At 41.5% G+C, this 250,477-nt stretch overlaps 3 protein-coding genes, 2 long non-coding RNA genes and 1 pseudogene across 16 annotated transcripts; 3 read left to right on the plus strand and 3 right to left on the minus strand.

Annotated features, from left to right (window-relative positions):
* The first annotated feature begins 19,316 nt into the window (after positions 1-19,316).
* LOC138751227 (uncharacterized) lies at positions 19,317-114,954 on the plus strand. The gene is made up of 5 exons (XR_011349771.1): positions 19,317-19,477; positions 93,896-94,160; positions 94,263-94,360; positions 112,141-112,226; positions 114,853-114,954. It is a non-coding gene; the product is annotated as an uncharacterized lncRNA (long non-coding RNA).
* On the minus strand, positions 45,353-146,530 carry efhb (EF-hand domain family, member B). Of its 5 annotated transcripts, none has more exons than XM_069913216.1 (14): positions 145,509-146,530; positions 132,204-132,266; positions 118,643-118,786; positions 111,605-111,785; positions 104,711-104,821; positions 102,960-103,089; positions 102,599-102,682; positions 91,054-91,121; positions 79,982-80,136; positions 56,140-56,347; positions 55,747-55,926; positions 51,923-52,104; positions 48,899-49,147; positions 45,353-45,961 (listed from the first exon to the last, which is right to left on the minus strand). In XM_069913216.1, exons 1-14 carry the CDS (start codon positions 145,593-145,595, stop codon positions 45,809-45,811), a joined length of 1,995 nt encoding a protein of 664 aa, XP_069769317.1. In that variant the 5' UTR covers positions 145,596-146,530; the 3' UTR covers positions 45,353-45,808. The 5 variants fall into 5 exon arrangements, with proteins under 5 accessions (XP_069769317.1, XP_069769318.1, XP_069769328.1 ...); XM_069913217.1 differs by lacking the exon at positions 145,509-146,530 and adding an exon at positions 132,464-132,601; XM_069913227.1 differs by lacking the exon at positions 48,899-49,147 and having other exon boundaries at positions 145,509-146,526.
* LOC138751226 (uncharacterized) lies at positions 121,151-121,954 on the plus strand. The gene is made up of 2 exons (XR_011349769.1): positions 121,151-121,454; positions 121,604-121,954. It is a non-coding gene; the product is annotated as an uncharacterized lncRNA (long non-coding RNA).
* LOC138751176 (ras-related protein Rab-5A) lies at positions 146,137-212,220 on the plus strand. 8 transcript variants are annotated; one of them, XM_069913250.1, is made up of 7 exons: positions 146,210-146,227; positions 164,988-165,016; positions 174,172-174,404; positions 198,059-198,210; positions 203,684-203,806; positions 208,543-208,636; positions 210,916-212,220. In XM_069913250.1, the coding sequence occupies exons 3-7, from the start codon at positions 174,239-174,241 to the stop codon at positions 211,029-211,031; spliced, it is 651 nt and encodes a 216-aa protein (XP_069769351.1). In that variant the 5' UTR covers positions 146,210-146,227; positions 164,988-165,016; positions 174,172-174,238; the 3' UTR covers positions 211,032-212,220. The 8 variants fall into 8 exon arrangements, with proteins under 8 accessions (XP_069769359.1, XP_069769351.1, XP_069769337.1 ...); XM_069913242.1 differs by lacking the exons at positions 146,210-146,227; positions 164,988-165,016 and adding exons at positions 146,229-146,313; positions 172,314-172,397; XM_069913238.1 differs by lacking the exon at positions 146,210-146,227 and adding an exon at positions 146,252-146,313.
* Positions 153,005-155,703, minus strand: LOC138758545 (uncharacterized; annotated as a pseudogene).
* Positions 212,221-212,317: 97 nt separating the features above from the next.
* On the minus strand, positions 212,318-225,162 carry LOC138758582 (protein phosphatase 2C-like domain-containing protein 1). Its single transcript, XM_069927779.1, has 5 exons — positions 224,858-225,162; positions 221,674-221,744; positions 218,745-218,822; positions 216,648-217,042; positions 212,318-215,682 (listed from the first exon to the last, which is right to left on the minus strand). The coding sequence occupies exons 4-5, from the start codon at positions 217,031-217,033 to the stop codon at positions 215,457-215,459; spliced, it is 612 nt and encodes a 203-aa protein (XP_069783880.1). The 5' UTR covers positions 217,034-217,042; positions 218,745-218,822; positions 221,674-221,744; positions 224,858-225,162; the 3' UTR covers positions 212,318-215,456.
* Positions 225,163-250,477: the final 25,315 nt, after the last annotated feature.

Genomic DNA, 250,477 nt, shown 5'->3' on the forward strand with positions numbered 1-250,477 from the left:
TGCACAGGCTGAGATGAGTTTTATTCTACTTAAGCAAGCTCTTACAACCGCTATAGATTTGGCGATGCCAAATTATAGACACCCTTTCTTTTTGGATGTTTCTGAAAAAGCACACACGATTGTTGGTGTCCTTTTTCAGAAAAAAGGGGGTGGAAGATGTGTGCTCATGTTGTGAGTATAACATTAGATCCAACTGAAGACAGACACCCACCATGCACGAGACATGCAGCGGGGGTAGCAAAGATTTTACAAAAGGTGGCACACATAGTGATGGGACATGCCCTGACAGTATTAACAACACACACCATTGTAGCATTTGTGAGCTCGACAGCGTTTACAATGTCGTCACTGAGGCAGACGAGACTGGAAAAGATCCTGAATGCTCCAAATATTATGTTTACCCATGAAGGCATTAATATGGCAGACAATATGGGAGAGGGAGAACCACACTGTTGTGAAAAGAGGGTTCTAAGGGATATTAAAATAAGACCTGATTTACAGGCTTCACCCTTGAGAGAACCAGATGAAACCTTATTTACAGATGGTTGTTGTTACAGACATCCCATGGACGGATTAAAAGCCACCTATGCAGTAGTACGGAGAACCACAGAAGGATTTGAAGAAATTATTACAGGGACAGTGAGAGGAAAGGAGCCAGCACAACTAGCCGAACTACAGGGAAAGATAGCAGCATTAGAATGGGCAGAAGGAAAGGAGGTAAATATATATACAGATTCGGCATATGTGGTAGGGACAATACAGGTTGAGCTGAGTCAATGGATTAGAAGTGGGTTTTTAACAGCAGCAAGACCCCAATTAAACACGAGAAGGATGTTAGGACATTGGCTGAGGCCCTCCTGAAACCAAGGACATTAGGAGTTATTAAATGTAAGGGTCATGATAAAACAGATACGATGGTAGCTTGGGGAAATCAGGAAGCGGACACGGCCGCAAAAAGGGCAGCAGGGTACGGCCTCAGTTTATTATGATGCAGGCAGATAGAATGGCACATGACTTATTGCCACCTTGTGAGGTAGGAGTAATAATTCAGGAACAAGCGCAGGCATCACCCCAGGAAATGATGGTATGGAAAGAAAGGGGGGCAACCGAAGAGCAAGGACTGTGGAGATCAATGGATGGTAGGCCAGTATTACCATCTGGACTTATGAAATCCCTCCTGGAGGAAGCGCATGAGTTAACCCACTGTGGGAAGAAACAGATGATAAGGTATTTGATACATTGGTGGCACCCCTTCCTGCCGGCGATGGTGGAGAATGATATCAGAGAGTGTAAGGTATGTATGACATATAATGTCAAGGCAACTGTGAAACCTCACGAAGGACAGTTTCCGTTGCTTAAGTTACCAGGGCAGGAATTTGTAATTGATTACACGGACATGATAGAGAGGGCAAGGGGATATCGATACCTCTTAGTAGCAGTTGATGTGTTCACAGGTTGGCCTGAGGCAATCCCTGCCAAAAGAGAAGATGCAAAGATGGTAATTAAGTCCTTAATCAACCAGTATATTCCTATACACGGGTTTCCTAGGAAGATCAGGTCAGATAATGGAAGTCATTTTAAGAATGAAGATTTACAGGAGATAGAAGCGATGTTGGGGTTAAAACATGCCTTTGGAACGGTGTATCATCCACAATCCCAAGGAAAAGTGGAGAGAATGAACAAAACAATAAAAGGTAAGATCGGGAAAGTGCAGGCACAGACCAAATTAAATTGGGTGGATGCGCTGCCCCTGGCATTGATGTCAATGAGGAGTTCGGTAAGTATGTGACAGGATTTACTCCGTATGAACTGCAAATGGGGCACCAGTTTCCGGGATAGCGCTGAAAGAAGACCTCCACGCATCCTCCACTAAACTCATCTATGGAGCCCCACACATACCACAAAGGAAGAGGTAAGTCCAATGAAATGTAAGCTTTATTATGATAAACTAACGGCTCTGGTATCAGTTTTTTCACAACAGGTTACAAGTACCGAACGGAAAGGTGAAACCCCGATACCATCAGCCGCGGAGTGGGTTCTGCTAAAGGTGATCAAGAGAAAGTGGTCGGAGCCCAGGTGGACAGGACCCTACAGAGTGGTGGAAAGAACATCCCATGCAGTTCGACTACTGGGAAAAGGAGAGATGTGGTATCATTGGAGTCAGTGAACAGCAACGGACCCACCAACACGGACACTGGAACAGATTCGAACGGAGATGACTGAGACCCTGTGAAGAAACTACGGACTAAGAACTTTTGAACGGGTCCCTTTAAAGAGACTATTTGATTACAGCTACTATATATCAGTATTTGAAGTGATATATCTATATTGAAGTTGACAGAATGATGCGGTTGAGTGTAACACCATTGGTTCTGACAATAGTGGTCCGATTGTAATCTTGGGAATTATTCTTATCCTTTTAATTATTATAACATTTATTTTGGGAATTAGAGTTAGAAGGCTGATTGCCACAGTAATAGGTTTGATTGCTGAAGTAGAGGATCATATTAAGTTAGTAGGAATTCGATCCGAATTACTCGCCTTAAAATACAAGGGAGAAGTTTAATTGGTTGGTCTCATTTTCATGAAACCAAAAGGGGGACTGTTGGAATATAGGGGTTAATTAATCATAGAAAATATGTAGAATATATGCTTATGTACTATTCATTTTGTATACATGAATCCAGTACTATGTAACAATTTAATATTTACCTCATGGTGAAGGGAAAGAGTAATGTAAGTAAGGGGCAGCCACAGTATGTAGCAAAGTTGGCTGATTACAGTAGGTTTAGAATCGTCTGCTCCCCAAATACAAAAGAGAGGATATGGATGAAACAATTTAGTAGGAAGGTTAAGGCAAAAGGAGGTGTTATTAGCACAGGAGCCGATGGCCAGACAAGAACAAAGAGAATCCTGACAGAGACTGTCAGAAACAAAGAGAATGGAAACTAACTCAGTAAGAAGGCTAAAACAGAAGGAGGTGTTGAGTAGAACAGAAGAATGGCCAGATGAGAACAAAGAAATAATTAGAAATATCTGGGGTATGAATTGATTTCTGATCAAAACAACAGGATATTCTGACCTTGAGGATTAAGATGGGAGCTCTACACCCCAGATATCTGCAGAGCAGGAAATTACTTGTGATAAATCTTATGCAAGAAATCTAGCAAAGAAAGCCAACTTTTGTTCTGTATGATAAGGTTGAGCTATATAAACTGTAGAGACTGGACAGGAGAGGTCAGTCTTGGGGAATAGCTCACTGTGCAGGTGACCTATGAACTAATGACTGAACCAGAGCTCTGTTAAGCTTTATTCTTATGCTGTGTAATAAACTGATTGTTGAACCGAATACCTTCTCCTATCACTTCATTTAACGAACACGCTGGACTCAGACGACACATAGACTAAATTAAGGGTAGGGTAAAGCCAGAGTCCGACACCAGTCTCTCAGGGTTTCCACTGCCTGTTCACAGTGGTCGTCCGCTTCAGCCGATAGCCAGAAGCAATCTATCTGGCCGACACATCCACCAGGTCCTGTGCCAAAGCACTCTTCTCGTCCTGGATTGCAAGATTTGGACTGCCACAGCACATTATTTCTGACCGAGGCGCACAGTTCACCTCCAGTTTGTGGACCGACATTGCCAATGTGTGGGACGCTCAGCTACACCATACGACGGCATACCACCTGCAAACCAATGGCATGGTGGAGCGTTTCCACAGGCACCTCAAGACCGCCCTCATGACCAGACTTAAGGGCCCCAACTGGGTGGACGAGCTACCATGGGCACTACTGGGCATCCGAACAGCACTGAAAGAAGATCTCCACGCATCCTCCGCTAAACTCATCTACAGAGCCCCATTCACGGTTCCTGGGGATTTTGTTCCACAGGCCAGAGAACAGCAGGAAGAGACAACCAACTTCCTGGACAGGGTGCGTGAAAAGGTCGGTAACCTGTCTCTGATCCCACCCTCCAGACATGGAGAACCCACGTCCAACATCCCCAAAGAACTCAAGAACTGTGAGTACGTGTTTATATGCAGAGGACCCCACCATTCACCACTGCAGAAGCCATACGAAGGTCCCTTTCAAGTCGTCCGGAACAATGGAGCCACCTTCGAGCTGGATATCGGTGGTAAACCAAAGGTCTTCACTGCAGATAGACTCAAGCCTGCCCACACAGATCCAGCATAACCCGTGGAGACACCAACACCTCGACACAGAGGCAGTCCACAAAAGACTTTGGGGACTATATCTACAGACACTATAGACTGTAACACAGTTAGGTCATTAGGTTCTGGGGTGGGGGAGGGGTCATGTGGTGGCTTACAATTGCGGAAATCGGGCTGGCACGTTGCACGGCAGCAGACGCAGACAGAGATTGCGAAAGCGACTCCCAGGTCAATGAACTGGCAGGGGTTGAAGCTGGGGCAGCATCAGACCAACATTCCTAAAATGGTGTTGGTCAAGCTGCCCAGCTAACTCAGCAGAAACAGGCTGGGGAAGAAGGCCATTCACATGCATGGATGTTCCCACCCGCTATTGTTATTCATATGAATGACTCACTCAATCAGCGAAAAAAAAAACCGGCAGGAGCTTGAGCAGTATAAAAGCAGCCTTTACAGCCATAATAAAGGAGTGAGCTTAACCTGCCACACTGTTGTATGTGTTTCTTTGTAGAGGTTGGCTACACCACAACCTGTGGACAAGTGGACAGAAATTTGGGGGCAATAAAAGAAATTAATCGCTCTCTTCGATTACATCCATTATTTCTTCACTCTTTCAGGATTAAGATAAACAGAAATTATCCACTCATTGATGTGATATATAAAGCAGTGTAAAAAAAGATTGGCATTTAATCTCACTTACACATACTCAGATCAGGTCAAGCAAAGGGTAAGTGACTAACATTCCGATATCTGGAAACTCATCAAATGCAGACTTGGGGACTATTTAATAGACTATCTACGCTCTGTCCGAATTGCCATGCCATTTTAACTCTCCTTCCTATTCCCTCATTAACCTGCCTATCTAATACCTTCCCCACTGCCAGATTGAGGCCCAACACAAACAAGAGGAACATATTGTGCCTGGGAAGCTTACAGCCCAATGGTATGAATATTGAATGTTCCACTTTCAGGCAGAGGTCCCCCCTCCTTCCAAACATCTTTTCCTTTCCACCCGTCCTCACTCCTATTTTTGACCCCTTTTCCACCTACACTCACCCAGACATCACCCATTCTCATACCCTCTCTCTGGGGTTCCTTTCTCTTCCACACCCCACGCTAACATCCTCCAGTAGATTCTTCGCCTCTCTCCCATGCCCACCCCCCCCCCCACTTGCCTCCATCTCTTTGGTTCTAGCTGGTCTCTCTTGACCCCACCATGGTCACCTTCTCTTCCTCAGATTCCATCACTAGCAGCCCTTGTCACTACAAACGATCTTCCTCCTCCTGAACCCTTTGCCTCTGCCTCTGTCCATCATCTATCAGAAGAACAAAAGAAATAAGAGCAGGAGTAGGTTATCTGAACTGTCAAGCCTGCTCTGCCATTCAATGACCTAACTGCCTCTTCCCCAATAACATTATTTCCTCTATTTTGAAAACATCTATCTTATTGTGTCTTAAATATACTGTTTAATGAGGCAACCTCCACTGCTTCCTTGAACAGTGAATTTCACAGATTAACTACTCTTCTAGAAGTCTCATCCTCCTTCATCAATCCCCCACCAGCCCCTGTCCTATTGTTCCGACCCAGTCCTCATTATACCAGCCATCTCTCCTCATCATCTCAGCCCCGATGAAGGATACTGATCTGAGATGTCGACATTTATTTTTCTCTGACCGATGCTATTTAATCCATTGAGTTCCTCCAGTATCCCAGCATCTTCAGTCTTTCATGTGTCTCACTTCACTGGTAACTCTTCATTGTCCTCACCTTCCCCAGGAAATATCAGACAGGGAATTTGCTACAGGGAAATTCTTTGGTGATTGGAGTTCTAGGAGCACAACTTCACAGGCTAAAAACTGAAAACATTTAGTTCAATCTGGATGTATAAGGCCAAATTGCCAAATTTGTGTTGATGGTTAACCACCTTCTGCAGTCTTCTGTTCAAGATTATCAGATACGCCTGTTGTGTAGGGAAGTTCTGAATTTAGATCCAGCAAGGATGAAGGACGTGATATATATTTAAAGGACAGAATAGTGTGTACCAATTGTCTTGGTCCTCTCTTGTAGTAGGGTTCATGAGTTTGGGACAGTGTTGCCAGAATAATCTGGGTGAGCTTCTTTTTGCAGGCTGTAGACATTGCAGGGAGTCCGATTGGTCAGCCACATTGCTCTAGTTGTTATCAGGTTTCTTGGCACAACACATATGTGGAGATTAGTAGAGAGGAAGTGCTGAAAGATTAAGATTGATGTCCCTGGGGCCAACCAGATGAGATAAACCCCAGGTTGCTGTGAGAATGGAGGAAAGATATAGCTAGAGCTTTGCATCTTCCTTGGCCACAGGAGAGATGCCGGAGGACTGAAGAATGGCAAATATGGTTCCCTTGTTTAAAAACAAAAGGGAGAATCATGGGAATTATAGACCAGTGATTCTTACATCAGTGGTGGGCAAACTATTGGAGATGATTCTTAAGGATGGGATTTATGAGCATTTGGAGAAGTACCATAATCTCGCAGTCAGCATAGCTTTGTAAGGGGAAGTTTGCTCCTCATGAGCCTAAATTAGTTTTTGAGGCAGTAACAAAAGAAATTGATGAAATAGGACAGTAGGTGTGGTGTATATGGATTTCAGTAAGGCACTTGACAGGCTAGGTACAGGGTTAATTATGGGATATTAAAAGTATGGAAGAACAGAGGGACCTCAGGGTTCAAATATATACATCTCAAAGTCATCACGCAGGTTAATAGGATAGTTAAGATGGCCTATGAGATGCTGGACTTCATTAGTTGGGGAATTGAATTCAAGAATCAAGAGGTCATGTTGTAGCTCTACAACTCTCTGGTGAGACCACACTTAGAATACTGTGTTCATTCTGGTCACCTCATTAAAGGAAGATGTGGAAGCTATGGAGAGGGTGTAGAGGAGATTTACCAGGATGTTGCCTGGATTGAAAAATAAGTCTTTTGAGGAAAGATTAGCAGAGTGGGACATTTTTGGAATGTAGAAAGATGAAAAGTGCCTTAATAGAGGTCTTCAAGTTTTTGAGAGGCAAAGCTAAGTGTGGGAATAGCAAAGACCAGAAGACATCTGTACAAAGTGAAAGGAATAAAGTTTAGAGGAGACATCAGTGGTTAGTTTTTTTTTAAACACAGAGAATTGTGGGTGTCTGGAATGCCTTGTGTTAGGTCTGCTTTGTTCATGAATGAGTGAGACAAACACCAGGCTGAGTCGAAATCAGGGTTCTTTGTTCTTTATTACCGGATTGTAACACTTGCGACTAAACATGTTAGTCGGAGAATGCATTCTGCCGTTATCAGCAAAATGGTGATTTTTTATACCCTTGGATATGTGCTTAGAACATCATCATATCATTACTTGTCCAATGACTAAAACTGTTGCTATCCTTTCCCTGCTAGCTTCCTGCCTCTCAATCCATCAATGTCTCTCTTATCTTGTAAGTACAAGGATGCATTCACATCTTGTTACTGCCCCGTACATTCCCATCTCATGATGTTTTACCTAACAGGAGTACAAGGACACCTCCCCTTCTTGTTACAGCCTTGTACAGGGTAACTCCCTACACATTCCCATCTCATGATGTTTTACCTTACACTTGCCAGGGTGATGGTGGAGGCTAGTACATTAGGGACATTTAAGAGACTCTAAGACAAGCACATGGATTAAAGAAAAATAGGGGGTTATGTGGTGGGGAGGGTTTAATTTATTTTGGTAGGAATTAGTTCCATTGTTTCAGAATATGTTGTGTTTTATATTGTATAAAGATATGATTTTGAGAGATAAATTGGAGCTCTGCTCAAACTAGATAGGTCGACTCCAAGAGCCTTTGCAAAAGCTTTGAAGAGTGCCCAAGAGACTTTACTAATGGATTGTTGTTTTGAAAAGAAACAGATGAAAGAACTCGGAGGAGTAGGTTCGGAACCATAGACTCTCTGAATGCTGTTTGCTGCTCTAAGAGGGTCATGTGGTTTTTTGCAAGCAGAGATGGAGTCAAATAGGCTTTTCTCTGAGAGAGAGGGAGAGAGATCCGTTTTGCAGTTTTACAGTCAGCAGCAACAGCTGGGACTGGAACAGGACAAGCTGGCAAGTTTGTAGAAAACCCCATTTTAAAGATGGGTTGTGAGTGCTTAGTTCAGCCTGGTCAAAGCCCTTGTGGTTCATACAAGAGGAGAGGACTAGCTGCCTAATATTTCACTTGAAATAAGAGGAACAGAAAGGAAATCTGTGATGACTTGAAAGAAAAAGGTTATCATCTGGAAAACCCTGAGGGGGCAAGTTTCTTTGGCAAGTCACTGAAGTAGCTGATTAAAAAGGAATCAGTTGTGGGTGTCCCACGAGCAACACATCTCTCTCTGAAAACCAACAAGAATCTTCCTGAATGGTAACCATTTACCTTTCAAGCACCAAAGGCTGGTGAAATTCATAAATGTTAAATACTGTGCACAATATAAGAATTGCCTGTAACCAGTGAACGTGGAGGAATGAGAAGTGAGATTGGACTGTGAATCAAAGAATTTTTCTAAACTTATACACACATTACATACGCTTGCGCTTAGATTTAGAAGGGGGTTCAGTTAGGCTTAAGTTAATAGCGATAAGTTAAAGTGTGATCCTGTTTTCATGTTTAAAGATAATTAAAAGCAAATTGGTTACTTGACCTGAATATTGTGCCCCAATCAGCAAAGCTACAACCCTGCTCTTTTTATAACTCAGCTCAAAGTAAAATCAAAATGGCAGCTCAGTGTGAACAAAAACTTTGAGAGATTAAAAAGTGTGAATGAAACTTGAAATTTGCTAAATAAAAGACTCATCAGCCGTTAAGTTTCAATCTGGCTTCCAACCTTAAGGATAAAGTCACTCCTACTAACAATGAAAAGCTGGAGGGGCACAACAGATCAGGCAATGGCCATGAAGAGTTATGGTCAATGGTGCCGGTCAGGTCACTTTTACACTGCCTGCCCACTCAGTCTCTACAGCTTCTCACCATGTGCTCACAGATTCCAGCATCTCCAGTTCTTGTGTTTCTTGAAGTAAAGACAATAATATTTTTGGAAAAAAATCACCTAAATTGAAAATAGCTCTGAAGAACTCCAACTTCTCCTGAAAAATGATCAGATATGATTTTGAAATAGCTCAAACAATAGAGCATTACAGCACATAAACAGAACCTACAACTCTTCAAGTCTGTGCCAAACTATAATTCTGCCTAGTCCCATCGACCTGAACCCAGTCCATAACCCTCCATACCTCTTCTATCTATGTATCTGCCCAAATTCATAAAAGTTAAACTTGAGCCCACATTAACCACTTCAACTGGCAGTTCATTTCACACTCCCACTACTCTCTGTGTGAAGAACTTCCTCCTCATTTTCCCCCTAAACTTTTCCCCTTTCAGCCTTAACCTATGTCCTCTGGTTTGTATCTCACCTTCTTTGGCTTGGCTTCGCGGACGAAGATTTATGGAGGGGGTAAATGTCCACGTCAGCTGCAGGCTCGTTTGTGGCTGACAAGTCCGATGCGGGACAGGCAGACACGGTTGCAGCGCCATCAGTGGAAAAACCCTACCTACATTTACTCTGTCCATTCCCCTCATAATTTCAAATACCTCTATCAAATCTCCCCTCATTCTTCTATGCTCAGTTCCTGAAGTCTGAGCAATATCCTAGTAAATCTTCTTTGCACTCTTTCAATGTTATTGATATCTTTCCTGTAGTTAGGTGATCAAAAATTGCGCACAATACTCCAGATTTGGCCTCAGAAATGTCTTTTACAACTTTAACATAATATCACAACTCCTATACTCAATACTTTGATTTATGAAGGCCAAAACGCAACTCATCACACTTGTCTGCATTAAATTCCTTTTCTTTTTAAAATATTTTTATTGAATTTAACATAATAATCCTAGTCTACAAAGTCTACTAATATAACAGAAAGCATGTCATATCATATACACATCACAAATTAATGTAAATGTAATTAAAAATATCCATCTTTATTTGTTGATTTAACATTATTTCTTAAAAACAATTCTGAATGGAAATCAATTGACTTGCATTATACCAACCCTTGGTCAAAACAGAGTAATATCTGTCTAATTTGATTATATGATCTAAGGCAACCATAATTAAACCTGTATATAATCAATTAATCTATAAAAAAGAATAAAAAGAAAAAAGAAACTAAAAAATTAAATCTAATCTATCCCCTCCTTCTAATCAAGGTGACAAATATTCTTGTTACATTTTTTAAATTTACAGTTTGTTCACAGTAGATTAATATCATGTATTTATAATGATTTATTGCATTTAAGATCAGCGTCAATGGCTAGGATTAAGAATGTTTGGGAATGTGATCTCAATATAACATTTTCAGATGAAGGTAGGTACTCTGCCCTTAGTTTGATTAATGATTCTTCATTTTGTGCAAGACATTCTTTATTACAATTTAAGTTAGTAAATAGAATACATATGTCCAAACTTAAATTATCTCATTTTTATGCAAATATTGATCCATTATGTGAGAAGTGCAAAATTTTTGAAGTGTCATTGATCCATATGTTTTGGGAGTGTTCTGATTTAATAAGATTTTGGGAAAACTTTTTTCAATCTTTATCAATGATTTTTAAGATAATTTAATTGCCTTGTTTGGTTTTTCTCGTGAACTGGATATATTTGTGCTTGCATCTCAAGAGAAGTTTTAGCTTTTAGCACATTGATAGAGATGACCAATTTTAATGAAATGAAAATATGAACCTTCACCTACTCATACACAGTGGTTACATGATGTAATGTCATATTTAAGCTGGGAGAAAATTAGGTACATTATAGATATAAAGTTTCAACTTCAAAAGATGTGGGGCCCATTCATAGAATACTTTCATGATGGCAGATTTAAGTAGTTTGGATGCTCTGACAATTCTGTCTGGTTTCTGAAGATCGCTATTTGATCCATATTCAATTTACCACATTATCATCCTCATTGATATAGATGACAAACAACCATTGTCCTAGCACTGATCCTTGAGGCACACCACTAGGCACAGGTCTCCAGTCTGTGAAGCAATAATTCACTACTATACTCTGGTTTCTCCTGTACAGCCAATGTTGAACTCAATTCACTACCTCACCATGAATACCGAGCATCTGAACCTTCCTAACTATCCTCCCATGTCGGACATTGTAAAAGGCCTTACTAGAGTCCATGTAGACAATATCCACAGCCTTTCCATCATCAACTTTCCTGGTAACATCCTCAAACAACTCTATCAGATTGGTTAATCATGACCTATCACGCATAAAGCCATGTTAACTATCCCGATTCAGCCTCTGGCTATCTGAATACTTGTATATTTGATCTCTTAGAACACCTTTCAATATTTTACCTACTACAGACATCAGACTCACAGGCCTACAATTTCCAAGCTTACTTTTGGAGCTTATTTTTAAACAACGGAAAAACATGAGCTACCTTCCAATACTCCGGCACCATACTCAAGGCTAAGGACATTTTAAATATTTCTGCCAGAGCCCCTGCAATTTCTACACTAGCCTTTCAAGGTCCAAGGGAATATCATGTCAAGCTCTGGGGATTTATCCACCTTATTTGCTTTAAGACAGCAAGCACCTCCTCCTCTTTAATCTGTATAGGTTCCATGAGGTCACTGCTCGATTTCCTTTCTTCCCTAGACACTTTGCCAGTTTCCTGGGTAAATACTGATGGAAAAAAAAAACACTTAACATCTCTTTTGGCTCTGATCTTCAAGGGAACCAATTTTGTCCCTTTCCATCCTTTTGCTCTTAATATAACTGTAGAACCCCTTAGGATTTTCATTCACATTGACTGCCAATGTCTTCTTTTAGCCTTCTGGATTTCTTTTTTGATTTTACTCCACATTTTTTGCACTCCTCAAGTACTACATTTGCTCAGTGTTGCCTATACCTGTTATACATCTCTCTCAGATCTCAATGTCCCTCAAAAACCAATGATCACTATGCCTATTAACGTTGCCTTTAATCCTGATAGGAACATACAAACTCAGTTCTCTCAAAATTTCATCTTTGAAGGTCCTCCACTTACCTTGCACAGCCTTGCCAGAAAACAACTTATCCCAATCCATGCATTCTAGACAATAGACAATAGACAATAGGAGCTGGAGTAGGCCATTTGGCCCGTTGGGCCAGCACCACCATTTTAGATCATGGTTGATCATTACCATCAGTACCCCTTTCCAGCCTTATCCCCATAACCCTTAACTCCGTTACCCACAAGAGTCTTATCTAACTCTCTTTTGAACATAGTCAGCGAATCCGCTTCTACCACCCTCTGTGGCAGAGCATTCCACAGATTCACACTTCTCTGGGTAAAAAAATGCTTTCTCATCTCCGTCCTAAAGGGCCTACCCTGTATTCTTAAACTATGCCCTCTAGTCCTCGTCTCCCCCATCATTGGGAACAAGTAATCAGACTTCACCTTGTCTATCCCCCTGATGATTTTGTATACCTCAATCATGTCCCCCCTCATCCTTCTAAACTCCAATGGATTAGCCTTTTGCTAATTTAGAATTTCAAGCCAAGGTCCAGACCTATCCTTCTCCATAAATAACTTGAAACTAATGGCATTATGATCACTGGACCCAAAATATTCCCCTACACATAATTCTGTCACCAATCCTGTCTCGTTCCCCAATAGGAGATCCAGTATTGCTCTATCTCTCTCTCTCTCTCTCTCATTGATACCTTTATATATTGATTTAGAAAACTTTCCTGAACACATTTGACAAACTCCAAGCCATCCAGCCCTTTTACAGTACAAGAGTCCCATCAATATGTGGAAAATTAAAATCTCCTACTATGATAACCTTATGTTTCCTGAAACTGTCTGTTATCTCTCTATAGATTTGTTCCTCCAATTCTCACTGGCTATTGGACAGTCAATAAAACAACCCCATTAATGTTGTCATAACTTTTCTGTTCCTCAGCTCCACCCATATATCCTCAGTAGATGAGCCCTCTGGTCTGTCCCATCTGAGCACAGCTGTAATAATTTCCCTGATGAAGTAATGCCACTCCTCCCCCTTTCTTCTCCCACCAACCCCACCCCCATCTCCAACTCATCTAAAACAACGGCAGCCCGGAACATTGAGCTGCCAGTCCTGCCCCTCCTGCTACCAAGTTTCATTAATAGCCACAATGTCATAATTCCAAGCACCAATCCATGTCTGCCTTACCTACAATACTTTTTGTGATGTAATGGATGCACTTGATGTTACCTGCAATCTTCACCATCTTTTTCATTCTCCACTCACCTGGTTCCCATCCTCCTTCAAATCTAGTTTAAAGCACCCCCCACTTCCCCCCCCCCAACCCCCACCACCACCCCCTCCCCCGCACCGGGAGGAAAACTAGCAAAACTTTGCGTAAGGGTATTATTCCCCTTCCAGTTCAGATGCAAATGGTCCCATTGGAACCTGGAGCCCTCCATCCTACACCATCTTTTTAGCCATGTGTTAAGCTGCATTTCCTCATATTTCTAACCTCGCTAGTACTTGGCATGGGTAGTAGTCCTGAGACCACAACCCTGGAGGTTCTCTCCTTCAACTTAGTGCCTAACTCCCTAAACTCACTTTGCAGGACCTCATCACGCTCCCAATCCTCGTCATTGGTCCTTACATGGACCACAACATCTGGCTGCTCACCCTCCCTCCTGAGAATGCTGTGAAATTGATCTGAGATACCTCTCACCCTAGTACCAGGGAGACAACATACCATCCAGGATTCTTGATCCCTTCTACAGAACCTCTTATCTGCTCCCCTAACTATGGAATCCTCTATCACTGCAGCTAGACTTACAGCACCACAAAATATAGTTTTCATTCCCAATATTTCAATGTAATTGTATGTACGATATGCCTAATTATAAAAGAATTAACCTTAAAATTGCGCTAAACATACAAGAGAAAAAAATAACTACAATTATTACCTGTTTCAGAGTTCAATAAAGTAATAGAGAAGGTAATGCCAAAAAGGCAAATTACTCAGGCCATTATTACAGTTCCTATGGAAGTATTTACAATCATTAAATCAATATTGGAAATCTAATATTGTAAAATATTCCTTAAGTTCTTGTGAAATGACAAACTTAAAAAATTTAAAAACCATTTGATTGTGGTATACAGTATTTATCCCCTATCTCTCTTAGCTGGATGAGGTCCTCACCCTGGAAGAGACAATTCAAGGCAATTGAACAACTGAAAAGTGGCAAAGCAGCAGGTATGGATGGAATCTCCCCAGAGGTCTGGAAGGCTGGCAGCAAAACTCTGCATGCCAAACTGCATGAGTTTTTCAAGCTTTGCTGGAACCAAGGAAAACTGCCTCAGGACCTTCGTGATGCCATCATCATCACCCTGTACAAAAACAAAGGCAAGAAATCAGATTGCTCAAACTACAAGGGAATCACGTTGCTCTCCATTGCAGGCAAAATCTTCGCTAGGATTCTCCTAAATAGAATAATACCTAGTGTCACCGAGAATGTTCTCCCAGAATCACAGTGCGGCTTTCGCGCAAACAGAGGAACTACTGACATGGTCTTTGCCCTCAGGCAGCTCCAAGAAAAGTGCAGAGAACAAAACAAAGAACTCTACATCACCTTTGTTGACCTCACCAAAGCCTTCGACACCATGAGCAGGAAAGGGCTTTGGCAAATACTAGAGCACCTCGGATGCCCCCCAAAGTTCCTCAACATGGTTATCCAACTGCACGAAAACCAACAAGGTCAGGTCAGATACAGCAATGAGCTCTCTGAACCCTTCTCCATTAACAATGGCGTGAAGCAAGGCTGCGTTCTCGCACCAACCCTCTTTTCAATCTTCTTCAGCATGATGCTGAACCAAGCCATGAAAGACCTCAACAATGAAGACGCTGTTTACATCCGGTACCGCACGGATGGCAGTCTCTTCAATCTGAGGCGCCTGCAAGCTCACACCAAGACACAAGAGCAACTTGTCCGTGAACTACTCTTGGCAGACGATGCCACTTTAGTTGCCCATTCAGAGCCAGCTCTTCAGCGCTTGTCGTCCTGTTTTGCGGAAACTGCCAAAATATTTGGCCTGGAAGTCAGCCTGAAGAAAACTGAGGTCCTCCATCAGCCAGCTCCCCACCATGACTACCATCCCCCGTACATCTCCATCGGGCACACAAAACTCAAAACGGTCAACCAGTTTACCTATCTCGGCTGCACCATTTCATCAGATGCAAGGATCGACAACGAGATAGACAACAGACTCGCCAAGGCAAATAGCACCTTTGGAAGACTACACAAAAGAGTCTGGAAAAACAACCAATTGAAAAACCTCACAAAGATAAGCGTATACAGAGCCGTTGTCATACCCACACTCCTGTTCGGCTCCGAATCATGGATCCTCTACCGGCATCACCTATGGCTCCTAGAACGCTTCCACCAACGTTGTCTCCGCTCCATCCTTAACATTCATTGGAGCGACTTCATCCCTAACATCGAAGTACTGGAGATGGCAGAGGCCGACAGCATCGAATCCACGCTGTTGAAGATCCAACTGCGCTGGGTAGGTCACGTCTCCAGAATGGAGGACCATCACCTTCCCAAGATCGTGTTATATGGTGAGCTCTCCACTGGCCATCGTGTCAGAGGTGCACTAAAGAAGAGGTACAAGGACTGCCTAAAGAAATCTCTTGATGCCTGCCACATTGACCACCGCCAGTGGGCTGGTATCGCCTCAAAACGTGCATCTTGGCGCCTCACAGTTCGGCGGGCAGCAACCTCCTTTGAAGAAGACCGCAGAGCCCACCTCACTGACAAAAGACAAAGGAGGAAAAACCCAACACCCAACCCCAACCAACAAATTTTCCCCTGCAACCGTGTCTGCCTGTCCCGCATCGGACTTGTCAGCCACAAACGAGCCTGCAGCTGACGTGGACATTTACCCCTCCATAAATCTTCGTCCGCGAAGCCAAGCCAAAGAAGAAGAGAAGACAGTATTTATCGCTCTACTGAATTTTGTCATTGGTGTGCTGTGAGTTCCCTCTACTGGCTAGAAATAATAATTCAGCAAAGTGCATATTCCTTCATATCCCTTCTCGCTTGATTGTTAATTCATTTCATCCCCAGACATTTGTTTACACTCAGTGTTCATTGAAGTTAGTCGAGACTGCAGAAAAACCTTCAGAAACTGACCTTTGAAGAAAATCACCTGATTCTGTCCATCTTCCTTCACTGGCACCTTCAGAAATTGGTGTTGTCATCTGCTAATTTGTAGATGGATTGGAACAATGTACACTGTAATGGGTGTACAGGGGACTGAGTAACCGCCTTGAGGGGTCCCAGTGTGGAGAATGATTGTGGAGAAAATGCTGTCACCAATCCCCACAGATACAAAAGTTATAGCTATTATCTTCAAAATAAGTTACATCCAACTTGAAAAGCAGGTAGGGGCTCAATTAAAATTCTTCCATAAGACATTATAGCCAGTGATGCAACAATCTTTTATCATAGATTTTTGTGCTGAATTATCCAGAACCACAAATCTTTTGACTCGGTGAAACTGCTAGTGAAGAGATGTTGGCAAGAATACTTCCATCTTCTTACTACCCTTGATTGCTAATTGAATCCAGTCTCGTGCTGTGTGATTATACCTCTCATTCAGGAGGTCACACTGACTGAGTCCATAGACCGTCTGCTCCAGCCTCCTACAGGTCTTCCGGTTGACAATGCTCAACAAGCTTCCTCTCCTGCTTCCATTTGTTTTTTTTTTCCCAAAACGGTACCTGGGTTTGTGCCAAAGAATCTCAGTATCCCTCCAATTGCTGCCATCCTTCACACCACTCATGTTGCTACTTCAGAGAGTGGTGTTACATTTAAATGCTGCATGTTTTCCCACCCTGTTGGAAGTTTCAACCCACTAGGCACAAAGAGTGAGAGCTCCAGGAGGACTGTGTTTAACTCTGGTAATGGACCCACATTAACCTGCCTTCGGAAAGGATGTCCAAAAGCATTATATCAGGTATCCAAGATTCATTCATTTGTTCCAAATAGATGGCTATCTCTCTGCGCCTCCAACTGGAGAATCTGGGATATGCTGCATGTCACTCATGTCTGCGGTTTTCTCCATTTATCTTTTGATTATCCTAAAGGTCAAACACTGGAAATATGTAATTGGAGTTGATGGAGGGGAGGGGAGCTTTTTTTTTAAATTTAGACAGTGTATTAACAGCCCATTTCAGCCCACGAGTCCATGCCACTCAATTTACACCCCCTTAACCTAAACTCCCGGTACATTTTGAATGGTGAGAGGAAATTGTAGACCCCAGAGAAAACCCACACAGACACAGGGAGAGTGTACAAATTCCTTACAGACAGTGTGGGATTTGAATCCCAGTCCCAATAGCTGGCACTCTAAAGGTGCTGTGCTAAGCGCTATGCTAACCATGCCACTGACGTGATTTTCTTAGCTTCATTTGTCACCTTCTGCAGTTTCTTCCAACCTTGGATGGAGCAGCAAAAAGGGCCCTATATCTTGACCACATCGAAAACATAAATTGGATAATTCAGATTTCAATTTATTTATTTTTTTTGTGGAGTAAGGTACAGGTGATGCAAAAAATTATATTGTGCCAGCTCATACCTTACATTAATTGTATTGCTCATGCTGTCCCGACACAGGTCAGACCACCAAATGGATCAATTTCTATATCCAAATCTGATTCCCATCTCTCTTTTGACTTATCTCACCTTTGTTTATGGGCTTCCGTCTGAAGCAAGGATTGCATTTTTGAGATAAATTTCTTTGTGATCCTCTTTCGAACCAGGGTCTTTATTTCAGTACATTGGAGTAAGGTCAGTGTTGGTCCTAATTTATCCCTTAAATAAGATCTTAACTGAAGATAGGAAAAAAGATTGTACTTAAAACTCCAAATTTATTCCTGATTTGTTCAAATATCATAAATTGTCCCTGCTCAAAGCAATCTTCAATATATTTGATCCCACTCTGGGACCAAGTTTCTAGAATTTTATTATAAATTGTTAATGGAATTAAAGAGTGTTTTGGGTGAGAAGCCTTCCCAACACCAATTTGACCATTAAATTTATTCAAAATTGTAATAATATTTTGGTAAGGGGACTTCCTTAGGGCCAGATAGTAATTTAGAATTCTACTTCTATATAAAATTTCCTGCTTTCTTCTCACCAATTTTATGCAGTTCTACTTCACCCAAGGTGACTTGTCTCCTCTGTCAAAGCAGGAGGTGACAAACTTCATTAGGGTTGGCCAATAATAATTTTTAAAGTCTGGGAACTTTAATCCTTCAAGTTCATAATTCTAGTTTAATTTATTGATAGAGACTATGGGAAACTTACCCTCCCACAGAAACTTCCTAAAATATTCATTTCAATTCTGAAAGAATCATGGTACTGAAACAGGTAGGTTTTCAAGAAGATAATGTAATTTAGGCAATATATTCATTTGTGTGCAATTGACCCTTCCAATCAAAGTGTTACAAGATTAAACCAGCAACCACAAAGAAGGCATATCACACATGGGTAAAGATGAACAATTACTTTATTAACAAAAATTCACCTTCATACTTTAATTCAAACCCCCCCCCCCCCCCTTTTATAACGATGCCCACTGGTTACTATGCAAATTTCTATAACAGTGTAAAACTAATAAATTCCACAGCCTAAATATAACATATGGAATTAAAGTCTAAGTTATATTTCCAACCAGCCCACAGAAAAACTTAGACAAAAAACTTACAAAACTTCATTCTCAACCGAAGCAAAGATCATAAACAAAATTCAGTTTTTTTGGTAAACTGAAGCCAAAAGATCTTTGAGAGAGAAAGAGCACAAAATTCAAAGTTGTCTTGTGATGCTTGCAGAGAGAGGAACAATGGCTTGGTCCAGATCCTTCCGGCTGCCTTCAGAATGTTCATCCCTTTTTGAAATCCCAACATTCTAAACTGTCTTCCAGACAATGACTCATGTTTTGGAACTTCTTCCACTCCACAGCACCCCCCAGTGGTGGTTTATCATCCAAGTCCAGAAATATTTAGATCATTTTCTGCACATGCCCAGTCCGTCTCCCACTCTCTCAGCAGTCCACCTTCACCTTGGCTCTTAAAGGCAAACTGTCACTTTTTATAATAAAACCACACATCACAGAACTCTGTAACACAAAGTAATTGGAAGAGTTATCCATTCATTTAAATCATCCTCAGTTTTCCGAAGCAAGGGAAGATAATTCAACTTATATAAATTCTGTAAGTTATTAACTATCTTATTACCTAAATATTTTATCTCATTTAGCAGCCATTTAAATTGAGAGTCTTTTTAACATGATCATAATAAAAGAACAGGATATCACATTGAAATTTATAACATTCATACAGAGCTCTAGAGGTTGGGTACTGAAAGGATGCTTCACCTGAATTTAAATCATGGCTCACAGCTCCAGGGTAAGGCAAGAAGGTGATACTTCTCCAGTGGAAGAGGCTTCAGAAGAATATGAGAGTGAAGAAGAAATGTCAAGTTAAGAAGAGGAAGGATTTAGAGGCAAAAAAAAATTAAGAAAGAAATTAATAAGATTGAGACTAAAATAGATGGACTTACTGAAACTTTGAAGAATAATTTTAAATTGTTGACTGTAGAATTGAAGCAAGTTGAAACAGACTTGACAGTTAAAGTGGATAATGCTTTAAAGGTGATAAATAACATCTCACATAGAGTTAATAAATTGGAAAATAAGAAGAGATACAGGTACAATGTATTAAAGAGAGGTCTAATATGTCTGAAGATACGACGACCAGTTTAATTTCAATGAATGAAAAACTGTTGGAAAAAGTTGATATACTGGAAAATTATAGTGGAAGAAATAATGTTAAAATAGTGGGAATGTCTTGAAGGCAAAGAATGGATACCGAAGATAATTGGAGAAGAACATTTTGAGGATAAGATTTTGATTTGAGATTAAGATTTTAGACTAAAACCAGCTCCAAGCCAGAGACACCGATCTACCCTGGTTAGATTTTTGAACTACCAGGAAAGAGGGAGACTTCTTGGTTTGATGATGAGAAGAGCTAGAGAATATGAACCTTTGAGTTATGAAGAGGCTAGGATTTTATATCCAGATTTGAGTCAAACTCTATTAACGAAAAGAAGATAATTTAATCCAGTTACAAAAGTTTTATATGATGAAGGTTATAGATTTGTTTTGTCTTATCCAGCCACTTTGAAAATATTTGTACCAAATCAACAGAATGTGTTTTTCACAAGCTATGTACAAGCCAAAGAGCATGCTCACACCGATTTGTTGCAATGAATTTGATGTATAAAGAGATAAAGAGAGGGAGTGTTATCCCCCTTTTTTTCTTTTCTTTGATGGGTGAAGAATTTTTATACTAGATGAAACTGTTGGTTAGATTAAAAAGTTTTTTTTCCCCATGGCATTCAGTGAATGTGTTAATTTGATTTCTGGTGGCCGCATAGATTTTTCTGGTTTGTCCATGACCCATAAAATGGACGGTGGTGTTGCTAGCTTCCTGAGCACTTGGGAAGTGATTTTTGTTTTGCTTTTCTTTTTTTCTTTTTAGTAATTAATTATAATGTAGTTACTTCAAATAACCTTGATGTTTTTGGATTGCAGATGATGACGTTCAGGACCAAATTAATTTGTGGGAATTCTTCCTGGTTAGGAATGATGAAATTGAACCTTATAAATTTTATAAATAAGGAAAATCAATAAAGCAGCTAAGATTATGAGTTTAAATATTAATGGGATTAACAAAACAATAAAAAAGAAAGAAAATGTCGTACATTAAGAAATTGGGATTAGATGTTGCTTTTTGGCAAGAGACTCAGTTAACTGAAAAAGAACACTTTAAATTTAAAAAGGTAGACCAGATAGTTTTCTCTTCATTTAATTCTAAAGCTAGAGGAGTGGTAATTTTATTTAAGTAAATTCTGCCTGTTAAGATTCTAAATGTGATTACAGACCCAGCAGGTAAATATATAATGGTAAATTGTCAAATATTTTCAGAGGACTGGACACTGTTAACTATCTATGCACCAAACATAGCTGATGAAAATTTTTTACGATGCTTTTATGAACTTAGCAGATGTTCATGAAAATAATTTAGTTGGAAGAGATTTTGATTTTTGTTTGGATCCTTTATTGGATAAATCATCAAGAACAACAGTTAAATCTAAGGCACCAAAGACTTTGTTGTATTAAATGAAGGATTTAAACTTAATTGATATATGGAGAAGGATACATCCTAGAGGTAGAAATTGTTTTATTCTTATAGATTTGATACATGTTCTAGAATTGACTTTTTTTTCCTTTCAGCTCAAAATCAGTCAAGCGTTTTGAATATTAAGTACAAAACAAGAATTATAATCTGATCATTCTCCATTGTTGATTGAATTGGAAGTTGCTGAAAAGCAACAGTCAGTGTATAGAAGGCGATTAAATTCTTTATTATTAAAAAGGGAGGTTTTTTGATTTTTTTATAAGACAACATATAGAACTGTTTTGTGATACAACTTTACATTCAACTGAAGATCAGTTTATTATTTTTGATGCATTAAAAGCTTATTTACAAGGACAAATTATAAGCTAAACTTCAACAATTAAGGAATATATGAAAGATATAGATAAATTAGAGAAATAAATAGTTTTGGAAAAAGAAAATCAAAAATCACCAACAGAGAATATAGAAGTTTAACTAATAAAAAATTACAATATAATACAATGCTTAAATATAGAAATGAAAAAATATATAACAATCTAAACAGAAATATGAATTAGGGGAACAATCTCATAATATTTTAGCTTGCCAATTAAAAGCAGAACAGACTTCTAGAACAATTAATGCAATACAACAAAATAATAATGAAGTGACATTTAAACTAACAGAAATAAATTAAACTTTTAAGGAATTTTATGACAAATTATATACATCTGAATTGTTACAAGATAAAGTGCTTATAGATGACTATTTGTCACAAATGATATTACCAAGACTAACTGAAACAGGTAAAGATTATTTAGATAGTCATTTCACTGAACAAGAGGTCTATGAAGCACTTAATTCTCTACAAAATAATAAATCTCCTGGAGTAGATGAATTTCCAGTTGAATTTTATAAAGAATTTAAAGATTTATTAATTCCTTTATTTATGAAGGTAATAAAACAAACCTTTAGAATGCATAATCTTCCAGAAACCTTTTCAACAGTGGTTATTCCTAAAAAAGATAGACATCCATTAAAACCAGCTTCATATAGATCTATTTCATTGTTAAATGTTGACTATAAAATTATAGCAAAGGTACTAGCAAATAGAATTAATGATTATCTTCCTGAATTAATAAATATGAATCAAATGGGTTTTGTTAAAAATAGACAACCTTCTGAAAATATAGTAAGGCTATTAAGTATTTTTTAAAAAAAAAACAAATTAGGACTTTCCTTTGGTAAGGGAAAATTACAAAAAACATACTTGAAAAATTAACAAGGAAATATGAATTAGGAGGATTACAGCTTCCTAATTTTAAGAATTATTATAAAGTAGCACAATTAAGATTTCTTTTTTCTTTATTTGGGGAAGTTAAACCATCATGGGTAGAAATTGAATTAAATTAGATTGGAGAAACTATACATGAAGAATTTATTTATAAGTTAGAACCGAAGTTGGATTACAACTGATAGAGATGCTCCATTATTGAACCATTTGATTAATATTTGGAATAAAATTAAATTAGAAATTGTTGGAAATCTTTTGTCATTAAAAATGCCATTAATTAATCCTCTTTTAATGTTTTCAAAAGATTATCCTTTTTTGAATATTTGGAATAATAAAGGAATTTCTGAATTAGGAGATTGTTATGATAATGGTAGGCTGATGTTATTTGAACAATTAAAAATTAAATATGATATTCCTCATAATACACTTTTTTTGTTATTTTCAATTAAGAGCTTATTTAAGAGGGAAATTAGGATCTGATATGATTTTAAAATCTCCTACAGATTTAGAACAGTTAATTGTTGATGGAATGGTTAAAACATTTATTTCAATAGTATATATGATATTACAAGAAAAAACACCTAAATTAGGTTTGTTTAAATTGAAGGAAAGATGGGAACAAGATTTAAATATATCAATAGATCAACAGGTTTGGCAAGATTTATGTAAAGAATTTATATCTAATACAATTAATGTAAGATATAGATTATTTCATTATAACGTTTTACACCAATTGTATATTACACCTCAGAAATTGAATAGATGGAAATCAGATACATCAGATCAATGTTTTAGATGTGGAAAGGATGTTGGAACTTTTATCCATTCCACATGATCTTGTTCAAAGGTTAAACATTTTTGGATTTCTATTAGTAAGTTCTTACAATGAATTACGGGTGTTGTTTTTCCATTAAATCCTGAATTATTGTTGATGGGAAATTTTGAGAATATAACTCCTAAATTAGCTTTATCAGATTTTCAATTGAAATTTTTTTAATTAATTTTGGGAATAGCAAGGAAATGTATTGCTGTTACATGGAAATCCGATGTTTCATTAACATTAGGAAGATGGCAAACAGAGATTCAAAGTTGTATTCCATTAGAAAAAATTACATATAATTTGAAGGGTAAATATTCTGTAATTTTACAGATTTGGAGTCTGTATGCTCAAATAATAGGATTAAAATTATAAATAGTTCCTTTGAGTCCTCCAGACTGTTGAAGTCCCCTTAAAAATCAAAGGGTCTTTTATAGAAAAATGTTTATTTTTGTTGGGATCCTTGAGTGTCTTCTGAAGTAATCCAATTCAATATATAATTATGATATGATATATTTTAGGTATTAGGTTTTAGTAGGATTACAGGGATTAGTTGTTTTTTTAAGATGTTTTTTTTCTTCTTTTTTTCTTTTTATACATATATAAATGTATATATTTGTAAACTCTGTTATATCAATTTATGACTTTATTAATTGTTATAATTATCATATATGTGGGGATTTTTAAAATATTCAGAATAAACCAAGAATAACTGTAAAGATTTCTTCAGGGATTTGATTTATCCAAAGGATTTCTCTGAAGATGAAATCCACATTTGAATTATTGTGACAACAATCAATTTCACATCACACATGTACAGATTATAAATGTTTTGTCAAAGAAATTTGGAGCAATTTAATATTTCTTCATTCATTCACCATCCCCCTCTCCCCAGCCACACCATGAATAAAACTTGAACATGCGAATCTCACTCTCAGTATCATAATAATCCTTGCTATAGTATCTAATGATAAACATTGAATTACAAGAAATTACCTTACTCAAGGAAATCAGTCATTGTTTTTGTCCATTATTAAGCTTCATCTTCCAAGGTAATCCCTTAGGAGCGAAGATGATTTGTTTCTGATCTTGTTTTTTGGGTTCCAAGATGGAGAACGAGGGTCTAGGACACTTTGCGCCTACATTTCAGCACCAGATATTTTGGCCCTCACAATTTGGCGTCGTATATTTTGGCCCTCACAGATATTTTTGAGGCCACAGTTTGGCACTGGACATCTTGGCCTGCTTGTCCCACTCACCGTCTGCTGGCTGACTCTGTCCCGCCACACTGCCTGAATTCCCAGAGTTGAAGATACTCCCTCCCCCCAGGCAACTGCTCCTCCGGCAAACAAGAGCTTCTAGTAGCTTATACTGTAGCAATATATTTAAATTATTAAAAACAGTCAGGGAACAATAAAAAAAAGAGCTTTTGGTAAATTTTAACAATATATTTATTAATATTTATTTTGTTTAATTGCATATAACAGAATATATAATTAATTGAATTTAAAATTATTTTTTAAAAATTTAAAAACTTGTTAAAAACAACCCAGTTGTCATAAAAGTTATTAATTATTAAAATTATTTATTAAAAATTAATCAATTAAGTCGAAATTATGGACAAGGCCTCATAAAATACTTTAAGGATTCTTTTTCTCCATATGAAGACACTATCTTAAAAATTCTTTTGAGTCTACTCAAAATGCGAATAAATCCATCAATTTCACATATCACTCTTTTAACATTTAAATAGTATTGATCATGTGATAAATCACATGAACCTAAATGATTATTTGTATAATAAACATAGAACAACACAGCACAGTACAGGCTCTTTGGCTCTTTGTCCTGACCCATACATCCCTTCCCTAAATAAAAAGTACTAAACCCACCCTACCCTGTAACCCTCTATTTTTCTTTCATCCGGCAAACAAGAGCTTTTAGTAGCTTATACTGTAGTAATATATAGTGTCTGTATAAGAGTCTCTTAAATGCCCCCAATGTTTCAGCTTCCACCACCATACCTGGCAAGAAATTCCAGACTCCCATAACTCTTTGTGTAAAAAAAAACTTACCCCTAAATTTTCCTCCCTTCACTGTACATGTGTCCTCTGGTGTTTGCTGATCCTGCCCTAGGAAACAGCTACTGGCTCTCCACCCTATCTATGCTTCTCATAATCTTGTAGACCTCCATCAAGTCTCCGCTGTTCCTTTTACGCTCCAAAGTGAAAAGTCCCAGCTCTGCTAACCTTGCCTCATAAGACTTGTTTCCCAATCCAGGCAACATCCTGGTAAATCTCCTCTGCACCCTCTCCATAGCTTCAACATCCTTCTTATAATGAAGTGAACAGAACTGAACACAATACACTAAATGTGTTCTTAACAAAGATTTCTAGATTTATAACATGACCTCTCTTCTCCTGAATTCAATCCCCCCATTAATGAAGACCAGCATCCTATCGGCCTTCTTAACTATCCTATCAACTTGTGTGGCGACCTGGAGGGATGTATGGATTTGCACCCCAAGGTCCCTCTGTTCATCTACACTCTTACGTAATCGATCAATAACCCCATACTAAACCTTCTGGTTAGTCCTTCCAAAATGTATCACCTCACATTTATTTGGATTGAAATCTATCGGCCATTTTTCTGCCCAACTCTTCATCCTGTCTATCATCTTGTGACCTTCAACAACCTTCAGCTCCATCCACAATTCCTCCAACCTTTGTGTCATTCACAAACTTTCTGATCCATCATAGAAACATAGAAACATAGAAGATAGGAGCAGGAGTAGGTCATTCGGCCCTTTGAGCCTGCTCCGCCATTCAATGAGATCATGGCTGATCTTAAAGTTCAGTACCCCGTCCCCGCCTTCTCTCCGTAACCTTTAATACCCTTATACTGAGGAAATGCATCTAATTCCCTCTTAAATATATTCAATGAACCTGCCTCTACTGCTCTCTGTGGCAATGAGTTCCATAGATTCACCACCCTCTGGGTAAAGAAATTCCTCCTCATCTCAGTTCTAAATGGTTTGCCTATTATCCTCGAACCATGGCCCCGGGTTCTGGACTTCCCCACCATTGGAAACATCCCTTCCACATCAATTCTGTCCAGTCCTGCCAGAATTTTATATGTCTCTATGAGATCCCCTCTCAATCTTCTAAACTCCAGCGAATACAATCCCAAATTGCGCAATCTTTCCTCATAAGTTATTCCTGCCATTCCAGCCTTTGCACTCCCTCCATTGCAAGAACATCCTTCCTCAAATAAGGTGACCGAAACTGCACACAATACTCCAGGTGTGGTCTCACCAAGGCTCTGTACAGCTGCAGTAAGGTATCCTTATTCCTATACTCAACCGCCTGCTGTACCTGCATGCTCGCCTTCAGTGACTGGTGCACAAGAACCCCTAGATCTCTCTGCACTTCCCCATCTCCCAATCTATTGCCATTCAAATAGTAATCTGCCCTCTGGTTTGTATTACCAAAGTGGATAACCTCACATTTATCCACATTGTAGTGCATTTGCCATGTATCTGCCCAGTCCCCCAATTTATACAAATCACACTGGAGCTTTCTGACCCCCTTTTCAGTGCACACAACCCCTCCTAGCTTACTGTCGTCTGCAAATTTGGAGATATTACATCCAATCCCCTCATCTAGATCATTAATGTAAATTGTGAACAGCTGGGGTCCCAGTACAGATCCCGGTGGCACCCAACTGGTCCCCGCCTGCCACTCAGAAAATGAGCCGTTTATCCCAACTCTCTGTCTTCTATCTGCCAGCCAGTTCTCAATCCACATCAATACCTTTCCCCCAATCCCATGAGCCTTGATTTTGGAAGCCAGTTGTTTATGCGGGACCTTATCGAAGGCCTTTTGGAAATCCAGGTACACCACATCCACTGGCTCTCCCCCATCTATTTTACCTGTCACCATCTCAAAGAATTCCAATAGATTTGTCAAGCATGATTTACCTTTTGTAAATCCATGTTGACTCTGTTCGATCCCTTCTCTGCTAGTCATATGTTCTGCTATTACATCCTTAATAATGGATTCCATCATTTTGCCCACTACTGATGTAAGGCTCACTGGTCTATAATTCCCCGCTTTTTCTCTACCCCCCTTTTTAAATAGTGGGGTAACATTAGCTACCCTCCAATCCATGGGTACTGATCCTGAGTCTATCGAGTTCTGGAAAATAATTCTTAAAGCATCTGCTATCTGAATGTCCATTTCTTTAAGTACCCTAGGATGAAAATTATCAGGCCCTTGGGATTTATCGACCTTCAATCCCATCAATTTCCCCAAGACCATGTCCTTAGAGATACTGATTTCTTTCAGCTCCTCCCTTGCATTAGTCTCTGTTTCCCAACATCCTTGGGAGGTTATTTGTATCCTCTCTTGTGAAAACAGAACTAAAGTAAGAATTTAATTGGTCTGCCATTTCCTTATTCCCCATTATATATTCCCCTGATTCTGACTGCAAGGGACCTACTCTGGATTTCACCAATCTTTTCCTCTTGACGTATCTATAAAAGCTTTTGCAGTTGGGTTTTATGTTTGTCGCAAGCTTACTTTCGTAATTTATTTTTGCCCTCTTGATTAATCCCTTTGTCCTCCTTTGCTGCATCTTGAACTGTTTCCAGTCTTCGGATTTGGTACTTTTTTTGGCCAATTGATATGCTCTCTCTTTGGACCTAATGCTGTCTCTAATTTCCCTTGTTATCCACGGTTGAGTCACCTTTTTTGATTTATTTTTATGCCAAACCAGTATAAAAGATTTCTGCAATTCTTCCATTAGATCTTTGAATGCTTTCCATTGTCTATCCACCGTCAACCCCCCCCATAAACACCACCCAATCAATCTTACTCAACTCCCGTCTCATACCATCATAATTCCCTTTATTTAAATTCAGGACCTTAGTCTCGGTTTTAATTTCTTCACTCTCCATGTGGAGTGAGAATTCGATCATATTGTGATCGCTCCTACCCAAAGGGCCTCATACAACAAGATTGCTGATTAGCCCATTTTCATTACATAATACCCAGTCTAAAATGGCCTGCTCCCGAGTTGGTTCCTCAACATATTGGTCTAGATAACTATCCCGTAAACATTCAAGGAATTCCTCCTCCTCAATATTTTTACTAATTTGGCTAGTCCAATCTATATGTAAATTAAAGTCTCCCATGATGACAGCTGTTCCCTTATTGCATGCTTCTCTAATTTCTCTTTTTATGCCTTCCCTCACCTCTACATTACTATTTGGAGGCCTATATACCACCCCCACTAATGTTTTCCACCCCTTGCTATTCCTCAGTTCTACCCATATAGATTCCGCATCTTCCGAGTTAATATCCTTCCTGTCAATCGTGTCGATCCCTTCTCTCACCATCAAAGCTACCCCACCTCCTTTTCTTTCTTGCCAATCCCTCCTAAATATTGTATACCCCGGGATGTTAAGTTCCCAGGCTTGCCCACCTTGCAACCATGTTTCTGTAATCCCAATCAAATCGTATTTGTTTGTCTCAATTTCCACAGCCAATTCATCTACCTTGTTCCGAATGCTTCTTGCATTAAGATATAAAGCCTTCAGATTTGCTTTTTTTATCCTCTTTGCTCTTTCTGATTTTTTACTTTCGCTGCCTAACCTAACTTTTATCTTTCCTGTCCTTTGTCCTATCATACAGATTCCCATCCCCCTGCCAAATTAGTTTAAACCGCACCCGACGGCTGCACCAAACCTAGCTGCCAATATATTGACCCCTTTTGGGTTTAGGTGTAACCCATCTTTCTTGTAAAGGTCATGCCTTCCCCAAAAGAGATCCCAATGGTCCAAGAAGCCAAAACCTTGTCTTTTACACCAGCCCCTCAGCCATACATTCATTTGTCTTAACTTTCCATTTTTATCCTCAGTTGCACTTGACACAGGTAGCAATCCAGAGATCACCACCCTGGCGGTCCTGTTTCTTAGCTTCTGTCCTAGCTCACTGTAATCCTTTTTTAGTACCTCCTCCCTCTTTTTATCTTTTCACCTCTTCATCCTGGTCATTTATAAAAATAAATCTCAAAATGTTTGCTGGGGTAACAGTTTCCTGGGGGTAGGGAGTTTCTGAAATGCCAGGTTTTCAGGCAGTTCTATAATGCTGAGGGTTCAATGCCAGGGGATCAGGAAGTAGAAGACGGTGACAGGGAGATGGGCCAGTGCCAAATTGTGGATGCCAAAATGTCCAAAGGGCTACAAAAGATTTTTTTCACCAAAATATCCAGCACCAAAATATCCGTCATCAAATGTGAGCACCTTAAAATCTGGCGCCAAAATGTCTATCACCAAAATACGAGCACCAAAATATCTGTCGCCAAACTGCAGGCATCAAAATGTCCGATTCCAGGCTAATAAGACCAATTTGGGAACTGCAGACTCTTCCACAGATGGGGCAGAGTGGTGCATGAGGAAATGAACAGTTAGATAATTCGTGGGAAGGTGTGTTCCTTCTTCCACTTTGGGCATTAAACTCCTGGGTTCTCAAAACCATCCTGAATGTTTCTGCTCCACTTTGAGCAATCATGGGCCAGTTATTCCCTCAAATCAGTGGGGATGTTGCATTTCTTCATGAAGGCTTTGATACCTCGTTGAATCTTTTGCAAAGATCAAACCATAAGCTCTTACCCTGAAATATCAACAATTCTTTTCCCCCCCCCCAGAAGCTGCTTGACTCATCGAGTTCCCCTAGCAGTGTCTTTATTGCTCCATATTCCAGCATCTGCACTCTCTTGAATCATTTCCTTATGTTGTCTGAAATAGAGGGATGTGGTTATAAGGATAGATTGGTAGGCTGAGTTTGTTCTTGCTGGAGTGTTGAAGGCTGAGGAGTGATTATGAGGAGAAAAGATAGGGGACCGATATTCAGTCTCATTCCGAGGATAGGGGAGCCTACATTTTAAGGTGAGAGGGGAGAAATGTAAAGGAGATCTGCAGGGCAAATTTTTCACATAGAGGCTGGTGGAATGGGCTGCCTGAGCAGGTGGTGTAGGCTGATTCAATTACAACAATTTAAAAGGGATTTAGATATGAATCTAGATAGGAGCTGGGAAATGGGATTAACAAAAATCAACATCACAGTCAGTTTGGACCATTTGGGCACTCTATAACAGAGCTAAAAGTAGGGTCTTCTGGGAGTCTGGAGAAGGTGAAGAAATGACTGAGTCTAGTAGAATCTCAGTGATGGGAAGATTGGCCTGGGAAAGAACACTAATATTGATTGGCTTATCTTTTGAGTGAGTTGGGAAGATCTCAAATGACCTTTATCTCTATTGATCAAGAGCTATAATGAGGCATTGAAGATCAACACTGACCAACAACACTATTACAGCACCAGTGATCCAGGTTCAAATCCAGTGCTACCTAAAAGGAGTTTGTATGTTAACTCCACATCTGCTTTGGTTTCCTCTGAGGGATCCGGTTTCCTACCCCATTCCAAAAGCATATGTAAATGTGGAATAGCTTAAACAAGAAAGCCGGCAGATGCTGGGTCAGGTTCATGGGCCATAAAGGCATAATTACTCTGTTGCATCTATAATTTTTTTTTTAAATCTGACTTCCCTGAGAGATGGTTTCCAAGAAATTGGCAATGATCTTCATTTTCCAGTTCTTGCCATGATCCTTGGAACAGGAGTAGGTTGGTAGAAGATTTTGTCTGTAGATGTTAAGGGCATGGCCTGTTTTCTTGTATGTTTCAGTGAATAAGTTAAGGATAGCCTGGAGTCAACCTCTATAAATATATATATATATATATATATATATACATGAACGTAAGTGGTGCCTGCAGATAGCAGCTATTGATGTTTTGGTGACTTGGTGCTGAAGTGTAATTGTCAAAGTTTTAAGTTTCTCATTATAACCATATAACCACTTACAGCACAGAACAGGCCAATTCGGCCCTACTAGTCCATGCCGTAGCAAATCCCCACCCTCCTAATCCCACTGACCAGCACCTGGCCCATACCCCTCTAGTCCCCTCCTATCCATGTAACGATCCAGTCTTTCCTTAAATGTAACCAATGATCCCGCCTCGACCACGTCTGCCGGAAGCTCATTCCACATCCCCACCACCCTCTGCATAAAGAAATTTCCCCTCATGTTCCCCTTATAATTTTCCCCCTTCAATCTTAAACCATGTCCTCTAGTTTTAACCTCCCCCTTTCTTAATTGAAAAAGCCTATCCACATTTACTCTGTCTGTCCCTTTTAAAATCTTAAACACTTAAAATCTTAAACACTGATGATTACCTCCATACCCTGGGAAGTTTGTTGTCGGCGAAGTACAGCATTGCAACAAGATTGATAAATGTGATGCGTTAACTGTGGTGATATGTAATTACACCACTAGGTCACCAGGGGTCATCCCATTGACCTTATATATAAAGCAATCCAGAGCTACAGTCTAGCCTTCTAGGTTCATCTTGCAGAGAGACAAGACCTCTTAGTGTACATATTAGTTTATTAAAGCTGTCTTAAACTCCCACTGCTGGTGTGGCTATTGTCAGTACATTAAATACACAGCCGTTTTGAAACCAATCTTCAACGAGATTGGCTCTGTAATGGGCCGTTGATCGGTATCGCAATTTGTATGCTATCATGGAGTGAATGTACATCGGGTAATATTTCTAGATGCAGCTAAGTTTGAAACAGATTTTCCAAGCCCAACTGAGGTTAAGTAAGATCATGTATAGAAATTGGTGGTTCTCCCTATTCTTTCTGGAGTAGTCATTGCAGTGATGGTAATGTCCATTTTGTTTAAAGATAGACAGAAGGTACATTGAGGTTCGGGGAGCAGCTCTTCAGTTCCTGAAAAGAGAAATTGAAGGACGCTAGCAATAACTTTCCTTTTGGTAGATGGCAGGACCCAAGTACAGGATTGATTGGGGGTGTGGGGGGGGGGGGGGGGGGGAGGAATGGGAGTGGAATTTGGAAGGAGAGCACAAATATATCTACACAATCTTTATGATGGCAGGCAAGTACCAATGTCTGCTGGCTAGACTGCTATTTAATCTGCTTCTATATCTCAGTTAACCTGACCCCAAAATATCAATTTGTTTACAAATAATTAGTGTCCATGAAGAGTGTTAACATCTCTACCAGATAGGTTCAAGAACAACTTATTGAGATCAAGGAAGTAATTAATCACAAATATAAAACTAAATGTATACAAAATTATGAGGGGTATTGATAGAATAAATGTAAGCACGCTTTTTCCACTAAGGTTAGGTGAAACAAGAAACTAGAGGACATAGATTAAGGATAAAAGATGAAATGATTGAAAGGAACTTATTCGCACAGAGACTGGTTAGAGTGTTAAATGAGCTGCCAGCTTAAGTGGTGAATGCGGGTTTGATTTTGACATTTAAAAATCATTTGGATGGAAGGGGTATGGAGGGCTATGGGTGCAGGTCAATAGGACTAGGCAGAGTGAATAGTTTGCTGTGGACTAGATGGGCCAAAAGGCCAGTTTTTCTGCTGTTGTATTCTATAGTCCAATAAAGCATAGGAAGATTGGATGTCCCATTATCCAAAAAAAAACAGCTATGGAGACATCTAAAGGCAGTGGTCCATCTAAAAAACTAATGGTAGGTGAAGAGATTACTGCCAATGAATGGCTTATCTATCAACTGGAGGACATCGATATAAGGTGAAAATGGAAAAATTTAAAAGGGACCTGAGGGGCACCTTTTTCAAGGATGGTGGGTATGTGGAATGAGCTGTCAGAGAAATTGGTCAAGATCGGTACAATTGCACAGTGTAAAAGATATTTGGGCAGATTCATGGAAAGGTTTAGAGGGATATGAGCCAAACTCAGGGAAATAAGAGCAGTTAGGTCAGTATAGATAAATTGGACTGAGGGCCTATTTCTGTGCAATACAACTCTAAAATTCTTTGATTCTAATTCTGTTAATTGCAGTTAGAAGTTTTTTTAAAAAGTCAGTAGTTGTTAGTTTTATAAATTTAAGGTGCATGGCTGTAAATGTATGGTTAAAATATTCATAACATTATGTAATTGAAAAAATGTATGTTTTTATTTCAGAAAGCCCAATGGTAAATTGTATTAATACATCAATTTCCAAACACATCTTTTCTGCAAAGCCACTTCTTACTTTTCTATTACAAGCATAGTAAATACATTTTGATTAGTTAGTGAATGCTACAAGTTGCAGTCGTTAAAGGTTAAACCGTTTTCTAAAGGAATCAGGGAAATGCATCTCAAAACTATTTATATTACTGTAATTTTCAAGGTGAAGCAATAAACTGCTTAACAATTTATTTATAATGGATTTCAAAGTAATATATTACACTGTTGCTCAAAACTAATTTAGAATTTAATGTAATAAAATTAATGCAAAGCATTCTGTGTTTAATCACATTGTCATGCATATAAAGATGGATGTAATTTAATTTACTGCATATTTCAAATTAGATACCATTGATATTATTTTAAGTCTGGAGATCCACTGGATAATTATTTGGGTAAGCATTTTGAATGTGAATTGTGTTAATATTTGCAGTTTGAAAATCCCGAGCAGTTATCTAATGGAATATTTTTTAAATATTCAAATAAAATAATGACAAATTTAGTGTCATTTACTAAACAAAGAGAGCCGATATTATATCCTTAATGCACTAATTACTTAACTATTTTAACATGTACAGTTTGCCAAAAAAAAACAAATAGGTAAAATTAAATTCAGCAAATTTCTTTTGCACCTGCAATGTATCACCTTTCTGTTATCTTCATTGAATTTACTGAACTTGCCAGTCCTTTCTGATTGTTTGAGATGATCTGGCAGTTAATATAGTTCTTGGTTTATTATTGAGCCTACTGACATATAATTATTCCTTCACATACTTTTCTCTGATTCTTTAAAGGACTTGGTGCCACAGTTCCCAATTAAAATGTCCATTATTCAATTTTAGCCTCCCCTAAAATTTTAATTCAAATTAAAACTATAATTTTGTATTTTAAGCAATTATCTAGCATTGCCAACATTTATTGTCATTATTTTTTCTTGAGGTGATGGTAGATATTCTGCTGAAGATACTCTTTGCTCGTCTTTGTTCTGGTGAAATCTTCTCAGAATGCTGTTTTGATGTGATACCCTCATTCTTCTAAATTCCCATGACTATAACCATAATCTGCTTTCAGGTGGCTAGAATACCCGAATGTAAAGCTGTCTAAAATACCCCAATGTGGCTGTTGGGAGGCCTCCTGAAAGCGGAAAACCAATCCCTGAGGAGCACTTACTCAACTCACTGCTTCCGAGCGCTCGCCCTAGGCAACTGAAAGCAGAAAGCCAACGCGGCTAGCAGCTTTCAGGTGCCTAGTAGGGGGCAGGCTGATGACAGTCAGCCAGCAACCCAACTCTCCGCTGCTGACAGCCACCTTCCCTGCTGCCTGACAGCCCCCTGGCGCTGGCCGCCCCAGCCCTGACTTCCCATGCTGACCGCTCCAGCACCGTAGTCCTGCGTCAGCCGCCCCAGCCCTGACGTCCAACACCGGGGGGCTGTCAGGCAGCGGGGGAGGGATGCTGTCAGCAGCAGAGAGGGGGGGCTAATGGAATAATGGAAAACCCTTTAAGCAAAGGGGGACCACTAACCCTTGTAGAGAGAGGTTGAAGATTTTTGCAAGAACTCCAGCCAGTAGGTTTGTCCATTTTTTAATGACACAGACAGTAGCCTATACCATATTCTCTAGTATTGCATATCAATATTTTGGGAGTGAAAATACACCACATCAACTTGTTTACCATTACCAACTGTATTGATAACCAAGTTGAGTAACTACAGCATATTTTTAATATGGTGCATACTGCAACCACTGAATATTGATGATGATCCAGACATTCAAGCTAGTAAAGAGTATTGTTCCATATTCCTGACTTACACCTTTAGTTGCTGAATATGCTTAGGGATTTCAGAAAGTTAGTCACTCACCACAAGATAGAAATCCAGCCTTTTCCCTGCTCTTAGAGCCACGGTTATTGTGAAGAAAACACGTCAGTGCATCTACTTCCTCAGGAATTTGTGGAGGTTTGGTATGACATCAAAAACGTTGAAAACTCCTAAGATGTGCAGTGGAAAGTGTGATGACTGGTTGCATCATAGCCTGGTATGGGGCACCAATACCTTAGAGCAGAAAGCTGTGAAAAAAGGTTCTATGTAGCAGATTATTTTAGATTTGGGTCAATGGTGATCACCACGGTGTTGATGGTGAAAAGACTGTTCCTGTCCTTTACCATCTATGCTCCATGTTCTATGCCCATTGATTTCAAATTTAACAAGTGTCCCTGCTGTACATTGTTAAAATGTAAATAAAACAAATTTCGACATACAGCGCAGTAACAGGCCCTTCAAACCCACAAGCCTACATCACCCAAGTACCCCGATTATCCGACTAAACCAACTACTCCCATACATTTTCAAAGATGGGAGGAAACCAGTGTGCATGGAAGAAACCCACGCAGACATTGGGAGTATGTACAAACTCCTTACAGACAATGTTGGATTCAAATCTGGGTCACTAGTGCTGTTGGGAGTATGTACAAACTCCTTACAGACAATGTTGGATTCAAATCCGGGTCACTAGAGTGTAATCTTCTTTCTTCTTTGGCTTGACTTCGCGGACGAAGATTTATGGAGGGGTAAATGTCCACGTCAGCTGCAGGCTCGTTTGTGGCTGACAAGTCCGATGCGGGACAGGCAGACACGGTTGCAGCGGTTGCAGGGGAAAATGTGTTGGTTGGGGTTGGGTGTTGGGTTTTTCCTCCTTTGTCTTTTGTCAGTGAGGTGGGCTCTGCGGTCTTCTTCAAAGGAGGTTGCTGCCCGCCGAACTGTGAGGCGCCAAGATGCACGGTTTGAGGCGATATCAGCCCACTGGCGGTGGTCAATGTGGCAGGCACCAAGAGATTTCTTTAGGCAGTCCTTGTACCTCTTCTTTGGTGCACCTCTGACATGATGGCCAGTGGAGAGCTCGCCATATAACACGATCTTGGGAAGGTGATGGTCCTCCATTCTGGAGACATGACCTACCCAGCGCAGTTGGATCTTCAACAGCGTGGATTCGATGCTGTCGGCCTCTGCCATCTCGAGTACTTCGATGTTAGGGATGAAGTCACTCCAATGAATGTTGAGGATGGAGCGGAGACAACGCTGGTGGAAGCGTTCTAGGAGCCGTAGGTGATGCCGGTAGAGGACCCATGATTCAGAGCCGAACAGAAGTGTGGGTATGACAACAGCTCTGTATAAGCTTATATTTGTGAGGTTTTTCAGATGGTTGTTTTTCCAGACTCTTTTGTGTAGTCTTCCAAAGACGCTATTTGCCTTGGCAAGTCTGTTGTCTATCTCGTTGTCGATCCTTGCATCTGATGAAATGGTGCAGCCGAGATAGGTAAACTGGTTGACCGTTTTGAGTTTTGTGTGCCCGATGGAGATGTGGGGGGGCTGGTAGTCATGGTGGGGAGCTGGCTGATGGAGGACCTCAGTTTTCTTCAGGCTGACTTCCAGGCCAAACTTTTTGGCAGTTTCCGCAAAACAGGACGTCAAGCGCTGAAGAGCTGGCTCTGAATGGGCAACTAAAGTGGCATCGTCTGCAAAGAGTAGTTCACGGACAAGTTGCTCTTGTGTCTTGGTGTGAGCTTACAGGCGCCTCAGATTGAAGAGACTGCCATCCATGCGGTACCGGATGTAAACAGCGTCTTCATTGTTGAGGTCTTTCATGGCTTGGTTCAGCATCATGCTGAAGAAGATTGAAAAGAGGGTTGGTGCGAGAACGCAGCCTTGCTTCACGCCATTGTTAATGGAGAAGGGTTCAGAGAGCTCATTGCTGTATCTGACCTGACCTTGTTGGTTTTCGTGCAGTTGGATAACTATGTTGAGGAACTTTGGGGGCGCTAACCACCAAGAGCTTTGGAAATGTCTGGACTTGATTGTCCATTCCTCCCATGAATGCTGCCTGACCTGAGACACTGCTTTCACTTTTGTACAGCATTTTGGGTGACTGAATTTTTCTTTTTTAATAAAGGCACACTACCTTATGAATATTGGTTAGAAATTTGATTGAATGTGGTAGATTCCACACATTTGGAAAACAAAGTCATCCATATTGTAAATAATTTTGCATTTGTCACTGACCAACAGAATTGATAGTCAGCAACTACAACTAATGTAATTAAATCAAGAAATAAATTGAAATTTCGAAGGAGTCACGTGATGGAGTAGTGGCCGGACGGTGAGCTCCAGCCCTCTCCAGAAAAGTCGGGAAAAACAAAGGAAAACACAAAGGCACAGAAATAAAAGTTACAGAAAAGTGAGTATAAAGGTGGAAAGAAGATGGCGACAAAAAAAGAAAAATCGAAAGCAACGGTAAGAAGAGAGGAAGAGAAGACAAAGGAGGAAAAAGGTGAAGGCCTTACCTGTCCGAAGAGGCCCGCTGCGGAGAGAGAAACCCGCTCCCTCAGGTCGGTAAATAATGGACTACAAAAATGGCTCGCAGAGCCGAGTAAAAGTGCGCAACCGCGCATGCGCGATGCGAATGAAAAAAAACACACCGACGGGAGGGGGGACCAGCTGGGGAGTCGATCTCCACAGCCGGCAACGACAGCTGCAGAACACCTACAGCAAGAAGAGACCACAGAAGACAATAGAAACAAGAAAGAAGAGGAAAGGGCACCAAAGAAACAACAAATGGCCAACCCAGAGGAAGAAGAGGAGGAAGAGGAAGAGTACAGTGAAATAGAAGAAAAGAAAGGCAAGGTAAAGGATATACTTGCTCTTATTAAAGGATACATGGAGTCATTTAAAGAATGGCAAACACAGGAATTTAAGGATTTAAGAAAAAGAATAAACAACACAGAAGAGAAAATAAATAAAATGGAGATGACCTTAACAGAAATGGGAAAGAAAATGGACAAGATGGAAGAGCGGGCAGTAGCAGCAGAAATGGAGGTAGAAGACTTAAAAAAGAAATTGGAGAAATCTAATAAAAAAACTAAAGAGACACAAGAACTACTAGCTCAAAAAATAGATACAATGGAAAACCATAACAGAAGAAATAACATAAAGATAGTGGACCTTAAGGAAGATGAAGAAGGCAAGAATATGAGGGAGTTTATAAAAGAGTGGATCCCTAAGACCCTAGGATGTCCAGAACTACAGCAAGAAATGGAAATAGAAAGGGCACATAGAGTATTGGCCTCTAAACCACAACCACAACAAAAACCAAGATCTATTGTAGTAAAATTCCTAAGATATACTACAAGAGAAAAGGTACTGGAGAAGACAATGGAAAAAGTAAGAGAGGGCAACAAACCATTGGAGTATAAAGGGCAAAAAATCTTCATTTATCCAGATATAAGTTTTGAACTCCTAAAGAAGAGAAAAGAGTTCAATACAGCAAAGGCGATTTTATGGAAGAAAGGGTATAAATTTATACTAAAGCATCCAGCGGTATTGAAAATATTTATTCCAGGACAACAAAACAGACTATTCTCGGATCCAGAAGAAGCACGAAAATTTGCAGAACAATTACAAAAATAGACTGAGGGAGGAAGACGGGTAATGAGAGTTAAAATGATCACGATTGATATGTATGTGGGTAAAGACAAAAATAGACTGAGGGATGAAGACGGGTAATGAGAGTAAAAATGATCACGATTGATATGTATGTGGGTAAAGAGGTATAAGAGTGAATAGAGACAATGAGCATACATGAATGTATCTGTACTTAGAGGAAAATATAGATAGTATAGACAAGAATTAATAAGGGAAGGTAATGGAATAGAGAGAATAAGGAGGGAATTAAAAGAGTGACCTTTGTGACATATGAAAAGTGAAATCTTTTCTGGGGGAGGCGGGGTGGGGGGAAATAGCGGTCACTGCAAAATCAGTTGACGCTTGCGAGTGGATTCGCAAATCCAAATGGAGAGGAGAGTTGTGGTTGTCCGACAAGGGATAAAGGACAACTCAGGAGGTGAAGGGGAGATTGGGGATAAATAAGATAGAAATAGGAGACTAAGGAAAATGTTGGATGTTGTAGGAATGTTGTCTTATAAAGAGTTGAAAATAAGAAAACAGAAATGGAAAAGGAGGAAAGGTAATGATGGAAAAACGGAAAGAGAAGATAAACAAAATATAAAAGGGCTACCCTGAACTATATGTCTTTAAATACTAATGGAATACATAACCAAATTAAAAGGAAGAAACTACTAAATTTAAATGAATAAATGTATTCCATTAGAAAAAATAACATATAGGTTAAGAAATAATATTGAAATATTCGAACAAGTATAGGAGCCTTACATTAAATACAATAGCGAAAACCTACCGGGGACAAACATTACCTAAGTTGATGGAAGGAGAAGGAAAGAAAAGAATGGACTCAGTAGAATTTCTGGTGTAATTTTGTTGAATGACAACATTGTCTGACTGGCTTAATGCAACCTAGATTGTATACCTAAAATGGATGAGAGGGGGGGTGGGGGGTGGTTTGGGAGGAAAGGGGGGGGGGAGAAAAAGTCACTGTATATGTGTGAAAAAGAAATAGTGTATATCATGGCTAATGTGATTTATGGTGTGAAAAATAAAAAATTTAATAAAAAAAAGAAAAAAATTGAAATTTTAAAAAATCCTGTGATTTACATATTAAGTTGGTAATTTGCCTTTCCCTGTAGTTACAATGTACAGACCAGAATTAAATGTTGAAACTAAAGAGTTAGGCCACATTTGGAATACCGTGTTCATTTCTGGTTGCCATATGATAGAAAGATGTGGAGGCTTTGGGCAGGATGAATAAAAGGTTCAATGAGGATGTTGCCTGGATTTGAAGTCATTAGCTATGAAGAGCAGTTGGGCAAACTTGGATTGTTTTGGTGACAGAGGTTTAACTTGATAGATATATATAAAATTATGAGAAGCATAGAAAGGGGAGATAGTTTGAATCTTCAGGATCAGAATCAGGTTTATTGCCATGAACATGTGTGAAGAAATTTGCAGCAGTATTGTGAATTACAGATGCAAAATTGCTTTGAATTGCATTTCCATGAATTCACTGTTTAAAACTAGATAATTAGTTCATGAGAAGAGAAAAATGTGAGGTAGTGCCTGGGATTCATTGTCCATTCAGAAATCTGATGGCAGAGGGGAAGCAGCTGTTTTTATACCATTGGGTGTTCATCTTCAGGCTCCTAGATCTTCTTCCTAATGGTAGCAATGAGAAGAAGGCATGGCTTGGGCAGTCAGGGTCCTTGAGGATAGAGGCTGCTTTCTTGAGACACCACATTAAATATATCCTTAATGGAGAGAAAGCCAATGCCCATGATGGTGCTGGCTGAGCTTACAACCCTCTGTAGCCTTTTTCTGTCCTGGCACCTCCAAACCAGACATCGATGCAACAGGTCAAAATGCTCTCCATGGTACACCTGTAGAAATTCGCAAGAGTCTTTGGTGACATACCAAATCTCCTCAGACATAATGAAATATAGCCCCTGACGAGTTTTCTTCATGATTGCATCAACGTGATGGCCACAGGATAAATATTCAGAGATGTTAAAATTGATTAGTTAAGGTGGTATGTGAGTGGAAAATAAAAGGTTGAGAACCACTTTTTCTCTCAGCTTCTGTACCCCACTCTGTACAAACTCTTCACTGATCATCAGTGCAGAAGCACCCCAAGGATGCGAGCTTAGTCCACTGCTCTACTCATTATACACCCATGACTACATGGCCAGGCATAATTCCAATGCCATCTACAAATTTGCCAATGACATCACAGTTATCGGCAGAATCACAAACGGCAATGAGGAAGCGTACAGGAGGGAGGTAGATCAGCTCGTTGAATGGTGTAATGACAACAACCTTGCACTCAATGTCAGCAAAACCAAGGAGATGATTGTGCACCTCAGGAGGAAGTCAAGGGAACATGACCCAGTGCTCATAGAGGGCTCAGTAGTGGAGAGGGTCAAGAACATCAAATTCCTGGGTGTCAACATCTCTGAGGATCTGTCCTGGAGTAATCACGAAGAAAGCTCGCCAGCAGCTGCACTTTGTGAGGTGTTTGAGGAGATTTGGTATGTCACTGAAGACTCTCTCAAACTTCTACATGTGTACTGTGGAGAGCATTCTGGTTGGTTGCTTCACTGTCTGGTTTGGGGTTGCCAATGCTCAGGACAAGAGAAAACTCCAGAGGGATGTTAACTCTGCCTGCAATATAGAGGACATTTACACGATGTGGCATCTTAAAAAAGCAGGCGGTATCCTCAAAGACCCTGATCAGCCAGGGCATGCCCTCTTCACTCTGCTACCATTGGAGAAAAGATACAGGAGCCTAAAGATGAGCACTCAGCTGCACAAGGACAGCTTCTTCCCCACTGCCATCAGATTCCTAAATAATCAATAAACCAAAGACCCTGTCTTACCCTTTTGTGCCCTATTGTTGATATTATTATATTATTTTTTTATAGTAACATGAGATGGTTATATGTATGCTTGCACTGTGATGCTGCCAGAAAAAAATACAAATTTCATGACTTGTTCATGACAATAAATCCTGAATCTGATTCACTAGTCTAGGTCATCCAGGGCAGAGTGGAGAGCCAATGACATTGCATCTGCTGTGGAAAGAGTGTAGAGGTAGGCTAATTGCTGTGGTTTCAGGTGTCTACTTAGGTACAAATGAATTCTGGCCATTACCAACCTCTCAAAGCATTTCATCATGGTCGATGTGATTGCTATTGGGTGATAGCAATTGAGGCTGCTACTCCTACTCACCTTGGTCCCCAGTATGATTGATGCCCTTTTGAACCAGATGGATCCCAAGCAGCAGCAACAATGGAGATTAGGATCATGTTTATGTACTCATTTTGTTACACAATATACCTTGCCTGTGGGTGATGGGTGCTGAAGACAAATGCACCGACAGAGCCAACAACTTGAATGCTTCTGTAGTACTTCTGCAAACACTGATCCCTGCTGACAATGAAAACAGAGACTCTGCGGGGAAACTGTTCAGCTCCTTGGGTTTTCCTATATCGCCAGCCAACTTTGCCTCACACCAATGAGAGCCCCACATCTGGCGACCCTTGGTGGTGAGAGGGCTCAAGGGCGGGTCTCTCCCTGTGCACAGTCTGGCTAATTCAAAGTCCCAACTCTGAGGACTCACTCTGAAACTGTGAGCAGGTCTTGGGAATGTTTTTGAAGATGGTACAACCAGCATTGCTCCAAGCAATTGGTGGGAGTGCAAGCAGGAACAGTGTCCAGTTACAAGAAGGTCCACAGCTGACAGCCCAGCAAAGGTAGGTGCTCCCTAGGGACTAAATGGTATGCCTTGGATGCACAGCTGCCAGGTTGACCCCTGGTTACCAATGGGAAGGTACAGCACCTGCTATCTGGGATATGTGCCACCATGTGCCTCTTAGATCAGAAGGAGTACCCAGATGATTTAACACTGTGATGGAGACGCTGGCCAGTGGCTGTTGCACTTCAGCGTAAAGAGGAGTCAGGATGCCCTTGAACGACCTGCTCGCAGATGGAGGTGACACCAAAACTGTTGTCGGTAAGAAGTGCTACACTTGCATTCTGGGCCAGTTGGGGAATACCACTCAGAGTTGAATTTTTAAAGAAAGCATAAAAAGTGTTCAGCACCTTTGGAAGTGAAGCATCACAGCCATTTATGATGTTAGGTTTTGCCTTGTAAGATGCAGTGGCCTGCAATCCCTGCCATAGTTGATGCTCTGATTTTGTTTCCACCTTTACTCAGAATTACCTCTTTGCTATTAGGATAGCCTTCTGTAGGCTGTACCTGGACTTCCTGCAGAGATCCAGATCACTGGTGTTTAAATGCAATTGACCTATCCCTCAGCAGTTTGTGAATCCTTTGATTTATCCATGGTTTTTGGTTCGGGTACTCACAATGTGTGTGTGTGTGTGTGTGTGTGTGTGTGTGCGCACACACTCATCTGCACAGGTCCTGATAAAGTTGGTCACAGATCAGCATATTCATTCAAGTTTGAAGATGAATCTTTTAATATGGTCCAGTCCAAAAATTCAAAGCAGTCCTGCAGACAGGCTCCGCCTCCCTTGACCATACTTTTACTCTCTTCACCACTGGTGCTATCGTCCTTGATCTCTGCTGTACAGCCAGGTGATCAGACTTGCTGAAGTTCTGGCATGAGATGGTTTACAGCCAGGTGATCAGACTTGCTGAAGTACTGGCATGAGATGGTTTACAGCCAGGTGATCAGACTTGCTGAAGTACTGGCATGAGATGGTTCTGTAGGCATTCTTAATGGTGGTGTAGCAGTGGTCAAGTATGTTGACTCCTCTGGCTGCCCAAGCAATATGTTAGTGATAGTTTGTCTGGCTAGCACATCTACAATGATCAGGAAGGCATCAGGATGTGCTGTCTCATGGCTGTTGATTACAGTGCTCAGCCCCTTCAGTGCCAGCTTGATATTAATCTGGGCTGTGCACAGCAACCAGGATGATGGTGGAGATCTCCCTCAGTCGATAGAACAGATGACTCTTTATGTTTCTGGTTGTGGAAGCAGGACTGGGACATAACCATTAGGTTTGTGCACCATAATGAATTGATGATGAAGCAAACACTGCTGCCTCTGCCTTTACCCGACACTGGTGTCCAATCCATACAGTGGAAGATGACGCCACTGGGCATTAGCCCTGTGTCCAGAATACTCTCATACAGCCATGGCTCTTTGTTCCAACATGGGAATGTTAGCTACTCAAGGGCAAAGGTTTAAGGTGAGAGGAGAAAAGTTAAAGAAGATTTGTGAGGCCAGTTTTTATTTCCTCAGGTGTATGGAACACAGTGCCAGGCGAGGTGGCAAGAATGACCATAGAAAGTTTACAAGACATTTAAATAGATACATGAACAAGCAGGAAATAGAGTGATATAGATTATCTGTAAGCAAATAGAAGAGTTTCTAGATTTGCTCACTTATTCCACAAACTCAACGGCATTCCATCAATTCAATATTTACATTGCTCCACTTTCAGAAATACTCCCAATGGGCTAACATCTGGATGTATCAAACTTGTAAAAAGGTTTTAGCAGCAGATGTTGTAGCAATAGCATCAAGCAAAAAAGATAAATAGCAGTGTTTCCTGTAATAGATAGGATTAAACAGGGCAAATATTACAACCACTTAATTGGAATCCAGGGCAATGGCAAGGGTTCAAGATGGGGGTGGAAGGCAGAAGATGGAATTACAAGCAACTGGCCTTGAAGGTGGAGTTGTGTCCAGGATGCAGGAAGTTTTGGCTCAGAAGAAATTAAGGAGTCTCTGGCGGGCGGTATAGAAGCATAGGTAGAGTTGCTGGAACATCATTGGAAGGGAAATATTTTAAGGGAGCATGGAATTCTGACAGCCTTTTTCTCAAATTGTGCTCCCCTCAAACAGCTCCAACTGGAAACATTGTTAAAAATAGATTCTTTCACTACTTAACTTTAAAGGATACTTTGAAAATGATTATCGATTTTGCCAAGAATCTCGTTGTTACAAAAACATGTAACAGACACCATCATATTCAAAACAATGGGCTTGTATTTTCAAAGTTGGTTTTCTAAACATCAACAATTTACAAAGGTGAAGCACAAAACCTGCAGATACTGGAATCTAGTGCACTCATTCATATTCCAACAGAGTAACAGCAGTTCAATCTCAAATTATTTTTGCTGTTCGTAGCATGGAGAAAAAAAATATTTTCACACATATATTTGACAAAAGAGTAATTGTGAATTGGAACAGTACAGTAAGGATTTATTTTGGATTTTACAACTCATATCGTAAACTTGCCAAAGAAAATCTTAAAGACAAACCAGAGTTACATACTTATTTTAATGTTTTCATGTAAAAGCCCATTATTTCTTTTCATACAAAAATTATTACCCTCACAATCACCAATGAAATTTGCTGTCGATCTGACAGATTCAAACCAATTTTTTTTTCCCCACAACTACAATTAAAAATTATACTGAGAATAATGTTGTGACGAGTTAGCTGATATATTTATAAAACACATCAATGTTGTGCTCACAATGAGCTAACAAAAATATTGGACTTTAAATTTATGCCTCAAATTTAAATTTTGAAATTAATGAAAAACTTCAAAATCAATTACAAAATGTCATCCATTGAATATTTTTTAAAAATTAATTTCCTGGAGAAATTATAAATCCTTAACAAATTCAAGTATTTGATGTCTGCATTTCATCCAGGACCTCACGGAATGATTCTACGCAAACTTCTCCCTTTGAACGTTTTGTGGCAGCGTGCTTCCACACCTTTTCAAAGATCTCCCTGGACATATCCACTCCAGCCTTACAAAATATTTGCTTTATCTAATTCAATAAAAATGAAAAAAAGTGTCAATACAAATTCAAGATCAGAATATTGAATTCCTTAAGTGATTAAAATTGGAATCAAAATGAAAATGAAAATGAAAATGGGAGATTATTGAATTAAATTTGATTGCAAAGTATGACAAGATTCCTAAAACAAGTATGAGCACATACATTCACTGAATAAAATAAACAGAACATTTCACAGGAATTCATCTACTACTTTAAGAACCCAATCCAATTTAAAAAATCAGCATCATGCAGCAACTTTGAACCAACCAAAGTTACATCCTGAATGCATAACTAATTTGTAACGATGCCCACTTTAAAATTACTGTTATATTGGTAGTCCTATAGTTCGAAAAAGACACAGCTGAGATGAATCGCACAACAGAATCCTCTGCGTGATTGCCCAGGGGCGATCCTACTCTCATATTAACCATCCAAGTCTCTTCTATTCATTAAGCAGAATTTATTTATTTATTTGTATATATGCTTGTCCTGCATATGTATTGCTTGTCTGTATGAATGTTAATGTCTGGTTGTGTGTCTGTGCGTTTGCACTGAGGACCGGAGAACGTTGCTTCATCGTGTTGGACTTATGCAATCAGATGACAATAAACTTGACTAGACTCCAACCCAATGTCATTAATATCAACTTCTTCTGTTTTCATTAGGCCCCTCCCTGGGACTCTCTCTCTCTTTCCCTATATCCCTGTCTCCTTTCCTCCAGCTCCCTCTTCCCTCTTCATTCAAAGATGTCCCTCCCCCTTTCACCTGCTTTTTTTCCCTTTTGCCCTCCTGCCCATATTCACCTATGACCTCTTGCCTCTGCTCCTCCTCTCCCAACTTTTTTATTTTAATGCCTGCCTGCTTTTGGCTCATCCCTTGATAAAGGGATCAGGCCTGAAATGGTGGTCAGATATCTTGTTTCCTTTAGATGCTGTGTGATGGGCTGAGTTTCCCCAACACTTCTGTGCATTAAATTACAATCACAGTGTCTGCTCTTTCTTTTATAACTTTTTAATCCTCTTAACTTCATTCTCATACTTTCTCCCCATAATCTCAATCCCATTCCTAATCCAGAACCTCTGTTTTAAATATGTCCAATAACTTGGCTTCCACAGCCCTCTGCAACTATAAATTCTATAGAATCACTGCTCACAGAGTACAGAAATTCCTCCACATCTTTGTTCTAAAGGGACAATTTTGTATTATTAAGATGTGCCCTCTGGTCCTAGACTCACCTGCCATTACAAACACCCTCACCATATTCACTCCATCCAGACCTTTCAGTGTTCAGTTTCAATGAGATCCTTCCTCATTCTTCTAAACTCCACCAACTTCAGTCCAAGAGCTATCAAACACTTCTCATATTACAATCCTTTTGTCCCAGGGATCATTCTCATATACATCCTCTAGTCCTATAATGCCAACACATCCTTCCTTAGATAAAGAGCCCAAAATTGCTCACAGAACTCCAACTGTGGTCTGACTAATGCCTTGTAAAGCATTTGCCTCGATGACCACTCCAGCTCATAAAAAGGCCCCTTGTAGCTACGATGAGTGTGGAAGGAAGACACACACATGAGGAGTCAAGAATTGAAGACTACTTTATTGCACTGGTAGCTCTGCTTATATGGGACCCTGGTGTTGACATTAGGGGCCCGCGTCATCGGAGTGCCAACCTCGGGTTGTCCGGCATTTCTGCCAGAGTTCCCCATCTTCCCACCATGTAGCGGTCACCTGGGACAATGGCTGGTGTCACCCCAAGGTCCACGCTGTTGCCTCATTCATCAGCCATTTTGTGGGCCGGTTCGCGTCTCTGTGTATGGGCCGCTACACAACCCCCCACCCCCAGAACAGGCGATAGGGCTTTGGTGGCCTGCCCCTGTCACATGGGGGCAGAATGCAGACCAGCTCATTACAGTCTAGATATGCCAGTTTCAGGCAGTAGACAGTAAAGGTTTCCTCCTTATCACTGATGTTGAGGACGAAGATGAAACCATTGTCTCTAATAACCTTTTAGGGCCCCTCATAGGGTCATCGTAATGGTGGTATGTGTGTGTCCCCTTCTGAAGAAAACATTCCAGCAAGTCCTTAGGACATTCAGGACGCCATGTTTGGGCTGGCCAGGTGGTGGGGTTACTCTGGGACCAAGGACCCCAGCTTTTGACACAAGCTCTCGAAGTTCACTGCAGGACCTTCCAGGCATTTTTTGGGGGCCATGAATTCCCAGGGATGATTAAAGGTGCACCATAGACCATCTCCACTGCTAAAGCATTGAAGTCCTCCTTCAGCATGGCACAGACTCCCAGCAAGACCCAAGGCAGTTCATCCACCTAGTTGGGACCCTTAAGCTGGGCCATCAGGCTAACTTGCGGTACCTGGGGAAACACTCTAGCAACCTGTTGGCCTGCAGATAATACACCATGGTATAGTGGAGCTGCATCCCCAGAAAGCTAGTCTGTATTGCCCAGAGCCTGGAGGTGAATTGTGCCCGCCTATCCAAGGTGAGGTACTCCAGGACACCCATGTGTCAAAGTGTGCCCTGGGGCAGGTTTCTGTGGTGGTATCAGCTAGCGGGACCATCTCCAGCCACTTCATGGAGTGGTCCACCATGGTCAAGAGGTATCGCGCCCCACTATGTCATGTGTACATGACAAAACCTGCACTGTGCCGGCTCAAGGGTCTGTGAGTGCTGTGGTATGAAGCTGCACTTTGGAGGACTGACAGTTCATGCAGATCTTGGCCCACTGGTCGGCCTGTTTATTGTGGCCATGCCATTTAAATCTGTTGGCCTTCATTTTGACCGTGGATTGGATGGCAGAGTGCGCCATGTTATGGATAGCCTAAAAAACCCCTGGCATCTCCACGCAGCCAGGACAATGAGGCGGGGGCTGCCAGAAGAAACATCACTCAACAGTGTCTGGTTACCTGGGCCGACAGAGATGTCCTCCACCGTGAGACCAGAGATGCTGTCCTGTAAGTGGGGATCTTAGGGTCTTGTTGCTGTGCTTTTGTGAGGGCCACGTAATTGACCCATTGGGACAAGGCGTGTATTGACTCGATCGCGGGATGTGACTGCATCGGCCACCATGTTGTTTTTCCCCATGATATGCTGGATGTCCATGGTAACTTCGGACACATAGGACAAGTGCCTCTGCTGTCAGGTCGACCAAGGGTCTGATATATTATGGAAAGCGAAAGTCAGTGACTTGTGATTAGTGAACACCCTGAATAGAAACCTTCCAAAAAGTAACAGAAATGTCTTACCACCAGGTACAGTGCTAATAGCTCCCGGTTGAAAGTGCTGTATTTGAGTTCTGTGGAGTTGGAAGTGTCTGCTGAAAAAGGCCAGCGATGCTACTAGCCCTCAATGAGTTGTTCTCGCACGCCCCCTACCACTGTGCTGGAGGTATCAATAGTTAGAGTGGCAGGTGCCTCTGGACTGGGTGGACCAGGAAAGTGGCATTGGCTAGCGCATCTCTGGCATTCTGGAACACCCTGGAGGATTTCTTGTCCCAAGCAATGTCTTTTGCTTTGCTGGTCATCAGCGCAAAGAGGGGAAAGAAGTTTATCATTCCGGCGTATCCCTGCAGTTGTTTCACCATGCGTGACTTAGCAAAGTGTCAGACTGCCTCAACCTTATCGGGAGGGGTGGATTCCGCCATGCTTGTTAATTCTGTGCCCCAGAAAGTTGATGGTGTCCAGGCCAAACTGGCACTTACAGGGTTGATGGTCAGCCCAAACTCACTCAACTGGGTTCACAGTTATCTCAGGAAGGCGGTGTGGTCTTTGCAGCTGTGGCCGGCAATGAGGCTATCATCCAAATAGATGAATGCAAATGGGTGGTCCTGACCCACTGCGTCCATCAGCTGCTGGACCGAAGGGCATGCAGAGGAATTCAAACAAACCAAAGGGGGTTATGATTGCAGTCTTGTGGATGTCCTGGAGGTGAACTGAGATTTGGGGGTACCCTTGGATGAGGTCCACCTTGGAGAACACCCATGTCCCGTGCAGGTTGGCAGCAACATCTTGGATGTGGGGCACAGGATATGTGTTGGGCGTGATGGCCTCAATGAGGCAGCAGTAGTCTCCGCAGGGTCACCAACCCCTGCTGATTTGGGCACCACAATCCCAAGCTCCTCCAGCTTTTTGAACTCCTCCTTTGCCAGGCTGCATTTTTTAGGCGGGAGACAGCGTGCCCTGGAGCGGGAGGCCCTCGGTCAGTATGGGATGCCTTACCCCATGCTTTGGCACAGCCATGGAGAACTGTGGCACCACTATCAAGGGGAACTCCACCAGGATGTGGGCGAATTAAAAGTCCGAGAGTGTTATAGAATTCAGGTGGGGGATGGGTAACTTGGCTTGCCCCAGAGGCAGAGTCTAAAAAGATTTGGCGTGAACCAAGCACTGTCCCTTGAGGATGACCAACAAGCAGTAGGCACGAAGGAAGTTGGTCCCCAGTAGTGGTCATGCCACTGCCGCAAGGGTTAAGGTCCATGCAAAGCGGTTGTTACTGAAACAAAGGGGGATGGTGCAGATCCCAGTGTTGGGCCCTGTTTGCCGCAGTGGGTGTCAAGGGCTGCAGGGGATAGGACGCTTATCTCGGCATCTGTGTCAATCAGGAAATGCCTGCCCAACAGTGAGTCCCAGACATGGAGGAGGCTATCACATGGGCCAACTTCCGCAGCCATCAACAACAGTTGGCCAGGGCTTTTCCCGAAAACCCGCAGGGTGGGCGGCATCGTCGGGCCTCCACACCCTATCACTGATGATATAGCATATCATAGCATATGTCCAAGGGTGTTCATTTGCCTCTCTGCTGGCCTTGCTATGGTGCTTGCTGATGTGGTCTATGCTGGCGCTGGTGACCTTTTTCACTCTCCAGAACATGTCCGTCCAGGCTGCGACCCTCCAAGGGTCTCTGAAATCCTCGTCCTTGAGCAAGAGTCAGATATCCTCGGGCAGCTGCTCCAGAAAGATCTGCTCGAAGAGCAGGCAAAGCTTGTGGCCCTCAGTTAGAGCGAGTATCTTGCTCATTAGGGTGGATGGAGCCCTGTCCCCCAATCTGTCCATATGCAGCAAACGGGTGACACACTCATGCGGGAGAGCCTGAAAGTGCGAGTTAACAGCTCTTTGAGGCTGTGTATTTGCCTTGCTTCAGAGGCTGCCAAAGGAAATCTATATCCCTTGCCTCTGTGTCCTGATTGAGGGTGTTCACGATGTAGAAATAGCGAGTGTTGTTTATGGTGAATCACACGTGCGGCTGCGACACCCAGAATGTTGGAAGCCTGAGAGAGACCGAGTGGATGGTTGTTGGCTCTACTTGATCCGAAATCTTCGAATCCAACTGCTGGTTGGGCCTGTTGGGGTCAACAATGTAACGTGCGTGCTGCAACACATGTGGAAGGAAGACACACACACAAGGAGTCGAAATCAAAGACAGCTTTATTACACTGGCAGCTCTACTTATATGGGCCCCTGGCACGGAGGTCAGACCCCGCTTCATCAGAGCACTGACCTCGGGTTGACCAGTGTTCCCACCAGAGTTCCCAGTCTTCCTGCTGTGCGGTTGTCACCTGAGACGAAGGCCAGTGTAACCCCCAGGTCTGAGCGGTCGCCACATTCATCAGCCATTTTACGGGCAAGTTCGCATCTCTGTGTGTGGCCACTACACTCCAATCTTCATCAGAAAATATTAGTGCCCATTCTTGCTCTTCTATATTCTTTTCACCCAGCTCCAGTGACTCCTAGAATGGATTCCTCCATTGTATCCCATCCCATTTAGTGGTGTCTCCAATCACTAATTGTCAAATTCAGCAATTAAGAGCAGCACTAATATCATAAGACCAAATATTTTTTGGCATGTAACTATCATCCATCATCCTGACTAATGCAAACTTCCTTCATTATGTTGGACTAGGATGAGTAAAATAATTTTTGCCAATGACTTACCTCTTCTTTAGTCCTGTCTAAAAACAGGTCTTTCTCATAAACTTGTCTTTGAGCAAAGATGGAAGGATTTAGCAAGGCAGAAGCAGTTGCTTCATCTCCATAGTTAATTGTATCACTAATGCGACGAAAACGAGGAGCTGCTAAGTCCGAACGGATGGTAGGTACACCATGGGTTTGAAAATCTATTTGAAAATATCCAGTAATCATACCAAGAGATTAGACATTAACAGCAGATATATTCCTTCCATCAGTGAAACTTAAATGCAGATAATAATCACGAAAGCTTTTGTTGTTGAACTATAATTCAGTTCTATAAGGGAGAGCATCCAATGAGATCAATAGCATGATGTCAAAACACCAACATTTGTCAAGGTCAAAATATCAACATTTTAAATTCTAATTTGACATAAATGTTTTTGGGGGGAGAAAGAGGGCAACAGGAGGGTGAGGGGGGAGCAGCGATGGCAAGAGCCAGCAGAAATTAAGGGGGGGAGGGGGAGAAGGAAACAAGGGAGACAATCACAAACTTTTCTTAAGTAAGTAAAAAAATTGTTAATCGCTAGCCGAATGGTGGAACTGAACACAGTGGTTTTTAAAGAATACATTGATGAGTGTTCCCTTTGGATGAAATAACATACACTTGATAGTTCTGGAGAGAGAGACAATCAGAAAACTGATTAGGCATTGAAAATTTCCACGATGTCATCCCACCTTCTGTCATTGGATCAGTAGGGGGCATAGATTATGAGAAAAATGACTGTGTTAACTGTTCATACCATTGTCTCTACTGCTCTTTCATTAACCTTCCATCAAAGGCAGGCTGTAGATTGGCATAACACTATACATATGTTTTTCCTGTAGAATATAGACATTTGCAAAACATTATTAGTCCTTTAGCTCAGTGTTTGTGTGAATCTAATAACCTACTCTAACTGATGAAAATTTCCCTGCTGCATATTCCTCCATTTTTCTCAGTTACATTTACATAACTTCTTAAAAGATCCTATTGTATCTGCCTCCATGTCTGTTGCCAGCAGTGGATTCCATGCACCCATCACTGTGTGTAAAACTTAACTCTTACATCCTCCCTGTACTTACTCCGAAGCACCTTAAAACTGTGTCCCCTGTGTTCGCCATTTCATCCCTGGAAAAAGGCTTCTGGCCATCCAAATGATCAATGTTTCTCATCATCTTGTATTCATCTATCATTTCACCCCTCATCTTCATTGCTCCAAGGAGAAAAGACTAAGTTTACTCAACCTATTGTTATGGGCTATATTATATCTATATATATATATATATATAATTTTTTTTTAAAAGAGATAGATTGTGGGGGATTTAGTGTAGGTCACCACTCAGTAACACTTCACATCTCAATTAAAATGCAAGAGGTTGGCTGAAGCCAGTCATGCAGGCACCAGTGGCTTTTCAAAAGACAATGGGACGGTCTCGAATGGAATTTTCAAAAGCAGCTGCAAATGGAGGAGCCGTGCTCAAGTGCTGATAACATCTTTCAAAGATTGGATTTGGAGCCCTGCAAGGGGGGAGGGGGAAAGAGAGAGAGAGAGAGAGAGAGAGAGAGAGAGAGAGAGAGAGAGAAAGAGAGAGAGAGAAAGAGAGAGAGAGAACTGATTTCTGCAGTTGCTGTTGGAAAACCCCATTTTGAAGACAGGTTGTGAGTTCTGAGTTCATTTGGAAAACCCGTGATGGGGAAAGTTTCTGCAGCAAGATACTGAAGTATTGATCGTGGGAAATCAGTTTGTGTGTGTCCAACAAGCTACAAATATCTAACAAGCACCTTCCTGAGCAGTAACCATTTACCTTTAAGCACTGGTGAAAATCCATAAATGTTAAATTCTGTGTACAGTACAAGAATGGCCTGATACCAGTTAACTTGGAGAAGTGAGATTGGACTGTAATCAAAGAACATTCCTGAACATATACACATTACCTACATGTATGCTTAGAATTAGAAGGGGGTTGTTGAGGCAGACTACTGCTGCCTCAATGAGGCCATCACGCCCAACAGATATCCTGTGCCCCACATCCAAGATGTTGCTGCCAACCTGCACGGGACATGGGTGTTCTCCAAGGTGGACCTCATCCAAGGGTACTCTGGACAAAAACACTATCCTTACAAGCCATGCTCTCCAATCCAGGCAACATCCTTGTAAATCTCCTCTGAACCCTCTCTATACCATCCACATCTTTCCTGTAATAAAGTGACCATAATAATATAATGTTATCCTCGGAGAATTGGGGAACACGAACATCAAAACTCTTCAGCCAGAAGATCAAAATATTTCTAATATATACCCCAGGAATCAATTTGTTTGCTTTGAAGTGCAACAACAATTTCATTCATGAATGATCACTGTGCACTTCAGTGGTGACAGAAACTTTCTTGGAAAATACAAACCAACCAACCTTCAACTCTAACCAGATTCCTCAAAAGGAATGTTACCAATGAAATGATGACACAGTAAATCTGGCATGGAAATAACATCAGCCATACACAAGGCTGCTGAGCAAAATTAGAGCTCATGGTGTTATTGGAAAATACTAGCATGCATAGAAGATTGGCTGACCACCAGGAGGCAGAGAGAGGGGATAATAATGCTTTTCTAGTTGGCTGCTTGTGACCAATGGTGCTCCACAGGGCTCAGTGGTGAAGCTGCTTCTTTGCATATTACTTGACAATGAATGGATGATGGTTTAAATAGCTCTGTGGCCAAGTTTGCAGACGATACAAAGATTAGAGAAGGGGCAGGTCATGCTGAGGAAGAACTGAGTCTGCAGAAGGACTTAGATACGTTAGGTGATTGGGCAAGGAAATGGCAGTTGTAATACAGAGTAGTGTCTGGTCATGTACTTTGGTGGAAGGAATAAAGGTGTAGATAATTTTCTAAATGGGCAACAAGTTCAGAAATCAGAGGGCCTTGGGAATTCTCATGCGAGTCTCTAAAGGTCAACTTGCAGGTAAAGTTAGTGGGAAGGAAGGCAAATGGAATGCTACCATTCATTTTGAGACCGATAGAATCCAAAAGAAGAGCAGTAATGTTGAGACTTTATGGGCATTGGTCAAACCACATTTTGAATATTGTGAACAGTTTTGGGCTCATAACTCAGGAAGGTTGCATTAGCATTAGAGAGGGTCCAGAGGAGGTTTGCAAGGATGATCCCCAGAGTGAAAGAGTTTTCATATGAGGAGCATTTGAAGGCTCTGGGATTATACTTGCTCGAGTTAGAAAAATGGGTGGGGGAGGGGATATCATTGAAACCTATCAAGTGTTGAATGATCTGGACAGAGTGAATGTTTCCTATGGTGGCAGAGTCTGGGACCAGAGTGCCTTTAAAATACAGATGAGCAATTTCTTTAGCAAGAGGATGGTGAATTTGTAAAATTCATTGCCACAGAAAGCTGTGCAGGACAAGTCATTGGGGTTATTTAAGGCAGAGGTAAAAATGCGTTCTTAATCGGGAAGGGAATCAAGGGATACACAGAGAAAGGTGAAAGTTGCTGTCAAATTTTTGCAGTGCTGCAAAGAATCGTCAAATTTCAATCATGGGGCACTGAAATAAGAAGCACCTTCTCTTTCTCTATCAGATCTTTTTCTTTGGATCACTGGAACATCAGAACAGGAAAAACAGAAATAGCTGTAGGCTGCCATCCAAAAGGTATTCATTGCAGGATTTGAATATCATAGGATGAAACAGCGCTATTTAAGAATTGATCTTAATTTTTTGTTTCTCTGTATAAAAGCACAAAACTGTTTAAAATAACTATCTGTTAAGAAAGTGAAATTATCTGTTAGTACACTTACTTTTTGGTGAATAACTGCTAACAACTGCATTGATCAATGAAGAGCTTGTGCGATAGTGCCCATTAGACTTGTCCTCTTTTCTGGTTATAGTTCTGAGTGTCTTGATTGAACTACCAATTTCTAATGGTACAATATCTTCAGATGCCACTAGCCCACATCCATCATCATTTGTCGCATTTCCTGTTTGAAGAATAAGGCTTTCTTTAATGTGGGGCACAAGTGATTTTTTTCTAATTAAAACAAGTTAATATTAATTTCTGAATGCAACCATCAAGAACATTTGTGGTGAACAGCATTAATATGAGCTCTATTCTCTTCACAGACATTGCTTGTCTGCTTAGTATTTCCAATATATTCTTTTTTTCAAAAATATTTAGCACAAATATCTTGTACCTTTTGTAATAATCTTTTGTTCTATTTCTCCCAGAAGCATTTTATCTTTCCAATTCAGAAAATTTGCAAACTCTAAGAAGTTGATGGAGCCAACCCCTTCCAGGTCACAGTAGTCAAATAATTCATCCATCAGTCTGGGGTTTAAATTCAGGTTAAACTGTAGACAGACATCCTGCAGCTCTTCTCTGTCAATCTTACCATCACCATTCTGGACAGAATTAAACAGAGGAATAGAAATCAATCATTTTGTTACTGCTGATTAGAACCACATATCAGAAATTTAAGTTAAAACTCTTCCCATTATTTTCCACCCATTCATCTTAAGGAGCAAAAACAAACTCCTGGATAACTGAAAGGGGATTTGAACATCAGGGAAGCACAGTATGGCTAAAGTTCCCATAAGATATGCATTACGGGTGAGAGTTTGATCTTCTGACACAGACTGCGAAACTCCTCATGCAGCAGTCACTACTGAGTTGGGAGCAGTATTCAGAAAACAACTATTAATTAAAATTATGATAAAATGCAAAGGCTCAAATGCTTCATTTACCAACATTGCTGTGGAATTTCAATTTGTACAATGAGAAAGGGAGTATTATGAACCAGGAGCTGCAAGCAATATCACAAAGATTCCCTCCAATCCTCCTCCCCCTCACCACCATCATACCTATTAAAGTATCTGTGACACCAGAAATAGGAAGAAGTAGTTGAACTGAAAAATCCCCTGTCGATCATCAGTATCTTTCATGTGGTAGACTGAAGTTCAAGTACCTTGCATATGGTTAATGAAAATGTGATGCCAGAGTACAAACTTATTCTACAAAGAATCAATTAGGAAGAATGGAGCACACAAAATTCCTGGAAAAACTCAGAAGGTCATACAGCGTCCATAGGCAGTCATCATTTTGGGCCTGAGCCCTTCTTCAGAAGGGTTGAAAATCAGGTGGATGCCTTAATAAAAACAGGGGGGAGGGTGGGGGAATGAAAGGTGTCAAGGGGGAAGAGCACAGGCTATCAGGTAAGAGTTGGATGCAGGTGGCAGGATAAGAGGAGAGGCTGAGGTAATAGGAGGAAAGGGCAAAGAGCTAAGAAAGATAGGTCACTGATAGGAGAAGGGAGGGAAGACAGTGGGGAGCTGGAGGAAAGGATACAGGAGAGAAAGAGCCTGGGATGGGAAGTGTAATAATTGGAAGTCAATGTTGATACCATTTGGTTGGAGAGTGCAAATCTATTAGATCTATTTGTGTGTATATGTGTATATTTTTTTAAATAAACTTAATAAAAAATTTTAAAAAGAAAATTACTGGGTGGGTTGGTACAGAGAAAGACACACATTACATCATTTTAAAGCAGATGCCGAGGCTCCGTCAAGTGGGAGATGAAGAAACCTATAATTGTCCAGTTGAAAGCCGTGAACAGAGACATGAACCTAGAGATGATTGTTCAAGTGGGAGCCTGTTTGCTCAAAGAGGCAGCTTTACTGCTACTTCAGAGCATTAAAGCAGTTTGATTCTGAAGAAACGAAACTTCAAATTGAGCCAACTTTTATATCATGTGATAGACACTTCAAAAACCATCTTTAATATTATGAACCAGATCATCTGAAGTCAGAAATACAATAACATTCTGTGAGAAAAGAACTGGTATGTATTCTCCTTGCCAAGGGAGGAACAGAATCAAGTGGCGTTGGAAGAAAATGGCCACTTCAACCATCTCGGTGTCAAGAGAGGGAGGGTCTGCTGTGTCCATTTTAAATGATCACTTTTGACTGAAAGAAAACAAGATCATTCTTACATGTGAATCTTAATCATTTTTTGTAATACTTTATTTATCATTTTAAATATATTTAACAATCAACAATCATACCAAATACAAAACATCAAGAGAACCCCTCCCTCCACTCTCTCCCCTCTATAATGTCCTTGTCCTTCATGAAAAATCACAAGTTCCGTAACCTCCACGCAAGAGAGGCAAATTGTGGAAAAATCATTCGTATGAAGAAACATTTCTCTGAAAGCAACTGCACAAGAATTCGTAAGTTTTGAGAAGTTTGATGACTTGGCACCTCACCCATTCCATAATTATTTTTGAACCACAGTATAAAGACTAAGATTCAACACAAAAGATTTCTAAGATTGAACTTTAAATTTTAATCATCCCTTCAGAATTGTGCCTAAACTGTAATGTTTTGGGATCTGCCACAAACACACACACTTATGCATAGTGGAGTTAAGTAAATATTATATTATTAATAGTCATTAATAAAAATTATTGTTTTGAAGATACCATTATCTTGGTGAATTTCTGTTGGTCTATGTCGTAACATGCTTCCCTGGAGTCTGCAACCCCTCATGGCTGATGCCATTCATAGGCACTGCCACCATGAATGCAGATCCCCGCAGTTATGGGATTTTAAATAAAGCTACAATTGGTTCCTTTAACAGGCCTTTCAAAGCTTGTAGAGAGGTAATGGCAGGTGGACTGGGTGATTGGACCCTGCAGGAGCGTTGGGTCTCTGTTCCCCACGGGTCCAGACCAGCAGCAGCCCTGGTGTTACAGCACCTCTGGCAGTGCCACCATTTTTTTTAGGGAACTGAATGCAGATTCTGGGGAAAGGGTGACTTGTACAAGTTGGATGGGTTGCACCTGAACCAAAGGGGAACCAATATCCCGACAAGGAGGTTTGCTAATTCTGTTGGTGGGGGGAGTTTAAACTAGATTTGCAGGGGGGTGGGAACCAAAGTGAAGAGCTGGAGGAAAGGTGGTTGCTGCACAAGCAGGGACAGGTGGTAAGGAGTTTGTGTGGAAGGACAGGCTGATAGGGCCAAATTATCACCATTGGTGTGAGCTGCAATGCAACAAGGAAATGAAGTTTTTAAAAAAAAAGTAACAAATACAGGGCTAAAGGTTTTGTATTTCAATGCACACAGCACAAGAAATAAAGTGGATGTCCTTTCAGTCCAGCTACAGATTGGCAGGTATGATGCTGTGGCCATCGAGGAGTTGTGGCCAAAAGATGGATGTCATTGGGAACTGAATGTCCAAGGATTCACAGTTTAGTTAAGCAGAGAGGGTGGCATGGCTCTGATGGGAAGGAGTAACATTAAATCATTGGAAAGAGGGGACATAGGATCAGAAGATGTAGAATCATTGTGGGATGAGTGAAAAAATGGCAAGGGTAAAAGGACACCATTGGCAGTTATGTACTGACCTCCATACAGTAGCTGGGAGGTGGACAACAAATTGCAACAGCAAATAGAAAAGGAATGTCAGAAGGGCAATGTTATGGTCATCATGGGGGATTTTAACATGCAAAGAGATTAGGGAAAAAGAGATTGGGACTGGATCACAAGAGTTTTTAAAAACTTGCAGAAGGTAACTAAAATAAGAAGGAATAAGATGAAGTATGAAAGTAGGCTAGCAAATAATAACTTTCTTTTTAAATATTTTTATTGATTTTAATAGAAAAAACCCTTTATACATGATTTCTAACATATTACATATTTCAATTCAATTCTAGTGTGTACATAACACATAAATTGTAATACAGAATATAAACTAATTATCAGGCAACATATCTTGCTCAAAACCTCAGGTTCTGATGTTAAACAGAAAATAACAAGATAGAATTAAGAATGCGATACAAGGACAATTCATCCTATTCTATAATGTGATCATTAGTAATTGTCTACTATAGCCTGGTTTTCTCCAGAAAATTTAAAAAAAGACACCCCCCCCTTACTAATCCTACCCCTCCCTCTAAACAAGGTTAACCTGCATATACTAAGTAGATATGAATCAAATTGCAACACTCGGACATCAGACAGAATCCTCAGAGCATTCACGCAACTAAATCTTCAAGTTGTGGTAGTAATCCATGAATGGGCCCCACATCTTGTCGAATTCAACCTTGACATCTTTAAAGCTATATCTAATTAGCAAATAATATCAAAGAGAATACAAAAAGCTTCAAGTATAGAACCATAGAAGTAGGCCCTTCAGCCTTTCTAGTCTGTGCCAGATTATTATTCTCTCTTGTCCCACTGACCTGCACCTCAACCATAGCCCTCCATACCTCTTTCATCTATGTACCTGTCCAAATTCTTCTTAAATGTTAAAATTGAGTCTGCATTCACCACCTCAGCTGGCAGCTCATGTGAAGAAGTTGCCTCACGTTCCCCCTAAAATTTTCCCCTTTCACTCTTAACTCATGTCCTTTGGTTTGTATCACACCTACCCTCAGTAGAAAAACTCTATCAACATTTACTCTGTCTATCCCCCTCGTAATTTTAAATACTTCGATCAATCTCTCCTCATTCTTCTACACTTTAGGGAATAACCTTTCCTTTCCCTGTACCTCAGTTCCTGAGGTCCAGGCAACATCTTAGTAAATCATCTTTGTATTCTTTCTATCTTATTGGTATCTTTCCTATAATTAAGTGACCAAAATTGCACAGAATACTCAAACTTTTGCCCCAATGTCTTGTACAACTTTAATATAATATCCCAGCTCCTATATTCAACCTCTGTGGACAACTAGCATTGTATTTATGAAGGCTAATACACTAAAAAGCTCTCTTAACAACCCTATCCACCTGTGACATCACTTTCAAGGAATTATGTGTCTGTGTTCCCAGGTCCCTCTGTTCTACCATACATCTCAGAGCCATATCTTTCATTAGGCACTTTTAAGGTGCCTTGTAAAATGGGGTTAACTGTGCAGTTTGCCCAGTTAGCACCCCACTCATAAGGCAGTTTGAAAGGATCCTGTGGTGATATGTAATTACACCACTAGGTCACCAGGGGTTATCCCGGTGACCTTGTATATAAATGACTACAGTCTTGCCTTCCAGGTTCGTCTTGCAGAGAGACAAGACCTCTTAGTGTACATATTAGTTTATTAAAGCTGTCTTATACTCGCACTGCTGGTGTTGTTATTGTCAATACAATTTAAACTAATATGATAGCTACTAGGATGGAAGCTGCTTCTGCTCCAATGCGCATTCACGACCACCTGGAGACTCTTCCTGAGGAATGGAATCCGGGGACAACTACCATGCACGTGCATCCGAGGACAGAGACGGCGAGGGACTGCTGTACTGAAATTGAGATGGAATGCGGGGAAGACCACAGAAGTATGATAGGGCAGGTAACAAATGGCCAAGAGCCCTGCCTGCCCGTGAGTTTGCCGGTACAGGCACTGCCGACCCTAAACCCCAGTCTGATCAGAAAGGGGCCACTACAAGCGCGGGTGGAAGGATCTCCACAAGTCATGCTCCTGATCACCACATATGTGCAGAATTCCCGACCACTCCAGAGCCAGGGAAAGCAGACACCGCTACCGTCACTCCCCCAGCAGCAGTTTCCCCAGTACCACGGAGACCTGACGCTACCACTGGGATCCCCCCCTAAGCCCGCTGCAAATGTCCCAAAGCCATAGACTCAGCCAACAGCCCCAAGCACCCAGGTTACTCCTCCAGCAGACACAAGCCCCACAGAGGCTCTACCAGCAGCTCCCAGTACCTCAGGGTCCGCCCTTGCTACACCTAAGGGACCAGAGGTTACAGCTTAGCCATGTGCTGCAACCAGACAGGCTGGAGCTCAACCCCAGAAATCCTAGAGCCGGCACGCACTTGGGCCACTGGCAGAGATGTTTTCTGAATTACTTTGAAGGTGCTGGGGCATCGGATAAAGAGCTATTAATGCTGCTGTTAGCACAGCTGGGAGACCACCCTTACTCCCTTATACAGGATGCCAGGTCCTACCAAGAGGCAATGAGCACTTTACAGAGGCATTACAGTAAGGGGCATAGTGAACTCCACTCCTGGTACAGGCTCATGACCAGGTCACAACAAGTAGGGGAGTCTGCCAGAAACTTTATACTCTCTCTGAAAGACCTGGCGAGAGGTTGCAAGTTTAAAGCAGTATCAGCTCAGGAGTATGCGGAGGACCTTATTAGGGACACAATTGTTGCAAGCATATGGTCCACTGAGACAAGACATCATTTGCTGGAGAAAGGAATGGTGGGGCTAGATTAGGCAGAGACTATTGCAAAAGCTTTAGAAAGCACCAAGAAAGAATTGGAGGAGCACTCACAGGACCTGAGGCTGGGACAAACATCACACTGCTGGACTCTCTAGCCCCACGAAAAGAAAAGTATGTTGCCTCACAGGAATTAACAGCAGCAGCAGCACCTTGAGGGTCCCAAGTGCTTTTACTGTGGACAAAGAAGCACCCCAGAGCCCTCTGCCCTGCCAGAGAAAATGTCTGTTCCAACTGTGGAAAACGTGGGCATTATGCAAAAGTCTGCAGAAGTCCCCCCAAGGCCACAGCCTCGGCCCATTCTCTTGCTAATGAGAGGTGGGAAAGCTCTTCTTTCTCCACAAACAGAAGAAGAATGCCATGTGCAGTCGGCCATCTTGGACAAATGCTACACAGCAGAGGACAGTCTTCAGGAGATGAATATGACGCCGAGTACTATCGGATGGAAGGACACACCAGACTTGCTTCCCTACGCATGAATCAGGCGAGTCCACACAATTTATCTGATGCCACTGTGTGCATCAAAATTAATGATGTGAGGGTAAATTGCTTAATAGATAGTGGAAGTGTCACATTTGTGGCCCGAAATGTGAAATTGATAACACCATCACCGCATGCTTTACCAGTTGAACATCTCAGTGTCTTTATTTTCCTGCTTCCCTTATTTCATCATCCTGCACCTTCCACCTCCAGTGCATACCATCTGACTTCCGGTCAGGTTAATACATATCATGCATATTCATTATCATGACATCCCTCCTTTCACCAGAAATAAACTTTATATCTTTATGTTTAAATGTAAACACTTTAACACTATCAATAGCATTTTTCTGCCTTCTGAACCAACAAAATAACTTCAAATTCAAAACAAAAACAACTTCAAATTCCCTCTTCACAAAATGTAACATAAACATGTTATAACCAAATGTAATATAACAGCGCAACTATTCTTCTGTAATTATACTAATACAATGCTCACCTCATATGCAAAATGTAAACATTTAAATTTATACACCTCACATGTTTAAATTCCAATACTTTTGGTTTTTTTTTTCATTTTAATACCAAATAGTTGACTAAACAAAAATGCAATTCATACAGCATTCATACATATACTTTATGATATATTGATGAAATCACTGTCCAAATGTTCCCATTATCATTTCTCTTCCTTGGTGAGTAACATTACTGCGCTTCATTGAAACTCATTCCAACTATCACAAACTTTCACTTTCATGATAATACGGGCACAATTAGAAATATGGCACAAAATTTTCATATTGCTTAGGTGGTTTCCTGTCCCATCTCGGCCTTCCTGCAATGCTACTGTCGCAACTTGGTTGTTCACCCTCAGCACCGGAAACACTGCTCGCTGCGGCCTCTGGTGTTTCTGGTACTCTGGCCACTTCATCGGGAATGCTGGTAACTACCTCTGGAATGTCATCTGGTCCCTCAGGTTGAGCATCTCGGATTGGACTTCCAACCACTTCACTCGGTGTCGCTCTGGATTGGTACTTTTTTTTTTACACTAGACACGTTTCTTTTGTACAGGACTCCAGCTGGAGACTTGACTGTCACCATACTGCCGCTTCTGGATACACAGTGTAGGATTGATGGTAATAAGGTGTGTCTAGCTTACCACCACTCTCTTGCCTCACAAGAACATCATCTCCGGGCATGATGTCTGAGTATCTGGCCCCACGCTTCGAGTCTGCATACAGCTTTGCTGCTCCCTTCTTTTCAGCATCGTGGTCCCTCATTTCCTGGTCGTCCCTGATTTCCTTTATTTTGGGCATTTTTGTGTGGATTTTCCTCCCAAAAAGTACTTCTGCTGGACTTTTTCCTGTGGTTGCATGAGGCGTTACCCGATAGACAGCTACATAGGATTGCAATGCTTCTCTCCAGTTCTGTCCTTCTACATGAGCAATCCGTAATCGTTTTTCGATGGACTGATTTTGTCTCTCAACTTCCCCATTGGCTTGCAGCCATTTAGGAGTTACTTTATGATGGTGGATACCTGTGGTCCTCATGTATTCAGCAAATGTCTCTGAAATGAACTGTGGACCATTGTCAGAGTATAGCGTAACAGGCAATCCATATCTCGCGAAGATCTCTGCCAATGCTTGTATTTTCAGTGGTCGTTGACCTCATCACCGAGTACTCATAGTATCTGCTGTAGTAATCTACCACTACCATGATTGACTCACCAGTTGGTAAAGGTCCAAGAAAATCAACAGCTACATCGATCCATGGTCCTGTCGGGAGTTGCGTACTCCGGATCGGCTCTGGAGGATTACTCCTACTTGTGAGTTGACACCCATGGCAGGTTTTGACGAATTTCTCTGCGTCTTTATCACAACCTGGCCACCATACTTTACTCCTGAGGTTTTGCTTGGTACCAACAATACCTTGGTGTCCTTCATGTGCTAATGATACGATCTTCGGTCTCAAGCTCTGTGGTATCAACAATCTACACCCCCTCAATACACACTGCCCGATGCAACAAAGTTCGTCTCTAATGGGAATATATGCCTTGTGAATGCACTTGTCCCATTGTCCACTTTGGATACATTCTCTAACTTCCATGAGTTCTGGGTCATGTTTGGACTCTCTCTCGACTTCCCTCGTTGTCACAGCTTCCGGTGTCGACTGAATAGCTACGAAGCGTACAAAGCTCTCTGCTTCTGTCCCCAATTCTGACTTGGATTGTGGGCATCCATCTTTCAACAATCTGAACAGCGGATCAGCAATGTTTGCTTTCCCGGCAATGTGAACTACTCTGTACTTGTACAGTTGGAGTCTGAGCACCCATCGTTCTATCCTGGCACACGGTTTGGACCTGGCGGCATAGATCACCTCCAATGGTTTATGGTTCGTGATGAGTTCAAATTCAATGCCATACAAATATGCATGGAATCTCTCGCAGGCCCATAAAAGTCTGAGTGCTTCTTTCTCTGTCTGAGAATATCTCCTTTCCACATCTGTCAAAGATCTGCTGGCAAAGGCAATGATTCTTGGTCCCACATCACACATCTGGACCAACACAGCTCCTAAACCAACAGGGCTAGCATCCGCTATGACTGGTTGGTGCAGCCGGATCATAATACCCAAGAGTATCGGCATTCGTCAGACTTTGTTTCAGAGCTGCGAATGCTTCCTTCTGCTCAGAGCCAAAATGGAATGGTACACCTTTCCTGGTTAGTTTCCTCAGTTGTTCTGCCAGTGTAGCAAAATTAGGGATGAACTTTGCGCAATAATTAACCAATCCCAAGAAGCTCCTCATCTCCGTTGCATTCTGGGGTTCACGTGCATCTGCAACAGCTTTCACCTTGGCATCAGCTGGGTTCAGTCCTTCCCGTGTAAGCCTGTGTCCAATGAAGTCCATCTCTGAAACGGTAAGGCCTGCCCCCTGTAGTCTGGATAGCACAATCCTCAACCGTCTGTCATGCTCTTCCTTTGTAGCCGCATGGAATATGATGTCATCAGAAATGTTGGCAACTCCAGGAATGCCTTGAATAACTCAATGGATTTCATACTGGTAGATCTCAGGAGCTGCATTGATGCCGAACGATAGTCTCTTGTACCGCGGTACAATCCACAGTGAGTCACAAATGTTGTCACATCCCTGGATTCTGGGTCCAGCTCTAATTGATGATAGCCCCATTTTAAATCAATTTTTGAGAACACCTGGCTGGTAGTTAACTCCTGAAGTACTTCTTCTACTGTTGGTATCGGGTGTCATTCTCGAATTATAGCTTCATTGGCCATCCTCATATCAACACACAATCTTATGTCACCATTTGGTTTGGGCACGATCTCTACTGGGCTGACCCATTGTGTTGAATGTTCTACAGGTTCAATAATGTCTTGCTCGATCAACTCTTTGATTTTGGCCTCGACTTTCCCACGAAGTCCAAATGGAGTTCTGCGCACTGGTTGTGCCTTGGGTTTGACCGTTTTGTCCACTGCTAGCTTTAATTGTCGACATTTCAGCTTTCCTACTTCCTGGAAAACTGCGGGAAATTCTTGCTTCATATCCTCGTATGACTGAACTGAATTGACACGAGCTCCAATATGAAGTATTGCCTTGTCTTGCACCGTGCATCTACTCAGCAATAGTTCTCCCCTCTAGTCTATGACAACAAACTGCTTCGGGGTACTTGTCACCAGCTTCAACAGTCGCAGTGAAACATCCAATGGTCTGCAATGGCTTGGTTGCTGTGTATGGATACAGTTTCTTTGAACACTTCTTTGATGTACAAATGATCTTGTTTCTTTTCACACCACCAATTATCACTGGGACCTTCTCATGATGTACATCATTCAATGTAAACTGACAGTATTTCTGCCCATCCTGGTTGTCATCATCATCGTCACTTTCTGGGTCACCTTCTATATGGGGAATAGTGCCTTTCTTTCCAGGATACTTTCCTTTCCCCCAAGCTTTGCCCTTAGAAACTGTACTCTTCCCATTCTGGTTTGCATTTGACTTGCTTTTGCACTTCTTTGCAAAGTGGTCCTTACCTCCACACTTTCTACAAACTTTGCCTTTTGCTGGGCAGCATGGGTCTTTTCCAAAATGACCTCTGTTTCCACATCTGTAACACTCCAAGTCATGTGTCTGCATATTTCTTGGCTGGCTATGGCTATGCGAGAGCCTATTTACTTGTTGACCAACTTTGTCTTTACTGGGCTGGCTTGAGTTGTCTTTCAGTTTCATGGTATGAAATTGCCTCTCAACAGCCTCTAATGCAGCAGCAATTGCTAAAGCATTGGTAAGTTTCAACTCACCCCCTTTTTCCAGCAGTCGCCTTCTGAGTTTGTCTGATCTGCAGTGCTGCACAACTTGATCCAATAACTGGTTGTCCAAATCAGCTACCATGTAATTGCATCCCACAGCCAGTGGTCGCAATCTCATCACGTACTGGGCAATCGTTTCTCCATCTTCTTGTTTTGTTTTGCGAAACAAATGGCGTTGAAATGTAGCATTCGGTGTCACCACATAGTGTGCATTCAATGCATCTACAGCTTTCTGGTATTCCTCCTTCCTTCCAGTATTCAAAAGCGTCTTAAAAGTTTCCCGAACAGCGAGTCCTGCGGTGAAGAGAAGTAACGCCCTCCGCTTTCTGTTCCGCCATACTGCTATCGAGAAATAGGCCACGACTGTCGGCGTAGGCTTCAAATTCTTCCAGCCATGCCTTCCACTTCACACTCACAGTGCTTGCATCACCCGTTGGGTCAAAATGAGGAACACCTCGAAGTGCTAGAAATTCAGCTCCTGTGACTGCCATGAAGAAAACCTTCCAGCTCAAACCCACCGATTCAAAATCCAAAATGTTTATCACATTTAAAATTCAAAATGTTTATCCTCATCGCCAATGTCACATTTGTGGCCCAAAATGTGAAATTGATAACACCATTACCACATGCTTTACCAGTTGAACATCTCAGTGTCTTTATTTTCCTGCTTCCCTTATTTCATCATCCTGCACCTTTCACCTCCAGTGCATACCATCTGATTTCCGGTCAGGTTAATACATATCATGCATATTCATTATCATGACAGGAAGCACTGAAAGTTTTATTGACCAAGGGTTAGTCAACCGCCTTGCCCTCCCCACAGCCTGAGTGAGCACCAGATCCTGTTAGCAGCCAGCAGCCTTGCGGCTGAGGTAAAACAGTTTTGCAGGGTTACTCTAGAAATCCAGGGCACAAAATATGAAGGGTTCAAATTACTAGTACTCCCTCACCTCTGTGTCCCAGTACTATTGGGGTTAGATTTTCAGTGCCAGTTTGAAAGCATTACAATAGTGCACAACGGGCCTCACCCCCAACTATGCCTTACGAAGAAACAACACTGCAACCTGTCTGTCCTGAACATAGACCCCCCTCCGCTGTTCACACACCTGACCCCAGAATGCACACCAATAGCCACAAAGAGCAGGAGGTACAGCTAGATGGATAGAGCCTTCATTAGGACAGAGGTCCGCAGGCTACTACAGGAGGGCATCATAGAGCAGAGCACCAGCCCCTGGAGAACCAAGGTGGTTGTAGTAAAGTCACGAGGAAAACTGCGCATGGTAGTGGATTACAGCCAATCAACAAATTTACACAACTAGATGCCTAACCCTGCCACGCATAGCAGACATGGTCAACGACATTGTGCAGTATAAGGTGTTCTCCACCATAGACCTGAAGCCAGCATACCACCAACTGCCCATTAGAAACAGTGATCGCATTTACATGGCATTTGAGGAAGACGGCAGGCTGTATCAATTTCTGCAACTCCCCTTTGGTGTCACCAATGGAGTGTCCCTGATTCAGAGAGAAATGGACTGAATAGATGAATTCCAACTGAAAGCGGTGTTCCCCTACTTAGACAATGTGACAATCTGTGGCCACACTCAGGAGGATCATGACACGAATTTAAAACACTTCTTCCAGGTAGCCGAGTAAATGAACCTAACATACAACAGGGACAAATGCGTCTTTCGCACCAGAAAGTTGCCAATCCTGGGCTATATAGTGCAGAACGGGGAAATCAGCCCAGACCCAGGCCGTATGCATCCTCTCCTAGACCTCCCAGTGCCACAAACACTGAAAGCATTAAAAAGGTGTTTGGGATTGTTCGCTTACTACGCCCAATGGTTCCCCAATTATGCCGACAGGGTCCGCCCACTTATAAAAGCCTCAGTTTTCCCACTGTGCCCAGCAGCCACCAGAGCATTCAGGGACATTAGGGCCATATTGCTAAAGCTACCATGCAATCCACAGATGAGTCAATCCCATTTCAAGTAGAAACGGATGCATCTGATGTGGCTCTGGCAGCCACCCTAAACCAAGACGGTCGACTGGTGGCCTTTTTCTCGTGAACCCTACAGGGGTCAGAGGTAAGACACTCAGCAATAGAGAAGGAGGCCCTAGCCATTGTGGAAGCAGTAAGGCACTGGCAACATTATCTGGCATGCAAACAGTTCACCCTTATCACAGACCAACGGTCTGTGGCTTTTATGTTCGATAACCAGAACGGGGGAGAATTAAGAACGACAAAATCCTGTGCTGGCAGATAGAATTGTCTACATTTTTAAGCACACGTCCCAGTTGCAGAGCTTGCACAATGAGCTGGGCCACCCAGGGGTCGCTAGACTGTTTCACTTCATTAAAACCCAAAACTTCCCATTTTCGGTAGAGGAAGTGAGGTCAGTGAACAGGACCTGCCCCATCTGTCCAGAATGCAAACCGCAATTTTACCGGCCAGGCAAAGCCAACCTGATAAAAGCTACCAAACCTTTTGAGTGCCTCAGCCTCGATTTTAAAGGCCCGCTCCCATCCAATAATAGAAATGTCTATTTCCTAAACGTAATAAATGAATATTCCCGTTTCCCCTTCGCAATCCCGTGCTCTGATATATCACCAGCCACTGTTATAAAATGCCTCCAACCCATCTTCAGCATATTTTGGTACCCGAACTACATACACACAGACAGGAGAGCTGCATTCATGAGCGCAGAAGTACAGCAATAACTGCACGAGAGAGGGATTGCTACCAGCTGCACTACAAGTTACAATCCCAGGGAGAAATGGACAAGTCTAAAGGGAAAATGCCCACTATTTGGAAAACGGTCCTCTTTACTCTAAAAGCAAAAGACCTGTCTGTAACTAGATGGCAAGAAGAGTTGCCAGAAGCCCTACACTCCATATGTTCTTTGTTGTGTACTGCCACTAACATGACCCCACATGACCGTATCTTTTTCACAAGGAAAGCCACGACGGGCACAGTGCTGCCTCGATGGGCCGAAGGGCCTACTCCAGCTCCTATTGTCTATTGTCTATAAATGGATGATGACACTGGGATCTGTTCTCCTCCAGAAGCACTGCAGACCTCACAAAGCGGACCCACCGGTGGATCAAGTGGAGTTGAGGCACGCGAACTCTCAGTACGCCTTCGTCACGTTCCCAGATGGAAGAGAAGACGCGATGGCCACCAGGAATCTCACGCCGGCCGGATGCGTGAACAACACGGAGGAAACACAGATGTCTACGGATCAACAAGGAGCGCAGCAGCAGTCACTCGAACAGTCGTCCATCGAGTCACCCCAGCGGACTCTACCACCCACCCTGGAAATCAGGATCCTGGGTACCCCCGCCCCACAAAATATCACCACCCTAGACTTGATGGCAGGACCTAATCCCATACAAGAGGATCCCCAGCCCATATGGCTATCTAGTACTTCCCACTCCCACACCCCCACCAAGAAAGGCCGAAAGGTAGACCGCACTCCCCACCCCTATATCACTACCGAGGACGTCCAGAAGGCAACGGAAGCCACGAAAAATTTTGGACTTATGAACTTACAAACAAGGGAAGAGGGGGGCGGGGGGGGGGAATAACAATTTTTTTAAAGGGGGGATGAATATGTAATTACACCACTAGGTTACCAGGGGTCATCCCGGTGACCTTGTATATAAAGCAGTCCAGAGCTACAGTCTAACCTCCCAGGTTCGTCTGGCAAAGAGACAAGACCTTTTAGTGTACATACTAATTTATTAAAGCTGTCTTATATTCGCACTGCTGGTGTGGTTATTGTCAATACAGATCCAGCCTGGTTATCGGGCTCCAAAATCAACCGGGTCCCTGCCCTGCCTCAGAGGTAGCCAGAAACCAAGTTAAACTTACCTCGGTCTCGTCCTCTGGCGACTTGAAAACAAAAATGGCCGACCCAGTTACTCCTGTGATATCAACACTTGTGTGATGGCGTCACAGGAAAAGCCTGGTTGATGTGTCTGCCATGATCGGAGTTGCTGCCATGGTGAGGGGGGGGGGTGGAGGCACAATTGAGAGGAATGGTCGCTGCTGTGGGAGTGGGGGGGTGAACCACGATCAGCAGGGACAGAGGGGTCGGCTGCTGCAGGGGGGAGAGGAGCAGTGTCGTTCCCCTGGGGGAGATGGGAGCGGGGTTGCTGCTGCGGGGGGATGGGAAGGGGGAGAGAGAGAGGAGCGGGGTTGCTGCTGCAGAGTGGGGGGGAGGAAAGAGGAGCAGGGCTGCTACCATGGGGGGGGGTGGAAGAGAGAGAGAGAGAGAGAGAGAGAGAGAGAGAGAGAGAGAGAGAGAGAGAGAGAGAGAGAGAGAGAGGGGGGAGCAGGGTTGGGGGGGGGGTGACTGATGGCCGGTGGGGGTGTGGGGGAAACTTAGTGATAGTTCACAAGTGCACATCGCATCACTTATTGCGTCATCGTGGGGGCAGGATCTCCCTTAAATCGCCAGGTTGGCAATTTAATGGGTCCATCCCCCCACAGCTTAAAAGGTGCTGGAAGCATATTTGCCCCACTAATTGCCCCTGTGTCCCAGGAGGGCTCCCTCAGTGCTGCAGCTTAAAAGCACCTGCTGTGTATGTACTTTCTTGGTTTGTCCTTCCAAAATGCAACACCTCACACTTGTCTGCATTAAATTCCATCTGCCATTTTTCACCCCATTTTTCCAAATCCCTCTGCAAGCTTTGAAAACCTTCTTCGCTTTCCACAGTGCCTCCAATCTTAGTGTCATCTAAAAACTTGCTGATCCAATTTACCACATTATCATCCAGAACATTGATCTAGATGACAAACAACAATGGTCCAAGCACTGATCCTTGAGGCACATCACTAGTCACAGGCCTCCAGTCTGAGAAGCATTAATCTACCACTACTTTCTGGCTTCTCCCATCCAGCCACTGTCAAATTAAGTTCACTACTTCATCATTAATACCTAGCATCAGAACCTTCCTCAATATCCTTCCATGTGGGACCTTGTCAAAAGCCTTACTAAAGTCCATGTAGATAACATTCATAGCATTTCCTTCGTTAGCTTTCCTTGTAATCTCCTCAAAAAACTCTATTAGATTGGTTAAACATGACCTACCACTCACAAAGCCACATTGACTATCCTTAACCAGTTTCTAGGTATCCAAATAATTCTGTATCTGATCTATTAGAACACGTTCCAATAATTTACATACTATTGACGTCACGTTCGCCGGTCTTTAATTTGCAGAATTTCTTGTGGAGTCTTTTTAAACAACGGAAAAATGTGAGCTACCCTCCAATCCTCTGGCACCACACCCATGGCTAAAGACATTTTAAATATCTCTGCCAGAGCCCCTGCAATTTTTATACTAGCTTCCCTCAAGACCCAGGGGATTTATCCACCCTTATATGCTTTAAGACAGCAAGCAATTCCTCCTCTTTAATCTGTATAGGTTCTATGACCTCTCTGCTTGTTTTTCTTACTTCCCACCATTCTGTGCCTGTTTCCTAAGTGAATAATGATAAAATAAAATGATTTAAGATCTCCCCCATTTCTTTTGGCTCCATACAAAGCTGACCACTGGTCTTCGAGACAACTAATTTTGTCCCTTACCATCCTTTAGCTCTTAATATACCTGTAAAACCCCTTAGGATTTTCCTTCATATTGTCTGCCAAAGCAATCTCATGTCTTCTTTTCGACTTCCTGATTTTTTTTTTTGAGGTTTTTCTTGCATTTTTTTTAATAGTCCTCAAGTACCTCATTTGCTCCATGTTGCCTGTACCGGTTATACACCTTTCTCCTCTTCCGAACCAGACCCCCTATGTCCCTCAAAAACCAAAGGTTCCCAATGCCTGTTAACCCTGTCTTTAATCCTGACAGGAACATACAAACTCTGTATTCTCAAAATTTCACCTTTTGAAGGTCCACTTACCTCACACGCCCTTGCCTGAAAACAACATCCCAATCCACGCATTCTAGATCCTTTCTCATTTCTTCAAAATTAACCTTTCTTTAATTTAGAATCTTAACCAGAGGTCCAGACCTATCCTTCTCCATAATTAACTTGAAACTAATGGCATTATGATCACTGGACCCAAAACGTTCTCCTACAACACATTTCTGTCACCTGTCCTGTCTCGTTCCCTCAAAGGAAATCCAGTATTGTACTCTCTCTAGCTGGTACCTCTATATATTTAGAAAACTTTCCTGAACACATTTGGCAAACTCAAAGCAGTATGGGAGTTCCATCAATATGTGGAAAATCAAAATCCTCCTACTATCATAACTTTATGTTTCCTTCAGCTGTCTGCTATCTCTACAGATTTGCTCCTCTAATTCATGCTGACTATTGGACAGTATATAATACAACCCCATGTGAGTGGTCATACTTTTCCCGTTCCTCAGCTCCCCATACAGCCTCAGTAGATGAGCCCTCTTGTCTATTGTGCCTGAGCACAGCTGTGATATTTTCACTGATGAGCAATGCCATACCTCCCTCTTTCAGCCCCTCTGTTCTATCACATCTAAACCAACAGAAGCCCGGAAAAGAGTAAAAGAGAGGTCAGAATACATATAGGACCACTAGAAAATGAGGCTAGAGAAATAATAATTGGAGGCAACAAGATGACATAGGAATTAAATCATTATTATGCATTAGTCTTCACTGTGGAAGACATTAGCAGTATGCCAGGTGTCGATGGATGCCAGGGAAGGGAAATGAGTGCAGTTCCTATTTCAAGAGAGAAGGTACTCAAAAAGCTGAATAGTCTGAGGGTGGATGTCCCCCGGACTAGATTGGTATGGTCCTGGAGGACTGGAAAAATTGCAAATGTCACTCCACTGTTCAAGGAGGAAGGGAGAGATCAGAATGGAAATTATACACTGGTTAGCATGATATCTGTGGTTGGGAAGATGTTGAAGTCAATTGTCAAGGATGAGGTTATGGAGTTCTTGGAGGTACGTGACAAGATAGGACAAAGCTAGCATGGTTTCCTTAAGAGAAATTCTTGTTTGACAAACCTATTGGAATTCTTTGAAGTGACAAACAGGCTAGACAAAGGAGATACAGTGGATGTGGTGTATTTGTATTTTAAGAAGGCCTTCAACAAGGTGTCACACATGAGGCTACTTTACAAGATAAGAGCCAAGGTATAACAGGAAACATACAAGCATGGGTAGAGCATTGGCTGACTGGCAAGAAGCAAAGAGTGAGAATACAGGGATCATATTCTGGTTGGCTGTCAATTGCCAATCTTGTTCCAAAGGGGTTGATGTTGGGGCAGTTTCTTTTAATGCTGTATTTTAATGATTTAGATTATGACAACTTTGTGGCCGAGTGTGTCAAAGGTAGTGTTGAGTAAACATGGAGGTTTGGGTAGATAAGAGAATGGGCAGAGAAGTGGCAAATGAAACATAATGTCAGAAAGTTTACGGTCTGTGCTTCAGAAGAAAAATAAATAAATGGAAGATTATTTTCTAAATGGGAAGAAAACTGAAAATACCCAGATGCAAAAGGACTTGGGGGTCCTCCTGCAGGTATTCTAAAGGTAAACTTGCATGTTGAGTCAGTGGTGAAGGTGGCAAATGCAAACCTGGCATTTATTTCAAGAGGAATAGAATAAAAGAGCAGGGGTATAATTTTGAGGCTTTATAAGGCACTGGTGAAGCATCACTTGGAGTATTATGAGCAGTTTTGGACATCATTTAAGCAAGGACATGCTGATATTGGAGATGGTTTAGAAATGGTTCACAAGGATGACACTGAGAATGAGGAACATTTGACAGCTCCTGGCCTGTACTCAATGGAATTTAGGAAAATGGTAGGGGTGGGGGGAAAGAGCGGAAATCTCATTGAAACATTTAGAATGTTGAAAGGCATGGACAGAATAGATGCAGAAAGGCTGTTTCCTATGGTGGGAGAGTCAAGGACAAAAGGGCACAACTATTTTGAAGGGTGTCTGCATAGAACAGAAATGTAGCAGAATTTGGTTAGCCAGAGGGTGATAGATCTGTGAAATTTGTTGCCATATGCATGGGCAGATCATTGGGTGTATTTAAGGCAGAGGTCTCTAGGTTCTTGATTAACTAGGGCATCAAAGGTTATGGGGAAAAGGCTGGGCAGTGGAGCTGGGTGGGAAAATGGATCAGCTCATGATTAAATGGCTGGTCAGATTCAGTGGGTTGAATAGCCTATTTCTGCTCCTGTGTCTTATGGTCTTAAGGTTCATCTAGTTTGTGGTGGTCTTGGTTTGCTGGTAAGTAGTGCCATAGATAGACATGACAATGTGATGATGGTATATGGAATTGAAGTGGTTGGCCATTGGATGATCCTTGTTGTTATAGTAGACAAGGTGAAGGTGCTCAATTATGCAATCTCCTGGTCTGCAACCAGTCTCCCTGATGTAAATGAGGCCACATTGGGAACATCAGATGAATTGCAATAGTGGTTAGAATCAAGATGAAGTAAACAAAAGCTGTCACTTTTCATTCACATAACTAAAAGGGAATCAAAAGATCAAGGCCATTCAGCCCATCAAGTCTGCTCTACCATGAGTTAAACCAGTCTCACATCTAGTTCCAATTTCTGGCCATTTCCCCATATTCCTCAATACCCTGACTAATTAGTTACCTATCAATCTTCTCCTTAACCCACCCCCCCTCCCCCAGCAATTGGGCCTCCACAGCTGTATGTGGCAATGATTTCCACAAATCCATGACCCTCTCACTAAAGAAATTTCTCCTCATCTGTTTTAAATGGGTATCCTCTTATCCTAAGACTGTGCCCACTTTGCTTGTCCTGGACTCACCCACCAAGGGAAACATCTTATTCACATTTGCTCTGTCCAATCCCTTTAGCATTCAAAACGTTTCTATGAGATACCCTCTCAATCTTCTATTCTCCAATGAATACAGTTTAAGAGCCGATAAATGTTCCTCATATGTTAGCTCTTGCATTCCAGGAATCATCCTTGTAGATCTTGTGTGAATTCTCTCCAACATCAGTATATCCCTTCTAAGATAAGGGGCCAAAATTTATACACAGTACCCCAAATGAGGACCAACCAGTGCCCCATAGAGCCTCATAAACCCCACCTTACTTTTATGCACTATTCCTCTTGAAATGAATGCCAACATAGCATTCGTTTTCTTTACTGATCTAACTTGGTGGTTAACCTTTAGGGTATCTTGCACGAGGACCCCCAAGTCCCTTTGCACTTCCGAATTTTGAATTTTCTCCCCATCCACATAATAATATGCCTGTTTATTTCTTCTTCGAAAATGTACAACCGTACATTTCTCAACATTGTATCTCATCTGTCATTTCTTTGCCCACTCTCCTCAACAGTCTCTCTGCAATATTTCAGTTTCTTCAACACTTCCTGCTCCTCCACCCATCTTGGTGTCAGCTGCAAACTTAACCACAAAACCATTTAATTCATAATCTAAATCATTGATATATATTGTAAAAAGAAGTGGCCCCAACACTGACCTCTGCGGAACACCACTAGTAACCGACAAACAACCAGAACATGATCCCTTTATTCCCACCCTTTTCTTTCCGTCTATCAGCCAATGCTCCACCCAATCTAATATTTTTCCCGTAATTCCATGGGCTCTCATCATATTAAGCAGCCTCTTTTGTAGCATCTTATCAAAGGCCATTGAAAATCCAAATACACAACATACACAGCCTCTCCCTTGTCCATCCTACTTGAGATTACCTCAAAAACTTCCAATAGATTGTTCAGACAGATCTTCCTTTAAGAAACTGTGGATTCCGGTTCATCCTGTGGACCTCACAAAATGACGAATCCCAAATTTTCATCCTGGTCAGTCTCTTTTATTCTGCAGAATTGTGAGCTATCTGCTCATCTCACAGATATCTTCTCTATAAAAGCAGGCAGAGAGACTGACCTCATGTTTCAGTTTTTTCCTATGTTCAGTCTACACATGGGCGGAGTTACATTTGCTCCAATCAAAAGTGTACACTACACATTCTTACCCAATGCAATTACTACTAAGTAAAAATTCCATTGCTGCATAAGATTGACAGCCTCTTATCAGATCTGCTCATTGATTGGTTCAGAGTAAATTCCTATAGTTAGTAGTCATGCTAATTGGTCCTTTTGAATTGCCTTGCCCGCCTTTCTAGAATGCTGCAAAACCTAGCTGCATTCTCACTAGCTTTTAACCTCTTCCTTCCAAACCATGTTGGTTTGAACCTATCATGTCATGCACCTCAAGGTATTTCATAACCTCGTCCATGAGGATTGGCTCCAATAACTTTCCAATTACTAATGTGAGACTAATAGGGCTGTAATTTTCTTTTTTTTGCCTTCTTCCTTTCTTAAACAATGGAACTACATTTGCAACCTTCCAGTCCTCCAGAACCTGCCAAAATCTATTGATTCCTGGAAAATCATTTCTGATGCCTCCACAATCTCTAAAGCTACCTCCTGCAGATCCTGTGGTGCACCTCATCAGGTCAGGGAGACTTATCTATCTTTAGTCCATTTAACTTACCAAGCACTTTTTCTGTAGTAATCTTAATTCCATGCACTGAGACCTCGGACTATCACATATAGCGTTAATGTCTTCCACAGTGATGATAGATGCAAAGTACTCATTTAGATCCTCTGCCATCTCTTTGTTACCATTATACTTTCTCCAGCTTCATTTTCCAATCAGTCCTATATCAGCTGTCTCTTTTTACTCTTCATATATTGAAAAAAATCTTAGCGTCCTTTTGTATGTTATTTTCCAACTTCCTTTCATAATTCATCTTTTCTTTCATAATGACTTTCTTAGTTTCTTTCTACAAGTTTTTAAAGGGTTCCCAGTCTGTTTTCTGACCAATTTTTGCTTCCTTGTATGCCCTCCCTTTTATTTTTATTTTAGCCTTAACCTCTCGTTAGCCACATTTGTGCCATTTTTCCATTCAAAATGTGCATTTTTTTTCTTGGAATATATCTATCCTGCATTTTCCTCATTTCTTGTAGAAATATCATCCAATTCTGTTCTGCCGTCCCTCCATCTAGCTTACTTTTCCAGTCAACTTGGGCCAGTTCCTCTCTCATTCTACTGTAAGTTCCATTGTTCCACTGAAATATTGAACCTCCTCAAGCCAGCTTCTTTTCATATTTGAAATTGAACTCAATCATGTTATGATCACTACTTCCTAAGTGTTCCATCACCTTTAGTTCCCTAATCACCACATGTTCATTACACAGCACCCAATCCAAAACCACCAATACCCTGGTGGGTTTATCGACAAGCCATCCCATAGGCATTCTACAAACTCTCTCCTGAGATTCAGTCCCTTCCGGACTTTCCCAATCCCCTTTCCTGTTAAAATCACTCAATTATTTTGACATTTTCCTTCTGACACGCTATTTCTATTTCCAGCTGTAACTTGTAGTCCACCTCCTGGCAAAATTTTTGGGGGCCTGTATATAACTTCTTTTACCCTTTCTATTTCTTAGCTCAACCCATAAGGATTCTACCACTTCCGACCCTATATCCCTTCTTTCTAGTGATTTAATACAATTTCTTTCCATCAGGACCATGCCATCCACTTCTACCTACCTATCTTTCCTATATACTGTGAACCCTTGGACATTCAGCTCCCAATCACATCCATCATTAAGCTCTGTCTCAGTGATGGCCACAATGTCCTTGACTTTTTTCTATTTTCCTCTTTCTTGACCTTAACATCCTGGTTCCCTTCCCCTGCCAAGTTAGTTTAATGCCTGAAATATCTTCTTCTTTGGCTTGGCTTCGCGGACGAAGATTTATGGAGGGGGTAAAAAGTCCACGTCAGCTGCAGGCTCGTTTGTGGCTGACAAGTCCGATGCGGGACAGGCAGACACGGTTGCAGCGGTTGCAGGGGAAATTTGGTTGGTTGGGGTTGGGTGTTGGGTTTTTCCTCCTTTGCCTTTTGTCAGTGAGGTGGGCTCTGCGGTCTTCTTCAAAGGAGGTTGCTGCCCGCCAAACTGTGAGGCGCCAAGATGCACGGTTTGAGGCGTTATCAGCCCACTGGCGGTGGTCAATGTGGCAGGCACCAAGAGATTTCTTTAGGCAGTCCTTGTACCTTTTCTTTGGTGCACCTCTGTCACGGTGGCCAGTGGAGAGCTCGCCATATAACACGATTATACTGTACTGTACATACATACTGTACATACATACTGTACATACATACTGTACATACATACTGTACATACATACTGTACATACATACTGTACATACATACTGTACATACATACTGTACATACATACTGTACATACATACTGTACATACATACTGTACATACATACTGTACATACATACTGTACATACATACTGTACATACATACTGTACATACATACTGTACATACATACTGTACATACATACTGTACATACATACTGTACATACATACTGTACATACATACTGTACATACATACTGTACATACATACTGTACATACATACTGTACATACATACTGTACATACATACTGTACATACATACTGTACATACATACTGTACATACATACTGTACATACATACTGTACATACATACTGTACATACATACTGTACATACATACTGTACATACATACTGTACATACATACTGTACATACATACTGTACATACATACTGTACATACATACTGTACATACATACTGTACATACATACTGTACATACATACTGTACATACATACTGTACATACATACTGTACATACATACTGTACATACATACTGTACATACATACTGTACATACATACTGTACATACATACTGTACATACATACTGTACATACATACTGTACATACATACTGTACATACATACAGAATGACAGAAAAAATCTTCAGGTATATCATATTCTGTGAATACTGGAGTGTTATTTACTATCTTTGTTTTCTAAGTACTTAAAAGAATCAGCAAAGACTTGGGGAAATTCTAGTTGGTTTTGATCATTTAAAACTCCAGATAACTGACAACTTATTGCTAATAAAAGAACAACTTACTTTGTCATAATGTCGAAAAGCTTCAAGAAGGGATTTGAAATTCTGGAAGTTTGTTTTTTTCAAATGGTGGCGAATGGCAGTCAAGTTCCCCCGTTCCCGGTCTTTCTCTCGACAGAATTTAATAGGAGTCCTATTGTAAATAAGATCTCCAACACCTGAAATAAAAATATATTCATTGCAATAATTCAAGCCAAGGTTTTTTTTAATGTTGATTGAATTAACAGATAATTGTTGCACTCAAAATTTGCTTGGAAATTTCAGCTCCATGGGCTTTGATTCACTGGAACAATTGCAATTTGCTTCTAATTCAGCTTTCAATGCACGCTTATTAATAAAATAATTAATGGAAAAGGATAAATGGTCATTAACTTGAAACATTTACCTCATTTCTTTCTCAATAGAAGTGCCCTGAGTATTTTTGGTTTTTTTTTTAAAATGTTAAAAAGTATGCATGTGAAGTTCTTACACAATATTAGGGGCATCATGGTGCCAATCGCTGTGTTACACTCATGTGATTTCATCACAACTAAATTGGAACCAATACTATACTCTTAATTACACAGATGATTCAGCATGTAGGATCTGTATTATTTAAAAGAATCAAGATGATGTGCAGGTCAAGTTATTTATCAATTTAAATTGTTGGAATTTGGTCTTTCCAGATCTCCCTCATTTCTCAAGCACACGTGAAACATTCAGCTCAAGAACTCAGCAAAATCTGTTTTTTTCCTAGGAATGCTAGTGACTACACTCATGCCAAAATATAGACACCTCATATTAACTTCAAGAACTCCCACTAGGTCTTCAATTCCCTCAATGAAATCACTACTTGTGTATAACAATTGCGCTAACTGAATTATAGAAATGGATTAAAGAGCTTATTCCCAATCCAAAATTTCCCATTTTTCATTGCTCCCATACCTTCAGGCTTTTAAAGTCAACCAAGTATTTCTTACTCATGGAATCTTGTATTCAGTGGTGCAGAACGCTACAGCACAGAAAACAGGCCATTGGGCCCCTCTAGTCTATGCCAACCATCATCTCCCTAGTCCCACTAACTTGCTCCCATTCCATAACCCTACAGGTTTCTCCCATCCATGTACCTATACAATTTATTCTTAAATCTTATAATCAAGCCCACTTTCACCACTTCAGATGGTAGCTCATTCCAAACTCCCACCACTTTCTGAGTGAAGAACTTCCCCCTAATCCTTTCACCTTTTAGCCTAAAACTATGACTTCTTGCATTTATCTTCCCCAATCTAAGTGGAACAATCCACTGTCTATACTTCTCATAATTTTTAAACCTCTATCAAATCTCCCCTGATTCATCTTTGCTCCAAGGAATAAAGTCCTAACCTGTTTAATCTTTCCCTATAATTCATCTCCTGAAGACCTGGCAACATCCTAGTAAATCCTCTCTGCATTCTTTCAATCTTATTGATATCCTTCCCATAGTTAGACGCCCAGAACTGCACACAATACTCCAAATTTGGCCTCACCAAAACAACTTCAACATAACATCCCAAATCCTATACTCAATAGTTTGATTTATAAAGGCTAAGATATCAAAAGCTTTCTTTACAACACTGTCCACATGCGACACCATCTTTCAGGGAATAACATTTTTGTATTCCCAGATTTCTCTGCTCCCCCACCATCCTCCGTGTTCTATCATTTACCTTGGTTTGCCCTTCCAAAATGCATCACCCCAAACTTGTCTGCATTAAACTCCATCTGCCATTTTTTGGCCCATTCTCTTAGCTGGACCAGATCCCTCTGCAAGCTTTGAAAATCTTGCTCATTGTCCACAACATCTCCTATCTTTGTGTCATCAGCAAACTTAGTGATCCAATTCACCACTTTTGTCATTCAGATCATTGATATATTCAAGAAATAACAATGGTCCCAACATGGATCCATGAGGCACACCACTAGTCTCAGGCCTCCAATCTGAGAAGTAACCATCCACTGCCACCTTCTGTATTCTCCTACAGAGACTATTTCAAATACAGTTGACAACCTCTCCTTGAATACCTAGTGTCATAACCTTCTGAATAAACCTCCCATGTGGGACTTTGTCAAAGCCTTCACTAAAGTCCATGTGAAAGTCTTTCCTTCATCTACATTTTTGGTAATCACCTCGAAAAACTGCAGGATTTGTTAAACATGACCGACGACACACAAAGAGTCAAGTAAAGAGACAACAATAAATAAATAAATACATACATACAGTACAAAAAATTGTTTTGCACCCCTGTGGCTCAGTACGACAATAACACCCATCTACAAATTTGCTGATGATATTACAGAGGTGGGTTGTATAAATGAGTCAGCAGACAGGAGGGAAATTGTAAACTTGGCTGAATTATGTACCAACTACAACCATGCACACAATGTCACCCAAACATAGGCACTTTAGGAGAAGAAAACCAGAGGTGCATAATCCAGTGATTATTGGGGAAAATCAGAGGTGAAGAGTGTAAGCAAATTTAAATTCCAGTGAATCACTATCTTAGAGAATCTTTCCTGGACCCAACACATGAAGAAAGCACGTCAGAGCCTCTACTTTCCCAGCAATTGGCAGAGAAAACCTTGGAAAACTTCTACAGATGCATAATACAAAATGTGCTGATCAGTTGCATAACTACCTAGTATGGGGCGCCAATACCTCTGAGCAGTACAGGTACGCAATCTTTTATCCGGACATCTAAAATCTGGAAAGCTCCAAAATCCGGCAAGTGGGGCGAGAGACCTGCGGCGTGAGTCGGGCGATTGGGGGGGGGGGGGGGGGCGAGAGACCGGCGGCGTGAGTCGGGCGATTGGGGGGGGGCGAGAGACCTGCGGCGCGAGTCGGGCGATTGGGGGGGGGGGGGGCGAGAGACCGGCGGCGTGAGTCGGGCGATTGGGGGGGGGGCGAGAGACGGGCGGCGCGAGTCGGGCGATTGGGGGGGGGGCGAGAGACGGGCGGCGCGAGTCGGGCGATGGGGGGGGCGAGAGACCGGCGGCGCGAGTCGGGCGATTGCGGGGGGGGGCGAGAGACCGGCGGCGCGAGTCGGGCGATTGCGAGGGGGGCGAGAGACCGGCGGCGCGAGTCGGGGGGGGGGGGCGAGAGACCGGCGGTGCGAGTCGGGGGGGGGGGGGCGAGAGACCGGCGGCGCGAGTCGGGGGGGGGGGCGAGAGACCGGCGGCGCGAGTCGGGGGGGGGCGAGAGACCGGCGGCGCGAGTCGGGGGGGCGAGAGACCGGCGGCGCGAGTCGGGGGGGGGCGAGAGACCGGCGGCGCGAGTCGGGGGGGGCGAGAGACCGGCGGCGCGAGTCGGGGGGGGCGAGAGACCGGCGGCGCGAGTCGGGGGGGGCGAGAAATCGGCGGCGCGAGTCGGGGGGGGCGAGAGACCGGCGGCGCGAGTCGGGGGGGCGAGAGACCGGCAGCGCGAGTCAGGGGGGGCGAGAGACCGGCAGCACGAGTCGGGGGGGGGCGAGAGACCGGCAGCGCGAGTCGGGGGGGGCGAGAGACCGGCAGCGCGAGTCGGGGGGGGCGAGAGACCGGCAGCGCGAGTCAGGGGGGGGCGAGAGACCGGCAGCGCGAGTCGGGGGGGGCGAGAGACCGGCAGCGCGAGTCGGGGGGGGGCGAGAGACCGGCAGCGCGAGTCGGGGGGGGCGAGAGACCGGCAGCGCGAGTCGGGGGGGGCGAGAGACCGGCAGCGCGAGTCGGGGGGGGCGAGAGACCGGCAGCGCGAGTCGGGGGGGGGGCGAGAGACCGGCAGCGCGAGTCGGGGGGGGCGAGAGACCGGCAGCGCGAGTCGGGGGGGGCGAGAGACCGGCAGCGCGAGTCGGGGGGGGCGAAAGACCGGCAGCTCGAGTCGGGGGGGGCGAGAGACCGGCAGCGCGAGTCGGGGGGGGCGAGAGACCGGCAGCGCGAGTCGGGGGGGCGAGAGACCGGCAGCGCGAGTCGGGGGGGCGAGAGACCGGCAGCGCGAGTCGGGGGGGGGCGAGAGACCGGCAGCGCGAGTTGGGGGGGGCGAGAGACCGGCAGCGCGAGTTGGGGGGGGCGAGAGACCGGCAGCGCGAGTCGGGCGATTGGGGGGGGAAAGAGAGACCGGCAGCGCGAGTCGGGCGATTGGGGGGGCGGAGAGAGAGAGAGAGAGAGAGAGAGACCAGCAGCGCAAGTCGGGCAATTGGGGGGGGGTGGGGGGCGGGGGCGAGACCAGCAGTGTGAGTCGGGCGATTGTGGGGGGGGTGGGGGAGACTGGCAGCATGAGTTGGGCGATTGTGGGTTGGGGGGGGGGGGGAGAGACCGCAGCACAATTTGGATGGGCTTAAATCTGGGTTTCCGAAATCCGGAAAAATTCAAAAAGTCCCCCAAGGGTTCCGGATAAAGGATTGTGTATTTGTACACCCTGAAAAAGTTAGTGGATACAGACCAGTACATCACACGCCAAACTCTCCCAACCATCAAGAAAACCTACATAGAATGCTGCCATGGGAGACCAACAGCTATAATCAATGATCCACATCATCTTGCTCTGTTCTCACTGGTGCCATCAAAGAAAGAGGAACAGGTCCCACAAAATTGATGCCATCAGTTTCGGGAACAGTTGCTACCCTTTCACCATCAGAATCATAAACAAAACAATCAGAGTCTCATTTAAGGACTCTTCTTTTGCACATTATTTATTATTGAATATTTAATTTCAGTGTTGCACAGTTTGTTTGCTCCTTTCCTTGTTTACATTTCTCACTTTTGTATATGCATCTTTTCTTGAATACTGTTACGAGCCCCGAGGACCCCAAAACCCAGTAGCAATAGATATTCACCAAGACAAATGGTTACTTAAAAAGTTGCTTTTAATTATCTTTAAACATGAAAATAGAATCAAACTTTAACTTATCACTATTAACCTAACTTAACCCCTTTCTAATTCTAAGCGCACGTGTATGTAATGTGTGTGTAAGCTCAGAAAAGTTCTTTGGTTCACAGTCCAATCTTATTTCTCATTCTTCCAAGTTCACTGGCTGCAGGCAATTCTTATACTGTGCACAGAATTTAACATTTGGAAGTTCACCAAGCTTTGGTGCTTGAATGGTAAATGGTTACTGCTCAGGAAGGTTCTTGTTGGTTTTCAGAAAGAAATATGTTGTATGGTGACATCCACAATTGATTCCTTTTTAATCAGCCACTCCAGTGTCTTACTGATGAAACTTGCCCTTTCAGGGTTCTCCAAATGATAACAGCTTTCTTTCAGGTCACCATTTTGAGTTCCTTTTTGTTTCCCTTATTTCAAGTGAAACATTAGGCAGCCAGTGCTATCCTCTTGCATGAACCACAAGGGCTTTTACCAGGCCGTTTTCCAAAATGGGGCTTTCCATAAGCTTGTCAACTTGTCCTGTTCCAATCCCAGCTGCTTCTGCTGGTTGTAACACTGTACAAGTGATCAATCCCTCTCTCGCCCTCTCTCGCCCTCTCTCGCCCTCTCTCGCCCTCTCTCGCCCTCTCTCGCCCTCTCTCGCCCTCTCTCGCCCTCTCTCGCCCTCTCTCGCCCTCTCTCGCCCTCTCTCGCCCTCTCTCGCCCTCTCTCGCCCTCTCTCGCCCTCTCTCGCCCTCTCTCGCCCTCTCTCGCCCTCTCTCGCCCTCTCTCGCCCTCTCTCGCCCTCTCTCGCCCTCTCTCGCCCTCTCTCGCCCTCTCTCGCCCTCTCTCGCCCTCTCTCGCCCTCTCTCGCCCTCTCTCGCCCTCTCTCGCCCTCTCTCGCCCTCTCTCGCCCTCTCTCGCCCTCTCTCGCCCTCTCTCGCCCTCTCTCGCCCTCTCTCGCCCTCTCTCGCCCTCTCTCGCCCTCTCTCGCCCTCTCTCGCCCTCTCTCGCCCTCTCTCGCCCTCTCTCGCCCTCTCTCGCCCTCTCTCGCCCTCTCTCGCCCTCTCTCGCCCTCTCTCGCCCTCTCTCGCCCTCTCTCGCCCTCTCTCGCCCTCTCTCGCCCTCTCTCGCCCTCTCTCGCCCTCTCTCGCCCTCTCTCGCCCTCTCTCGCCCTCTCTCGCCCTCTCTCGCCCTCTCTCGCCCTCTCTCGCCCTCTCTCGCCCTCTCTCGCCCTCTCTCGCCCTCTCTCGCCCTCTCTCGCCCTCTCTCGCCCTCTCTCGCCCTCTCTCGCCCTCTCTCGCCCTCTCTCGCCCTCTCTCGCCCTCTCTCGCCCTCTCTCGCCCTCTCTCGCCCTCTCTCGCCCTCTCTCGCCCTCTCTCGCCCTCTCTCGCCCTCTCTCGCCCTCTCTCGCCCTCTCTCGCCCTCTCTCGCCCTCTCTCGCCCTCTCTCGCCCTCTCTCGCCCTCTCTCGCCCTCTCTCGCCCTCTCTCGCCCTCTCTCGCCCTCTCTCGCCCTCTCTCGCCCTCTCTCGCCCTCTCTCGCCCTCTCTCGCCCTCTCTCGCCCTCTCTCGCCCTCTCTCGCCCTCTCTCGCCCTCTCTCGCCCTCTCTCGCCCTCTCTCGCCCTCTCTCGCCCTCTCTCGCCCTCTCTCGCCCTCTCTCGCCCTCTCTCGCCCTCTCTCGCCCTCTCTCGCCCTCTCTCGCCCTCTCTCGCCCTCTCTCGCCCTCTCTCGCCCTCTCTCGCCCTCTCTCGCCCTCTCTCGCCCTCTCTCGCCCTCTCTCGCCCTCTCTCGCCCTCTCTCGCCCTCTCTCGCCCTCTCTCGCCCTCTCTCGCCCTCTCTCGCCCTCTCTCGCCCTCTCTCGCCCTCTCTCGCCCTCTCTCGCCCTCTCTCGCCCTCTCTCGCCCTCTCTCGCCCTCTCTCGCCCTCTCTCGCCCTCTCTCGCCCTCTCTCGCCCTCTCTCGCCCTCTCTCGCCCTCTCTCGCCCTCTCTCGCCCTCTCTCGCCCTCTCTCGCCCTCTCTCGCCCTCTCTCGCCCTCTCTCGCCCTCTCTCGCCCTCTCTCGCCCTCTCTCGCCCTCTCTCGCCCTCTCTCGCCCTCTCTCGCCCTCTCTCGCCCTCTCTCGCCCTCTCTCGCCCTCTCTCGCCCTCTCTCGCCCTCTCTCGCCCTCTCTCGCCCTCTCTCGCCCTCTCTCGCCCTCTCTCGCCCTCTCTCGCCCTCTCTCGCCCTCTCTCGCCCTCTCTCGCCCTCTCTCGCCCTCTCTCGCCCTCTCTCGCCCTCTCTCGCCCTCTCTCGCCCTCTCTCGCCCTCTCTCGCCCTCTCTCGCCCTCTCTCGCCCTCTCTCGCCCTCTCTCGCCCTCTCTCGCCCTCTCTCGCCCTCTCTCGCCCTCTCTCGCCCTCTCTCGCCCTCTCTCGCCCTCTCTCGCCCTCTCTCGCCCTCTCTCGCCCTCTCTCGCCCTCTCTCGCCCTCTCTCGCCCTCTCTCGCCCTCTCTCGCCCTCTCTCGCCCTCTCTCGCCCTCTCTCGCCCTCTCTCGCCCTCTCTCGCCCTCTCTCGCCCTCTCTCGCCCTCTCTCGCCCTCTCTCGCCCTCTCTCGCCCTCTCTCGCCCTCTCTCGCCCTCTCTCGCCCTCTCTCGCCCTCTCTCGCCCTCTCTCGCCCTCTCTCGCCCTCTCTCGCCCTCTCTCGCCCTCTCTCGCCCTCTCTCGCCCTCTCTCGCCCTCTCTCGCCCTCTCTCGCCCTCTCTCGCCCTCTCTCGCCCTCTCTCGCCCTCTCTCGCCCTCTCTCGCCCTCTCTCGCCCTCTCTCGCCCTCTCTCGCCCTCTCTCGCCCTCTCTCGCCCTCTCTCGCCCTCTCTCGCCCTCTCTCGCCCTCTCTCGCCCTCTCTCGCCCTCTCTCGCCCTCTCTCGCCCTCTCTCGCCCTCTCTCGCCCTCTCTCGCCCTCTCTCGCCCTCTCTCGCCCTCTCTCGCCCTCTCTCGCCCTCTCTCGCCCTCTCTCGCCCTCTCTCGCCCTCTCTCGCCCTCTCTCGCCCTCTCTCGCCCTCTCTCGCCCTCTCTCGCCCTCTCTCGCCCTCTCTCGCCCTCTCTCGCCCTCTCTCGCCCTCTCTCGCCCTCTCTCGCCCTCTCTCGCCCTCTCTCGCCCTCTCTCGCCCTCTCTCGCCCTCTCTCGCCCTCTCTCGCCCTCTCTCGCCCTCTCTCGCCCTCTCTCGCCCTCTCTCGCCCTCTCTCGCCCTCTCTCGCCCTCTCTCGCCCTCTCTCGCCCTCTCTCGCCCTCTCTCGCCCTCTCTCGCCCTCTCTCGCCCTCTCTCGCCCTCTCTCGCCCTCTCTCGCCCTCTCTCGCCCTCTCTCGCTCAGAGAGAGCCGGTTTCTCTCTCTCTCTGCTTGTAAAACCACATGACTCTCTTAGAACAATAAGTTCTCTTCCAGACAATCTGCGACTACAACAACATCTTTCATCTGTTGCCTTTTGTAAACAACAATCCATTAGTGAAGTCTCTTGAGCACTTTCCAAAGCTCTTGCAAAAAATGTGGAGCCAATATGTCTAGCATGGTGCAGAGCTCCAGTATTTCAAATAAGATCTGTTTTTAAATGTTTGTATGTGACCTACTCCAACCAACCTTTCCTAATTTATCTCCCAAAAACATATCTATATACTCTGTCACAGTACAGATTTTTGCACTACCAATAAGTAGATATTCTCCTTAGCCCAGAGGAAAAAGAATCTCAGGATTGTATGTGAAATCATCTCTGTACTCTGACAATAAATATGAACATTGAAATTATATGCTTAAACAAAGACTTTCAGCATTTTCAAATTATAGCCTCAGAATTGGCTCCTTGTTGTGACAGGGATCGATGCAAACTCTCTTTATATCTTGCATACCAGCATTATTGAATCCTTATGAATCTTCTATCCATTGAGAGCTTCATCAGTATTTCACATGTACCAACTGCTACATTGCCTTATGTTGTGAAACATACAACTCAGACACAAGCCACAAAAACATCTTTCTCAGTCCATCTGTTTAAATATATACCCATCTAAAAAATATGGATTCTATTACTAATACATTGAAAGATAAGAAGGAACATATCCATATAATCATAATAGCCAATTACAATACTGTATAGCATTCCAATGGAGCAATTCACAATGCAGTATTTTCTTGTATGAAGAAAACCAAATAGAAATTAATTTCTGGGATACCTGGTCATAACTCAATCTAAGGAACTCAGACTAAAGATAAATGTCCCCATGTCCTGATGGAAACCATCCAAGGGTAATGAAAGAAATGACAGGCTTTGGTGATAATTTATCAAATTTCTCTGGACTCAGGGCAGGTCCCGGTGGATTGATAACACCACTATTCAAAAAAGGATGAAGGCAAAAGGCAAGGAACTATAGGCCAGATGTAGTTGGGAAAATGTTTGAACCTGTATTAAAGAAGAAATAGCATCTGGAACATAATGGATCAGGCAGACAGAGCAGGAAATCAGAAAAGGCAGGTCCTGTTTAACAAATTTACTAGAATTCCTAGAGGATATATAGAGCGCAGTAGATAGAGGGGAAAAGATGGACATTGTTTACCTGGATTTCAAGAAGGCATTCAAAAGGTGCTGCATAAAAGACGTACAGAAGATAAGGATGCATAGAATTAGGGATGATATATTAGCATGGATAGAGGATTGCTTAATCAATAGAAAGCAGAGAATTGGGATACAAGGGTGTTGGCAATCAGTGGTGAGTGGTGTGCCACAGGGGTTGGTGCTGAGCCTGCAACTGTTCATGATATACATTAACGATCTGGAAAAAGGGACAGAGGGCAGTGTATCTATGTTGGCTGATAACACTAAATTGACTGGAAAAGCAAATGGTGCAAAGGATATGGAGAATCTGCAGAGAGATATAGATAGGTTAAGCAAGTGGGCAAGGGTCTACAATGGAGTACAATGTTGGCAAATGTAAGGTTATCCATTTTGGAAGGAAAAATGGAAGATCAGAGTATTATTTACATGGCAAGCAATTGCAGCATTCTGACGTGCAGAATGACTTGGGAGTGCTTGTGTATGAATTGTAAAAAGTTGGTTTGCAATTGCAGTAAGCTATCAAGAAGGCAAATGGAATGTTGGCCTTCATTCATAGAGGGATAGAATTTAAGAGTAGGGAGGTTATGCTGCAAATATAAAAGATACTGATGAGCCCGTACCTGGAGTACTGCTTGAAGTTCTGGATGATTTCTTGAGGAAGGATGTATCTGCTTTGGAGGTGGTGCAGGTCAGGTTCACCAGGATGATTCCAGAGATGAAGAGGTTAGTCCAGTGGATCTCAACCTTGTTCTTTCCACTCACATACAACTTTAAGTATTCATTATGCCATAGGTGTTCTATGATTAGTAAGGGATTGCTTAAGGTGGTATGTGGGTCGAAATAACTTTGAAAACCACTGTTTTAATCATACATAATTGACTCATTATGTGCACGGTTTCATAACTCCAAAGGAAATGGGCCAATGACAATTTTTCTCAAGCAAATTATTTCAGTAACAATTGGGTCTAGGGCTGTGATTCTCAACCTTCCCTTCCCACTCACATACTACCTTAAACAATCCCTTACAAATCACAGAGCACCAATGGCATATGGATTACTTAAAGTGGTATGCGAGTAGAAAGAAAAAAGGTTGAGAACCATTGGGTTAGCCTATAAGGAGAGATTGAGTTGTCAGGGACTACTCACTGGAATTTATAAGAATAAGAGGGTATCATATAGAAACATATAAAAGTGTGAAAGGCATAGATAAGATAGAGGTAGACAAGTTATTTTCATTGAGAGGAGAGACCAGAATGAGGGGACATAGCCTCAAGATTCAAGGTAGAAGGTTTAGGAATGAGATGAGGAGGAACTGCTTTTCCCAGAAGGGGGTGAATCTATGGAATTTGCTGTCCATTGAAGCAGCAGAGGTGACCTCAGTAAATATATTTAAGACAAGGTTGGATAGAATTTTACATAGTAAGGGAATTAAGGGTTGGGGAAAAGGCAGGTAGGTGGAGGTGAGCCTATCATTAGATCAGCCATGATTTCATTGAATGGCAGAGATGCAAATGCATACAAGTAAAATAATGAAGTTACACAATGATGTTATCTACTTTCACCCACTTTAAATCAAGGAAATTGACAATGTTTATATTGCATGTTTATTCACCTAGAAATATCAGTTTAGATTTAAATCATTACCAAACTCATCGGGATGCAGTAGAACACCAAATGTGTGATCAGAAGGAATCTTCAGTGTATCTACAATTCTGAAAGAACCAAAAAGAAATAAAAATCTGAAAAAAATTTTAATAGTAGAAATAAATTTTCAAATGCATGAATACAAATAACGAATTTGACTTGTGCATCGACTAACCAATTCCCCAAGTTCTCCAATTGACAGCAGGAATAACAGGCACTGTACCCACCAGAAGAACATCCATCTCCCAAAATTGAGAATAAAAACATACAAGCCCCACAGTTGAAGTAGCTATTTGTTGGTGCATGTCACAAGGTCCCCTGTGCAAGATCTAGCACCATAAATGATGCCACTCTGGAAAACTAATCCTGCAGAATGCCTATGATAAAATGACTTTCCTAAATGTGAACTAGGAGAAACACATATGCTCTTTCACCAGCTCCTCAACTCATCTACTTGCCATTGCTTCCTGTCCTTATGGCTCCCAGATTTACAGTTTTGAGATTTCTCATCTCCCTCCCATAGAGGATCTGTCTTTCTCTAGCATGACACCACCATTGACCTACTGATTCATATCCATGGCTCTATCATCCCAATATCCGCCTGAAACTCCATTACTTACTGTCAACATCTCCTTCAGCAACCCTGTTCCAAGATAAAACAAACCAGACCAAATAATTAGGAATTCAAGAACATGAGAAAATAGAAATTGGAAGTAGATACTTTGCTTACCTAGCCTAATCCACTATTCAATATAATATTGATCTGCTCCAGCCCTCATCTCTTTTTCGTTGCTAATTCTCTGATAATTCAAAAATATACCTACTTCCTTTTTTTAAATATCCCGAATGATCTAGCTTCCATAAGCCTATGGAGTAAAAAACTCCAGAGATTCGTCATTTTGTGTAAGAAAAAGTTTCTGTGCACCTCAATTTTAAATGGCTATTCCATATAACCATTTAGGCATTTACAGCAAAGAAACAGGCTAGTTTGGCCCTATTACCATTGCAAACATCTTCTCCCACCTAGTCCCGCTGACCCACATTTGGCCGATAACCCTCCACACCTCTCTTGTTCATATACCTATCCAACCTTTCCTTGAATATTAATATCAATACCGCTTCTTACCACCACTGCCGGAAGTTCATTCCATACCCCCACCAACTTCTGCTGAAAAAAATCCCCCTTATGCTTTCCTTAAACTTTTCCCCTTTTAATCTCAATCCATGTCCTCTTGTTTGAATCTCCCTCACTCTCAGTGGAAAAGCTTATCCACATTGACTCTATCTGCCTCCCTTATAATTTTGAATACCTCTATCAAATCACCTCTCAACCTTCTATGCTCCAAGGAATAAAGTCCCAACCTGCTCAACCTTTCCCTGTAACTCAAACCCAGAAACCCTGGCAACATTCTCGTAAGCCTCCTCTGCACTCTCTCTATACTGTTTATATCCTTCCTGTAATTCGGCGACCAAAACTACATACAATATTCCAAATTTAGCCTCACCAATGCCTTATACAATTTCAACATAACACTCCAACTCTTGTATTCTATTCTCGGATTTATGAAAACCAACATACTAAATGCCTTCTTCACCACCTTTTCCACATGTGATTAAACTTTCAGAGAATTATGTACCATGACTCCTGCTCCCTGCACTCTTCAGTTGTCTGCCATTTAATGTGCATGTCTTATTTTGATTAGTCCAACCAAAATGTAATACCTCACATGTAATCCTCACAAGATTCTCCCTCTGACAAATATATCTCTGCATCTGCCCAAACATATCCCCTGTAGTTCCAATTATTTTAACCACTCATGATAGGGCCATCGTCTCTTTCCAGGAAATATCCTGATGAATCTCTTTTGGACTGCCTTCAATACCAGTATATCCTTTCATAAACGAGGAGACCAAACAGTGTGCAGTTCTCCAAGTGTATCCTCGTCAATTGCCTGAAAATTTCAGCTGTAATTCCCCATTTCTAAACTTCAAACCCCTGGCAATAAAGGCCTATATGGTAGTTGCCTCCTTCGCTACTTGTTGCACCTACCTACTTAATGTTTTACAATTAATGCACAAGAACACCATGATCCTCTGTACTTCATTTATCTGCAAGGTTTTACCACTTAGTTAAATCTGCCTTTAGATTCATCTTAATGACATCATACTTTCCAACATGAAATTCATTTTGCCAAGTCCTTGCCCATTCAATCAACCCATCTATATGCTGTTGCAGATTCCATATATCCTCATTGAAACATGCTCTCCCATCTATTTACATGTCATGGGCAAAACTTGGATATCAACCATTCCAAATTTTATTCAAATACATTGCCTCTTTTTCCTTTGGGCCATTCATATTCCCATAAAAGTTATCTCTAGTTTATATCCTCATACATGTCATACGTTTACAAGTATCACCTTGTACTAATTAGACCAGGATCTTTGCACAAATGCATGGTATATTCAAACCTGCCTTTAACTCTAACTTTTGTTAATTGCACACTAGATTAACAAATGAATTACAAAGAAGTGATCCCCTTCAGTTATGTAGCACTTGATAATCCATAATGCATGTCAGAACAGAAAACAGGGATATAAAATTGCTAGTGGAGAAAATAAGTGAAATGTTAATATCTGCTAATTGTGGATTGTGTATATTTTGTGCATTTTAAAACATCAAGTTCCATAAATTGGTTGATATTGCTTATAAGTGACAAATACCTTCAATTTACAGCAAATTAAAATATTTCTGCATCATTTAGTTCAAAGAAAAAAATGACCAACATGCTTCTGTTTTGGGATCTGAGCAATATCTATGACACCATCTATTGTTTCCTAGAAAAGTTCCACTTGTTCCAGCAGTGATAAACAAGAGAGATCACAGATGTTTGAAAACTAGAACAATACACAAAATGCTCGAGGAACTCAGCAGGATCTATAAGAAATAGAACAAGATAAAAGATAAACCAAACAGTAAGAAGGCATACAAAACTGAGGAAGACAGAAATATTCCAGATACAAGAGTTAAACTAATGGGAAAAGACTTGTTTTAAGATATTATTCAACCTGGTCTGTGAACAAAGTGTAGAGCAAACATAATTAAAGTAAGTAGTACATTCTTAAGATGAAGAAACAATAGATATTATTAAAACATGGATGCAGAAAAATAAAGATTAAAAATGTAATATATTTTATTCATTTTTCAGGAGTTGGACAGCATTTATTGTCCATCCCCAATTGCTCCAAAGTTATTTTACAAGTAAACCACATTGATGATGAAGGAATCTCATCGGAGTCAGTCTGGGTAAGAATGGCGGATTTCCATCACTAAGAGTTTTTACAATAATCCTGTGGCTTTGGTAATTGGTAAAATCTAGGATTTATTTTTAAGGCCAGATTATTTACTGAATTTAAATTCCATAATTTTTATTATAGGACTCTTGATTGTTGGTCCAGCCTTTCAGATTATGAGTCTAGTGGTTTAATTGCTTTGTCACCACCAAGCCCAACTAAAAATGGAAAAATAGTAAGTGGTACTAAGCCTTAAACAAAAATTGAATGCAGGTCAATTGGGGATAAATAATTGAATTGGGGATAAATAAATTAGAAATAAAGACCCAATGAGTCCAAAGGAAACCTAGTAGCAGAAAGAAGATACCTTTAAAATTAGGGAAATGAGTAATGGACATGGAATAATAATCATGGGTAAGTTCTATATCTTGAAATTAATTGGCCATAAGAGAGGAATACAGTGAATAAAGGAATGGAATTTCTACAATGTGCCGAAAAATCCTTTCTAACCCTCTGCAAGAAGGCTAAAAAGAAAAGGATAACAACCCAACTTAATAATCAGTTATGAACAAGAGCAGGCACCATAATTAAAATCAGGGGAATATTGTGCTTAGTTCTGGTCACCTGATTATAGGAAGGATATGGAAGCTAATGGAGAGGATGAAAAGGAGATTTACAGGATATGGCCTGGATTGAAAAATACATATTATGAAGCAAAGTTAGCAGAGATAGTGGTTTTTCTTTGGAACAAAGGAGGATGAGAGGTCGCTTAATAGGTCTACAAGAGTATAAGAGGCATAGATAAGGTAGACGGCCAGCAACTTTTTCCCAGGGCAGGAGTAGCAAAAACCAGAGGACATCAGTGCAAAGTGAAGGGAGGAAAGTTTAGGGAAGACATGAGGGGTAAGTTACTTTGTTTTTTTTTTTAAAAAGACAATATAGTGGGTGCCTGGAATGCATTGCCAGGGGTGGTGAAGGCTGGAACAGTAGGGGCATTTAAGACACTCTCATACAGGCACATGGAAGAAAGAAAAATAGAGGGTTTCATTTTTTTTTGTTAGGTATATGTAGGTTGGCACAACATTGTGGGCCAAAGGGTCTGTGCTGTGGTGTAATGTTCTATGATACTATACAATAATTAGACAATAGTTGTGAAATTAGCAAACAGGATAAAGGTCAAGCCACAAGAATTTGATTTGACTGGAAATAAAATATGGAAAAATAATAAACAGACAATAAACAATATGCAACAGAAATTGAAACAATTTAAACTATATTCCAAGTTAACGGAAAATGTGCAGATCTAAAGCAATAATGCAATAGTACCAAGCAAACTAATCTCCAAGCTATGATCTTGATCTCAGCACCCCTCTCTGCAATTAGATCCACAGCTTTCTATCCCACTGTAGCACAGATAAAAGCTCACACTCGACTGGAGGGAAAACTAATGCTTTTATTAGCTTAAAACACAGGTAGGGTTCATGAACAGGCTTCAGAGGGGTTCAGAGTTTAGGCAGGAAACCAGGGTTATTTATGGGCCCCTAGGGAGGAGCCAGGACCAGTTATCAGTACCGGACACTTCCCATGAATCCCAGTTCACTACATTCACCCCTTCCTTCAGAATTAATGGTCTGTGGATGAAGAGAACAAGGATCAGAAGCCAGCAATAGACACTGAAGAGAAATATTTACAATACTACTTACAGATTCAGGTGGTCCAGGGGTCTGCAGATCCTGGTAGAGCACTTTAGCACCGGGGGGCCTTGAGCTTCTTGAGTCTCCTGGTCCACCTATGATGGAAGGGTAGTGGCTGGGGCTCCAGTTCGACAAAAGAGGGGGTTCACTCTCTTCCTGAACCAGGTCCCCTGAGATTCTGGGCGGGGGTGGGGAAAAAGAGCTCATGGGGCACCCAAGGCAATGGATCCTTGGTTCCGGTAGGTGCCAGATCCCTAATGGAGACTGTGTCCTCCCTGCCATCAGAGTTCTCCATGCAGGCATAAGTGGGGGTGACATGGAGCAATTTCACCCTCTCCACCAGGGGGTCAGTGTTGCTTCTCCTTATGTGCTTCTTGAGAAGGACCGGACCAGGACTAGTGAGCCAGGCTAGGACTGTAGTCCCCAATGCTGACCTTCTAGCAAATGTAAACATGAGCTCATGAGGAGTAGCATTGGTCGCAGTGCAGAGTAGTGACGAATTGAGTGGAGTGCGATCGGGAGGACATCCTGCCAACGTGGGTCTGGAAGGCCTCTTTGCTTCAGGGTGAGTTTGACAGCCTTCCAGATTATGGCATTCTCTTTTTCAACCTCCCCATTCCCATGGGGGTTGTAACTGGATGTGATGCCCTTCACCAGCAGGTACTGACACAGCTCGTCGCTCATGAAGGTTGAGCCCTGGTCGCTATGAACATAGTCAGGATATCCGAACAGGGTGAAAATAGAATCTAGGGCCTTCATAATGGATGAGGCGGACATGTCTTGGCACGGGATAGCGAACGGGAAGCGGGAGAAAATAGGTGTTCCCGTTTGTGGAGGGGAGAGGTTCCTTAAAATTGACATTGAGCCGTTCAGGTGCGCTTTTGCAGGACGAAAAAAGTGCGGCTTGCACTCAGCGCAGACTTAGCATGACCTGGTCATTTCCCTGACGTCTTCTATTGAGTAGGGCAAATTGTGGGACTTGACAAAATGAGCCATCCAGGTGACCTCTCAATGAGGGAGCTCATCGTGTATGGCCTGCAGTTGACAGGTGTGTGGGGAGGCATAGCATCCGTTGGACAAGGCATCTGCAGGGTCATTAAGGGCCCCTGGCCGGTAGGCAGTGTCAAAACTGTAGGCGGAGAGTTCGATCCTCCACCTAGCAATTTTGTCTTTCTTGATTTTTCCCCTCTTAACGTTGCTGAACATGAATGCGACAGAGTGCTGGTTGTGAGGAGCATAAATCTTCTACCAACCAGGTAGTGCCTCCAGTGCCTTACAGCTTCTACAATGGCCTGAGCCTTCTTTTCCACAGATGGGTTCCTGAGCTCATGGCCTTGAAGCATCCGTGAGAAAAAGGCAAAGATTGAGAGTAGCGGCCGGGGCTACATCTGAAGCGTCACTTTCCATTTGGAAAGGTACGTTCTCATCTACCACATGCATGGTGACTTTCGCAATGTAACTTCAGAGGTAGTTAAAAGCCATCTGGGCTTCGGCCAAAAGGGGGAAAAGTGGTGGTCTTTAAGAGGGGATGAAACTTGTCAGCATATTGAGGGACCCACTGGATGTAATATGAGAAAAACCCCTGGCATCTCCTCAAAGCATTTGTGGATTTGTGGTTCCGGGAAGGGGAATCTCTAACAGGGCCAATTATGCCATTCTCCACCACATAGCCAAGGATAGCCAGTCGTGTAGTCCTGAATACACATTTGTCAGAATTGTAGGTGAGATTCAGGGGTCTCACTGCATGGAGAAAACTCTGGAGATTGGCATCATGGTCTTCCACAGTGTGGTCACAAATGGTGACATTGTTGAGGTAGGGGAAGGTAGCCTTCAACCTGTACTCATCCACCATCCTGTCCATCTGCCACTGAAAAATAGAGACCCCCATTGGTAATACTGAAAGGAACCCTCCTGAACAGATAGAGTCGACTGTTAGCCTCAAATGCCATGTACGGGCAGTGCTCGGAACAGATTGGCAGCTGGTGATAGGCAGCTTTCAGGTCGATGGACGAATAGACCCAATACTACGCGATATCATTCATCACATCCGAAATGCGAGGAAGGGGGTATTCGTCTAAGAGTTTGTATCTGTTAATTGTTTGGCTATAGTCAATCATTAACCTTTTACTACCACCACTTGCGCTCTCCATGGGCTGGTGCTGGGTTCAATGATTCCTTCCTCCAGCAGGCACTGGTCTTGGTCTTTATGAACTCCGTCTGCCATGCTGTACATCCTGCTCTTGGTGACGATAGGCTTACAGTCGGCAGACAGATGTGTGAACTTTAAGTTCAGCATGGAGAGGCTGCAAGTGGATTCTGGTTTTGAGGACCCTTCCTTCTGAACCATTACCAGGAGAAGGGGACCAGAAAACTTCCAAGGTCATACCTTTTAAGTCCAGACCCAACAATACTGGAGCACACAATTCATCTAAAATGTACAGGTGAAATTTACAAAATTCCCCCCTTCAAACGACAGATGAACTATACAATGTTTCTGTACCCATGCCAAATGGGACTGAGATGCTAGGAAGATTTAGTAATTAGAGGGGTACATTTTTAAGTTATATTTTTGCACTGTCTGAGAGTCTATGAAACTTTCTGTGGAGCCTGGGTCAATCAGGCACTTGGTCAGATGTCCATTTACCTTCACCATAGAGTTGTTGAGCTGGTGAGGTCTATTCTGGTCGAGGAACAGCGAATACCAGGTCATCGTAGATGCTGTGTTCTTCACTTGAGTGGCCCCCTCCATCCTGAGTCAACCTATGCAGGTAAGATGGTTCCGACCTTGTAGAATGGCAAGATGGCCACCCTCCTTCCTCCTCTGATGACGATGATGATGATGGCGCCGAATTCAAAAATCAGGCTGCTACAAGATGGTGGCCAAGCCTTTTCACGGCCTTTTCCGTAGGTGGAGATTTGCGCAGCAGGTGATCTTGGATGAATCCGGCACAGATGGCTTGGGGCTGGAATCAGATCCAGGAGCGCAGGCCATGGACTTCTCCGGACCTCTCTTCATGTGGCACACCCTCGCCCAATGTCCCTTCTTCCCACAGCTGGAGCACGCCAAGATTTTGGCTGGGCAGCAGGCACGGGGATGCTGTCCCTTGCCACAGAAAAAGCACTCCCAGGCTCAGGAAGCAGCAGCTGTTAGAGCAGGGGATGTCATAGCAGGAGCTCCTGGTCCTTGGAGGTGCTCACCCGAGAGCATGTGTTCGCTGACCTCCAGGTCATAGTTTTCAAGACTGGTCTGTTCCAGTGATTTGGCCAGCTCGACATTGCCAGTGAGGTTCCTCCTTCCTGACTCGAGCAGTCACTGCTTCATGTACCTCGAGCGGACTAGGGTGTCCCGGATCTGTTCATCTTCCCGCTCGCGGCCTAAAGCAGCCTCATGCCTGCACTTCTTAGCCAGCTTCTACAGATCCAGCAAGTAGTCATCAATCAACTCTCTGGGCCGTTGGCAGCATAGGGCTAGCCAGTGCCTCGCTAGGACCTTGTTCTGGCCTTCATGTAGTGGGCCTTCAGCGCTTCAATGGTGGCCTCATATATTGGGTAGTCTCGGATGACTGCATATCCTTTTATCCCTACCCTTGAGTTGAGCACCAACCTCTAGAGCTCGTCTGTATGGAAGATCTCCCTGGTCGCATTCAGGTAGGCCTAGAAGCAGTCTAGCCAATATGTGAACTCCTCAGCCACATTGGGGGACTGGGGGTCTATTAACAGCATACTGGGCTTGAGCAACACCTCCATTCTTGTTTGTAAGCTAATAAAGTTGTAGTGTAGATAAAAACTCACACTCAACTGGAGGGAGAACTAACACTTTTATTAGCTTACAACACAGGTGGAGTTCATGAACAGACTTCAGAGGGGTTCAGAGTTTAGGCAGGAAACCAAGGTTATATAAGGGCCCCTGGGGGAGGAGCTAGGAGGTGGGACCAGTCGTCAGTACAGGATGCTTCTAGTGAATCCCAGTTCACTGCACCCACAGGCCACAATAAGTGAGGACTGGTTACAACACCTCCTCCATGATCATCCTCAACAATGGGATACTACAAGTCTGTATACTCAGTCTCTATTACACACGCCTGTACACCTATGACAAGGCCAAAAACAGTTTCAACTCTATAAATTTGTTGATGACAACTCCATCATCGGCAGGATCTCTCACAATGATGAAGCTGACTACAGCAGGGAGATAGAGGGACTTGTGCTTGGTGGCCGGACAACAACCTCTCCCTCAATATCAGCAAGAGAAATAGTTAATGTATTTCAGAGGTGGGGTGGAGCTAACTATCCACTCTGCATTAATATGATAAGGTGGAAAGAATAGATAGCTTCAAAGTTCCTGAGGCACAACATCTCTAGTGACTTGTCCTGGTCCACCCACATCAATGTAATGGATAATGAAGTGCACCAGCACCTCTTCTGTAGAAGCTGAAGAAAACTTGGCATGTCACCAGCAGTCCTTAACAATTTCTACAAATGCGCCATTAAAAGCATGCTATCAGGGTACATTACTGAGTGGTATGGGAACTGCTACACCTGAGATCAAAAGAAAATTCAGAGCATTGTGAATATGACTCAACCTATCAAAGACACCCACCTCTTCTCCATCAACTCTGCAAGGGATTCCCCCTCGCTGCTCGCCATCTGCAAGGGATTCCCCCTCGCTGCTCGCCATCTGCAAGGGATTCCCCCTCGCTGCTCGCCATCTGCAAGGGATTCCCCCTCGCTGCTCGCCATCTGCAAGGGATTCCCCCTCGCTGCTCGCCATCTGCAAGGGATTCCCCCTCGCTGCTCGCCATCTGCAAGGGATTCCCCCTCGCTGCTCGCCATCTGCAAGGGATTCCCCCTCGCTGCTCGCCATCTGCAAGGGATTCCCCCTCGCTGCTCGCCATCTGCAAGGGATTCCCCCTCGCTGCTCGCCATCTGCAAGGGATTCCCCCTCGCTGCTCGCCATCTGCAAGGGATTCCCCCTCGCTGCTCGCCATCTGCAAGGGATTCCCCCTCGCTGCTCGCCATCTGCAAGGGATTCCCCCTCGCTGCTCGCCATCTGCAAGGGATTCCCCCTCGCTGCTCGCCATCTGCAAGGGATTCCCCCTCGCTGCTCGCCATCTGCAAGGGATTCCCCCTCGCTGCTCGCCATCTGCAAGGGATTCCCCCTCGCTGCTCGCCATCTGCAAGGGATTCCCCCTCGCTGCTCGCCATCTGCAAGGGATTCCCCCTCGCTGCTCGCCATCTGCAAGGGATTCCCCCTCGCTGCTCGCCATCTGCAAGGGATTCCCCCTCGCTGCTCGCCATCTGCAAGGGATTCCCCCTCGCTGCTCGCCATCTGCAAGGGATTCCCCCTCGCTGCTCGCCATCTGCAAGGGATTCCCCCTCGCTGCTCGCCATCTGCAAGGGATTCCCCCTCGCTGCTCGCCATCTGCAAGGGATTCCCCCTCGCTGCTCGCCATCTGCAAGGGATTCCCCCTCGCTGCTCGCCATCTGCAAGGGATTCCCCCTCGCTGCTCGCCATCTGCAAGGGATTCCCCCTCGCTGCTCGCCATCTGCAAGGGATTCCCCCTCGCTGCTCGCCATCTGCAAGGGATTCCCCCTCGCTGCTCGCCATCTGCAAGGGATTCCCCCTCGCTGCTCGCCATCTGCAAGGGATTCCCCCTCGCTGCTCGCCATCTGCAAGGGATTCCCCCTCGCTGCTCCCCATCTGCAAGGGATTCCCCCTCGCTGCTCCCCATCTGTAAGGAATTTTCACTGCTCCCCACCTGTAGGGTTCAAGCCTGAAACGCCGGTTATGGGCTCAAGCTGGAAATGTCAATTATGTATCTTTACCTTTGCTACATAAAGGACACTGATTGACCTACTGAGCTTCTCCAGCATTTGTGTTTTTACTCTATAAATCTAGCTGCCTTGAAAAAGAAGCCATTTCACCAAAAGTACTCATTCTATCCTAATTGCACTCTCTTCACCACCACCCTGCCCCTTTCTATGGGATATCTACTAGGCTGCTCACAAAACATCATGGAATGTGAGACAATAAACTTGAATTTGAATGAATTAAGGACTAATGAAGCACAACTGATGAATAATATACTAGGAAATAAATTCATCTTTAATCAACAATATTATTTGTGTCCTCTTAATCTTCAGCTACGTTTTAGTCTTCTATCCCTTGGAATCAAAGATGACCTACTTCCACTCACGTTCCAAGGCATTTGATGAGGCCATCCTTAGATACACAAACTCTGCTACAGATGGAGGTTCCTGATGGGGAAGGCAAGCTGGTTGTTTTGGAGCAAGTGTGCTCCTTCCAACTGTTACACTGGGTTTCTTTATACACTTAACAAGTGAGCTTGTTGATTCAGAAATATAAAGTCTGTTCAATGGCTCATGGTGCCTTGGTCACATGCAATAAAATTTGACTGATAAGAAGCCTCTAACAAAATTGATGCAGATACCATAGACTGCAATGCTGCATGGAGGTGCAGATATATTTCTTGGCTTTTACTTGTTTTTGCAGAGGATCCATCAGTCCATTTCTCAAATACCTAATTTTGACTTACGGATCAAGACCTTTTCCAACTTGATGGTGAGTTTTTTCTCTGAAGTCATCAATTTTTTTTGATATGACCTTTGCAGACTTTTGCCTATATTGAAAAGAATTGAACATTAAAATTAATGTTTAATAATAATAATATTTAAGCAATATCATGAGCTGTGAGGCAACAATTTATGAACGCATTACTAAAATTTAGAATTCCATATTTCTGCCTCAGTCCAAGGAAGCCTGCCATTAAAGTAATAAAGCAGTCTGTTCACACAGCCAGCAGCAATATTTAATTTGTCAGGGGTGGTTTGGGGGTTCATGTTTCAGTGAAGAAGAAGCTGGATTTCATCGCAATCAGTCTTGTAATGAATACTTACTGTTGCACTTCAGTTAACCAGTGCAGTGATTTTGCAGCCATTCTTCCATCATTGTAAAAAGGAGTCTCTACTCCAAATGTACTTTCTTTGCTAATTCTTGACCAATCATATTTTCTATCCACCGGTTCCCCTGTGAAAATAGTTCAAATGAGTTTAAATACTGGAATCCCTTATTCTTGCTCCATTACATTTACCATTACAATTTTTTGTGTTATTGTTAAGAACACCAGTCAACATGACCCAGCCTTTCCACCCATGTTGATAATTTTTTTTTTTTTAAATGCATATTGACCTGTTTGGTTCAGATTGATTATTTTTGAGTTAAAGTTTTCATTAAATAGTTTAATCTGGTTTTAAAAAAGTTGTGAATAAAGAATTATACCTTAATGCTCCAACAATCTCAAGTGCCCTTGATTTTGAAACCACCATGCCAAACTAGCAAATGACTTGGCTGGTAACAAGATCTACTTGCAATAATACTTGCATTATCCTGGAACTATGCCTAATTATGTAATGAGAGCTATGCAACAACATATTTCATCATTTACCATGCAACATGTATTTGCATTCAGTAGATCAGCTGTCTGGACTTATCTGTTGATGTCCTCTAGCAAAGACCTGAATGAGTCTCCAGATATTTGGTGGCATGTACCATCCTATGTCCTACTTACCCAGTTGTGGAAGGTTGCTGGCAGTGATGTCCATAAGGAACTCCTCAAGAAGTCTTTGACCTAAAAGAACCAGTTCAATCTAAATCCTCTCACCATGAATGGTAGTCTGGGCTGTCTTGCTGACAGGCACTGTTGGAGGGAGTTGAGGGAGGCCTAATGCTGTCACCCTGAGGAACCAGAGAAGTCCAAAGAATAACACAGCAAGAATCTGTGTGATCTGTTATAGGGTGTATTTCTAGACTGAACAGACATTCTCAAAATCTTGTTCATTTCTAAAGTGCTATTTTCTGATTTCAATGTAAGCATCCACTCCTGTATTTAAGTTGCTGAATGACTTCTGGATATACTGCAAAAGGAGTGAGGACTTAGTCATCATACAGTTGTGCCTATCTATATGAAATGAAGACAACTAGCTCCTCCACATTGGACAAATGAGCTCTAGATTCCATTCAGATCCCTGAGCAAGTTGAAGATGAACTCAACCCTTCAAAATTCTGACACTGTACTTGGACTTTAGAGCAAGCCAAGCAATGCCCCAAATATCTCATTATTATCTCATCGATACACATATAAACATTCCTGAGATATTTCTGTATTGTATGTACTTATTAATAACAGTTCAACATACACCAATATCTGGAAGATGATACTTCTTCATTCCCTAAACTCTTAGCTCCTTTTTATTAAAGGCATTGCTGTAGACCCTTCATATTGACCTGGCACACGCAGTTCCCATCTTCAGAAAGGAACCATCTCCTCTACTGCTCATGAACATGGCATAATGGAATCTGCAACCACATGAAAATAGGGCCAATGAGGTCTCTGGTTGGTCACTACATAATCGCCTCCACTGGATGCTTGAAGAAGAACCCAAATGAGAATTGATCAAAGAATCATGGAGTCATGAAGGACATAAACAGACTCTTTGGCCCATATAAAAATTGCTCCTCTGATTACTACCAAATCCAGACTTTATGCCACTTCTCATTTCAATTGTAACCCTTTTTCATGTAGAACCTACATTATAGTATGTAAATAAAAATTCAGTTTAATTTACATATACATGTCATGTTTCCTTACCAACGTTGTAATCATTATGTGTTACAATATATAATGAATGTCCACTTTGCGATTCGTCATAAACTTGTTGTCGAGTCTTTGGGGGGTTGACAAGCTCACCAGCTGTGATATCTGAAGTAAATATTTCAATATTGATTTTTGATCAACATTACAATTAATAATTATCAAAATTTAAATTAAACATTTAACATGGTGCAGCTACCAAAATGAATGCTACCAAAGTCAAAATATTACACCCACCCACACATATGAATTCATCCTGCCTCAAGATAGACTCGAGCTTCTATACATCATTAGAAGTCCAACCAATTTTCTGAAGATGCTGCTTTTTAATAATGATTTGTGAGATCTCTGTGCTCAGGTCAGATAGATTACTTAATATGGTCTGGTTAAGAATCACTGAACTCAAATCTAAGGTATGAGGTCATTCATTTGAACAGTCATGTCCTTGGTCGTCAAAAATGGACGTTAGGTTAAACCCATTTTCCAACTCTGTTACACAGTCCTGTAATCATGGTTCTTCAACTGTTCATACACATTTCATATACTTGGCGACCACTGCGCACGCATAGTATTGTCCAGTGCTTTTGCACGTTAATTTGTGTATCCTTGGCATCGGCCACTTACACAACATTGGGGCTTAATATTAGTCAAAAGGACATTACTCCTTAATCTTCTCCCGAGGACAACCTCATTTTTCTCAATGCCAAGTTCCTCCACCACCATTCCTTATCTGAAAGATAACAAGATGTGTGGCCGGAATCATTTATCCACTGTGTCCATTCCAAGCCTACACACTACTGCATTCCTAACACCTACAAACCAATCCCACCAGACCTGACCATGTGTATTCAATACACAGGCTGTGGCCTAATTAGCATTGCATGCAATTCTACTATAACCCTGATGTTATATTCCGTGGCTCAGCTCATGAAGGAAAGCATCTCATTGAGGTGGACAAAAATCAAGGGAAGAATAGATCAAGGAACGCAGATCGTTTTTTGCCTGGAGTAGAAGAAATCGGTATCCACAGGTACTATTGTGACATTTTAAGAAAAAATTAGACCGATACAAGGATAGGAGAGGTTAATAACTGTGGTTAGTAATGGATGACTGAAGGTGATAAGTGAGTGGGGAAAAAAGGTTGAGAGGAATAATAGGCCAAAGGCAGACAGGTGGGGTCTCATACTGGCCTCATTAAGAACATATGAGCATGTTCACCAAGGTCCATCCACATTATTTAATATCCCCCACTCACCATTTTTTGGCTTGACTTGTTCCACTCACTGTCTCAAGTGAGTTTCCTCACACATCTCTAGATTTATAATAGTGATTATGTGCTTTTTTAAAAAAAATAAATTGCCAAATTATGCTGTCCAAAGTTTACTTCCTGACTGTCAATTGCATAACCAGTCTGAGTCATCCTCAAATGATCATGTTCCCCATATTTAGGCCTAAATACTGTATATTTCAAAAAGTTAAAGACCAGGGGGCATGCCGTGATGGCATAGAGAGAAGACTTGGAAAACGCCTCTCCTGGCAGAATTAATTAATACTTGACTTTTTTTTTTAATGTTAAAGTATTGAATAACTTTTAAATTCTTCTCGAGGTCTTAAAAGATGGTTGCAAAAGAAAATCTAGAACACAAACTGAGTTGGTTCATTTAGAGCAATCCAGATTTATTTAAAAAAGATATTCTGCTGATAATATAGCTAAATTAATTAATTTAGTTCATAGTTCTCATTAGTTGTATCGTTAGATGCTGAAAAGGATTTTGACAGATTAGAATGGAATTATTTATTTAAGGTTTTGCAAAAATTTCAATTTGGACCAATATTGGATTAAAGCTTTAAATAGAAATTCTTTGGCTAGAATAGTTACAAAAGGACAAATTTCTTCTTTTTCATTAACTAGATCGGCTGAACAAGGTTGTCCTTTAGCTCCTGCATTATTTGTTTGAGCAATTGAACTATTAGCACAGTCAATAAGACAATATTTTAGCTTTAAAGGAATTAAAGTGAATAACGAGAAGTATAAAATTAGTTTGTTTGCAGATTATGTATTTATTTATATAACAGATCCTTAAAATTCTTCAATTTCTTTAAGATTATGGGGAAATTCCTGATTATAAAATTAAATGAGATAAAGATTAAGTTATGCCATTAGTAGAAGGAGATTATGATCCGATTAAATATTTAGGTTTTAGAATTGTTAGAAATTTAGATAATATGTTAAAGTTAAATTATGTTCCATTATTTAATAAAATTAAAGATGATTTAAATAGATGGAATGACTTACCTATTACCTTAATAGGCAGAGTGAATTGTATTAAAATGAATATTTTTCAAGGATTCAATATCTTTTTCAATCTATTCCTTGTTTAGTACCCCAAAATTTTATTTTATTTTTTATATATAAGATCTTAATTCAATTGTAAGGTCATTTTTATGGAAAGGGAAAAATTAATAAGGTACCTTTGGAAAACTTAACTTAGAAATTTGAATTAGGTGGTTTATAACTTCCACAATTTCAGAATTACTATAAAACTGTAAATTGAAATGTATTAAATTTATTTTATTTGGGTGAATAAAATTGATGAGAAGTCGATGTCAGAATTTATTTATAAATGGAATTTAAAAATTTTAATTGGTAAGGATCCACCAATTTTGAAACATTTAATTGAAATATAGAATAAAATTGATTATGAGATAGGTGGAAAAGGAAAGATTTCAGCGAAAATTCCCCCATAATCAAAATTAAATTTTTCCTTTTGCTGTTAATAATCAGTTTTTAAAGATATGGAATCAATTGAGGATTTTAAAAGTTGAAGATTGTTTTGAAGCAGGGAGATTTGTATCCTTTAATAGAATGAAGGAGAAATTTCAAGTTCCTAGTAATACCTTTTTTTGGTACTATCAGGTTAAAAATTTTATTGGGAAAATTAGGTCATAGTTTAAAATTACCTAGACAATCTGCTTTGGAATTGTTGCTTACTAAGGAAGAAACAAATAAGTTTATTTCTGAGATGTACAAGTTATTACAAAATAAAATGCCTAAGTTGAATATTGATAAATCAAGAATGAAATGGGAACTTGACTTAAACAGGAAGATAGACAAAAATGTTTTGGATACAAGTTGGTTTTGGAGCAAGTATTAAAAGCGAGTCTACCGTTTGATCCAATGATGTTTGTACTAAGGGTTATTTAGTCAATTGCTTTAGGACCAAGACTGTCTATGTACCAAATTAAATTTTTATGTTTAGCTTTGGCCATTTTAAAAAAATGTTCGGCTATTACTTGGAAATCTGATTTAATTTTAGGAATGCAAAAATGGCACACTGAAATGAAGTCCTGTATTCCTTTAGAAAAGATCATGTATAATTTGAGAGATAAATATAATTTTTTGTGTAAAAGTATGGAGTCCATATTTAAAAATTCTTGATTTGAAGATTTAATCTCTCAACCCACTCCGGAGGTGTCTCGGTTTCCATAGCTAAAAAGTTGATTATTGTTTTTAAGTGATGATCTCCTTTCTTTCTAGGTCAAAGGGAGAGGAGGGAGGGTGTTAGTGGGGTGGATGAGGGAGGTTGGGGGAATTTTATTCATTTTTTAAATATCTGTATGAATATATTATAAATAATGTTACACGATTTAAAATTTATAAATAAAATATTTTTTTAAAGTTAAAGACCAAATACAAAGCTCTCAGAAAATTCACTTAGTGGCATTCCAGTTATAAAAATACCTGTGAAGCATTATCTTTTGTTTTTCTTTGCAATGGAAACAATTTGAGATTTAGTTTGCCACTTTCCCTTAGATCCCATGGGCTTTTACTTTTTATTGACTAGCATCCTATGAGGGATCATGTCAAAAAGCTTTGTAAACATCCATATGGATTGTATAAAATATAATTCTCTCATCCATCTTGCTTGTTACCTTCTTAAAACATTGTTAGTCAGATGGGAACATTCCTTAATAAATCCCTGATTAATTAGTTTATTTTAAAATACTGTCTTTTACAATGGATTCCAATAATATTTCCACTCAAATATTATAGTATCTGGCCTGTAACTACTCAGTTTCTCACTTGCTCCTTTCTTAACCAACAGGCAGAATCTTCCAATTACCTGGTGTCAGCCCTGTAACTAGAAAGAATTAAGCTTCACCTGTTTTATTTGTCAGATTCAGACACTGGGTGCCTTTATGAACCTGCTTATCAACCTCCAGGAGCTTCACCCTGCCCACTCCCCATATGGCTCCACCTGATCTTTTTTTCTCCTTGTCTGCTTCAACCTATCATCTGGCTACCTCTGTTCCCCAACACCACCCATTGCCCACCTCTATCTGCCCATCATCCTTCAGTCCTCCTCAGTCCACCTATTCCTAGCACCCATTTTCTCAACTCTCGTCCTCTTCTCTTTGTACTGGTTTTACTTCTCTTTTGTGTTTTATTGCTGATTATCCTCCATCTCTACTCTCACTCCTAATGCCAGGTCTTAACTGAAAAAGTCAACCATTCCTTATATTCCCCCCCCCCACCCACCCACACTCCCCAGAGATGTTGTCTGACCTGCTGAGTTTATCCAGATGTTTGATTTTTGCTCCATTTCCAGCATCTGCTGTGTCTTGAGTATCCACTTAAAAATTGAAGCTACTTCAAAGGATCACAGTGAAATTATTTTGGTAGTTGGACCACTCATTGCTATTCACTAGCAAAATTGGATCTATTTTTGCAAGTCTCCTATATTTAATTATAAAACTTTATAACTGTATTGTTAGTAAAGTTGTCATCCTTCTAACCTTGAATAGAAGGACAATGATATTAGTGGTAGTTTACCAATCCTTTAATGAAAGAAAGCTGTGATCAGATTCTTAACCATCCTCTGCAAATACCTCATTTCAAGGAAAATTAGGGTAGAGATTCAAATACAAACTTTGCGAGGGATACATACATCCCACAAAAACCAAAAGCCGAAGAGCAAAAAGTTACTTCCGAAACTGCGTGGGTTATTAAGGTTCCCTCAGGTATCAGTGAATGACAATAGAAGCAATTGACAAAGCTAGACTGATTATTACAACAGGAATGAGTTGGATTATTGGATAACTATTCAAGAGTAAAAGGGAAAAATGGTGGAAGAGTACTAAAATTGAATTGTACAATGCTTAATGAGGTTTGAATTTTGTTTTAAGATGGTGGTTTATGTGACTAATATGATGATAGATGTGAAGTTAGTTGATATTTGGTGAAGGTTTATCTCTATAGAGAAAGTTTTTTTTTCATCTTTTTTTTCATGCTACAATTTTTTTTTAAGAATTGATTATTGTTTAAGAATTTTTGATAGATAATGTTACTAACTTTACTAATTTTTTATATTAAGTTTGAGTTAAATATATGTTTCATCTTAACTCCGTTTGTTAAATATATGCATTTAAGTTTGATTTAAATATGTTTTTTAAGTCTGATATCTTAGTATTAATTACTTTTCTTTTTGTTAGTATTTTAATCGGTTATGTTTTTGTTTTTTTTGTAAGTGGGTTTTTTTCTCACATATATTATTAACTTTATTAATTCTTCACTCTATTTTGGGGGGAAAGGGGGGGTTGGACTAATTTGAGTTGGGTTATTAATGTGTAATAATTATTGGGGAGGGTATAGTTTATTTAGATTACTGATACTGTATTGTAATTTTATTATTTTATTCTTTTTTTTAATGTAATCCTATATGTAATTCATGTTATAAAATCTTAAATAAAGTTTTTAAAAAAAGGAATGATTTGGATGATGCAGAACAGCACAATCAGTAAAAGCACAAGGAATTGAAATCCCTTAAGAAATATGATCCCTCAGTCTCTCTGTTGATGAACATAATAGCAGATCTGTTCTTGGTCTGGTCACCTTATTGCCTAAACCCATTATATTTGATTCCATTATGTCTTTATCCAACTCAATGAGAGTGAATGGCTGAACTTCACAAAAAAACAACATAAATCTGTCTGAAGCAGAGGAAAGACTGAGTAACGTGCCCTTGTTCCTGTCAGGTTGTTGCTGGAAATAAATGCAATATCTCACGGTTATCTCTCCATTTAAAAAAAAAAGAAACAAATTCACCTCATTACCCACTTCTAAACTAGTGAGGTGTGTAAATAAAAAGTGTTTTCTCAAGTAAATGAGAAAAGAAGTAAACCCACATCCAAATTCTAGGCTACCTACATGATTCAGGGCAGTAGGGTCAAACAGTGCAGGCTATTCAACTTATTTTGAGAAAGGGTCCTGAGCCAAAACATTGATTCACCATTTCTACCCATGGACACTGCCTGATCAGCTGAGTTCCTTCAATTTCTCATTGCTCAAAGTTCCAGCACCTGCCATCTTTCTTTCTCGATTCAACTAGTACCTGAGCCAGTTCATTTAAAATATTATCCAATTTGTCCCATTCCTCTGCTCTTTCCAAAGCACCACAATTATTTTTCACCTCCAGTATTTATTTGACTTTGAATCAAAGTTATGAAAGATGCATAGAATCTGCATCCAGTCTATTTTCAAATAGTGGTTTAAAAATCATGAAAAATATGATGTATCCAGTTTTTACCCAGTTCTATTCCTATAACCTGACTCTGCATCCAATCCAGCGACGTGTTATTCTTTCTCAATCTGCTGATAGCATCGGTCACAATGCCCATCTGGAACCTATCAGAGGTTCGCACTCTTGATTCTGCAAACTATAATACTGATTAAAAAGCAAAGGATCCAATATGCATTTTAAGAGCATACATGCAAGTCTCTGCTCATGCAACTCCTTTAAATAGAATCCTTGGCCTTCACCTCAGATGTTTACTGATACACAAAATATTTTAGCTTATCATTATTGTTGTATTTATTTGTAATATTAGCACCTTTTATTACTCTTTTCCCAAATGTGGTATTATATATGTTCAATCCTTTGGGTAATCCTGCTGTTTGATCATGAGACTTTCCCAGTGGAGCTCGCCGATGGCTCGGATAAGCTGCAGTAATTTTGTCTGAGAATATGTGCTGAACCCGTGTCCTAATTGGAGGATTTATCAATGACGCAACCTAAATGACAAAGCAACATTAAAAAATGCAACAGTATGCTTAAATTCCAGCAATTATTATTAATTTATTTTTTAATCATGGTTAAATGCCTGCATTTTTGCACTCTTTTAAGATTTGTTCTTTCATGCACTACTTGGTTTCAATGCTATCAAATTTGTTGCTGGGTCTACAATTATTGATTTAAGCCCTCATGAGGACTTAAACATTATTAGCATTGACACCCCAATTTAATGATGAAGGCAAAACACAAATGTGCTGGAGAAATTCAGCAGGTCACAGCAGCCACAGGTGGTAAAAGGCAATCAGTAATTCAGGCTTATGCACTTCAATAAAAAGTGGATTTTTTTTATTGCAGAGTTCTTCTGTTCAATTATGGCATTGGACACATAGTGCTGTCCCTGGAGCTTCAAGCTGAATCAACACGAGATTGGATGAAAGCAGGTTTGACAATGTGCCTCCTCCACTTCCCTCCATAACTGTTGTCATCTAAACCAGTGGGCACTGTGTAATGGGACTATTGCTCTATAATGGGAGGATTGCACATGATCTCCAGAATGGAAGACATGATCTACTGCATTGAAATAACCTTCTGTGATAGCTTAGAGATGGTCTCCTCCTCACTCCTTGTTATATACAACCTTTGGACAGACAGGCTTGGTAACCATTTCACTGCACTTGTATTGAGTCCATCATGGACCTTATCTGGGTAGCCAGTCACTGAGATGATGCTATGTGGTGCCTGGCAAAATGACACATTTCATCATCCTCGTTCTCCTTCTCCTCCCATATCACTGGTGTTTATCCACCCACCCACCCTTGTTCCCCATTTCCGCTGCTCGGGCTACAGATGAGACCCCGTTCATTTTACTTCGAGGAACAGCATTCTCTCTTTTAACCAGGCATGTTAAAGCTCTCAGGACTTCATGAGCAATTAAATAATTTCAGATAACTAGACTATCAAGTTTATATCAAAGATGATAATTATGGACAAAAATAAACTTGAGCCTTGCAGAACAGTACCTTTTATCCAGGATTCTGAACACCGACAACCTCCAAAAACCAGCACCTTTTTCGGTAATGAAAATACCCGACTGCCTCACTCCTAGCACCCACCATCCATGTCCCCCCAAGCCATCCATTCCCCCCCAGCTGTCCATTATCTCCCCCCTCCCCCCCGTATATCTAACTCCCGACGTGGCAGAAGGGGTGCAGTGCTGCCAAGCCCAGAGTTCACTCACGGCAGTAGCTGGCAATGACTCAATGCAGGACCAATTGCCATCTTCCTTACTAGAGTGGTTCCAGCTGCGTAAGAAAGATGGCCATTGTTCCCAAATTGAGCCAGCCGCCACCTGCTTCTCTCCCACCAGGTGCTCGGGGTCTGAGCCAGTTTTATTGAGAAGATTTACTTTAAAATAAAAAAATATATGCTAATGTTATTGTGGTCTTTTACGGTCTTTATTTATCTAAATTCATTTAACACCCAGCACCCTGTTTTGTGCGATATTGCATTTGCTTAAAGGGACCACCATTTTAAAATGATTCAGAAATCCAGAAGATCCTGATGAACCATTTTTAAATGGCCTAGGTAATAAATGAATAGTTTGCCTCAGTGTTTACCAACAAGGACATGGATTGTGATAGGGAGCATAATGTGGAGATTGCAAATATATTAAGGCACTTTGCAATTATTTAAAGAGGCAAGTGAAGAGATTTCTGGGGCCTTGACAAAGATCTTTGCATCCTCACTAGTGATAGAGGAGGTCTCAGGGAACTGAAAAAATGGTGAATGCAGTACCTTTGTTCAATAAGGAAAAAAAGGAATAATCCAGGAAATTATAAGCCAGTAAACCACACATCAATGGTGGGGAAATGATTTAAAAAGATAGGTTGGCAAAGGATTTAGGCATATTTGGAAAGATATAATCAGTTTAGGTTCAGTCAACATGGCTTTGTGTCTGGCAATTTTTGAGGAAGGCAGTGGATGTTGCCTAAATGCAATTAGTGAGACATTTGACAAGATCCTTCATGGTAGGCTAATTCAGAACGTATAGATGCAAGGGATCCATGCAAGGTTGGATATTAGCTGGCTCATAGAATGCAGGGGGTAATGTTATTTAGGTAGGAGGCCAGTGATATTGATCCAGTGATCAATATTGGAACATCATTGTTCATGATATAGAAAATGACCTGGATGAAAGAATAGGTGATGGGTCGAATGTTTGCAGATGTTACAAATGTTAGTTGAGTTGTAGACAGATATGGGGAAAGAAATGGCAGATGGACTTTAATGTGGCTAAGTGTTGCACTTTGGGAAGTCAAATACAAGGGGAATGTATACAGTTAGTGGTCAGGCTCTTTTAAGTACAGTACTGATGTTCAGAGGAAATGAGACATCCAGATCTGCAGCTGATTGGAAGGGGCCACACCAGTGGATAGGATGGTAAGAAAATCTTATGGTAAGCTTAGCTTCATTGGGCAGGGCATTGAGTATAAAAGTAAGAATGGCATGTTGCAGCTATTCAAGACTTCGGTTCAGCTGCATTTGGAATACTCTGTGCAATTCTGGTGGCCCCATTGCAGGAAGGACATGGGGTATTTGGAAAGAATAGGTTTACCAGGATGTTGCCTAGCTTAGAAGAAATGAGTATGGGAAGAGGTTAGAAAAATTTGGGAGCATCGGAGGCTGATGGGATGACCTGATAGATGTGTACATAAAATCAGAGAGGTGGTGTAGGGTGGACAGTCAGAATCTTTCCAGGGCATAATTGCATTCACTAGAAGACATGCATTTCAGGGAGATTTACAGGCCAAACCTTTTACACAGAGAGTAGTAGGTGCCTGGAGCAGACTGCCAAATGTAGTGGTGGAAGAAGATACAATAGCCATATTTAAAAGACTTCTAGATAAATACATAAAGATGCCAGCACAATATATTTAGTTTTATTTGGACATCATGTTCAGCACAGACACGTGGGCTGAAGGGCCTGTTCCTGTGCTGCACTGCTCTATACTCTGATGTATGACAGGTTCTGAAGAATATTAATTTCATTTTTGTTTCTCTCAACAGATGCTGCCTGAACCACTGAGAACTTTCACCAATCTCTCTTTTATTTCAAGTTTCCATCTACTGGAGTGTTCTGTCTCTCACAATTCCAATATTGCTTTCCTTTGCTCCTCTGTTTTCATTAATTTTATTTACATTTCCTCAAACATATCAGCTGTTAAATTATTTTGAATAAACCTTTTCTCTATAATGTTAGACTCTGGACTTCTGTTTTATTGTGCACTACCTCTTTTATTCAAGAGAATGATGATTTTCCTGGATAGCATGTAAAGCAGCTTTTCATTGTATTGTGGCAGCACACATCCTCATGGCGAACCAGCCCCGCTTGTATCGCCACGTGGCGGGGCAGCCATGGGGAAATTATGTCATCAGAGGTCTCTCTCTGACTCCAGCATCCCTTCCAGCGCCCACCCTGGGCATCGATTATGATGTCACAATGCACCAGGTGACTGAGCTCACGCTGCCCTTAAAGGGGCATGCTGAATTTGAATAAAACAGTTGTTAACGACCCTCAACGTGGTGGCTGTGTTTCTTCCACTGCTCACACCGCCACAGTGTCATGATACACATGATGACAAACAATTTAATTCCATCTGTTTCAATCCCCTTTTCCATAGTGCCAATCCCACTATTCTCTCGATCCCTATACTTACTGTAACTTAAATGATGTTTGATTTCATCTTCTTTGCTTTCTAATAAAAACTCCTCATCCTCAAACATTAGTTTTGTTTCTTTCACCATAAATACTGTCTGTCCAGTTGACTGTTTCCAGCATTTGCTATTTCTGTTTCAGACTTCAAATTGTGTTTCATTCAATACATCTTGTCTGTATTTTACCATTGACTATCTATTCAACCTCTTTTTGACCTCCCATCTATTGAAGACTATGGTGTGAAGCACTGACTTTTATTTTTTTTAAATTTTTTATTTTTCACACCATAAATCACATTAGCCATGATATACACTATTTCTTTTTCACACGTATACAGTGACTTTTTCTCCCCCCCCCCCCCTCCTCCCAAGTCACCCCCCCACCCCCCCCCCTCTCATCCATTTTAGGTATACAATCTAGATTGCATTAAGCCAGTCAGACAATGTTGTCATTCAACAAAAATACACCATAAATTCTACTGAGTCCATTCTTTTCTTTCCTTCTCCTTCCATCAACTTAGGTAATGTTTGTCCCCGGTAGGTTTTCGCTATTGTATTTAATGTAAGGCTCCTATACTTGTTCGAATATTTCAATATTATTTCTTACCCTATATGTTATTTTTTCTAATGGAATACATTTATTCATTTAAATTTAGTAGTTTCTTCCTTTTAATTTGGTTATGTATTCCATTAATATTTAAAGTCATATAGTTCAGCGTAGCCCTTTTATATTTTGTTTATCTTCTCTTTCTGTTTTTCCATCATTACCTTTCCTCCTTTTCCATTTCTGTTTTCTTATTTTCAACTCTTTATAAGACAACATTCCTACAACATCCAACATTTTCCTTATTCTCCTATTTCTATCTTATTTATCGCCAATCTCCCCTTCCCCTGCTGAGTTGTCCTTTATCCCTTGTCGGACAACCACATCTCCGCTCTCCATTTGGATTTACGAATCCACTCGCAAGCGTCAACTGATTTTGCAGCGACCGCTATTTCCCCCCACCCCGCCCCCCCCAGAAAAGATTTCACTTTTCATATGTCACAAAGGTCACTCTTTTAATTCCCTCCTTATTCTCTCTATTCCATTACCTTCCCTTATTAATTCTTGTCTATACTATCTATATTTTCCTCTAAGTACAGATACATTCACGTATGCACATTGTCTCTATTCACTCTTATACCTCTTTACCCGCATACATATCAATCGTGATCATTTTTACTCTCATTACCCGTCTTCATCCCTCAGTCTATTTTTGTCTTTACCCACATACATATCAATCGTGATCATTTTTACTCTCATTACCCGTCTTCCTCCCTCAGTCTATTTTTGTAATTGTTCTGCAAATTTTCGTGCTTCTTCTGGATCCGAGAATAGTCTGTTTTGTTGTCCTGGAATAAATATTTTCAATACCGCTGGATGCTTTAGTATAAATTTATACCCTTTCTTCCATAAAATCGCCTTTGCTGTATTGAACTCTTTTCTCTTCTTTAGGAGTTCAAAACTTATATCTGGATAAATGAAGATTTTTTGCCCTTTATACTCCAGTGGTTTGTTGCCCTCTCTTACTTTTTCCATTGTCTTCTCCAGTACCTTTTCTCTTGTAGTATATCTTAGGAATTTTACTACAATAGATCTTGGTTTTTGTTGTGGTTGTGGTTTAGAGGCCAATACTCTATGTGCCCTTTCTATTTCCATTTCTTGCTGTAGTTCTGGACATCCTAGGGTCTTAGGGATCCACTCTTTTATAAACTCCCTCATATTCTTGCCTTCTTCATCTTCCTTAAGGCCCACTATCTTTATGTTATTTCTTCTGTTATAATTTTCCATTGTATCTATTTTTTGAGCTAGTAGTTCTTGTGTCTCTTTAGTTTTTTTATTAGATTCCTCCAATTTCTTTTTTTAAGTCTTCTACCTCCATTTCTGCTGCTACTGCCCGCTCTTCCATCTTGTCCATTTTCTTTCCCATTTCTGTTAAGGTCATCTCTATTTTATTCATTTTCTCTTCTGTGTTGTTTATTCTTTTTCTTAAATCCTTAAATTCCTGTGTTTGCCATTCTTTAAATGACTCCATGTATCCTTTAATAAGAGAAAGTACCTTCTTTATCTTGCCTTTCTTTTCTTCTTCTATTTCACTGTACTCTTCCTCTTCCTCTTCTTCTGGGTTGGCCATCTGTTGTTTCTTTGTTGCCCTTTCCTTCTCTTCTTTCTTGTTTCTATTGTCTTCTGTGGTCTCTTCTTGCTGCAGGTGTTCTGCAGCTGTCGTTGCCGGCTGTGGAGATCGACTCCCCAGCTGGTCCCCCCTCCCGTCGGTGTGTTTTTTTTCATTCGCATCGCGCATGCGCGATTCCTCGCGCATGCGCGGTTGCGCACTTTTACTCGGCTCAGCGAGCCATTTTTATAGTCCATTATTTACCGACCTGAGGGAGCGGGTTTCTCTCTCCGCAGCGGGCCTCTTCGGACAGGTAAGGCCTTCACCTTTTTCCTCCTTTGTCTTCTCTTCCTCTCTTCTTACCGTTGCTTTCGATTTTTCTTTTTTTGTCGCCATCTTCTTTCCACCTTTATACTCACTTTTCTGTAACTTTTATTTCTGTGCCTTTGTGTTTTCCTTTGTTTTTCCCGACTTTTCTGGAGAGGGCTGGAGTTCACCGTCCGGCCACTACTCCATCACGTGACTCCTCCGTGAAGCACTGACTCAAGAGGTAGCCAGCATCAAAAAGGTGCAGAAATCTGAAGACCAGTACTTTCGTGTTCATTTCATGTTCAACAAGTTTTTTTTTTCTCCAATAGCTATGACGCTCTTGGACCTGTCTTACTACTTATCTTGCCAGCATGACAAAAAGACCTGTCTGCACAATTGAAACTTATTTTTTTTCCTTGCATTTATTAACTACCCATATTTTGCATTTATTATCTTTCTGTATGGCAATTTAATGCATATTAATGAATTTTTTTTTTAAATCAATTTTGCTGTTTGGCTACAGCAAGAAAGAATTTGGGTTGCATATGTATATTGTATTTATGTGCATGACATTAAACTTATTATATTGTGAAAATAATTTACTAGGTTTTATATTGCTTTTCATATTTGAAAACATAACAGTAGAAAAATGATATCGCACTATTTTATCAAGTACTTACAGAATGAGAGGGTTTGCTTGAAACTCCATGTTGCAAAAGTGATGCAATATCAGGATCATTTGCTTTGCCATAGAAAGTTGTGGCAGTGCCAGGATTGGGATTCCTACTATTGAAAAACTTTTTTACTCTGGGTGGTGTAATAGGCTATAAAAATAAAGCAAGGAGAAAATAAACAAAATTTTGTATATGTTAATTATTCAAGCTATAATGTTTTATTTTGTTTAATCAATAATTAAAAACATTTTAACATTTAATTGTAACTCCAGAATTTACAGTCTTTCGCATTAGAGAACAAATACTAAAATATTCAGGATGCGCTTTTTTTCTACGTTTAACATAGCTATTAACTTCATTAATTCAAATGCATGTGGAGAGCCGATGGAGTATAGAAAAGAGAAATGAATGAATGATAAATGGAATTGCCCAAAATGTACATGAGACAGAACAGTAAACTCCATGGATGTGATTTACATGGGAAAAGTAAAAATACTTCTATACGATAAATAAAAAGGACCAAGAGTGAAAATGGATGTGTATGGTCATGCAATTTTAGTAGAAGGAATAAAGAAATACACCGTCTTCTAAAAGGAAGAAAATTCAGAAAGCAGAGGTGCAAAATGACTTGGGAGTCCGAGTGCAGATTCCCTAAAAGTTAACTTACAGATTGTGTAGGTAATAAGGAAGGTAATTGCTATTACTCAGTTCAAGAGAACTACAATACAAAAGCAAAGATGTAATACTGAGGCTTTATAAGAGATGATCTGACCATATTTGGAGTATTGCAAGCAGTTTTGGGTCCCATATATAAGGAAGGATGCCCTGCCATCGGAGAGGATCCTGAGGAGGTTTACAAGAATGATCCCAGGAATGAGAGAGACAACATACGAGGAGCATTTGATGACACAGGCTCTGTACTCACTGGAGTTTAGCAGAGTGAGGGGTAATCTCATCCAAATATACCAAATATTGAAAGGTCTAGATATGATGGATGTGAGAAAGATGTTTCCAGTTGTGGGAGAGTTCAAGATCAGAGGGTGCAGTATCAGAATAAAAGGACTTCCCTTTAGAAGAAATAAGGATAAATTTCTTCAGCCAGAGGGTGGTGAAACTGTGGAACTTGTTTAGATGACTGTAGAGACCAAATCATTGAATATATTTAAAGCAGCAGTTGACTTGTTAATGATTAGCAAGGCCATCATAGGTTATGGGGCAAAGGGAGGCGAATAGGATTAAGAGGAAAAATACATTCAGCTATGATTCAAATGGCAGAGCAGACTCGAAGGGTCGAATTGCCTAATTCTGCTCTTCAGTTTTATGGTCCAAACTAATTGAACTTAAAGTGAATTAAAAGGAAATAGAGCATAATTTAAAAGAAGTATCAATCCCACTTTAATTAATAAAAGTTTGGAGAAATCAAAATTGAAACATAGATGTGGGCCTCTTGCAAGAAAGATTTTAAACTATGCAAAAATACAAAATAGATTTATAAAGTTATCTTCCTGCCGCAAAACATTAACCAACTCAATCATATCTTGGTAATCTTTACATTTAATAAGTTGTGAGTTACCAGTTTCAAGGAACTTCTCCTCTACAATCTCCATCAGTTCTTAGCCCCCTGCTCTACTTACTTTACACCTATGATTAATGTGGCTTGGTATGACAATAATGCCATCTACAAATTTGCCAACAATACCACGATAGAGGGTTGTATAAAGGAAAGGGGACGAGTCAGCATACAGAATGGAGATTAAAAACTTGGCTGAATGGTGCACCAATAACAACCTTGAACTCAATGTCACCAAAACTAAGGAGCTGATTGTTGACTTCAGGAAAGGAAAACCAGAGGTAATCAGTCCAATGATCATTGAGCGATCAGAGGTAGAGAGGGAGACCAAATTCAAGTTCTTGGGAGTCACTATCTCGGAGGATCTTTTCTGGACCCAGCACACCAATGGGTTCATAAAGAAAGCATGTCAGTGTCTACTTCCACAGGAGATTGCGGAGGTTTGGCATGACATCAGAAACCCTGGCAAATTTCTGTGATGTCATGAACGTGACAAAAAATCTGAAGTTAACTTGTAATGGACTTTCATCATTTTAGTAGCTCAATCACTGGGAGCACTTATTAACAAAATTAGTATTTATTTCTGACTTGGTCAATGTTTTAAATTACATACTTTACATGGGTATTTATCAGCAGCTGAAAAATCAAAGGCTGATCAAATCAATTTCAATCATGTTTTGTTTCAGCTCCTTAGCAATTTATTATTGATAAATTAAAAGATCATGTAAGCTTTGTATTTCTATACAAACATTCTAAATGTACTATTCCAATATTTTTACCTTCATCTATGACCTTAATAAATATTAATCCAAGCTTATCATTACCTTTTTGGTTTTGCACTCCATGGATGAGCTGTGTATTTATATTTACTTCAGGCAATCACTGAATATTTCCTAAAGCATCTGTTACTTTGAGGCATGACTAATTCAAGGTTTCTTGTTTATGAGGCCACAATTATGGCCAGTGAGGCTGAGTGACTTTGAAGTACAGTCTAATTGTAAAATGAATTAAAACTTATTAATATTAAATGAGTTAATATACAAAGACCAGGAGACGATACCTTCCAGTTTACACTTCTAGCAAAATCCATATTAATCCATATTACTGCCAAGTTAGTCTACACTGCATGGAGGCAACTATCCCAAATATTATGGGGCAGAAAATTTGAATAATTAGCAAAATATTTCATCACATCTTTGGCCTTGGTCACAATGGGCCTGAAGTTTCTATGGATATACACATTTAAAGGTAAGTGGCTTCACAAAGGAACACAAACTATCCAATCTCTTTTGTTCTATCCAGCTATCTCAAATTCATCATTCTTCTATTCTCTCATAGAAGGAGTATTTCCCTTGGTTTTAAAATTTATTTTCCTTTTCTCCTTTTTCTTTCTTTAGGACATGGCTTCAACGTTATGAGCATTAGATCTAAATGTCTCAAAGAAATATTAGCAAATAAGTAAAAATCCAAACAGCAGGACAGAGAAGAAAACTGAGAAGACACCTGTTGCAGTATTGTAGAGAATACATTAGCAAGTAGAAGATCAGCTTAGCATAATAATTAGCTTCCAAGGCAGATAAGGGAGGCTGCAGGTATGGGAAGCTGGAGAAAAAAAGAATTTGCTGGAGGAACTTAGTGGGTCTAGCAGCATCAGTGGGTGAAAAAGAATGGTCAGTGTATTGGGTTGCTGCCTGTGGGTGGATTTTTTGTCAAAACTACATAAACGATCACCTGAGAACTGCAAGTAATATTTCAGCTTCAAGATTCAATTTGTTATCATGGTAATAAAACAGTGTCATATTACATGAAATTTATTTTTGCCTGTTGCAAGGCACACAGATTCGCCACCAGCAGGAATTGCCTAAGTGCCTCTTACAGTTAGACTTCGAGACAGAGAGAGAAGCAAAAGAATTTCCTCACCCCCCACCCCCCCCCCCCCGAGTGTCCATAGATTCACCTCCAGTGCTTCCGCAGCCTCACAGAGTCCACTTCAAATCAATGGCAACCCGAGCTCCAGATCAGAACTTCTGATATGGTCAGGAACCCTTCAGAGCCCTCACTGCCTCCTCGCATCCCAGTTCCAATACTTGGTACCCCTCCAGCCAGTTCAGGCCAGTCCCAAGCAGTCCGTAGCACAAGTCTCCCGACGACAGTCTCCAGCAGCCCACAGCTTCCGTGGGTTCCTCACCTTGAGTCACCAGCCACCCGTTCCATCCACTGGTCCCTCAGCTGCAGAGCTCCCTCACTGTGGTCACCATCCCCATGGGTCATCTCCTCCACTCCTCCTTCTCAGATGAGGGGTGATCTTCTTGTCTTCTGGTGCCCTGCTCCAGTCCTCCGCTTCTCCGGAGTCAGCAGCCCCTCATGGCTACTGCCAATTAATAGGCACCGCCATCTTGAGTGCATATCCACGATCATGGGATTTCAAATAAAATCACTGTCGGCTCCCTCTAGACCTCGAAGGAGCACTACATCTCTGCTCCTTCGCTCCCAGCACCAGCATTGCCACTACAGCAGCTTGTTGTACTCCAACACCATTCTATATGATCAAGCAGCTGTTTTCTATCCATGATGAAAAGAATGAACATTCAGGCCATTGCAAACCAGATCTCTGTCACTTGCTTGAAAGCGCAAACCTCCAACAAATTGATTTGTCACATATCACTGGTGATGGGCCAGTGAAAAGGCAGAAAGAAAATAGTATGCTGTATCAAGCCGTATTAAGAAATCTAACTTCAGAACTTCAGTAAATTGAATGCTGACAACCAACAAAATATGTTAAAAAAAATACAACCATGAAACTCAGCCCACCACAAAGTGGCAGTCCTCAAGGTACAGTACTTGCGTTCCCATTCCATTCTTCCACTTAAATCAGGTTCTACACCTCTTGCAGCGCTGTATACTAAGTCCTAAAAGGTCAAATACTGCTTTTAAGCTTCAAAACTATCAGCTAAGAATACAGTAAATATGGTGATACAACCACACCACTGTACCACATGCCCACCAGCCTACTGCAGGGGGCGAACTCTGTACCTCCAGGAAGACCATCTGGGAGGCTGACTCCACCTTGCTGGCTGTCAATCACCAGCCTGCATATCGACTTGAGCTGACCCCTCCCAGGCCAGTCACATGTGGAGCCATCAAGACTACTACTGGTGTACAACAAAGTTTAAGTGGATTAAAGGCTGTAGTAGTCTTTTCTGTGTTTTGTGTCTGCTTGCTGTACCACAATTTAATCTACTCAAAATTTAAAGACCACAGAGAAGGTCCTCACCATCGGGAGTCCAGAAATTGACCCCCAACACCTGGATGCCCCGCCATCGAGATCTGGAAGCATGCAATTGAGACGATCATCCAGATGCAGGTCGAGGTGATTAACACAAACCAAAAGAGACTCATAGTACTTGACACAAAACTGGGCCCCCATGCTTTTCAGGCCATCAGAGACTGCTAGGACTATGATCCTGTGATGACCGCCCTGGAAAGCAGCCAGGTGAGATGGCAGGTGCGTATCTGTGGGCTCTGTGTGAGCTAACTCACTCATGCCTGATTGAGAACAGGGTGACTGAAGGGGAGGTGGAGCGACTCATTCGAGATGCCTGTGTGTGAGGGTTGCAATTGAGGGTCATCCGGCAGAGACTGCTGGAAGAAAATACTGCCACCCTTACCAGAATCATGGAGGTGGTCCGCTCTCTGGAGGCTGCAGCCCACCATGTAGAAGTTTTCAATGCATGACTCCCACAACCTCTAGCCTGGCCAATGCCGACGACTGCTGTCGCTGATGTGCCCTACCAGGAGGAGACAATCATTGCCGCTGATGCAACCCGCCACTGTAAGTACTGCGGGTCCTGGTCTGGGTTAGCCAGGCGCTCCCGAAAGAGCTGCCTTGCAAGGAACTCACATTGCTCCCGATGCGCTAAGAAAGGCCACTTCACTAAGGTGCGCCTCTCCTGACCTACCGGGAGCACTGAGGCCCTCCACGATCAGCTCGGAGTCCCTCCAGTGCTGCCACGTGCGAAGACTGGGCAGCACCATTTCTTGGCCCGCCACTTCCACCCACAATGCTGATGTCGCTTCTGGTCCAGCCACCCACCCGCACCGCTGCTGTACACTCATCATCTTCCTCCACCTGACTTCCGCCCGTACAGATGATGTCACTTCTGGTCGGGTCACCTGAACACACTGATGCCCTGTGCATCCACCTGATGCTGCCATCGTGAGCCACCCACTCCCAACCGCCCAAACCGCCCCAACTCGCTCACCTCACCGACGAGATCAGCATGTGTGCGCACACAATTGTGCGCCCCACACCCCAGAGGGAAGCCACTGGCTGCTATTTGCCACAACCATTGGGGAGTAGCAACTTAGACCCCGAGATAGTCCTAGTGTCCACCACGCTAAAGAAGGGCATTCCCCATGGACTCGGGCGCTCAATGATGGATATGGCTATCAATGGAAGATAACAAAATGCCTATTTGATAGCAGCAGTACTGAGCGCTTTGTGCACCCGAACATCGCCCAGATGCTGAAATTAAAGGAATACCCTATGAAGTTTTCTATTGCCTTCGCTGCCCAGGACCACTCTATTATGGCACTCGTGCGCTGAGAGCTGACAGTAAGTGGGAAGACATATCAAAGGTTCAAGCTCCTGGTCATGCCCAAGCTCTGTGCCAGTCATCTTAGGGTTGAACTTCCAGTGCCACCTCCAAAGCCTCACCTTCGCCTTCGGAGGCCCACTCACTATCCATAGCACAAAGCCCAGCGACCGCACCCAGTCCACCTGTGGCCTCTCCACAATACGAGTGCCCCCTCCAACGCTTTCCAACTACCTGACACCAGACTGTAAGTCTATAGCTGCCAAGAGCAGGCGCTATTGTGCAGCCGACAGGACCTTTAGTAAAGCAGAGGTGAGGTGGCTTCTGGGGGAAGGTATCATCGAGCCCAGCACCAGCTCCTGGAGAGCCCAGGTCCTGATTGTAAAAGGGGGCAGCAAACAGAGAATGGTCATCAACTATAGCTAGTACACGCAGCTGGACACCTACCCCCTATCCCAAATACAAGGTCTTCTCCATGATTGACCTGTAGTTGGCCTACCATCAGCTCCCCATCCAAGCCCAGAATAAGCTTTATACTGCCTTTGAGGCAGATGGGCACCTCTATCAGTTCCGCCGTTCCCTTTGGGGTCACAAATGGGATCTCCATGTTTCAGCGGGAGATAAACCGCATGGTAGACTGGCACAATATAAGAGCGACCTTCCTGTACCTGGACAATGTCACCAACTGCAGCCATGACCAGCAGGACCACGATGACAACCTAGAGAGATTTCTCCGGACGGCCGAGGAGCTGAACCTCACTTACAACAAGAATAAGTGCGTGTTCAGTGCTACCCTCCTCGCCATCCTAGGGTACATCGTGAAGCAGTGTAATTGGCCCCGAATGCAAGCGCCCCCTAATGGAACTGCCCCTCCCTCACACACTCAAGACCCTCCACAGGTGCCTAGGGCTCTTTTCTTACTACTCCCAATGGTTTCCCGCTTCTCGGACAAGGTCCGGCCACTGGTGCAAGCCACTACCTTTCCCCTCCCACCCCCGCAAGGTGCAAGTGGCATTCACCCACATCAAACAAGACATTGCTAATGTAATGATGCATGCCGTGGATGAGACCACCCCATTCCAGGTGGAGTGCAATGCCTCTGATGTTGCCCTCATGGCCACCCTCAACCAAGGGGACAAACCAGTGGCCTTCTTTTCCAGGACTTTCTACGATTCAGAGCTTGGGCACTCCACCAATGAAAAGGAAGCCCAAGCGATCATGGAAACAGTCTGCCACTGGCGCCACTACCTGGCAGGCAGGAGGTTCACCCTTCTCCTTGACTAGTGTGCAGTGGCATTCATGTTCAGTACCCCCCCCCCCATAGGGGCAAGATCAAGAACGACAAGATCTTAAGCTGGAGAGTTGAGCTGACCATGTTCAGCTACGACACCCAGTACAGACTGGGGAAGTTCAACGACTCCCCCAATACCCTGTCCCGGCCCTGAGCCAACATGCAGCCTGACCAACTGCAGGCGCTGCATGACACCCTTTGCCACCCAGGCATCACGCACCTGTATCATTTCATTAAGTCCCGGAACCTTCCCCTCACAGTCCAAGACGTCCAGACCATGACCAAGTCATGCAGGGTCTGTGCAGAATGCAAACTGAGTTTCTTCTGGCCGCCACAGGCCCATGTTGTCATGGCCACTCAGCCCTTTGAGCAGCTCAGCGTCGACATCAATGGCCCCCTGCCTCCACAAACAAGAACATCTACTTCCTCGTGGTTGAAGACAAATACTCCCATTTTCCCTTTGCCATCCCTTGCCCTGACATCTGCACCATTATCAAGGCACTTATCTTTAGCATGTTCAGATACCCAGCCTTCATCCACAGTGACTGGGGGTCCGGCTTCATGAGTGAGGAGCTGTACCAGTACCTAATAGCGCGAAGCACTGCAGCTAGTCGCACGACTAGCTACAACCCCAGGGGCAATGGGCAGGTGGAGCACAAAAATCGGGTGATCAGTCCTCCTGGCCCTGAGGTCCAAAGGCTGGTATGTTGGCAAAAGGCGTTCCCCAAGGCACTGTGGGACCATATGGTCGCTGATGTGCCCGGCTCCCAGTCAGACCCCTCATGAGCACTTTTCCTCATTCCCTTGGAAATTGGTAACTGGCGTCTCCCTCCCAACATGGCTAATGTCTCCAGGATCAGTGCTCCTCCTCAAGCACGTGCAGACCCACAAGTCTAACCCCCTGGTCGAGCAAGTGCTCCTTCTCCATTCAAACCTGAACTATGCCTATGTCAGGTACCCCAATGGAGGGGAGGTCACTGTCTCAACCAGGGATCTGACATCAGCAGGAGCTCCGCTGTTTACCCCCCCCCCAACGAGTACCCTGCCCAACCTCCCCACCACGGGTACCCTTGGCCCACCCAGGATTCACCAGGAGCTGACCTCCTTGCCCCACCTTTCCAGAGGGCTACATTCCTCATGAACCAGAGCCACACATACACTTCCTCACTGCCAAACACTGCCCTGCTCACACCACCGGTCGCTCCAGCCACCCCGGACCCAGCCAACCCTCAGGCAACGCTGCCATAGCCGACCATTGACCAGGAACCAAACCAGTGACGGTCACAGGGGCACAGATAGCTGCCGGACCACCTGTATTTGTAAACACTAACTGGCACCGAGACACTTCCCCCACTCCCCGACTCATTTTAAGGGGGGTGAATGTGGTGATACAACAACAGCACTGGGCCACGTATCCACCAGCCTACTGCAGGGGGCAACCTCTGTACCTGCAGGAAGACCACCTGGGAGGCTGTCAATCACCGATCTGAATATAGAATTGAGCTGGCCCCTCCCAGGCCAGTCACACGTGGAGCCATCAAGACTACTACTAGTGTACAACAGAGTTTAAGTGGATTAAAGCCTGTAGTAGTCTTTTCTGTGTGTTGTGTCTGCTTGCTGCACCACAGTACATGAAAAATTACAAAAATAAGAGAATAATCATTGGAAAGAGTGTTTGATCTTAAATTAATTTTTAAAAATTAAATTTTGGACCTTTGAAGGCTAATTCTAAATTATTAACAGATAATCCAGATTGATAATGCAGTGTTAAGTTTGCTACATCCTTATAATGCCATCTTTCATCCAAGTTGCAAAACAAATATTGTGAATTTTCAGATACTGAAAACAAAAAAAATTCTGATCGACTTTCTAAAAACACTGGGGGACTCCTAACTATCCTAGCCAACATCACAAGAATAGTTCATTGGCGATTAATTTTATTTTCTGTTTGTATCGACTGGCTCTGCCTTCAAGCAAAATAGCAAACACCACAAAAAGAGCAGGAGAAGCCAACAAGCTCAAATAAAATAAAAGTTCTTAAGAACATGATGGACCAATTCAATTCTTTAATAAAATCTTTACCTGTTTCATAATTTAAAAGAATCCACATTCTAGATTTGTAGTATAGTAGCATAGAAATTAAAGCATTTTAGTATCCTTGGAATTGGAGCAGTTTCAGGACATCTGCGCCATAATCTTCACAGTGGTTCATTATTGTGGATTTGAGTTCTCTAACGAATGCCCAATGAGTACTACAATACAGGCTTTCATTTGCTCTAAAGCTTTCTCAATAGACAGGCTCACAAAGATTATTGTTCAGACTAGGAGGAAAATATAGGCTGTTTTGCCAAGTCCAATCCTGATCCTTCAGATAAGCAGGCAGTGTCACAAAGCCCAGGAAATGAAAAAGGTTAAACCAATGTAGAGAGAGAGAGAGAAAGAAAAAAAAAACCAAACTTCTAGAAGAACTCAGCAGTTCAAGTAACATCTATGAAAGCAAAGGGATGATTGATACTTCAGACTGAGGCTCTGCATCAGGACTGAAAGTGTAGAGGGAAAATAGCCAGTATGTAGGAGGAGGGTCAGAGACAGAAACTAGTAAAAGAGGTAGAAACAGATAAATATATAGGCAAATTGATGGTTTCAAAACAAGAGAGGGAGAGATTGGGCAGATTAGTCTTTATTCTTTGGAGCGTAGAAGGTTGAGAGGGGATTTTATAGAGGTATTTAAGATTATGAAAGGGATAGACAGAGTGGATGTGGATAGACTATTTCCGTTAAGAGTAGGAGAGATTGAAACAAGAGGACATGAGTTAAGAGTTAAGGGGCAGAGGTTTAGAGGTAACATGAGGGGGAACTTCTTTACTCAGAGAGTGGTAGCGGTGTGGAATGAGCTTCCAGGAGAAATAGTGGCGGCAGAGTCAATTTTATTATTTAAGAAAAAGCTGGACAGGTATATGGATGAGAAGAAGGTGGAGGGTTATGGTCATTGTGCAGGTAGGTGGGACTAGAGAGGAGTGTTTGGTTCGGTGCGGACTAGAAGGGCCTAATGGCCTGTTTCCATGCTGTAATTGTTATATTAAAATAAATGCAGCCTGAATCTGACCCAACGAGTGTCTGAAGAAATCTTGAATGATAAAAGATCAAGCTTGATGCACTATCAATAACTCCAAAGACTGATAGGCTTTTATTACCATAAACATGTCTCATGTTGCTGACCGCACATTAGGGCTTGATCTGGGGAGGGGTTATGGCTTTGCCACCTTTATTAGGGGAATCAAGACAGAGGAGCCACAGGTACAAACAGTATTAACAGGGGTTCCACCACACAGTTCCAAGTAATTCACCTTCTACCATCCTTGCAGTCACAAAATCCAATGGCATTATGCTTCCAAACTGATCATGACCATTGAATATACAACAAACCTAGAATTGGCATGAGGAAAATCAAAGGCTGGAATGCTTTGGGATCCAAATTATTATTTCCTTCCAGAGCATGCTAGTTTACTCCTGTTACAAATCAGAAAGAAAACTATCGGATTCATATATAAAAGTCTCTAAAAGTCCCTTCTCCCAAGTGACCTTTATTCCATGGATTGTTCATTTGCCTACTCAAGTATTGTTTTGCCATTTATCAAATTAGCACTTAATTTAGATCCACCCCTCACCATCTCTCAAACACTGCAGCTCAGAATATGGTGAAATCCTTCAATTTTATTCTTCCTTTTAAACCATAAGAACACAAGACTTAGAAGCAGAAATAGGCCATTTGGGCCACTGAATTTTCCCCACCATTCTGTCATGAGCTGATCATTTTCCCACAGCCCCAGTCCCCGGCCTTCTCCTCATAACCCTCAGTGGCCTGGCTGATCAAGAACTGATCAATTTCTGCCTTAAATACACACATTAAGCACCTGTGGCAACAAATTCCATATGAACCTCTGGTGAATACATTTCCCTGGATCTTGTGCCCTCTTGTCCAAGAGTCTCCCTCCAAGGGAGACAACCTTATTACATCTACTCTTATCTATGCTTTTCAACATTCATAATGTTTCAATGAGATTTCCCCCTCATTCTCCTAAATCCAAACAAGTACAGGCCAAGAGCCATCAAACGTCCCTCATATAACTCTTTCATTCCTAGAATCATCTTTGTGAACCTCCTCTGAATCCTCTCTAACATCAACATATCCTTTCTTAAATGAGGAGCCCCATACTGCTCACCAGTGCTTTGAAAAGTCTCAACATCACATCCCTGCCCTATTCTATTCCTCATGAAATGAATGCCAGCAATGAATGCCTTCTTCACCATCATCTCAAACTGCAAGTTTATCATCAAAGTATCCTGCATGAGGACTCCCAGGTCCAATTGCATCAGAAATTTTTATTTTTTTCCCCAGTTTTAAAAAAATAGTCTGCCCATTTATTTCTTTTACCAAAATTCATGACTATATACTTTCCAACAATCCACTTCATTTGCCACTCTCTCCTCATTCTTCTAATCCAAGTCATTTTGCAGCCTTCCTGTTTACTCAACATTACCTGCTCCTCCGCCTATCTTTGTATAATCTGCAAATTTGACCTTTTGGAACTTCATTTTGAAGAAGTGCCAGATTATTCGGCAATGCTTCAGAAGGCACACACTGTTTAAAATGGAAATTCCATGATTAAATTTAGAAAAAAATTGTTGACACAGACTGCAACAAATAAATGCCAAAAATTAAGGATTTTATAGTTGTGCTAGGGTATGTAGCCAGCCTTTTCAGATTTCTAAGGAAGGTGCATTGCAGAGAAAGGTCAAATTTGAAACATGCCAACTTTGGTCAAGATATCCAGATTAGGTAAAAGCATTGTTTTCACCTTACGTAGCATAATTTTTAAAAAATATGTAGTCAGGAGGAGAGAACCTCAGAAGAAATCAAAACTTGACTGCTTCAGTGAAGCAGGCCCATAAACCGAGCAGAATCCTGAGGTTTGTGGGGGGATAGACAAAAAAGGTTGTGAATGGCTACACTGTGGGTATCAAATGCTATATTTAGCCAATAACAGCTAGCATCCCTTTCTTTTTCCCTCTCAAAGACCTACATTGCTCTCAACTATGGCTCGCTGAACCTGAGGGAAGACTGCAAGTTTGTCAAGTTAAATCTATAAACTTGTGTATTTGGCAGTCAGATAGAAATGCAAAGTTGTGCAGGGAGGGGAAGGAGGGTAAATACCATTACAAATGGAGGAGAATGGCAAAAGAACACCAGATGGACAAAGATGTTGAGGATGAAAAGCACCAGCTTCAACTAATAAAAATAAAACAAAAACTGAGGATGTTTGAAATAGACAATAAAAGCAGAAAATGATGGAATTCTCAGCAGGGCATGTCAAATGTATGGGAAAAGAAAAAGGGTTAACATTTCAGGTCAAAGACCATCAGGACTGGGAACAGAAAAAAAGTGAGAATAGAAGTTGCAAAATGCAAAGCAGATCAGGCTGGGTACAACCTTTATTTCCAGAGATAAAGGAATAAAAAAGATTTAAAATAACTGTTATCTGATGGTGCAGAATTCAAATTTGAGTCCAGACAATGTAAGAGAAGCGTGAACTAAGATTGTTGAAAATATGTCTGTAAACTTGCTCTGATGGAGTTTGAAAATAACTGAGAAGTAATTTTGTTCCAGTTAATGTCCTGTTGGTTTCTTGAAAGTGTAACTTTTTTTTTAAATCTCATTGTGAAAAGGTGCTTAATTTTTTTTTCATACAGTTTAAAAGACATTTCCAGGATAACAAAATCCATATTCAACCTCAACAAGGAATTGGTGTTGCCTTTCAGGCACCACTGAGTTAATAATTTTGTCTTGCCCTTAAGATGATAAGGATGAAATGTCTCACACTGCCCAACAATCCCCCCCCCCCCCCATAATTAACCACATAATTATTTGTTTTCTCAGGCTTCGACCCATCTAGGCTTGTTCATTCTTGCAACAATCTTTTGATAAAATTCACTCTGATAAATTATCTTTTTTCAAACAAAAACTGTCCTGGATGTTAACTGGCGTCAGATATATATGCTTCTATCGCGCAAAGACCAGACATTAGAATTATTTAGGCTGTATTTACATACCCTAGGCTGAACTTCAGTCAGACATTCCAAAACGCTTCCAGTCATAGGCACTAATTTCCCCGCCTGCAAAATAAACATAAATTATTACTGGTCTGTGACCACTATTTGTGCGGCACCTTTTAGCACAAATTATTTTCTGTTGATTTATGCCACCAAATACAGGTATAAAAAGCCAATAATGTCAAGAAAAGTTGTAATTAACATGGATACAACACGAACAAACAAAAAATTACATTTGAAAAGGAAAAATAGCCACATACTGTGCATAACACGGGATCCATATCCGTGAACTTTCCCTTGTATACGGGTCGTAAAGGTTGGAGGACCCCCGGCATCATTTTGTAGTGGCAGGGACCGCTCCAGGTTTTGGCTCTCCTCCTCTGGAATGTTGATCTTTACTGTCACCAGGCAACCAGCGGCTACACGTGAAACCCAAGCGGGTGACGGCGGAGCTCAAGCCTCATCCCTCAAGGCAACCCAACCTACTCTTGCCTCCAAACTTGATTTTTAACCACTGTCGCCCTAGCAAATGATTCTCTGTCTTCAGCTCACGTTGCCTTTCTGCTCGTAATTTTTCTCACATTCCAAATTACAACACAAAAGTAGAAGGGCTACAAATTAAATTATTTTACGGTGCCTATTCTCAACAGGTGAACTCTTAATCTCAAGTGCCAATAGAAAAGACTGCAGACCACAAAAAAGATGGGAAGCAACACCTTCTCCACGGTCATACTCTTGTGTGCTCAGCTCCCAAAACCGTGGAGCCAAATACCGCTCCAACTCCATCTGTAGGTTCGCTGACGACACCACAGTAGTCGGCTGGATATCAAATAATGAAGAAGCAGAATGCAGTAAGGAGATTGAGTCTCGTGGCCGTGGTGCCAAAATTAAACCATTCTCTTAATGTCAGCAACAAAAAGGAGCTGATCATACATCCCACTTCCCATCCCCCACCACCTTCAGCCACATCAATGGTGCTGAAGTGGAGAGAGTGGATAGCTTCGTTCATGGGAGTAAATCTTTCCAGTGGCCAAACCTCATCAACCACATCAGCACAAAGGTCAAGAAAGCGCAATAATGCTTCTACTTCCTTAGAAGGCTAAGAAAGTTTGGCATACCCATTTTAAAAATCTACAACAAATTTAGCAGGGACATCAAAAATATGGGAGCTGATCGAAGGTGATCAATGCAGTTCAGAATATCATACAAACCCCTCTTCGACATCCACACCACCTACCTTGCTCATTGCCTTGGCAAGACAGACAACATACTGAAAATTAGGACTCATCTCACCCCAGCTGCACTCTTTACTCCCTCCTCCCATCGGGTAGAATGTGCAAAAATGTGGAAAAAGTGCACCATCAGGCTACTGTGTGGACCTCGTCATCATGATCTCATTCTGCCTGTTCGATGATCTCTCAGTAATAAGTTCTTTCTCTGCTACTCTGCACTGCAGGAAGCATGTTAAATTTACTTTTTGGACTGCTCATGGAACAAGCCCTTCTCACTGTGGCAGCTATGATATGACAACAAATAAAGTTCAAATAATTTATGGAATTTTATAAAGCCTTTCATGATCTCAGGATGCCCCAAAATGATTTACAGCCAATGAAGAATTATCTTTGTTGTATTCCTACCTTCATTATGTAGAAAACCTAGTAGTCAATTTGCTCACAGCAAATACTTTCTCATAAGCAATGTGATATATGCCAGGTTTATATCAATATCTATATTGATAGAGAGATAAATATTTGGAAGGACATTAGGGATTGGACTTTGCCCTCTAGTGAAAGATTGCTACATCAGCCCTTCAGGCATGGACTGGTTCATTTGCTGAGGTCACAAAATGGATTTGAACATTATGTGATCATTAACAACCTCTATGTTTTGTGTTCATGAGTCCTCAAATCCCTTTGTGCTGCACCTTTTCTGCAGACTTTCTCCATTTAAGTGATACTTTATTCTTTTGCTCTTCCTTTCAAAACTACTAATTTCACATTTTCCCATATTATTAACTATTTTCTACCCTATTGCCAAGTTATTTAACCTATCTCCCTCCTCACAACTTGAATTCAATACATTTGTTTCCTTCCTGTAACAAAAAGAATAGGTTCGATGGGTCAAAGGCTGGACACGTGTTAGTTTTCAACTACAGCCTTGATTCTCTGAACCAATTAAACTGATTCTCCTCATTACTCACAGCGCTAATTGTGATGTGAGAAAAGAGACCCAACTGCTCCACTGGCAAGGCCAATAGCAAGGTGGACTTGACCTTGATTGACAGATGTGGTGGCTTCTGATCGTTTGCCAAGGACATGTGGCATGTTCCCACTTCCACTGTCTCTTCCAATTTTTATAGATGCATCATACAAAGTATTCCATTACAGTTTGGTCTGGAAACTTGCTCTGCTCAAGACCACAAGAAAATGAAGAGAGTGAGTGCAAACCAATCTTCCATCCATCAACTTCATTTTCACATCCTGCTGCTTTGGGAAAGCAACCAACATATTAAAGAACATGCACATTCTGGCCACATTCTCTTTATCCTTTTCCTGATGGGCTGAAGATATATGTAATTGAAAACACACACCTCCAGATTCAAGGGAGTTTCTTTCCTGTTGCTATCAGACTTGAATGGACATCCATCATTAAAAGATGATGCCCTTCACTGTTTAATTGTACTTCTCTCTTTAATATGATACCTTGCACTTTTGTCTTATGTGACATGATACCTTGAACTTTTGTTTCATTCTCACAGCATCCCAGTGTATGGGTTGACTTGCCCAGATAGGACACAAAACCAAGTTTTAACCCTAACTTGTTACATGTGATGATAAACAATTCAACAATTCAGTTCAATTTAGTTCAATCTTCTATCCATGTAATATATTCTCTTCATCATAATGACCTTTTACCTCATGAGGCACCTTCCTGAACACCTTCTGAAAGTCCGAATATAGAACGTTCTACATCCCTTCTGGTCTTGACTTCCTCAAAAATCTCTTAATTTATGAAACCATACTGCTTAATAAAATTATGACTTTTCAAAGGTGCTAATATAACTTTCTTACTATCTGATTCTACAATGTTGTTAGGCAACATATTCCATGATTATCCATTTTTGCTTCTCTCCTTTCCACACAGTTTTCTAATCATCTGCTATTTCTCCAGAACATTTTTGGAAGATTACAACTAATGCAACAGCCATCTGGGAACTACTTCTTTTAGAATCCTAGAATGCAAGACACCTAGCCAGGATCTAATCGAGCCTTTGCCTCATTATTTTGCCTACTATTACTTCCCGAATCTCTTTGCAGACGATGCCACTTTAGTTGCCCATTCAGAGCCAGCTCTCCAGTGCATGACGTCCTGTTTTGCGGAAACTGCCAAAATGTTTGGCCTGGAAGTCAGCCTGAAGAAAACTGAGGTCCTCCATCAGCCAGCTCCCCACCATGACCACCAGCCCCGCCCACATCTCCATCGGGCACACTGAACTCAAAACGGTCAACCAGTTTACCTACCTCAGCTGCACCATTTCATCTGATGCAAGGATCGACAAAGAGATAGACAACAGACTCGCCAAGGCAAATAGTGCCTTTGGAAGACTACACAAAAGAGTCTAGAAAAACAACCACTTGAAGAAACACACAAAGATCAGCGTGTACAGAGCCATTGTCATACCCACGCTCCTGTTCGGCTCCGAATCATGGGTCCTCTACTGGCATCACCTACGGCTCTTAGAACGCTTCCATCAGCGCTGTCTCCGCTCCATCCTCAATATTCATTGGAATGACTTCATCACCAACATCGAAGTACTCGAGCTGGCAGAGTCTGCAAGCATCGAATCCATGCTGCTGAAGACCCAACTGCGCTGAGTGGGTCACGTTTCCAGAATGGAGGACCATCGCCTTCCCAAAATCGTGTTATATGGTGAGCTCTCCACTGGCCACCGAGACAGAGGTGCACCAAAGAAGAGGTTCAAGGACTGCTTAAAGAAATCTCTTGGTGCCTGCCACATTGACCACTGCCGGTGGGCTGATATCGCCTCCAACCGTGCATCTTGGCGCCTCACAGTTCGGCGGGCAGCAACCTCCTTTGAAGAAGACTGCAGAGCCCACCTCACTGACAAAAGACAAAGGTGGAAAAACCCAACACTCAACCCAAACCAACCAATTTTCCCTTGCAACTGCTGCAACCGTGCCTGCCTGTCCCGCATCGGACTTGTCAGTCACCAACGAGCCTGCAGCAGACGTGGACATACCCCTCCATAAATCTTCATCCGCGAAGCCAAGCCAAAGAAAGAAACTTCCCGAATTATGGAGATTAAGACAACAAGAAAACAGGAACAGGATTTGGCCTAACTTCCAAAGCTATGCCTTAGGCCTCACCTCCTCTCTGTCCCATAGGCCTTAGTACACTGATTCATCCAATATTTACCAACTTTCATTTTAAATATATTATGATCTCATCTCTACCTCCCTCCAGGATAAAGAATTCCATAAGATTACAACAATCTGCAAGAAGAAACTTTGGTTTTAATTGACCACCCCCTTATCTAACTCTAAGTCTCTATTTTCAAGACTCTCCCACTGATGGAAACAGCTCAACATCTACCTTGTATTGTCACTTTAGAATCTTACACTTCCAAAAGATCATCCTTCATTTTTCTAAAAGTCAAACAACACAGGTTTTCTGCCCTCTCTTCCATCACTTTTCAGCTCTTTTTTTCTCTTCTACACTCCTGCCTGCATTATTTTTTTACCTGTTAGCCTGTGCTCGTTCCCCTTCCTCCCCTCCCCCTCCTCACCTTTTTATTCAGACACCTACCTGTTTTTTCTTATACCTGACGAAGAGCACAGGCTTGAAATGTTGGTTATCTTTCACTTCCTTTGGATGGTGCGTGATCTGCTGAGTTTCTCCAGAATATTTGTGTATTGCACAACACATATCCAACCTTAACTTCTCATGCCAGGCAGTCCTCTCGCTCCAGAAATTAGCTTAGTGAATCATTTTTGGACTGCTCCCATTCCAACTATATCCTTTCTTAAATAAGGGAACCAAAACTATGCAAAGTTACCAAATGTGGTCTCATTAACATTCTTTGTAATTCTAGCAATACTTCCCTATTTCTAAAATCCAACCCTTGTGATAAAAGAAGAACTTTTCATTTGTCTTCCTAACTACTTGCTGCACATACTTGCTAATTTTTGATCATTCATGCACATTAACACAGATCACTGTACTTCTTTCATTTGCTTTTAATTAAATCTGTGTTTTGATTCCTCTTTCCCATGTTTGTCAATGTGATATTTAATTGCTCCATGGCTTATTCAATAACTATAGGTTGTTTAAAGTATCTTTAACCATAAATTATAAAATATAAATATTTAATATTTCTGTGTTCTTCATAACTAATTCATTAATTTCATTTTCTAGGAGTTTTCCATCCGTTTGCACTTCATTCATCCCTCTTATATACTTCTATTGTCTGTTTAAATTCCTTCTTTTCTAGATTCTGAATTTATCCTCACCTTCTGGTGTATCATTAACTTCCTGCCTGCTGACTTTTCTTTTTCAACTTTACTCAACTTCCTTGTTTAAACATGATTGTTTTATCCCTCCCTTAGAATCTTTCAATCTTACTGTGATACATTTTTGCTCAGTTTCATGATTTAAATCCTTCACATCTGCCACCATTTGTACATTAATTTTCCTTCAAATCTGTTGGTCCAGCTCAGGTTGTCCAACTCACGTTTGCCAGCTGAATCTTACTATTTTGCAATTGCCTTTATTGAAGTTAAACAAATTTGTTTCTGAAAATTATGAAAAAACTGCAGATGCTGAATATCTGAAATCAAAAATAGTAAATGCTGGAATCACTCAGCGAGCCAGACAACATCCTTGGAGTGAGAAATAGAGTTAATATTTCAGCCAAATGCTCCTTTAATATAACCCTTAATATGTTCTACAAAGGTTCTCTGAGCTGAAATGTTAACTCTGTCTTTCTTCTACAACTTGCTGAATGTTTCCTGTAGTTTTACTTTTTACTATAGATTTTATTACAGTTTGCTCCTACCCAATTTTCTCAGTCTCTACAGTTGTTCCTGCCATCAGTTCATATTGACTTGAGTTGTGAAATCACCAAATTAAACCAAGTAATTAGTTTTTGTTCAGGTATGTCGCTTTAAATTCTGAAAAAAAAATTTTTTTAAATCATTCTGCTTCATGTCTGTATGTGTGAAGGTACTGGAAGACAAAAACATATGTTGCCTGATCTTCACCACATCATACACAGCCTTCTCATTTTATATAAAGCCATCATAAATAATTTTGTCTCCTATTATCTGTGTGTTATTTGTTTCTAAATTTCCAATAATGAGGGCAACAAATATGCTATTTAAAGAAGGATTTAGTTCCACTGACTTCATTTGAATCTATTTAGTTGTATGTGGCACCAAGTGGCATGCAAAATAAAGTGTCAAAATTCTGGAGGAACACAGCAGGCCAGGAGCATCCATGGAAGGCAAAAGATAGTCAATGTTTTGGGCCGTAACCAGTGCATTTAAAGCAAGTAAGATGCCTTCAAGCACAGTACATTTCCTCCATATCAGATCAGATGCTATTTATTGTCATGTAATTAAACAGAAATGTAATACAGGGTATTACATAAAATTGCCTTTAGTCAGCTAGAAGGCAGACAAAGATTGCCTTTAGCATTGCCTGGCACCCCGTACAGTCAGAGAAAGAGAAGCAAACGAGAGTCCTTAGAGACAATGAGTGTCCGTGAAAACAGTTTCAGTGCACCCGTGGCCTTTGTGGCTGCAGTTCTGTTCAAACCATCTGCAATCCAAGTCCAGATGCAAACCCCTGACATGGTGAAAAAGCCTTCAGTGTCCAGGGTCCTTTGGGAGCCCTTCTTGCCTTCAGCACTCTCAAATCCTGGTTCCAATAGCTGGTTCCCATGAACCAGTCTCCAGCACCCTCCAGCCTGGTGTGAGTCCTTTGACCTCAAGTTGCCAGCAGCCCGCAGCCTGTGTGGGTTCCTCAACCACAAGTTGCCAACAGCCTGTGTGGGGTCCCTCAGCAGTTGAGGCCTTCGCTGGTCTGCTGCCATGGTCACTGCCCTATAGGGTCATCTCCTATGCTTCTTCTTCTCAAAGGGAGGTGTTCTCGCCAGACTGCTGCTCTCCCAATGTCTGCAACCCATTGTGGCCGCTGCTAAACACAAATACTGCCATCTGGGCACAGTCCTTGCAGCCACAGGATTTTTAGTAAAACACCATCAACTCCCTTAACAGGGAGTTAACTCCCTTTAAACCTGCAGAGAACTTACTTTTTTTGAATATTTTATCCATATATGTAATTAATAAACAATTGTATAAAGCGGTGGTTTTTTTCTTTTTTCTTTCTTTCCACACATACCACTTTAAGTATTCCCTATGCCATCGGTGCTCTGTGGGATTGCTTAAAGTGGTATGTAGGTGAAAAGAAAAGGTTTGAAAACACTGTTTTAATCATACCTAATTGGCTCGTTATGTGCACAGTTTCATAACTCCAAAGGAAATGGGCAATGACAATTGTTCTCAAGCAAAATACTTAACAGTTGGGTCTAGAGCAGTGATTCTCATCCTTCCCTTCCCACTTACATATGATCTTAACCAATCCCTTACAAATCACAGAGAACCGATGGCATTGAGATTACTTAATGTGGTATGTGAGTGGAAAGAAAAAAGGTTGAGAACCACTGGTATGAAGTAATAAGAATTTAATTTTAAGAGAGATTCAATCATGGTTATAACCCCTTCCCTTCCCTCCCATATCCTTCCTCCCTAAACCCCCTCACCCTCCAAGAAATTTATAGATAGATATATAGTAATATAAAATAAAGAAAAAAGAAAATAGCTTCATGTATTGCTTGAAGGATCACTTTCCAACACACAGGACTCTAGCAAGATTTATATGATAAATTTAGGGAAGAGAACTAAATAGGATTGAAGAGACAGGAAGAACACCACTACATATTTATACATAAAATTGGGACGTCAATGTTACAGCACCCTTCCACATTTCTAGGCCTGGAGTGAAGCAGGATAGTCCAAAGTTAGTAAAGAGAGAGAACAAAGAGCACATGGCACCTTTATCGTACTGGAGGGTCCAACCCAGGTCATTAACAGGAATGAATGGATCAGTGCCAGGAGGATTAATCCAATTACAACAGCCAATGACCCAAGGCCAAGTACAGGCAGGTTGGAGAGTCCAGTCCAGCAAATTTACATGGATTTCACCAGCAAAGTGTGCACTAATTGATGGGGTGGTACCAAACTTTGATTGGCAGCTGGTGTGTTCTCTGACTAGGTAGGGGGCAGTGCTATCACATGACAGCCACAACCCTTCCCAATACAAGGTTATCACCAAATTCCAGTCCACCCTGAGGGCATTGCTAAAACCACTATCATCACGCTCTTTGGTTTGTTTGAGTTCCTTAGGATGCCCTTCGGACTAAAAGGTGCGGCTCGTACATTCTAGAGACTGATAGACGCAGCGGGCCAGCATCTCAGGTTTGTATTCATTTATTTGGATAACATCCTGATAGCCAGCGGCAACTGCAAAGGGCATGCAGCCCACATGAGAGCTATGCACCCGCCTCAGCGAATTTGGCCTGAAAATCAACCAGGCCAAATGCCAATTTTGGGCAAGAGACAATAGACTTCCTGGGCCACAGAATTTACAGACAGGGGTGACACATCTGTCTGAAAAGGAAGAGGCTGTCAGGCGCTTCTCCAAGCCACACATAGTGAAGGGCCTCCAGGAGTTTGCTGTTATGATTAATTTCTATCACCGTTTCATACCAGCAGCAGCTCACATCATGAACCCATTATTCTCGCTTATGGCAGGAAAAAGAGAGATCGAGTGGGATGAAGAAGCATCGGACACTTTCCAGAAGCCCAAAGATGTTCTGGCCAACCCCATACTTCTGGAACATTCATGGACTGATGACCTGACCGCCCTAACAGTGGACGCATCCAACACAGCAGTCGGGAAGGTACTTGAGCAATTGGTTTGGCCCTTTTTTAGCAGGCACCTCTGACCCCCCCCCCCCCCCCACCACTGAGATTAAATACAGTGCCTTTGTCCGTGAACTCCTGGCATTGTACCTAGTGCTCCAACATTTTAGGTACTTTCTGGAGTGGAGAAGATTCAAGGTCTTTGCAGATCACAAACTGTTGACTTTCACCTTCAATGAAGTGTCAGACCCAAGGTCATCCAGGCAGCAAAGGCACTTGTCCTAGATACCTGAGTTCACCAGAGATATCGAGCATATCACCAGGAAGACCAACAAAGTGGCCGAGGCATTATCTCAGCTGACAATCCAGATAATACAGACTCTGTCCAGGGGGGGTCGATCACATGGCCCAGGCACAGCAGATGGACCGCGACATCCCTGCGTACAGGATGGCAGTGATGGGACTCAATCTAGGAGACATCTGCATCGGCCCCAGCAACCAGACCCTCCTATGTGACATTTCAACTGCCAAGCCTCACCCCATTGACCCAGCAGAATGGAGACGACCAGTGTTTGAAGCAGTGCACAACCTGGTGCATCCAGCCATCAGGACCACTGTCAAGATGGTGGCCAGCAAGTTCATTTGGCATGGCCTCTGGAAACAGGTCAGTTAATGAGCTAATCCTGCACACACTGCCAGTCATCAAAGGTGTAGATACATATCAAAGCACCCCAGCCATTTGAGCCGGAATAACAGAGGTTCAGCCAAGTGCACACAGCTATTGTGGGACCCCTGCTGGTGTCACAGTACCAGTTGACGATGGTAGATTCCCTCTCACAAGGTGGCCAGAGGCAATCGCATTGGCAGAAACCTCAACGGAGGTCTGTGCCAGAGCCCTAACAAACACATGAGTGGTATGGTTTGGAGTCCTGAAGCACCTAACATTGGTCAGGGGTGCATAATTCACTTCAGGGCTCTGGGCAGCCCTGGCCAGCCTCCTGGGAACCCAACTCCACCACACCATGGCGTGCCATCACCAGGTCAACAGGTTGATGGAGAGGTTCCACAGGCCCAGCTCAAAGGACAGAATTGTACTGAACTACCATGGGTCCTCCTGGAAATCCGTACCGCACCAAACAAGGATTTCAACGCCTCAGTGATGGAAATGGTGTATGGCGCACCCCTTGTCTTCCCTGGGGAACTCTTGGCCACTGCCAGTGACATGGACAAACCACCAGTCACAAGGATGTTGGGAAACATAGAGACTAATGCAAGGGAGGAACTGAAAGAAATCAGTATCTCTAAGGACATGGTCTTGGGGAAACTGATGGGATTGAAGGCAGATAAATCTCAAGGGCCTGATAATCTACATCCTAGGGTACTTAAGAAAGTGGCCATTCAGATAGCAGATGCTTTAAGAATTATTTTCCAGAACTCGATAGACTCAGGATCAGTACCCATGGATTGGAGGGTAGCTAATGTTACCCCACTATTTAAAAAAGGGGGTAGAGAAAAAGTGGGGAATTATAGACCGGTGAGCCTTACATCAGTAGTGGGCAAAATGATGGAATCCATTATTAAGGATGTAATAGCGGAGCATATGACTAGCAGAGAAGGGATCGGACAGAGTCAACATGGATTTACAAAAGGTAAATCGTGCTTGACTAATCTATTGGAATTCTTTGAGATGGTGACAGGTAAAATAGATGGGGGAGAGCCAGTGGATGTGGTGTACCTGGACTTCCAAAAGGCCTTCGATAAGGTCCCGCATAAACAACTGGCTTACAAAATCAAGGCTCATGGGATTGGGGGCAAAGTATTGATGTGGATTGAGAACTGACTGGCAGGTAGAAGACAGAGAGTTGGGATAAATGGCTCATTTTCTGAGTGGCAGGCGGTGACCAGTGGGGTGCCACAGGGATCTGTACTGGGACCCCAGCTGTTCACAATTTACATTAATGATCTGAATGAGGGGATTGGATGTAATATCTCCAAATTTGCAGATGACACTAAGCTAGGAGGGGTTGTGTGCACGGAAGAGGGGGTCAGGAAGCTCCAGTGTGATATGGATAAATTGAGGGACTGGGCAGATACATGGCAAATGCACTACAATGTGGATAAATGTGAGGTTATCCACTTTGGTAATACAAACCGGAGGGCAGATTACTATTTGAATGGCAATAGATTAAGAGATGGGGAAGTGCAGAGAGACCTAGGGGTACTTGTACACCAGTCTCTGAAGGCGAGCATGCAGGTACAGCAGGCGGTTAAAAAGGCAAATGGTATGTTGGCCTTCATATCAAGAGGGTTTGAGTATAGGAACAAGGATACCTTACTGCAACTGTACAGGGCCTTAGTGAGACCCCACCTGGAGAATTGTGTGCAGTTTTGGTCACCTTATCTAAGGAAGGATGTTCTTGCAATGGAGGGAGTGCAGAGGCGATTCACCAGGCTGATACCTGGAATGGCAGGAATGACTTATGAGGAAAGATTGCACAAATTGGGATTGTACTCGCTGGAGTTTAGAAGATTGAGAGGGGATCTCATAGAGACATATAAAATTCTGGCAGGACTGGACAGAATGGATGCAGATGGGATGTTTCCAATGATGGGAAAATCCAGAACCCGGGGCCATGGTTTGAGGATAATAGGCAAACCATTTAGGATCGAGATGAGGAGGAATTTCTTTACCCAGAGGGTGGTGAATCTGTGGAATTCATTGCCACAGAGGGCAGTAGAGGCAGGTTCAATAAATCTATTTAAGAGGGAATTAGATCTATTTCTTCAGTATAAGGGTATTAAAGGTTACGGAGAGAAGGCGGGGACAGGGTACTGAACTTTAAGATCAGCCATGATCTCGTTGAATGGCGGAGCAGGCTCGAAGGGTTGAATGACCTACTCCTGCTCCTATCTTCTATGTTTCTATGTAACGGGACCATGTGTGCAGATATTGGCAGAAAGGAAGAGACATTTACTATTGTCCACCTCAAACCAGCTCATTTGGACACCAACCGATCACCCCACCATCCCCGTGCCGTAAAGTAAGGCCACCCAAAACCAGAGACAGCGCCCAGATCGCTGGTTATTGGGGGTGAGGGAAATTGTGTGGTGTCCCTGCAGACAAGATAGTGGTCGAATGCGGCGATCCCGCAAGGACTACGCCAACTAAATGGCCTTTCTCCCCAAGCTGCAGCCCATATGGCGGGGAAAAAATGAGCACTAGCGGGTACGCTGACCAATCAGTGGTCGGCAAGCCCATGATGTCATTTCTGCCATAAGCGGTGGGACAATTAGACCCAGCAATCCTATATGAGGCAGGGCAAACCACTCAATAAACCAGTATCAACTATATTTACAGTGTTTAGGTGCTTTGCTTTTGCGCTCTGCTGTAGCGCTTGCTACTGTCATCTTTTTTTCATGCTTTCACTATGTTCTCTTATTTCTTTCTTCCTGTTAGAACTTCCTGTAACCAACCTGATTTTTTTTCCTTCTTGTGTTAACCTGACATTTATCCTTGAGTCTTTTTTGTTGCTCTATTTCACTTTCTTTTTGGTAGATCCATCTTATTGATTTGTGGAGCCGACTTAATGGCCTATTTCCATTTTTAGGGAGGGGCACTAATAAAGCTGCTGTGATCTCGGTTCACTGCTGACCTTTGGTGTCATCTGAGAGGAGTGTGACCAAATGGGATTTGTACTTAATGGATGACATGTATTTCGGCTGCTTTGCCAGTTTCCCTACCATATCATTCAAAATGATTAAAAGGTCTTTTCCCCACAACAGTCTTGTGGTTTCAAAAGGTACGTTAAAATCTCCATATTCATTAACTTATCATTTAAATTATCTAACTTCTTGTGAAATGCTGTTATCTGTCAGGGCAGGAATTGGGGCGTCAATGTTACAGCTGTGCAAGATCTTGGTGAGCCTGTATTTGGAGTAAAAACACAATGCTGGAGAAACTCAACAAGTCAAACTGCATGCTTTATGTAGCAAAGATAAAGATACATAACCAACATTTTGGGCTTCATCTTTGCTGCATAAAGTACCCTGTTTGACATGCTGAGTTAAAAGGATCCCGAGCAGCATGTTTTTCATGGAACAAGCTGACACTTATGCATTTTGACAGAAATTTATTAATTTATTTTCATGTGTACCAAGATGTAGTAAAAAGCCATGTTTTGCGTGCTATACTATTCCAGTAAGTCAATCAGCTTTAAAATACAGCAGGTAACAAATTCCAGTAAGTCAATCAGCTTTAAAATACAGCAGGTAACAAAAGTACAGGGCCTAATCTTCATACCTTGATGAGGGGCTTCAGCCTGAAACGTTGGTTATGTATCTTTGCTACATAAAGTGAGCTGTTTGACCTACTGAGTTTTTCCAGCATTGTTCAGGCCATAGTGTTCCACAAACCAGAAAACACAGTGTTGCATCTGGGGAAGTTGCAGTGCCAGGGCATCACCTTCCTTGAATCTGGAGGATCTTGTTTACAAGCTCAGGCACTTACTACCCGAGAGAGGGGAGAAGAGTGTGACGAGGTGGGAAGGATCCTTTATTGCCACCTCTCAGAAGGAAAGGTTCCGAGGGAATGTGGACCAAAGCAGGGACATAGGACGAGACGAGCTCTGTGGGGGGGGGGGGGGGGTCAACATGATTGGCATCGATGAACGAATGGTGTCCAAACACCCATTTCTGTGCTGAAAACAGTGTTAGGCGTGGAATAAACCTGCCCCGTCCGCCAAATGCTGGATGATGAGGGTTTCCATGCACATGCCGCTTTTTCTGGTGGCTCCTTTCTAATGCCGCCACCCTTTCGACGTGGAGCTTGGGAAACATGCGAAGACAGGGGCGCGGATGACGTCGAGGCGGAAGCTGACGCGATGGAGGAGGCGGTGATGCGGCGCGTGAAGGAGTTCCGGTGCAGGCGGGCGTTGTGCGGCGCGGCGCTGCGCTCGGGCAGTCGCTGGACACCCATTCATGTCATAGCCCTTGGGTGGAGGGAGCGGCCGGCGGAGAAGCGTAAGCGCTTTCCTTCAGCCGGGAAGCTCCTGACGGGGGGGCCGCTTTGGTGGTCACTGCAGGTTTCGGTCGTTCCTCTGTGTCAGGTAAAGCCGGAGAAGGCGGGGCGGGGGGGGGTGTTGGAGCCGCAGCCCTCTCCTTTCCGCGGACCGAGGCGCGCGTAAAACTCGCTGCATTTTAAACCCCCCCCCCCCAAAATGGCGTCTCCGGCTCGGCAGCGAGGGGCGGGCTGGCGGGGGCGAGGAGAGCATTGTGGAGGGCCGGCTGGGGGCTGGCGCACCTGTTCTCGTGTGTCCGAGGGCCGCGTCCCTTGGCGCTGCCTTGGGCCCAAGTGTTTTTGTTGGAAGTCAGGGATGACGTCAGTGGCGTAAGTGGAGACAAGGGTTTTTAAACTTATAATTAATTCAAACTTGCCTTGCTGGATGTTTTTATAATCTTTAAAAGGGAGAGGGATAAATTGTAGTTCTATTGGAGTAAATCAGTCTGCAGATGGTGTCCTTTAAGTAATTAAGCAAGTAGATAAACACATCGCACCCATCAAGTTAGAAAACACTGGCAAAAACTCCTAAATGCTGAGGCAACTCAGCTGGTCTTTCAAGCATCTGTAGGAGACGTTTCGGTTCTGGCTTCTACAAACTTCCAAACACTCAATTGTCCGCATTCACTCAATTAATACTGTGTCGTTTGTGTGACATTTAAACTAATTTTATGATTCCATGGCATAGCGGTGTTAGTACACTATGTTCACTGAACTTTGAAAGGAAATGTCCAGTCATCATACAGGGGGGATAGGTAGAAAACTGAAAATGCACTTCATAATGGTGTTGGTTGGAAATTGGAAGTTGTAAATAATCAGGTTTGCTTCCATTTAATTGTCCATTACTTCCTCAGTCCATTGATTTTGTTTTACTGTAATTTACTCTTCAATGCTTTTAAACCACAAAATAGGAATAGAATAATTAAAATTGTTAGCCTACAATGGTTTTCTGTTTTCAAAGTGTTCTATTTGTAGAAAATCTTTGCAAATTTAGAAAGAGCAAAAATTGTGATGGCCGTTGCTCTCGAGTTGGAGGAACTCTGAGGGGGTTGAGGTCAGGCAGCATCCATGGAGAGTAATAAAGAGAAAGTCGTCCTTTTGGGCTAAAACCTTTGGGGAAAAGTAAGAACTGGGAAGATAATAAATAATAGGATAGGTAGGGACAGACTGGCGGCTGAGAGGCAATGAGGGGAAGAGCCGAGAAAGCACGGGTGGGGAGGCTGGAGAAGGGGTCGTGGCATGCAGGTTGGGAGGGGATGGAGAAATGGACCCAGAGTGACAAGGGGAAGTGGAGGGTCACAAAAATGTGGAGGACTGCTGGAAATTGGAGAAGTCGATATTGATGCTATCTGATTGGAGATTTGAGGAAATAAGGGGGAAATTGACCTGTGGAATAAGATCTTTACTGAGGATTTTAATATTCAGGATTTAATTTTGAGTGAGATTACATCTAATTTAAAGAATACAAATATTCCACCAAAATACTTGGTATTTTTAATTTCAGTTAAAGGCAAATTAAAAAAAAGATTTAATTATTAAAATGTAACAGCAATGCTAAAGTATGTACCATTAGTGAAAATATGTTTACATGAAGCAGTCAGTGAATCAGAGTAGTACAAGACAAAAAAATGGGCCCTTAAACATTTGTCCATTTCACCTTTTTGCATTTGACACTGTCTAAAGTTGGTTGACTTGTTCCATAAGTTGAAAGGTATTTGTATTGAACAAATTCAACATTCAAACTTTCGTTTTAAGAAATATATTTGTAACAATTGATGATCCAAAGGCACAATGGTCATTCCTCAAGATCTAGTTAATGTTGGAAATGAGGCAGGATAATTTTTAGACAATGAATTAATTTCTTTTGTGGGTAATTGAGCAAAACAAAAACATCAAGATACAGGATAATTGCTCTTCTATAAACATAAGGGCTGCTGCTCTTTTTTTTGGGCACTGATGCTGTCTGCATGGAGGTTTGCATGGTGCTTTTCACAGTGTTGGACTCATCCCACATTATCAGTCTTCTGTCTGAAAGTTTTTCATATGACAATCTGCTATATTACTGAAGCTATTATAACTTGTCTTCAGTTATACAAAACCTTTATATCCTTCATGTAAAGGATGTTTATTTGATGTTTAGCCAATGCAAAATAGCTAAAATTCAATTTAAATGTTCTGGGTATTCCATTAAAATGCATTGTTTATTGAATCCAAGATTTTTCCTTTGAACAGATGAACATTTTCAATGATCAGGATAATCAACTGCAGTAAAAAAAACTTTTTTAATATTTTAGTTTGGATTTTTACAAACCATGAACAAATCAACTTGAGAGATGTGTGTATATATACACACATACATACAGTATATATGTGTGTTATAATATATATGATGAAACAATCAATAAACATTAATGCAGAATCAATTAATTACCCTTCTCCATTAATTAAAAAGACACACACAATGTCTGCGTCATCTTCTTTGCAAGTAGGGGAAATTAATCAAACTGGGTGCCAATATAGTTCAAATAAGGTTTCCATATTTTAGCAAGTGTCATCATTCTTTTGTTGTAAGTGATCTCTTGGGGAATGCAACTCTGCATTTCTAGGTTCCAATGTGAGATAGTTAACTGGGAGTCAGACTTCCATGAAACTGCTGTATGTTTCCTGACTACAGCGAAGGTGACCTTCACAAAATAAATTTGGTGTTTTGATAACTTAAAACTCATGTTGCCAATGTCTCCCAAAAGATACACTTTTGGAAAATCCACTTCTGTAATTTTCTTAAGAATGTCCCCCAAATTCACCCAAAAAGTCCTTATCTTTGTACAAGGCCAGATGGAGTGAACAAAAGTTCCAACCTCTACACCACATCTGAAGCACATTTCTGAAAAATCATATTTTGATTTAAAATTATAGCAGTAAAATTATTGAGCTTCAGTTTTGAAAATTGCTAGTACACTACATTTCCCTATATCCGAAATTCAGTTAACTGAACTTTTTTTGGCGGTGACATGACATCGCAAGTTGGAAAAGAAAAAGTTGTGCTCATGTCGGGCTCTGATGCTCTGTTAGCACCAGTTTGGTAACAACTGAGCTCAGAACTAGCCTGGAAGACATGCTGGATGCCAGCTCAGAGAAGCAGGCTGGTTTCTCAAGCCGTCAGTGAGCGACTGGAGGAAGTCGGGACTTGGCGGGTCAGGCAGTGCATGGAGAGATTGTCCTCATTTCAGGTAACTCCCTTCCCTCTCTCTCTCTCTCCATTTCTTTACTCTCCACTGTACTTGGTTCTCCGCTGTCCTGGCATCATCAAGGAGAGCAGCCTCCTGGGCAGGAGCGGGGACCTTGGTGGTGGTACTGGGGAAGTGTTGGGGATGGGTAACAGCTGATTTTCCGTTTTCTTCCATTAACCCATACAAGTTTTCTGCTGATGCTACTGGGCTACTTAAAGCCTGTTGTAAATATGCCGAATGTTATGTGACCAAGAGAAATGACAGACACCAGTGTTTTGCCAAATCCAAAGAATAAACCCTTTTATTTACAATTAGAGAACTATTTATAGTATTTACAATGCCCTTGGTCCAGCGAGAACTCTCGCAAGCCACCTCTCACACGTGACTGGATTAGTTGATTGATGGCTCAAGTCTCGAGAACCGGTAATACCCACTCCTAGTGACGATGAGGTCTCTGTTTAGGGCATCCTAGAACCTCCTCCTTTGAGTTGGTTACTCGTATGAGTGGAGACTTAGATCTACTTGGAAGGGCTTCATGGGTCTCCGAACTCTATGAAACTTCCTTACAGGTTCCAGTGATGTAGTGGTATAGGCTCATTTCTGTGTGATTGGTGGTTCAATGGTTTTTGAAGTTCATATGTGGCCAATAAGGCATCCAGGCTGAGTTGTGCAGGTGTTGTTTCAGTGAGGTTGCATTCTGTTGGTCACAACTGGTTGACATATCTAGTCCATCTGTCTGGTCCAAATTGTACATGGTAGAGAACACCTCCAATCTCCAATTTTTTTTAGGATTCTCTCCACCTGCTATACATCTGACTTGTCTCTGATTTCCACACCAACACACGTTGACTATCATGAAACGTGCTTTCTTTTGATCTATGCCAGTGATTATACTGTTGTTCCATATCATAATAGCAGTCCAGATTCTGGTTTTTATGTAAATATGATATATGGTGTACGTATTTTCCTACCAGAGGTTTTCAGCAGGCGAAGTGCTACCAGGAGTTCGTGGGTTTGGAGTGATCCTATAATTTAACAAGAATGTCTACAGGATCTCTTCTGTTGGACCCTCCCCCTTGACTTTGTTCAGAGCTCATATGAACATATCCACAAAATATTCTGCTTGACTGTTGGACTGAGGATGATATGGAGACAAATGAATGTGCGAGATGCTGTATTGCTTGCAAAAAAAATCGTGAATTGTGTCCCATTCTCTGAAACTAATGTTACAGGAGAACCAAAGCGATTGAATAAGGACCTGAGTTTCATGATTGCAGCTGATGCAGTTGGTTGGGCAACTTTGATCTCTGGCCATTTGGCGTATGCATCTATACAATTGGGTAGTACTCCCCATTAATTGGCTCTGCATAGTCAATATGAAGCCGATTCCATGGCCCACTTGGTTGAGGCCAGGAATGTAAATTCGTCTTAACATGGAATTTCGCAGCCGAGAAACATCAGATACATGTCCATGTCAGTTGTTCAATCTGGTCATCCATCAGAGGCCAATAAACATAACATCGTGCAAGTGCTTTCCCTCAATTCATTCCAGGATGTCTACTGTGAAACTGAATTGCAGAGCTTTGAGAATCACAATCCTTTCTGCAAACAAAACAGAGCCATTAGTGATCGCCAATGATTCTTGACTTGAAGAATGGCTGGATTTCCGTTCATGGACAAGTTTTTGGCCATCCTCAACGATGATAATGCATTATCTCTTGTAGGCTGCTGTCTTCGCTTGTTGCTTGTCTGACTCTTTCTGCTGTGACCAGCAGTGAGTTAATAACATCTTTGAATACCTGGTTGACCTCTGTCTACAGAGAATTCTGCGACAAGAATTTCTGGCAGCTGTTTCCTGCTCACAAATGAGTCATGACAATGGATCAGCTTGTCCGATACTTGTGGTCAACACCTATATAATTTTGAAGTCATATCCACGTAGTATGGTTGCCCATCTTTGCAGATAATTTGCAGTGAATTGGAATTCCTTTCTTTGAACCAAATACTGCTAGGAGCAGAAGAGTGAATTGCCATTCATAGAGCATTTCATGGAATTTCTTCACCGCCAAAATGATTACTAGAGTTTCCTTTTCAATTTGTCCATAGTTAAGCTCTGCTGCTGTGAGAGAGCTTGCTGCATGTGCTATGGTCTTTTGATTCCCATCTGGGAATATGTGAGAAATGACTGCACCAACCCCAGACTGTAATGCATCTGAAGCTATGTCAATCTCCAAGTTTGGATTGTCGAGTGTCAAAAGAAGGTTTGAGTTTAGCATTGACTTAACTCATTTGAACCACTCTTGACATTTTGAAGTCCATTTCCATGAATCATCAAACATTTCTTGAGCTTGTGATCCCATTACCAAGACGCCATCTAGGTACACTACAATTCCTGGAACATCGTTCAGCATTGTCTATGATTTGTTGAAAGATAGCTGGAGCAGTTCTTCACTCTGAATGGTAGACATATGTATTTAAACAGTCCACAATGTGTGTTAATGGTTAGCAATTTCTTGGATTCATCATCACCTTCCACCTGTAGATAAGTCTCTGCTAAATTGATCTTCGCAAAGGATTTGCCACCATTCATCTTAACGAAGAGGTCATCAGGCAATGGCAGTGGGTATTGATGGATGTCCAATGCTGCATTCAGACCAGTTGAGAAAGCAGCACATAGATGTATGGAGTCATCAATTTAAAAAAAAAAATTATTTCCCACCACAATAGGTGCAGGCCATGATGAGTAGTTGACCTGTTCAATTACTCCTTCATGTTCCAGCTTTTCCAATTTTTGCTCCACTTCTTGCAATGCTGCGTATGGGACAGGTCGTTTTGGCTTGAAAGTCGGTTTTGCATTTGACAGAAGACAGACTTTCCTTCGTTTTAGTGCTCTGTCCGAGGCCTTCGGAAAATACCATTGCATGGCAATGCTTTAGCTATTCCAGCAACTTTTGTGGGGTATTTGCTGCTTGCAACTTGTGGCACATATTATTGAATGGCCAGTACAGAAGGTTTAACCTTTCGATCCAGTCAAGACCATGAGATCGAGGTTAGGACATTTTACAAGATAACACATTCCATTTTCTTCTGTGTCGTTTAAGCTGACGAAACAGACAACTGAACCTAACAACTCCAGGATCCCCCTGCAAGCATTCCATGCCATGATTTCAGTTGGAGTCACCTCTGGCTGACCAATCAGTTTCCACATTTTCTTTGATGCAGGGTAATGTCAGACCCTGTATCAATTTGAACCCTTACTGAGATGCCATTAATGTGCATTTTCACATATTTCCTGCATTTGGTGTTAGCCACTTTGAAAGTCGCTGTGATAGGTTTCATTTTTGAGTGTGAAATGAACTTATCAGGTGTTTTCCATCTTCCAGCTCTACAGCATTCTGCTTTATGCCCCAGGTGCTGCATTTACTGCAGTGTTGACATCTGTACGGGCAGTCACGAGCATACTGCCACTCACTGCAGTCCCAACAGGTGCTGGACGGGTCACACTTTTGTCTAGCGGGTTTGCTGACTTGACTGTCTAGACAAAATTCCTTGTGAAGATGGTTGTGCTGCTTCCACCATTTTGCTGTCGCATTGCAGATTAATTAAGCATTTGATATTCGGCTGTTAACCTTTGATGAGTCATATCTGACTCCTGCTCACTCTTCCCTAGCAAACACGTTCTGAGGTCAGCATCTTGGTGCAACTACATTACAGTCAGTGTAGGGAGTTTAAAGCGCTCGCACTGAAGATACACCGTACCTATGTATGCCACAAAATCTTCGGTATCTTTCTTAGTCATATTAAGGCACTGATACCGAATGTTGAACAGTGATGTTTGCTCACCGAATATCTCTGTCAAGACGTGTTTCCCAGAAGTTTTGGCAGAATGAAGTTTGAGTAGTGCTCGTGTTCTCAAGTACCTAACTTCTGTAACAGCCTAATTTTCCACGCCTCATTGAACTTGGCAAAGTCGACTGCAAATAAGTCTTCCTACTTTTTGAATCAAGTTTCAAATGTGCTTGACTCTGGGTCAAATGAGAACTCAGTGATGGAGCTCATTAAAGCATCTGCCGAATTTTAATTACCCCAGTAACTTCAGGCTCACCTTCTACCACAGCTGGAGTCCCAACGGACATTTTCTCTGCCAGCTGGTCAATTCGCCTCATTTGTGAGTACAGCCTGCAGCTGTTCCATTGTGAATGACATTGTCACCTCGTCGCCAAAATGTTGTAAATGTGCCCAGTGTTTGTGCTGTGCCCGTGTTGTGTGGAATACAAGCTTCCACCTTGTTAGACCCAGAAAGAAATGACAGACACTAAGATTTCCCAAATCCAAAGAATGAACCCTTTTATTTACAATTGGAGAACTATTTATGGTATTTACAATACCCTTGGTCCTGAGGGAACTCTTGCGAGCCATCTCACACATGTGACTGGATTAGTTGATTGATGACTCAAGTCCCGTGAACCGGTAACATCCTCTCCTGGTGATGGTGGAGTCGCTCTGCTTAGGGCGTCCTAGCAAAGCCATTATTCAGTTATATGAAAAATCTAGTTAACCGAAAAACATCTGGTCCCAAGCTTTTTGGATATTGGCAAATGGACTGAATGAACATTTGGTTTGTCATCTCGTAGATCCCCAAAATATATTTAATGGTCAAGTTTCATAAGATAAGATTTTTATCTCAGATTTTAAACTGAGCAAAATGTTGTTGTGACCTCATGAATAAAATAATGTTACTGTTACTTCGACAAACTAATATCTCTCTACAGTGTTTTACCTGCTGTAGTATGTGTGGGTTGATTAGATTGCTCCCAAACAAACTATCTCCCTGCATATCAGTTTATGTGACAATAAAATTAATCTGGAACTTGGGATGTTTGAAGCAAATAGGATATGCTGAAAAACACATCAGCTGTCAATGCAATATTTTGAGCTGATGCTGTGCATCAAGATTGTTTTGAAGAAGTTGGAATTAAGGTCAACATTTGTATGTTTTACCAAAATTTCTAATTTTGAAAATTAGCGTTAGAACACAAAACATTACAGCATCGGAATAGGCCATTCAGCCTGTGTCTATGACAAACATGATGACCAAATCAATCTCAAATTCTGCTGCTTGCATCTGATCGATATCCTGCTCTCTCCTTCATATTCATGTGTCTAGTTAGAAGTCTTGTAAATGCTACTGCATCCTGGCAGCCTGTTCTAGGCACCTGTCTACTCTGTAAAAACATTTGTTTTGTGCATCTCCTTTAAACGTCTTCCCCCGCACCTTAAATGCATTGTCTTCTAATGTATGGTGTTTTTGCTCTGGGAAGAGATTTTGGCCGTCCATTCTATTAATGCCTGTCATTTTTATGGAAGTCTATCACATCATCTCACAGCCTCCTGCACTCCCAAGTTCGTCCAATTTCACTCCGCACATACCCTGTAAATCTCTTGAGTACCTTTTCCAAAGCCTCTGCATCCTTCCTCTAAAGGGGCAACCTGAATTGCACACTCTATTCCAAGTGCAGCCCAACCAAAGTTCGAAATAACTGCAACGTGACTTACTTTTTTCTCAATGTCCTGCCCACAATGTCCTCTTGGAGTGCAGCTGTGACACACTCTAATTAGGAATCATACACCTTCATCTCTTAACTCCTGTCTAAAACAATACCTCTTCCAACTATATCTGCATAATGCCACATCATCATAATTCCAATTACTGATCCAGGCTCTCTGTTCATCTGCCTTACCTATAGTACTCCATTATGCACTTTCATTATTCCTTATTCTGCTCCATATTCAGACCATGATATTCAATAACGTGATATTAATGCAGTTTATAGTGTCCGATAATTTTAAATGTTGGTCTCATTTTTCATCATTCATTGCCCACTGCCAGTCTAAACGTCCACTTCAATTGATTTGAGCAGAACAATTCAAAACTGTTTTGTCCAGAGCTTAATCTCCTAACTGTTCATTTCTCTGATCTATGCATTAATTTTCCAAGCACCCTTTGTTACTTGAACAATAATATTTCTAACAATTCTCCTTAATCAATCCCTCAATTTTCTCTTATCTTGCATCGGTACTGTTCAAATTTGCCTGGGATCTTTTAATTTTCCTCCACTCACCTTAAACATATCCTCTGACATTTGTTGGCTGTCCACCCGATCTAAGCCCTTCATAATCTTGTATACCAACATTAGGTCACCTCGCATCCTTCACTCAAAAGAGAAAAGCCCTCATTCTGTCAACCTTGCTTCATAAGACATGTTGTCCCATCCAGGTAACATCCTGGTGAATCTCCTTTACACCCTCTCTAAAGCATCTATATTTCATGTAATGAGGCTTTCCTAAATTTTCAACATGCTGTTTCCAAAAAATAGTTCACTGAATTATCAAAGAATTAGTATACTGTCCTAATAACTTATTGCTGTTATGCTGTTTGCTTGTAAAACTATTCAGGCAACTCCTATATTCCTGAAATTCATAGTTACAAAATTTGCAGATAGCTGCTGAAAGATTTGTGATACAAAATAAAATTTTCTCTCACCAAATTTTGTGAGGCATAAAATTTAATAAACACAATTTTTATTTTAGTGGCTCACTTTTTGATTTGTTTGCAGATGATGTAGCTTTGGGTTATGGAAAATTGAGTCATTGTTTTCTAGGAATGCAAGACCACCCCCATCCCCATTATGGGGAGGAGAGTCTATAGCTTTAGTGAACAATGGAATGAATCATTCCCTTTTTTTAAAATTCTATAACTTTTACATTTTAATATAGCCAAGTGCCATGAAACAAAATTGAATTCTGGTAGGTTAAGTAGGCACTGAGCACTAATGATTAGAATTGGTGTTTACTAAATGTTTTGCTGAGACTTGTTGGGCAGATGCAGGTGGATCACGGAATGTATTGTCATCCAATTTCTTCCAAATGCTTTTACTCATTCATTAAATTAAAAAAAAATTAAATTTAGCCATACAGAATGGTAACAGGCCTTTCAGTCCATGAGTCCATGCCACACAATTTACACCAAATTAACCTACACCCTTGGGACATTTCGAACGATGGGAGGAAACTGGAGCCCTTGAGGAAAACCCATGCAGGCATGGGAAGAACATATAAACTCCTTACAGACAGAGTGGGATTCGAACCCCGGTCCTGATTGCTGGTGCTGTAAAGGCGTTGCGCTAACCACTATGCCAATTGTGTGAAGTTTCTTTATGCAACTTCATTAAGCTGCCAGAGTACAATTTGCCTAACCCTTCTTTCAGTTGGAAATTTGGTATTGATCTGACATCTTGTATTTGACAAAGAAATACACTCTAAATATTGGGAAGACTTTGGATTCAATCACAAACTCCTTTCCTTTGTCATTGAATTTGTCCCATTTCTTGGTAACTACCTGAAAGTGAATCTTGGTGTCCTATTGATCATGAATTTTGGATTATGACAAAATTAGTTTCCATCTCCATCCTTTTTCATAATCTGCTTCAAAACCTATTTGCTTTTTACTATCTCTGTACTTGACTAATCTGTTGCACTTCTGGTTATCTTTATTTTTCAGCTGGATATAGATGTAGCATGAGAAAATAGAAGCAGTTGTTGGCAATTCAGCCACTTGAGCCTGCCCTGCAATTCAATATGATCTGCCCCAGGGCTCTTCTGTGCCAGCTCCCATAAACAGCCTTTCTGATCCACCTTTTGCAGTCCTCTGAGGTAGAGAATTTAAGAGATTTGCCCATCTGCCTGAAATTATTCCTATGCACCAGCTACAAATGATCAGCACCACCACCCCTGCTTTCCCCCTCCTCCCTCCACCCCAATCTTATAACTATGTCCCCTCATTTGAGATTCCCTAACAAATGAAAACATGGACCTCCATATTTTTGTAATCTCCAGTCCTATCACCTGCTTCTTACTATTTGTGCATCTCTAAATTTGAACCCTAGAACATGATTTGCTCTTGATGTCTTAAGCTATGGAATATGTTTCCTAACCCACTGTCTTAAACCCTTTTGACAGGGATTGGGTTGCCGAACCAAACATTTTTTGCTTGTTGATGAACTGTTTCATCTGTGAACAAAGTTAGGAGGACAGGAAAGAAAAGCTGAGAATTGATTGGGAGAGGGGGTAGCTCTTTAAATGCAGAGTAAAGGAGATGGCGATAAGGAGAGAGAGATTAGGGCTAATGAAAACCATAGAAGTCGATGTTAATGCATCTGGTTGGAGGGTGCCCATATGAAATATGTGGTATACTTCCAAACCCCAATTTACGGATGGGCACCAATGAGCTACCTCCCCCCGGATCTCTTTTGCCCTCCCTTCTATGTCCACCTTTTGCTTCTTGGCCTGTATTGCTCCCCTGCCTTTTTATTCAGGCACCTGCCTGCTTTTTGCTCCTACCTTAATGAAGAGCTCAGCCCCAAAACACTGCCAATACATCTTTGCCTCCTATAGGCAGTGTGGGACCAACTGAGTTTCTCCAGCACTTATGTGTATTAACCACTGTAACATTTGCCTTGTTTACATGCTTTCTCTAACTCCTGTTGTAATTTACACCTTAATGATTCCCAGCCAGTAGGCCATAATATGTATCTATGTGAGGCATGGAAACTTCCCAACCCACTGACATCAGGGTGGGTCTGAGGTCATGCCTCGGTTCTCCTGGGTGACTGAGAGTGAGGTGGGGAGCAATCTGCTACTGAGGTTAGTTAGGTCATCATGCAGTCTCTCAATACAAGTGGCTTGGTGCTTGGCACTTAGTCACAGTTCCTATCAGACCTCTACACAGCCTGATACAGACCACAATCAGTGAGGATTGGTATCTCCACATTTTCTCCACAATCCTCATCAGTACCAGTGCACTACAGGGCTGTATACTTAGCCCCCTGCTCTACTTGCTTTACGCCTGTGACTGTGTGGCTCGACAACACAGTCTACAAATTTGCTGGTGATACCACTATAGTGGGTTGTATAAAAAGGGGGAGATGAGTCAGCATACAGCAGGGAGATTGAAAACTTGGCTAAATGGTGCACCAATGGCCAAAACCAAGGAGCTGATTGAACACATGTGGTTTTCCCTTCTTGAAGTCAGCAATCAAATGATGAATGAGGGATCTGAGGTGAGAGTGTGAAAATTAAGTTCTTGGGAGTCACTATCTTGGAGGAGATTTAAGATCAACAGTTGAAGACAGAGGAGCAGTTAATTGGGCAATTGAGTTCAAATTCAAGACAAAAGGTTTGAAAGGTGAGATTCAACAGATAACAGTTGATTGGACAATCAAGGTCAACAGTTGAAGGGCAGTTGAGGTCAGGTGACCTAGATATCACTAAAAGTGAGGGACTGTCTAGCGGACCGGTCGGTCATCAGGGAGCAATCAACGTCTGAGTGGACTGAGTCAGAGTGGCAAGAGTTTGGCTCAAGGAGTTTCAGCAAGAATAGGCTGAAGTGGCGGTGCAGGAATTGAAGTACAAAAGGGCCACCCAATTTGAGGAACAAAAAGGATTCAGAAGGTAGACACAGATAAGGGGAGGTTTTAGATTTTTTTCCACTAGTCATTAACAATGGGAATGGCAGCCAAGGCAGGGGAATGCTCTCATGCAGAATGTGGGTTGTCAGGCAAGCAAGCAGTATCCCTGACAACTTCATCTGTGAATAGTGCTTCCAGCTGCAGCTCCTGACAAGCCGAGTTAAGGAATTGCAGCTGGATTTGGATCAACATCTCATCATTCAGGAGAAGGGGGTGATGGACAGGAATTACAGGGACACTCACACATAGGAGGAAGGTAGATGGGTGACAGTCAGAAGAGGGAAAGAGATTGGGCAGATAGTGCAATGCTCCCCTCTGGCCATTCACCTCAATAACGTACAGGTATATTCCGCATCACGAATACTCGGTTTACGCAAATTCGCTTTTACGAAGGAACTAGTATTCGCTATCTGAAAGAAATTTAAATGGGTTTTCACTTTCACGAAAATAGCCTTCAGTAGTAGTGAATGGATCTTCGCTTTATGCCACTTCAGCTTACGAAAAGTTTCATAAGAATGCTCTAGTAAAGCTCCATATACCTACCAGGACACAAGTCACACCGATGAGGTCTCTGACATGGAGTTTGGTCTTGTGGCTAATAAGGGAAGTAGGAAGAAGAGGTGAGCTATAGTGATAGGGGTTTCCTTAGGGGGACAGATAAGAGGTTATGTAGAAGAGATAGAGTATCCTGGATGGTATATTTCCTCCCTTATACCAGAGTCTGAGATATATCAGATCAAGTTCACGGCATCCCAAGGAGGGAGGGTGAGCAGCCAGATGTCGTGGTCCATATGGACCAGTGACGTGGTTAGGAATAGTGAGAAGGTCCTGCAAGGAGAGTTCAGGGAGTTAGGTGCTAGGTTGAAGGACAGATCCTCCAGGGTTGTGATCTCAGGATTGCTATCTGTGCCACATGCTAGTGAGGTTAGAAATAAGAGAATAATGCAGCTTAACATGTGGATAAAGACGTAGTGCAGGAGGGAGGGCTTCAGACTTCTGGATTGATGGGCTCTCCCAGGGAAGATGGGTCCTATAGAAGACAACAGGTTGTATGTGGTGAAAATGTTCTCAGGTCCATCTATTTCAATTCAAGGGAAAGGCAGATGAGCTGAGAATGTGGATTGGCATGTGGAATTATGACATTGTAGCCTTTAGTGAAACTTGGTTGCATGAAGAGCAGGATTGGCAGCTCAATGTTCTGGGCTTCTATTGCTTTGGATGCAATAGAACGGGAGAGATGAAAGCGGGAGGAGTGGCATTTTTTGTCAGGGAAAATGTCATGGCTGTGCTCAGGCAGGACAGACTAGAGGCCTTGTCTACTGAGGCTATATGGGTGGATCTGAGGAATAGGAAAGGTATAACCACTCATTAGGTTGCATTTTTGAATGGCCAATAGTCAACGAGAATTGGAGGAGCAAATCAGTAGAGATAGCAGACAGCTGCAGGAAACAAATATTAATTTTAATTAATTTTTAATTTAGATATACAGCACGGTAACAGGCCATTTCAGCCCATGAGCTCATGCCGCCCAATTGACCGACACCCGGTACGTTTTGACCGGTGGGAAGAAACAGGAGCTCCCAGGGAAAACCCATGGACGGTGTAGGATTCGGATTCCAGTCCCGATTGCTGGCGTTGTGATAGATTTTAATTTTCCACATATTGACTGGCACTCCCATACTGTAAAAGGGCTGGATGGCTTGGAGTTAGTCAAATTTGTTCACAAAAGTTTTATATAGAGGTATCAACCAGAGAGACTGCAATACTAGATTTCCTGTTGGGGAACGAAAAAGGACAAGTGACAGAAGTATATGTGGGGAAACATTTTGGGTCCAGTGATCATACTGGCATTGGTTTCATGTTAATCTGGCATTGGTTTCATGTTAATTATGAAGGATAGGTCTGTGTCTCAGATTGAGATTCTAAATTGGAGAAAGGCCAATTTTGAGGAATTGAGGAAGTATCTAGAATGTGTGGATTAGGAACGGTTGTTTTCAGGCAAGGATGTGCGAGGTAAGTGGATGACCTTCAGAGGTGAAATTTTGAGAGTTCAGTGCTCCTCAACTTATGACAGAATTGTGTTCTAACAAACCCATCGTAAGTTGAAAAAATTTGAAGTCAAAAAAGAATATTGCACCTACCATTTTTTTATAATTAAATTCTGAATACCTTTATTCCACGCTGAAAAAAAACCATTAACATACACAGCTGAAAGCACACTGGGCATGAAGTATGCTGTATGATATTCCCACGTGATGCTGCCATCACCCAGCATTGCAAGAGAGTAGTGTACTGCATATCACAAGCACAGGAACAGATCAGAATTCAAAATTGAAAGTTGAGATTCGAACCATCGTAACTTTGAAAAGTCATAAGTCGGACCTTCTGAAGTAGAGGAGCACCTGTACAGAGCTTGTATGTTCCTGTCAGGGTTAAAAGCAAGGTTTGCAGGAATGGGGTAGCTTGGTTTTCAAAGGATATCGGGGGTCTAGTTCAGAAGAAGAGAGAGGTGTATAGCAGGGATCGGCAACATGGAGTAAATGAGGTACTTAAGTATAAATAATGCAAAAAAAAACTCAGGAAGGCTAATGGAAGACATGAAGTTACTTTGGTAGACAATGTGAAGGAAAATCAGAAGGGCATCTACAGGTATATGAGAGTAAAATGAGAGAGAACAAAATTGGTCCCTAGAAAGATCAGAGTGGTCAGCTTTATTTGGAGCCAAATGAGATGGGGAGCTCTTAAATAGTATTTTTATTCACTCAGGAAATGAGAATAGTCGTGCAAAATAAGGAAAACGAGCAGTGAGGTCATGGAATCTATACAGATTAAAGAGGAGGAAGTGCTTGCTGTCTTAAAACAAATAAGGGCGGATAAATCTCTAGGGTTTGACAAGATATTCCCTGGACCTTGAGGGAGGCTAGCATATAAATTGCACGGGCACAGGCTGAAATATTTAAAATGTCCTTTGCTGCTGGTGTGGTGCTGGAGTATTGGAGGGTAGCTCAAGTTTTTCTGTTGTTTAAAAAGACTCCAAAAGTAGCCCTGGAAATTGTAGGCAGGAGAGCCTGCCATTATTAGTAGGTAAATTATTGGAAGGTGATCTAAGAGATTAGATATGAAAATATTTGGATAGCCAGGAACTGATTAGGGATAGTCAACATGGCTTTGTGCATGTTAGGTTGTGTTTAACCAATCTTCTAGAGTTTTCCAAGGAGGCTACTTGGAATGTTGATGAAGGAAAGGCTGTGAATGCAGGCACACAATCCTTTATGTGGAAGCCTTGAGGGTGTTCTGAATTTTGGATTTTTCCAGATTTCAGAACAAAAGCTAGCTGCCCCAGATTTAAGACCACCCAAATTGTGCTGCCGTATCCCTCCCCCTTCCAGACGCACTGGCGTATCTATCCCACTCCGCCCGCCCGAGTCGCGCCGCCGTCTCTCCCCCTCCACGCCCGAGTCGCGCCGCCGTCTCTCCCCCTCCCCGCCCGAGTCGCGCCGCCGTCTCTCCCCCTCCATTCCCCCCTCCCCGCCCGAGTCGCACCGCCGTCTCTCCCCCTCCATTCCCCCCTCCCCGCCCGAGTCGCGCCGCCGTCTCTCCCCCTCCATTCCCCCCTCCCCGCCCGAGTCGCGCCGCCGTCTCTCCCCCTCCATTCCCCCTCCCCGCCCGAGTCGCGCCGCCGTCTCTCCCCCTCCCCGCCCGAGTCGCGCCGCCGTCTCTCCCCCTCCCCGCCCGAGTCGCGCCGCCGTCTCTCCCCCTCCCCGCCCGAGTCGCGCCGCCGTCTCTCCCCCTCCCCGCCCGAGTCGCGCCGCCGTCTCTCCCCCTCCCCGCCCGAGTCGCGCCGCCGTCTCTCCCCCTCCCCGCCCGAGTCGCGCCGCCGTCTCTCCCCCTCCCCGCCCGAGTCGCGCCGCCGTCTCTCCCCCTCCCCGCCCGAGTCGCGCCGCCGTCTCTCCCCCTCCCCGCCCGAGTCGCGCCGCCGTCTCTCCCCCTCCCCGCCCGAGTCGCGCCGCCGTCTCTCCCCCTCCCCGCCCGAGTCGCGCCGCCGTCTCTCCCCCTCCCCGCCCGAGTCGCGCCGCCGTCTCTCCCCCTCCATTCCCCCCTCCCCGCCCGAGTCGCGCCGCCGTCTCTCCCCCTCCATTCCCCCCTCCCCGCCCGAGTCGCGCCGCCGTCTCTCCCCCTCCATTCCCCCCTCCCCGCCCGAGTCGCGCCGCCGTCTCTCCCCCTCCATTCCCCCCTCCCCGCCCGAGTCGCGCCGCCATCTCTCCCCCTCCATTCCCCCCCCCACCTCAGCTGTACCAGCACCAAAAAAAAATCCGGATTTTTGACTTTTCTGGACTTTAGATGTCCGTATAAATGATTGTGTACCTGTATTGTCTACATGGGCTCCTAGTAAGGCCTTATCACAAGATCCCACAAGGGAGGTTAGTCAGGAAGCTTCAGAAGCTAGGTATTCATAGTGAACTGGATTCGACAATGGCTGGAAGGGAGAAGCCAGAGAGTAGGGGATGATTGCTCCTCAAACTGGAGGCCTAAGACTAGTGGTGTGCTTCAGGGATCGGTGCCGGGACATTGTTGTCATCTGTATCAATGATTTTGATGATCATGTGGTAAATTAGACAAACCAAGAAAGGACATACTCTGTATAATAGGGCACTAAAGAGTGCGGTAGGACAGAAGGATCTGGGAGTACAGATACATAATTCCCTGAAAGTGGAGTCATACGTGGTTAGGGTTGTAAAGAGAGCTTTTGGCATATTGTCCTCCATAAATCAAAGTACTGAGTATAGAAGTTAGGATGTTATGGTAAAGTTATATAAAACATTGGTGGAGTCAAATTTGGAGTACAGTGGAATCCCATTATAATGCAATAATTCGGGTCCAAAAAATCAGATCGTGAAGAAAGTAGAGTCGTGCTAAATAGGGGTTTCTCTACTGTGTACGATATATACACACAATGATCACAGCAGTGCTTGCTGCCACCTCCCTCTATTCATGGCAGCGCTCACCCCTAACCCCTTCTGTTCGTGGTGGGTTGTTGGAGATACAAAGCAGAGGACATGACTAAAGTATGATATGGGAAAAGTTTAGGGGGAACCTCATCTTACAGAGAGTGGGGGGAAGTGTGGAATGAGCTGCCAGCTGAAGTGGTGAATGGAAGCTTAATTTTAACATGAAGAAGAATTGGACAGGTGCATGGATGAGAGTAGTATGGTGGGCTGTGGCTGGGTGCTGGTCATTGAAGACTATAACAGCCGAAGGGGCCCGTTTCTGTGCTGTAATGTTCTATGGATCTTTCCTGGGCCCAACACACTAATGAAGAAAGCATGTTGGCACCTCTATTACCTTGAATTTGCAGAGGTTTGGTATGACATCGAAAACCCTGGCAAATTTCTACAGATGTGTAGCGGAAAGTGTGCTGTCCACCTGCATCATGGTCTGGCATGGGGACACTAATAACCCTGAGCGTAAAGCCCTGAAAAATATTCTGTACCACAGCACAGGATATCACAGGCAAAAGCATCATCAACATCGAGCACATCTACCAAGAATGCTGCTGTGGGAGAACAGCAGCAATCATCAAAGATACACACCACCAGCACACACTCACTTTGTTCTTGCTGCTACCATCAGGAAAGATGTATAAGTGCCACGAGTTTCAGACCCCCACGTTCAGGAATGGCTGCTACCCCTCCTCCATCAAACTCCTCAACAATAAACTCAATTAGGACTCGTGTACTTTTTTTTTTCTTTTCTTCCCCCCCCACCCCCCTCTCTCTGTATTGCACAGTCAGTTGTTTACATTTGTTTACATGTGTACAGTGTTTATGCACTGCCAATAAGTGGTAATGTTGCCTCGCCCGTGGGAAACAGAATCTCAGGGTTGTATGTGTTGTCATTTATGTTCTCTGACAATAAATCTGAAGGATGTTTTTTGTCTTCTTCCTGCTTTTTGTTCTTCACTCCAGTCAAAATTCAAGAGGCACCTATTTATAAGGTAAGATACATGATACATTTCTCCTCTAAAATTGGATGCAAAGTTTTGCAAAAATTTCATTGAAGATTTACCCTCGATGGTATTGTGTGACTGTCGGTTATGTTACAAGTTTACTTGGCTATTACTACCCCAAAGTCTTTTGGCTATCAACAGGAAACGTGGCAAGAGTGTTTGAACTATGAGAAGAGTTGCAGTTGTTCTTGAAAATGCAAAAAAAATGTACTGATTGAACTGGAAACCTGTTTCAATGAGAATCTGTGGGTATTTCGCCTTGCCAACCTTGTGGACATTTTTGATCAATTGAAAAAATTGAGTCTCAAGCTTCAAGGCAAGATCACAACTATAATCTAGGTTGTGGATGCTCTCAATGCATTTATACAAAAGCTTGAAAACTGGAAACAAGGTTGAAGGAGGAAATTTTCCCATGTTTGAATCTCTTTCAGCAGTAGCTGTTAATGGAGTTGATGCTGATGTTGCAAAGGAAGTTGTCTTGCATCTCAGCTGCCTCAGAGAAGAATTCCTGCATTACTTCCCAGACATCAGCAGAAAAGGATGCAAACTAGTGAGGAGCCCCTTTCTTATTAAAGACAATGAGGTTCCTTATGATCTGCAGGATGAACTCAATGACTTTCAAAACTATTCTGGATGCAGAGATGTTTTTGAGACTTCATCTACATGAGTTTTGGCCAAAAATTATAGATAGTTGCCCCAACATTGCAAAAGAATTACTTCAGAAGTTCCTGCCCTTCATGACAACTTATCTTTGTGAATCAGGTTTTTTGACATTGCTGCAGTTGAAGACAAAGGCACAAAACAGCATTGAAGTGGAGGCAGATCTCAGGTGTGCATTATCTACTGCAGAACCAAGGATGTGGAAACTGGTGAAGAAACTTCAGGAATGGGGGGGGGGGGGGGGAGGAGAGTCTCATTAAAATGGCTTGAGCTTTTATTTTGATTGGGAGATTTTGCGTTCAGTGTAGGCTTGCAGTGTTTTTTTTTGTTCTGTAAAAAAATTTTAAATAAAATAATTTAAATTGGATAAAGAAGTGTTTCTTACAGAGCTGCCTTTGACTTGAAAATATTGCTCAGTCATTGCAACTTGTGGACCATGGCTAGCTGGGCCTTTGAACGAAAAAGTCTGAGAAACACAACCCTACATTCTGGCTATAATTTAGAGGCCTATATGCAACTCCCATGAGGGTCTTTTTACCCTTGCAGTTTCTCAACTCTACCCACAAGGATTCTGCATCCTCTAATCCTATTTCCTTTCTTGTTAAGTAATTGAATTGAATTTTTACCAACAGAGAACAGAGCCACCCATCCCTTCTGTCCACCTGCCTATCTTTTCAGCTGTGATCATCCTTCAGTTTCATCTCATGCCCACAATGTCATACCTGCCAATTTCTAACTGCACTTTGAGCTCATCTATTTGCATTTAAGTACAGCCTTCTCACATTTCTGTGTTGCTTGAGTTTAACTTTTTACCTTTTTCTAAACTGTCTTATATTTTATTCTGGAGACTTCAATAGCATTTACTTCCATTTTAACTATCAATATTTTTCCAGTCTGTTGAATGTGAATTTTTATATTTGTAAAACTGTTTTAATTTAAATGACAGTATTTTGGGTATTTTTCTGTTTAACTGTAAATTCTGGAAATATACAGCAGGTTGTCAAAGGATTTAGAAAAATTCAATTGATAAAAGTCTTGGATAATTTTTTGAAAGGTAACTAAAAATCATTCTTACATGATCAGGCCAGACAAGAGCAGACATTCCAGAACTAAATACATTTGCATAGAAATACAGCAGTGTAGTACTTGTTGCCTCACTAATAACTAAGGCTTTGCCTGATGATCATGAAACGTGAATTTTTGACCCAAAGTGGCACCTGTAGCATTTAAAATTTAATAAATTTAACAATTTTTTTAATAAAAAGAAATCTAATTTTCAGTAAAAGTAGCCATGAAATTGTAGCAAGTTCATTATTTCCTACAAGATAATTATTTAATTCAGTTCTAGAGATGAAATACTGAAGCAATTGTCTTTTGCCATGATAAATTATGCTTGTGAAGTTGCACATGCTGATAGTTTTCTAGAAACTTGCCTTTCAAATTTAAATAGTTTTGATATATTCTGATACTTTAGGGATGTATTTATATATTGTAATTGGAATGATCTTGTCTATTGATTTTTATTTAGCAAAAGTCACTGGTGTTCAGTATTAGCTTTTGTAGCCAACTTTTAAAATCAGACTTTACCAGATTAATCCCAACCTTTAAAATCTCTATTTACAATCATCCTCTGAGTCTGCTCTTTGCTCCATATTGTTTAGACTGAGTGGTGTTTTTGTCCTGGCTCTTTTTGTAGTATTCAGAGTACATACAACACTGAGATTTACTATTTTTCTTTAAAATATTGAAATGAAAACTATTTTAAGAAATAATGTATAAATTCAAGAGCTGGTGTTCATATGAATTCATTCACATGTATCTAATTAACATTTTTCATGGCCTATTTTTGTTTAATGACCGTAAATTTATTTAAACAGTTTAGCATTTAGGAATGTTCCACAAACCATGATGATAATATGATTGGATATTATATAAAATAAATTTAAAGTTATCAGAAAGCTGAGGCTATAATTTAATTCATGGAACAGGAAACCAAATTATTAACTGTTTAAAAATGCAATTTATTTGCATGAATCATGTCTAATGCGTTTCTCTGAAGCATAGAAGCATTGAATTGTTTCACAAGGCAGCAGTAATCTACAAATAAAGAAGCTTGCACCGAGGAAAAGAATTAAATTCCGCAGGACTTGGAACACTAGAAGCAATGAAAACGATGTCAGCAATGCATTAAGAATTTTAAAAATGCAAAGCTATCTTTATATGAATATAAAGCAAACTTATGTAATCATTAGGGTCATACCAATAAATTATACGGTGGCGTGATCATTTCCCTGTTCTGGCATTGTACTTTAAACAATTTTTTTTTTTGAAAATCAGCATGCTGAAGACTATCTGGAATAATTAGTATAATTGTATTCAACATATTGTTCAAAGCTGAAGTGCACACTAGTTTTGAAGATTAGCCACGTGTATATTGGGCTTTTTCTCAGAGGTCATGAATTCCTGTTCCCTAAATCAGCACTGTTCCTCACAGCTAGGTTCATTGTAACAAAGTTAGAAGCGGCATGAGTGAAAGGTTTTTAATGGGGAGAAGTAGTTTCTCTCCCTTGTTCCCTCCACACCACCCCCACACCCCCGTTTAAAGCCTCTGCGCCTGCCATGCGATTAGACTCATTTGCTTTGTTCAAGAAACCAGCGTGTTGAACATACAGTATATTAACATGCAGCCATTCCAAAGCCAGCCACAGGAGTATGGAGAACTTCAAACGCATTGCTGTTAACAGCCATTGAACCAGCATTGACTGAATGCCACTCCTCCCACACCCAAGGCCAGGCCAAACTGGCCTGACTGCAGAGCCGAGAAGGGCAGCCTGTACCTGAACTTCCTTTCTCATCCCAGAATAACTCTACTTGGCTTCAGTGTTAAACAGAACATGCACATGGGAGGGGTTGGGTGAACTCTGCAATTCCCGCTTACTCAATAAAAACTCCGACTGTCCCTTTGTTTTGCAAGAGTTTGCTGTAGCCCATGGATAACAAAAGGGGTCTCCCGGGATTCTGGTGAGACTGAACAGTGGCCAAGTCAGGCACGATTTTTTTTCCCTGCTCCACACACATAATCTCTTGCATTTTGCTGCTACTTTAGGGTGAAATAAAGTCTTACCTACAATGTTCACAGGATCGCCAGCACCCCCTCTGTGGTCTGGTTCACATAATGGTAGCACCACCCCGGGTGCAGTGCTGCCGGAGCTCATGGGGCCGCTTCAGGCTGGCATCTTATCAGGCCGTTTCAGGGCCATTCCGGCACCTCACTCAATGCAGGATCAAATGGGCAAAATTGCTATCTTCCTTACCTATAATCCCCCATGCAACTGAAAGTGTTCTGCCAGTCGCAGGGAAACACAGTGCAGCCTCCAGGGCACTTAATTGAGCCTTGGCAGCGCTGCACCCCGAGAAGGAGATTCATTGTTGAGCTAGAGACTTGGATATTGGCAGGTGAGGCAAGGGTAATGATGGTGCCCAGGGCATCTGCCCTAGCTGCCATACCTTAGTTTTGGACGGGGGATGGGATTGGAGGATGAGATTTTATAGTATATTAGATGAGACTTGGTTTTGGTTGGAGACTGCAGTGCAGAGACTGATTTGGAGGTTGCAAGTTGGGAATGATTAATAAATGGTCATTTTTCTTTTAGAAGCATGAAGAAACTGAAATCTTGCTGAAAGAGATACAGCATGCACTAAGTAATTTGGTGTCTAAAATGAAATAATTTAGCTGCTATATTAAAGTGTGGAGATTGATCTGAAAATATGCAGCCAGCAGGAACATGAAATGTATTGCTGATAGAAGTAATCATCAAAACTAACTACTAGTCCAGTACTGATGGATAAAGTCACTTGTATGAATTAGCAACAAACTAAACACACAGATTAATGGAATCACCTGAAAACTTGAAGTTACGTAAACATGAACCGATCCTGACAAATTTCAAGGAGCTCTTGAAGCAGCATACAAATAGTCCAACTAGGGAAATGGCTACACAGAGCCTTATACTGAGAAGTGAGCCTGGCCAGGTCTTTTGAGAGTATTTTGAGAAAAGAGATTTTAATTCATTAATTTTTTTTAAATTTAGACATATAGCACAGTAACAAGCCATTTTAGACCAAGAACCCATGCTACCTAATGTACATGCAATTAACCTATACCCCTACTACGTTTCAAAATCCACACAGTCACGGGGAAAACGTACAAACTCCTTACAGACTGCACGGGATTTGAAACCCAGTCCTGATCACTGGTGCTGTATAGGTGTTGTGCAAACTGCTATGGCAATGGTGCCACCCAAGTTTATTAGATAAGCCTGGACTTTGAGCAGGCAATGAGAAGCTAGAGGAGCACAGCAGGTCAAGCAGCATCCAATGATAGAAAGGTTCTGTCAATGTTTCAGGTCATGAACCTTTATTGAGACTAAAATAGGAAGAGTGATATCAAGTATATTGAGGGGAATGGGGAAAAATAAGTTGAGGATGAGTTAAGAGGTGATGAGGTATTGAATTGAAGGTGATAGGTCGAGGGAGAATCCACTGGGAAACAGAAAGGTAGAGAAAAGCATGAATGAGTGGAAAGAGATGGAAACGGTTAAACCAGATACAGGTGGGTATTATCTAAACTTAGAAAAATCTTTTCATGCTTTTTGTTTTAAGACTTTTAGGAAGAATGTGAATCATTGTTGCTCAAGTTTACACTTAGCCTCACTCTGGGAATGGATAAGAATGGACTTTTGTGTGAAAAAGGTAAATGGAATTGAAATTGTTGGCTACTGGGAGTTCTAGCTTAAACCCACAGACAGAACGGGTGTTCAGGAAAGCGATCACCAAATGTGCATTTGATCATAATGGTGTCAAAAAGGCCACATCAAGAACAATGAATATAATAGATTAGTTTGGAGATGTGCATACAAGATTTTTTCTCATGTTGAATGAATATTGATGTACATGTGAACATCAAACTTGTCTGAATGTAGCTGACCATTTTAATTCCCTTCATTCCAATACAAGGACATCTGGAAGGTCAAAATGTACCATGAAATGTCCTTGATGAGTATGTTTAAGGAGAATCCCAATACATTTTATGTTGGTATTAAAAACAAGTGGATGACTAAGGAAAGGACAAAAGATGGAATGCATCCTTGAAATCAAAGGAAGTGGACGAGATACTGAATGAGTACTTCAAATCAGTATTAAGTAGAAAGTTTCAAGGATAATGAAATCAGTATGGATAATGCTGTGTGGCAGTTCATTTTGAGATCGAGGAAGAAGTGGTGCTGGGTTTTTGAAGAGCATTAAGGTGGAAAAGTTCCTGGGGACCGTTATATATCCAAACTTCATTGAACGGAACAAGAGGAGATTGTTGTGACCTTAATGATGCTTTTATATCTGTGAGGAATAGGTGAACCTGGAGGAATGGAGAATAGCCATGTGTTGTTCGTTTGTTCAAAAAAAGTAATGAGGAATAACCCAGGTAATTGTAGACTGGTGAGTCTTGCATCGTTGGTGGGAGGCTATTGGAAAGAATTGGGGATAGGATTTACGGATATTTGGAAAAGTATGATCAGATTAGGGACAGTCAATGTGGCTTTGTACAGGGCAAGTCATGATTTTTTTCACAAATTGAGTTTTATGAGGCATTGATAGAACATTACATCACAGCACAGGACTTCAGCCCACGATGGAATAAGGCAGTTGATGAGGGTAGGGCAGTGGATGTTGTCTGAGTAGTTTAATATTTGGGGTGCCATGGTTGGCATAGTGGTTAGCAAAACACCTTTACAGCGCCAGCGATCAGGACCGGCATTCTAATCCCAAGCTGTCTGTAAGGAGCTGGTACATTCTTTCTGTGTAGGTTTTCCCCAGGGGCTCCAGTTTCCTCCCAAAATTAGAAATGTACCAGGGGTATAGGTTAATTAGGTGTAAATTAGGTGGCATGGGCTGAAATGGCCTGTTACTGTGCTTTGTCTTAAAAATATATATATTTTTTAAATTGACAAGGTTTCTAATGATAGACTGATCCAGAAGGTAAAGGTGATTGCAATTCATGGTGAACTGGTGGTTTTTATTTGGAGTTAGCTTGCCCATAGAATATAGGGTAATGGTGGAAGGGTGCTGTTCTGTTTGGAAGCCTGTGATATATAAATGATTTTGCTGAAAACATTGGTGGGTTAGTAAATTTGAAGAGGGTGCACAGATTTGTGGGATTGTGAACAGTGGTTCACTGTTATAACAGTGGTTAGGGTTATAACCACTGTTATAACTGTGATTATCAAAGATACAAGAAGATATAGTGGTAGTTAAGTTACAGAGGAATGGCAGATGGAGTTTAATTCAGGCAAGTCTGAGATGTTGTAGTTTGTGATTTCCAGTGCAAGGGGAAGTATCCATAGAATGGCAGAACTTTTGAAAGTATTGTGCAGAGAGTTCTGGGATCCAGATCCATAACTCCGTTAGAGTGGCTATGTAAATTGCTATGGTGGTAAAGAAGGCATGCTTTCCAACATTGATTGGGCATTGAGTACAAGAATAAGAAATTGTGTATAGTCTTTCAGCTATATAAAACTTTTCTAAGGCTGCACTTGGAGTATCGAGTATAATTCTGGTCGTCCCATTACAGGAAGGATGTGGAAGCTTTGGAAAGGGCACAGAAGAGATTCACAAGTATGCTGCTTGGAATAGAGGATATGAACTTTGGGAAGAGGTTGGTCAAATTTGGGTTATGTTCTCTGGAGCACAGAGGCTGAGGGGAAACCTGAATTGAGAGTTGTAGATATGATAGACCAGCGTTTCTCAGCCTTTTTACCCTTGTGGAACCTTGAAATAGTTTTCATGTCTCAGGGAACCCCTGCATAAAAATTATTATATACCATTATTAATATCTCTTATATTTTTATCATAGTTCACATGAACATTTTTTGGATAACTTGTTTAAGGAAAAAATTACCCCCTTTTTGTCAAATTTATTGGCAAAGCGAAAGAAAATCATACTGCTCATTTATGAGACCTCACACTGAGGTTTTCATTTTAAATAATATAAGAGGTTGAAGCCTTTATTATAATAACCAAGGATTTTCCAACAATATGCTGTCCATGTATAGTAAAATTACGAATATAAAATTAAACAAAAATTACTCAAAAATGCATTAGCCTATTTATCACTGTTTCCTGTGGAATCCCTAGCGGCCTCTTGCGGAAACCTGTTTGAGAAACACTGGGGTAGACAGTCAGAAACATTTGCCAGAGTAGAATAGTCACATACTAGAAGACACAATTTGAAGTGAGGAGAGGGAGTTTAAAGATGTGCAGGGCAAGTATTTATTCACAAGAGTTGTAGGTACCTGGAATGAGCTGCAGGAATGGTGGAAGCAGATACAATTGTAGCAATTAAGGAGCTTCCAGGTCAATTTGTGAACATGCAGAGGAAAGTGGAATGTGCAAGCAGCAGGTTTTTAATTAAATTTGGACATCCAAACATCATGGGCTGAGAGGCCCTATTCCTTTGCTGTACTGTTCTATGCAAATACATAGGTTGCTCGAAACATTACATTTTGTTAGTCTTCTGTCACAGTCTTCTGTCCAAACTAGTAATGATTCAGTGTTTTGATCCTGGAGAGTTCAAAGACACCTGTCATTTGAATAATCACACCAGCTTTTTTATACATTGTTAGTGATAATAGAATAGTGGAAAACAAATAATGTTTGTTTTTACACCAAAATTGAATTTAAAAAAGACTATTTCAAAGCTTACTTTTCTCAAGAAATTCCAAGCCAATCAAGGATCTAATGGATACAAGTTTTATTTTTCTCTCTTCAGCACGTTCCAAATGTAATTGTAATTTCCAGAATAATTTCATGAATCCCAATCCATATAAGAGATGATTTGAAAGCAAATATAAATTAGAAATAATTATTTTTCCTTTTGTTTTTTTGTTTTGGATTTTGAGATGCATTTCACTCTTGGTATCTTTACAGTGAGCTTCAGGAACGAATCAAAAGAACAGTAAGTGAGGGGCCTTCTTTTGGAAGAAGAAAGGGGGCAGTCGCTGACAGAATAAATTAAGTTGCCTTTTGAGGAATAAATAAAAAAAAGCCTTGGTTGCAGTGAAGTGACCATTCTTTATTTTAAAAAAGGGTAATTCTGTTGACTTCCCTCATAGTTATTTTGATTGGTTAGAATTTAAAAATGGCTTAGATTTTATCTGCTTCCTGGGGTTGGGTACTCTGGGTAGGGATTGTCCTCAAAACGTATGGATTACTCAATTCTATTGGCCCCTGGTTAACCTGCTGTACATTTCCTATGTTTCGGTTACTCATATTAATTTTTGTACATTTTTGGATTAGTAATTTTGCTTCAGGACTGGGATAACATGTTTATCCAAGCAATCCAACAAAATCCTAAGGTGGTTATTTTTAATAGTGTTGAATTAATTGAAGGTTTGCTATCACTTCACAAAAAGTCCTGTCTTTTCTTTTAGCCTGAAACCGATAAGACGAGGATTGAATACTAGTTTGGAATAAGAGGTTCTGGTGACTAATTAGGACATGGCAAATCGGGGAGGCGCAGTGAGACCCAACGGACCATCTGCTTCTAACAAAATCTGCCAGTTCAAGCTTGTTCTACTTGGAGAGTCTGCTGTTGGAAAATCTAGTTTAGTGCTTCGCTTTGTGAAGGGGCAGTTCCATGAATACCAAGAGAGTACTATTGGTGGTAAGTTTTGTTTTACCTTAGTTTTTGATGTAATTGTGTTCAAATAGCCAGTGTTTCCTTCAGTATGTTCATAAATTCAGTTATACATCTCGGAAATCATGCCACGGTGCATTCCTGGCTCATCCCATTTGCCTATATTTGGTCCAGTCTATCAAAAACTTTCTCTAAGAATCTGTCCAAATGTCTCAAACTTTGTAATTACACCTACCTCTACTACTTACTTTGACAACTTATTCCAAGTACACACCATCCTCTGCATGACAAACATGCATCTCAAGTTATTTTCAAATTTCCCCCCCCTCCTTTCATCTTAACTATCTGTCCTCTAGTTTGGGTTTCCGAACTTGGAGGGGAGGGGGTGGTGGGATAGATTGACTGTCCACCTTGTCTGTGATCTTGTGATTTTTATTTACTTCTATAATATTAGCCTCCTTTACTCTAAGGAAAGCAGTCCTATCTTATTCTCATTATTTCAATTCTGACAGTTCTAACAATTTCTTTTCTGCACCTTCTCCAGCTTAACTGCATCCACCCTATAGTATAATGACCAGAACTTCACACAATACTGCAGTCTTACAGACATCATCGACTGCTCCAACGTGACATCCTAACTCTTGTATTCAGTGCACCATCTGAAACAGGCATGTAATATACCTTTACAACTTTCAGAGAGTGAGGTACTTGATTGGCCTGGTCTCTCTGTTCTACCATACTCTCCATGGCCTATCAAGTACTGTGCAAGTCCTGTCCTGGTTTAGCTTCCCAAAAATGAATCTTAGTGCATTTGTGTGATATTAAATTCCATCTGCCATTCCTGTGCCCACTTTTCCAGTTGATCTTGATTTGATAACCACCTTGACCATCCATCATACAGAATGTTTCTGTTATCCGAACACTCAGGACCAGATGTATATTAGTTAACTACATTTTCCGTATATCTGATCTGCAGCCCATTGTAAGCCGCAGAATACTTGTATCGGCTGTCGCCAATCCTGACACCTCCCCACATGGAACCTGCCCAGGCCCCCAAGGTCCCCTCTTTGATCCTAGCCCAGTAGCATCAACATAATACTTCTACAGTATATGCGATTGAAACAGCAACAAAGAACAAGTAAAGGTTTTTCAAGCATGAAATAAAGTTTAATTCTTACCTTGAGTACACGAGAGTTCAGTTGGATTCAAAATGGCATTAAAAGCGCATCAGAGTCCTATTTGAGCATGGCAGAAAAAAAATCAACTTTTTTTCAAATTGTTACATAGTGCCATCGAAAATTTTTGTGGGTAACTGGTAACTGCCACTTACATTCTCACCTTAATCATTGATATAAATGAAAAAGAGTAGGGGACCCAGCACTGATCTCTATAGTAACCACAGGTTACAGGCCTCTGATTTTTAAATCTAATCCTCCATGACCACTTTCTGATTTCCAGCTTGCTCATTCTGGGTCCAATTTAATCTCTCCTTCTGCATCAGTCTGCCATGTCAAAAGCCTTGCTAAAGTCCATGTTGATAATGTGTTGCAGCCTACCTTCATCAATTCATTTTGGTCGCAGCTTCAAAAGTTAAAACCCCTCAATTTGTAAACCACTATGTTCTGTTCTCAGTCATGTTGACTGTCCTTGATAAATCCTCATCTTTCCAAATGTGCATGGGTCGTGTTTCTCAAAGTTTCCCCTGCAGTAACGTGTCCACCTCTGCCTTGGTTTGTCCTTGCAGCCCTTTCTAAGTAAAGGCATAATTTTAGCCACCTTCCAACTTCAAGTGACTCACTCATGGCTGCGGAAGATGCAGAAATCTCAGTCAAGGCCCCAATAATTTCTTCCCTCACTTCCCACCATGCCTTTGGGTACACTTGGGCAGACAGGTTTTTTATGCCTTTATGTCCCTCAAGGCTGCATTGCATCTTTTATGATATTGATGTTTCAGGGTGTTGTTTCCCCAAATTCTATATTTTCCAGCATAAAGTACATAATTTTAAGATTGCCATGTCATTTTAAAAATATAGTTTCAAAAAGTTAGAATTCAAAACACCAACTATTTTCTTGCCCAACATATTTCTGACATTAACTGAAAGGATTGTACCTTCTTTTGGATGGGTAAGGAACCAAACTTATGCAGAGCAGCTGAAGTGACAATCATACTTCCACATTAAGGCATTACAGCTTTTGTGCAGGAAGAAATTGTTTTTCTTCTTGCTTTTGAAATGTTAATTCTGAGGTAATCTACTCTAGATAGGAATTGTTGCTTTACCTGAAATGACTGTTTGGGTCCCATGATGGTGGGAGGACAAGAGATAAATGGACAGATCTCCCAATATTGCATTGGAAGGTCCTGTCTTTATTTACTCCTCCACTAAACAGGTGGAGTCTGTCAGACTATTTCTGATCTTCATGATCTTTCATATCTAGCTTTGGACCCTCAACTCTGTGTGGTCTGGTTCTACACCCTCCTTGAATGGTATTGATCTTTTTCTGAAATGGACTACTTCACTGTGCCCATCAATAAACACGCATTGCCATTAAGCCTAATCATTCAATTTTCCTTATTGCTAACAAAATCTTTTTATTTACCTTCTATCTTGTGCAGCCATGCTGTTCTTGGGTTATCAGTCATCCATTGTTGACTTCATTACAATTTAAAAACTCTTGTCCATCCAACTTTCATTGTTGACTTTTGAGATGAGAGGATAGACTGGCATACACCCAGTACAATGTGTAGATACTGAAATTTTTACTTGCTGCAGCCACAGAGATGTTGTAAGATGCACCAGCTATAATACTGTATGTGATAAGACTTAAGAAGAGACAATAATTATAAAAGGAGAAAGAAATATTCACTAAAGTTAGCGTGGCTTCCTTCAGGGGAGATCTTGCCTGCAATTTGCCCTCCATCATAATTGCTCCCCAGCAGGTAAAATATCCCTGGCTCTTCACTGAGCCCTGGATCACCTGTACAACAGCAATAATTGAATTAGGCTACTCTTCAACTACAGCTCAGATTTCAACACCATCATACCCTCAGTGCTGGTCAAAAAGCTCCAAAACCTGGGTCTCTGCATCCTCCTCTGCAACCGGATCCTCAATTTGCTTATCAGAAGACCACAGTCAGTACAAATCGAAATCAGTTTCCCCTCCTTGCTGACGATCAACACAGGCACACCTCAAGGATGCATTCTTAGCCCTTTGCTCTACTCGCAATACAACCATGACTGTGTGGCTAGGAATTATTCAAATGCCGTCTACAAATTTTCCGATGACATCACAGTCATTTGCAAAACCACAGATGGTAATGAGGTAGCGTACAGGAGTGAAATCGATCATCTGATTGAATGGTGCCACAACAACAACCTTGCACTCATTGTAGCAAAACCAAGGAGTTGATTGTTGACTTTAGGAAGGGGAAATCACGAACCAATCCTCATTGAAGGGTCAGCAGCGGAAAGGATTAAGAGCATCAAATTTCTGGATGTCAAGATCTCTGAGGATCTTTCCTTGGGCCTGGGTCTTGATGTAATCATGAAAAAGTCATGCTACCAGTTATACCATTGAGGAGTTTGAGATTTGAAATGTCACCAGACTTTGCAAACTTTTACTAGAAAGCATTCTAACTGGTGCAGGAACTGGAGGACGAACACCCAGCTCACAAAGACAGTTTCTTCTCTGCCATCAGATTTTTGTTCGGAGAATGAACCACACACTAGCCCACTTTCTCTTATTTTTGCACTAATTTTATTTATTTTTAAATATGATTTATTGCAATATTTGCACTGTAATGCTATTGCAAAACAAATAATTTTGTGTTTATAACAATAAATCCTGATTGTAATTCAAATCAATTGTAGTTCTTTGAGAAAGTAACAAGCAGGATAGACCATGGAAAGTTGGTGGATGTTGTTTATTTTGATTTTTCTGAAGGCCTTTTAACATGCTGAACAAAACTGGAGCCTGTGGTATTGCAGGAAAGTATAGATGGAAGATTAGCTGACTGACAGAATGCAAAGAGTGGGTAAAACAAGGCCTTTTCTAGTGGCTGCCCATGATGTTCTGGAGGGGTCAGTGTTAAGTTCACCATTTCATTCATGTTGTATGTAAATTATTTAGATGATTGATGAAAGGTAGGTGGTGATGAGGAAGAAGGGAGGCTGCAAAGTGACTTGGGTTAGTTGGGGAAATAGGCAAAGTGTCAGATGGAATACAGAGTAGGAAGTGAATGGTCATGCAGTTTTGTAGAAAGTCCAAAGGAACTTGATGGGGTGGTGGGGTGGGGGGGGAGGATGGAATCCTATTCCAGTATTCTCTAAAGGCTAACTTGCAAGTTGAGTTCATAATAAAGAAGACAAATGAGAGAAGGAGAATATAAAAGCAAGGATGTAATGCTGAAGTTATGTAAGGAGTTGGTCAAATCACAGAACTTCTCCCTATTTTTCTACATTGCTGTTGAAGGGTTCAAGCCTGAAACATTAACTACTTTTTACTTTCTTTGAATTTGTTGAGGTGCTCTAACACTCGCATATTTCACTAGACCCCAGCATCTGCAGATTTTCTTGTTTGCCCATATTTATGAGCAGGTTTGGATCCCTTATCTGAAGAAAGTTGGCATTGGTAGAACTCCAAAAAAGTTTATGCAAAATTTTCCCAGGATGAGAGGGTTAATGTATGAGGAGCACTCGAAGAGAGGTTGGTAGTTTTTAGAGATTGGGTGGAGAGAGAGGAAGATTCTCATTGAAACCTACCTAATATTGAAAGGGCTGGATAGGATAGATGTGGAGAAGATATTTCCAGTGCTGGGAAAGTCTAGAACCTGAGGATGACTCTTCAAAAACTAGAAATGAAAAATTTCTTCAACCAGATGTGGTGAATCTGTGGAATTCATTGCCACGTACACCTGTCAAGGCTGTCATTAGATATATTTAAAGCGAAGATTGATGGGTTCTTAAGTAGTAAGGGTGTCAAAACTTATGCAGCAAAGGCAGAATGGGATTGAGAAGAAATGTACATCTGCCATGATTGATGACACAGTGGTCTGAATCCAAAAGTGCTTCAATAGGACAGACCATTCTTTTGGTTGTCTCTGTAGTTCATGGTTAAGGTAGTGTTGGGAAGTTTAAGAGCTTGATGACTGTTGGAAAAAGAAACTGTTCTTGAACATGGTGTTGGACATCAGGCTTCTTTACCTTCTGCCTGAAGTAAGTTGAGACTGTGACCAAGTTGATGGGATCCTTTAGGGATAAAAGAAGGGGATGAGTCAGTATACACGATGGAGATTGAAAACTTGGCTGAATGGTGCACCAACAGCAGCCTTTCACCCATCACATGCTCTGTTCTCGCTGTTGCTATCAGGAAAGAGGCATAGGTGACACCACCAGGTTCAGGAACAGCTGCTACCCCTCCGCCATCAGACTCCTCAACGACAAACTCAATCGGAGATTCATTTAGGGACTCTTGTGCACTTTATTGATTTTCTTTCTGTTCTCTCCAAGTTGTGCAGTCAGTTTGCTTACATCATTATCTGTTTACATTTTTATTTGTTTTTATGTTTATGCTGTGTACAGTTTATTTTTTGCCCTACCAATTACTGGTAATTCTGCCATGCCTGCAGGAAAAAAGAATCTCAGGGTTGTACGTGATGTCATGTATATACTCTGCTGGTCTGGCAAGCCTATGGATGAACGACGCCTATCTGGTGTAGGCTTCATGGTCAAGAACTCCATTGCCTCCAAACTCGAAAACCTCCCGACAGGCCACTCGGACCAGATCATGTCCATGCGACTCTCCCTTCAAAACAAGCGTCGCATCACCCTCATCAGTGTCTATATTCCATCCCTCTAGGCGGAGCCAGCAGAAAAGGACAAGTTCTACACTAACATATAACATAACAATTACAGCACGGAAACAGGCCATTAGGCCCTTCTAGTCCGCACCGAACCAAACACCCCTTTCTAGTCCCACCTCCCTGCACAATGCCCATAACCCTCCATCTTCTTCTCATCCATATATCTGTCCAACCTTTTCTTAAATAATACAATTGACTCCGCCGCCACTATTTCTCCCGGAAGATGATTCCACACAGCTACCACTCTCTGAGTAAAGAAGTTCCCCCTCATGTTACCTCTAAACCTCTGCCCCTTAATTCTTAACTCATGTCCTCTTGTTTTAATCTTTCCCCCTCTTAACGGAAATAGTCTATCCACATCCATTCTGTCTATCCCTTTCATAATCTTAAATACTTCTATCAAATCCCCTCTCAACCTTCTACGCTCCAAAGAATAAAGACCCAATCTGTCCAATCTCTCCCCATACTCCAGATGCTTAAACCCAGGCAACATTCTGGTGAACCTTCTCTGCACTCTCTCCACTCTGTTTATATCCTTCCTATAATTAGGCGACCAGAACTGCACACAGAACTCCAAATTAGGCCGCACCAACGTCTTATACAATCTCAACATCACCTCCCAACTCCTATATTCCATGCAATGATTGATAAAGGCCAGCATACTAAAAGCCTTCTTCACCACCCTATTCACATGAGTTTCTACCTTCAGGGAACGATGTACCGTTACTCCTAAATCTTTCTGCTCTTCTGTATTCCTCAATGCTCTCCCATTTACCACATATGTCCTATTCTGATTCTTCTTACCAAAATGAAGCACCTCACACTTATCAGCATTAAATTCCATCTGCCATTTTTCAGCCCACTTTTCTAAGCAGCCCAAATCCCTCTGCAATCCTTGAAAACCTTCTTCATTATCCACTATTCCACCTATCTTAGTATCGTCTGCATATTTACTAATCCAATTCACCACCCCATCATCTAGATCATTAATGTATATAACGAACAACAATGGGCCCAATACAGATCCTTGAGGCACACCACTGGTCACCGGCCTCCAACCTGACAGACAATTATCCACTACCACTCTCTGGCCTCTCCCATTCAGCCAATGTTCAATCCATTTGACTATCTTAAAATTTATACCTAAAGACTGCACCTTCCTAACTAACCTTCCATGTGGTACCTTATCGAAGGCCTTACTGAAGTCCATATGGACAACATCCACTGCGCTACCCTCATCCACATTCCTAGTCACCTCTTCAAAAAATTCAATCAGATTGGTCAAACATGACCTTCCTCCCACAAATCCATGTTGAGTGCTCCTGATCAGACCCTGTCTATCCAGATGTTTATAAGTACTATCTCTAAGAATTTTCTCCATTAATTTACCTACCACAGACGTCAAACTTACAGGCCGATAGTTGCCAGGCTTCCTCCTTGAACCCTTTTTAAATAACGGAACCACATGCGCAATGCGCCAATCCTCCGGCAATATCCCCATATCTAATGACATTTGGAAAATTACCGCCAGAGCCTCTGCTATTTCCTCCTTCACTTCTCTCAATGTCCTGGGGAAGATCCCGTCTGGTCCCGGAGACTTATCCACCTTTATATTCTTCAAAAGCCTTAAAACTACACCTTTTGTAATCTCTATATTCCCCATATTTACCCAATTTGCTTTTTTTATCCCACATCTCCCAATATCCTTCTCCTTAGTGAATACCGAAGAAAAGAAACTGTTCAATATCTCCCCCATTTCTCTAGGCTCCACACACAGTTTTCCACTCTGATTTTCTAAGGGACCAATTTTGTCTCTAGCTTTCCTCTTACCATTAACATATTTGTAAAACTCTTTTGGATTAGTTTTCACCCTGCTTGCCATAGTTTTCTCGTACCTTCTTTTAGCTTTCCTAATTCCTCTCTTAAGATTCCTCTTACATTCAATGTATCTTTCAAACATCTCCTTAACTCCATGCTTCTTATATCTAATGTACGCCTCCCTTTTTCTTCGAACCAAGTTTCCAATATTCCTTGAAAACCACGGCTCTCTCAAACCTTTTGCCCCTCCTTTTAACCTAACAGGAACATAAAGCTTTTGCACTCTCAAAATCTGATCTTTAAAAGACTTCCATCTCTCTACTACATCCTGCCCATAAAACAAATTGTCCCAATACACACCCTGCAAGTCCTTTCGCATCTCCTCAAATCTAGCTTTTCCCCAATCAAAAACCACAATCCTTGGCCCTGATTTCTCTCTTTCCATAATGACATTGAAGCTGATGGCATTATGATCACTGGACCCGAAGTGCTCGCCAACACTCACCTCCGTCACTTGACCCATCCCATTTGCCAACAGTAGATCTAACACTGCTCCTTCTCTGGTCGGCACCTCTACATATTGTTGTAAAAAACTATCTTGCACACATTTCACAAACTCTAACCCATCCAGTCCTTTCACAGAATGTGTTTCCCAATCTATATGTGGAAAATTAAAATCTCCCATAATTACAACCCTGTGCTTATCACAAATATCTACTATCTCCCTACAGATTTGCTCCTCTAGGTCTCGGTCCCCTCCGGGTGGTCTATAATACACCCCTACAAGTGTTACCTCTTCTTTCCTACTCCTCAGTTCCACCCAAATAGCCTCCATGGATGTGCCCTCTAATCTATCCTTCCTAGGCACCGCTGTAATATTTTCCCTGACAAGCAATGCAACCCCACCTCCTCTTGCCCCTCCGACTCTATCACGCCTAAAACAACGAAACCCAGGGATATTCAGTTGCCAATCTCATCCCTCCTGCAACCATGTCTCACTAATCGCTACCACATCATACTTCCAAGTATCAATCCACACCTTCAGCTCATCCACCTTTTTTACAATACTCCTGGCATTAAAATATATGAATTTCAGAGATTTCCCAATTTTTAATCCCTGTTTTCCCTCATCTTTAAGAACAACATTATTTACTTTTCCTGCCAATTGCCCTTCATCTTCTTCCAGACCATTTCCCTTCTCTATCACCTGCCCATCCATATTCAAATACTTACTACAAACTTTCTTTGTTTGCATTCTAACCTTCTCCTTACTGCTCTGTACTATTTTGTTCCCTCCCCCCAACCATTCTAGTTTAAAGGATCCTGAGTAGCCCTAGCAAATACCTCTGCCAGGATTCTGGTCCCCCTGGGATTTAAGTGTAACCCGTCCTTACTGTACAGGTCACATCTCCCCCAAAAAAGGTCCCAGTTATCCAGAAACTTAAAACCCTGCCCCTTACTCCACCCCTTCAGCCACGTGTTAATCCTCCACCTCATTCTATTTCTATTCACACTGTCACGTGGCACAGGGAGTAATCCAGAGATTACCCCCTTTGCGGTCCTTCTTTTTAACTCCCTACCTAACTGCCTGTACTCACTTTTTAGGACCTCTTCTCTAATTCTCCCTATGTCATTGGTACCTACATGTACCACGACCTCTGGCTCCTGTCCCTCCCACTTTAGGATATCTGGGACACGAGCAGCAACATCTCGGACCCTGGCACCAGGGAGGCAAACCTGTTCTCCTTGCTGCGTCCGCACAACCTCATTCAACGCACCCCTACAGCCGACAAGGTTGTCATCCTTGGCGACTTCAACGCTCACGTCGGCAAAGACTCAGAAACCTGGCCAGGAATCCTGGGCAAGCATGGTGTCGGCAAGTGCAACGACAATGGGCGCCTCCTGTTGGAGCTCTGCGCAGAACAGCGGCTTGTCATTACAAACACCCTTTTTCAGCAGAGGGACAGCCTGAAGACTACCTGGATGCATCCCCGATACAAACACTGGCACCTCATGGACTACGTCCTGGTGCGAGAAAGAGACAAACGAGATGTGCTCCACACCAGGGTCATGCCCAGCGCGGAATGCCACACTGACCACCGGCTGGTTCGCTGCAAGCTCAACCTTCACTTCAAGCCAAAGTCCAGGAACAGTAAAGCCCCCAGAAAGAGGTTTAATGTTGGAAACTTGCAGTCAGACGAAGTGAGAGGAAACTTCCAGGCAAATCTCAAAGCAAAGCTCAAGGATGCAATCCGCCTCACGGACTCGTCCCCTGAAACCCTCTGGGATCAGCTGAAGACTGCCATACTGCAATCCACTGAAGAGATACTGGGCTTCTCCTCCAGGAAAACCAAGGACTGGTTTGACGAAAACAACCAGGAAATCCAGGAGCTGCTGGCAAAGAAGCGAGCTGCCCACCAGGCTCACATTGCAAAGCCGTCCTGACCAGAAAAGAAACAAGCCTTCCATCGCGCATGCAGCCATCTTCAGTGCAAACTCCGGGAGATTCAAAATGAGTGGTGGACTAGCCTCGCCTAACGAACCCAGCTCAGCGCGGACATTAGCGACTTCAGGGGTTTTTACGAGGCTCTAAAGGCTGTGTACGGCCCCTCACCCCAAGTCCAAAGCCCGCTGCGCAGCTCAGACGGCAAAGTCCTCCTCAGCGACAAGATCTCCATCCTCAACCGATGGTCAGAACACTTCCAATCTCTTTTCAGTGCCAACTGCTCAGTCCAAGAATCCGCCCTGCTTCAGCTCCTTCAACAGCCCTTAAGGCTAGAGCTGGATGAGGTCCTCACCCGGGAATAGACATACAAGGCAATTGAACAACTGAAAAGTGGCAAAGCAGCAGGTATGGATGGAGTCCCCCCAGAGGTCTGGAAGGCTGGCGGCAAAACTCTGCATGCCAAACTGCATGAGTTTTTCAAGCTTTGTTGGGACCAAGGAAAACTGCCTCAGGACCTTCGTGATGCCATCATCATCACCCTGTACAAAAACAAAGGCGAGAAATCAGACTGCTCAAACTACAGGGGAATCACACTGCTATCCATTGCAGGCATCACCTACGGCTCCTAGAACGCTTCCACCAGCGTTGTCTCCGCTCCATCCTAAGCATTTATTGGAGTGACTTCATCACCAACATCGAAGTACTCGAGATGGCAGAGGCCGACAGCATTAAATCCACGCTGCTGAAGATCGAACTGCGCTGTGTAGGTCAGGTCTCCAGAATGGAGGACCATCGCCTTCCCTAGATCGTGTTATATGGCGAGCTCTCCACTGGCCACCGAGACAGAGGTGCACCAAAGAAGAGGTACAAGGACTGCCTAAAGAACTCTCTAGGTGCCTGCCGCATTGACCACCGCCAGTGGGCTGATATTGCCTCAAACCGTGCATCTTGGCGCCTCACAGTTCGGCGGGCAGCAACCTCTTTTGAAGAAGACCGCAGAGCCCTCCTCACTGACAAAAGACAAAGGAGGAAAAACCCAACACCCAACCCCAACCAACCAATTTTCCCTTGCAACCATTGCAACCGTGTCTGCCTGTCCCACATCGGACTTGTCAGCCACAAACGAGCCTGCAGCTGACGTGGACATTACCTCTCCATAAATCTTCGTCCGCGAAGCCAAGCCAAAGGAAAAGGAAATCTGATATTGGCTGCATTTGTTAGCTAACATTGAAATTAGTTTCCTATTCTCAGTCTTAAATTATCCACTCTTGCCACCAGTCCTTACTGACTGTTGCCTGTTGAAATGTTGTATTTCAGGTTTACCAGCAAGGAACTATTTAAACCTCTTCAAACGGATTTATTTTTTATCCCTACAAAATCTGAACACCCCTCTGCAAAGCCTTAAATCCTAATTTTTGTGATTGCATTTGTTACACTTTAGTGTTTAAATTCTAAAAAAAATAATGGACTGGCTCTAATATTGGCTATGCTACATCAGTTATTTGTGGATATTAATAAGAAATGACATGGCAATCTATCAATTGAGTATTCACGCATTTCATCCAAGCAGTAATGTAATCTTAAAAGTGAGAAACAAAAACACCAGTTTTTCATTTTAACCCCTTTCATACTATATACACTTGTGGTGTGGAGATATTCCAAGATATGAACAAATTAAACATGTATTCAAAATGAATCCTTTTGGGCCAAATTTTGAACTGCCAAAGCAAATCGGTGCATCAATTTACCTAATCTTTAATATACTGTATCATGTATATGTAAATTGAACTGATCTTTGACCAAAAAGGAGTGATTATCTGTGCAGATTATCTTGACTTTTAAAAGGTGTAATCATTATGAAATTAAAGGAAAAATCAGTCTGCAGCTATTTGAATGAGAATTTTACAACATACAGTCTACTGTATTTGATCCATTATGCTTGTGAGATCTCTCCAAGTTGGTTTCATTTTTTAGTACTTGCATATCCAGCAATTTTTAAAATGCATCAAGTGTAGAAATTAGACATGGGATACAATGAAGCAATATTCATTATGGAGAGATTGGGTAATTTTTTTGGAATAGAGACTGAAAGGGGGAAAGATATTTTGAATTTACTGATAGATTTGGACATCCAAACAGGTCAAGTCCTCAAAACATGAATGTCATACTGGCAGATTTTTTTTTCAAACTTCAGCTTGGTATGTCTAGAATGAATCACAGTCTCAATTTCATAAATGAGCCCATTTGGGGCATGAATAAAAATATTTTACCCAAGAGATATCCATTCTTCAAAATTCTTTGTCCATATAGAGAGGTGAGTCTCAGCCCCTGATTATATTTAAGATACAAATATGTTTTGCTTACATGTATATTCTCCCAGCTTCGGCATTAGCATCTCTACAAAATAACTGCACCTCCGTCCCTTGCCTACCAAAAACTTGCATCTAAGGATGACATTAGTATTCTCTGCTGCATCCTTATTTGTTTGTAGCAACTGCATGATGTGCACTTTTATTTGTGCCTGGACAAGTTGCTAATTATTCAGCCACTAGCCTCTGGATATATATTTCAGTAAAGCCGATGCATTTGATAAAGAGCATCCTGATGAATGCATCTTTACTGACAAGGTCGTGCAGGGCTTTGTGTAGAGCCAGTGAGATGGCATCCGCGTAGACTTGTTGCTACAATAGGTGAATTGGAATGTATCCATGTCACCGCTCAGACAGGAGCTGATACGCTTCAATACCAGCTTTCAAAACACGTCATTACTGTTGATATAAGTGCTACTGGCCGATAGTCATTAAGACAGGTTACTACACTCTTCTTGAGCACCAGTATGTTTGATGTCTGTTTGAAAAGGATGTCTGTTAGAAATTACTGTTAATTCTAACACTTTCACAGTGAGCTAGGTATATTATACATCATCAATTAAAGTTGATGTGCAAGCCGAGCAAACAGTTTGGAGAGCAACTACAGTATATACTTGTGTAATAGTCGACACCACCCCCCCCCCCCCTCCTTTTTTGCCCTGCCTTCCCATTGATGCTCTGACCACGGACCATCACCCTGGCCGCCTGCCATCCAAGCTCCCGATGCCCTAGTCACAGATTCTCACCTAAGCCATCTGAGGTCCTAGCACCTCGAGTGACACAAATATGCCTTGTGTAAAAGATGCCCCCGCCTCCTCCAAACAAATTTGGTCCAAAAAAACGATTAAACAAGTATATTTGGTATGTTATTATTTATTGCAAGAGTATTTGATTTGAGTACAAGGAGAGAAATATTGTTGCAATTATATGAAAAGGGTGGGTACCACACCCTGCTGAAGTGAAAAATTAAAAATATCCATGAAATTTGGTCAGCACAGATTTTTAATACTCAGCCAGATACTTAGTCTGAGCCAGATGCTTTGCTTGGATTCACTCTCCTGAAGACAGTATGCATGTCATCCTCAAATATGTACATTATGGGGTCATCAGGGGACGTGGAGGGGTGGTTTTTCACTGCTCCCAGAGGAACTCAATGTTTCTACACCTGATTTGACGACAGCAACAAAGCTTTACTGCCTGCTACTTCATTGGATTTGGTTTTGTAGCAGGTTGTGACAGGTGTCTGATGTCCCTTGTTGATTTCAATTTTCATCCGGAATCCCCACTTTGCGCAGAGGAGATAGCTTTGCACAGGTCATACCTACTCCTTCTATATTAATCTGGATCTCTGGTCTTAAATGCTTCTGATCTGGCTCTCAGCAGGTTCTAGATTTCATTCTTCATCTAGGGATTCTGGTTGGGGAAAACCCTGAACAATTTGGTGGGTTTATCACAAAGTTGCTGTAACTCATACACAGCTGTTTTGGAAAAAGTCTGTGACAGCCCTGATGTAATCATTCAAATCCTCAGCTGAGTCTTTAAACACTGTCCAGTCAGCTGACTCGAAGTCCTGTAACTGTTCTTCAGCCTCCTGTGACCACCTTTTTGCTGTCCTGATCTCTGGAGCTTCTCTTTTTAAGTAGCCTCGCAAGTTGTCAGGTTGGTAAAGGTGTATGGTGTGCTTGGTTTCATTGGGTGGGGTGTTGAGTATAAAAGTAAGGAAGTCATGCTGCAGCTATGTAAATCTTTGCTTGGGCCACGCTTGCCCCATTACAAGAAGGATGTGGAAACTTGGGTCAATGTACAAAAGAAGGTTATCAGAATGTTGCTCGAGTTAGAGCAATGAGACAAACTTGGATTGTTTTCTCTGTAGTGTAGGAAGCTGAGGGGAGACCTGATAAGAGATGTGTGAAATTGTGTTGGTCGTTGGTTGATAGGGTGGATAGGCAAGGTGTAAGACAGACAGTCAGAATTTTTTCCCAGGGCAAAACCACACAGAGGATGTGTGTTTAAGGTGAGGGAAGGAAGTTTAAGGGAGATATACAGACAATTGCACAATGGAAGGTGCCTGGAATGGGCTGTGAAGAGTGGTAGTGGAAGCAGATAGAATAGAAACATTTAAGAGGCTTTGAGCTAGACAGATGAATATAAATAGGATGGAGGCTTATTTATCAAGTACAAGCAGCAGATTTTGCATGGATTTGGACATTGAATTTGCCAGACACATGGGCTAAAGGGCCTGTTCCTTTGCTGTTCATTCTATTGTCACTTCATTTAAAATTTACACCAAAAGCTCAAGTACCAAGCTGAGCCAGTTTTACAGAATTACCCAAAGTTGGGTCCTTGAGGGTAACAGTACATGAATGAACCTCAACCACAACAGTCAAAGATAATATAGATGCATACTTGATGCCATAGTCACTGAAGGACTGCAGAAGATTGAGATGAAGTTTTCAATGTGGCAAGCTGCATATGGAGTCTGTAATGCACCATGAAATGTTTAATGCATCAGGAATCCATCCAGGAACATTTTTAGTTCAGTACATTTCCGATTATCCAAAATGCTTGGGACTGGACATATCTCAGTTAAGCGGATTTTTTGGATATTTGGAAATTTTCTCTAAAGCAGCCCAGTAGCATCAGAAGAATACTTGTATTGGCTGTCGTTGATTCCCAACTCCTCCCCAAGCAGTCGACAATCCTGCCTGAGGTCTCCGCTCCTTCTCGGGAGCCTGAGATCTCACCTCGCCTCTAGGTGGTACCAGATTGCACAGGGTTTCCTCCACTGAATTTCAGCAACCCCCTGCTGAAAGGGTATTTGACAGAGGGAGCGACTCAGGAGAGCAGGGAGAGAGCACAGTATTCAGTTCAAATTCTGAGAATTCCATAATGCAATTTACCACAAAGTTGCTGTAACTCATGGCAAAAAAAATGGAGGTTTATAAATGATTACCTTCATCAGTGCTATCCTTTCCTTCAATGTGTAATCTATGGAGAAATGTCTCCTTTGTAAAACTGATTTCCTGTAGCCCCACTTGAGTACAGTGGGTAAATTTATTTTCAACTTTTCAAATTTATGATGCCATGTCTCACCCGAAAAAGACAAAAATTTTTGGATATTCAGAATTTTGGATTGATCAGTTTTCAGTTAATCGTAAACATGTTATACTGAGGATTTTAATTTCTGACAGATTTTTGACATATTTCCTTTGTTGCATGAGATGCTAGTCAAGGCCTTTTCAGCACCAAGATGCAGTATTTGGTGAATGATATTGGACAGTAAGCAATAGCAACCCAACACTGATATTACACTGGTAGCTTGGACTGGTGATGAGCAATAATACAAATGGACAAAGGACAAGATCCGTGATTGTTCTCCAAGCTTCCCATTTGCAAGGTATCTTGGAAGTCAGCAGCCTGTTGCCCAACAGATAAATGGGATTGATAAGGAAAAAGAACCTCAGGACTGTATGTGATGCAAGGTTGACAATAAATTTGAACATGAGGTAGCTGAGTAGTAGCCACATAATTGAACATGATCCTATGCTGCTCCACAATTGTCATTGTTGTTATCTTTAATAGCTAACCTGTGCTGCATAATGTTCATCCAGACCTTCTGAGTTTTCAAGCTGTTCAATGTTACCTTCCAAGCCTTTTACTTTTTCAACCTCTGCTGATCTCAATTCAGTGGACCACAGAAGAGAATGTCTTGCCTCTGTTTCATCGAACTGAAGGGGGCAGTGAGGGATCCATTAATTGCATGTGGATGATTAATATGGGAGAGGTGCACTTCCATGGTTTATGATGTGCTTCTACACACTCCTATTGAGTGGACTTCAGTGCCATCCAGAATCTATTCTGAATTATCACAGACGAGGGATTTCCGTGCTTGGGGTTATTGCATTTGGGGAGGCTTTAAGAACAGATATGAATATTTTCCTTTGTTCATTTGGTTATCTATAAAAGATCTGATAATAATGTTTTTGCATATATGAATGACCTACTTTCTACCACTGAATGTAGTTTGGACCTTGAAGTTGGATATATTGACCTGGGAGAAAATTCTAAAATTTGTTTTCTTATTCTATCAGTGGATGTGGAGATGATATTCAGTTATCTTTCCAGTGCTTTGGGATGTCTGTTGTTGGTCATCAACATCTCTGAAATGCACAAGAGAATAGGGATCACTCTTTCATGCTAATTCATGAGAATTTTGCTATGCAAGTTATTGATCTTCAAGTGTGCTTCCTCTTGAGCAATGAAAACTGTTCTGTTGCACTTAAAAGTATTTAAATTTCATCATTGATATCTCTCCATTAAAAGGTGGCTCCCTAGATATTTTGTCTCACTGGATGTTTGTTGTCAGAGGGCAGAGTGAGACAACAGAGGTGGGTTGGTAAAGTAAACATCTTGTGTGCTTCTATGAATAACTTGACTGTAACTTGAAGCTCTGCCTTTGAGCATGTTCATGAGAAGCACAATTTTTCAATCTTAGTTCTGCTGCAGAGGAATGCAAGTTTTAAAGCTGCTCATTACATTTGTAATAGCTACAACCTTGCAATCAGTGTCACCAAAACCAAGGAACAGATTATAGACTTCAGGAGGTGAAAACCAGAGGTGTGTGATCCAGTGATCATTGGGGTTGTAGAGCTTGTCGAAAGAACCAAAGACTTGTTGATCCAAACCAAGGCTTTTATTAGCAAAAGACAGGAGCTCTTCACAGGTGGCCAACCAGTCCGGAATGATCCGACCCAGCTAGGGACACAACCCTTTAAGACCCAGACATTAGACATGGCTAAGCTCTCAGCCAATCGCTGTAAGCACAGTCGTTACAATCTAGATACTGTAACTATATACATTGGTGATAGGTCTGTACTATCACAGGGGTATCCAAGGTGGAGAGGATGAGCAACTTTAAATTCCTGGGAGTCACCGTTTTAGAAGACCTTTCCTGGACCCAACACACAAATGTCATCTTGAAAAAAATGTGGCAGCGCCTCTACTTTCTCAGGAGTTTATGGAGATTCATTATGACATTGAAAACCTTGGCAAACCTCCACAGTGGAAAGGGTGCTGACCGCCTGCCTGGCATGGGGGCACAAATATCTCTGAGCAGAAATCCCTGCAAAAGGTAGTGGACGCATCCCAGCAAATCATAGGCAAAACTCTCCTCACCGTCGAGAAAATCAACATGAAATGTTACCTTCAAAGAACAGCAGCAATCATCAAGGATCCACACCACCTAGGACCTGCTCTGCTCTTGCTGTCGCCACAGGAAAGGGGTATAGGTGCCACAAGATCTGTACCACCACGTTCAGGAACAGTTGCTCTTTCTCCACTATCAAACTCCTCAACAACTTGGAGACTTGTTTAAGATTTCTTACTTTGCACATTATTATTTATTATTGAATATTTATTTTCAGATTCTGATTCACTGTCAAAGAACATACATGACATCACATACAACCCTGAGATTATTTTTCCTGCAGGCAAGGCAGAATTACTACTTATTGGCAGTGCCAAAAAAGAACCTGACTCAATGTACAAATAAATGTAAACAAACTGCCATATAGAAAGAAAGAAAAAAAATAGAGCGGAAAAGTAAGAGTCCTGTAGTAAGTCTTTGTTTGGGTTTGTTGTTGAGGAATGTGGTGGAGATGTAACAGCTGTTCCTGAAATTGGGAGAGCAAGTCTTGTGGCACCTACCAGTATATCTCTTTCTTGATGGTAGAAGTGAGAACCGAGCATGTGCTGGATGGTGTGCCCTTGATGATCCTTCTATATTGGACAGTTTGTTTGCACTTCCTCATTTACCTTCTCTTTTGTGCACTAATCTTTTGAGTATGTATTTTTTGCACTACTGACGAGTAGAAATGCTGCCTGGCCACAGGTAAAAGAATTTCAGAGTTGTATGTGATGTCATGTATGTACTCTGACAATAAATTTGAACTCATGGCAAAGGAGTAGTACAGCAATATGGAGGAAAAAGACTGACTTGTTGGTTTGATGGAGCAGCTTTGTTTTGAGACCTGACTGCCCTGAGATTGGATCTTGAGTCTATAGTCTGCATGTCATCATGAAGCACGCACCAGGTAGATGAAAACCTCTGTGTATCTTGACTTGATTTACTGAATTTTGAGGTCAAAAGAGACAGTGGTTAATGTCACTCCTGGCATTTCACTTGACAGTGAAGATCATGTCTATTATACCTCTTAATGGCCAAAATGCAGCTAAATTCCGGGAGCAACTCTTTAGACAGTGGAAAGAAGTGATTAAAAATTATTTTGGATATAACTTTCACAGTTGTAGTCAACATACCCTTGGGAGTTAAATGCGTGCCACAGGATCATCAGAATAGGCGAAAATGGCATAATACAGGAACAGGTCCTTCACCCCATGTCAAATATGATGCTCAAGTTAAATAAAACATTAGTTGCATGGATATGTACATAAACAGATATGTAGTGGAAAAATGTTTTATCTACCTAGAAGCCTCAGATGCTACAATTGTATCTGTTTCTGCCACTACTCCTGGTAGCCATTCCAATGACATACCACCACTTTTTTTAAAAGTACTTGCACTTCAATTGGCAAATCCTAGGATATGGTCCTAATGTGATTAGTATAGATGAGCAAGTCAGCATGGATATTGCAGGCCAAAGACCTGTTTCTGTCCTGCATGACTCTCTAACTCTTTAGGAAAGTAATTACTGTATTTTTACATTGTATGTGTATTTTACAAACCAGATTCCCCCCACCCTGTGCATTATATGCATGTGCACGCTATACGAAAATATTTTTTAACATGTTGAAAGAACACACACAATTTATAGCGGGCATGGGAAAGTCAAACTGGCAATTTATAGTGAGTGTGGGTATATAATAGTGGCATTGAAAGAATATGCACAATTTATTGCAGCTGTGGGAAAGATGCGCCAGCATTTTTTTAGTGAGCATGGGAATGTTATAGCCAGCATGAGGATGTAATAGCAACAATGAAAGAACGTGCACAATTCATAGCGGCCATAGGCAATTTTGTTCGGGAATATCTCTTTGTACTGAATCCTATGGTATTCCTATAAACAGGACATTCTGGCTGGGGCACTGCACCTTATCAATGTTAATTGCCCAGATCCATCCTCTGAGGGAAGAGATCAACATATCAAGTGCCTTTGATTTGAGACAACATTAGAATTAAAATCATCCTCAATTCTGAAACCTGTCTTGAGTAGAATGGAATTATTTGTTCAAAGTATTGCAAAAATTCAGTTTACCGGAGAAGTATATTAATTGGATTAAAGCATTATATAAGGGACCGTTAGCGAAAGTGACAGTAAATGGACATGTATCAAAGCAATTTAACTTAAGCAGGTCAACGCGGCAGGGATGCCCACTATCACCTTTATTGTTTGCGCTAGATATAGAACCACTAGCAGAATTGATAAGAATAGATAATAATATAAAAGGAATAAAAATAAAAGACAGGGAATATAAAATCAGTCTATTTGCGGATGATGTTATAGTGTACTTAACAGAACCAGAACTATCAATAAAAGAATTATATAAGAAATTGAAGGAATATGGAGAAGTGTCGGGTTACAAGATAAACGTAAATAAAAGTGAAGCAATGCCTATGAATAATGCGGATTTCTCAAAATTTAAGAAGGAATCTCCATTCAGATGGCAAATGCAGGCAATAAGATACCTAGGTGTACAAATAAACAAAAATCTAGGCCAATTATATAAACTCAATTACAATCCACTAATGAAAAAATTACAGGACGATTTAGAGCATTGGAAAGATCTACCACTAACACTGATAGGAAGGATAAACTGTATTAAAATGAACATTTTTCCAAGGATATTATACTTATTTCAGGCATTGCCAATACAACTGACAGAAAAATTCTTCAAAGAGTTAAAGAAAATAATAAGGAAATTTTTATGGAGAGGGGGGAAACCGAGGATAGCACTAGATAAATTAACAGAATGGTATAAACAAGGAGGCTTACAATTGCCAAACTTCAAAAGTTATTATAGAGCCGCACAATTAAGATACCTATCAGATTTTTATCAAACAAGGGAAAAACCAGACTGGACGAGATTAGAATTAGATAAAATAGGGGAAAAGATACCTGAACACATATTATATAAATGGGACGAAAAATTGGCACAACATAGAACTTCTCTAGTATTACATCATCTCCTCAATATTTGGAAGAAGATTCATGTAGAAAGAAATAAAACAAATTATCAATTACCAAAACTAATATTGACGCAAAATAAGCTACTCCCTTTTACAATAGATAACCTTTCCTTTAGAGAATGGGGGAAAAAAAGGGATTAAAAGAATAGAAAATTGTTTTTCAGGAAATAGATTCTTATCCTTTGAACAAATGAAAGATAAGTACAATATAACGGGAGATACAGCGCTGGCATATTACCAACTGAGATCCTACTTGAAAGATAAATTAGGAAGCAATTTGAGTTTACCAGAGGGAAGTAACCTTGAATATGTGATTACAGATACAATGATAATCAAAAGATTTATAACAAATATGTATATTAAACTGCAAGAAAAGGAGAATGAGGAAACAAATGGTAAAACTAAACAAAAATGGGAACAAGATTTAAATATAAAGATAAAAAAGGAAACATGGGAGAAATTATGTTCTGGAACGATGAGAAATACAATAAATACGAGGCTACGTATGATACAATATAATTGGTTACACAGACTATACATTACACCGGAAAAGTTAAATAAATGGGACCCAACAGTATCTGATAGATGTTTTCGATGTAAAAAAGAAATGGGAACAACAATTCATGCAATCTGGACATGTGAGAGAGTAGAAAAATTTTGGGATGATCTCAATCAGATATTAAATAAAATAACAGAAAACAATATACCAAAGAATCCAGAGATCTTTCTCCTAAGTAACATAAAAAACAAAGAATTTGGAATTGATTTGGAGGATGCACAAAAAAGATTTGTTAAGATAGCCCTAGCCGTAGCAAAAAAATGTATTATGTCAACCTGGAAATTGGAAGATAATTTGAAAATACAACAATGGTATATAGAAATGAATAAATGTATTCCATTAGAAAAAATAACATATAGTTTAAGAAATAATATTGAAATATTCGAACAAGTATGGGAGCCTTACATTAAATACAATAGCGAAAACCTACCGGGGACAAACATTACCTAAGTTGATGGAAGAAGAAGGAAAGAAAAGAATGGACTCAGTAGAATTTCTGGTGTATTTTTGTTGAATGACAACATTGTCTGACTGGTTTAATGCAACCTAGATTGTATACCTAAAATGGATGAGAGGGGGGGTGGGGGGGTGGCTTGGGAGGAGGCAGGGTGGGGGGAGAAAAAGTCACTGTATATGTGTGAAAAAGAAAAAGTGTATATCATGGCTAATGTGATTTATGGTGTGAAAAATAAAAAATTTAAAAAAATTTTTAAAAAATTCTGAAACCTGTCTTCAATACTTAATTGGTTCCTCTCCAAAGCTTGTTCATGTGTTGCAGCAGGATATCATCTATATAATGGGCGATTGATCCTCTGGGGGAAATTGATTGTGTGTTATTTGCGAGAGATTAATTGTGGCAGATACTGGGATGTGTTTTGTTTCATGTCCCATTTAAATGCAAATTACTTTAGTCAGTCGGAATTTAGAATACTACACCCGAAGGGTATATCTGTGTGCACGTTATAGGAGTGAAAATACGGTAAATTATCTTTGTTGTGAATTAATAGCTTGTATCTAGAAGTCATATTGTTTTACTTCAAGTTCTATAATCTGAAATCATTACTGTGGGCATAGTTGCAATCATTACATGTACATTCAAATTTTCCTCCTGTACTGATTAGAATGTTCCCATGCTAAAAAAAAAGAAAAAAAAGAAAGAAAAAAAAGTTCTATAATCTAGTTTGTTGTTTTTACATTTTAGAATGAGAAATTTTGTGGGGTAACTCATTCACTAATTGAAGTCATGCAATAGTGACTAAATTAGTAACGGGAACAACTTGTGCGATAGGATCGAGATCATGAGTTTTATAGTAAATGCATGAGATGTATGCACACAGGAGACTGCAGATGCTGGATTAATCAGTTCTGTTGAAGTTTGGTCCTAAAGTTACTTTTTTCTCCCAAAAATGCTCCTCAACCTGCTCAGTTCATCCAGAAAATAATGTTTAATATGAGATTTGTATTTTGTTAGCTATGCATGACTTTCATTATAATTATGGTTTGTTACGTTGTTGTATAGTGCATTCATAATCTAATCTCAAGAATTTTAATTGGAATACTACTGGTATGAAAATTGGGACTGCAAAGGCTCGAAATCTGAAATTAAAGCAATATGGTGGATACACAGAACAGTCTGAAAGGTGAAAGTGAGTTGAAGACCTGAAGTGTTGATTGTTTCTGCAGTTGCTATCTGACCTGTTCTAATTTCAATCAATTGTAATAGAAACCTCTTTACAAAGCTAAGATGTATGAACACCAGTTGCTCTTGAAATTTTGTCTGAATAGCAATATAACAGGAAAAAATTTGTAATTTTCCATTTGAGGGTTAAGTAAATATTAGCTGTAAGTATGAACCAACTAAGCATGCTGTTTAAATACAATTATGCTTTTTAAGGTGTTTAATATACATGTTACACTCTGTTTTATACTTCAGTGTTGGCTTAACTGCAGGAAAATGAACAAAATCAATCTGGTGTTAAATGTGAAGCAACCAAGCAATATTTAAACATTACATAGATGCCCTCTGAAATTGAGTTTTGGAACTTAATTTGCAGTATGCTAATTTGAGATCTGAGAAGTTGCATTGAAAATATTTACTTTAATTGTAATTTCAACATTTTGGAATCTTTTTCCTTTTTTTGTCAGATTGTGGCAGCCAATATTGAGATCAGAATTGGTGTGTCAATTGCTGCTATTTTCATCTAGGCCAATTGTACAATCCCATACTTTTACTGTGTGTACTTATAAATGTGTGTGTATATATATATATATATATATATATAAAGAATTGTTGCATAAAATAAATGTTTTGTCATTCGTGATAACTAAAGCTTTAGTTGTCAAATTTTGTTTCCACAGTTTCTCAGAAATTGTTCTTGATTGCAGTAATGTGTTGACATTTTGATTTTTTTTTTCTCTTACAGCTGCTTTTTTAACTCAGACAGTCTGCCTTGATGACACAACTGTCAAATTTGAAATATGGGACACAGCAGGACAAGAAAGATATCACAGCTTGGCTCCCATGTACTATCGAGGAGCACAGGCTGCCATAGTAGTTTATGATATTACAAATGATGTAAGTGGAGTTGTGCATTATTAATTTTGGCAATTATTTCCATTCTGTCAAGCTAAACAAAATATACAAAGTTTAACATGATCATTTTTCTCAAGATACCAAATCTTATTTTACAGTAATGGCATCCTTTGGTACAAGTATTAAAAATGTTTTGGTGGTGGGGCTGAAGAGATTGAACTGTGTTTTATGTTTCCAATTTTTAAAAAACCTAGAGGTAAGAGATTTGCCAAATCTCTGTGTAATAGTTAAGGACAATTGAACTTGTGAACTGAAAACTGAATAAGATACTGTATCTTTTGAAAATTTGAAGCAAATTGAGTGTGAGTGGGAATAAAAGATGAATCAATTATGACTTTTGCTCTATGGTAAAAGAATAGATTCAACTAAATACCCAGTTTGCTTTTCAACTGCAACTCAAATTCCTGATTGATTTTTTTTAAAGTCCAAATAGACTATTGCCAGTTGAAGGGAACATGTTGCCGGTTGATGTCTCCATATTCTGAAAAAAACTTAAATTATGACATATTTTTGTTATTCGTGCTACTCAATATTTGCAGAACCTACTAGGTTGACGGCACACTTCAGAAACACTGGTACCAACTCACATGAAGCTGATTGGATTAAAAAAGTTAATTTGATTGATTAGACAAGATCCACCCTTCTCAGTGGAGTCAGGTTAAGCTCTGAGTTTTATTAGGGCTCAGTCCTGACTTCTATACTTGCACTGTTCCTGGCGTTGTCCCCCTTGGCTGACGTCGCAACATGCATAACAAGCAGGTTTCCCACACGCAGGTACATTCCTACATAACAATGCCCTTCTTCCCCACACCCTGTCCCTGTCCCTGTTTGTTGGTTGCGCAGCACAGCCAGCGCCATTTTTGTGAACAGTGCTGTTCACCCACCAGTTCGCTTGTTGGGGCCAGTGCTGCTGTGTGGGCTGCTGGTCTTTGGTTTTGCTCGCCGCCCGGAGTGGCATTCAATCGCCACAGCAGCAAGCTGCCACATGACCCCCCTCCCCCAAAACCAGCGGTATTGTCCTTGGTGTCTGGAGGCTAAGTCTCTGCAGCCCTTGGTGGCCTGCCTCTTTAGCATGGTGCTGGTGTCTCGACTGGACACGCCAGGTCCAGGTGTGCCAGCTTCAACCTGTCTGTTGTGTAAACCTCCTCTTGCCTCTGACCTCCAGCCCGAATGTGATCCCATTGTTGTGGTTGACCTGGAACGGACCCTCATAAGGCCTCTGAAGCGGTGGACGATGTTGACCCCTGTGAATGAAAACATACTCCTAGTCCTGCATGTCTTTGGGTCTGTTGGTCCTCGCATGTCTGTGCCTGGAAGGTTGAACGGGGGCCAGGTTGCCAACTCTTTCCTTAGCCTGCTGAGGAATGGTGCAGTGTCGTCCTGCTGTCCCCCTGGGGATAGTACGAATTCTCCCGGATCCACCAGTGGAGCTCCGTAGACGAGTTCAGCTGAAGAGGTGTTGAGGTCCTTCTTGGGTGCTGTGCGGATGCCTAACAAACAGCCCCTATGATAGCTCGTCTACCCAGTTGGGTCCTTGGAGTCTGGTCATGAGCGCGGTTTTGAGATGCCTGTGGTAGCGCTCCACCAACCCATTGGACTGTGGGAGGTAAGCTGTTGTGTGATGCAGCTGGGCACTCCACAGGCTGATGAAGTCAGACCACAGACTGGAAGTGAACTGTACCCTTCTGTCGGATGTGATGTGGGATAGTATCCTGAACTGTGCCACACAGGATGAAATGAGGGCCTTGACGTTTGAGGTTGTGGACATGTCTGCCAGCGGGACTGCTTCTGGCCACCTGATGAAGTGGTTGACCATCGTGAACAAATAGCGGAAAGCCTGGGATACTGGCAAGGGTCCTACTATGTCCACATGGATATGGTTGAACCTTCATTCTGCAGGCTCGAAATGCTGAGGTGGGGTCTTGGTTTGCTGCTTTACCTTGTTTGTTTGGCACTACGTGCACACATTTGCCCACCCGCTGACTTGTTTCCGCAATCCTTGCCACACATATTTGCTGGCCATCAGCCAGACCGTGGTCCTGATAGGTGGGTGAGTTAGTCCATAGATGGAATCAAAAACCTGTAGTCTCCAAGCCATCGAGATGATGAGTCTGACCTGACGCACACGTCGCACAAGAGGGTGGTGTTATCTGCACCAACTGGGATGTCCTGAAGCTACAGTCCTAATATGGCAGTCCTGTGTTAGGGCATCTCCTCGTCCTTTTGCTGCCCCTCTGCCAGTGCCACGAAGTCCACTCCCCTTGATAACGTGTGGATAATTTGTTTGGATGGTATGTTGGCCACCGTGTTGTCCTTGCTGGAGATGTGCCTTACATCTGTGGTGTAGGTATCATGGCTGGCGGGCCTACCAGGGGTCTGAGATCTTAGCTAAGGTGAAAGTCAGGGGCTTGTGATCTGTGAAAGCCGTGAAGGACTGCCCTCTTAGGAAGTACCTGAAGTGGCGGATGGTTAAGTACAGTGCCAGTAGCTCTCTGTCAAAAGCGCTGTACTTCAGTTCTGGAGGCCACAGATGTTTGTTGAAGAAAGCCAGCGGCTGTCAACTTCCTTCAATCTGCTGCTCCAGAACTCCTCCGATCGCCGTTCTTCTGCATCCACCATCAAGGCAGTTGGAGCGTCTGACCTGAGATGTGCCAGGAGAGTGGCGTCCGCCAAGGCCTCCTTGGCCTTCATGAAGCCTTCTGCTGACTCATTGTCTAAGTTGATGTCCTTCACCTTGCTTGCCATCCAGGCGAACAAGGGCCGCATGATCCAGGCAGCTGAAGGGATGAATGTGATAGAAATTGATCAACCCCACGAATACCAGTAGTCCCTTGGTCGTGTTGGGACTGCGGAACTCGGATGGCCTCCACTTTACTGGGTAGCAGTGTGGCTCCTTCCCTGGTTATCCTGTGGCCCAGGAAGTCAATGGTCTCCAATCCGAACTGACATTTGGCTGATCGTCAGGCTGAATTCACTCAGTCGGGTGTAGAGGTTGTGGAGGTGCGCCTTAGGCTCCTGTTGGTTCCTGCTCACCACCAGGATGTTGTCCAGGTCTCAGCCCATTGCATCCATGAGTCACTGGAAGGTATGTGCAGTGTTCTTAGTCTGAATGGCATTCAGAGGAATTCGAAGAGGCCAAATTAGGGGGGGGTGGGGGGGGGTGGGGATGGTGATGGCAGTCTAGGGGATATCATTGGGGTGTACCGGGATCTATAATATCCCTGCATGAGGTCCACCTTGCAGAAGATCCTTGCCCAAGCAGGTTAGTTGCGAAGTCCTAGATGTGCGGCACGGGGTACCGATCTGGTGGTGTGGGCCTCGTTGAGCCAGCGGTAGTCACTGCATGGTCTCCAGCCTCCAGTTGCTTTGGGAACCATGTACAGGGGAGAAGCCCATGGGCTGTCCGACCACCATACGATACCGAGCTCCTCCAGCTTCCTGAATTCCTCCTTCTGGCCCTGGGTCAGGATGTGGTGCTGTACTCCATGATGGGGCATCACCGTGGTGAATTGAAAGGTGAGCACTGCAGGGAACTCAGCCAGGACCGTAGTGTACTTGTTATCTGATCTGTACCGAGTCTAGGTGGAGTGTGGGAGCCTGGCATCTTTGAGGGGTAAGGTTTGAAAAGTCTTGGCATGGACCAATCTCCTTCCATTGAAGTCCACTAGCAGGCTGTGGGCACACAGGAAGTCTGCCCTGAGGAGCGGCTGTTCCACTGCAGCCAGCGTAAACACCCGTGAGAAGAGGCTGCCTCCCAACTGCAGTTGGACCTTGCGGGTACCGTAGTTTTGAATCATGCTGTTGTTGGCAGCCCAGTGTGGGGCCCGACTGCCTGTCCTGGTGTCCTGTCCCGACAGGGGCAGGACGCTGACCTCTGCTCCTGTGTCCACGAGGAAGCATTGTCCAGACAGTCAGTCCCAAGCATACAGGATGCTGTCTTGGTGGCCATCCATCGTGCCCCTTAGTGACAGCTGGCCCCTGGAGTTTCCCTGAAACATGCATGGCTGCGGGCACCAGCGCCCCATCCCTGGTGGTAGAAATACCACTGGTTGTCTGGATCACCTCCTCTGGGGTGCTGCCGTTCTCTCAGCACATCTGTCTGCAGGGTTTAGTGACGAGCCCCACAGACGCCGAACACTTTCTCTTCTGTTTCCACAAAACATCCGCTTGTGCTGCGACTTTCTGGGGGTCGTTGAAATCCGCATCAGCCAGGAGCAGTTGGATATCCTCAGCCAATTGCTCCAGGAATGCCTGTTCAAGCATTATGCAGGGCTCGTTTGTCCAGGAGGGCCAGCATCTCGTTCATGAGGGCTGACGGCGACCTGTTCCCAGCCTGTAGGTGGAGCAGATGTGCCCCTCTCTCATGCCGTGAGAGGCCAAAGGTCTCAATTAGCAAGTCCTTGAAGGCAGACTGTTGGGGACTCCTGGATGAAGTTGGCCATCCAGCCTGCTGTGTCCTGGTCCAAGGCACTCACCACGTGCTACTACCAGGTGGATTCTGCTGTGATCTGGAACTGTGCCTCAGCCTGGTCAAACCACACACGTCGATTCGTCCAGAAGGTCGGCAGCTTGAGAGTGACTGCATCACTCATTGCTGGATTTGGATGCTGTCTAAACCATTGGGGTCACCAATTTTAGCCACGTGCTCCACAAAATAAGGCGCGCGTGCGCACATACACGTACATAGTGTAGTCCGGTTAAGCTCTGCGTTTTATTAGGGCTCAGGGCCAAGTTTTATACTTGCACTGTTCCCGCTGTGGCCCCCCCTTGACTTGGGTCACAACATGCGTAACAAAAGTGGGTTTCCTGCACGTGGGTATTTTCCTGCATAACAATGCCCTTCCCCATGTGCTCTCCGTCTGTTGGCTGCGCAGCAAGGCCAGTCCCATTTTGGGGTTGCTGGACTTTAAGCTGCTCTTGCTGTTCACCTGCCAGTTTGCTTGTTGGGGCCAGTGCCGCTGTGCGTGCTGCTGTCCTTTGGTTGCGTTTGCCATCCAGAGCGGTAGCTCGATCGCTACGGCAGTGGGCCGCCACAGTTTGAGGTTATATTTGGTATTCTACTGAATCATAAAAAGAACCAGAAAAAGAGCAGTTTTTTGTATTGTTGGATTAATTTTATGCATTCAAACTCTTGAAGCTAAGGAAGTTTAAAGTCCAAATCTGGCTTTAGTTTCAGAACTTAAGAGCTCAGTTTATTTGGCATTCAGCAGTGTGAAAGCCATATAATATATATCAGTTTTGTCTGGCAGTTAAGAGCTATTGAGCAATATTTAGCCATTTCTCAACTTTCTGAGGTACCTTTGGAATAACGTATGATTTTTTTACCATAAACATAACTTGAAGACAATGAACAGTGGTTTTCTGTGGTTTGTTCCTTTCATACAAATGTACAGACCTTTTTCAGATGCTTATAAAAGCTCTTGCATGTTTATTTTCCTTGTCAATTTTCTTGTAGGACACTTTTGCACGGGCCAAGAATTGGGTTAAGGAGCTACAGAGGCAAGCAAGTCCTAACATTGTAATAGCTCTGGCAGGGAACAAAGCTGATCTTGCTAACAAGAGAACAGTGGAGTTTCAGGTATGTAAAAGATTTTTTAAAAAAAAAACAATTGCCATTCAAAGAATTTGACTAAACAAATTTGAAATTTAAACTAGCCCTAGTTCAAGGAACTTGTATCAGTCTCCATAGTACTTGTCAACAAGTAGGATTGTATAGTGGATAATTGGTCGATTCAGTGACAACTTGATTTTTATGTAATTTTCTCAGGGAATGTATGATTTTACAGTACCTCTTGAATACCTATTATTTTAAATTTTCCACCATAATTGTGTGGTCTTTGTATTTATTTAAGATGCCTTTATTCTCTCAATTTCTTTAAAGTTGCTTGTAGATTCCTTATTAATAAATTCTTGCAACTATTTCTCCCTTTAGTGGGAAAAATATCAAAGGGGGATCCAACTTCCATTAAATATATTAACCAGTATCTTGTGTATGTGCCTTGTTTGACCATGAGAATGCGTTTTGCTTTTATAAACCATACCATTTGAATGAAGAAATGACAATGCAATGAGATTAGAAGTCAAATAATTTAGATTAAGTCGACACTGAATTTAATCATTGTGTGTGCAGGATTTGGGTGTTTTTTTTTTAATCAAGGCATGTTAGATTTGCTTTGTTATCCTTTAGTGTCCGGATAAAAGTTGCCTAAAGTTTGGATTCCCATCCGCTTGTTATAAAAGTTGTATGGCGTGAATAGTGGTTGAAGCCACTAATAGCGTCATTAAAGGCTTTTGCTTTTAAATACTTCCTCGGAATCTGGGCTTTGCTGGCTTTTTTTTGCCCATTTCTATTTACACAAAGTGGTTGTGGACTCCAATCTTGAAATACTCAGCAATTGGTTTTTATGCTGCCTCAATTCAGGTGTGTATCAGGGTTTTACCCAGCAAGAAACATGGCAAACCAGATTTGGACTTGTCAGAGTTCTTGCACATCTCTTCCCAGCCCATTTAGGTGGGAGCGACCTGGGTTTTGTGAAATTACACCAATGTTGTGGCTGATTTCTAAAGTGCTGCTGTAATTGGAGTCTTGTAGGGGATTGTAAGTGTTCATAAACATTCAAAGAATTAAAGCATTCCTTCATTTTCTAACTAGTGTGTTGATCGTTTAGTCATACAGCACAGAATAGGTCCTTCAGTCCAAATCATCCATGCTGACCAAGGTGGCCCTCCTAACCAACTGATCTAGATCCTGTTAATTCAGGAAGGTGGAAAGAAAGGAATTATATCTGAAATGTATAAATTACTGCAACAAAAAATGTTTAAGATAGATTTACATAAGTCAAGATTAAAATGGGAAAAGGATTTAGGGGTGGAATTTAGTATAGATCATTGTCAAACTATTTGTAAAAACAGTATGACCAAGATTATTAATGTTATAGACTTGTTCATTATAATTTTACACATCAATTATATTTAATCCTGGAATGATTAAAAATATATAATTTGATATCTTTCGATTTATGTTTTTGATGTCAGAAGGAGAAGGGGACTTTTTTTGCATTCAGTATGGTCATGTGAAAAAGTTGAACTTTTTTTGGTCTAGGATTTTTACAAAATGTTTTTAAAATTAAATTTTTTTTTTGACCCATTAATTTTTTTTAAATTAGTGATACGAGTACAATTTGTTTGAAATTAGGACTGGACAAATTTCAAATGGCTTTTTTTTAGATTAGTGTTAGCAGTAGCAAGGAAGTGTATTGCAATTACGTGGAAAGATCAAATAGAACTTAATTTACAAAGATGGCATTCAGAATTGAGATCTTGTATTCCTTTGGAGAAAATAACATATAATTTGAGATAAATATCTTAGGAAAGTTTGTAGCCCTTATTTGGATTATATGGATTTAAAATTTTAAAGATCTAGACCTGGATGTGGCAGGATAACCCCATCACACAATGATTAGCTATTGGGTTATTTTTGGTTATTTCTTTGTTTTTTTTTAGGGGTTAGTATGGTTATTAGAGGTTAAGGAGAGTTGGGAGAGGGGGGGTGATTAGTGTAAGTGGTTGAGGAGGTGTAGAGTTTTTTGTTTTTCTATTATACAAAGTTTTGATTATATATTTTATCTAATTACTTTGTATGATTATGATTGTTAAACTTGAAATAAAATATTCCAAAAAAAATCTAGATCTGTTGTAAACTCTGATGTCCTTCCTCGCTTTCCACTATTTGGGAGGCCTATGATACAGCCCCATCAAAGTGATCATTCCCTCCTTGTTTCTAAGTTATACCCTTGTAGCTTCATTGGATGATCTCCCAAGAATATTTTCTCTTAAGCACTGTAGTTATGTTTTCCATTATCAAAAAAGCCCCCCTACCCCAAAAAAATCTGTTACATTCTCTTTTCCCATAGCATCAGAATTGTGGAAAATTAAGCTGCCCGTTCTTACCCTTTTCTCAGCTATGTTTTTGTTATGGTTGAAATATTCCAGTCTTCTGTGCCAATCCATGTCCTGAATTCATCTGCCTTGCTTGTTGTACTGAAATCTTCTTTCTTCTTTGGCTTGGCTTCGCGGACGAAGATTTATGGAGGGGGTAAAAGTCCACGTCAGCTGCAGGCTCGTTTGTGGCTGACCAGTCCGATGCGGGACAGGCAGACACGGTTGCAGCGGCTGCAGGGGAAAATTGGTTGGTTGGGGTTGGGTGTTGGGTTTTTCCTCCTTTGAGCATCTTTTGAGGGGGAGGACGTGGAGGGGAAGGACGTGGACCTGTCCTCGGGCCTGCGCAAAGGAGCTTTTAGGAGGAGTGCAGTGCGCACAGTACTGGCCCCACCCTTTACACCCATGGTTCATGTGCCGTGGCCGAGCGAGCTGGGACGTGGCAGCGAGGTCCTTGGGTCGTAGGTTTTATATCGGAGTGGCCTAAATGAAGTTTAAACCACAGGTCTCTCCTTTCTCTTGGCTGCACACTTGCCTCTCCTGTACACGGCATATGCTTTCTTTCAAGTACAGTATTAACTCTCAACTTCTCATCTGCTTCTTCTCTGCTCTGGGCCCCAGTCCCCTGCCAATCTGGTTTAAACCTTACTGAGTAACTAGCAAATTTCACTGTCATAACTTGGAAAGCTCTAATGAAACTAGGCAAAATTAGCATGGCTTTATGAAAGAAAAATGATGCTTAATAAATCTACTACCATTTGAGAACATGTGCAGTTTGGTTTCATTCTTGGGCAGCATTGTTAGTGCAACATGGTTACAACACCAACAACCTGGATTCAAGTCCAGCACTGTCTGTAAGGAATTTGTGCGAACTCCCCATGTATGTCAGGTTTTCCCTGGGTACTTAACCCCTCAAAATGTATGGGGGTTGTAGGTTGACTGGTGTATTTGGGTGGCATAGGCTTATGAGCTGGAAGAGCCTGTTACCATGTTGTATGCCTAATTATTCTTTTTAATAATTCAAAATAAAGGGAATGCAACAAAGGTTTAGACTGATTCTTTATTGGCAGGACTGATGTGTGGAGAGAGAATGGGTCGATTAGATCTTTTTTCATCAGAATACAGGGTTAAGATAGGGTTTTATTGAAACACAAAATTCCAAAAGGACAAGACAAATTGCTGTTTGGTGGATGCTCCTGGTGGCTGGAGCATTGAACCAGAAGTTGCAATATGGATAAGTAGAAATTTCTTTACCTAAAGGTCTACCATCGTAAAAAAAATTATAAAGTATATTCAAGATGGAATTGGATATATTTAATTTCAATGAATATGGTGAGAAAGCAGGAATAGAGTACAAAGTAAATGATCATCTATTCTGGTGTTGAACAGTTGAAATGGTTGGTCTTTTATGTTCTGATTCCATGTAAATTACTAGGTTCTGTGCCAGTGGAAAAAGACCAGCAATTGAAATCACTGCACAACATCTGATTTATTCTTGTGGATATTTTACATTGATCCAGTTTGACATCTGAACTGATAGAGTTGATGACAAGGAATTACAACAATGATGAGATGGTTTTCCTGTCTCTGATTGGAGATGGTACTGAGCGAATCATATGCCCATACTGTTGATAACAACACAATTGCATAGAGAAAAATTGACAAAGCAGATGAGGGTCATGGTGAATGTTGTTACTTGGGCTCGAGGAAGGATAATAATGGTTCATTCCACAAATCAATTTTAGGTCTCTCTTTTTATCCTTTGACCTGTATTAGCAGCCTAAACTCGGGGTGGCAGCCACAATTCCTAAATTTCTAAATGCGGATGACACAAAATTTAGAGCTATTGTGAAATGCAAAGAACATGGAACTTGCAAAATAGATTCAGATTGGTGGAATGGGAACATACGTGACAGTTGAAGTTTACTGTCCAAAAATGTGAGAAGAGGCAATATAGAATAAAATATACTGTTCTAAAAGGGATTCAGGAGCAAAGGGACAATAATTGGCTGGTTTGAATTGGGCTCTTGTGAATGCCACACTCTTGTACAGTTTCATGTTTCTCAAGTGTTGTAGTTAATCTGGAACATCTGTTCAGTTTACCCACAAAATACTCGACGAGTTGGAGAATTGATAGCTTTTAATGCATTGTACCTTAAAGTTGCTGCATTCTAGAAATTTGAATGTGTATGAATTTTATATCAATATTGTATTAAACATCCTATTATGGAACTTGTATTTGAAAAATCATGTTCTCAAATACTTCCTGAAGATCATATAACAAAAATATATTTTAAGAAGGAAAAGAAGAAAAAAAAAATGGTTGTGTGGTCTACAAAAGCATTATGAAAACCCTTTTCAATTTTTTTCTTGTAGGAAGCACAGTCCTATGCAGATGATAACAGCTTATTATTCATGGAGACATCTGCAAAGACTTCAATGAATGTGAATGAAATATTTTTGGCAATAGGTAAGCTTAACCCTCTTGAAAGCAATATTCTATAATTTGCAGTTGTGGTATAATATTTTAGAAATATAATTTTGAATTATAGGATTAAAAGCCACCTGTGCATTTTTTTGAACTGTACATATATGTGATAAAGTAGACTTTTGTGTGAGAGGCAGAAATGATAGTGAAAGGGGTAAAACTAGATAGTAAAATAACATGAATATAAAAGCATATATTTGGGTCCCGAGAAGTACAGCATGATGGGAGATGGAACTATGGGAAACCTGCAGGAGCAAGAGGAGCACATCTCTTTGCCTCCCTTTTCTCTGTATTTATAGGAATGCTCAAATGACATTGGAGAAACCTGACTTCATACCTGCTAAAACATCTTCCAGAGTCTAGAATATCTGTATCTCTTGCTGCATTTAGCTTCTGAGCTACCTTTTCAATGATCTATAGCCATGCCAGGTTGGATGGGCCTCTCTAGTAGAAAGGAGTTGGATCATTAGGGATACCACATCCTGCTTGGAATTCTGAATAATTTATTAGCAGAATCTGGTTATCCAAGATGGTCATCACGGATTTGTGAATTGTCGGGGGTAGACTTTAGAAGTTTCTTGCAGGATTGCATTTTTCATGAAGTTCAAGATCACTTCCAATGGCTTTGGGAAATTGGGACCATTGGTTGAGGAGCTCAGATTCGTAGTCAAACAGAATACTCATCCATGTCCATCAATTTGGCATTCTGAGCTGATCTCATATGCTTTAATTTGGTAAATATCCTTCTAACTCTTCCAGTCTAGAATAATTTACTCTAGGGGAGGGGGGGTAAAACACTGAACACCACTCCACATTTTAAACATCTCCAAGATCATCCAACAGCCTCATTCATTCTTAGGAATAAAGACTCAGCCAATTGAACCTCCCCCTGTAATTCAAGCCCTCCAGTCCTATCTACTGCCTAGTGATTCTCCACTGCACCTCTCCCAATGTATTGATGGCCTTCATATAGCTAGGCAACCAGAGCTGCACACAGTACAAGTATGGTCTCTCTAATGCATGTATAGTTGAATCAGAGGTTCATAATTTCAGACAATTTATTTCATGTATAAGGCTTTTATTTCAATGACTGGGTTGTTGTCTTCTGATAAATTGATCATTGCCATGTTTTCAGGAAGAGCACATTGCCCTATCGTCTGAGATCATCATCATCTGCCAGTAAATGGATATTGGGTGACAAGGACTATTCTATATTTTCTGGCTCCTTTTCATTAAATATTATTACTAGCACACCAGCTGATCCATCAAGAACGAAAAATGTTTCAGAATTGTTCCAGAAAATACCATTTTCTTAAAAATAAATTGCACTCCCTGCTTAGGTCCAGTGGATGGTGTGTTGCATGCTTCACAGTTTAGCCAGCCAAGTACCTCTGCTGGTGCTGTATGAAGATTATCAAGGACATGCTAAGTTTGAGGTTCACTTGGTGGCTCTGAATAACTACAGGACTGTGAGGAATCTGGTGACAAGGAAGATGGGAAATGAAGAATTTTGTTGATTGAATGAAGCTTCTCTGAAGGAGCTTGTGCAATCACAGACCTCACAACAAAGCAAGTAACTCTCTCTGAACTTGATGGTTCCCAATATTTAGAGACCTATATGGAATGGGAGTGGGGGAAAGGCAAAGCTCTGTTGACAATATGTTGTTTACAGATCAACTACACAAATATTGGTCCATTTACTGAGGAGGTTTTCTAACTCTCTCAAGTGGTCTGCAGCTTACCCTGATAGCTTTTGAGAACATTATTTATTTGTATATAACTTCACTAAGTGGACCTTGTCACAGGTGAAGGATAGAACAAAGGCTACTCGCCAGATTCCTCTTTTGATTGACCTAGCAAGTCCCCTGACACATGAAAATGATTCTGGCTCGTTCATGGAAGTTAGCTTCTTTCTGCTTCCTGGTAGCCATTGTATTTTTGTTGTCTGGGAGCATTCCTCTATCTTTTTTCACGTTACTATTCAGTATATTGTCTGCAGCAACTCTAGGTGTAGTGTGGAAACTGCTGATACTGTTAGAGCACAAATGACCTCCTGTGTCAGAAATCATAGAAAATGTCACCATTTCTTTGTTCAATGCGGTGATGGTTTGGCAGTGATGGTTCCAATTTTTTGGAATTTTAAAAACTAATTTTCTAATATTAAGAATGTGAATCAAAAAGTAACCTTTAAAGCCAGAAGGAAATGTATTTAGATTTTTAAACTAAATGTGAGTTGTCACATTTTCAACCTGTTCCTACAGCAAAGAAATTGCCCAAGAATGAGCCTCAAAATACAGGACCAAACAGTGGAAGAAGCAGAGGCGTAGACCTTCATGAACCCACCCAACAGACCAAGACCCAGTGCTGTAGTAACTAGGCCTGTCTCTTTTGCAATTCTTTCTCATCTCACTACTGCTTCATAATGGAAAAAAAAAACAAGTTAACAGATTGTTCTCAATTCCAATTCTTAGTGGGGGAAAATAGTTAAATTTCTAATACAAAATTGATCTCTTAACTTTTAAATTGCAAAGCAGTCTTCTATTCAGTTGGCAGATGCATGCATTGCTCAGTACAAGCATATTTGCCATCTGTTGGAATGGACTAATGAAACTTTAAAAACCTGCTTAAAATTGGTGATTCATTCTAACAATTTGAAATTTGTACCATTAACTGTATACGCTTGTTAACCAAGCAATGACAATTTGGTTAATTCATAAATGTGTTTATATTGGATGTACAGTATACAATTAAAACCTTAATCTAAAATTATTTATTGGAAATAATTCTAAAATGTTACGTTTCCTTCAGCAATCTGGTCAGCAAATAGAATTGAATTAAACTGTATTTTGGCAGGTTGTGTACCGCCCATTGCACTAACATTTTCTCATATTCCTTTCACTGTCATTACTTTAAAATTAATCTGATCTATTTTCTTGTAAATAAAGTATTAATGATGTGACCTGCATTTGCATAAACTTAACAGACTGCTCTGGCCAGAAACCCTGTTTGGGGAAAAAAATAATTAAAAATACTGAACTAATAAAGCAGATCACAAGATTTGCTATAGAAAGGTTATAAACTTTATAATTATGATATAAATATGGTATAGGGCACTCTACAATTGTATGTACTGTAAGTAATGACCATGTATTCCTTCAGTAATATTTTCAGCGTTCCTAAATGTGTATTTTTTTGTTACAAATGTTTTCCTTTTCCAGTGTATGCACAATTTTTTTTGTAGTTTGCAGTATCTTCTAAATTCTAAAAGGTGAATTAACTAATAAACCAATAGCACAATGTAAAAAAAAAATTATGCCATTGCAGTTATTTGAAATGCCTAGCAAAAGGAGAAAGGGTAATGGCTTTGCATTTAACAGTGGACAAACTAATGAATTTTTAAAATGCAATAATCAACAGTAGTGGTAATCTGACAAACTCTTCCTCTTTTGACTCATTCTGTGTAATACAAGAATTAACAGTTGCAGGTTTTTGTATTTATTCACCTGTTAGAAAGTGATGTGTTAATCAGTTTGTTAAAATGTGTAAATAAATATATTCAAAATGTTGGTGTTAAATCATTGAGAAGTTTATAAACTGGAATATTAGAAATATTAAAGCTGTCAAAATCAATGACATTATCAAAAAAGGAAAATTTAAAGGCAATGGCTTTGAAAGATTTTGAGTTTAAATTTCTGATTTGGCGAGTAAAAAGTTTTGAAGTTTGAAAATCAAAAATAGTAGCTTCTGAAAATCTGAAGTAAAATATTCTGTAAAATTTAAAAAAAAAATGTAAACACTCACCAGGTTGGGCAGCATTCAGATCACATTGTCATTGACTTGACTGTAAAGCTTTTTATGCACAAATGCAGCCTGACCTGCTGAGCATTTCCAACAATTTTTTTTAACGTTTGGAAATTTTCCAGGCATTCAGTAGCTTTTGTAGAAACATGCCTATTTTTCGGTCAAATGAACTACATCATTTATCATTTTAAGTCCATCCCTGTATCTTGTTCCAGGTTAATGCCCATGATCCTGTAACCTTTTTAACCCAAATAGAAATATCAGTGAATACCTGAATAAGTATCAGCTGATCAATACATCGTTCCATTATTCTATACTATTAGAGCATTAGTTAAAAATGTGATTTAGAGGCCCCAGATGCTGGAATCTGAAGCACAAAATAATTTAATGGAAGAACTCAGTAGGTCAAACAGCATCAGTGAGAGTAAAGGAATTCTTGACATTTCTTCTTGATGAAGAACTCTGATCAAAAAGGTTTACAATTCTACCCCCCACCACATATCACGTCCATTGTTGCTGATCAATGTTACTGAGTTCCTCCAACAGATTATTTTGGTATGATACCAGATCAAATTAAATGTGCCCTTTCAGAATAATGCAATATAAATTTTCATCATTTTTCACATTATGAAGGACACAACCAGAACATGACCATCTCAGAAAAGTAAATGATGGTGAGGTTAAAGTAGGTTTTCAAAGTACAGTAGTAAGGGAAGAATAAAAGTAGGTGCAATATTTCAACAATTTTCTCTCTGCAGATAAAATAACATTCTAATTAACAAATAATAGCAGGAGGAGGCGCTGGACATACAATGCTGTTTAATGTTGGGGCTGATCAGATTGTTTTCCACCTCTAGGTTAGAGACTGCATTGTGGGACTTGATACAAATTGTGGATAGTATTCTTCATTCTAAGTACAATTGTAAGCTGTTATGCATGATTGCCTGGTGTTCGTGTATCACTGGACCTGAAAATTAGGCTGGATGTATAATGGGCAGCGTACTTGCTTCATTTGCACTGATGTAAAGCCCTACAATTCTCTTCATAAGATTCTCTTTGCTCATGATGCTCTTCAAAATCAATCACTTTGACTCATTTCATTCACTATAACCAACAATGTGCTACATAGTCAGGGGTGCTGGCTTGTAGATTAAATGTAAAACTGCCATTTCTCATGTGATGTTCCAATGAGCAGGTGAGGTATAATCTGATCAATATTATTGCTTTGCTATTTGCAGAAGCTTTCTGTGCACACATTGGCTGCCCTAATTCCTAGATTGCATAAAACTCCAAATGAACTGTCACCATTGAGACTTCAACTTTGAATCAGCAGAATTTCAGAGCATTGGCTATTATGCTTGTTAATTTCTTCCAGAGTTCACAGGTGAAGTGGAAAATAGGTCCCCAAGTTTGCAAGGAATATTGGAAATTGGGCCCTAGTGGTTGAAAGAGTACATGGAAAATTTTCCAAGCTATTGGGATTTCTGTACAATAGGATGCTTCATTGTTAGAACTTTACTAATTTCAAAAGTATCTTGTTGACAATATTTGCATTTTTTCAAAGCCTCATATCAGTGCAAATGTACATTTTTCTCAATCTCCATAACTTATCTTTTTGATTTACAATGTTCCCCTGATGTATCTGGGGGAAACTTAACATCATCCCTTCATCCCTTGAGATAATGACTTGGAGTTTCACAGGTCCTAGGAATGCTCAGCGGTCAATATAGGTAATCTAAGCATAGAAACTATGCCTTTTTAAAATAAATTTAATCTTCATATACACTCAAATAGGACAGGATTCCCACAGTTAATATAGCAGGATTAACCAAGCATTCCCATTTTTTTAAATTCAGAAATTAGGCTATTGATAAGGATCTGGAACTGCAGTGCTTAATGGTGTTATCAATGCAGCATATTAAACATTAACTAGATTAAAATTGTCCAGTTGCTGTTCAAAGGTGGGAATCAAGGGGGAAAGCTAAGGAGCTGCTCTGTCTTCATTCCATGTGATCAGAAAGGAGTGCAAATCATAGGGTGGAGGTGGGAGGAAGCCTTTGGCCTTGCCTATTCTATTTTACAAGCTGGTTTTTCTTTTTTGCTGTTGATAAGACTTGATGTCTAATTTAAGGCCCTATATTTCCTATAAGATCAAGGCCGTTCACCATGCACTGCTTCATTGCAGCCTTGAACTAATGCATTTTTTCCTGGACATGCAACTATAAGCTTGTTAGTTTTCCCTCTAACCCACTGGTCAAACTGAGAGTTTAATTCGAAGTGGGAACTTTTATTAAAACCAAGCTGTTGTATTTCTAATCTTTATGGATTCTTTGTCCTAATTTACACATTCAGAAATATAGATGGATCAAGTTGGAAATACTCAGCAGTTTGGCAGCATCCATGGCAGGTATATCTGTTCAAACTTCTAGACACGGATTGAATTTCCTGTCTTTGTTTTAAAAAGTGTCCTTTGTAATGATAATAAGCATAGAATATCATGAAATGATTTGGAGGTGGAATAGGACAATGTACTTACAGTAAAATAACTCAATTTGCTCATCAAACAAGGTATAATTTAACATGAAATAATATACTCAGCCTATTAAACAGCAATAGTACTTGTGACTGAAATTACTGCAATATTTCCAAATAAAAGCATAGTGATTTCTTAAGCAAAACATGGTAGAGGCTAGTTGCATAAATATTGCATAAAATTGAAATGAGACACCTGTATCTGTGTGGCCTGATGACTGATAGAGGAGTTATCCAATCTCCAATCAAGCCAGAAATGGTGGTTGTCTGTTTACCTACTGAGTTTATCAGGTTATTTATATTCTAAATAAACTTAAGTTGTGGATGGAGCAAGCAATTATTTTTTTTGTGTGCAGTGCTATACTTAGCTGGTATGCTTCTGAAATTAACAAATGTGTCCAGCTCTGAGCAGCTTCACAGTAAGGTGTAAATAAATTTTGATAAGTGTAATTTTTACATTAAGCTTGAATTATTGTTTTGGTCCTACAGAAAATGTCTCTGCACATCCTGGAAGCAACAATATCAGAACTGTTATGTTATCACAAGCTCCTGCAAGTTTAGCAGTTTGGACTAATCGTTCACTGATGTTGTTTGCTATTGTTTCATACTGAAGTTCCTGACTTGTTACTTCTGTGTTCTTGTTCTGTTTCAAAGTAAAAGCTTCATCATATGATCTTTCAATGTGTGTGTTTATACTAAGGACACCTCGCATCACCCCGCATCACCGCTATTTTTTGTCCCTCGCATCACCGCACATTTTAGGACTACCCGAACTGTTTCTACTGAGCAATGAATACGCGGTGATGCAGGGCGATGCGAGGTGACCAAGAAGTCCGATGAGCAATTGAAAACCGCGGGTGAAAAATCGCGATTTCCGGTGAGTCACCCACGTTGTTTCCACTGCGAGGTCGTCCCTCGCATCACCCCGCATCGACCACCTCAAAAGTAGGACGCTGGAGCACCTCGAATCGCTGCACATCGGCCACAACTGGATGTGTTTACAGTGCGGCCAGATTTGAGGTGTCACCAGGCATCATCGCACTTTTCCTGGCTCAGTAGGAACACCCCCAATGACAGTTGTTTCTGGCATAGATATTTCAACTTGCACAGGACTCAAAGTTTAATTCTTGCTTTTTTTCTTTGGTAATATTCTCTTGATGTTTTGGTCCTTCAAGAGCTAAACGCTCCTCAGCAAAATGAGCAACTGATGTTTTGTCAATGTCTTCCTCCTTTAACATTTCCTTGGAAAACTTTAACATGGTAGCTCTATTAATTTCTTCCATTTCTGATAAAGGTTTCTTGGGAAAATTAGTCACCCTCGTTCCAAATCCTTTACCTGAAGTATTCTGAAGTAGATTTACCACAGATAAGTTGCTACTATGTTGAGAGAATATGGAAACTCAACAGTAACATGTTCAGTGAGGAGCATGGTTTCTTCCTTCTTTACAGTATCTGCAAGTAATTGATCTAGTGATTGCCACATTCTTCCATTGACATCCATGAGTGAAAGTTGCATGTTCTTTTTTATTAGCATATTTTTTCCTAATTAAAATCTCCTCAAATAAACACTCAGTCGATATCACAGCATCATCATGCCCCTGCTCAGAAAATTCATCAAGCAGATGTAGTATAGAGGACCCTAAATCAATATGTTGTTCACTTTGATCCATGATATGTAAAGTACGACTCATTAATGCCTGTGCTAAAACATCCAAAATGCAATGAAAGCATTTGCAATGTAATTGAAACTACTTCATGGCTATTAAGTACTTTCCAAAATCCACTTGAAGCGAGAAGAAATTGGCATGAGAAATCTACAGGGATAGTGACAGTATATGGTATTGGCTCAATAGCTGTTTTAAGTTTTGGATCTCCATGGTATCCAAGTCCTCGTGTTGATCGAATGATTCCTTCTACAAGCCCACGTTGTTTATTTTTAGTGATTTTTCCACCAATTTGAAGAATAGGTTTATGTTCTTTCTGGTTTGAAGTGCTGTGGTTTCCAGTTAAACGGTAACCTTTTCCATTTTTTACACATGACAGCATCTACATCACCTGTAGAAAAATAGTTTTAAAAAACTTGCATAAATATGATTGCCTATTGAAGATTTTTTTTAAATCTGGTTGCTAATAGATTTGGTATCGTTGATTTATGGTCCAAAACAAGAAAATCTGCAAACGCTGTGATTGTAACTGCGTGACTTATGTTTCTCCAACACTTTTGTGTAAACTTGATTTATGGTGGTCCTGTTGTAAATATTTATATGTATTTACAGTAGTTCATGAACTTGACTGATTGTTCCCACCATTTTGTATTCAATAAAACTAAACAATAAAATAGAAATATATGAAATGACATGGTTGGTTAACTGTAAACAAAATATGTTGAAACAGAATGAGCCCATGAGGGAAAATATTTAGGCTAATAGATATAGCTTGAAATAGAGTGGTGAATTAGAGAGGAAATGTAATTTCCTCTGAGGCTAAAATTGTGCTGATCGTATTCTCATATTTGAGATAATTTACCAGAATATTTGATGTCAGTCACTTTACCCATCAACTGTTGGGATTGAATTTGAATCAAACCACCCTGATGTTTTTTTTTCTAATGGTTGCAGATGGAATGCTACCAAGTTGTGTCCTGTATGGTGTTGAGCTTCTTGAATGTTGAACCTACATTCATCCAGGCAAACAGAGTGTATCCCTAGCTTCTGACTTGCTCTTTTACCCACACTATATTTAGCTATTACAGTTTATTAGTGTTGCAGTTCAATTTTGTGTCAAATAAGAAATAAATTTGTATGTTTTAATCTAAGCAGTAGGAGTCAAATTTGCTGTTAATTAAAGCCAAGAATATTTTTTTTAATATCTAAACAAACTACAGGCAAGGTGACCAGGGCAGCAGACCAGCAAGGGCCTCAGCAGTTGATAGACCCACACAGATTGCAGGTGACTGGCTCATGGAATCTAAGTCATTTGGGTGTATTCAAGGCAGAGATTGAAAGGTTCTTGATTAGCCAGAGCATCAAAGGTTGTGGGGAAAGGGCAGGGCAGTGGGGCTGAGTGGGAAACTGGCAGGGTGGTCTCAATGGGCTGAATAGCTTGTGCTCCAGTGCCTTATGGTAACATTAATGGTAACTGCTGAAGGCAATTTTGTGTGATTACACGTTCTTTGCCATTACATGACAACAAATTTTGAATGCTCATCGCATCCTGCAAATCAAGCATCAGTGGAAAGACAGCACATCAAGGGATCTGTTTAGAAGGCCCAACACCTTTACTTTCCAAGGTGTCTTGAGGATATTTGGCATGCCAGAAGATACACTATGCAACAACAGGTGCAATGTGTAAAGTATACTCACTATTATAAATATTTGCTGGTTTGTAAACATTGTGTGAGATGTTGCCTCAAGCAGGCAGCCCAACATAAAGGTGTGACCATCTAGGTCACAACTTCTTCTCACTACTACTTTTAGGCAGAGGGCAGAAAAACTTGAAAACCAGCACCATCTGAGTTCAAAAAGTTTCTTTTCAACAGTTAGACTCTTGAACCTCCCTGTCACAATGAGCATGGACTGCTGCCTCAGCACAAAAAGGCTCCATTATTGCAAGTCACTTTTATTGCTTTAGGATTACTGAAAATAATATTTAGTGTTTTTAATCCAATTAAAAGATATCGTTTTTATATAAGTACCTCTATCCGAGTCTGTGTGTGTGCGCACAGTATGTATGTGCACAAATGTAAATGACAACTTACTTGCTCTTTAATGATCATTAATAATGGTTCACATCAACGATCCTTTGTCAGATCAGGAAAAGTGTGAAGACAGGCATTCTTTCAGTTGCAATGAAGGGAAAGGTGGAGAAAATTGAGGAAATGTCAAATACGATTTAGAGCAAATATGCCAAGGTAAAAATTACTTCAAATTGTTTACTTTAGATAGCCTTTCTATATTGATACAAAGCTGTACACTGAAGAAAATAAAGACAGATTTGGTGACTATTTTCCAGAACCTCTCATTTCAGGCTACTGAGCTTCGAGAAGGCTGTTATTTTAGATCTCAGTCCCTTTCTTGTCCTGACTTCTTGTCGTTGACCTTCATGGTTCCAACAATACCCAATGCAAGGAAAAGCATCTTGCAACTGGGTATGGAGACCATACTGATTTTTAAATTTTCACGTAGTTCTGCCATTTTTCTACAGATGTGGCTTTACCTTCCTGTCTCAAAATTATATTTCCGATTGTTTCTGTATCATTTTCCTCCACCTAGTGCTTTTCAAAGCGTTTGTTAGTTTTACAACTTAGCATCCCATCCCTGTGTCCAGCATTTCTATATTCTGCAGGTTTTGCTCCCAACTTAATTACGTCGTTGTCTTTATTCCCATGTAAAAACAATGAACATAAATAACAGGGATTCTTGTGTGAAATTAATATTTACCATGAGTTAAATTAAAGCAGAATAAAATTTGAGACCACAGTGTTACCAATTCAATTTCAAGCGGGAATACTTTAGAATTTTGGGGAGGGGTTTTTAAAAAATGGGTTAGGTGCGGTGTCCAGATAAAGGCAATGCAACGAACTTGATTTGATGCAAGTTCAACTTTGAACTGTTGTGTTTCAAATCCACCTCCTTAACTAAACCTGACGGCTATCCGTTCTGTCACCACTCTGCACTGGCGACGTGAAGCGCCCCGATCTCACACAGACCCCTCTTTGACGTGGCGTCCTCCTGCACTCGAGTTGGGTTCTGAATGTGGGAGATTGACGGCTCGAGCAGACAGACGGTGGCGGTACAGCCGCTCCACCGCACTTTGGAGCTTTCAATTCGCCCCAGCCGCAATAGTCTGTCCAGTTTACAGAAGGCCTTGGCCAAAGCCATGTCCATCAAAGCGGTCTTTGGGGCCTTGGCTCTATCAGTGGGTGCGCTGAGCGAGTTCGCCTCAGCGTCCCTGGGGAAGAGCGGGTGGTACCCGGAGAGATGGGCACATTCTTGCTCAGACAGTTCGCAGGGAACCCCTGCCAAGATTAGCAGCTGCACGACCAGGAGGGGCAGGTCTCTGGACGCCAACTCTGCTGCAGAGGTGCCGTGGAAGAGGCCGATGGACCCCGTGCTGCTCCGGCCACCAAAATGATCTGTGGATACGCAGAGGTCCTCCATCCGCGATTTCCAAAGAGCATTCATGTCCTGGCTGACACTCAGGGATTTGATGCAGGTTTTCCCGGGCATTCTGAGGGATCGCGGACACTCCTCGGGGCTCTTCACTGAGAAATGGCCAGGATGCTATCCGGTGCGATTTGACCATCTCGTATGCGCAGTCGATCGCCTCCATTTCTTGGTTCGCGCCTTCTCGGCGACGATGCCCCGCCGTCGGAGTCGGAGGGACAGCGGGCTGACGGGCGACCTGGCCGTGCGGTATTGCAGCGTGCTGAGTGAGCGGTGCAGAGCCCGGTGGTAACGGACAGCAGCTTGTCGCAAATCAAGCATTGCAGCGTTAGCATGGCGCATGGTGATACTGGGAGAATTTGAGTCGTCCTCAAGGCTGAAGGCATGTTTTCTCCAGATCGCGTCAACATTTGGGGCTTGAGATCGGCAAAACCAATGGAATAGCGAAATTCCTTATATAGTCACTAGCACCAAGGTGAATGAAGGGTCGAACAATTATGCAAGAGCATAAAATCAGAAGTCAATACATAGAACATCACAGCACAATATAGGCTCTTCATTGTGCCGACCTTTGTAAACCTACTTCACAGCAATCTAATTTTTCCCTACCTCACGTCCATATCTCTTTATTCTTCTTGCATCCATGAGCCAATCTAAGAATCTTGAATGCCCCTGTTGTACCATTCTTCATCCAATCCCCAGTAATATGCTCCAGGCACACACCTATTAAAGGTCAGGTTTCAAAAAAACCTACTCTGACAAGCCCCATAAACTTTTTTCCACTCACCTTACACAGACGACTTCTAGTATTTTTCCTCTGGTATTTGCTGTTATTTCTTCCCCCCCCCCCCCCATAAAAATATCACACATAGGACCATGAGTAGGCCATATGTCCATCGAGCCTGCTCTGTTATTCAATAAGTCATGACTGATCTGATCATTAACTCATCTCCACCTACCTGCCTTTTCGCCATAAACCTTAATTCCTTTTTAAAATAAAAATCTATCTAACTTAACCTTAACTATGTTTAATGAGGAAGCCTCAACTGCTTCCCTAGGTAGAGAATTCCATAGATTCACTACTCTCTGGGAAAAACCGTCTTAAATCTACTCCCCTGAATCTTGAAGCTGTGTCCCCTAGTTCTGGTCTCATCTACCAGTGAAAACAATTTTCCTGCCTCTATCTTATCTGACTGTGTCCCTATCTAAGCCCCTCATAATCTTATACCTCTATTAAATCACATCTCATCTATTGTCTCCAAAGAGAAAAGTCCTAGATATGTAAAATTTTGATTCATATTTCAGTTACATTTCAATTGTTAGTTATTACTATATAATCAGAGGTCCCTGAGTAGCAAGCATTCAGTTACAAATGAGCATTAAAACAATCTAGAGTGAAACATCAAAATCTGCAGATGCCGTGATTGGAGTAAAATCGCAATCATTACATTTATAACCTTGTTTTACATAGTACTTGTTTATATCAGTAATATTTGTGTTTGCTGTAGTACTGTGGGTTACCTTTAATGAACCCGTGGACCACAAGTTGCGAACTACTGGGGAGAAAGGAACGGCATCCAAAAGCTAGAACGCTGGATCACAAAAGACATTAAAATTGGAACAGACACATGTCAGGTAAATAATACAACAAAATATAGAACGTATAAGAAAATTAAAAATAATTAAAGGGTCTCGTAGAAAGCTAAACAGGTAATAGAAAAAGTGTATAGAACCTATTAAAGGTCAAATATAATTCATAAGGTTTTTTTGTGAATTAGAATTGGGGGAGGCCCTCAAAGGGATATCAGCTACATCAAGAAACTGGGAGTGCACTTCATGGAGCAGATGTGATTACTTATGAGTGGTTTTATCAGAGTAATGAGGGAGAAATGTTCAGCTGGCAGGATGATCAATCAAGGCACATAGACTCAAACCAGTTGACAAAAGAAATAGAGGCAACCTTTTTTACACCCTGGATTGTGAAAATCTGGATTGTGAAAATCTGGAATGCATTGTTTTAAAGGATGCTGAAATGAGATTCTGTAATAATTTTTATGAGGAATTAAATGAAAGCAATATGGTAAAAACCAAGGCGAAACATGCCTCAATTTTACTTGCTGAATTAAGTGTATTATGATCAAGGGCTGAAATTTGATTATGCTGAGAAACAAGCTCACAGGCAAAGATTCATAATGTGTGAACATATATTTGACCAAGAGCAAGGTACACACTGCATTTAACCTCTAATCATCTTGTTCTAACGATGCATGTGAACATCTAGCAAAATATTTTATACCACTGTTTTCCGTAACTTCATACAAGTTAGCTATAATTAGAGCCATTCAAGCATGTCTTAAAGGGAGGGTGCTATGGGCTTGCATCTTGTGGTGGAAGTCATTCTAGAGTCCTTTGTAGTCTTCAAGTTGCTTCAAGAGATGACAAAATGGTCCAAAAGCATCCTAATCTTCCAGAGGGCAACAGAGGTCAACACAGAGAAGCCATCCATTTGTAAATCTTATTCACATGTTCATAATCAGTGATTACAACCTAAAAGTTGCATTCTTTACAGGGGCAATGAAGGACATTTCTACATGTGCTACACTTTATCACTTCTCTATCAACTATCTCTACCCATAAGGGCTTATACCTCTATATAACATTCAAATGCTCCACCACATCATCAGAAACCACTAATCTAACATTCACACCCAATTCTCATAGCTTCCACACAGTGCCAATTTATTATATGTGGCAGGCAAAGTAGTCAAATACAATGCAAGATATTGATCTTCAATGATCGTGTGGAAGGAGGAAGTGAGTAGGCATTTTTTGTGGAGATGATTATTACTTGAAATTCTTGAGACATAAATGTAACTTGCTTTTATCAGACTGATCTTGAATGCAATCTATATCTTGCCACTGCAAGTACAAGTACTATTAGTCATACTGATGGTGTTCAGGCTTGCTGGCTTCTCCATCCTGGTGATCATTAATTTTCACCTCATCTAACCTAGTCTGTATTGGGCAGATTTGATGAAGCCTCCTCTACACTGGTAACCAAATGCTTTCTTCAAGCACCTGCTCTCTATCCGCAGGGGTTCAGTTGCCAACCATTTCAATTCCTTTTCCCATTCCCCACATAACCTTGGCCTTATTAAATGCCAGGGTGAGGCAAAATGTAAACTTGAAGAGCAATATATCTGAGTAGCTAAAATCCCATGAGACGAACACTGAATTTTCCAATTTCAGGTAACCGCACCCCTTTCTGGTTCCACTTTCCATCTGCACTTTACCTGCTCTCATGCTTGCTTTTTTCTCAAACTACCCCTTGCCCTTCCCAGCTGCAGTGGCCCTGTCCATCCTCCTTCCTTTTGCCAGTATCCAAAAACCTCACCCCTTTCAGCCCCCTTCTATGCTCGATAATCTTCCCTTCCCATTCTAGCATCGATAAAAGGACCTAACCAAAATATTGGCTGTCTAGTTTTCCTTGTATGCTGCCTGATTCATTGCATCCCTGTAACATCTCATTATTTGCTCAAGATTCCAGAATCTACATTTCTTGTTTTTGCTTATTGAAATCAACTGGCAGGGTCATTAAAGCACATCCAGGGAGGTTATCTCATCTTTGTCCTCATCTCGTCTTCCTCCTTTTCTGTCCATACAATGGCACTACTATAGAGGGCATAACCAGCAAGAGGTCAACTTTGGAGTGAAAAACAGTTCCAAACAGTCCAGGTGGAAATATCTCTGCTTCAGAATTTCATTGATAGCCTCCATCATAGATTTGTAACTGCAACATTCTGGTCTGATTGTTGGAATTCTGGATAGACTGGATAGTTACATGGAGAGGAGAGGACTGGAGGGGTATGGACTGGGTGCTGGCTAGTGGGACTAGGAGGGTGGGAATTTGTAACAGGCCGAACTGGCCTGTTCTGTGCTGTAAGTGGTTATATGGTTATATGGAGTCAATGGGCTCCAAAGATTGGTCTTCGGTGAGGTGACATCCATGACGACCTCTATATTATGGAATGATAGGAGATCTCTGGAAGCACACATTCAGGATGATTTTTCAGGTCTCCTTGACTATTTTAATGTTATTTGAGTGAAAGTTCTTTCATTTTTAGTACAGATTTGGGCTCTAGTGTAGATTCCTCAGTGGATCCTGTTTATAATCTGCTGCACCTCTACTGCCCTGCTCCCCTGTCCCTACATTTGCCTTGAGTAAAAGATTTCTATCATCAGAAAGCAGCAACGGAGTTCCCTGCAATGAACCTGGGACAGGAGCAGAGCAGTTCTCGGTCAGGTCTCTATCCACAACTCTGCTGTTCCAGCTGGCAGATTTCGAACTTTAGTCAAGTGTATGATCCTGATTGGAGAGCCCTGGGGTGTATGAATCAAAGGGAACATGGTGTTCTCTAACTTCTAGTTCTCTGAAGGTAGTAGCACAGGTAGTTAGGATAGATAGATATAGGATTCATTAATTTAAGGACAAAGATTTGGTTTTGTAGCAGGACAGACAAAGTCTTTGAAAATCCGAGCTAAAGTAAATTTTAGTCGGATATTTTCAGGCTGTTATTGCTGCTCGAGCAAGTTGATGGGACTGGCGACCACTTTGACTTCATTGGTCACTTCAAAAGCAACACACAAAAACAAGCCGCGATTTGATTAAGAAATCGAACATCGCCCAACTTCGGCAACTACACACTCTCTGCTTGCGCGACGGGACAAGCGTGTCCGCTTCCTTCAATTTGCTGCACCGCGTGGGCGGCGAAAAATATGCGCCAGTGGTTCAAGGACAAAATTGCGGCCAAATCGCCAGTCGTAGCTTGATTAAGAAAGACGCTGTAAATACAGAGAATTTCAGCTACTTGCGGGCTCCTCTCGGGGCTCTCCTCACTTGTTTCAGTCGAAGGGGGCTGCAACGCTGGTAGGATCGGACCTGCTTATTCTCAGGCAACGAACGAACAGTTTGTGGAACGCGGAGACAACGGGCGTGTCTCGCCGGACAATTGTTGCAATGTCGAGCCTTTGTCCGCGGCTCGAGAAGCCGAAGCGAACGCCGCAGGGCTTTGGAAGTGAACTGCCCCGCGGGCATTTGTCCACCAGTCCCATCAACTTGCTCGAGCAGCAATAACAGCCTGAAAATATCCGACTAAAATATTCTTTAGCTCGGATTTTCAAAGACTGTCTGACCTGGCAAAATGCAGAGAGGCTGCTTTTACATCCAAAATCAAAACAGAAAATGCTGGAAACAGCAAGGTCAGGAAGCTTTATTTTATGGGGGGTTTTTTTCCCCCCAGATTTCCAGCATCTCCAACTTTTTACATGTTGATTTGAACACACGCCGGGCTTTCGAGGCGTAAACGTCCCTGTCGACATCAGCCACGGCTTTCCAAACTTCTTTGCGGTCCATTTGTGAGAAGGGGTGGCCCCGCACTCGGAGACGGTGACGAGAGGAGTGTGGGGTAAGAACCTTGTGGGGATGCGCACTGGGTGCAAGCAGTTGATTGTGACAGGTCGCAGTCGTGCAGTGGTCGGGCACAAACTAGCGTGGAGCTGCAAGCAATGGACCGATAAAATAAGAGTTGCGCTCCCATCGCCACAGGTGGAAGATTTCGCGTGTATTCAAAGTTATTGCCGGAGTACATCACAAACAGTCCTGAGATTCTTTTGTCAAAGAAAAAAAGATACGTGCAGTATGCAAAAGAGAGAAATGTAATCAAACAGTGCAATATTCGGTAATAAATAATGTGTAAAGTGTTCTTAGATGATTCTCTGACCGAGTGATGGTCGAGGGGTGGCAACTGTTCCCGAACCTGGTGGTACAAGTCTTGTGGCATCTATACCTCTTTCATGGTGGCAACAGTGAGAATCAAAGAAGTCCTGGGTGGTGGGGATCCTTGATGATTGGTGCTGCTCTCCTACCTGGGACCCAGTGCGCTCCCTGTAGATTTTCTCCATGGTGGAGAGTGTTTTGTCCGTGATATACTGGGTTGTGTCCACTACCTTTTACAGGGCTTTCCATTCAGAGATATTGGTGCCCCCATACCAGGCATCTGTATAGGTTTGCTAGGGTTTTCGATGTCATAGCAAACCTTCGCCAACTCCTGAGAAGTAGAGGTGCTGATGTGCTTTCTTCAAGATGACCTTAGTATGTTGGGCCCAGGAAAAGATCTGCGAGATAGCATCTCCCAGGAATTTAAATTTGGACTCCCTTGCACTCGGATTCCTGCAATGATCACTGGATCACACACCTCTGTTTTTCCCTTCCAAAAGTCTACAGTCAACTTCTTGGTTTTGGCGACATTGAGTGAGAGGTTGTTGTTGGTGCACCATTCTGTCTTCCTCCAGAATGCTGACTCATCACCCATTTTTTATACAGCTCACTACTGTGATATAGTCAGCAAATTTATAAATGATATGGTTGCCGTACATATGGAATCATAGGTGTAAGACGAGTGGAGCAGGAGGCTAAGTGCATGCCCCTGTGGTGCTCTGGTGCTCATGGAAATTGTGGAGAAAATGTTCTTGCCAATCTGTACTAATTCAAGTCCGGAGGTGAGGAAATCCAGAATCCAATTACACCATGAGGTATTGAGGCCCAGGTATTGGAGTTTGCTAATTAGTTTTGAGGGGAAGATGGTGCTGAGGTCTGAAATGTAATCAATAAAGACCATTGTCATGTATGCATCTTTGCTCTCCAGATGGTCCAGAGTTTTGTTTAGATCCAGTGAGATGGCATCTGCTGTGGACCTGTTGTTGTCATAGGCAAATTGGGATGGATCCATGTGACCTCTCAGACAGGAGCTGACATGCTTCAACACCATTCTTTTAAAACACTTAATCACTGTAGATGTGAGTTTCACTGGTTAGAAGCTATTTAGGCAGATTGCCAGACTCTTCTTGGGCACCAGTATGATTGAGGCCTGTTTAGGTATCGTGCCCTGTCAGAATGAGATGTTGAAGATATCCATGAATACATTGGCCAGTAGGTTAGCACAGCTTTTCAGTACTCAGCCAGGTACTCCGTCTGGACTGGATGCTTTCCTTGGATTCATTGTCCTGAAGGCAGCTTGCATACCATCCTCAGATAAAGACAGTGGAGGATTTTCAGGGGACGAGGGTGTTCTCAGTGGTTCTTCCTTGTTGTGGTGATCAAATCAGGTCTTGAAGGCATTGAGCTCAGCTTTGGTCATTGAGTGAAGCTTTGGTGTTTCCTATTGCACCAGATTTGGTTTTGTAGCAGTCAATGTCAATTAGTGCCACACCTATTGGGTATATTTCGTTGTTTACATTCTTGTTTGGAATCCCTCTTGCTCCTCATTTCAGACCTAAAAAAAGTGGCAGCTGCTGCAAATGCAGTGTTGCTGCTGGAGCAAACCCAGGGAGAGCAGGGAGGAGACACACTGCATTCCTCCGTAGGGTTCTACTGCTCAATCCTACTTCTGACAGTTACATAAAAGCTTTAACTGGCCTGTTAATGGAGCCCAAGGTTTTATTTTAAAATCCTGCATTCATGGGGACTGGGTCCCAGGTGGTGGTGCCTGTGCTAGCAACGGCCTCAAGGGGTTGCAGATTCCGGGAAAGCAGAGGACTTGCGCAGGGCACTTGAAAACACAGGGAACACACGGACTCTGTTTGTGAAGGAGAAGGAGAGGAATGACCCTATGGGGCAGTGACCATGACGACATACCAGTGAGGAGCTCTGTGGCTGAAGAATACACAGGTGGCGAATTGTTAGAAACTAGAAGCGAGGAACCATGCAGGCTGTGGGCTGTTGGCAACTTGCAGTCAAAGGACTCACACCAAGCTGCGGAACGCTGGAGACTGGCTCGAGACTGGCTGAAGGGGTACGAAGTATCATAACTATGAGAAGATGCTGAGGGGGGGAGGGGATCCCAAGGAATTTCAGGTGCTGAAGACTTCCTGATCATGTTAGAAGATTAGATCTGGAGCTCAGGTTGCTGATGGTTTGGACAGGTCGGAGTGGCTGCAGAGGCTGTGGGAATGTTAGAGGCGAATCGATGAACACAGTGACTCTGAAGGGATGCTCTTTTGCTTCTCTTTCTGTGACTGTCAGGGGACCGATCATTTTCTGCTGATGGAGAATTTTTGTAAGCCTTACGGCAGACTAAATCCAATTTTATGTAACATTATATCTGTTTTATTACATGACAATAAAAGAATCTTCAATCTTGAGATGGCTTTCCGTATATCATATCTGCTCCCTGTGTAATGTTCTGAACCTCCAGACTTTAATCCCTGTGACATGGCTCTCAGCAGGTTTCGGATTTCATTGTTTATCCAGGGTTTACGGTTGAATGATGTAAGATGACAGGAATGTGAACAATGCACATAAATAGCATTTAGAGGCATGCAGATAAACTAGGGGGGAAAGGAGGAGGTTCACTTGTCAAACTATTAGATAAAACATAGCTAATGCAGCATTGTTCAAAATGTAATAGAATATTTGATTTGTTTATTGCAGAAAAACCAAAAACAAATCATAGAAAAAAATATTGTATATGTTCATTGATATTTTTGAGTACTCCAACCAACTTTAAAAAAAAGCACTTGGTTAATTTGACGCAGCTGAGACCTGGGAAGAGTCAGACAAAAACAGGAAGAAATTAGTCTTTGACTCCAACACGTACGTACATGTTAATTGCCTGTTTAATCCACCATGGTGCATTTGGATCAGCTAAAATGCATTTGCGTAGACAACATTCCACATTCTATAAGCCTATGCACAATGTGCAGTATGTTAGTGGCCAAATATTGTATATCATTTGAATTGTCACACTGAAGCCAATGCAGCATTACATTTACTGCAAGTGCTGAGTTGATTTTCTAACTTGATGCATAATAAAGAATAAACATTAACAAGTAGAAAGAGAGACATGGCTAAGCCTGTGATTGCACTGAGAGGCTGGAAAGATTGCTGGACATAACAATGTTAAGAACATTATGAAGGTGGAAATTAAATTCTCTGAGTTTAGGGAGTAAAAAGGAAATAGGGAAAAAAAATGTAAATCAAAGACGAGGTTGTTGTTAGAAGCTGAGGAAGGAAGGGAAGACGTTAACTAAGGAAAGGGAAATAATCATTGAGGAATTCAAAGGACACTTGAGGGGTCAAGCATAGAAACTCAAAACTGTGATGGAGAATAAAAGCACAATGTCATTGTATATGTTAGGCATGTTAGAACCTGCAGTGCCATTTCAATAGCAGGCACATATTACCACCTATGATTAAACGAGGCAGGTGAATTGTGGGATGCCAGAGAGGCATTTCACTGTAGGTTTGCTAATTTTGTGTGAGATTATCCCAATGTGAGTGAAGAAGATGACGAGAGATAAGGAGAATGGGAATTGGATACCTCTACTTGGAGGAGGCATAGACCAGATGAAGAAAATGGGCCTTATTTAAGAGATTGTTGATAATTTTGTGGCATTTTCTCAGATCCTCAGGATTTGACTCTGGCATTAGCTGGAGCAGCTATATCCTGTGATTGCTTTTTGTACCTGTGGATAGATTCCATCGGCACATCTCCTGCCCCACCAGAGACCCCATAATTACTGTTGCATCCCATGCCCATATTTCGGCATGTCAGGACATCAGGCTGTGTTGCTCTACCTGTATACAAGCAGAAGCTGAGGAAAGAGGGCCCAGTGGAGAAAAGTCATTTACTGCTGGACTGAGGAAACAGGTGACATCCTCTGTGACTGCTTTGAGTTAATAGACTAGCTTGAATTCAAGTATTCCGAGATCTACTTCGATGGATATATCGCCACCATCACCGACCTCATTAATAAGTTTGTGGAAGACTGTATGACTAAGTGGATAATACAGTTGTTCCACGATTGTATTATGGCTGAACCATGAGGTCCACTCACTTCTGTAGTTCAGGTCAGAAGCATTCATGTCATGGGACCCAAACCTATTTGTGAAATCCAGATATGATCTTTTTACAAGGCCAACAGGGAAGTCAAGAGCTAGAAGCTTATTAGGTTTGAATCCCAAGTAAGTATCATGGACACCCAGTAATTATGACAGGGCATACATGTTATTGCAGAGCACAAGGCAAAACCAGGCAGCTTACCGTGCAACCATGCAACATTTCCTGATGAGATTAATGTATTCAATGCTCTCTTTGAACAGGAAATCAGTGAGACAGTGGCATCCATCTCATCTATTTCACATCCTCCTGCACCTACAGTCATTGCTGCCAATGTCAAATTGGCCTTGGTGAGAATGAACCCATGGAAAGTGAATGGTTCATATCAGCTGTCATCAACCTGGTATTTAAGGACATTTTTACCCTCTCCCTGCAACATGCTGCAGTTCCCATCTACTTCAAGAAGACCACCATCATCTCTGTACTGAATAAAATTACAATAATAGTCCTAAATGACCATTGACCATTGACCATCATGAAGTGTTGAGAAGCGAGTTATGGCTCATAATAACCCCAGCCTCAACCTACTTAAGTTTGCCTACATTTGAAACTGATCTACAGAAGATACCAACCCCCTGGTTCTCCACCCAACTATGAAACACCTGGACAAAAGGACACCAAAATAAAACTACTATTTGTTCACCATAACACTATCTACAGTACCATAGTCCCCAGTAAACTAATTCCAAAACTGCATGACCTTGGCCTTAGCATCCCCATCTGCAACTGGATCCTTGACTTACTGTTGGACAGTCCGCAAACAGTGACGATGGAAAGCAACATTTCCTCCACCATCATACTCAACACAGGCACTCCTTAAGGATGCAACTTCTCGCACATGCACAGTCCAGCCATATCCAAAGTATTACTGGGAGAAAAGCAATTACTTATTAAAAAGTCAGGAATATTGACCTCAGCACCTGAGGGAGAAGAATCAACTCTGGAGGAGTAGAAGGAGAAGAAGAAGAATTACAAGAAGAGAAGGTAACTGAGGAGATTAAAATTAATCCACAGATTAAAGTAGAAGAGTTATCCACAATGATAATGAATCAGTTTCAAGTAATGAAAAGGGAAATGAAAGAGGGATTGAAGGGTTTAAAGGCTTAAAGGGAAGAAATAAAAGAAGAAACTAATTAAGTGTTAGATGTTGTAGCTGCTCCAGCTAATGCCACTGGTTTAATAACAGTAAACCAAAAGATTTTAGATAAAGTGGATTTATTGGAGAATTTTAGCAGGAGAAATAATATTAAAATAGGAGGCCTTTCAGAAGGAAAGGAAGGTCTGGATGTGACTCGTTTCTTTCAAGATTGGATTCCCTGGAAGAGGCTCATAGAGCTTTACAGAGGAAGCCACTGCCAAATCAGCCACCTAGACCTAGATGTCTGTGATATCAAGATAAAGAAAAAAAATTTAAGATTGGCAGTCCAGAAAACAAGACAGAGCATGGGACCTAAGGTTATATAAGGAAATAAAATTTTCTTTTACGCATATTTAAGTAAAGCAGTGCTGGATAGAAGAAAACAATTTAATTCAGTGAAGGTGATTCTTTGAAAGAAAGGCTATAAGTTTACTTTTAGATATCCAGCTACGTGGAAAGTGTTTTTGGTGAATGAACAACCTAAGTTCTTTATAGATGAAGAAGAAACACAAAGATTTGCAAAGTCATTTACTACTATTAAGGAAGAGCAGCAAGTACTGTTGAGTTTGTCCTCAAAAAGAAGTTCAAAGAGATGTGCTGTGGATTCAAATTACACCAAAGAAGGCTGTGCTAAAGGAGATTGTAAGCTGTCAAAAAGACAGAGTTGGAGCCAATTAATGATGATCAAGTAATGTGGACCTTGAAGCAGCTGATGATTTATTCTTTCATAATGTGTAATTAATTAATTTTTTCCCTTAGGTGGGGTTGGATGTTCTTCCTTGCTTGCTTGAACCATTATGTGCTATATTGTGGCAGGAACTACGACCCGTATGGTGGAGGGAAATAGTATTGTTATATTTTATTTAGCACTTTTGGGGGTATTTATTATATTTCTTTTGTTTGGATTATTAATTTTCCTAATTTTTTTTCTCAAGGGACAGAGATGTACACAGGAGTCGGTTAGAGTTGATAAAGAGACCTGGGAGAACAGGGTTGGAAGGGACTTTGATCTGGGTTAATGGAAGATAATGTTAATGGAATAAACAGTAAAGTTAAAATGAAAAATATTAACTTATTTGAAAAAGATGACAGTTGATATTGCATTTTTACAAGAAACTTATTTGACAGAAGAAGAACATCCTAACTTAAAGGGATTGGGAGGGCCAAGTAATTGCTTTATCTTTTAATTCTAAAGTAAGAGGAGTAGCTATATTAGTTAATAAAAAACATTACCAGTATAAAATTTTGATACTATAATGGATCCTGTGGAGAGATGTGTTTTGATTAATTGCCAGATTTATTCTGATATGTGGACACTTACGATTCTTTCTTTGGCTTGGCTTTGCGGACGAAGATTTATGGAGGGGGTAAAAAGTCCACGTCAGCTGCAGACTCGTTTGTGGCTGACAAGTCCGATGCGGGACAGGCAGACACGATTGCAGCGGTTGCAGGGGAAAATTGGTTGGTTGGGGATGGGTGTTGGGTTTTTCCTCCTTTGCCTTTTGTCAGTGAGGTAGGCTCTGCGGTCTTCTTCAAAGGAGGTTGCTGCCCGCCAAACTGTGAGGCGCCAAGATGCACGGTTTGAGGCGATATCAGCCCACTGGCGGTGGTCAATGTGGCAGGCACCAAGAGATTTCTTTAGGCAGTCCTTGTACCTTTTCTTTGGTGCACCTCTGTCACGGTGGCCAGTGGAGAGCTCGCCATATAACAGGATCTTGGGAAGGCGATGGTCCTCCATTCTGGAGACGTGACCCATCCAGCGCAGCTGGATCTTCAGCAGCGTGGACTCGATGCTGTCGACCTCTGCCATCTCGAGTACTTCGACGTTAGGGATGTAAGCGCTCCAATGGATGTTGAGGATGGAGCGGAGACAGCGCTGGTGGAAGCGTTCTAGGAGCCGTAGGTGGTGCCGGTAGAGGACCCATGATTCGGAGCCGAACAGGAGTGTGGGTATGACAACGGCTCTGTATACGCTTATCTTTGTGAGGTTTTTCCTTCTTTTTTTCTTTGGCTTGGCTTCGCGGACGAAGATTTATGGAGGGGGTAAAAAGTCCACGTCAGCTGCAGGCTCGTTTGTGGCTGACAAGTCCGATGCGGGACAGGCAGACACGATTGCAGCGGTTGCAAGGGAAAATTGGTTGGTTGGGGTTGGGTGTTGGGTTTTTCCTCCTTTGCCTTTTGTCAGTGAAGTGGGCTCTGCGGTCTTCTTCAAAGGAGGTTGCTGCCCGCCAAACTGTGAGGCGCCAAGATGCACGGTTTGAGGCGTTATCAGCCCACTGGCGGTGGTCAATGTGGCAGGCACCAAGAGATTTCTTTAGGCAGTCCTTGTACCTTTTCTTTGGTGCACCTCTGTCACGGTGGCCAGTGGAGAGCTCGCCATATAATACGATCTTGGGAAGGCGATGGTCCTCCATTCTGGAGACGTGACCCATCCAGCGCAGCTGGATCTTCAGCAGTGTGGACTCGATGCTGTCGACCTCTGCCATCTCGAGTACTTCGACGTTAGGGGTGTAAGCGCTCCAATGGATGTTGAGGATGGAGCGGAGACAACGCTGGTGGAAGCGTTCTAGGAGCCGTAGGTGGTGCCGGTAGAGGACCCATGATTCGGAGCCGAACAGGAGTGTGGGTATGACAACGGCTCTGTATACACTTATCTTTGTGAGGTTTTTCAGTTGGTTGTTTTTCCAGATTATTTATGCACCAAATGTAGATGATGAAGATTTTATAAAAAATCCTTCTTTACTCTTGGCGGAATCGCAGGAAAAGGTTTTAATAGGAGGTGATTTTAATTGTTGTCTTCCATTATTGAATAAATCAACTAAAACAATAATAAGAGCTAAAGTGGAGAAGGCTATATTGTATTATGAAGCAATTAAATTTAGTTGCTATTTGGTGAAAGTTAAATCCTAGAGAAAGAGATTATTATTTTTATTCTCTTGTTAATACTTGACTCTTATTCAAGAATTGATTTTTAAAAAATTATCAGCACAGTTACAAGGAATGATTAGTAAGAATACTTTCTGATCATTTGTCACTTTTATTGACATGTTCAACCTTAGAGGAAAAAAAATACCATATAGATGGAGGTTTCATACATTATTAAAATGAGTAGATTTTTGAATAAAATTATTTTTACAAGTGATTTTCATTCAATAGATAATAAATGTATTATTTGGGATGCATTAAAAGCATATATAAAAGATCAATAAGTTGCTTGGCTAAAATTAAAAAGGAACATATAAAAGACACAAATCAATTAGAACAGGACAGATAAATTAGAAAAAGATTTACAAAATAATCCATCTGAGGAAAAAAAACAATTAATTAATTTTTAAAAACCCAAAATAATATTATTCAGACATATAGAACAGAAAAATTAAACAGATATTATGATTTAGGAGAAAGAGTTCATAAAGTTTTACCATGACAATTGAAAGCAGAACAGACATCTAGAGTGATTAATTGAGTTAAAAAATCTTTGGGGAATATTACATATAAAGCACAAGAAATAAATGGTTTATTTAAGGAATTTTAATCTGAATTATATAATTTTGAATCTGTGTATAATGAAAATAATATTAATAAGTTTTTATCTCAAATTGCTTTACCTTGTTTGAATGATGGGGAACAGAAAGATTTCAATGTAGTATTTGCAATATAGGAAATTAGTGAGGTGATGAGTTCATTGCAAAATAAAAAAATCACCAGGAAAAGATGGATTTCTTGCAGGATTTTATAAGAAATTTAAAGATCTTTTAAAGACCATGTATGGAGGTATTAAATTATGCTATGAAGCTACATTATCTGCTGGATCCTTTTTAATTGTAATTATTACAGTAATTCCAAAAAAAAATAGAGACCCAATGAAACCAGTATCTTATAGACCAATTTCATAATTAAATGTTGATTATAAAATATTACCAAATAGATTGGCAAAGTATTTACCAAAATTAATGCATATGGATCAAACTGGATTTGTTAAGGATCAGAAATCTGCAGATAATGTAGCGAGGTTTATTAGTTTGATACATTTGGTTCAAAAAAGGGGAGACCTGAGTGTGGCAGTGACTTTGGATGCTTAAAAGGCATTGGATAGATTATTTCCTCTTTAAAATTTCTAGATAAATGTAGATTGGGTTAAAATGTATTTAAAAAATCTATTGCAAAAATGGACAGATTTCAACATCATTTGAATTAACAAGATCAAGTAGACAAGGTTGCCCATTGTCACCAGCTTTATTTGTTTTAGAATAGAACTATTAGCTGAATTAATAAGACAGGATTCAAAGGTTATGGGTATTAAGGTGAAGGAAGAAGAATATAAAATAGATATATTTGCAGATGATGATTTGATTTATTTTACAAACCCTTTAAATTGTTTGCAACAACTTAAAATTAGAATTAAAAATATGGAAACATATTGGGTTATGACATTAATTGGAATAAAAGTGAAATTAGCTCTTTAGTTAATGGGGATTAAGAGAAATGTAAGGAAGTAATTGTATCTAGATGGGCAGATTTTGGAATAAAATATTTAGGTATTAGTGTGCAATCAGACTTGACAAAATTATTTAAATTAAATTATTTATCTTTATTAAATAAAATTAAAAAGGATTTGGAAAGATGGAATATGTTACCTATTACTATGATAGGTAGAGTAAATTGTGTTGAGATGAATATTTTTCCTTGAATACAATATTTATTTCAATCGATACCAATTTCAATTTCCCAAAAATTTTTGAGGAGTTAAATGTTTGTGTTACAAATTTTTTTATTGAAAGGAAAAATGGCTAGGGTTTATTTGGAGAAATTGATGTGGAAATATAATTTAGGAGGTTTATAGCTCCACAATTTTATGAATTCTTATAAAGGACCACAGTTGAGATTTATTAATGTAATGTATGATTTAAAATAATGTTCCAGCATATGTGAATATAGAACTTGATAAAATAGGAGAAACAGATTCACAACATTTTATTTATAAATGAAATGCAAGATTGTTAATAGCAAATGGAGAAACACCCATACTGAAATATTTAATTGAACTTTGAAATAAAGTTGATAAAGTGATTGGAGAAAGAGATTTAATGTCTGGAAGAACATCTTTATTTCAAAATAGACTTATTCCATTTTCTATGGAAAATAAATGTTTTCATTTTTTGCAAAATTGTAGTATTAAGAAAATTAAAGATTTCTTTGAAGCCAGGAAATTTACTAGAATTAAGGAAAAGTTTAATATATTGGAAAATACAAAATTTTGTCATTATCAAATCAAGAGATTTTTTGTGAAATTTTTGGGCAAGATTTAGTATTACCAGTGGAGACAAAAATGTAATTATTATTATGTACTAGAGATGTAAAGAAATTTATTTCAGAAATGTATAAATTATTACAAAAGAAGGCTTGAACAAGAGTTCATAAATCAAGTTATAAATGGGAAGTAGCTTTAAATAAGCAAATAGATGAACCTAGATATGTAGAGAAAGTATGAAAAGTACAATAAATGTTGATTAGTTCAATATAACTTTATTAATCAGTTATATTTAACACCACAAAAGTAACATAATATGAATTATACTTATTCAGATTTATATTTTAGGTGTGGACAAGAAATTGGTACTTTTTTTTGCATTCAACTTGGCAGTATTCCACAATTAAACTTTTTTGACTTGAAATGGGTAATTTATTAGAATGAATAATTGAAGTGTAGCAGCAGCTATGATGAGAGAGATTCACGATCACCACATTGGAGGTTTCCAACGACTGTTTATTTTGAATTCCGCATGCGCCCCTTTAAGGCAGCGTGAGTGGTGATGTCATAATGTCTGCCTGAGGTGCGCACTGGGCTAAAGCCATGAGGCAAGGAGGTCCCCCGATGGCACCATATTCTCGTGGCTGCCCCGCCACGATGCAGTACAAGTAGGGCCAGTTCACCACGAGTACGTGCGCCGCCACAGGAGTAAAATTCCCACAGGATCCAATGTTATTTTTACTGGGAGATATTAGAGGGATTATACTCAAATTAAAACTGAATATGCAATAAGTAAAATTTGTTCAAATTTAGAAAATGTATTGCTATAACTTGTAAGTCTGATATTGACTTGGGAAAGATAGATGGCATGCAGAAGTTGGGAGTTGTATTCCACTTGAGAAAATTACTTATAATTTATCGAGCCCATATTTACAAGCTGTTGGTATTAAAATATAAATGAATCTCAAACATGCCTTTTCTCTTTTTTAGGACTCTCTATATATTTATACATTTAAAGGTATTGGAAAGTGAAGTAATCTTGTTGTGGTTTTCTTTTTTTTCAGTTTGTAGGTGGTTGGGGACTAACAGGAGGTTTTTCTTTTTTTAATTTCTGTACTCTTCTTTTTTATAAATTACCACATGTATTTGGATTCAGTTTGAAATATTGTAATATTGTTAAGTGGTTTTATTTTAAACAAAGTTTAAAAAAAAAGATTGGATATCTAATGTTTTGGGAGAGCAGAATTTCAAAAAATATAATTGAAATTGAGAGAGCTCATAGAGGTGAGACAAAAACCGTTCCTTAATCAAAGGCTGTGTTCTATATTAATAACATTTCTGCGTTACCGACATAGGGAAAAAAAAGTATTGCAATTAAAGGAGTGAGGGAACATTAAAGTCCATTGTTATAGGAAGGGGATAGAATTTTGTTCTATCATGACTTGAGTGAAGATTTGTTGAAGAAAAGGAAAGAATTTAATTCAGCTAAGAAAGTCAGGGGGTCAGACTGGTAATCCCTGCTCTCCTCAAAAAAGTTGAGAAAAAGTGACAAAAAGACAATAAAAGTCACAGAAATTATAGGAAAGAACTGTTTAAAGACATACAGAAGACATTAACAATGATGCAAATGATGTAATATATCTTACAAACCCTGAAATTTAATTAAAAAAATTAAATGTACGATTGGCAGAGTACTGTTTAATGTCAGGTTATAAAGTAAATATTGATAAAAGTGAAGTGATGCCAATGATTGAGACTGATTGTACTCAAACTAAGACAATGACAACATTTAAATGGCAAAATGAGGTGGTTAAATATCTAGGAATCAATATTGATAAGAATTTGAATAATTTATACCTTTTGAAGAATATTAAAGAAGACTTAATAAGATGGAAGGATTTACCAATTTATTCAATAGGAAGGATAAATTGTGTGAAGATTAATATTTTTCCTAGAATACAATACCTATTCCAATCATTACCAATTTTTGTACCAACAACATTTTTTTCAAGATTTAAATAAAAATGTAAGAAAATTTATTTGGTGAGACAAAATGCCTAGGATGGCATTGGAAAAATTAAAATGGAAATATGATCTGAGGGGACTGTGAATGCCTAATTTAAAAAAATTATTACAAAGCAGTTCAACATAGATTTTTGTCTTCCTGTTATCAGACTGGTGAAAAGGCAACATGGGTACAAATTGAAATGAGTAAAATAGGGGAAAATAATTCTGAACATATTTTGTATAAATGGCATGAACAACTGTTGAAATGGAAAATAGATACACCAATTTTGAAATGTGAAGTATGGAATGGAATCCATGTAGAAAGAGGAATGAAGAATTATCAAATAGCTAGAATGTTATTAAAGGTAAATCCTTTAATTCCTTTTGCAGTTAATCATTAATTTTTTGATATTTGGTACAATTGTGGAATAAAAAGGATAAAGGATTGTTTTTTTTTACTTTTGACCAATAATAGACAAGTATTATATATCAATAAATACTATTTTTTCTTATTGTCAATTTAAATAATATTTAAAAAGAAAAGGATTAAATTTTAGATTACCTGAACAAAGTCAATTTGAATATTTAATAACTGATATGTTTATTAAAAGATTTATTACTAATATGTATATAAAATTGCAAGAGACTATGCAGAAAAAATCTATTTAAATCTAAATTGAGATGGGAAAGAAATTTAAATATACAAATCCAAGAAGAAGTATGGCCAAACTATGTTATGAAAGTGTAACCAACATAATTAATGTCAGATATCAAATGATACAATTTAATATTTTCCATCAATTATATTATACTCCACATAAATTATACGGACTTAATTCAAATTACTCTGATCAATGTTTTAGATGTAATAAAGAGGTAGGAACCTTTTTACATGCAATATGGCAATGTGAAAAAGTAGAAACATTTTGGGAAGATATAAGCATTTTACTTGGACAAATTATGAAGATAAACGTTCTGAAAGACCCAAAAATATTTTTGTTAGGGGATATTCATGATTTGATAGCAGTAGCAAAGAAATGTATGGTGGTAACGTGGAAACTAGATAATAATGTGGGTTGAATGGATGGCAAATGGAATTACAAAATTGTATACCGTTAGAGAAAATAATGTATAATTTACGGAATCAACCAGAAAAAATTTATATGATTTGGAAACCTTATAGGGATTTCATTGGTAAGATTTCATCTATGGCATCCATTGCTCCCATTCCAACTCACCTAGTTAATTTAAGATTTAAGATTATATTTGTAAATTTTAAATTCAATTAATCAATGAAGGATATATGGTAAATTCAGGAAGGCTTTTTTCTTACTTTTTTAGGGAAGGGGGTAGGAGGAGAAAAACATATGTATTCGTTTTGCATCATTTTATTATTCTGTATGATTATGGATAAGTATTGTATTTGTTATTGATGCAAATGAAAAATAAAATTTTCAAAAAAAAAGGATACAAATTTATTATTTTTTACCCTGCAACTTTTGAAGATTTTTATTCTGGGTGAACAGAGCAGATTCTTTCTTAACACTCTGGAAGCGGAAGAATTTATTCGGAGTCTTGCTGAAATTCAGTCTCTAGAAGGCATTGTGTCTTTGATACAATGAACTTTTTTTTTCTCTAAGTTTATAAGTAAGATGGAAGAAATTGAAGAAATAATCTTATTTCTTTTATTTGTTTCTTTTGATTTCCAGGAAGTTATTCTAATTGTGATTAACTAATTAATTAATTAGTTGATTAAATTTCAACTTATAAAGAGATTAAATCTTATATATTGAGTATACCAAGGGAGTGGGAGAGTGGGGAAGTGCTGATTACTATGGGATTATGTATGTATTTGTGATTTGGTTACAGCCTGTAAAATGGAGGGAGTTATTGTTGTAATTTTAGACAACACTTTTTGGGAGGGTTTTATTTTTTATCACTATGTAACCATATATTTGTTATATCTTTATTTTAAGTTCTTTCTTTTTTTGGATTGCTGAAGAAAGTACATTCTAACACATGAAGTATTATTTGTTGGAATGAAAGGAGATTTGCGATGGAAGGGGATCAATTGCATTTTGTTTAGATGAGTAAATTGATGGTTTGTAAATTTTAATGTTAATGGGTTGAATGGAACAATAAAAAGAAAGATATATATGGAAATTGGGAGTTGATGGAGCTTTTCTTCAAGAAACACACTTAACTGAAAAAGAACATCTTGGTTTAATTCTAAAGTAAGAGATGTAGCAATTTTGATTTAAAAAAAAAGAACCTGCTGATTAGAGTTCAAAATGTGGTTATAGACCCAGCAGGGAGATATATAATAGTACATTATCAAATATTTTTTGAAATGTGGACTTTTTAAAGTTTGTATGCTCCAAATGTTGATGATGCGAAATGTATTCAGGACACAATTCTCAATTTATCAAAAGTACATGAAAATATTTTAATATTTTAATACATCAGTGGTTCTCAATCTTTTTCTTACCACTCATATACCACTTGGGAAAGTAGAGAATCACTGCTCCAGACCCAATTGTTACTGAAATATTTTGCTTGAGAAAAATTGTCATTGCCCCATTTCCTTTGGAGTTATGAAACCCTGCACATAACAAGTCAATTAGATACGATTAAAACAATGGATTTCAAACATTTTCTTTCCACCCACATACCATCTTAAGCAATCTCTTACTAATCACAGAGCACCTATTGCATTGGAAAAACTTAAAGTGGTATGTGAGTGGAAAGAATAAGGTTGAGAACCACTGGTTTAGATCCATTATTAGATCTACCTGAGCAACGATGAGAACAAAAGCAGTTAAAGCTACACATTGGCTTTGATGAAAGATTTGAATTTAAAAGATGTATGGAGAAGGATTCATCCTAGAGAAAAAAAATTATTCATTTCATTCAAGTAGATTTGATTCTTATTCTAGAATGGATTTATTTTTGATTTTGACCCAATTGTAGGCTTTTTGCAGGTTATAAACCGAGGATTTTGTCTGATCATTCACCTTTGTTACTAACAATGGAAATGCCTGATAAGAAGAAATCGATCTATAAATGGAGGTTAAATTCTTTCTTGTTGAAAAGAAAAGATTTTTTGTGAGTTTATTCGATCGGTAAATGATAAATTTATTATATGGGATTCCTTAAAGGAATATTTAAGAGGCCAAATTATGTTTTACTTCTAAAACTTAAAAATGAATATATGAGAGGTAGATCAATTACAAAAAGCAATTACAGTTTTGGAAAAGTATCTTCAAAATCGTGATTCCAAAGATAAATGTAGACATTTGATTAATAAAAAACACTTCAGTGTAATACATTACAGATTTACAGAACTGAGAAAACAATTATAAGAATGAAATAGAAGTATTATGAATTAGTTGAGAGGTCACATAAAGTATTCGCTTGGCAATTAAAGGCAGAGAAGGTTTCAAGAACAAATAATGCAATTTAAAAAAAGATACTAATCTGGTTACTTATAAGCCTCTAGAAATAAATGAATCTTAAGAATTTTTATTCAAAATTATACAGTCAGGGCTTTTAAGGGTTGAAGATAAAATAAATAATTATTTATCACAGATAATGTTGCCTAGGTTAAGTTTTTGAAGAACAGACTGAACTTAATGCCCCGTTTACTGAAGTAGAAGTGAGGGAAGCTATTGTTTCCATACAGAGTAATAAATCTCCAGGAGAACATGTATTTCCACCTGAATTTTATAGTTTCGGAAACCTATACTTTTCCAGAATAATTTTCGATGGCACTAATTACAGTGATTCCAAAAAATGATAGAGACCCTTTAAAACCTTCATCATATCAACATATGTCATTAAATGCAGATTACAAAATTGTTGCAAAAAATTTTGGCAAATAGAATGAATAATCTGTTACCTAAATTAATAAATATGGACCAGACAGGTTTTGTTAAAAAGAGACAATCATCAGAAAATGTAGCTAGATTACTTAGTATAATTCACTTAGCTCAAAAAAGAGGTGAGTTGGATGTTGCAGTGGCCTTAGATGCAGAAAAAGTGTTTGATAGATCAGAATAGGACTTTTTTTTAAATTTAAGGTGTTGGAGAAATTTGGATTTAATTTTTTTAAAAATTGGATTAGAGCATCATATAATAATCCTAAAATGATAGTAGTGAAAATTTGCTCTTATTGAAAGGTAATTATATTTAATGTCAAAGGGATACTCAGTTCAAATGACCAAAATATTTAGGTATTTGTACGGACAGAAATTTGAACAATTTATATAAATTGAATTTTATATCTTAAAAAGATTTGGAAAAAAAAGGATAAATTTATGAATAACTTTAGTTGGAAGGGTTAACTGTATAAAAATGAATACATTTCCAAGAACACAATATTTTTTTCAAACATTATCTATTTTAATTCCTCAAGATTTTTTTCTAGAATTAAATAAACAAGTAAGGAAATTTCTTTGGCAAGGCAAAAAGTCAAAATCTCTATAGAGAAATTAACATGAAAATATGAACTTGGAGGTCTACAGCTTCCTATTTTAGAAATTGTTACCGAGTGGTGCAAATGAGATGGCTTGCTTCCTTTTTTGAAAATAAAAAGTCGACATGGGTTAATATAGAACTGAATAAGATAGGAGAGAGAAGAGCAGAAGAATTTATATACAAGTGGCAACCTAAATTGTTGGTTGCTGATAAGGAGACACCATTATTAAAACATTTGTAATACAATAAATAACAATATTGGTGTAAGAAGGTCTGTATCACCTAAAATGCCATTGATTCAAAATCCCCTTATAGCTTGGTCTCATAAGGGGATTGTAAATTATGAACATTGTTATGAAAGGGGTCAATTAATGTCATTTGAGCAATTGAAGAATAAATATGCTATACCACATATTACTCTTTATTGTTATTTTCAATTAAGAGCATATTTAAGGGATAAGTTTAGACTACTATGTTTTAACCGAGCTGTACCGAAAGAGAACTTCTTATTAAGAGAGGAATTGTTAAAAAAAGGAATTCTATGATATATTCATTTTTCAAGCAGGAATTCACAAACAAGAACTTCATAGATCTAGACAGAGATGGGAAACAGATATATATTTTACAATTGATCAACAAATATGGACAGATCTATGCAGGGACTGTATGACTAACACTATTAATGTTAGATATAGATTAGTCTAATATAATTTTTTACATCAGTTATATCTTACACCACAGAAATTGAATAGACTGAAATCAGATTTATCTGATCAGTGTTTTAGATGTGGTGTAGGTGTAGGATTTTTCTTACATTCAGCTTGGTCTTGTCCCAATGTAAAGCCTTTTTGGACAGATTTACTGGATTTTTTTGGAACAAGTTACAAGAATTATTTTTCCACAAAGGAAAATTTTATGAGGGAATATTGATGGGACAAAGCCTAAATTAAAATGATCAGTTTATCAATTGGGATTTGTTAAAGTCTGATACATCTTTGGGTATGTTAAGATGGCATGCAGAGATTCAAAGTTGTATTTCTTTGGGGAAAAAAATTACATAATTTGAGAAATAAATATCCTATATTCATGCAAATTTGCCACCCATACACCCAAATAATGGGATTAAATTTGTAATGATATCCTTCCTAGGCATCTAGACCTGAGATATTCTCCTCTGAATGGTTATGAAGAATTTGGAGATATGTGCCAGACAATGCTCTCTTCTCCCTCCTCCTGTGTGGGAAAGGTTTCAAAAGTTTCAAATCATGCACGAACAGGTTTCATTTCTCCCCTGCAGCATAGTATTACTGAATGATCAGTAACACAAACATGAGATCAGTAATCTCATGCTGTCCTTGCTATGTACTAACTGATCTTTCAATGGAATACTACATTTTGCAATGAGTTCTTGCTCGTCTACTTTGTACTATTGTATGCATGTTAGAATTGACTTCCTGGACTGGTCATGAATTGAAACTTTTTCATTTTACCTAGATAAACACGGCACTAAACTTGAAACTAGAAGACAGAATTTTAAAAAAATAAGTTAATGACTTATTCAGCAGATCAGGCTGTATCAGTAGAGAGATGCTTGCTGATCGACTAAGTATCTCCCGAGTTTATATCACATTTCTTGCATCTGAAGTTTTTTTTAAAAAGTTATTAATTATCCAAAATGCATGATTCATGCAAAATAGAACTAAAACGACAAGAGGTGGGCATGAATATTAAATTGCCAGGGTCATTTCACTCCTGAATTAAAATAAATTCTCCTCATCTCAATCCTAAATGGCCTACCCTTTATTCTTGATCTGTGTCTCCAACTTCTGGATACTTTAGACCAGTGGTTTTCAAATTTTTTCTTTCCACCCACATACCACTTTATGCAATCACTATGCCATAGGTGCTCTGTGATTAGTAAGGGATTGTAGGTGGATTGTAAGTGGAGGGAAAAAAAGTTGAGATTCACTGCTCTAGACCCAATTGTTACTGAAATATTTTGCTTGAGAAAAATTGTCATTCACCTATTTCCTTTGGAGTTATGAAGCCGTGCATGTAACGAGTCAATTAGGAACAATTAAAATAGTGATTTTCAAACTTTTTATTTCCACTCAAGTTTGACAAAGAAACAATATTCCTACATCCACTCTGTCAAGCTCTGTTAGAACTTTCATTTACATCAGTTGCTTTCTTCTAAACTCTAAAGAATACAGACCAAATCTGTTGTCGTGCAGCAAACATGCCATCACAGGAACAAGTTGAGCAATGTGTGTGATAATACAGATTCTATCACCAATGTGTATATGTAGATTGTAGTGTAGGATGACTGTGATTGACTGAGAGTGTAGCCACACCTACTGGCAGGTCTTAAAGGATTGCTCCTAGCCAGACCAGGTCATTCTGGACTGGTCGACCTACTTGTGACATGCTCCAGTCTTTTAGTTAATAAAAGCCTTGGTTTGCATCAACAAGTCTTTGGTTCTTTCGACGCGCTCTATAATTTTATTAACTAAAATGTTTTGAAGGGATGGAGCGTATGCTACGGCTGGAACGCCTCAACATCAACCCACAGTCAGCTACAGCCTCAAATGACTTTAAGCACTGGATGAGATGCTTTTAAACATACTTACAGCTCTCTGACCCTGCAGTGATAGAGTACAGCCGTTGACTACTAATATTGATGACTATGGTGTCCTCAGGATCCTACCAGAGTGTCCAGGGCGCAACCACTTACGCTGCAGCTATGAAGGTGCTGACAGGATTCTACGAGCGACCAGTGAACAGGGTCTATGCTCAGTACAAACTTGCTACAAGGAGGCAACAGCCCAGTGAGTCCTGGAGAGCTTATATTCAGGCACTAAGGGCAATGGGCAGGGACTGTGCCTGCACAGGCAGGACTACTGCGGAGACCACAGACGATCTCATTTGGGATGCCTATGTGGCTGGGGTTCAATCGAATGAGGTGAGGCAGCACCTGCTAGAGCAAGGGGGTGAAAACCTAGAGGACGTGATCCGGATCACAGAGACGATGGAGGCTGCGGTCTTAAGTATGGACATGTACTCTCCGGGCTAGACCCCACACTCTGATGTGAGTAGGATGCCCTCCCTCTACCCTACTACTGCCGCTACGCTGCCCGATGCAACCTCAAAGTGTTATTTCTGTGGGAGGAACAAGCACAACAGGTCCCAGTGCCTGGCAAGAAAAGCCAGGTGCCAGCAGTGCCTTAAAAATTGCCACTTTGCTCTAGTCTGTCACTCCAAAATGGCCACAGTCAAACACAGTGCCTCGTGTGAAGCCCAATCGCCACTCTCCATTTCAAACATCTCTTCCTCAGAGCTCTCGTCCAATGAGAGCAAAGGCTCCACCACGTGGCAATGCCTGACGTCATGGGGCAGACGCCGAGCGCGGAAGGTACAACCTACCCTCGCCACAATGACTTTCACCCTACTACCGCATGAAGCAATGTCCGACCAGGGACCCGCTGCCGCCCGGGAACCCACTGCCACTGCCGACTGGGGACCCATTACCACCGAGGCAGCCGACCCGGTACCCACTGACGCTGCCGACCGGAGGCCCAACGCTGCTGACCAGGGATCCGCCGCCGCTGACTGCCACACTGCCGACAGCAAGCAGCGACCCCCAACATTATCGTTGGTTGCAGGCAGCAACACCAACTCCTCAACGCTGTCTTCTGGCCCAACTGTTTGCGTGATGTCATCACGCACATGTGGCGTGATGTCATCACGCAGGACTCCACTGTCCCCATTACAAGTCACCTGCACTTTGGGGGGCCTCACGCTCCGCTCTCTGTCTGTAACCACTCCACCGCGGAAACCTCCTGCCAGCGGCAGCCTGAGCCACCCACCTCCGCGCCCCGGGGCCTCACCTGTGGTCTCTCCACCCTCCGAGTTGCTCCGCCAGCACTTTTCGCAAATCTCACCCCTGGCTGGAAGCCTGTGGTCATCAAAATCCGACAATATAGTTATGAGCACAGGTAATTTATCACAAGCAAGGTGCACAGACAGCTGGATGAGGGCATTATCGAACCTAGCTCGAGTCCATGGAGGGCCCAGGTGGTGGTTGTTATAAACAGGGAGAAACCGCGGATAGTGGTTGACTACAACCAGGCAATCAACTGCTTCATGCTTCTGGATGCGTACCCCCTTCCACGGATCACGGATGTGGTGAATCAGATCGCCCAATACCGTGTATTTTCCACCATTGACTTACGTTCGGCCTATCATCAGCTCCCGATCCGCCGAGAAGACCAACCTTTCACGACCTTCGAAGCGAATAGGCGGCTGTATCAATTCCTCAGGGTACCCTTTGGGGTCACAAATGGTGTCGTGGTCTTCCAGCAGGAAATGGACCGGATGGTGGACCAGAACGGGTGACTGCTACTTTCCCATATCTGGACAATTTCACCATCTGCGGCCAAGACACGGAGGATCATGATGCCAACCTTGAGAAATTTTTTAAGACTCCAACTCGGCTGAACTTGACCTTCAATTTTGAGAAGTGTGTCTTCTGGACCACTCGGCTCACAATTCTGGGTTGTGTGGTGGAGAATGGGGTGATCATGCCGGACCCTGACTGCATGCATCTCCTCATTGACTTGCCCCCCCTCCCCCCCTCCACACCCAGAAGGCACTCAGACGCTGCCTGGGTTTTTTCTCTTACTATGCCCAATGGGTTCCACACTATGCCGACAAGCACGGCCACTCATCAAGTCCACCTCCTTCCCCCTGTCAACCGAAGCCAGAGCGGCCTTCGACTGCATCAAATCGGACATCACTGCTGCAACGCTGCACACCATCGACGAGTCCATTCCGTTCCAAGTTGAGAGTGATGTGTCCAACTTTGCTTTGGCAGCCACATTGAACCAGGCCGGCCGGCCAGTAGCCTTCTTCTCTAGAACCCTCCAGGGTCCTGAGAGCCAACACTCCTTTGTCGAGAAGGAGGCCCTGGCCATAGTCGAAGCAGTACGTCATTGGAGACACTTCCTTCTTGGCAGGCCCTTTACTCTGCTGACCGACCAACACGCGGTCTCCTTCATGTTTAGCAATACCCAGTGAGGTAAGATCAAGAATGACAAAATCGCCAGGTAGAGAATCGAGCTCTCCACCTTTAATTATAGCATACTGTATCGGCCAGATGCGCTCTCCAGCGGGACTTGCGCCAACATACAACTGGACAGGCTGCAGAGACTCCACGAGGAGCTCTGTCATCCAGGGGTCACTAGGTTTGCACACTTTGTCAAAGCTCGCAACCTGCCCTACACGGTCAAGGAGATTAGCTCCTTGACCCGAGCCTGCCCGGTGTGTGCTGAGTGCAAGCCCCACTTCTTCCATCCAGAGAACACCCACGTCATCAAAGCCACCCGCCTCTTTGAGTGTCTCAGTGTAGACTTCAAGGGGCCCCTACCATCGGCCAACTGTAACATTTACATCCTTACGGCCATCAACGAGTACTCCCGCTTCCCGTTCGCCATGCCCTGCTCGGACATGACTGCCTCCTCAGTTATAGAGGCCCTGTATAGCATCTTAGCCATCTTTGGGTACCCCAGTTACAACCACAGTGAAAGGGGGTCCTTTTTTATGAGTGCTGAGCTACGGCAGTACCTTCTGGAGCATGGTATTGCTTCAAGGAGGACCACCAGATATAACCCACGCAATAATGGGGCAAGTCGAAAGAGAGAATGCCACCGTCTGGAAAGCGGTTACGCTTGCCCTCCGGTCCAAAGGTCTCCCCACCTCTCACTGGCAGGATGTGCTCGCCAGTGCCCTACACTCCATCCGCTCCTTCCTATGCACCGCGACCAATGCCACCCCCATGAAAGGATGTTCTCTTTCCCGAGGAAATCAGAGTCGTGTACGACCATACCAGCGTGGCTCACAGTTCCCAGTCTGGTCCTCTTATGACACCACAACCAGTACTCAAAGAACGATCCCTTGGTTGATCGAGTGACTCTGCTCCATGCAAACCTGCATTATGCCTACGTTGAGTATCCAGACAGGTGGGAGGACACAGTCTCGGTTAGGGACCTAGCCCAAGCCAGATCAGGCGCAGCAGTGCATTTAACCCAACCTCCCCCTATTCCTTCTCCCCCAGGTCATGTGCTTGAACAGAGGGACCAGCACCACCCACCAGCTCAGGCCAGACTGTTGACAATGCCATTGGGGAATTGAACGAAGCAGTGGGTGCACCCTACAGGCCTGCTGGCGACACGACTCCGGCGACCCCAATCCCGGCGCCACAGCGGTCACGCCGGATGCTCGGGCCCCCTGACCGGTACAGCCCCTAACGTCCATCCACCCTGCGGTCAGTTTTCAAAGAAGCAGTGAATGTGATAGTACAGATTCTATCACCAATGTGTATATGTACAGATTGTAGTGTAGGATGACTGTGATTGGCTGAGAGCGTAGCCACACCTACTGGCAGGTTTTAAAGGATTGCTCCTAGCCAGACCAGGTTGTTCTGGACTGGTCGACCTACTTGTGATATGCTCCAGTCTTTTAGTTAATAAAAGCCTTGGTTTGGATCAACAAGTCTGGTGCTCTACAATGTGTTGGGGCACTTTCTCAATAACAAGTATATCCTTAGGTTTAGAGAGCAAAACTATATTGAGGATTCTAGGTCCCATATGATTGTAACCAGACATCCTTTCTCCTGTACTCGAATCATTGTACAACAAAGGCAAAAATATTTAAGATTCTCCCTAGTTTATGAATACCTAACTTATGGACATTTTGTATTTAAGATTGGGTATTTAGAAGACACATGGGATGGATCAGAATGAATTTTCCACTGGAGAAGGGGTGCAGGTATCTTCTGCAGGTAGGAAAGGCCATTTCTGTGCCTCCTCCTCACCCCACCATGAATCACAAAACTAAGGGGCTGGGTCAAAGAAAGAACATCTGGTAGCTACCCTTTCTGCGTCAGTTCGCTCTCCTGTCTCACACTGTCTTTGTTCACTTCCCATCTATGAACTGTTCTGGTTATGAATTGTCCTCACGTGTTCACCTGGGGACTGTCTGCAGTTACTTGCAAATCGCCTACTTCACCTGTATGTTAGCTTTTGATGACACACTTTCAATGTCATCTGGATCTCCGAATATCAGCATTCTCTCATCTTTAAATGATGCACTGAAGTGGATAATCTCACATTTTCCAACATGATATTCCATCTGTCGTGTCATTGCCCACTCCTTCAAATCTCTACATTCTTGTTTACTACTCCCTATCCTGCATCAGCAGAAGAAATGGAAACATGACATATGCCCCCCCCCCCCACCACAAATAAATTATTGATACAGAAGGTGTCCATGCTGGTACTCCTATCACTCTGTCAACCTGAGGGAAAAAAATGGTTAATATTCATTCTTCCTGTCAAACTCCCCTCAATCCTTGCTGGTAGATCATCTTATCACCCTTATGAAAAGCCTTCAGAACATGTAAATACCTCATGTCTACTGGTTCCCCCTCATCTGTTCTAC

Source organism: Narcine bancroftii, chromosome 1 (assembly GCF_036971445.1).
Source record: "Narcine bancroftii isolate sNarBan1 chromosome 1, sNarBan1.hap1, whole genome shotgun sequence".
NCBI lineage: Eukaryota > Metazoa > Chordata > Chondrichthyes > Torpediniformes > Narcinidae > Narcine > Narcine bancroftii.

Excerpts from the sequence above, each read along its gene's own strand:
- efhb (XM_069913216.1), bottom strand. The coding sequence starts at position 145,595 with ATGCTGGAAAAACTCAGTAGGTCAAACAGCTCACTTTATGTAGCAAAG. Across the intron at positions 91,122-102,598 it reads GTTGGAAAAGGTCTTGATCC|AATTGTAGATACACTGAAGA; the intron begins GTAAGTCAAAAT and ends TGGTTCTTTCAG. Across the intron at positions 56,348-79,981 it reads CTTTTCGACATTATGACAAA|AATGGTGATGGTAAGATTGA; the intron begins GTAAGTTGTTCT and ends AATTCTGTCCAG.
- LOC138751176 (XM_069913258.1), top strand. The coding sequence starts at position 174,239 with ATGGCAAATCGGGGAGGCGCAGTGAGACCCAACGGACCATCTGCTTCT. Across the intron at positions 198,211-203,683 it reads TTTATGATATTACAAATGAT|GACACTTTTGCACGGGCCAA; the intron begins GTAAGTGGAGTT and ends ATTTTCTTGTAG. Across the intron at positions 203,807-208,542 it reads AGAGAACAGTGGAGTTTCAG|GAAGCACAGTCCTATGCAGA; the intron begins GTATGTAAAAGA and ends TTTTTCTTGTAG.
- LOC138758582 (XM_069927779.1), bottom strand. The coding sequence starts at position 217,033 with ATGCTGTCATGTGTAAAAAATGGAAAAGGTTACCGTTTAACTGGAAAC. Across the intron at positions 215,683-216,647 it reads TTTACATATCATGGATCAAA|TATAAACACACACATTGAAA; the intron begins GTGAACAACATA and ends AGGTGTCCTTAG.